General features: G+C 49.6%; 9 protein-coding genes, 2 long non-coding RNA genes and 1 other non-coding gene across 21 annotated transcripts; 6 read left to right on the top strand and 6 right to left on the bottom strand.

The window, feature by feature from the left end:
• Positions 1-8,583: 8,583 nt before the first annotated feature.
• On the bottom strand, positions 8,584-22,691 carry TRIM8 (tripartite motif containing 8). Its single transcript, XM_006210461.4, has 6 exons — positions 21,115-22,691; positions 12,136-12,231; positions 11,565-11,798; positions 10,757-10,788; positions 10,507-10,622; positions 8,584-10,157 (listed from the first exon to the last, which is right to left on the bottom strand). The coding sequence occupies exons 1-6, from the start codon at positions 21,682-21,684 to the stop codon at positions 9,550-9,552; spliced, it is 1,656 nt and encodes a 551-aa protein (XP_006210523.1). The 5' UTR covers positions 21,685-22,691; the 3' UTR covers positions 8,584-9,549.
• An 8,204-nt stretch (positions 22,692-30,895) lies between these two features.
• Positions 30,896-131,385, bottom strand: SUFU (SUFU negative regulator of hedgehog signaling). 2 transcript variants are annotated; one of them, XM_031682688.2, is made up of 12 exons: positions 131,013-131,385; positions 126,806-126,940; positions 100,836-100,972; positions 66,465-66,607; positions 65,482-65,567; positions 65,146-65,218; positions 62,102-62,258; positions 60,195-60,306; positions 47,184-47,318; positions 45,475-45,613; positions 36,580-36,648; positions 30,896-34,116 (listed from the first exon to the last, which is right to left on the bottom strand). In XM_031682688.2, the coding sequence occupies exons 1-12, from the start codon at positions 131,192-131,194 to the stop codon at positions 34,027-34,029; spliced, it is 1,458 nt and encodes a 485-aa protein (XP_031538548.1). In that variant the 5' UTR covers positions 131,195-131,385; the 3' UTR covers positions 30,896-34,026. The 2 variants fall into 2 exon arrangements, with proteins under 2 accessions (XP_031538548.1, XP_031538550.1); XM_031682690.2 differs by having other exon boundaries at positions 62,102-62,255.
• A 1,612-nt stretch (positions 131,386-132,997) lies between these two features.
• On the top strand, positions 132,998-147,794 carry ACTR1A (actin related protein 1A). The gene is made up of 11 exons (XM_006210462.4): positions 132,998-133,185; positions 139,500-139,564; positions 140,610-140,685; positions 141,381-141,506; positions 142,402-142,526; positions 143,161-143,377; positions 144,099-144,191; positions 144,759-144,933; positions 145,037-145,098; positions 145,787-145,827; positions 146,005-147,794. The coding sequence occupies exons 1-11, from the start codon at positions 133,138-133,140 to the stop codon at positions 146,105-146,107; spliced, it is 1,131 nt and encodes a 376-aa protein (XP_006210524.1). The 5' UTR covers positions 132,998-133,137; the 3' UTR covers positions 146,108-147,794.
• Positions 147,795-149,031: 1,237 nt separating this feature from the next.
• Positions 149,032-160,953, bottom strand: MFSD13A (major facilitator superfamily domain containing 13A). Of its 2 annotated transcripts, XM_015244687.3 has the most exons (9): positions 160,844-160,953; positions 153,802-154,044; positions 153,256-153,338; positions 152,232-152,684; positions 151,956-152,079; positions 151,235-151,331; positions 150,512-150,683; positions 150,241-150,434; positions 149,032-149,854 (listed from the first exon to the last, which is right to left on the bottom strand). In XM_015244687.3, exons 2-9 carry the CDS (start codon positions 154,009-154,011, stop codon positions 149,592-149,594), a joined length of 1,596 nt encoding a protein of 531 aa, XP_015100173.1. In that variant the 5' UTR covers positions 154,012-154,044; positions 160,844-160,953; the 3' UTR covers positions 149,032-149,591. The 2 variants fall into 2 exon arrangements, with proteins under 2 accessions (XP_015100173.1, XP_031538551.1); XM_031682691.2 differs by lacking the exon at positions 152,232-152,684.
• LOC140699406 (uncharacterized) lies at positions 149,619-151,342 on the top strand. Its single transcript, XR_012077558.1, has 3 exons — positions 149,619-149,738; positions 150,152-150,379; positions 151,242-151,342. It is a non-coding gene; the product is annotated as an uncharacterized lncRNA (long non-coding RNA).
• Positions 160,954-163,556: 2,603 nt separating the features above from the next.
• TRNAA-AGC (transfer RNA alanine (anticodon AGC)) lies at positions 163,557-163,629 on the top strand. The gene has a single exon. It is a non-coding gene; the product is annotated as a tRNA-Ala (tRNA).
• A 1,128-nt stretch (positions 163,630-164,757) lies between these two features.
• Positions 164,758-176,040, bottom strand: LOC140699405 (uncharacterized). 2 transcript variants are annotated; one of them, XR_012077556.1, is made up of 5 exons: positions 176,001-176,040; positions 173,166-173,241; positions 171,068-171,185; positions 168,010-168,175; positions 164,758-165,800 (listed from the first exon to the last, which is right to left on the bottom strand). It is a non-coding gene; the product is annotated as an uncharacterized lncRNA (long non-coding RNA). The 2 variants fall into 2 exon arrangements; XR_012077557.1 differs by having other exon boundaries at positions 168,010-168,172.
• Positions 168,316-169,102, top strand: C11H10orf95 (chromosome 11 C10orf95 homolog). Its single transcript, XM_072972204.1, has one exon. The coding sequence runs from the start codon at positions 168,316-168,318 to the stop codon at positions 168,973-168,975; it is 660 nt and encodes a 219-aa protein (XP_072828305.1). The 3' UTR covers positions 168,976-169,102.
• Positions 176,041-177,530: 1,490 nt separating the features above from the next.
• CUEDC2 (CUE domain containing 2) lies at positions 177,531-185,636 on the top strand. 3 transcript variants are annotated; one of them, XM_072971798.1, is made up of 9 exons: positions 177,531-177,721; positions 183,668-183,754; positions 184,096-184,239; positions 184,335-184,396; positions 184,483-184,622; positions 184,708-184,890; positions 185,026-185,087; positions 185,174-185,234; positions 185,312-185,636. In XM_072971798.1, exons 2-9 carry the CDS (start codon positions 183,681-183,683, stop codon positions 185,456-185,458), a joined length of 873 nt encoding a protein of 290 aa, XP_072827899.1. In that variant the 5' UTR covers positions 177,531-177,721; positions 183,668-183,680; the 3' UTR covers positions 185,459-185,636. The 3 variants fall into 3 exon arrangements, with proteins under 3 accessions (XP_072827899.1, XP_006210528.2, XP_072827898.1); XM_006210466.4 differs by lacking the exon at positions 177,531-177,721 and adding an exon at positions 178,342-178,495; XM_072971797.1 differs by lacking the exon at positions 177,531-177,721 and adding an exon at positions 178,534-178,556.
• Positions 185,637-185,738: 102 nt separating this feature from the next.
• On the bottom strand, positions 185,739-198,422 carry FBXL15 (F-box and leucine rich repeat protein 15). Of its 2 annotated transcripts, none has more exons than XM_072971796.1 (5): positions 198,406-198,422; positions 187,715-187,923; positions 187,388-187,541; positions 186,558-187,063; positions 185,739-186,066 (listed from the first exon to the last, which is right to left on the bottom strand). In XM_072971796.1, the coding sequence occupies exons 2-5, from the start codon at positions 187,765-187,767 to the stop codon at positions 185,877-185,879; spliced, it is 903 nt and encodes a 300-aa protein (XP_072827897.1). In that variant the 5' UTR covers positions 187,768-187,923; positions 198,406-198,422; the 3' UTR covers positions 185,739-185,876. The 2 variants fall into 2 exon arrangements, with proteins under 2 accessions (XP_072827897.1, XP_006210530.1); XM_006210468.4 differs by lacking the exon at positions 198,406-198,422 and adding an exon at positions 195,356-195,459.
• On the top strand, positions 190,142-205,557 carry PSD (pleckstrin and Sec7 domain containing). 3 transcript variants are annotated; one of them, XM_006210469.4, is made up of 17 exons: positions 190,142-190,253; positions 191,516-192,252; positions 192,526-192,628; positions 193,363-193,723; positions 194,474-194,914; positions 196,118-196,312; positions 196,479-196,559; positions 196,728-196,840; positions 197,465-197,523; positions 197,642-197,731; positions 201,454-201,497; positions 202,952-203,142; positions 203,229-203,299; positions 203,409-203,566; positions 203,739-203,883; positions 204,153-204,296; positions 204,747-205,557. In XM_006210469.4, the coding sequence occupies exons 2-17, from the start codon at positions 191,599-191,601 to the stop codon at positions 204,975-204,977; spliced, it is 3,081 nt and encodes a 1,026-aa protein (XP_006210531.1). In that variant the 5' UTR covers positions 190,142-190,253; positions 191,516-191,598; the 3' UTR covers positions 204,978-205,557. The 3 variants fall into 3 exon arrangements, 2 of the variants coding, with proteins under 2 accessions (XP_006210531.1, XP_072827896.1); XM_072971795.1 differs by lacking the exons at positions 190,142-190,253; positions 191,516-192,252; positions 192,526-192,628; positions 197,642-197,731 and having other exon boundaries at positions 193,190-193,723; XR_012077555.1 differs by lacking the exons at positions 190,142-190,253; positions 191,516-192,252; positions 192,526-192,628; ... (1 more) ...; positions 204,153-204,296; positions 204,747-205,557 and having other exon boundaries at positions 193,183-193,723; positions 203,739-203,873.
• A 90-nt stretch (positions 205,558-205,647) lies between these two features.
• Positions 205,648-213,472, bottom strand: NFKB2 (nuclear factor kappa B subunit 2). Of its 2 annotated transcripts, none has more exons than XM_031682692.2 (23): positions 213,325-213,472; positions 211,993-212,083; positions 211,631-211,712; positions 211,474-211,514; positions 211,108-211,206; positions 210,877-211,028; positions 210,529-210,635; positions 210,276-210,434; positions 209,904-210,008; positions 209,690-209,775; positions 209,454-209,592; positions 209,077-209,205; positions 208,737-208,946; positions 208,516-208,657; positions 208,014-208,128; positions 207,707-207,920; positions 207,382-207,551; positions 207,156-207,258; positions 206,877-207,028; positions 206,677-206,746; positions 206,286-206,458; positions 206,031-206,142; positions 205,648-205,926 (listed from the first exon to the last, which is right to left on the bottom strand). In XM_031682692.2, the coding sequence occupies exons 2-23, from the start codon at positions 212,011-212,013 to the stop codon at positions 205,802-205,804; spliced, it is 2,706 nt and encodes a 901-aa protein (XP_031538552.1). In that variant the 5' UTR covers positions 212,014-212,083; positions 213,325-213,472; the 3' UTR covers positions 205,648-205,801. The 2 variants fall into 2 exon arrangements, with proteins under 2 accessions (XP_031538552.1, XP_006210532.1); XM_006210470.4 differs by having other exon boundaries at positions 205,648-205,923.
• Between the last annotated feature and the right edge of the window lie 264 nt (positions 213,473-213,736).

The following is a 213,736-nucleotide window of genomic DNA, read 5'->3' as shown; positions in this document are numbered from 1 at the left end:
CTCCCCTCCCACGTGGCTCTGTAAGTTTCAAGGCAACAAGCAGTCAGCCAGCAGCCTTCCCGGAGGTGCTGGCAGCCCCTTCCTCTCTCCAGGGTTCCCAGGGCCACCCCAGCCACACCTCCTGCAATTAGATTTGTAAGTGGGAACAGGCTCTTGTCAGAGGCTCCTGATTGGCTCCGGGCAAAAACACAGTTTAGCGCTCAGTGAAGCTGCATTTTAGGGCCTCTGTCTCTCTCTCCCTCTTCTCCCCCCTAATTGCAATCTGTTCAGTAATTTCCTTTTCCAACACTGCAGAACACAGAGAAGCTGCAGCACGAGGAGCCAGGCAGGGAGAAGGGAGCGAGAGCTCCTGCTTCCTGCAGTGAATCTGCTGGTCCAGCACCATGTTGGGTGTGTGTGTGTGTGTGTGTGTGTGTCCAGAACCAGCCACACACAGGCATGTGGTGATACAGCCAAAAACCCAGCCCTGCAGGGTCAGATCAGGGTGCCCACTTGTACCAGGCACTTCGCAATTACCATTTATTTAATCCTTGTAACAACGTTACTAACTGTAGATGTTATCTTTCACTTTGGGGATAGGGCTCACAGAATTGGAATCACCTGCTCAAGATCACTCCAGAAGAATGGGCTGGAGCCAGGATTTTCACCCAGGCCTGTTCGACTGCTAGGCCCCCAGTTCATATCATGATACCTTTTTGGCTCTTGGCTTCTGAGCTCAAAAAAGGAGCTAAGGAATCCTCCTGCAGAAAGGAGCAGGGAGAGTTTTCTTTTTCCAGAGTGAATAGCAGTGTCCCAGGGACAAAAATCCTTTGCTAAAGAAATGAAATATTAATGACAGAAATGCAGAGAGCAAGCTGAGTCAGGGAGGGGCCTGGTTTCTGAGAGAACTTGCGGGGATACCTGAAGCTGAGAGCTGCAAAGGTTGGGGGCAGAAGTACCATTTAGCTCAGCAAACTGCTACACCTGTTAGTCATCCCCTGATTCGATCCCTTAAGTAGCCCTAGGAGATTCCTGTCTCTTTCCCAGCTGAGGAAATCAAGGCTCTCTAAGGTTGTCACTTGCCTAGAACCACACAGCTAAGAAATGGCTGAACTGGGATTCCCGTCAGCTAGAAAGACCATTTTTCTCCATGGCACCATCTTGACTGAACACAAGGAACTGCTGGGAGCAGTGGGGGAGCAGGGCTCCAGGAAACCAAGCCGGAGGCCTACCTCTTTCTCTCACCTTGCCACTAGCCTCTCCAGGATCCACAAGACCCTTCTTCCTCAGAGCCCAGAGGTGGCTGCTGCTCTGGAGGCCACCAGCAGAGGGGGCAGGCAGTGCCCGGCCCCGCCCTAACAACAAAGGAAAGAGGCCAGGGAGGTTGTCTCCCTTTGGGCCCTGGCCTGGCGTCGGCTGCCTCTGTTTTCCCCCCAGAGCTCTGCAGCCCCCATCCAGTGCCCTGGCCCAAAATGGAGGATGAGGCAGCCCTCCCAGGAGCCCACTTAGACCACTGGAGGGGCAAGAGAAAGGTCTGACTGCAGTCACACACCCACATAGTCCGCCCCATCTTTCTTTGCCTTATTAACAGAATGCATGTTCCTGAGACTGGACAGGCCCGTCACCTGGACCACTGCTGACCCATATGGGAGAGGATACCCCTCACCAGCAGCAAGCCTCAGCACTAGCTGAGGGCCTCCCAGCCAGGTGCCCTTAAGTGGGGCCAAGCTGCCCAGCCATACTTGGGGTCCCCAGCCTGGACCATCAGCCACACCCCTCCGCAGGCCTGGCTCTCAACACTCACCCCTCCCTCAGCCTAGTCCCCAGTCCCACCTGGACGACCTGCTCAGGAGAACTGGAGCCCACCAGCCTCCCTTTCTCAGCCTTCCTCCTGCCAAGAAGTCAGAATCCTGTGAAACTGTGCTGGCACATCACTCCCACACCCCTCAGAAGAATGGGACTTCCCTGGGGCCTCCAGAGGACAGGGCGGAAACACTTTTCCTGCCTGGATGCTACAGATGGCATTTGGAGAGAAAGAGGTAAGTAACTTTGGTTTGTAAGAAACAGCCCATCCTGGGGCCAATACAGCCCAACTCTCCCCTCAATTCCCCCATCTCTGGTGGGGATTTAGCCTGGATTTCATCCTGACTCACTCCCTAGGCCCCTTTCCCACCCTGAGACCTTCAGATATGCCAGAGCAGCAAGTTGGGAGGAAGGAAAAGCAGGAGGAAGGGGCATTCAGGGGCTGAGATGCTGATCCAGGCAGTGGGGAGGTGTCTGCACAGCTGCAAGCAGCCCCCCTACCCCCAGTCTGTGAATGGGCACATCACCCCCTCCCGCCCGCCTGCCACCGCTCCTGAAACAGTTGGTCCTAATGAGCGCAAAGCAGGCAGGGCAGCTGTGTGCATTATCCATATGCATGGGGAGGTGTATATTTATCCTCACGGCCCACCCCACCTTGCAGCTGCTGCCAGCCCCTATGCCAGGAGGGTGAGTGGGCACGGGCGCCCAGGCTGCTCGGGGCCCTGGGCCTCCTCTCCTTCCAGCCCTCCCTCCCCAGCCCACACCCACAGCCTTCACTTGACCCATTTTGGAGGCAGAAGTTGGTGTGTGTGTTTGAGAGAGAGAGAGAGTGAGAGTGTACACATCATTTCCCCAGTTGGTGCTTTTGATTTCCTCTGAAGTATCTTGATTGCGGACGTACAATGGCATCTCGCTGCCAGTGCTCCCTCAGCAGCTTCTGGCTCTGCGCCGCCTCCTCCCCGGGGCCAGGGTTTTCTGCTGACTCCGGGGCCCATGGCTGGCTGGCGGAGAAGGAGCAGGTCTGATCCCGGCTTCCATCCCTTGGCCTGAGCAGCAGGACCTGGAGGCCTAGCCACAGTGCTTCCTGCTCCTTGGGCCAGGGCCAACCTGCACCCCGACCCCCCACCTTCTCTCACTTGGATCTCCTGCTGCCTCCTAGCTGGTCCCCTGTCCCCCACTGCCTGGCCGTTCACCCCCTTCGTGTTCAGAGCTATTGTTCTAAAACACAGTTCCCTTGCTCAGATGCCTTCGGAAGCTCCGCTGCTGTGGGACACTCAGGGCCAAACTATTTATCCTGTTATTCAAGGCCCCCTGACCTGACCTCAAACTTCTTTTATAGACCTATCAGTCATGGGCTCTCACACACACCCTGAGCTTCAGATGAGCTATCCTTGCTGTCCCCCTACGTAATTCCCACAATTTTATTTCCGCATCTGCGCTCGTAGCAACCTCCTCCCTAGGAGTCTGCCCCCTCTTTTGTGTTTTGCTTACCTCTCCTTTAGAGCATGATTCGAGTCCCACCTCCCCAGGAAGATGGCTAGGTGACTCTCAGAGCCCTGACAGCCGAGGCATGTGGCATTCATTCATTCACCCATCATTCATTCACTCAACAAATATCTCTTGAGCAGAAGCAGAGTGCCTACAATGCCCCATGTCCTGGCCTGTTCACTCCTGCTTTTCTGACCTCATCAGTCCCTGCTCTGCCCCTCACCCACCTTCCCAGACACTCACCCCCTTGCTGTTCCTGAAACAGGCATCTTCTGCCTCCAGCCTTGGTGGCTGTTCCCTCTACCTGGAACACTCTTGCTCTAAATATCCCCAGATCTTGCCTCCTCATTCTTGAAATCTCCGCTGAATGTCACCTTCTCAGCAAAGCATTCCCTGACCACTTCCATATATAAAAACTGCCATGCCCCCTCACCACGCTTTACTTCCCTTCATAGTACTGATCACCAACTCACAATTATTGATTTATTGTTTGTCAGCTGTCTCTTCCGCACTAAGTTAGTAGCTCCAAGAGGGCAGAGTTTGTATGTTTTATTCATTGGTGGATCCCCAATATTAGAATAGAGCCCAGCATCAGAAGGACCTCAATAATTATTAGTTGAATGAATGAGTGAATGAATGAAACAGGCACTGTCTTAGGCTCTGAAAAATCAATGACTAACATTTCATGTCCTCCTGGGATGCACAGGCTGCTTGGACACATAAGCTATGCAGCTTGTAACCTGACATGTAAATCATTAGTTAAAATACCAAGTGAGAGCGCTAAGTGCACAGGAGTGTGGTTGGTCCAAAGGAACACAAATGCTGGGTTAGCTATCAGTCCCCGAAAGCAGCCTATGCCAGCACCAGACCTGGCATTTCACATGCATCATTCATTACTCCCTGCCTGGAGAGGGTGGGGAGGGATGCAGAGGGGAGGTGAGACTTGGAGGCTAGGTAGACACTTCAGGCAAAGGATCAGTAGAGCCGCTGGGGCATGGAACCACTGCTGGAGGACTGACTAAGCGCATGAGTTGATGGGTGCAACCCGGGCAGCTGCAGCTGGAGGGGATGGCATTTGGTGTGGCTGGAGAGGCCCTATCCATTAGGGCCTGAGCCACCCATTTTCTCGGGGCCCTGCAGCAGGCACACACATGGAGAGTGTCTGATGACAACATCCAATTCACAGGCAGCCGGGACATCCATATGTCAAGTGACTCATTGCCATTTTTTCCAGGGGAACTAGAAGTGCATACCACCCTTAACGCTTGGTCCTTGGAAGCCTGCTCCCTCCTTCCACTTCTTACCTGCAATCCTGAGATGCCTGTGCCACCTCTAGGGCCCACTCTACCAGCTGTTGGAAACTCTGCCACATCCCACCCAACATGTCATCCTCTTCTTGCCTCAATGTAAACAGTGAGAAATAACCTATGGCACTGAGCAGATGGGTTCTCTTTCAAGAAAGACCCAATTATTGAAGAAGATCTAGTGTAAGGAGAAGTCATAAATATCCCAGTTTGCTGTAGTTGAGAGGAATTAACCACACAGCAATTAAAGAAAACTGGTTGCCTGTGGAGGAGGCATTCAGATTCCCAGTGCAGAACTCTGGGGTAAGTTGGTTGCCAAGTCCTTGCCAGGGACAGGGGGTTTTAGGGAAGAAGCCCTCGGCTCTTAAAGGCCTCCCTCACTCAGGGGGTGTGATTCTCATACACCAGAGAATATGGTAGAGGCCAAAACTCTACCCACCAGATTTCTGCTTGTTATTTGTAGGAGCTTTCATTGTGGAAGGGGTGTCTTGAGGCTGTAAGTTCTCTGTTACTGGAGGAATTCAAGCAGAGAGTGAATACATCCTCCCCTGGAAGGGAAAGAAACCTCTGGGTGTAGGCAGACAGGGTAGAGTGTTGAGGGAAGAAAGACTTGGAAGGAAGAAGCTAATGTTCTTAAGGCGAGGCTCCCCCTGGGCCTGGGTCTATAACCTCTCACCAGGAGCCCCAACCCTAGCTGCCTCTGTCCCACACTCGGATCTATTTTCTATTCCCCTCAGCCTCCAATGAAGTTTCTGGACTCTTAGCCATTAATCCCAGGCCCTTGCCCCAGCACTTTTGCACAGAGTATAGGGAAGGGGCAATCCAAGAGTGCCCTCTGTTTTTTTTCTTGCCCCTTTAACTGGAAAAAATAGGACTCAGAGGGTTGTAAAACCAGCACCAGGATCCTAGGTTCTAGAGACCACTGTTTCTAAAGCATCTCCAGGGAAGAGTTTCCCAAAATCATGTAGGGAGATCCTCACTTTAGAAGAGGGGCTGAGTGTGGTGAGCTCTGTCCAGGGATACCCAGGAATCAATTTTCTTTCTCTCTTTACCCCACAGCCCCCCTTTCTTTGTAGGCCTAGAGCACTGGGTTGGGGAAGGACATGTCCTAGACCCTTCCCTCCCTACACCCCAAGTTTACAGCAGGCAGAGGTGGGATGGGCTAGGAAATCCCCCAAGGGGCCAGGTCTAGTCCTGAAAGTGTTTATGGGTTCTCCCCCACCCTCAGATGGGACAAAATGAAGGCGTTGGAGGAAAGGGCATGGTGACAACCATGGGGTCCGAGTGGGTGGATGTGAACAGGGCCTGGAAGAACCCAGAAATGAGGTTAGAACGTGGGGTCTCTGCCTCCAGTGAGGGCTCTGGGGCGCTGACTCAGCAGCCTCACTGTTCAGGGTGTTTCCGGCTGCCCCACCCACCTCCCCGCCCCCAGGGTGCCCTTTGAAGTCGGGAGGGGGCTTTGATCTGGGGTCTACCCCGTTCTCAGCTGGCCTGGCCAGATGCGATGGGGGAGGGGCAGAGGAGCTGGCCATGCCCCCAGGCCTCGCCCTCCTCCAGCCCCCTTGCACCTCCTCCTGGGCACTGAGGCTGTTAACGGCTGTTGCAGGAGACACCCCAGCCCACCCCCACCCCACGGCTTGCAGCTGTTCCCCAGCTGCCCGGCCCCACCCCAAAGACAGCTGGGAGAGAGGCTGGGGGCGGGGAGCGGGGCGCAGCTGCTCGGCTCCGGGGCTGGGACTGGGGAGGGGAGGACAGTGACATGAAAGAGCTCGGGCAGCAGGGGTGGCGGAGAGGAAACCCCCCGGCGGGCTCTGCACATCTGGGCCGAGTCCGTGGGGTGGGAGCTGCGCTCCTGACACCCAGCCCTGCCCCCAAAGGGGAGGAGTGATCGCCTCCCTGGGAAGGCGGGAGGACACTGCCTGGGGGGTGAGAGCTGGTACCTCAGGGTCTGAGCGGTTAGCGGAGGGAGACACAAGGTGTGCCTGTGAATGTGAAAGTTGCACACCAGTGCAGGGGGTGGAAGGCCCCCTACACCTTCTCCAGCCCACTCTGTGTCCTGGGGCAGCTCCAGCTTTATGGGCCTCCTTTGCTCCTGACCCTTTTGGGAAGTGGGTGACAGCTGCTCCTGCAGAGCCAGGGACAGCTGGGTGGCTGAGGACAGCTGGATGGGATGAGAGTCTCCCAGTTTCCCTGGCTGCCCAGCCACCCCAGGCCATATTCCGTACAACTGGCTACTTGGCCTATAGCCTGTGTGCCCATGTGTCTAATTGCTGGAGTGGGCTTTCAGAGCTGGGGCCTGGTGGGGTTCAAGTCCATCCCGCTCCCACCAGTCTCCCCTCCAAATCCCAGTCACGTTGATACACCTGGAGAAAGAATGTCTCCCATCAGATAAAACAAAACTAGGCCAAGTGGGAAAGAAATTGGGCAGCTTTTTACTTGGCTCCCAACTCTTGGCACAGATGTCCCAGGGTTCCTGACAACCAGAGAAAGGAACAGTGAGACAGGGCAGATATGAATGGAGTTAAATGTCTATCTGCCCACCAGCACCTGCCCCCAGGCATCCTTCCACCCCGGGCTGGCTGGAGGGGCGCTGTGCTCCAGCCATCTGCCTCCCCTCAAGAGCCCCAAACAGGTGCAGGGGAAGAGAAGGGGGTAGGCCAGCTGTTGTCATCCTGCTCCTGGCTCTGGCTCCCTGCCAATGTGGGAAAGGAGGAGCAATGAAGCAAGGGTCCACCTGCCCTACACTGAGTCATTCTCTATTCTACAGGATGGCAGGACAGAGACAATTAGCAAGACCAAGACTTCGGTCTGGCCGGCCTAACTGGCCAAGGGACATGGACTGTGTCCTCCAGCTTGGGTCCATATTTTTCTGAGAAGAGGGGTGATTAGGAGTCAGTGAGGTTTGGACCCCTGGCACAGGACTTACCCACAGCTCCCTGTCTTGCTCTAGTTTTCCTGGAGTGGGAGGCGTTCAGGTCCTCATTCTACCCAGACAAGGGGAAAGCGAACTAGGCACCCAGTAAAGGTTGCCCCTCCTACTAGTAGGGAAGGGCACAGGCTACTTTACGCATAAGCTGATCAATACAGTGTTAGGCAACAAACCAGGGATCTTTTTAAAAGATCAGCTCCCCCCACCTCACTCTTGCTAATAGAGGGCGTAGTATGTCCCAGCCCCTCCTTCTACCCCAGGGGGTCCTATGACAAGCAGGTGCCTGTCCAGTCCCTCAAGGCAGCACTTCTCAGACTCCAGGATGTGTCAGAAATACCAGGGATTAAATACATTTAAAATGCAGGTTCCTAGGCCCTCAGTGATCCCCACTAAGTCCAAGCAGGGCCCCAGGAATTGGCCCTTTTAACAGGCTTCCAGACATGCCAGAGACTTCAAGAAGCTCTGTCAGCACAGGGGATGAGGGTAGGATGTCTTTTTCACCTTGCTACCCTACCTCCACACCTCCAGAGCCTAAGATTTTCCCACCTACTCTTCCTCCAGGATCAGGGGCAAGGGCCAAGAGCTCCAGTCACCAAAGGAAGCGTAAGACTGAACTCCCCTCCCAATGGGGGCCAAGGCTCAGTTAGACTAAATTCCAAGAAGAGAGGGCCTACTTTTCTGCCCTTGGCCCTACACAGTGCTTGGCGCTTAGCATATGCTTAATAAATATTTGTGGACTGAAGGAGGTAAACTTTGCAGGACTCATAGAAAGGTATTTCTTCCTTTGTCTGTCCTAGCTAAGAGCATGTTGGCAGAAATTCAAAGAGATGCCGAGGCCCATGCAGTAGGGGGCTGGGCCTGAGAGGCCCTCAGCAAATATTTATCAAATGAACCCAAGGCTGAGAGTAGATGTAGTTAGTGCCTGATGAACTGACATTCACAGGCCTGTAACAGGCTAAACCCAGGAGAGAATCAACGCAGGGAGGGCAAGGGCTCCCATTCCTAGAGGGACCCCTCCCCACACCAGTGCCTGAAGACCCCCAGACCTGGGGGAGGTGGGGTAAGAGGCGAGGCAGGGAGTGGGACTGCGCCATTATGTTTATTAGAAGGTTGGATTTCGGAGTGTGCTCTAGACAGATTACAGAATAAATACCTGCGCCTTGAGAACAGGAAGTCCACGATTCATACAAAGTGCTCACTACAGGAAGTTGCTGTGTCAAAATCCAGGCAAGGACCCAACTCCGAGCAGCCCCCTTCTCTCCCTCTGACCTCAACAAGGGCTGTGCTATGTTTATTTTATTATTTATTTCTCTTTATTATTATTAATATTATTATTATTTGCTTTTGCTGTGGTCACTATCATTGGCAAAGTTCCTGATCCCCTTTCCTGGACATGGGGTTCCTGTCTTTAAGATTCCATTCTGAGGCTGAAGGTGCCAAAAGCTGCTTGAGAAGTGGCCTTTGAATTCCGTCTGGGAGGATGGTGGGTGAGAAGGAAGCAGGAGAAATCATTCTTGGTTTAAAAACAAAAAAGCCCCACAATCTACAAGTCATTCCTTATTCAATCAGTGATCAAACTGCCCAAAAGAAAAACAAGAGGAGAAGCAGGCCAGTGGGCACTGGTCCCTCCTCCCAGGGCTGGGTGAGGAGGGTTGGAAACTGCCCCTCTCCCCAAGGCTTCAGGGGAAGCTGAGGCTCCTTCCAGCCATTGGGGTGAGAAGGGGAAGGAGTGGAAGAAAAAAGGAGAGACAGAGAGAGAGAGCTCAGCGCCTTGAGGTAGACGCTTCCCCAACTCCAGGGCCACCTGCAGCCCCGACCCAGGCCAGCTCCCGCTGTCACCTCCGCGTCCAGGAGATTCATGATAAAAAAAAAAAAAATCAAAACAAGCCCCAAACAAAACAAAATCCAAAAGGAAAAGACTTGGGGGAATGAAGGAGGAAGGGCGGGAGGACAGGAAGGTAGAAGGGCAGGTCTCTGGATGCATCATTCCCGAGCCATCGAGAACTGGGGGGGAGGACTCCCCAGCGCCCCACTGCCCGCGTGGCGTTAGCTCGTCACGTAGTGTTTGGTGGACGGCTGCCCATACACCCTGTAGAAATCCTGGTGGCCAGGCTGCTGGGAGGCGTCGAGCCAGTCTCTGACCGCCAGGCCGGGAAGGGACTGGGGGACGGAGGGTGTGGGCGGGAGCGGGTGTGAGTACTCCTGTGAGGGCACTGTCCAGGGGAAGTGGCCGGAGCGGGGGTAGGGCTGGTGGCCGCCGTGGTTGGCCACGGAAGAACAGTAACAGTTGTCCACAGAACAGACGAGAATCTTGCGGCCGCCATACTGGGGGAGCATGGGCTGCTGGGCGGCAGAGCCATTGGGATACTGCGATGGGGGGAACACAGGACTTGAGTGCACTGGTTGGGTGCTGCCCGGCAGGGCCACCAAGTGCTGCGTGGAGCTGCAGGGGCCCAGGGGCTGCCCTGACTGGCCCTCGCCGCTGGTGGCACCCGCTGCCCCATACTGGCTGCCCACGGGGCCCGACGATGTCTCTAGGAAACTGGCCTCAGGGAAGGCTGTTGAGTGCTTGCGTTTTTCCGCCCCAGAGCTGCTCACGCCACAGGGGTACAGGGGGACGCTCTGCAGGAAGGGCACCGGTGTGCTGAAGGGGCCTGTGGAGAGTTTGCGTGAAAAGTCACTAAAGCCCGTATCCCAGGCAACCCAGGCCTCCTCTCCCCTGGGGACCTTTTCTGGCTTTAGGACCAAGCATATTACATCATGCACCATCTTGATGCTCACTACTTCATCAGTGAGTAGCTGCTATTATTATTATTCCCATTTTACAGCTGAAGAAACTGAGGCTGGGGGAGGTAACACGGCTTGCCCAATGTCCCACAGCTTTAAGTAGCAAAGCCGGGATATGAAGAAAGGTCTATCTAAGCCAAGCTGCCTCTCTCGGGGAAGTTTCTGGCATTTACCCCTGCCCAAAGGGTTCTCTCTGATTGAGGATCCCATCCTCACCTTCTAGCATCTTCCGCAGCTGCTTCTCCTTCTTGGCCACCTCGTTCAGGAAGAGCTTGGAGTTCAGGTGGCCGATCTTAGGGGGAGAAAGGCTGCTGCCCGTGCAGGTCTGGGTCCTGGGGGCAGTGGACGGGGCATCTGCTGTGAGGAGGTATCACCGGTAAGCCCGCCCTACCTCCCCCCGATGGGCCTGGCCCTCCCTACCCTCCCCCAGATGTGTTCCCTTGAGGGCCGGTGGCCATCAGCTCACCTGTCCATTAGGATTTTCACAGACTTGGTGTTCTGGGGGAGAGAAAAGGGTTAGTCAGTGGGAAAGGCAGCACGGGAGAGGGAAAGATGGAAGCTGCCCCATCCTCTCTCTCCTCAGGAGGGGCTCGCCTTCTGATTCTAGCCAGAGTGTGGCAGAGGCAGGGGTGCCTCCACTTTTAGAAGACTGAGCACTTGTTATGCGACAGACAACACTGTCAGTGCTGTCTATACGTCCATCATTTTATCCACACAACTACCCTAGGAGGAAGGTTCTGCAGGCACTCAATCTTTCATGCAAAATCTTTGGGGAAAGATGTGTTTTAGAATTTTCTGGATTTTGGAACAGAAATATGATGTAGCATATATTACATATCATCCTCAGTTGGACACCATAATCTAACACATCAGCATTTCTGCAGCAACATGTTTGAGTATTCATACCAAGCAAGATAGAGACTGTAAATTGCCAACATCAGTTCAGGTCCATTTTTGCTATCAAATGAATGGCCAGAATTTTTTTTCTTTCAATTTTCAGAGAGTTTTAAATTTTGGAATTGTGAATAACAGATAATAGATCTGTATTATCAACCCCATTTTGTAAGTGAGAGAGCTGAGGCCTAGGGAACACATTATGACTTGCCCAAGGTCAAAAAGCTAGGAAGAACAGGGTGGGAGGGTTTTGAATCCATGCAGGCTGGCTCCGAAGCCCTGTGAGCACACTGGTGGGGAAAACTGGTTGGGAAAGCACTGCAGACTCCAATTTAGAAATGCCCCCTGAGTCCCACCAGCGGGTCCCAGGCTCAGCTCACCTTCATGAAGCTGACATCCTCTGTCTTGTCGAAGAGCAGCTGCAGGGAGCCCAGCAGCTTCTTGGCCTCCTGCATGCGCTCCCCGAGATGCAGCGCCTGCGCTGCGTTCTCGCTGCAGAACTTGGCCTGGGCCTTGTCCAGGACCTCCACCGTCTGCCGCAGGTCCTCGTCCAGCAGCTGGTGCAGCTTCTCGTACTGCAGCCGCACTTCCTCCTTCAGTTGGCTCACCTTCTCCTGCAGGCGCAGGGGCACAAGTGGGTGGGCAGGTGAGTCCTAGGGACCTTGGGCTGCTGATCCTGCCTGTCTCACATCCTGGATGGGGGAGTCTGGGACCCCAAACCCCAGGGCTCCCGAGGGCAAGCTCTGACCTGCCAATCCCCAACTGGTAGCACTGGGCTCTGGGCCAGCAACCACAGCACCAGTGGGGGCTCATCTGTTGATAGTTTGTTGAATGACTGACCAAGGGATCCTGGTACAGAGCCAACCACAGATTCTAGACCAAGAAAGGAACTAGCCCAAGGCCTGTACTCAAGCCACCCCCACCCCATACCCTGGGCTTGAGCTTAGCTACCTCCACCAGGCGCTTGTCTGACTCGAGTTTGTACAGCTGGTCCTCAATGTCCTGTTCTCGCTCCTCCAGCCGGTCCTGCTGCTTCATCAGCATCTTCTGCAGAGACAGTTGGGGTAGGGGCATCAGAGGGGGCTGAGATGGGTGAGCCCCATTCTTCCCTCCACAGAACAGACTCATCCTATAGCTCCTTTGACCCAGATGACCTAAAATTTCTGCCACCCAACCACTTCTGGTCCCCATGCAATCCCAGGGGCCTGGTGACAGCTGCCTGTCCAGACTGTCCCCAGGAGCAGAAAGCCTGGGATAGCTTCCCACATATATCTAAACCATCAGCTTTCTGAGGGCAGGGTCAGGCCAGCTTCCATTCTAAGCTCTTTTCCTGTAGAGACTTATCTAATCATTCCAGTAATGCTGTGAAATAAGTACTATTATTATTCTCATTTCAGAGAAAAGGAAACCAGAGAGGTTAAGTGATTCATCCAAAGTCACACAGTGTCAGAGCTGGAATACAAACCTAAGTGATCAGGCAGTAGGGTCTGATCTTATCCAAGTCATGCGGCCTCTCTCTGGGGAGCACCACCTTGGAGATGACGCAGAGGGTCAAACAGCCTGCCCAGGTCACACAAGTCCTCTGGCCCAGTCCAAAGGTCTCACCCTATGCTCCTCGCTTATTCCTGACGCCAAGAGTTAGGCCTCTGAAGCCCCTGCTAGCTTCCTCAGCCCCTCAGCTGGACCCAGGTGGAAAGGAGATTCCGGCTCTCCTAAGACCCAAGGCCAGTGTGCTGGAAGGTGCTGGACCATGCTACTCTTCTCAGCTCTTGATCTCCTGCCTCCGCAACCCGTCTCCTCGCAGCCCTACCCATCCCGGCTGTTCATCCACCCTGTCATCCTCCTTCACCAGACACACCTCTTCAAACAGGGTCTCTCTCCTGCTCAAGAGCCCTCAATGACCCCTCCTTCCAAACACGTTAATCTCTCCTATGACCTGATTCTCCCAGCTAGGTGGGCTGCTATTCTGTCCCTGACACTCTGCACATTTGAACTCCCAGCACCCTGCTGTTCTTCTGCAGCCTACAACCTTCAAGGCCCAACTTCAGGCCCCACTCCTCTAGGAAACCTTCCATGGCCGCTGCTCGGAGTCTGTGCAGGTCCCTCCCTGTCCTGGCCGTACAGTGGGGCTGTCACATTCTGCTCTCCCTCTGCAGCTGTGCTGTCCAGTACAGTGGCCACTAGTCATGTGTGGCGACTTCATTTTAGGTTAATTAAAAATAAAAAGTTAAGCATAAGTTCTTCAGTTGCACCAGCCTCAGTTCAAGTGTTCAGTAGCTACTTGTAGCTAGTGGCTAATATACTGGACACTACAGACACAAAACGTGACCATCTAACAGAAAGATCTATAGGACAGCACTATTCTATAGTCTGTCTTACAAACCGCAGTCTGATCTCCAAACAAAACTCAAGGCCTCTTGATAATGGGGTTTTGCTGCCTTACCAGCTGAGACCCATAAAGGCCCCAGCAGCCTACAGATGCATAATGTGTTTGCTGAATAAACCCCTGGGTTTTGCACACAAAATAAGGTCTGCAAAGCAGATTGCACAGAACCTAGCTCCCAGTAAGTGTCCACTCGACAGGTGGGTCTTTTTCTTCCTCTGAGTGGACCTCAGAGTGACCCTCAAGTCTGACCCCTTGACCCCTACCTCCCATCCACACCTAGCTGGCTTCCCAAAGACAAGGTGCCACCAATCCCCTCCTTATTCCCCCAACTCCTTTTACAAATGGGGAAACCAAGGCCAGCAAGAGAGTTCAGGGACCCTGTTTTGGGTTTGTGGCCACCCTGGAAGCAGAAAACCAGGGCCTTAGGGACTGGACGAGGTGGGGGATGAGGCTCTCAGATTCTGAGCTGGGAAAGCCTGGGGCACACCTACCCCCTCCAGCCAATAACTTGACCTTTCAGTGACCCAGGACAGTGCCTTAAGAGCCAGCCCCAGGAGACCCTGCCCTGCCCCCACCCCACCACTCTGTCCTTCCAGCAGCACACCCAACCTGACAGGCACAGGGATCTGCTGCCAGCCTGAGTCAGAGCCTAGACAGAAACACAGCTGGCTGGGAGCAGGAAGAGAGGCAGTCATGCACCCTCCCTGCTTGGGAAACTGCCCCCAGTCACATGAAGAGGGCAGGCAGCACCCCAGAGTGTGGCCCAGCAACATGCGTACAACTGCACACACACACACACACACACAAGTGCACACCACCACCTGGGCCCCGAGACCACCTCCAGCACACTGTCGCGCACACCCCCCCCACCTCCTGCATGGTGAAGGCTGGGCCTCCTGAAGTCTCCAGACAATTGAGGGAGGCTTGCCTGAAGGCGAGGTGGCCAGGACAGCATTCAGGACCATTAGGCCTTTTTACTTCCCCTGAAACAACTGGCCCTCAGATTTTTGCCTGTTGGCTGCCTCAGCCCCGACTCAGAAGGACAACTTCCGAACCCGTATCTCAGGCTCCAGGCCACTCTTGCCTCCCCAGTGCCCAGGATATCTGCGAGCCCAGCCCTCCCCCTCCCCCTCACCGCATCTGAGCACCACGTCTCCCTGCCCAACTACTTCTCACGACCAGACCCATCAGTATCAGAGTAGGTGCACTTGGGGCTGAGTCCCAGCTGAGGGGCAGGAAAAGAGGCTGCTCCAGATAGGTTCCCAGCCAATTTCCCTCAGAGGATAGGAATGGGCTGTTCCACTTCCACCCTCCAGACTAGTGGGAGGCCCCTCCCCTGCCCCTTGAAACCACTTCTGGGAGTTCATGGCTGACCCCTCAGGGCACAGGCAAAGGAGGCACTTCTCATCTAGTCCTGGGGTGGCGTTCAGCCCCTTCCCTTTTCTAGGCTTTTCTCAGATCCTTTCCTGGCAGCACTGCCACCCTGGGACCCTGAGGTGCCCTCCCTTAGCTTCATGGTCCAGGTCTAGCAGAGGCAGTGGCCACATTCCCTAGCAGGTGGCTGGGTTTCATCCCCCCACCCCCAGGGGCCATGGGGCTCCTGTCTCTGCAGCAAGGGGAGGGGAGGGGGTGCCAGCCAGGGAGGGCTGGGAGGGGGGCCCACCATAGCCAGCTCTCCCCTGTAGGAATCGCCCTCCCTTGGGGCCGGGTGATCTCAATCCTGCTACACACAGCCCCTGGGGGAAGCAGGGGCCAGCGGGGTGGTCACTGCTACCTTAGGCACTGGAAAGCTGGGTGGAGGGAGGGAAGTATCCACGTGGTGCCCCTTTATTACCCCTCACCTCAATTCCACCAAATGACTGAATCAGGTTGCTAAAAGGCTGGAAGATGAGGAGCAGAGGAAGCAAGGCCTAGACCCATCTGCACTAGCAGCAGCTTCCTTTCCATCCCAGCCCCCTGGGAATTGCTGGGAGCTGAGATCCACTTCCCATCTGGGAAGAACCCACAGCTAAGAGATTTCCCTGCTTGCTTCAGGGCAAGGGTTCTCAATGTAGGGGGTGGTGGGGGGCACTTTACAGACTGCTCCCAGCCCTCAGTGAACCACTTGGACTGTGGCACACCTCAGGTGTGCAGGACCAGGGAGCCATGGTCTAGACTAGAAGCACTTGAGGGCCCGGCCTCCAGCATGGGGAAGGGTAATACCAGGCCCAGCCCCACACCACACCTGCTGGCCCAGGTGGGACCTGCTCACTCCTGAGCCTGTCCCTCACCTGAGGATCTAAGACCTTCCGTGGTCTGCTCCTGGGCCTGTGACAGCAAAAGCATCAAGAAGACTCGGGGGCACTCCATCCCCACCCCTCCAAGGCCCTCAGTGTTCTAGATTCTGCCTTGAGCTGCTCCCTCTGACCCCCACCGCCAGCCTGGAGAGGAGGCAATCATGAGCCCCTTACATTCCTGCCCCGGGAAAGCTTCACAGCCCTCTGGAGACTGACCAGCTAGGCCCAGCTGGCATTTTTGATGCCAGACCGGACTGGGCAGACGGGTGAGGCCGTGGGGACTCTAGGCTGTATAAAAGTTAATAAATAATAATAATAAAACTCTCAAGTCAACCTTGAAGAGAAGCGAGGTTGGGAGGGAACAGGGCCCCAGGGGCCAGGCCAGGGCTGGGGCCAGCAACCCCTGTGGTGAGGGGGTGGGGCAGGAAGAGGGCCCTGGGCTGCTGGAGCCCCTCTTCCTGCTCAGATGACTCTCATGCCATTTCCAGTTCTGGCTGCGGCCCCTGCCCAGAGCTACCCCATCCTAGCCTCCTCCCCAGCTGCCAAACCCGCCTCTACTCTCCCACATAAGCCCTTGTCCCAGAAGAACGTTAGCCTCTCCTCTCCCTGGGCCACAGCACTTCGTCCTCAGAGCAGAGCAGCTTCTGCCTCCCCGAAACACCCCTTCTCGCACTTCAGCCCCTGCCTGGGGCCACCACGTGGACCCCCAGGCTGGGGAAACCACAGACCCAGAGAGAAGAGGCTGCAGGGCAGGAGCCAGGGCAGGGGGAAAGGCAGCCCCTCAGAGGCAAGCCCCGGCAGACCCCAGAGAGGGTTTCCCAGCTGCAGAGTGGAATTAGCTTTTGCCATGCAGAGAGCAGCGCTCTGGGGCAGCAGAACAAAGAGGCAAGAGAGAAAGCCCCCCTTTGTCTGGGCTTGAATGCCAGGCCAGCCGGGAAGGAAGGCTTTCCCAGAGCCAGGGATGAGGCCAGCCAGGCCTGCCTGCTCAGTCCAGGGCAGGCGCCCAAACCAGGCTTGCCTTCCTATGCCCACCCGGACTGCCCCCAACCCAGCATGGCAGGATCCATCCAGGCTTCTACCTCCAATACCCGCCATAGGCTACACGCTCACAGGAAAGTGAATCTGTCTTCCCTTCCCCTCCCCAACACCCTCACCAGGTGAGAAACTCACACAAAACTCACACCCACCAACCAACCACCGCCAGGCAGGCAGTCACACACCAGCACCGTCACTGACAGTCATGCATGCACACTCAACTTCAACTCACAGTGTGAGGCAAGCAGGGCACCCTCCTCTCTCACAAACACACATGTGCATGTCTTCCTGACCCTGTAGCCACACACGACACCTATGTAATTAAGTCAGTCACTCATTTTGTACCTTCTTGGAGATTTACACGCGAGACATAGGAAAGTAGTCACATGTGAGATGCACAACCGGACATGCTGGTTACACACATGCACACCACACACCTGCAAACAGACATGGACACACAGGCACCCAGAGCTGCAGGAGGCAGAGTAATCAATAGGGCGTGCATGACCGGCACCAGGCTGTGTCAGCAGGACCCTGGGGTGGAGGTGGGGGGCTGGGCCTCTGCCTGAGGCTCCTCTCTGCCTGGGGCCCAGGGAGGAAGGCCAAGCCAGACTCCCCCTTCCTGATCCTTCAGGATGGTCAAGGAAGGAGCAGCCACATGACCCGCACACCTCATTCACACAAAACACCCCCCCACCCCCACCCCCACAGAGCTCCCCACCCTAGCTCCCACCTCACCTAAGACCTCAGAAGTATGGTGAGGAGAGCAGTGGGAGTGGGGAGGGGATACCCCTGCTATAGCTGGGCCAGGGCAGCCCTCACTGCAGAACCCACCGGGAGACAGACACATGGGGCAGAGACCCAGAATCCCCTCCAGAGTCCCAGTGCAACCCCTCCAGCTACAGGGGCAATGTAAGCAGGGTAACCTCACCCCCCAGCAGCTGCAAACACCAAACTGGCCCAAGAAGTGGGATCCCTTCCCCAGAGAACACCTCTTCTTAACTCTGAATCTCTGAGGATGCAAGAAACAGGGTCCTAGGAACATTTCCAACTTCAAGCTGGGGTCCTAGGAATGACAGAGGCATAACTAGGACCTGAACACACACAAACCCTGCATATCCCTTCACACACTTAACTAGGCCTTATCTTGAGTCTTCTTTCCATGTTGAGGGAGGTCATGATAAGGGTGCTCCCAGCTAATACCAGTCCTGTTACTCACACGAACCCCTAAACCTGGGGGCTGGAAGAGGGTCTGACCACCTTGGGCTGCCATGTCTGAGCCCACCTGAATATCCCAATCTTGGCCCCTTAGCCTCCCACAGCCCCAAGCGAGAACACATTTGGGGTTGAGGCATGTCTCAGAGAGCGGTCTCTGGGGTCTGCCCAGTGGGCTTCCAGGCCTCAGGGCAACATGGTCTAGACACTGGCTTCCCCAAGGCAGAGTAGGGCAAGGACCTGGAAGGCCTGGCTCTGAGACCCCCTGTCAGTCCCCTAGCCCTGCTTGCCTTCCCACTGGGCCCCTGGCTCTAGGCCACTGGCCCATGCACGGGTGAGTGCTTGTGAGTAGATGAGTAGGGGGCCACTGGCGGAGACTGATCAGGGTTTCCTATTTCTAGCCCATAGGGCATTTCAGCAGCCCCTGCCCCTCCCCTGGACGAGAGAATAGGAAGCATAAGTAGCAGAGCTATATTTTAAGGCGTGAGCTAGGTCTCTGTGCTTCTGCTCCTGTATCTGGGAGAATTCTGTTGCCTTCATCCAGGGTACCAGCAGAGGCAGGCCCTTTAAGACAGACTCCCTCCCACAAGGGAAAAGACGCCCAGGAAACAGCCCCTCCCCCTGGCTGGCCTAGAGAGGATGGAGAGCGCAATGGGTTCTTCCATTCAGGTTCCCCGTGGCTCACCCCCCTCCCTCAAGGGTGGGGCCCCTCTTCCTCCTCATTCAATAAGTCCAACTCACACTGAGTGGCACTGGGCCACTGAAGGGTTTCCAACTCCAGTGCCCTGGGACACCAGGGAATCTGGGAGCGCCTAGGGTAGGGGAGCCTGGAGAGGGACAAGACTCAGGCTGTGGGGCACATATGCTGAACGCACAGTACTGCACATCTGGCCGTGATGCAACCCACTACTTCTGAGCCTGTCCACACCAGGAAAAGGAACGAACACAGGAACACATACAGACACACACACAGAGATACACACAGAGCTGCTGACAAAGTTCAATACCTGCTTCCATCCAGCTCCTTTCATGAGTTGGGAGAATCAGAGACCTGCTGGTGGGAACCCAAAGGTATACTCTGCAAATAGTGCCACCCCCATCCCCCAACTATACAGACAGGAGACAGGTGCCTGTGAAGGCAAAGCAGACAGTCTCAAAGACATTCGCAAACAGAGACCCATGTCTACAGATACCTTCCTACCATCAAGTCAGGTATAATTCTTTTATCTGCCACCAGAATGAAAGATCCCCGAGCACTCTGACACAGCTAAGGGCAAAGCTGTGGGTGTGGGCACACGTTCACTCATCACCCTCGTTCCTGGCCCCTCCTCTGTGCCTTTCAGCCACATCTCTGCCTTCCCCTCCTTTCACTTTCCACTGTCAATCCTAGGACAGAGAACTGGACAGCCTTCCTTTCTCCTGCGTCTGCACTTTTCCCGGCCTTCTCCCCCAGCCCTTCCATCTTCATTAATAGCCAGCTTCCTAACACTAGGGAACATCTGGGCTCTGCCTGCCTTGGGTGGTGGGGTGGCTCTTCCCTCCATCTCCTCCACTTCCTTTAAGAAGCCAGAGGCCCTGTCCTGGCACAAACCCCCAGAGCTAGACCATCCGATTGGAAACTAATTATATAGCAAATTTTATTTGTTATCCCTGCCCTCAGCCTGTGGCAGCCCTCCTGCCTTTTGTTAGTTGTATGTGTATGTTTTTGAATTGCTAAATAGTGACTCATTCTGACTGGTCCCCCTTACAGGAAACAGGCCCCATCTACAACTGTCCCCTGTAGAGCTTCCTCATACCCAAGCTCCCCACTGGCCTTGACTAGCCTCCAGGGGCCCCCACCCATAAGCACTCTCAGTCCTACCAAAGCCCAACCTCACCCCCATGATATCACACCCAGGCCCCAAGCTGGGGCTTCTGAGATGGCTCAGTCTCAGGCCAACCCCCTCCTTCTGGTATGACTCAACCCTGAAAGCCAGGGGACCAGGGAGGGACCTAGGAGGAGCCCCCCTCCACTGAAGGGGATGGAAGTATTGCTTCAGTCCAGTTCCAAAGCCAGGCCCAGAGGCCTGAGGGGGAAGGCGGTTTTGACATTGGCCGCTGCTGCAGGGTGTATACAATGGGAGGGGATGCGGTTCTGTAATCACCCAGCCGGCAGCCCAGGGGAGCCAGCTGCCTGAAACCAGATTGCAAGGCAGCTCAACCTTAAACCCACAGGATTCTTTTTCCGTCTTCCACTTCCCCTCCCTAAATGTGGGAGGGCTGTGATAGAGGGCTGGGCTGGGAGAAAAGGGCTCAGGGTGATGAAGACATACTTTAAGGTTTGTTCATGCAGACGCATGCAACACACAGAGGCACACAGAGGGCAGTGATTCTCACACATAGAGAGTGGGCTATAGGGAATAATCCGAATAGCTGAGACGCTGTCCAGTGATGCGGTTGGCTGTCCAGGCCTTGGCCAGATAGATATCAGGAGTTCTGCTCTCCCTCCGGAAGCGCCCCTCCACCCCCCAATGTGTTTCCAATAGGGCTTGAAACTAACATGGCTGCTTTTGTTTACTTCCTCATTGGTATGCCAGCATCATGGATCATGTCAGCCACAGCAGCGGCACCAGGACACTCATTACATAAACAGCAGCTGGAGAAGCAGGACCTGGGTCACTGCCTTTGGTGACTTCCCGTAGGGCCTACAGAAACAACGCTGGGGGAGGGAGCTGACCGCAAAACAGAAAAGCAACACCAAAACTCTACCCTTGACAGCCCCACACCTGAATTCTACATATGACTCACAAGATGGACCCTATGAGCACAGGTGCAGGAATGTAACAAGTAGCAATCCGTAGCCCTTCTTCCCAGGCAGGACCTTGCTCCCAAACTTACAGCGTAGGAGAGTTTAGAAGGGGGCCTCTTCCCTGATGTCACAAGTCAGTCTGTCCGAATGGGTGGTCCCCAGGCAGTAGGGATTGAGGGAGAGAGAAAGGGGGAGGGGGGAGAGTGTGTTTGTGTGTGTAGGGTACTTGCCCGGATCTCATTCCTACGGATCTCCACGTCGCACACCGAGTGTCCCTGATGCGCACCGCTGTAGTAGCAGCAGTACTGGCACACGGCCACCTGCTCGGCCTCGCAGTGGTAAAGGCGGTAGGCGTTGTGCTGCGGGCAGCTCCAAGCCCGCACGTCGTCCGCCTCCACCAGGAGGTGCCCGCGGGCGGTGGAGGGCTGCTGCAGGTGCGTCTGCACGTGGGACTGGCAGCAGGGCGCCTCGCAGCGCAGGCAGACCTTCTGCGCGGGCAGCGGGGGGCCGCGGCGGCAAAACACGCAGTGCAGCGCCGCCGGCGGCTTCTCCACGTGCAGGGCGTTGAACTTCTCCACGATGTTAGTGAGCTTCAGGTTCTTCTCCAGGCCCGGCTTCTGGTTGTAGGCCTGGTTGCACTCCGGGCAGCGCACCAGGCCGCTGTCCTTGGCCCACGCCTCGCCAATGCAGCCCCGACAGAAGTTGTGTTTGCACGGCAATTGCACCGGCTCCACGAAGACATGCAGGCAGATGGGGCAGATGAGTTCCTCCTCGAAGCAGTTCTTCCAATTCTCCGCCATGGCGGCTGCGGGCAGGGAGTCCGGGCAGGTCTCCCCAACTCCCCAACCCTGGGGGTCCGTCCAGTGCAGCTCTAGGACCACTGAGCCCCGACAGTCGCTCAGTCACCAGCGCCTTCCGCGCGCCCGCCCCCCAGAGGAGGGAGCCTTGGTCCTCACGCCGCGCGCGCAGCGGGCTGCGTCTCCTCCTCCTCCTCCTCCTCCCGAGTGCCTAGCGGGAGGCGGCGGACTGCGCCAGGGCCGCGGCCGGGGCACCAGCCCTAGAGGGGAGCGCCGGGGTCCAAATTCCATATAAGAGGCCGCCTCCCAGTCGGTGCGGCTAGGGCAACTGCGGCCCGCGGCCTCCGCTCGGCCCCGCGGCTGACATTGGGGCGCGCCCCACGGCGGACAGAGCCCGGGAACCGCACACTTCCTCCAGCGACGGTGGCGGCAATGGTGGCTCCCTCCCGGCTCGCCGGCGCCGCGCCTCCCTCGCCTCGTCCGGGGTCTGAGGGGCCAGGGAAGCGAGTGCGGCCGCGCCGAGGACTGCTAGATCCGGACTAAGCGAGCGAGGCGAGCCGGTCCTTCGGCCGCGGCGCGGGAGCCCCTGGGCTGGCCAGCCGTCTGCGGGTGCGGGCTGCGGGGCGCAAGCAGGCCGACTCCGGGGCGCTGCGTGCGCGCAGGGGCAGTCATTCAGATGAAATTCCAGTCCCCGGCCAGAGACACCAGCCCGCCTCTGCCTTCCTCCTCCCTTCACAAATAGAAACGGAAGGGGGAGGGAGAGAAGTGGAAAAAAAAAAAAAAGCCAACCAGAAAGGGAGGGAGGAGAAGCCCCAGCGGTGCTCCGGCCTGACCCCCTCGTCTCTACTTATGCGCTCCCCCGAGACCCGGCGCCGGGCGCCCCCGCCGCGGAGAGACCCCGCTCTCAGTCTCCGCACTGGGCGGGCGCCCCGGCTCTGCCGAGGAAAACAAGGATTGATCAAACTAGAAAGGAATTTTTCTCAACTGCTAATGAACAGGAGGCTCAGCTCCCGGCCCTCCCCTCCCCCCCGCCCCGGCCCTCCCCCTTCGCCACCCCGGCCCCCCTCCCCCCCACTTTCTTTTCTTCTCGGCCTCTGCTCCGGCCTGGAAGGCTCCGGGCTGCGGTCGGAGCCAGCCTGCTGCGGCGGCGGGGCCGGGCCGAGCCAGCCGGGCCGGGCTGCTTCCCTCAGCGCCCAGCCATCTTGGGCTCCTGGCGGCGGCCGCGCTGGTGGCCGGGGGTCCGAGCGCGCTCGCTGGAGGGTCCTGCAGCGTTTTTTCTATCGCGCTCTCTTTTTTTTTTTTTTTTGGTGGGCTTTTTTTTTTTAAGGGGAGGGCTGGCGGCCTCCTTCAAATTAGGAGGAAGAGGGGAGAAAATGCCAAGTCCCGATTTCTCTCCACCTCTGCTCCACCCACCCCAGTTCTTTCCAAAAAATAAAAAAAGATTAGAATTGGAAGAAGTCGGCAGAAAGGCGAGCGCCCGCGGCCCGCGGCCCCCGGCGGCTGCCCAGGCGACGCGTCCGGGGCGGGCCCGTGCCAGTCGCTCCGTCGATGGGTCCGTTTGTCCGCCCGCTGCTTCTCAACTGAGGGGAGGGCACTCCGGGCAGGGTCTCCGCAGCTGCTGTCGCCTCAGAGCTTTATCCTCAGATCAAAAAAAAAAAAAAAAAGAGGAAGAGAAAACCCCAAGCCCAACACTCTCATCACAGCCGCCTTCAGCCATCTTGCGCATATTATTATTATTTCAGGAATAATCTGTTTAATAAAAATAGCTGCGTCTCTAGCCCCCCCCCGCATCCTGGGCTCCCCGCCCCCTCTTAATAATAATCTCGGTAATAAAAATGATCTGCGGTCCGGGCAGTCCAAGGCTGCCTTTTCCTGCCTCAGCTCGCTCGGGCTTCGGCTCTCCTTCCCCCAGGAAAGGGGCCGAGGAGGGGGTTGGAGGCGTTCACCCCTGGGGATGGGGGTGGGAGTTAGTGCCTTCTGCCCGCCACTCGGCCCTCTCCGACTTCGCTGGGAGATGAGGGCACCCTCGCCACTACCGCGATGCTGCAAGGAAGACAGGCAGGGGAGGGGCCCCGAATCGGGGGACCGGCTGAAGGGGCGCACCGGGGTCCCTGATGCTCCCGCCACAGCCCGGCCTCGGAGTCTGAGCACAGAGATGGGGAGGATACAATGGGCTAGAAGCTGAGTGCGGCTGGCAGGGTGGGGACGCGGGCGGGCAGGGGGCTGCGGTGCGCTGGACTCCCGAGCTAGGGCGGAGAGAAGCTGAGGGTGGTGTCGCTACATCAAGGCCAGTCCCGCTACTCAGCAAGGGAGGGAGACGGAGTGGGGGAGGAGAGGAGAAAGCAGCAACTCGACGGCGGCGCCTTTAATCAGGACCCGCTGGTTCAGCCCACCCGGCACTGGAGAAATAAGCAGACCGGAGACTGGGGAAGAGAGGGCGGAGCGTATTGTCCGGAAGTGCTCTTACAGCTGCCGAAGCGCCGGGCTCCTCCCCCTTTTCCCTGCCTGGAGTTGGGGGCTGTTTCGGAGGTTGTTCCTGCTATTGGTCCCCAAAATGAGGCTCCGCCTCTTTAAGGCGGGGCAAGCCCGCGAGCCTCACGTGACCTGCACTAACTTATGTACATTAAACATTGCGGTTGGGGATGAGTTTCCGCGCTTCTTAAAAGGGAGATGATAGGCTGCGGGGCGGGACCACTTCTTCTTGGGCCTCTTCACCCGTAGCTCTTTTTACCTGAAAGGGAAAAGAGGGTTTGTCAGTCTAGCTCATCTGTCTGATGGAACTGAGTAGTGAATTTCAACGGTTCACCGTGCAGCAATTTCCCGATGTCCTGACTACTTTTCCCTACATTTCTGACGCTTAAAACTATCAAGCAAAATAGGCATTATTATCCCTCTTATATTAATAAGGAAACGGTGACTTTAAAAAACTGACTTTAAAAACAAATATTTAACAAAAGCCCTATGTACCAAGCATTTTTCTGGGCCCTGGGGATTCCCTGGTGAACACATACCAACATTTTTTTAAAAATTAAATATGTAAGATTTTCTGTGATAAAGAGTAAGGGACTCACACAGCACTCTCGGAAAAAGTAACATTTGAGCTGAGACCTGAATGTTCAGGAGAAATCAGGCAAGTGACAACCTGAGAAAAGAATGCTTCAGTCAGAAGGAAAAACAAATGCAGAAGCAATAGATCAGACATGTTCCAGGGCAAAAAGAAGGCCTGAGGTGAGGGAGAAGCCAGGTAGGGACCAGAACACACAAGGTCATGGTAAGGAGTTTGGACTTGAAGCTGGTTGTGAGAAGCTGTTAGATTTGGGGTATATTTTGGAAGTGGAGCCAACAGGACTAGATATGGATTAGATATGGTGTGGAGAGGAATAAACACATAATAGTAATGGGGTAGGAATGGGATCAAGATATGCTTATCACTATGTATAGTGTGATAAGCACATCTTGATATATATAGTATATCCTTCTGAACTTAGAATTTGGGCCTCAACAAGAGGCTGGATGATGGTGCTATTTACCCAGAAAGAGAGAATTGGAGAGGACTGGATTTCAGTGGGGGAGATTTTCAGTAGTTCTAAGTTAAGTTTGAGTTGGTTTAGATACTCCCGTGGAAATCCCCACTCAAAGGGGAGGAGGTTTGTGCTGGAGGTTATGGATTTCAAAGTCACCAGAGATTATGTTCTAAATGGTAGAACTGAGATTCAAACCCACTTCAATATGACCCACAAGTCCCTGATCCTTCCATAAAACCAGAGAGCCTCTCTGCTTCAGGACTTTCATCTCCTTATTCCTGATGGAGGAGTATGAGAGGGGTCTACTGTGGGCCCTTCAAGAACAGAGCCTATGTCTTTTAGTACTTTGCATCCCTTTACATGGAAGGTCTTATGCTGAATGAATGGATGAATGCATGCATGCATGCTTGCATGTCTGGTTGTTATTCATGAGGAGAAAATGACTTTCAAGCCCCAAGTCTCAATTCCATGCTCTAAAGATGATACAAAGAAACAAGGTCTACTTTGGAGCAGTTGGAGGGTCCTTCTCTGGCCTCCTCACCAATGATCTCCAATGATAATCTAAAAGATTCCACTCAGTTCTCACATTTCTAGACCACTCCCCTTGACTTGTATGATATACTCTTCTGGTTTCCTTCATATCTTTCTAACTACAAACTTCTCCAATTTCCATCTCATAAATGGAACAAGAGTCCTCAGAGTCTTGCCCTCCATGCTCTTCTACTAACCTACACCTGCTCCCTCGTTTACTCCTTTATTACTGTCTGTATACTGATGATTCTCCAGTCTCCAGCTCAGATCCTCACCCTCCTGGTTGCAGATCCGTGTAGCCAACTGTGCACTCCATAGGTACCTTGAATTCAATGTATCAGAAACTAAGGTCTTCATCCTCTCCACTTTCCAACTGTTACCCTTTCATCTCAGTCAGTGGACCTGTCAGCTGTCAACCAAGCTAAGGATCAGGAAGGCAAACTTGACATCTACCTGTCTCTCACCGTCCTTGTCTATTCAATCAGTCATCAGGTCTTGTAGACCCTTCTCTTAAATTCAGATCATGCTCTTGTTGCTCACTTGACATTTTCACTTGGAAGTACAAGTAACATCTCAAACTCAACATGTCCAGAATTATGCTGATTTCTGCTCCCCTCTAAACTTGTTCCAGATTCAGTCTTCTGCTTCTCAGTGAACATCCCAGAGCCAACTGTTCAGCAAATCTCAACTATTTCTTAACATCTCCATTACTTCACCATAATCTCTTGCCTAATTATTTCAATAGGTCCTAAATGGTTTCTCTGTTTCTGCTCTTATGTCCTGGAGTCAACTCTCAACAGAGTAGCCAGAGTAATCTTTGAAAAATATGTCAAATTGTGTCACTCTTCTGCTCACTCTTCCAATAACTCCCCATTTCAACCAGAATAAAAGTCAAAATTTTATAATTGCCTGTCAGGTCCTGCACAATCTGGCCTCTGTGTAAATATCCTCCTATTGGCCTCATTCTGCTCCAGCCACACTGGCTTCCCTGTTGTTCCTCAAATATACCTGGTGTGTCCACCGCCTCCTGCTCCCCCTAAACAAGATCTTTGCAGCTGCTCTTCACTTTCACTTTGCCTGAACCATCTTTCCCCAGACATCCCTATTGTACTCTTCTTCTGGTCACTGAGGTCTTTTGTTCAAATTATACCTATGCAGTGAGCCCTTTCCTGACCTCCGTGTTCTAAAACGCACCCCTCCCCCAGACATCACTATTACTCCTCCTCTGTTGTGTTTTCTCTCCATAGCGTGTATCTCCATGAACTATGTATTCTACTTTAAAATATATATTATCTCCTACCACTATCTGTAAGAGAGGTTTTTTCTTTTTTTCAACTTTTTAAAATTGAGTTATAATTATTTTACAGTGTTGTGTCAAATTCCAGTGTAGAGCACAATTTTTTAGTTATACATGAACATAACATATATTCATTGTCACATTTTTTTTTTGCTGTTAGCTACCACAAGATCTTGTATATATTTCCCTATGCTATACCATATAATCTTGTTTATCTATTCTACATATGCCTGTCAGTATCTACAAATTTTGAACTCCCAGTCTATCCTTTCCCACCCCCTCCTTGGCAACCACAAATTTGTATTCTATGTCTATGAGTCTGTTTCTGTTTTGTATCTATGTTCTTTCTTTCTTTCTTTCTTTCTTTCTTTCTTTCTTTCTTTCTTTCTTTCTTTCTTTCTTTCTTTCTTCCTTCCTTCCTTCCTTCCTTCCTTCCTTCCTTCCTTCCTTTCTTTCTTTCTTTCTTTCTTTCTTTCTTTCTTTCTTTCTTTCTTTCTTTCTTTTTCTTTCTTTTTTAGGTTCCACGTATGAGCGATATCATATGGTATTTTTCTTTCTCTTTCTGGCTTACTTCACTTAGAATGATATTCTCCAGGAACATCCATGTTGCTGCAAATGGCGTTATGTTGTTGGTTTTTATGGCTGAATAGTATTCCATTGTATAAATATACCACATCTTCTTTATACAGTCATCTGTTGATGGACATTTAGGCTGTTTCCATGTCTTGGCTATTGTAAATAGTGCTGCTATGAACATTGGGGTGCAGGTGTCTTTTTGAAAAAGGTTCCTTCTGGATATATGCCCAGGAGCGGGATGACTGGATCTTATGGTAAGTCTGTTCGTAGTCTTTTGAGGAATCTCCATACTGTTTTCCATGGTGGCTGCACCAAACTGCACTTCCACCAGCAGTGTAGGAGGGTTCCCTTTTCTCCACAGCCAAGAGAGGTTTTTGTTAGTGCTGCATCCCCAGGGCCTACAATGGGACCTAGCACATAGTAGGTGCTCAGTAAATATTTGTGGAATCAATGAATGAATCCCACTCTCTCTATTCCTACTGCTTCTACCCTAATCTAGACTTAACTAGTCACCTTGCTTCCAACCCAGCTCTCTTTCAAAATGTTCTCCGTCCAACAGGCAGAGGAATGGTCCTACCATGAAAGCTGAATGACTTAAACCATGTACTCTGGGCATTTGAGCTCTACAGTTCCCAAGAATAGTTTTGAGACTTTTGCCCCTGTTGTTCCATCTGCCTGGATAGCTTTTCAAAGTACAGCTCCCCACCTTCTTTTGCCCAGTTCATCCTTTAGCATCAGATTCAGACTGAGATGTCACTTCTTTCAGGAAGCCTTTTCTAATCACCCCAGACTGGACTGGGCACCTTTTCTGTGTCCATACCCTACAATAGCCCTTTAATAAATGGTTAACACTAATCAAGCAATTACTATGTGCCAGACATCTCATGTGCATTATCACATATAATCCTTGCAAAAACTCTGTGAAGAGAGTACCCATTTAAAAAAAAAAAAGAGAGAGTACTCATTTTTAGATGAAGAAACTAAGGCACAGGTTAGTTAACCTGTCTAAAGTCAAGGTGATGATAAGTGGTGGAGCTGGGTTAGGGCCAAAAGCAGCTTACTGCCTCCTCTTTTATGGCTCTTGTAATTGTTTCCTTGTCCATTTTCGCCCACTGCACTATGAACTCCTTGAGCGTGGGCCTGTGTCCAGTCTCCTAGCATATAGCTGAGTACCTGCCACACATTTGTTGAAAGGACAAGTGACCGTATTTTCCAGTTCTTACCATTCATTTGGCATGTTATCATAGTGGCTAAGCAGTGCTCAGTTGGCCTTCCTCTGTCTTGTAAAGATTGAGACCCAGAAGCTCCATCATCCTTCCTGTCCGTGCTCCCAGTACTGAGATGGGGTGTAGGGTGGCATTGGGCAGAATTGGAAAAACAAAGGAGCAGGGTCACTGCTCTCAGTTCTCTGGCCCCAATAAGGCCACTGTGTTCATCACAACCCCCTCAGTCTCCCTTGCCCCTCAAGTTACTCTGAGAGCTGTGCTCACAAGAATGAACCATGGACGCCCACCGGCAGTCTTCTTGCCCTTCCCTGATTCTGCCCTTAGCTCTCCCAAAGACTTCCTGCACTGAGGATGGGCTGGGTGAGTCCCCTCACCTCCCGTGGAAGGGCTGGGGGCTGGTCACTCCTCCCAGACCACAGCCTGACTTGCCCTGCACTTCTGCCCCTTCTCCTGCCCAGCTGATTACTCTCCTCACCCCCTCAGAGCCTGGCAGGCTGGGTTGAGTCACTTCCAGCATACATTCCCCTTCTGGTCAGGCCAGTTTGGCAAATCGCTCAGGGTCCCCAGCCCCATAGCCTTGGAGCCTGTGGGTCCCTCTCCCTAGGGCCCCTGACATCCATGTGCCCTGCCCCCAACACCCCACTACCCAGATAGGGCAGAGCAGACACTTGGAGGAATGCACAGGCTTTTGGAGAAGACATGAAAGATCACATGGCAGGTTTCTCCCCTCCTTAAATCTAGGGATCCAATCTCTACTCTAGGCCCAGGAGCCCTTCTCTTTCCAGAAACAGTCCCAGCCTTATTCTTGTCTCCTGGAACCACCTAAACACAGAATCTCACTATTCTGTATTCTCTGAGGCAAGAACTTCACCCTGACCCTGAGTCCTTCCAGGCTAGTCAGGTGAGGAGGATTAGATAAGCACCCCACCCCCAGTCTCCAAGGAGAAAGGGGAAGGGGTGTGGCCTGGGCCACCCTGGGCTAGTCGGCCTGGCTCCAGACCCTCCCAGCAACCTTGCTCTGACCGCCAGAGGGATGGAGGGCCCCAGACAGGACCTGCCCCACTGCTCTGGAGGAGGCCAGCCACAGTTCAGCAGGAGGTCACAGAGGGAGTGCTGACCTCCCCTTGGGGAAGGTTCCCCAGATCCAGCTGGTTCTCATGGAAAACAGGGAGGGGAGCTAAGAGACCTTTTACAGGAGCTGACATCTTCAGCCCCTCCCCTCTTGTGATGCCCCCAGGACCCTCTGGGTGCTACAGCTCCATCCTGAGGACCAGGAGACAAGGGCTCTGCTACTCCCCAGGACAGACAACCAGGCCTGGTAGGAAGGGAAAGAATGTGTGAAGGTCCAGAGCAGTCTTGAGGTTCCGGGGACCCTGTCTGGGTGCAGACCCCCTCCTGCCTGCCTCTGAGGCACCCGGCTGTTGCCTTCTTCCCCTCCAGCACTGGGCTCTGTTTTGCCACACCAGGCCCTAGAAAGATAGGAGTTGGGTGATTCAGGGAAGGGATATCTATCTGTCTCCTCACCCAGACCAGGCCCAGAGGAGTTGATCCAAAGGGTAGGCTGGTCTCTGTGTCACCCAGTGTGCCCCCAGGCCCTAGATTAGGAAGTTGAATTTAGATGCCTGGTGAGGGGAGTGCTGTCTCTTGCCTTAGCTGAAAGGGGCATAAGGACTCCAAACTGGACAAGAGGCAGGCACACCTTCCCAAGAGAAAGGGTTTTTTTGGTAAGAGGAGGGTAGGAGAGGAACGAAGTGGAAGAGAGGGTCTTTACACTCATCTCCCCAGGCTGTGTTCCGCCTCCTACCCCCTTGACCTTAGAGGATTCAAGACCAGTGAAAGAGAGCCTGTCCGTGAAAAGTCATTTCTGCATAACCGAAGAGTCACCAGCTGCGTGACCCTGCTTCCTTGGCACCCCCTCCACTCCCAACATCAGTCTTTGGGGCCTTTCCACCTCCCAGCTTCTTCTAAGTGGCTGAGTCCAACCCACCCCCTCTGCTAGGGCCCTAGGCTTTCCGCAACCCTACTCTAGGCAGCCAGAAAGGAGTACGAGATCCAGGCACTTCTGCAAATATGTTTAATGCACTTAGATTACACAGAGGAAGAGGGGGCAAGAAGGAAACGACATCTAAGTGAGTCACCCAAAAATTCTTACAAAAGTCCCAGGCTGGTTGCAGCCCCCCGGAACCAAGTCACCATTGACATTAGAAACTAATATAAAATTTTACAAAAGTTTGCTCATGGTAGCATTCAGGTACTTGTACAAAAGGAGGGCTCTTTCTACAGAGCTCCTGATTTATAACAGGGACCCAGGTACCTCACCTGGCACAGAGGACCTGGAAGCTAGGGAGAAATGACAATCAGATAAAAAAATACAGACAAGGGAATTCTCTCCTGGTCTCCCCATAGGGGCACCGACCTTCAGATTTTTTCCCTGCTCTCAATTCCATCTCAAAACCCAGTCCAAAGACCCTGTGTTTATTTTAAAGAACATACTAGCCCTTTAGACTCTTCTCAAGGCCTCCCAGTCCCTACCCTGGAGCCTTGCCTTTGGAAGAGGAAGAGAAGGGCAGGAAGAGGCACCAGCTCCCCAGCCAGACTTAAGACCTTGCGTGAGCTGCTCCACCCCGTCAGAATGGCAGCTGGGTCTGCGGTCCCGCAGCCCACACTGGACCTGAGGAGCCGGGGGTGTCTGCCTTGTGTAGCAGGCAAGCAGCGTCTGGGAGCCCCTTCCTCTCAGAAGCTTCAACTACAGGGACCTTGGGTAGGACTGGGCAGGCCTCAAGGAAGTCTGAGGAAGAGGCAGATTTAGGGAGGGAGGCTTCTTACCTCCCCAACTCACTATGAGGTCAGGGCTCCCAAAATGCTGCAGGGAGGGAAAGAAGGGGTATACTTAGTGAGCACCCGCCATATGCCAGGTGCTGTGCTGGGCACGCCACAGGATCAGCCTCGCTTTATCCCCAGTGAGGGTCCCCTCTCACCAGGCAGAAGCTCAGTGGAGAGCCCCCCTGGCTGAGGAATCTCTGGAAGGTATCACTGCTCAAAAGAAAAGAGATGGAGGTCTGGCCCCAGTGGGATCTTGGAGGTTCCTGACACTGGTGAGGCAGGAAGGGGTCACAGACTTCATAGGCTCATTGTCTTAGAGCTCAGCTGCTTCCTTTCTGCCTCCCATGCTGACAACAAAACTTAGTTCAGAAAATACCCTCCTCCCCTCAAGCCAAACCAAGCAGGTAAAGGCAGGTCCCCAGAAAGAATGAATTTGTGGAAAGGCAGGTCAGGATGGTAAACAAAGGAGGCAAGCTAATGGCACCTCTCTGGCCATGAAATCTTTGAAGACAAGAACTTTAAAGGCAGGGATGCTGTGGTGGGCAAAGGCCAGGAAATGTCCTTCTGGAAAAGTCCTTGGAGCAGAAGGCACAGCTGCTGCCAACATCAGGTCCAGAGGGGCTTCCATCTTCACTGTGTGTGGGGGGGAGTGTCTCCCAATATGTCAGCCTAATGTGCCTCAAAGCTCTGAATTTGATGAAGTAAATCAGGCAGCCCTGAGGGTGTGTGCAGAAAAGGGGCCAGATCCTAATGGCCCCTTTGATGTCCAATTCCTGCTCCCTGGAGAGCCCAAAAACTACCCTCATGGTCCCTGGAGGCAGCTCTCTCTGGCTAGATCATTCATCAGACGGGTCCTGCACCCCATTGGCCTCCCATGTGTGTGTGGTGGGTGCAGACAGGGGATAGGGCAAGGTCCTGTGTAGTCCCTGACAGACAAAAGGACTTTGCTTTGGAAGGACCTGAAGGGTGATCTTGTAATAGCCATTCCTAGAGTTGGGGTAGGAGGGCATGAAAGGGGTTTGTTGACTGCTGGTCAGAAGTAGGAGACAACCCAAGAGGAGCCCCCAGACCGTGAGCCAGAGATAGGCTGGCTATGAGATAGGAAGACCATGAGATCGCAGTACTAGGGAGAGGGACTAACAATCATGAGAGGATAGGATGTAGGAAAGGAGACAGGATGAGGGGTGGAGAATGAAAGATGAGAAATGAATGGATGCAGGGAGGACGGAAGGGTGGGAGAGTGTGGTGTTTGCAAAACCAAAGGGAAAGACATGTTGAGAGGTTGATTTTTCTGTTTTAATAAGCCAGAGACCTGCAGCCTAGGGGCTGGGAGGCCCAAAGATGAGGAAATGGGACAGGAGTGGTGAAAGAGCTGGAGACCCAGGCCATGTGTGGCAGGTGGGGATGGTCTGTGAGGTGCTCGGCTTCTCTCTCTCAGGCAGGCTTAGCTGGGTGGAAGACGCCTCCAGGATAAGGCTAGGGTCACCAAGTCTCGAAGACCCTGATGAACTGAACTTTGTGGGGGCCCAGTCCACCTGGGAAGTAGCAGCAGCCCTTCCTGGCCCCAGCTAAACTGGGCTCAAGGCTGCATGGGGGAGTGTCTCAGCTCCACCAGGCCCAGCTGGGAAGAAAAGCCTCTCTGTGAAGCTGGCTCCTCTGGGGCCCTCGGTTGGCAGGCAAACTCGGGCACCTTCTCTGGTGGCGGCTCAGGGGGAGATGGCCCCAGGCCCTTGCCTGAGAGAATGAGAAAGTTCATGTGGAAATAAAGTTCTGTTTAAAAACATTATATACATGGCTTCTGGACATCTTTGAAGAGCAATAAAATACCATCCAATTTCTACAAAATAAAACAAGGAGGAAGAAAACCAAACACAATAGAAGGAATTGTTCCGTGGCCAGAGGAGCTTGACTACCTAAGGCTTCCCAGAGCTGAGCTGGGCAGGGCAGTGCAGGCGTGTAGCCACTCTACCTCCTCCTGCGGGGCTGGGAGGCAGAGGGCAGGTGAGAATGAGGCAGAGGGCAGGAGAGACAGAGGCCGGTCTCCACCTAGGGGCACATCAGAGGTCCAGAGTCAAATCTCAAACCAGAACCTGTGGCAGCAGCAGAAGAGGAAGGGTTGCATTTGCCCGGGGGACCAGGGCCTGGTCGTGTGGCTTGGCCAGCTAGGAGGTGAGGCCCCTGAGCGGCAGGTGAGGCTGGGGGCCGTGGCCTGCGCGTGGCATCCCAGCGGGCTGTGGGTGCGGTGGCTGCGCAGTCATCCTCACACTTGTCCTTTGATCTGTGGGACGCTCGTTCACGCAGGTGTTACATTGGAAGTCACCGGGGAGCAGCTGGGCTCTCCCTTGGCCCCTGTAGGGCCCAGCCCAGGCTAGTGTAGTGGACTGTCGAAGACCACGTCAGGCAGGATGGAGACTTTCAGCTTCTTCTCGGGCCAGCTGTACTCTTTGGGAAGTTTGAACTGTGGAGGGGGCAACAAGCATAGAGTATACATGGTTAGTAGAACCTATTGCCTTCTTCCCAGACTGCCTAGAGAGGCCAGGACCCTGGTACCTTTGGTGCTGGGGGCAAGACAGGCCACTAGTTGCCTGGCTTCAATCACAAACATTAGACCCAGGTAGGCGGCAGGGGTCAAGCTGCTGGAGTTTGGTGACCCCTTCCTTCTCTTGCTTTGCCAATAATTAACTGGGGTTGGAGGAGGCATGTTTTCTAACTCTTTCTTGACTGTGCTGACCTCCCTCCAGCTCACTTCCTTGGTTCTGCCTCCGGCCACAAGCATGTAAGGAATCTGCTCCCTGAGGCCCTGGGGCTAGAGGATGGGGGGCAGGGGAGGGTGCGGATGCTACAGGGAAGTGGCTTGAGGTCTGGAACTCTGCAGTCCTGTCCCTGCCATGGCTTCTCTTTCCAAGGCTGGTGCAGAAGGATGCTGGAACCTACCCTCTGCAGCGTTTGCCAAAGGGTCCCAAAGGAAGGAAGCCCTGGCTCAGCCTCGGTGGGAGCGGAGGGGCAGGGCTAGTGTGGCTTAGTGATTTTTTGGGCCTGGTGCAGTCTCAAGGGGAACACACCTTCAGCCTGCTCCTCCTTGTTAATCTTCATCTGCTTCCCAGGGGTAGCAGCCTGAGAGTGTTCCCAGGAGTGGCCAAGGAAAGCCCGAGGTCTTCCTACCAGACCCAGGAATCACTGATTTGCCCACAGTTTTGTTTCTGAGCTTCTGGGGAAGGTGGGCAGGGGAAGAGGCTCACATATCTCATTCCCTCTGTATGCTGGGACCCTGCATGTGGTCTGGCACACAGCTGGTGCTCATAGATGCTCACTGGTTTAGAAGCAGAGTCTGCCTTTTATGATTCCCACCGCCCTGGGGCCAGGCAAGAAGTCAGGCCAGTCTGGAAAGGAGGGAAGAGCAGGCCCCTCAGCCTGCCTAGAGCTGGGGCTGGGCCTGACACTTCCTGGCTCCTCCCTCTCCCTCCCTCTGATGGGGGACTGTCCAAGCCAGGACCAAAGTGGAGAGTGGGGCAGGGTGTGGGGACAGCCTCTGGACAGGAAAGAAAAAAAAGCCATTTTTAGTGACCTACTTTCCTAAGCTCCTCCTGGCTCCTGTCCCTCCTGCCTGGACTGTCCCCCTTCCACCCCCTCAACACCCGAGCTGAAAGCAGCAGTCTGGCGCAGTGCCATCCCTGTGCGACATGGCCTCTCCGGAAGCGCTTCTGGGCAGCTGGCTCTGGTCTCACTGAATGGGAGCTGGGCCTCAGGGACCAGTGACTTGTGGGAGTTGACTGGCTCGCACAGACTGGGTGCTTGGTGATTTCTGAATGTATAAATGAGTTAATTTATCGAGCCACATCCCAGAGGAGAGAGAAGACACTACCCCATTAGGGGTGGCCTCAGGCTCTGAGGTGATCCTGTCCACCTGGAGACCTGGATGGGATGGTCCTGCCCCGTGAGCTGTCCTGCACCCCGTGGACATTTGTAGGCAGCCTCCGTGTCCTGGCTGATGCGGTGCTGGAAGCCTGGGTACCTGGAAGCTCCAGCCCTGGTGGAAAGCTCGCTCCAGCCTGGCCTCCCTCTGGCTAGAAAACCTGGCCCCTGGGAGGTGACAAAGCTCTCCCCCAACACACTTCCCGGCAGAAAGAGCAGGGGAAGGGTCTGTCTGCCTCAGGGCAAGGGACTACCCAGAAGAGCACTCCTGAGGAAGGCCAACTTGCTAATGTTCCACTAACCTAGCGGGCAGGGCACTGAGGCCAGGAAGGCTCAGGCCCGCTGGGGTGCTCCTTGGTAGGAGGCCGAGGGAGGGGAAGGGACTTTCCAGGATGAGGTAAGTCCCCACAAATGAGGATGCCGGGAACAGGGAAGAATAACAAAGGGGATTATGGGCTCCATTCTTGTACCCCAGAGGAGCAGCCAGGGAAAGCACAAGCCCTCACCTGGCCGACCGGCTGGCTCGGGGCTAAGGCTGGAAGAGGCAGACCAAGAGGAGAGAGCTCATGGCTGGAGAAGGGAGGAAGGAGAGTGGCTTCTGGGTGGCCTGAGGCAAGAGCAGGAGTCCCTCACTGCCCACCAGAACTCCCCTTGGAATGTTCTCTGGCAGCAGGCGTGGGCTTTCTGTTCAGGATCTGCCAGGGAACAGCAGGGGCTGGGGAGAACTCTGTACTAGCCTCAAGGCCCTGGCTGCCTCTTCAATGAGGCTCTCAGGAGCCGGCAATTCAGACAACTTGCTGGATGTCCTTACAAGGGCTGGGGGTGGGGCAGGGGGTGTTTCAGGGAAGAGAAATAAAGCTTTAACATCTCCAGGGTCTCCTTTTCAGCCTATCTCTGCACCTCAGAGGTAAGACAGACAGGCGCGCACACGCACACGCACACACACACACACACACACACAGGCTCTTAGAGACTAGAACCCGCTGTCAGAGAGAATCAAACAACTTACTTCCTCTGGAGAAGTCACATCTTCTAAGTCCTCCAACATTTTCTCTACAAACTCTTCAGTCAACAGAATCTGGGAAGAAGCCACAAGACAAGCTTTTATTACTATTTTTAATACATGGTCTTTTTGTCAATTGCCACGCTATGAATCTTTCTTCAGGCCATGGAGGAACTATGAGCCCACTGTGATCTGTTCTAGGGACAGAGGAAAGGTCTATCCTCAACTGTCACTTCCTCTCGGCCTCCACCTCTCACCACCACCTGCTGCAACATCAGAGGGTTGGGGGCCAGAGAAGAAAGGACATCAGATGACCATGGGGAGCAAGGTAGGGACATCTGGAGAGATGGCAGTCCTGGCCCCAGAAGGGACATGGAAACAGGTGGGGGAAAACCCCTTGTTATGACAGTTCGGGCTTCCTGAATGTTGCAGAGCAGTAGAGGGGAAAACAGAAAAGCGGTGGGGCAGAGAAGAGTGATTCCGACATTCTCCTTGCCCAACTAGGCTCACGTGTTCCCCAGCCTCACTTGGTAGGATAAAAGGAATCTGGATTCGAAATACGAGCCTTGTCTGGAATCTGGAAATGCCCTGGGAAGTACATCCAAGAATGTCTGAGGTGGACAATTTGGAGATTGTGCACCAACCTCTCTCATTTCACAGAAGAGAAAGGGACTCTCAACTCCTGTTTCTATCCATGATATCCATTTTCTCTCAGGCTGGAAGCTCCCAAGCCCCTGTCCTGCCAGCTCCATTCAGCCACTAAGTTCTTCTAGACTTCCTTTGAGAAACCTCTTCTCTAGGGTACCTCCCAGCTGTCTCACTTTGCTGCTCTAGTCTGGTGCCTTGTGGCTTCACACTTTGATGTCTAGGACAGCCTGGCCCCACTGTTTGGCTGGCACAACCATCCTCACCCCCTAAAGAAGTTTTCACGGTCCATAGGAATGTTCAAGGGCATTCAGGGCTTCCTTAATCCGATGGGCTATTTTCCCAACCGGCTCCTCTGCTCAGGCTGGCTCCCACCTGGTCTAGTCGGGGGAAATCTTTCCTCTTCCCAATCTGACCCCTTCCTCTACCCATCTTCTCCCTGTGCAAGGGCCTCCTGACCTCTGCGGCTGACCCTTTGGTACCCTCCAGGCTGTGGCTCTCCCTGCCTCTGTTTTGCCTCCTCCAGCAGCCTTCGAATGCCTGGGAGTCGGGGCGGGGGATGGCACAGGAAGAGAAACAATGGGGTAAAGACTGAGATGAGGGGCTCCTCTGAGGAAAACTCCCCTATGGGAAGGAGGGGGATCCAGAACTTGAGAAAATACCCAACAGGTTTCCCCTGGGAGTTGTCCACTCTGATAAGTTTCAATGTTTGGAATAGAGTCAGCTTGTGAGGTAAAGTGAAATGGCAGAGAAAGCAGGGCGACTAAGCAGGATCACTGGGGACCTCGCAGGACGGAGGGCTCCGCAGGGAGGAAGCTGATGGGGTAGAGGTGTGAGCAAGGAATGAGAAAACTACCCCAAGCAAGCAGCTAGCACCACAACAGGCACTGTGCTAGCTGCTCATATATCTTATCTCTTTCCAGAGGAGTCACAGATAGGCTGTGTGATTTGCCTAATGCCACGTGGCTTGTGTGCACTTGAGACAAGATCATGTCCTGGTCTGGTCTGGACTCTAAAGTTAGTGCCCAAAGTACAGCTTCCAAATCCTGAAGTCTGACCCTCGCGACATTTACTCATGTATTGATTCTTCCACTCATCTGTCCACCAATCTATTCGATTCCATAAGCCACTGCTAGGCCTGGCCTAGGGCGGAGCTCAGGGACACAGGCATGAAGGCAGTCCATTCTCCACCTGGACGAGCACTGTCCCTTGGTTGACAGGGAGCCAAAGGACATCTCCTTCCTAGGGGGCAAGCCCATAATCAGGGAAAAAACAGTTCCAACCACTGGCCCACATCTCCTCGACAAAGCTTCTGTTTGAGGAGTTCAGGATTCAAGTGAAGACAGAGACAAGGTTTAGACAGGCAAAGCAGTCTGGGGAAATGCCCACCCAAAGTGCCCCCTCCCACCTTCCTCTGTGGAACCGGCCGACCCCTCTCACAAACTGCCATGACCACTGTGACCCTTTCCCAGTCCCACCTAATCCTCCCACGGCTGGAACCCTTGCTATTCCTGCTCTTATCCCAGGCTCCCCCCAACCCAAGGTCCAGAGTTTCTCCACCAGTTTTCACCAGTCTGCCTGCGTAGTACAAAAGTCACATTCACATTTTTGGCATTTCCGGGGCTAGTTGCTATCTCTGCAAATGCTAGAACAAACACAAGCATACCTAAAACCCAATTATATTACAACGGCTCCAGTCTGGGCCAGGCTGGGCTGATTTCTAACCCACAAATAATTTGAGGGAGGGAATTTCTGCCAGAGAGGTAAATAGGTCTGGGATTGTAACTAGTGCTGGGGTGAGATGGGGGAGGGAGGAGGGTTCGCAGGGATGGTGACCATGCAGTGAGACCCCAAAGAGTTGGAGAAATGGGAAAGGTAACCCTACCAACACTGAGTTTAGTCCTAAGCCAATTCCTCCAACAGATGTCTGGAATTGGTGGTGGAGAGAGGGTGAGTTATGATGGCTTTTGGTAGACCAGCTACCAAGTGTGTGTACCATCTGTGTGTGGATTCATTTTATACTCAGCTGGGGGAGGGGATGGCAAGACCGAAAAAGGAGACAAACCCTAGTCACTCCTCAATTTTCACATTTGGTGATTTGCTGGTTCCTGCTGGAAACTTCACATTATTTTAAAAGAATTAAATGGGGAAAATTATACAAGAGATCTGCGTGATATGAAGGGTGACATTCCCTGCAAAGAAACACGACAGACTGTCATAGCTCCAGGCACCTAATTTAATTTCCTTTGGGAGTTAAACCTTAGAAGCTTGGATTGAACAAACAGGCCCTGTTCTTTGTATATTTCAGACCTGGCGCTGAGAATGTTAACGGATCTTATCAACAGGACACTGGAGATGGACAGCTATGATGGAGCAGCTCCTGGGCGCTCTCACAAGGAACAGACTCACTGTTGTGATGCAAGTGTGGGAAAAATCTGTGCAGTTCTGGGGCTTGGGGCTCTTGAAGCTCACTGGGTCCCCATGGAGCTGCCTGGCTCTGCCACAAATAAACACAGGAAGGGTTATGATAATGACAACACTGCCAACAGCAGGAGCAGTGCCTCCTCTGCATGCCAGGCACTGGGCCAAGTGCTTGACCACCATGATTTCACTGAATCCTTATGGCAGTCCTGTAAGGTCAATAACCACCACCCCCATTTTGCAGATGAGCAGGTGTTACAAGGAGACAACCTCCCGGACTTTGGAAGAACAGTGATCTGACCTCATGGTGATAGAAGATGCTCTTTTCCTGTCTGGGGAAGGTACTCCAATTCTAGAAGCCTCTTATACTCTGGGCTGACTCCTCTCTTGCCTCTAATTGGGGAGGTGAAAGTGACTTTGGCTTCAACCAATGACCTGGAAAACCAGTGATCCCAACCCCAACCAGCCACAGACCTCCCAGCCACCTGCTCAGCTCAAGAGGGCTGGGACCCTGGGTGTCACAGACATGCAGCTGCTCAAAACCAGGTTGGCCAACTGGAAAGGAAGGCAAACCATGCTCCAAAATGGTTTCCAAGTGGGGACAGTTTGGGCAAGTTTCCAGGCCAGTTTGGTGAATGCGTTCATAAGGCGATAGTTACTGTAGCCCAGAAAACAGCAGTAGGAACAATAATAATCAGTAATAATGAAAAAAGCACTCACTGATGATAGTCCTCACTATGAGCTGGGCAGAAAATGCTTATGCTTGTATACGAACAGCCCTTGGAGGAAGAAGACTCTAGTGAGGGGGGAAAATCCCTCAACCAATCTGGGCAGCAAACCCCCTGGGAAGATTTTGAAAATATGAAGATGCTAAGCCCCATCCAGAAACTTCTGAATTGAGACCTTCTGAATCTGAATAGCCCAGGCAAGGTCAAAGCACCTGCATGTTAAAAAGCTCCCCACCCACCGCCGCCCAGGAGATCATATGAGGGGAATGCTGGGGAATGCTTAGACTCACAGGGGAAGTGGGTTTGGGCACAGGCTTAACCAACAGAGGTGAGTTGGTGGCTGCAGCCCTACCATCTAACTGGTGGAGCTGTGAGGGAAAGCAGTGGCTCCCTGCCCCCCCCAACCCCCACCTTTGGTCAGGGAGGGGGCTTGGAACACAGGCCAGCAGCTTACTCCAAGGCGCTCACACCCACCACCTTGGGACAGCCTGGTCGGTTCGTGAAGAGGGAGGATTATCAACAATCTCCCAATTCCCCAGGCCCCCAGCAAGCTCCAGAAGGAACCCAAAAAGTGATCTTTCATCAGTGCCTGCCCTGGGCAGGCCCGGCTGTGCTGCAGGCAGGGCCCAGCTGCTCCAGATCTGATTCAAATGTCTGTGGTCAATGGTATTTCTGAGTCTGCAAACAGCACTGACAATGCCCACTCCTTCCCCTTAGTACGACAATCCACACTTTGTCCTGGGCCTTGTTTGCTCTTGGTGTTGACACATTGTTCTTGCTTCCCAACAAGTTTGGCCTTCTTTTTCTCTCCTTTTCCTTCTCTCAGGGAAGGAAATGTGTTGTTTACAGGGTAGGGCCTGCCAAGGAGCTGCTCTGGCACCCACAATGGAAGCGGAGAAGGCAGGGACAAGGAAGCAGTCCAGTCAGTGTCCCCCCACCCCCAGCCCCAACAGGCCAGACAAAAGCCAGAAAAAAGCCCAGAGACCCTCCCCCATCAGGCTTGGGGGCAGAGGTATGTGTGTGGCAGGTACGACTGCAGTGTGGCACAGTGAGGCCTCATTCATTTCCTGTTCTTGGTGGGTGGTGAGAAGTTGGCTCTGGTGGCCAGGAGCAGGCTCAGACTCCTCCTGCTCTGGCTGCTGGTTGGTGAGGGCACAGTGCTGGCATTTCAATCCTAATGAGGTCCTGGTGACAGCCTGAGTAAAGGTCTCCAGGGAGACCAGGTTGTGGTCAGGGTCACCAGTGAAAGAATTTGAAACAGCCCAGGCACAGAAGAGGAGCTGCCCAGGGCCTGGGTCTGGGATTGCCAAGTGTCTCTGACACAATGCCCAAACGGGTACATGGGGACAGCACACAGGGGCTTGTCCAGAGGACAGTGGTGAGTCAGCTGCTGGGCTAGGAGAGCCTAGCAGTGATTTCCCAAGTCTACCCTGGAGAAGCAAAGCTCACTTGAACAGCTGTTGGGTGTCTTCTCCCAAGCCAGGGGCCTCCCATCAGGGCTGGTAGGGAACGGCTGGGAACGGGGGCCACCTGGGTGAGCTGTCAGACACCACACAGCTGAGAAAGCATTGCAGGGCTTAAAAAAATATTCTCATATTTGGTGAAGTGACCCCTACGTGACCTCTGGGGCCAATTTCTCCCCCTTCAGATCAACCTTGGCTGGGGACGGATGAACGACTCAGCTCTGGGCCAGGCTCCCGCTCAGAGACTAACAGCCCGGTGTTGACAGACTCAAGGGAGAGAGGCTTGTTCGAGTTGCTGGGATGAGGAATACTGGGGGAAGGTGTGCAGGAGAGGATGCTGGCAGGCCTCCCCCTGGTCTGAAGACCCTCCTGCAAAACTCTGGCAGGCAGGCTTTACCGTCTCAGCAAAGATGAAAACAGCAAATGGTGGGGCAAATGGAGGAGCCAGGTGTCAACCTCTGGAAACTGAAAAGCCTAAGGAGCAGGAGCAGGATTCCTGCCTCTCCAGCCCCTCCACTGAGCTTACCCTGGGGTTGCAGACAGCCCTGCCTTTCTGTGTGCTGGGGCCTCAATATTTCTGGGACTGGAGAGACAGGGAAGAGAGGGGAGCATGGAGGGTAGGTGCAGGCCCAGGAGTAGGTGGGTATGGAGGCCTGTCTGGGGCCACTCCCCAAGTTCAGGAAAGGGCCCAGATTCCCTCACCTTCTGCCTTTTTCTCTCAGGCTCTCCTTTGTCACTCTTCTCCCATGTGGGGTGTCTCTGCCATGCCGTCTCCCCAAGAGATAACAGGTCTGGGCTGGAGGCCAGAACAAGGTGCCAATGCTTGGAGGGAGGGCTTCCAAGGCTGTTGAAGGCTGATGCAAGAAAGTCTTCCTAGTCCCTCCCAATTCATCTGGGACCAACAGGGAATGTTCAAGCAGCAGCCAAGAGAACAGAAGTCTGAGTCTCTTCAGTCCTGGAGCTGCTGCATTCAGCTCCTTCCTGTTCCTCTGCCTCCAACAGGTCTGGGCACATAGAGGCCAGGGAGACACCCTGCATCCTGGAATCATGGTAAGAGATTCCTGCAGGGGGTGAAGGCAGGCCTTTCTGTTGGGGTTTCCCTCTAGAGGAGTTAGGGTCCTTCCTGGCCCAGTGGAGGGGGCCCTCACTGGTGACTATGAGCCTGACTTCAGGCCTCCAGGAGGTCCTCAGACTCCCAGGGAGACAGGCAGCCCCAGAGGAAGACCTAGAGGCCTGCAAGTAATTACAAGCCCAGGTTCCCACAAGCCAGGGAGCTGTCTGTGACCACAGTGGCAAGACCCTAAAGAGGAAGGCGGGCTGGCAGTCAGATGCTGAAAGTGCTCGCTGCTTTGGGGGCGGGGCAGGGAGGAGGGCTGATGTGGGTGTTGGCTCCACAGCTGAGGACCGCCCAGGGAGGGGGCAGGGGTGGAGGGTTTCCCAGGGCTCCTTGGAAAGGGCCTGAGAAACCCCTTGGCGAGTAAGGGTGCGTGCCTGGGGAGTGGGGCCCCAGCCAGCCTTCCCGGGAGCTCCCTGTGAGCTGGCCCCTGTGGTGGACCACACTAATGAGCCCATAACACAGGCCTTTGATTAAGCAGCTCCCAGCACAGCAACTTTATTGAAACATGCAGAGGCCAGCGGCTGGTTCCCACCGCTCCCGGTTCCCTGGGCAACAGTGCCTGGGAGGGGACCATTTGCTGGGAGTCAGTGGGCCAAGCACTCAAGCTCACTTAGGGGCTGCCAGGGAGGCAAGGGGGAGCAGAGCAGGAGGGGAATACCAGTCGCCAGGGAAGAAGGGCTTGGGAATTGGGGTTGGGTCAAGACCCTTGCGGGGACTGAGGGGTAACATGATCTCTGCTGGGTCCTCTGGGGGCCCAGGTCTCTGGGCTGCTGCGAACTGGAGATGCTGACCATCCCCCTCCTCAGGGCAGGAAGATGTTCCAAGGTGGATGGCCGAGCTCCAAGGACAGGTTGAGTTGAGCGTGTGAAACGCAACTTGGGGGAATTTCTTCTTGAGTTTGAAGTCCCTACTTTCCCAAGAAAATGTTCTTGAACCTTCAATACCCACAAATGCTATCTGAGGAAACTTCTGCTGAGATCTGTCAGCACAATGTACTTGCTGAGAATGATGACCTGTGACCTCTCAGGGGCTGGGGTCTCCTGTACAGTCCCCACCTCCTCACTCCTTCCCTGCTCAGCTCAGCGGGGGCGGGAGTTGGGGGTGCTCCCTCCCTGCTCTCCACAGGGGCAGTCTGGTGGCCTGGGATATGGTAGGGGTCGGGGGAGGCCCTTCCCACTTGTGCTGGGCTGATTTCAAGTGTTATACTTCAGAGCTTTTGTAACAGTAACTACCGACACTGCATGGACAGAAATCTAATGTTACCAAGTGGGACTTTTAAAATGTATTTATAACTTTATGGTTCAAAGTAATTTTGTTATGAAACAATGTAATAACAACAGTGGAAAAAATCAAGATAATTTATGGAACACAATATCCCTAAAGCACCAGCTTCCACTTCTACCTCGGCTTAGTCTGGGGAGTGTGGTTGGTGTCCTTTGTTTGCTGTTTGTTTTAATTAAGGGTTAGTATTTTGGTGGGGAGGGGAGCGGGGAGCTGGCCTGAGGAGGATTCGGCTGCAAGCCCACACACACACACACTCTCACACAAACACCCAGACAAAAGGCATGCCCACATTAACAGCATATATGCTTCACAGACCCCCACCCCCACCCCAGAATGGGCTAAACCCACAGACCCAGCATAATTCTCTTCCCCTCTACTGTAATGCCCCCCCTCCACCATACACCATAAATAAGGCAAGGTCACCTTTTGGATTAAGGTCAGATTCCCTTTCTTCATACTCTTGACAGAGTGTTTCTCCTCCCATGCCCCCAACAAACAAATCAAGAAGGATGCTAAGACATCTGGGAGTGGGCTGGACCAGGCTGAGTACCCGTTAGAGACCTGGGGCAGGATTGGGGCTGGAAGGAGGCTTATGGCTCTCAGGCCCCAGCACCCCATGTGGCTATGGCTTGTACCTGTACTCCAGCCAGAAGAGCAAGGGAGGGACAAAGTGTTCTGGAAAAGCCAATAGGTTTCTGCACAGAGAAGCTGGGTGTCCATCAGGAAGAATGGAAGAACCGTTAGATGAGGAGACAGGGGAGGCTCTGTTTGCTGAGGCCTGCCCATCCCAACCCTAGGTCCAGGTCCAGATGCCCACTTTCTAGGAATTCTGGTGGGATTTCCACATAGCGCTAGACAGTGGCTTCCACACTTCTTCCCACCCTGCTTCACCCTGTTTCCTGTACCTTGGTTTGTCCAGGGTGCAGAAAGTCTCATATCCCTCAAACCTGAATTTCCATGGCAAACAGAATCATCAATGGCCAGGGCCTGGAGAGTTATCATTTGTGTCTCAGGAGATGGGGAGTGGACAGGACATGCTCCTAGAGCTGGTGGGATAGGCAGTAGCATCCACACTCCACATGGCATCTCACAGCCAGCCCAAATAAAATTTGAAACAGTTCAAATAAAATTACTTTGAACCAGGAAGGGAGCTGCCAAGAGCTGCCAAGGGAGGAGAGGGAGGGGGCGGGCAGAGGAAGAACCCATGGAGAGGAGGTAGGGAGAAGAAAAAGAGCCTTCTCACTTGTAACCAGGGTCCATGAGCTGCGTAAGGGTGCTCTTCAGTGGCAAAGGCGCCTTCTACTCCCGTGGAGACAAAGGTGATGGCCATGTCACCTGTGATACTTTTATATGTAAAGTGCCGTCCATGCAGGAGCCTGCCCCTGAGGGTGGGAACATGAGACAGTGAGAGCAGGCCTGGCCAAGGCTCAGGGACTGTGAGGGTTATGCTCCCCGGGATGGGGTACCTGACAAATGCCCTTCTGACTACCCACCTGCCCACTAACAGGGGACTGGAGCCAAACATGTTCATCTCAATACCTCCCAATAGAAGACTCTCACGAGTTCTCTACTGTTCTCCTTCCAAAGGGCTCAAAGCTAGCAGACACTAGAGCAGCATTCAAAGGCCCTGCAAGAGGAGTGGAGTCCACCTCCCTTTGTCCTGGTGAAGAAACTGAGGCCAGAGAGGGCAGTCAGTAATGTGCCCAAGGTCAGGCCCAGAGCTAAAAGGGGCATTGTGCCCCCCTTTTGTTTGGAGAGTGGGGGTAAAAAAATACCCAAATTTCCCACAGCCCTGGATGATGGCACAGTGCCTTCACAGCACTACCCCTGTGTCCAGCGCAGACTCTTCCACCTGCTCCTGGCCCCCACCACGAGATTTAAATGGCTAGCCCCAAGGCCACATCTTAAAAAAAAAAAAAAGCTGAAGCCAAGTGGGGTAACTCTGAGGGAGCACAATTAACTCTGAGTTAATCCCCAGTCTGGAAATACACCTGGGGGAAGGGCAGGCGGGGGCCATCAGTGGGAAAGAGATGCCAGTCCGCAAAGGAAGTAAAATCTGCTCTTTGCATTCTCAGGCTGCCCCAGATTAACCTTCACCAGTCTAAAGGCTCTGGGCCTGGGCCAGAGAGGGAGCTGGGGGGGAAATGGTTAGGGTACTGGTGGGGGTGCCCGGCCAGCCCCTATTCACTCTGACCGCTTGCTCTCTTTGCCCTGCTAGGCATGGTTGGTTACTATCTAAGCTCCTTCCTCAGGCTCTATGGGCAGTGGGGAGGGTCCAAACAGTGCAATCCCTTTCTTCCCTGTCACTGTTGTCTGAGTTTAGAGTTACTCTTGCTGCCTCCCCTGCTATAAAAGTGAGGGTGGAACCCTTGAGGGCTGTGGAGGAAGTCAGCTGCAACAGGTTCAGCCCAGGGCAGCATCTCCAAGCAGAGAGCTGAATTCTGGCCACAGGGCTGGGTTTCTGGCACTGTGGACAACAGCAGAAGGGACACAGCTGGGTTTCTTGTTCCCTCAAGGAGTCTGCTGTGCTGGCTTCGGGGTTTGGAGAACTGAGTGTTTTGCATGGGAAAAACAGTGAGCAGGAGAAAATGGAGCCCCACCCACCAGAGCCTCTGCCCTGCTACCCCAGTGCTACTGGGGACCCTGTCACCCCTGACTCTGGGCTGGTGGGATGGTAGGGCATCTGAGACTCGGCCAGCCCCAGGTCACTGAACCTTCCTAAGGGAGCAGGGTTGAGGGCCACTTCTCTGAACAAAGGGACAAAGGAGAGTTCTTCAGCACAGTGGGGACTTCTGGTGGGTTCAGGGTCCACAGGCTCCCTGACAGGCCTAAGATGGAGCTGCCTGACTAGCTCCCCTCCTTCCCTGGGCCCTAGTCTGCCTCAGTGTGAGGGTGATGGCAAGCACAGGCCTGGCAGCTCCTTGAGGCCAGGTTGTATGCTGTGGGGCTCACCTTAGGCACAGAGGAATGAGGGCTCCTGACTCCTGGTTGAATTTCAGATGTACACTCTCGAGCTGCCGTGTGCGGATCAGTTCATGGGGAATAATGGCTGTGGAGCTGTCGCTTTCCAGGCTGTCTTTGCGGCTCCTGCAAAGCAAGCACAGGAACAGGTTCAGCACAAGGTGAAAGCCGCAGGGAGGAGCAAGATGGAACGCTCTCAGGCTGGACTCCTGAGTAACCACCATGAGAGTGATTGATGATAATAACAGCAGCCACCACTCGCCCACTACACACTTGCCAAGTGGCAGCCGCTGTTCGGGGCACCTCTTACTCATCTGTCATTACAGCCCTTTTACAGATAAGGAGCCATGAATCAGGGAGGGAAAGTAACTTGTCCAGGTTGCACAGCTGGGGATTGTGGAGCTGGGATTTGGTCACAGGTAGGTCTGGTTTTGAAGCCTCATCTTTGGCCCACATGATATATAAAAGCTTATGTCACAGTGGCTTGTTCTTCCCTAAGATAGCAGTGGGGGCTTCTGGGAGGCTTTCTTCCCCTGCCCTGGAGCGTCAGATCCCAGTTCTCCAAGACCGGGGTACCAAAGTGCCAGGAGACACAGCTCCAAGACCTTCCTTCCAGCTGACCTTGAAAAGGTGACATCAGAGCAAGCTCAGAGCAGGCACACTCCTGCTAATGGCCAGGAGCTGCAGTGACACACACATCATTCATCTAACAGGAAATGACATAATTCTCATTGAGGGGTGGAAACCAGGCTCTCAGGAGTCAGACAAGTGGGCTTGGCTGAGCAGGAGGATGGGGCTGCCACTCTGCTGGGCTTCGAGGCCCCAGGAGCCCTGTACCAGATTCCTCCTGACTATGGCCCCAGCCACACTGAGCTGTCACTGCCACCTCTCCTCCTCCCCTCCCCTGTCCTGCTTCCCACCAACCGCTTGCTCCACAGCTGGGCACAGAGTCCTTTTGCAATCTAAGATTTGCTCTTTCAAATTCAGCTGCCCCCAATGACAACCTCTCAAATCTGCCTCAGCCGGAAATGAGGGTTACCCACTGATCCCATTCAAAAGGCCGGATCCTGGTTTGGGCTGTGAATCTCAGAACAATTCCCCAAGTGTCGATCAAAATACTGAGTGAGAAGCTCTAGTTATTTACCATCCAAGCGGCAGAAGCCACCCAGGATGTCTGGGCTTGGTAGTTGCACAGCCAGTGGGGGCCCGAGCTTCTCACACACTGAGGGGCTGAGGGATGGGGCCTGCGGCCAGTGAGGCACCCTGGCAGGCAGAGCACCTCCCGAGGGAGGATGTGAGTCAGCAGGCACAAGGATGGAGGGTGACATCAGGCAGCACAGGGCCCTGCTGAGGCAGTGGTTTATAAAGCCCCTGAGGTAACAGGGGCCATCCCACCAGCTGGGTAGATCCACCCCAGATGTGATCGCTCTTTCACAAAAAGGTCCCTTCCTCTGGTTTCCCAAAGCCAGTTCTGAAACTACCCTTTGCCCTAGCACCTCCTTTGACAAGCCCTTTTACAAGACCTGTGAAGGAGACAAACACTCTGGCCAAGAGGGTCACGGAATCTCAGGACTGGACGGGAACTCCGAGGTTGTTTAATCTACCTATTTCCTTTACAAAAGAGGGCCGGCACTGCATCCAAGGCCACAGAGCTGGGAGCCAGGATGGGAGCCGAGGACCTCTGACTAGCTCTCTTCCCAATACACCCCGGCTGCTACACCTCCTTTCAGAGGAGGGCAACACCTAACACCACTTCTCAGCAGTTGCCTCAAGGCCCTAGGCAAAAGCAGAACTCAGGAGAGACAGCAGTCCCTCTGGTGAGCCCCTACTCTGCTCCAGAGTAAGGAGTCCATAGATTAATGTGCTCAGTCCTCACAGCAAGCACCCAGGTAGAATCTGTGGTTAACCCTTCTTGTACAGGTGAGGAAACCACAGCTCAGAGAAGTGAGGTGACAAGCCTATGGTTACAGAGTGAGTTTAAAAGGAAGAGCCAGGGTGTGACTCTCACCATCACTTCCCTGTACCACCTCTGAGACACACCACCATGCTCCTGAAAGGCCTGGCTGCCAGGCAGGGCCAGTGGGGCCTCTCTGGCACAGGCAAAAATGCTGATGAATAGCAAACTGGGGGTGGGGGCAGGGGGCTGGGAGAGCAGAATCAACAACACACAGGGCTAGAGACGTCTCAAGCTAGAGGGAAAAATAAATTGTTGAAAGTCAGCTAAAGTCACCTTGGTAACTGCTACAACACACTCACCCAGAACGAGGACATCAAACCCAAGTGCAAACAGCTTTAAAGAAATGGAAAAGAACTTAATCATCTGAAGAATTAATGTGACAAGTGTCCACATTTACACCTCCCACTAACCTTCAATCACTTGAAAACGTAGTTTAATCTTTTAAGAGAAAAAAAAAATTGCAAAACGCTAGATCTGCAGTCCTGGAGCTTGGGTATTTCCGGCATGCTGCTTCAATGGAAACGCTGCTGCTCCGCACACACACGCAGGAGCCCAGCTTTTTGCTGATTTGTTTTTTCTGGACATCGATGCAGAAGCATGAATTATTTGTGTGGGCTGGGTGAGGTATTAAATCTGCAGCCGACACAGGTTTGCAATGTTTTGCATGGTTGTCAGCTTAATCTTAGTCATAAAAAAATAAGTAGTGTGCTCGCCAGCATGGCCTAATTTTCAGCTGGGCTGTTTTCTCCCTGGGTTCCTAGTGGAGGGGAAGGCAGAGCTTCGAGGTTGGAAGGGAGAATGGCTCCCAGGGAAGCATGGCCTACACTCCCTGGGGGCTGCTAGGAGGACGGGGGCCAGGGAATGAAGGACGCTCAGGGAGGCAGAATGGCTAACAATACAGTTTCTGGGTTCAAGTTCCATACGACCTTGGGCAAATAGCCTCTAAGCTTCAGCATCCTCTTGGTGGGAAGAATAACAATACCTTTTGTTAGAAGGGTTAAATAAGATGACCAAGGTGAAGCACCTGACAGTGCCTGGAATGCCTTAACAAGATATTAGCTCACTGCCTCTAGAAGACTATCTGCTCCTTGTGCAGGAACGTTGAGAGCTTAGGAGAGACTTATTTGCCTTTATCCTGGGCCCAGAATCCAACTGCCTCTGGCCAAGTCAGTCCCATTTTCTGAGCAAAGGTCCTTGCCCTGAGCTTGGAGAGGGGACTTCTGAGATGGGGCTTGAAAGGGCCCTGACTCCCTGAGCAGACACTGTGGGACCTGGTCAACTGCTGGTGCTCTGGGAAGGCCAAACTACAGGCCAACAAACCCCTTTGAGGCCTTTGTTCTGCTGAGAGAGGTGCCGGTGGGGCTGCCTTCCTCGTACAGAGCACACTCAGCCTTCATGCAATTCTCATCTAGTGGTCCTCACGTTACCCAGGAGTAATTTAATCCATCCTCGATGGCAGCCTTTTAAATCCCTAACACTGCTCCCACAGCCCACCAACAGTTTCTCTTTTCCAGTATTTGTGGCCCCAACTTTCAATTATATTCTTAAGATAAGGTTCTGAAATCTTCCATCCATACAAGTCACTCTCCCTTAGATTCACTCTAGCTTGTCAAAGCCAGAGTGTCATGTCCAGAAGTGAAGTGTCATGTGCGGAAATAAATACGCTAAGTGGTCTAACCAGCACGGGTCACAGAGGGACTGAGAGCTTTCTTCTTGGGGATACTTTATTTCTATTATAACTGTCATCAAATTGTCTATTCTTTGTAACTTCATCATACTACCAACTCATACTGCAATCCTTCTGTCAACAAAATCTCCCTCAGGCTTTCTCCCATGGGCTGAGCTTAGACCTTTTCTCCCCCAATTTGTATGTACTCTAGATGATCTGGAGCTTAGAACAGAACTCTGCATCATCTGGCTAGTGTTTCAAGCAGTCCGGATATTTCTGAAACCTGACTCTGGCACCCATGACATTGGCATTCCCTCCTGATTTCACATCACTGACAAAGCTGATAAACTCGCCATCGATGTTCTCATCCCAGGCTTTGACTAAACAGTGAACAGGACAGGGCCAGGCAGACAGGCTGACAGACTGACATCATTATTCTTTGGGTATGCTCATTCAACTGATTATAAATCAACCCAACCATCCCATCAACAAGCCCCTCACCCTCCTGGATGCTCTGTAGACATTTCTCTGTCTTGCCAACAATGATGTCAGAAGACACTCTCAAAATGTCTTGCTAACCCCCACCTTTATAAGGTCTACAGCATTTCCTTTGTCTACCAAGTAGAAATAGGTAAGTGTTTCTACAAAGGCAGGAAGGGTGGTCTGGCAGGCTGACTGTTCGTGAATCCATGCTGACTCTCAGGGCTCACTGTTTTTCCTTGGAGAGTGTTCACAGCTTACTCACTGAATAATCTAGCCCTGAATTTTCCCTCAGAGTTGACACCAAGCTTTCTTGGTGTCTAGAGTATGGAAGATGCTTTTGGCGTCTTGAAATTTTTAAGTGCTTTCAGTCTGCTAACACCTCTCTCCCATTGCCTCAAAGATTACTGTCATCAGCTTCATGAGTTTCATCTGCCAATTCGACTGGTATTCTGAGGTGCAATACATGTGGACTAGGAAATCTGAAGTCCTGGCTTCAATCCCCTTATGAATACCTGGATGAACCTTCCTATTCTGCTAACCATTCTTTTTGAGATGGAAGCATAACAGAACTAAAGTAAATTTTTGCTGTTTCTCTGCCTCTGATTAACATTATTTCGTCCAAACAGCTGGGCCTAGGTTTTTTTCTTGTTCCAAACAGAAGTACAAAAAATAAAGCCTTTTTCACTGGTCAGAGCACTTTTTTTTTTTAATTTAACAAGACTCAGTTCTTCTTGAGTTTCAGCTTTTCTTGACCCTGTTCCTTAAAGTCTGTGTGGTATAACATACTTCTCCTTCCAGGTTTTGTTCAAATCCTTCAAAAAATTTTCTGAGTTATGTAAAGGATTCTCTACATGTCTACACTGGTCCCTACAGGTATTACACCTCCTTTTAGTTTTCAGGGGACTATCTGCAATAACAATATTAAGAGGTACCTTTTATTGAGTGCAGACTATGAAGCCAGGTCCTAGGATAAACTCTGTATACACTTTGTTCCTTTCATTTTTATAACAACCCTATAAATAGGTATTATTTTTTCCCATTTTATAGATGAAGAAACTGAAACTCAGATACTTTAAATAACTAGTCCAAGGCCACACAATGAGTAAATAAGGGGCTGAGACAAAACCCCTAGGTCTTCCTGATGCCAGCTAAAATGTAATCACAATATTTCTCCTTAAGAACCTCCCATCCTTTGACTGGTCTTTCCTTCTGGGGTTTTAGGGCCATGAAGAGACATCTATTTTTCTTCCCTGAACTCTTAAAAGAACTGTTTCCTAGAAGCCAGGGCAGGGCTTCCCAAAGGGTATTTGATGGAATTTTAATTGAAGAGAAGCTTCTAGAAAAGCAGATGTGGCAAGGGCTGGATACAAAACACTGCATCTTAGATTAGAGATTCACAAAATGTTCAGGAGGACTACAGAGGGTAAACAAACTGGTTTCATTTTATGTAAGCCAGTATCTTCCAATCTTAGCCACAAGAACCCCATTTAGTTAATCCCCAACAACCCCCCTAAAAGGCTATGGGGACACTCCCTCTGGGCTAGGCAGTGCTCTCACAGGGCCTAGGATTTTCCCTCCTGAACCCTGCTCTACCCAAGTGCTTTTCCCCAAGGCCCTGTCACTGCTGCCATCAGCCTCCTTGCTGGTCAGAGTCAGCTGCACATCCAAGGGCCCCTCACCATCTCTTCACCCCAAAACAGATGCTCTCAGGAGGCCTGCTGGACGGTCATACGATGTTCATCTTCAGCTCTCAGCCTGACACCGGGGAAACTGATGTTCCTTTGCGTGACCAGGGCTTACCTTGGTGCCAGTTATGTGATTTTCACCTGGAATGTGTTGTCCTTTCTTTTCACCACGCAGGGCAAGTTGTAACAACTCCTACAATATCACTCCTTTGGCTTTTTTTTTGGGGGGGTAGGTTTATTTATTTATTTAATGGCAGTACTGGGGATTGAACCCACGACCTTGTACATGCTAAGCATATACTCTACCACTGAGCTACACCCTCCCCCTGACTTTTTTTTTTAACTATTCTTTTTAAACTTTAAAGAGTCAAACAGTTCTAAGTTCATTATAATATCAGCAGTCTTCCCACTCCCTACACCTCAGAGACAAGCACTGTCATCTCTCTTAGCTGATTCCTTAGATATTTTCCTCAATAGCGCTAATATAATGTACTTTACTTCTGCTTCCTGGTATTTTCTTTTCAGGCTTTAGCTATCGACTTCCTGCTACAGAAGACCAGCTTTTTGCTCCCTTTCATCCACCCCCCCCCACCAATCTTTCCAAGATAACTGAGTTTGTCTGGATCAGTATCAAGCGTTTACATTATTATACTATACTAATGCTATTTACAGCTGAGCCACATAGTATACTATGATTATTTTTCCTTTCTAGTGGAATTGTCTATTTTCCTTGTATTTAATAACTGTCTTGGTTTTCTATGTGTTTATCACTAATTCAATCCTGAACTAACTACCAGTGGCCTACAGATTCTCCCAAGATTTTCAAACACATCAAATATTTACCAATTTTATCTTCTTAAAGACATCTCTCCAGAGGATCCTTCCAAACGACTCCAGTCTGAACTGGTCACCTTCTGTTCTTGCTGCATAGCCATCGTCATAGGATCACTCTTCACCTTCATGCTGGCTATTCCCCTTGCCTCTCTCTCATGCTGGATCTCACTTCCTGCTTCCTGTATGTCTACCTCACTCATTTGGATGGAACAATCCTCTAGCAGATTTCACTTTATTTTCTAGTATGTTTCTCTCAGCCAAATGGTCCCCTCTGAACTGCCACCCACATGTGTTTTCAGATAAACTAAAACATCAGCTTTATTCTGTGCATTGGTATGCAGACTTCCAAAGCCTTCTTTCCAGTTATTTTTTCCTGTGAATTGGCAGGCACCTCCTCCACTTTCATCTTCTTTTACAGGCAGTACCCAGTGGTGAAGAGGCCTGGATCTGGAGTCAAATAACCCAAGGTTCAAATTTTGGCTCTAAATCTTATTAATATTGGCTCACTGACCCGAGATAAGTTATACAATCTCTCTAAGCCTCCGTGTACTAGTTTGTAAAATGAGGACAAAAGTAGCCCACAACACAGGGCCTGGCACATGGCAATACTCAATGAAAACTGCCTGCTCTGCCACAAGAATCTGTCCAAGCTAGGAATCTTCCTGTATTGGGAGCACTGAGGAGGGGTTTATGAGATGGCTCAGAGGCACACCCCATCAATTCAGCAACTGACCTAAATCTTTCCATTTATTTCTTCTTCACCACCTGTCTTTATAACACATTCTATATTTACACTTCCCACTGTATAAGGTGACTTCTTGCATATCCTAAAAAGCCTTCTCCTTCCAGTGTCAAGATAGACTCCTGATTTCTAGTACTGTACAGTTTATGGTACATGCCCCTGTTCACCCTATGCACACTTTACAGATGGACAGGACCTATCCATGTTTCTTCACCAGCTGGATCTCTATAGATTGAAAAGTCTTAATTTTTCCATTTTAGCCCAAGGCAGCAGGTGCAGAAAGAAGAGAAGCCCAACCACCGAGACTCCTTTTAGTCACAATCCCAGTCCTGTGACAGTGATGACGTCTGCACTGGCCACACGACTTGAGGCCTTCTCCTTGGGGACGCCCGGAGCAGGAACCAGGGCACCTGCGTTGGCAACTATTCAGAAGTGAAATGGGTTTGGCCTGCTGAGCCCAACCCAACCTCTGGCTTCTGCCTCTAGCCTGGGAGATTATTCCTTTTGCTTTCAGATTGCTGACGAAAGCTCTGAACTTTCCAGAGAAAGAACCACTGCAGGTCTCTCTTCAGTGCAGGACAGGGACAGGGTGTGGGTGGAGGTGAGAGCACCAGCTCCCCTCCACAGTTACTGTTAAGCACAAGGCTGTATCACCAGATCATTCTGACAAATTCTCTGTTGGGGATGACACAAGGAGTAAAAGGCCTTAAAAGGTTGTTGGTAAACACCAATAACTAAATAATGACATGCAGTATTTTCACAGCGAACATCCCAAGGATGGAATGTGATGATAGAGCAGTGGGACGGAGTGTGGGGGAAGCAGAGAGAGTGAGTAAAACCTGCATTAAGGTTACTGGATTCCTTAATCAACTATTAACTCCTCTGGGCACCAGGGACCGCTGTGTGGTCGGACTAGGGTGGGAGACTAGGACCTGCTTTCCTGAATGAGACTGCTCTAGCCAGAGCCCTTGGCTTTCTGTTTTCTGAGTTACTGACTCACTTCCTCTCTCCAGCTCTCACCTTTGAGCCTTCCTTTTCCCTTCCCTGGAGAAGTGACTCACTGCTGAAGTGTTGGGTGACACTGAGGATCAAGGATGGGTGATAAAAATACTTCTGATTGTGCAACTCGAGGAAGAAGGATGCAGTTTGGACTGAGAATTCAACATGCCAGCCATAAACTCCAAGGCTAGGGTGTTAACAATGGTCACAGCTTCACCCTCTTTGGGGAAGTGGAGCAGAGAATGGAGTCCAAACAGAAATTCACCCAGGCAGGTTGCTGTGGAGCCCCTGTTCCGCCTTTTCAAATGTGTATTTCTGAAAAAGGCACAGAAAGGCAGGCACTCGGCAAGACAAATACGGATCATGGAGGCCTGGGCCCTTCCTCCCATCAGCCCTGTGGGAGCAGGGCTGTTTCTTTTTAGGTTTTCTCTCCAGTGAAAACAACCGTACTTCCCCAGCGTGGGAGTGGGGAGGGGACCCAATGCGACAGACGCGGGCTCTGGGCTGACCACTGCACTGACATGATAGAGCCCTCAGCAGAGGATTACCCAAGCCGGCCCTGCACACAGCAAGTGACGGCGACAGCCCAGCTGTTCTCCCAGATGGAAACCCACCTTCCTTCACTCAATTCCCTGGTGCAAACTAGATATTTTCTTCTTCTAATTAATCTTCATGGGCCTCAGAGCAAAACAAAACACAATTTTCTCTTACAGGATGACTCCCTGACCAGGTCACAAGCCATTCAAGATGGGAACAGAGGCAGCAGGGCCACCTCATCCAAAAGGCCAAAGAGATGGGAACATAAAAGTGGGAAGAAATACATGCGTCCTGTGTGTGTATGTATTGGGGGGAGGGTGCAGCTGAAAATGTCACAACAAGAGAAATCATGCTGCAAAGCTTTAATTCTCCAGAAAATTAAGGCAACAAGGAAAAAAAAAAAAGCCTTAAAAGCTGCTGGTGCAATTCCACAAGACTGAGAAACTTGACTCGGCAATAATGGTTAGTTTGCATTTTAAAGTTGCCTCAACTACAAAATGTTTCTCATATAGCCAGGAACCTTCCCCGCCAACACACACACACACACACACACACACACGCGCATGCATGCATGCATGCATGCATGAGCCCTGCTCCTCTTTGGGGGTATTATGCAACTCAGAGAGCTCCCTAAAGGTCCCCCAACCTCAGTCAGTGAGTCACTGGCAGAGGGAGGAGGAGGTCGTGATACACTGATGCAGGTTCCCAGCATCAGAGCAAGTTTACAGCAATGCAAACCTCCCCACGCAAAGTACCTGACCATGCACATCCCCCAGGTCACTGTAGGGAGGCTGGGAAGCAAAGGCAAAACTCTGTAGAACAGTCCACATCTAACTAACCAGGCAACCTCAGACAGAGAGGATGCCCAGTGACTTTTTCCCTCCTTGACCCAGGTCCTTACAAATGTTGGCAGGCGCAGCCCTGAAGCCAGGCTCCCCTTGGTGGCACAAAGGAGCTGCTTCCCAAACTCACGCGGGCAGGCAGTGGGAAAGGAGGCGCCAGCAAGCCGAAGGAGGCTTTTCTCAACTGCTCATCTTGGGAAAAGCCAGATACAAATTTCACGGCTGGAATGCAGAGGTTGTGAAACACTGGAAGAAGCCCGAAAGAGGGCCAAGGACTCCCCTTCCGGGAAGGTGGTGGGAGGAGGGCTGGCAAGGGCGAGTGAGAGAGAAGCAGGTTACCCAGAGGGGCCTGCCTTTCTGGGAAGCAGGAAGTGAGGCCTCAAGAAAGAAAAAAAAGAAATCCCCTAGCCCTGAAGTGGTGGAGGGGCCAGAGATGGGGTTGGTTTTGTTTCTGAACATGAAGAAAACAACACTTTGTATCAAAAAGTGATTCTGGTATAAATGAGCCAATTATGACCCATCTCGTTATCTCTGGGAATTTGGAAGCACCGAGGCTGACAGCATGCCCTCCCTAGAGTTAAATGCAAACAGTAAGCTTCTAATGTGGGGCTTTAGCCTTGTCCTCGATGTCATGGGAGAGGTCTCTATTCATGCTCTGACTATCTAGAGGAGGTCCACCAATGAGGGTTATTACACTTCAGAGACATGGTCTGGGGTGTCCCGCATGCAGTCCCCGAGGACGGAGTAAGGAGGATCACACCGTGTAAAAGGCCGAGAGACTGCCCTAAGTGCCACCTGTTCTCATCCTGGCCATGTTACTTATCAGCCTCTCGGTACCTCAGTTTCTGCATCTATAAAAGGAGGATAATAAGATTATCTACTTCACAGAGTGACTATGAGGATGAAGTAGACTAACACAGTACAAAGTACTTGGAACAGTACCTGGCACGTGCTAAGTATTTTATAAGTGTTAGTGGCCACTGAGGTGGGAAAGAGCAAGTGCCCAACTCCGCCAAGTAGGCTAGAGCCCAGCTGCTAAAGCCCAGGCTCCATCAGCTCTTCTGAGCCTCCAGTCTATCTCCACAGTCTCCTCAGGGCACATTCAGACCCACGAAGACCCATGCATCAGAGCCCCAGCCCAGAAAGCCTGACTAAAGGAAATCGGACACGGAGACACAATAGCGCCCGTGCTGGCTGCTCCCCCGCAGGGAAAGGAGCAAACACTGGTGCCAGCAAATTTTGGGTCGGCTTTCTCAGTCGCAATCCATGCGGTTTATCTGAAATGGGGTCAGGTCCCAGGGTGGGCAGCACAGATATTACAGTTGTGCTTGCTAAACTGAACTGAGTCCACCATCATTGATCCTGAGATAACAGGGAGCTAGAGACTTGAGGGGTGTGTTGGAAAATGTTCTTAGCAAAGGAAGAGGAATCATTCCTCAGCCAATTGTTAACAAATTGGTAACCAGCACTGAGAACATTAGAGGAGGAGCTCTGATTTCCTCCAGACAGCAGATTGCAGCACTTTGGACACCCAACTGAGTAACTCAATGGCAAGGAGGGGAGATGACCCCCGAGGGCTGCACCTCTGATCTGCTCCCACCCATCTCTCCCACTTAAAGCTCAGTCAACTCAGCCCAAAGAAGTCTCTGCCCTTCTGCCCAGAAACCCAGATCTTTGGAGGCAGAAGGGCCATCTGAACTGAGACTGTGTACAAGTTTCAGGGCAATTTGCTTGAGCCTTTAAGTCTTCAAATTCTTCCCGACCTCCCACCAGTGCCAACAGGGCCCAAGCGCAGGGCATGGGAAGGAGTATGGCCCTGGGACAGGCTCCAGACTCACAGGTGGAGCATTTCCAGATGTCCCACAACCCAGCCTGGCCATCTGCTGCTGCCAGGGAAGGTGGTGCCTTAAGCCAGCTACTTCAAGGGAGCTGGCTGCAGAAACCCACTGGCTGGAGTTAAAAGCTGCTCGGAGGTAGCAGTGGAGGCCTCTCCAGGCTCTTGCCAATGGCAGATTTGCCAGGTGGGCCATGTTGAGCTGCCAGAATAACTCCCAACTCCACAATCTGCTCCCAGGTTACAGCCTCAACTTTAACCAACCAGGCCTCCCCTGTTTCATCCCTGTCAGCTCCTTCCCCTGCTTGATAAAATTCCAGGGCACCTTCAAAGCCCATCTCATGTTCTTCCTCCTCCAAGAAGCCCTCCCTAACTACTCTACATCATGCTGACTTGTCTTTTCTGTAGTGCATTAAATCACTACTATTTCTGGGGATCATGGATGAGCAACTGAAGCTAGAATTCAAAGTAACTTTCTAAAAAATTACATCCACAGCCAGAATCATGCCAATTAATTGTTTCATTTTATGTGCCACTCTAAAGAGCCTACATCCAGATGGCCCTCTGGGTCCTGAGCTTGCCACATAGCAAGTGTGTAATAAAGACTTCTTAGGAGAAAGACGAATCACCCTGGTCTTGCAGGAGTGGCCTGCCTCCCCTGTAGCCCAGGGCACAGCAACTTCCTCCTGGCAGGCAAGGTTCCTGCTCTAGGCTGCCAGCTCCCAGCTATCCCCGGCCAGCAGCTATTCCCTAGAATTGCCCTGGGACTAGAGGCAGAGCCGGGTGCCCAGCTCTAACTCTGCCCACCATTTGTTCCCTATCAGGGGAAGAGAGGTCAGCAAGAAGTGGATCTGACCGCTGGGGCGGCCACAATCTATCCCAAGGGCTACCGGGGCTCTTGGACAGACAGCGGAGGCCTGCAAAGGACTTCCCTTCCCTTCCCTGGGCCCCATGGAAGGGAGGCAGGAAGAAGGGCCTCAGCAGCAGGCGTCCAGTACAGGGCTGGCCAGACAGGGAGGCCCCTGGGGTTGCGGCTATCAGCCGGAGACCAGGCTCCAGGAAGGAAGGAAGGGCAACTCTGGCCGAGGCTGAGATAAGGAGGGGAATCGTGCTCAGCACAATGGGCTCCCACAAGGCTGGGAGGCCCCAGTCAGATTTTGCCCCAATTTGGCCTCCCATCTGCTCACACAGCCCATGTAAATATTTACTGATGTTTATATTTCTGGTCTGCTGGGCCCCCTCTAAGTCCCTTATGACCCACAGATCCGTGTACCCCAGAGACCCTGAGTCCATCCAGCAAGGGCTCTGTGCATTGTTCTTGCTCATGCAAGCCACGGGGACAAAACTGCCCCCTTGTCCCAGTCCTGGGACATTGCTGTCAGGAAGCTGCACTAACCCCCTCTGTGGGTGGGGAACTTACGGGGCCCGGTCGTGGGTGAGGCCATTCTGCCGCTGAGAGTTGATTGGAGGAAGGACGGGTTTGCTGTTGATCTCAAGTCCTCTCCTCAGGGTCTCCCGGATCTGCTCCGTGTCTGCAATGATACCACTAAGTTATCTGATGGCCCTCTGGGCTCTCAGCATCCCCTAGCCCTGTCCTCGGAGCCTGGCTCTGTAGATGTGCTGGGGAAAGGCCCCTGCAAAGGCTGGTCCTAAAGTCACTCTAGGCATCAGCCTTGTGATCTGAGTTAGTGCAGCCTGAGGACACAGGGCAGATGAGGCACCATGCACTTCAGAAACTTCCAGCCTCAAGAGCGCCATTCTTGTAGAAAACAAGGGAGAGGCCTCTGGACCTCAGAAGGGCACCCTCCGAGACAGGGCTCTCCTCCATCATCCTCTCCCTTCCTGTGTGTCCCAGGTCCTAGGCTTACCTTTAACATGGCTCCAGTTAGTAGCTGACAAGGCCACTCCCAAGACCACCCAGGGATTCTGCCCACCTAATGGGTGCCAGTGAGGACTGTAAGTGCTCTGCCACAAATGAGCAGGTGTCTCTTACACAAGTTCCTGGGTTCTGGGTGGTCAGTTGGTGTCTGGCTCTGCCACCCCTTCCCCTTGGGCTGGGTCAGTGGGAGGCTGAGTCATCTCCTCACCTTGGTCTATCCCAGGGAGCTCTGCCTCTGCACGGGTCTGCCAAGGGCCAGAAAGTGAGAAAGGCATCCCTTGGTGGGGTTATTTCTTTGCAAGGTTGCTTTGCTGGTCTTTGGGGTGAAGCTTACTAGTCTGGCCCCCTATATTGAGATTCTGGTCTAAGATTTACTCCACTACATATACAAACACATACCAAAAAGGCTGGGCTTAGAGTAGGTGATGGAAGTGATTATTAACTTTTCTAGCTGATTTGCTATAGTGGCATGGATTACTTTTATAATTTGTAAAACATAGCCAATAATGGTTGAAATTTTGGGCAAGACTATGAATTCTTTCTTAAATTATCTACTTTGTCAAAAGGAACTGAATAATTTTAACAATTGTACACTCTCTCAAAACCTCCCAGTCTTGTCACACCATTATAACAAGCAGGAAGGAAAGAAAGGGGTCAGATATTTGCACTAGGGGTTTAAGTTGTTCTTTATGGAAAAAGAAAACCTTTTATAAGTGCAATCACATGTGTAGGTATTTTATTTATGATTCTAGGTTTCTTATTCTTCAAAAGGTAAGAAAACGTGGAGGAACAGAGAAAGGAAGTAGAAAGAGCAGCTGTAGACACATGTATATGTAAATAGCAATGCCCTTTTTTAAAAACCACGGCTGTTTCTATAGCCAAGACCAGCACAACGAGCTCCCAACAGGAGAGCTCCTTCCCCACAGCCCCCTCCCCAGAATGCAATGTAAGGGTGCCCAGTCCATGCTGCTGTATCTGCAGGACAGTAGGGCGGGGAAGTCTGCACACTGGCCTCACACTTAGGCCTCTTGTATCTCAGGCCTGGGAAGGCCCAAGGCCAGAGTGATCCTTGGGTCTGGCATGGCTTTCAGGCTAGAGCTGGGCCCTGTGTCAATTCTGTGGGTGGCTGATGCTTATTCTCTTGCATTTGGGTGGACTACGGCCTTTTCCTGTAACTGTTCTAGGGCTTCCACTCACCTCCATGACCTCAGATTGCAAGCGGCAAATCTGAAACACAATGGTCACTGCTGGTGGTGCATTTGAAACACACACAGGAAACACAGGAGAAATGGATCCGTAAAGCTCCCTTGATGCTACCCTGCGGAAAGACTTCACTTGCTGTTTAAATCCTGCCAGGAAATACACTATTGACTGGGCTGTTTTTGTTAGCGATCCATCCTAGAGAGTCTGAAAGCCAGCCTGGGGAAAGGGAGGGTGATGGTTCCTACCTTTGCCAGAGAGCCGCCGGGGCTGCGTGCCGATGCAGATGCTCCGGCTGTCCTCGTCGTCCTCGGGGGGCCGGCTCAGATCATCCCAGGCACACTTGGCGCTGACACCACTCAGGTTGGAGCCGTCTGTCTCAATGCCTTTGTCAACCCTCTCCTGCTTGGAAAGAACCAAAGAGCCAGAGTTCCTTCAGAGAACCGGTGGCCCAAGGTCACCACCACATTTCCAGTATTTGCTTAGCCCTTGCGAGAGCTGAGCACGGGACAGATGCTGGAAGAGCAGGATATCTGACCTTCCTCTGTTCCGGTTACTAATGCATGATGGTCTCTGCCAGCACTGGGCTCCCCCAGGAGAACCAGGAATTAGGGGAAACCAGGAAGAATGAAAATCCCAAGGGAAGCTTCTCCTCTGTTACCAGCTTTCCAGTAAACTGACCACACCTGTTTCAGAGCCCCGACTCTGCCTACCCTGTGCTGGTCCATGGAGCTGATGTGGCAGAGCCAGGAACTACTTCCCTGAAGAAAGGCACAGTCCCTCCTCTCCTCACTGATCACCCTGGTAGAACTCCTCCAGTTCCAGTTGCTGCTACAGAGGCCAGGGTGGAAGTCTGCCCGGCCAGACAGGCTGAGGCTCGGCCCCATTTCTGTCTCCACACTTGCAGTTTCCTCTTCTAACAGCAGAGGGTGTGGTCATGCAGTGAAGAGCCCCAGAGAGCAGAGAAGCAGGACTTCCCCTTGTTGCACTGCTAACTTGTTTCGCCAAGGATTCTGGATGGAGATTCTTTTCCACTTCTTAGACAGAAATGGGGGTCTGGAGGGCAATGACCACTTGCAGACCCCACCAGAGGCTCTGCCTTTGCACAGCCTTGGCATTGCTGAGTCCAAACACTCCAAATGGCCTCAAGGAAGAGCTGGAAACAAGCACCCTGGGATTTCTGATAAAACCTAGTTGTGACGTTGTGCTTTGGATTTAAGGTCATCTGGGAGGCTTCCGCAACCTTGTTCATAAAAAGTCCTGTGGGCCAAATAAAGCTCCTGAGTGAGCACCTCAATAAGAGTCTGCACCTCCCCATCTGCCGGACCTTCTCCCCGTGACTCCAAAAGCTCTAAAGTAGCCTGCTGCTCAGCCTCGGAGCCTGTCTCGGGAAGCACAAGGGAAGCCTCCATAGTGTCCTTATTTCTTGAGACCAGTCAGCAGGTGGCCCTGGCCTGATGCCTTCTTCCCATCACACCCTCCTCTTTTCCAGTGCTACCATCAGCCTGGGCAAAGCTTGGGGTTCTCAGTAGAGGCAGGAGGAGGCTGATGATGGGAAGCAGCTCTCTGTGCTCTTGGGAGGGGCAGTGCTCTGGTTTGCTCAGGATGGAGTCTGCGCTCTTTCCTCTCCACTGGCCGCCCTGAGACCCTTCACCCAAGCAAGCAGCTGAGGACACCTCTTGGCTCAACTAGTTCAGCCCACTTACTTTACACTAAGCAAGAAAGGATGAAGATGTGGAGGAGTTCAGGAATTTGTTCATGTACACAGCTGTCTAGTGGTAAAGCTTGGAGCAGAGGACGAGGAGCAGATCTAAAATGAAATGCCGGCAAGCAGGCCCCAGAAAGACACAAGCAAGCACAGAGGAGTTTCCACTGGGTGCACAGAGCCACCAGGAAAGGAAGCTGGACTTTCTCACCAAGTGCCCCTACTTGCTTTTAAAGACCACTAGGTGTTCTGGGTCCTGCTGGCTAGTCTCAGGAGAGCTTGAAGACTAGGGAGAATAGTTCTTGGCATGCAGAGAAAGGACGGGCTGCTTACCCTACTAGCTCAAAGGATCAAGTTCTTTTTTAGCACTTAGGACAGGGGCCAAGCAACAGCCCACGGTGCTGGATCCCAGTGTGGATACAGAACAAGGGCTTAGGGAAACATAGCCTTCATGGTTCCTGGTTCTTGCATAAGCAGAAGCAACGAGGAAACCACATTTAAAGTAGAGATAACAGAGGATCCTGGCAGAAATTTGAAAGCTTCAGTGTTAAAGGCACTGGGAAGATAGAGGAGCATCATCTGTGAATAAGTAGGGTTTCTGCCCAAGAACTCCCAGGTCTGCAGTAAAGAACCCAGGGACTGCTGGCTACATGTCCATCTGCGACCTCCCTGCCACCTCCTGCCCTACCTAAAGGACATGTAACTTCTGGCAGCTGCCTGTTGGCCTGCCAGATTTTTAGAGGCATAACAGGTTCAGAGATGGCAATGACCTGCAAAGGTTCAGAGAGTGGGTTGGGGCAAAGGAGAAGGAGGCAGGCACGTGCCGGGCACATTATTAGCTATCTGCTGTTTCTGCTTCATGAGCAGCCCATGAGAAAGAAAGTTGTGCTCTATGTGGCTTTCAGACTTCACCTGTATGCAAAAAAGAGTGCTGCTTCTAAAAAACTCAAAGACGACACTGAAACTCTGTACAGATGGGCCACGGTGAGTGGGAACTGTAGGCCTGTGTGTAGAAAGACTACCTTTTACACATCAAGGGATGCCAACCTACCAGGGGAGGAGCTCGGTGTCTAACTGCCCAAGATGAAAAATGTATCTAAAAGGGGATGGGACCATTAGACCATCAGTGCTCCCCTCTGCAGCTGGGCTGTGTGGTCAATATCACCTGTTCTACCGTCTGTTACAGGGTAGAGGTTGCAGTGAGGTGGCTCTCTGAAACAAAGTCTGTGTTCTTCTAAGAAGGGGAATGTGGGAGGATAAGGACTGGGCAAGCAATATCCACTAAACTGATTTTCTTTTGTCCTGGTGATCAGATTTTTAAGTCAGGTTTATTGATGCATAATTTGCATACAATAAGATTAATACTTTTAAAATGCAAAAATACATGTGTCTGAGACAAGTTTTCCTAGGCTGAAATCTCTGCTTCCTTATGCACTCTGCAGAACTCGGGAGACAAGTTCCAAATCATGCCATATTTCTACTCACTCACAAATAAAGCTCCTCCATTTTCCCAGGATGAAAGCCAGTATTACTTGGAAGAGGCCTAGGCATAGGGTGCTAGAAAGGTTTTCCTCACTCAGGACATACTTGCAGGTGTGGATCGATCTCAAATATGGTCTCTCCCCGTCGCATGTCAGTTATCAGCCAGGGGCCGCCAGCGCTGTGGACAAGGAAAGGGGACAGGATGGTAACTGAGGGTCTGGGCTGATGGGCTGGGTCTACCGCCTGTTTGCTGCCCCAGGCCCAGGACACAGGGGAATAGTTAGTGGCCAGGGACCATCAGGGAGAGTGATCAGGAAGCCCTGATGTGAAAACCCAGAGCCTAAGCAGCACTATAAGGGGAGCCCGCAAGGGGGAGGAGGGGTTCCCAACCCCAGGCCCGGGAAGCCAGACCCCCACCTCAGGGCACAGGGGTGCACTTACACAGGTACCGTCCGCAGCAGCTCCAGGATGCCCTGCCCATTCCACTGTTGGGCTGCGTGGAGCTCCTCGGTGCAGACACCAACAATCTGAGATCCGGGGACAAGAAGCCATCGTGCGTTAATGGCCGTTCCTCCTACCCATCTGGAAGGTCAGCCACCCAGACTCTCTGTGTCACCTCAAGTTGGGGGAACCACAGGCAGGATCTGTGCTTAGGGGCTGATGTGTTAAAAATGGAATGGTTCCCTTAGGAGGGCAAAGCTGCCTGGCTAGGAGTTAGATGGGTCCACAGACAGGGCACTGAAGTCTGACACTTGCCCTGTAGTGATAGCTCAGGTATCGGGGTGATGCAAAACCTAGCCCTATCTGCAGAAGAGAAAATCAGGGCCCTGCCACCTCAGGATGGGTCCCCAGCCCACGTCTCTGGAAGCAGGGGAGGTCCAGGGAGATGCTCCTGCCCAGTCTAGTATTATGGGGAATGTCAACAGAAGAGATCTTGAGACCCTTCAAGCTTGGAATGATGACCAAAGGGCCACAGCAGCTTGCAGAGAAGCTCCCTCCCTCCCTTAACAAGGCCTGAGCTTCTGTGTAAATCTCAAAGGAAACAACTGAAACTTCACAGAGACCCCACCATGATCACAAGCCAGCCCAGCTGCAGCAGGAGTAGATACACACCCCTTCTCGATAAAGGGCAGGTCCAGCCCAAAGCTGCCTTCCTAGGGGGAGGTCCTGTGTCTCCAGCTGTCTGGGTCTTACTAGTTCACAGAAATACCCTCACTGTTACCCCTCAGCTATAGCCATTCTCTCCTACCCAAATGGTCCCTTCCTCTGCCCCCTTCTCCCAGCTCAGCAGGTTAAATCAGACCATCCGAATCTACCTGACAACCATCAGAGGGACTAGAAAATGGGAGAAGAATCAAGGAAATCCCATTTCTTCACTCCCCTACCCAGGGAAGACTCGAGCCCATGTCCATCCTGTGCCTCACCTGGAGGAAGGTAACCACCCCAAAGGGTGTCTGCACGGGCTGCATCTGCGGGTCCTCTGTCAACAGCATGTGCTGAATTCTCGACTCACTGTTATCCAAAGGGCTGTGCCAAGACACGTGGTCCCCACTGCAGAAGGTGTTCTCTGTGGGAGAGACATGAGGATTCTCAGTGTTTGAGGCCCTGCAGCCAGGCCTGGAGCCTGACCTGGGGTCTGAGAAGCCCAGGCTAGGAGGCTCCCCAGTCTTCCAAGGTGGTCCCGGTGAAGGGAGGGGAAGCATTCACTCAGATGGGAGAAAAGAGTGTGGCTATTTCCCCAAAACCAGACGCGTTCCTGCTCGCCAATCTTGCCAGCCTCCAGTGGAAAATGACAGGCTGCCAGTGCGGCTGCTCACTTGGCCTGGCAGGTCCAAAGACATCTGGCACCTTCACTTTCCCAGCACCTTCACTTATTTGAGGGGTGGAAGCAGCCACGATCAGGTCTGCCAGGAAAGAATAAAGAGCTTTACTGTGGGGCCACCTGGGCAGAAGTCCACAGGGAGGCTGGAGGGCAGTGAAAGCCCTTCACCTTGGAAAAACATCCCAGGATTTCTGTGCAGCTGGAACGGTGCTCGAAAAGGAAGCCCCAGCCTTGGAGGGCCTTTGAGAGCTGTCTCTGGTTTCCCACAGGTTAGACAGATTCAGGGAATAGTTCCTCAGTGATGGAGGTCTGATCGTGCCTCACACACCTCAGCAGAGATGGACAGCCTGGAGGGGCAGCTGTTTCCATGACACAGGCATGGGGCCTCGGCTGCCCAAGAGAAACGTGCAAACACAGCCACCTCCTCGTCGCACCGTTGCCCTTCACACTGGCCCACTGCCTTAAAGAAATCTGTCTGAGGTAGTACAACCATTAGGGAAAACACCCAGATGCTATGAAGTCTCCCACCACCCCTGGCTCTTGTCTTGGGTGTCCCTGCACGTCCTCTGTATTGTCCAGCCTATATACATCTATAGGTCCTCTCCATTTTTTCCCCTTCACACCATTTTGCACATTTCACTTAAAGTTATGTATTCTGGAGATCATTTCATATCAACACATAGAAAGCTACCTCATTCCTTTTCCCCCACTAATTTTATTGAGATATATTTGACATATAACACTTTGTCTAAGGTGTACAACATAATGATTTGATATATTGTTTAATTATTACCACAATAAGTCCATCATTTCACATCATCACAATTTTGTTTCTTGTGATGAGAACTTTTAGGATCTACTCTCTTAGCAACTTTCATATATAACACAGTATTGTTGACCATAGTCACCCTGATGTACACTACCTCTCCAGAACTTACTTATACCTGGAAGTTTGTACCTTTTGACCTCCTTCACCCATTTCACCCACCACCCCCTTCTCTCCCCTCTGGAAATAACCAGTCTGTTCTCTTTATCTATGAACTTGGTTGTTGTTTTGTTTTGTTTTGTTTGTTTGTTTTGTATTTTTTTAGATTCTACATATAAGCGAAATAATATGGTACTTGTCTTTATCACTTAGCATAATGCCCTCACAAGGCCCATCCATGTGGCAAATGTCAAGATTCCATTCTTTTTTATGGCTGAGTAGCATTCCATTGTATTTATACACCACATCTTCTTTATCCAGTCGTCTGTCTGGTTGTTTCCATGTCTTGGCTATGGTAAACAGTGTCACTATGAACATTGGGGTGCATGTGTCTTTTTGAATTAAGAGTTCCCTCCGGATATATGCCCAGGATGGGATTGCTGGATCATATGGTAAGTCTATTTTTAGTTTTTTTCAGGAAACTCCATACTGTTTTCCATAATGGCTGCACCAAACTACATCTCATCAACAGCGGAGGAGGGTTCCCTTTTCTCCACATCCTCTCCAGCATTTATCGTTTGTGGATTATACCACATTCTTTATTCATTCATCCACCAATGGACACTTAAGTTGTTTCCACATCTTGGCTACTGTAAATCATGCTGCAGGCAACATAGAAATGCATGTATCTCTTAAAATTAGTATTTTTGTTTTCTTCAGGTAAATACCCAGAAGTGGAACTGCTAGATCATATAGTAGTTTCTGTATTTCATTTTTTGAGGAATCTCTATACTGTTTTCCAAATAGCTGAATCAATTTACATTCCTACCAACAGTGTACAAGGGTTCCTTTTTTCCCACATATCCACCAACACTTGTTTTCCCTTGTCCTTTTGATGATAGCCGTTTTAACCGGTGTGAGGTGATATCTCATTGTGGTTTTGATTTGCATTTCTCTGATTAGTGATGTTGAGCACTTTTTCACGTACTTGTTGACCATTTGTATGTCTTCTTTGAAAAACTGTTTATTCAGTTCCTCTGCTCATTTTAAAATCAGATGGTTTTGGGGTTTTTTTTTTTTGGCTATTGAGTTGTATGAGTTCTTTATATATATTGGCTAGTAATCTCTTTTCAGATATATGATTTGCAAATATTTGCTCCCATTCAGTAGGTTGTCTTTTCACTTTGTTGATGGTTTCCTTTGCTGTGCAGAAGCTTTTTAGTTTCATGTGGTCCCACTTATTTATTCTTGCTTTTGTTTTCTTTACTTCTGGTGCCAAATTAAAAAAAAAAAATCACTGCTAAGACCAATGTGAAGGAGTTTACCCCCTATGTTTTCTTCTAGGGGTTTTATGGTTTCAGGTCTTATATTCAAGTCTTTAAACCATTTTAAGTTGCTATTTGCGTATAGTATACGAAAGGAATCTAGTTTCATTTTTTGCATGTGGCTGTCCAGCTTTTCTAACACTGTTAATTAAAGAGACTACCCAGTCTCCATTGTATATTCTTCGCTCCTCTGATGTAAGTTAATTGACTACATATGTGTGGGTTTATTTCTGGGTTCTTTACTCTGTTCCACTAAATTATGTATCTGTTTTTATGCCAATACCATACTGTTCTGGTTACTATCGCTCTATATACTATAGCTATCTCATTCTTTAAATGGCTGTATAGTAGTTCATTGTGGTCTCTTACTTACGAGCTGGGAATCTCAACACTTGAGGTCTCTTCCCTTTTTATCAATATCCAAAGTAAGGCACAGCTCCAGGCCGAGCCAACCATAAACCCCTAAACTTCCTGACTCCTGTTTGGCCCACTTCTCCCAGATTCCCTCTCCTTTTACAGAAGTGTGTGCCTATAAGCAGCATGTATGATCTACAAGTAAGAAATAATACAACAAGGAAAAAGACTGAATTAGTAATTTAAAGCTTTCTCCACAATAAAAAGTGGCTTCACTATAAAGTCCACCAAACATTTAGAGAAAAATTAATACTAATTCTTCACAAACTTTTCCAAAAAATAAAAGAGGTAACACTTCCCAATTCATTCTATTAAGCCCTGATACCAAAACTAAGCAAAGGCATTACAAGAAAAGAAAGCCATAGACCAATATCCCTTATGCACAGACACAAAAATCCTCAACAAAATACCAGCAAACTGAACACAGCAACGTATACAAAGGATTATACACAATGACCAAGTGGGATTTATCCCAGAAATGTAAGGTTGGTTTAACATATGAAAATCAATGTAATATACTACATCAATAGAATAAAGTTTTTTAAAAAAAATCACATGATCATCTAAATCGACACAGAAAAAGCACTGAGCAAAAATCAATTCTTTTTTTTTTTTAATGACAAAACACTCAAACTAGGAACAGATGGGAAATTCCTCAACCTGTTAAAGGACATTTACAAAAAACCTGCTGCTAATATCATACTTGATGGTAAGAGAATGAATTTTTTCCCTCTAAGATCAGGAACAAGACAGAGATGTCCGCTTTTGTCACTTCTATTCAACATGGTATTAGAGGTTCTAACCAAGGCAAAAAGGCAAGAAAAAGAAACAGAAATGTAGATAGATTGGAAAAGAAATAAAACTATCTCTATTTGCAGATGACATGATTTTGTACACTGAAAACCCTAAGGAATTCACTAAAAAATGATGAGAGAAAGCAAGTTCAGCAAGATTGCAGGGTACAAGAACAATATACAGAAACCTCTTGTATAGAAATACAAGTGTTTTTTTTTGCTCCAAAATAGTTTATTAAAAGTTTTATATTAAAAAAAGATAGATATGTGTCACACTATACAATGCATTGAAAGCATGGGTATGGTTGTAGTTTCTAACTTCTCTACAAAATTAATCAGCCATAATGGAGTTAAGAGCAATATATTCATTTACTTGTATCTCTATACACTAGCAACGAACAATCCGAAAATGAAATCAAGAAAATATTTTCATTCATAATAAAATAAAAAAACACAATACTTGAGAACAAATTTAACAAAACAAATGTAAAACCTGTACTCTGAAAACCATAAAACGATTGTTGAAAGAAAATAGAGAAAACCTACACAAATGGAAATTGTTCATAAATCAGGAGACTTAATATTATTAAGATGGCAATATTCCCCAAGTTGATCTACAGATTCAATGCAGTCCTTATCAAAATGCCAGATGTCTTTTTTTGTAGAAATTCACAAGCTGGCCCTAAAATTCGTATGAAAATGCAGGGACCCAGAACAGCCAAAACAATCTTGAAAAAGATGAACAAAGTTGAAAGACTTAATCTTCCTGTTTTCAAAACTTGCTACAAAGCTACAGTTATCAAGACAGTGTGGTACTGGCAGTAAGAATACACATCTGATCAATGTAACAGAATTAGAGTCCAGAAATAAAATCTCAAATTTACGGTCAATTAATTTTCAACAAGGCAACCAAGACAGTTCAGTACAGGAAAGAATACTCTTTTCAGCAAATAGTGATGGGACAAATGAGTATCTGCATACAAAAAAATCAAGAATTAAGTTAAATCCCTTCTTTACACCATAAATAAAACTTAATTCAAAATGTATCATAGGCCTAACTATAATAGTTAAAACTATAAAACTGTTAGAAGAAACATAAGCATAAATCTTCTGACTTTGGATTAGGCAATGTTCTTAGACACCAAAAGAACAAGCAAAAAAGAGTAGATAAACTGGACTTCATTAAAGTTAAAACCTGTTGTACTTCAAGAAAATGAAAAGAAATGCAAATCAAAACCACAGTGAAATAACCATTTTCTATCCATTAGGATGGCTATGATAAAAGTAAAAAACAAACAAACAAACCCCACCAGAAAATAACAAGTATTGGTGAGGATGTGGAAAAACTGGAACTCTTGTGTATTGCTGAGGTGTAAAACACGGAACTGCTTTGGAAAACAGGTGATTCCACAAAATATTAAACATGGAGTTACCATGTGACCCAGAAATCTCACTTCTAGGTAAATACCCGAAAGAAATGAAAACATGTACCCTCAAAGAGTGGACCTCAAAGAGAGGAATTTGCACCTGAATTTTCATAGTAGCATTAGTCATAATAGCCCAAAGGTAGAAACAACCCAAATGTCCATCGACTAATGAATGAATAAATAAAACGTGGTTTATCCACATAATGGAATATTATTTGGCAATAAAAAGGGCTGAAGTAATGATAAACGCCACAACATCAACCTTAAAAACATTGTGCTAAGTGTAAGGAGCCAGTCACAAAAGGCCTTGTGTGATTCCATTTATATAGAATGTCCTGAATAGGCAAATCCATGGAGATAAACAGATTAGTGGTTGCCCAGGGCTGGGATGGTTAGGGGGAAATGGGGAGTGACTAGTATGGGGTTTTTTTTAGGGTGATGAAAATGTTCTAGGGTTCATTGGGGTAATGGTTTTACAACTGTGAATTATATCTCAACAAGGATGATTTAAAAAGAAAAAAGGAATGCAGTAAGCAAAAGGGAAGACTCTTGGGGGAGAAGCAAAATGGGAGAAGCAAGGGTGAGACCCTGGATTCCTTGTTACCACCTCCTCAGACTAAGCAGCCTGGCCCAGCAGAAACCTTAGTTGTAATACCCAGACACCACCACATTTTACAGTCCACGTGACCTGAATGAGCACCTACTTCAGCATTTTCATTTTCTACAAATGAGGAAAGGATCTTCAAGACTGCCCAAGATCATGGAGCAAGTCAGTGAGGGTGGGCACAGTGCACTGTCTACCAAACTTCTGAGTCATGTGTAACACTCATTAGGATTTTTGACATACCGGTAGTACGCCTGTACCATTACCTCCCTGTATTTTTCCCCTAAAATTGATCCCCTTTTTTGGGGAGGGGGATTAGGTATATTTATTTTTTTTCTTCAGTGGAGGTACTGGGGATTGAACCCAAGACCCAATGCATGCTAAGTGCACACTCTAGCACTGAGCTATACCCTCCCCCCGACTCACTTTTTTTTAAACCTAAACAACCTTACTTTAAAAGGAAACTTCATGTCAATGTACTAAATAAGGAAAATAAAAAGAAAAGAAAATCAGTGTTGCTCACTATAAAGTGGAAGATAATTTGATAATTGCAAAGTAATTCGATGAAAATAAAATGTTATTAATTTATAACTGATACTATTGCCTACCTAACATTGTTAAAAACTGAAATGAGCAGCAGTTAAAGAGACATTAGAAGTTTAGAGTCCTATCAAACTGAAAAAACCAGCAGGATTGAATCAGAACTGAAGGGGGAAGAGTCCACACTATTCACCTTACTGAATGCCTTGTCCAGTTAACACCTAACGTCTCTTGCTAGCTTTGGCAAACCCTGACGGACTGGTTAACTTTGCAGTTGGGAAAGCTCTGTTCTTATCTGCTTCTGCCCCTTACTAGTTGTGACCCTGGACAACTTGCCCAGCTACAATTTCTAAGCCTGTTTTCTCATCTGTAAGCAGGAAATGGTGTGCCTACTCAGTGTGCTCCCCACTGTGGTGTGTTATTACCCCTGTACTGGAATACAGTATAGCTACCCCAACCCAGGTCCTATTCCCTTTACCAGAAAACAGGACTGGCCACAGAGCCTGTAGCTAACAACAACTGCCAGTAGGTGGCACCACGTTCCTGATTTAAGAAAGATTCCCTCCAGCGCCCCAACTTCTAGCTTATGTCTCTCTGTAGACGTACACCACAAGCCTAGCAGGGACTTTGGCTAAAAACAGGGAAGAGGCTAGAAAGGTCTAGAGTCGTGATCTTTTATTAACTGGAATTGACGTTGATTTAAAAATAAATGTACAAACCCACACTGTTTAAATGAAATATGAATGATCAAGTTACTTTGCATGACAATTTGGGAAGGGGCTTAATTTAGGCAGCTGGGAGACAGACGCCAGTCACTGCTCCAGGACCAACACACTCCACTCTGAGTGTGCGTGATCCAGACTGAGTTAGAGGCAGGAGAGGGGAAGAAGGCGTTAACTAGCCGGAGAAAGGTAGTTCCTTACAGCCTTGCATGGTGGGGGAACTAGCCTTAGCTCTGTGATGGCCAAGAAACGGTCTTTCTTAACAATGAAAGAGTCTTGGTCACAGTTTTCAAGCCGGGGGACAAAGCCACAATGGGCTCATTCTTGAGTCTGGCCTGGTCTTTATGCCCTGGATGCTCAGCCCCATTCTGTGCAGAGTCACCGTGGATCTCAGCACTCAGGCCCGGCGCCCACCCCAGGAAGCCCTCAGCCCCTTCAGAGGGGTTTTCAAATGCTAATAACACATCGGTTGGAGGCCCAGCTGTTAAGCACAGTGGTTAGAGGAGCTCGCTCCCGCTCTCTCCCTTCCATTCTCTGGTTCCCTGAAGTGTCCTTACCAAGACATTAGGATGCAAATCCCTGGGACTCCCACCCAAACTGCACAGCAGAGGGGCTGCCTGGAGTCTGAAGGCAGGTTGGTCTAGGTGAGGCCTGGAGGCTCACTTCCCATTCCCTTCCTTCTTCCCTCTGAGCTGCCTCCAAGTACCACAAGAAACAGGCTGCTGCCTGTCTGGCAAATTCACCTGAGGGGAAATACCACTCGAGGGTGGCAAAGAGAGTCTTAAAACTGCTAGGCATGGTTCTGCCCCTTGCTTGGTTCAAAGAAAGGTTTCATTACTTGATGTCTCTTTCCCCAATAGCAAACCACTCTCTGGCAAGAAGTCTTACAAGGTGGGGGCTGTCTGGCTGTGCAGATCCTAACTGGCTCCTCAAATTGGTCATCACCCTACTCCACCTCCCAAACATCCTGGTTTAGTTATGGTGATTTGAAGTTGGACCATGCCAGATATAAGAAGTTAGCAAAATCTAGGGAAATGGGTTACAGAAGAAAACAGCTATTGTTTGCAAAATAATTAGTGCTGACTTTGAAACACTGAGAAACCAATGCATTCTTCAAGAGTTCTTAATTCATCCCAACTCTGGAGAATGTCTCCATTCTGTGTGGAAGTTAAGGCCCAGTGGTGTTTTACACAACGGCTAAGAAAGCAATGCCCCACCCCCATGACCCATCCAGGGGTCAGAATCCATATGCTTGGTCCGAGGAGAATGGGTTAATGTTGTCTTTTGGGGCCCCAAAGAATGGGTTTCTCATAGTTGAAACTTGGAGCCCCGTGCTCTGATTCAGTTCACATTCCAGAAACAAAAAGCAAGGGCAGGAAATCCAGCTGAATTGTGCCAGGTGTCAAATGGGTTGCTGGTCTGCAAGAGGTGTTTTAGGGAGTGCAGGAGAATGGGAGGAAGCCCAAAGCAGGCTGGTAGACAGGAGCCCGCCAATTTTAAGGTCAAACTTCGGAACAAGGGGGTAGCCGTCACCATCTCTCAAGAAGCAGTCTCCATCTTTCTCATCTTGGTGCTCACAAATCACTCTGACAATGAGGGCCTAAGCATCCTGTATGAAGACACAGAGCTGGTTCCTTGCAGGGTTTAGTAGTTCTTCCCTGAAAGGCCAGATGTCCCAGATACATCCCCAGCAACACAGACTGCTGACAGGGAAGGGCCAGGTAGACTGTCCTGTCTCCGGAAAGTCCCAGGATGAAACCAACACCCTGGATGAGGAGAATCTGGCAATGGCCTAATCCCCTCTTCTTCCTGAGAAGGCCAACTGTGGGCTGTTCAGCGGAGCTGGGCCCAGAGAAGGCCTCCTCTGAGATTGAAAGAGAGCCTCAAAGTCAACTGAAGGCCTACAAACTGAAATATGCCTTTGGGGGCAGAAACATAAATCTGCACAGGCCCAGGCAGCCTCATGATGCCCCAGCGAGAGGAGGAGACAATCTGGAGGTTTTGCTGAATGAACCAGCCCTGGCTGAGCTGGTGAAAGAGGTGAAGTTCAAAGCCAGTCCTGTTGGCTTCTGCCCAACCCACATAATCCGAATTGGGGCCACTTAGTCTGCCCGCTGCCCCCACTGGATCCCTATATAATTCTATCCTAATTTCTAAAGCCCAAGTGCTTTCTGCATGCTGTAAGCCAAGCTCTAGCTAGTTTATTTGTTTTGAGGTACATTTCTAGAAATGAAGAGCCTACAAAATTTTAAAAGGTCATAGGATATAGAACAGCCTGATGTCACTGCCACAGATCATATTTCTGGAGCCCTTAACACACCATGAGAGGCTAGGCCCATTCTGGGGAGGGGGTATCACAAGGAGGGCACTGCCCTCACTGTCCTAGTACCGTTAGACCAGAGTCCCCTCCGGGCCTCCTCTACCTCCACCTGACAGCACCCACCAAAGGAAGGGCAAACACCCTATTCTTGCTGGGAAAGATCAGCACTGCCCTTCCTCCAGGGATCCAAATAAAGCTGTGAGTCGGTGCTTCCCTGCCCGCTTGCCCCTACCAAAGCTGAGTTCAGTTCAGAGCCTTTCAGCAGTGGTGAGGCAAGGCCCAGCCTAGGAACTATGGATGGCAGTTGAGAGCAATATATATGCACATCACAAAGGAGCAAAAAATAAATTTGTCCCAGGTAACTCCCCTTTAACACGTGAGAACTTCAAGAAGAGGATAAGAGTGGGACATTTTGGAGCTTAGAGGCTCCATTGGTACAAAACAACAGAATCTGACACCCCTGCCCTGCATGGCACACACATGCACAGCAGACAAGATGCTTGCAGAGGAGATCCCAGGAGCTGACTGCACAATCACCCTACTGCAGCGTTCCAAACCGAACTCCTCCAAAGAAAGGCCAAGAATTCTTTAAGAAAAACAACAAAAACAACAACAACAACAACAACAACAACAAAACAAGCAACTGGGCAAGTGATGGAAGCAAGAATTAAAGCCCCCTCCCACCTTTTCAAAGTTCGGAACGCACTTTCATGACTCGAAAAGTAAACGTGAGTGTTTGGTTAGCAAGCGCCCCTCAGCTAGTTCTGTCTGATATTAATTTGGCTCAATGTGGCAGCAAGACACGATGCGGGAAACGGACGTGCTGCACCTCTTGATTAAATAAAGAGCTAGAGGAGGCGTGTCTGTTCTTACAAAACTGAAGGGGAATGTAAAGGCTATTCCTTCTAGGTTTTGCCCAGAATCAAAGGAATTGCCAAGGATTGGAAAACCAGTCAAAGGAAACTCAAAATTGTTTCCCTATGTATTTTCTCAAAAACCTCTGGCCCTTCACTTTCTCCCTCTCCCTCAAAGCCACAGTCACAAAGGCAAACAGCACATGGGGAAGGAAATCCGTTTTATAAGCAGAGAAGCTCAGCAAAGCTACTGCAGGGGAGGCAGGGGGCTAGCAGGCTGCTGGGGCCCCAGGGGGCCTCACCCAAAAGTGAGTCTCAGGACTGGCTCACTACCTGGCCAGGGTGGTGCCCCAAAGGCCGACTGTGGATCCTGGACACTCACCTTGTGTCTGTATGCATGGGGCCCTGGCAGGACGCCCTCACTCTCCCCACAGTGAGGGTGAGGACCTTGACTGCAGAGAGAGCTTGTAGGGATTTACCCATCACGGTTTGCAGCTGTCGCTAGTCAAATCCTATTCCTTCACCCACTATGCGCCTCGCCCTCCTATAAAGACAACAGGGCCTTGCTCACAACTTTAAGAGAGCCTTGAGTCCTAAGCTGGCAGATGCTTCCACTTCTCTCTTAAAGCAGCCCCATCTGTTTAGACACCTGTCAGTACAAGAAGGAAGAGTCTTCTGCCCAGAGGCTTGTAACTGGGCAAAACCTGCCTGGGCTCCTCTCACTCTCCTGAACCAGCACAGAGAACCTGCCATCTATCCATAGGGCAGTTCCAAACTCTTCTGTTCTGAAAGTCAAAGTAAATAAAAAAGTTTTAAACTTGCAATCCCTGTATACATTTCAACCCCTCAAAATGCCAGGAGATGCTCTGAAGCTTTAAAATCACGCACATGCTTCGACTCCTTCCACATTTTTCCTGAAGAGACTAGCAGTTAAATCTACAAAGAAAATCCATTTAGTTGCCAGGCATTGTAAAACAGCACAGTCACTCTGAAGGGCCACATGACAGGATCTATTAATAAAAAGATATCTTCCCTCTGACTTAATCATTCTACTTCTTAGCATCTATGCTGGAGTCAAACATGTTCACAAGGAGGAACGAACAAGGATGCTTATAGCATCTGTGCATTATTTGTGATAATGAAAAAATGGAAAAAAAAACTATATGTGCATCACTAAGAGAATGGTTGAATGATGGCCTAACCATACTACCAAGTCATAGGCAACAGTAAAAAAGACTTAGATAAATCTTTATGTATTGGCATAGAAAGACCTCCAAGACATACTGTTAATTGAAAAATCCAACTGTGAAGGACAGTAGTTTCACTTACAATAAAGAAGGAAAAAAATACATAAACCCAAACCATTTCTTTAGGTATCTAGAAGATGAATACATAGGAAAAAAAAACCTGGATGGTTACTAGGACCCACATCAAACAGGTAAGTGGTTCTTTTAAGGGACGGGCCTGAGACTGGGTCATGTGGTAAAGGAGGACTTTGACTTTTATCTGTAGAGTCTGAATTTTCAAACTCCAAAACGTATTTATGTATTATTGGTGTACTTAAAAAAATTAAGTTAGAAAGAACTCCTTGGTACCTCAGACGTGCCGCGGGAACTCCTTTAGCAGTGCCAGCAGCCACCACACTGGCCACCACGCCACTCCGAGTGCAGTGGTCCAGATCTGGACCAGCCAGGCAGCTAGGGGGTCACCCTCGGATCATATCTAACATGTCACCAGTGGCACTTTCACCATCTCATCTTTTAAGTTCTTAAACAAATGTCCCACCTTCTCCTAAATTAACCAGACTGATGTGCTCGTCACCTTGCCACAGACTTCAAACTTTTCCTGTTTATTTTTCTCCTTCTCTTGGTGGTTATGGTCAGTTACCTAAAAACAATCCCCTTTCTCTCCCTTGTAATTTTTGTTCTTAGTCCTATTTCTGTACACTGTACATGGTTTCTTATTAGCATTTTCAGCATTCTCACTGCTTTGCAGCTCAGGGTTAACACTGCCCTTAAAACATCTAAAATCCAAGATCTAGAGACAAGTAGACCAACAACCTGTCCAGCCCAGGTGGAGATGACTGCACGCACCTACTGTTCTCATTTGTTAGGGGTGGACAGAGAGGATGCACTTTTTGCTCTGGAACAAAGCTGCATCTCTATCTGTGAGCATTTCTGAGTCAAAGAACTTTAGCATAGTCCTCATTTTGCCTGAATTCCAAAGAGGAAGGGCATTTTGTCCCTTTGCAGAAGTCTGGAAATCTGGAGGGGCACTACTCTAGGATACACCTTTTTGCTTTGTTGTTGTTTTGCGTTTACTTTGGGAGTAGAGAGAGTTGTACTCTTGGCAAGTACAGGCTAGCGAGGTGCAGACAAAATAAGCATCTTTGTTTTTCCTTCAGGAGAGAGGATGGTGAGGACACAATGTGGCTCCAGCACTTTTCAGGAGAAGAAACTGGTTCTGTCCTGGCTCCATGTACATAAAGCATTTGGTTTCTAGTTAATATGAAGAGAGAAACCTTCTGGAGCCAGGAAGACATAGATCAAAAAGAAAGTCTCATCTCAAGTGCTGTCTTCATTACAAAAAACAAGTCAAATGTAAGCAAGAGTGGAACCATTCAATGGCAGGCCTGGGGTGGAGCTCAGAGTTTCACCCCCAAAACTCTCAGAAAGAAGCCACTGCTGAGTGAATCCCTAGATTCAGTCTGGTGGCAGGGAAACTGATGACTCAATCAAACCAAACCAAGCAACTTCAATCCTTCTTCCAGCCACCAACCATACTGAAATAAGAGAAAGGAAAGCATATAGTATAGAGGCGATCTGAGTTCTAGAGAATATGGTTTCCAAGAAATTCTTCTTACTTAGTCCGCTAGGACTTGGCCAGCCCACCATACACCTTTGTACTTCAAACCTCTTCAAAGTACATTAAAAAAGGATTTTTTTTTTTGCCTCTCCTGGTCTGAAACTTAGGCTTTAGAAACAAACAAAACAAACAACTTTTTAAGGTGAATTTTCAACCAAAGTACAGAAAATAATACCAAAAAAACTTCCATATACCTATCACTTGGCTTCAGTAATTCTCAACACATGGACAATTCTAAACCATCTATAACTACCCACCCAACTTCCCATCCTAACCTCACATGATTATTTTGAAGCAAATCTCAGATATTATGTCATTTCATCCATAAATATTTTAGTATGGATCTCTAAATGATAAGGACTCTTTAAAAAAAATAACAATTACAAGCATCAAAACTAAAAAATTTGTCAGTAGTTTCTGAATATTACCAAATATCAAAGTTACTGTTCAAATTGACCATCTATAAATATCTTTTACAGTTGGTTTGTTCAAATTATTATCTAAATAAGGACCACATAGTGTATTTGGTGGTTTTTTTTTTTAAGCCTTTTTAATCTAAAAGTTTTTCCTTCTTCCTTTTTTCCCCCCTTGTTGAAGGAAACAGGTTGTTTGTCTAGTAGAATTTCCCACAGTCTGAATTTTGCTGTTTGCATCATCATGGTGTGATTTAACATGCTCCTCTGTCCCTTGGTGTCTCCTGTAAATACCAAAGATTAGAGCTAGAGGTTGTGATGTTAGTAGCCAATGATGACAATTGCCTAGATCTAATATTTCATTAGGAGTTTCCAAAAACTGTTCCATCATTCTGTACAGTTTTTTAGCTGGAAATATTCTCTAAAGTTACCTTGAGGTCATTTTTACAGAAAAGGTAATTTTTAACCAGAAGTTACCTTGTGGTTCTTTTCTTTTGCCAGTTTTCAGAATAATAAATTGTCACATCTTCTAAAGATAATCAGTGAAGTTTTCTGGTAGTTCGTTTGCCTTTTTAAGTACTACTATGAATACATGGATTTTAATATATTTGATGTGTTTCAACCATTGCAGTTGTTACTGTTATTAACACTTATACTGTCCCCTCTTTGGTGGAAGTCTTTACAATAGAATCCTGAGTCTGTTGATGTGACCTTCAGTATCTTTGATAGCTTCCAAGTTTTCTGGTATAAAAAGATGTTGTAGGCTCATCTTATATATTTTCTGCCCCAGATCTGGAATCAGCCACTTCTCCAAAAAGCCCTGGTTTCTTTTAATGGGAAATAGTATATAGTGACCACAATCTGGACCTAGAAGTGCCTACTGCTACTAAATTGATTATTATTTCAAGACTTTTTTTTTTACTGAAGAGATAAAATACAGAATTTTAATTTATTTGATTTTGTATTTGTATTTCTTTTTCTCTAATACTGAAAATCTTGGTTTCTAACATTTGCATTATCCTATTACAAACATTTATCAGTTTCAGAATAATACTACAAATATTAACAATATGATTTACAAAAACAGTTTTTAAAATCTTTGTGGTACGTCTATTAGGGACATACAGTCAAATTACTATGTTTAAAATCTATGTGTATTGTTATGACATCAGTTGAAAATGCTGTGAATTGTTTCATTTTGCTTTTAATTAGAATCCTCTTTTTTTGGGGGGGGTATTTAGGTTTATTTATTTTTTAACAGAGGTACTGGGGACTGAACCCAGGAAGTCATGCAAGCTAAGCATGCACTTTACCACTGAGCTATACCCTCCCTCCTCATTTTGCTTTTAGTTTTTAGGAAATGTGGCAGGACAACTTTAAGGCAATTCCTGTGATTCCCCATCCCTGTAGTGCTCACATCTTGTATTCTCTCCCCGTGAGTGTGGGCAAGACCTGCAACTTGCTTTTTGCCAACAGACTATGACAAAAAGGAAGTGATTTTACAGATTTAATTAAGATCCCAAATCATTTTATTTTTTATTTTTATTTTAGTCATAGTGAAATTCATATAAAATAAAATTTACCATCTTTTTTTTATTTTAACCATCTTTAAGTGTACAGTTCAGTACTGTTAAGTACATTCATATAGTGCAACCAATCTCCAGAACTCTTTTCTTGCAGAACTGAAACTTTGTACCCCCTAAACAACTCCCTATTCTCCCCTCCCTCCAGCCCCTAGCAACTACATTCAACTTTTTATCTCTATGAATTTGACTACTCCAGGAACCGCATATAAGTGGAATCATAAAGTATTTGTCTTTTTGTGACTGGCTTATTTCACTTAGCATAATGTCCTCAAGGTTCATCCATGTTGTAGCATATGTCAGCATTCTCTTCCTTTTTAAGGTTCAGTAATTTTCCGGTGTGTGTGTGTGTGTGTGTGTGTGTGTGTGTGTACCACATTTTGTCTACCCATTCATCTGTTGATGTGCACCTGATTTGCTTCCACATTTTGGCTATTGTGAATAATGCTGCTATGAACATAGATGTATAAATATCTCTTCAAGACCCTGCTTTTTCAATTCTTTTGGATATATACCCAGAAGTGGAAGTGTTCAATCATATGGTAATTTTATGTTTAATTTTTGAAAAACCACTATACTATTTTCCACAGTGGCTGCACCATTTTACATTCCCAACAGCAATGCACAAATGTTCCAATTTCTCCACATCCTTGCCAACACTTATTATTCTCTAGTGTGTGGTGGTTTTTTTTTTAAATAGTAGTCATCCTAATGCGTATGAGGCCCAATTAAATGATTTTGAGTTAATTATAAGGGAGATTATCTTTGGTGGAATTGACTGAATCAGGTGAAAACCCTTTTAAAAAGGACGACTCAACACACATACACCAGACTCTTTTTGCTTTGCTGGCTCTGAAGAAGCAAGCTTCCTTGAATCCTACAGCCACAAGGTAAGGAACTCTGCCAACAACCCAAGGGAATGTGGAAGAAATCCCTCCCCAGTAGAGCCTCCAAATAAGAATGCAGCCCACAGTCACTTTGATACCAGACTTGTGAGACTCTAAGCGGATGACCCAGCAAAGCTGTGCCAAGACCACTGACCCAAAGAAACTATAATAATAAATGTCTTGTTTTACGCTGCTAATTTTATGATCATGTTTTATAGCACAGAAAACTGACACAGAAAAAAGTTCATTTTGATTTTTGTTTTATAATTATATAAAATTTACATAGTTCCAAATTCATAAATCTAAAAACAAAATATATTCCAGAGAAGCTGGCTTCCTGTCCTCTCCATTCTGTTGCCTCCTCCTCCCGTAGATCAGCATTTTAAAAATATTATGGTTTATCCTTCCATTTAAAAATATAAAGAAAACACATGTTTTCTTATATAAATAACATACTGTACATACTTTTCTCACATTGCTTTTTTTTCTTTTTTAAGATTGCAATGGCCATGGTTTTATTTTGGTCACAACCCTAGCACATATTTGATTCTATACCCCTGAATATTCAACAACTTTTTAGGCTCTATGAAAAAGAACTTGTTTTGACTCATTCGCCAGCCATTTTAAGTAACAACTCTGAGGACACTGCACAGACACTCTGGATGAGGTAGTTCCACTGGTTATCCTCATCAGTGTTATCCTTAGTACCACCAGATCTTTTATTGCACAGTTAGAATGATGAGTATTCATATTCCCAAACATAAATGCTTAATGTATATTAAAATACATGAAATAGAATGGTTGGATTTATACATTTTAAGAGACATCTTGCTAACTTAGAGTGTTACATGACCAAGACCATAAATTTATAAACCATGCTGTATGAATTACAAGAAAGACTATCTGTACTTTATCCTGCAGTGAACCGATTGCATTAGTAATACCAATTAATACCCTCTCTGAATTCATGCATTTTACCTGTAACTTTGTAGTCCCTTCCCTCTCTGACCATGGGACTTTGGCCAATGGGACAGTAGCAAACACAAGCAGAAGCCTGACAAACATGTACACATTTCCATGTCCTCCCATGGACTCACTGCTGCTGTGAAAAGATGCACTAGTTATTACCAATATGTTATATTACAAATATGTTTAAAAAAAAGTGCTTCAGTTAGTAGCCATTTGTGAATGTCTTTTCATATTTTTGCTCATATGTCTGGGATTCCTAGAAGCAGGATTACTGTATCAAAGGGTAAACAGATATGCATTTTGCTAGATAGTGATACATTCTCTTCCACAGAGAGCACCATTTTGTATCCCACCATGAATGGATGAAAGTGCCTGTTTCTCCACAGGTTGGCAACATGGTATGTAATCAAACTTGGATTTCTGTCAATCTGACAAGTAAGTAATACCTCAGGATAGTTCAACTTGAATTTTTCTTATTATGAGTGAGACATCTCTCTTTTCATGTGTTTATGGGCCATTTGCTTGAAACATCAACTTATAACCCAGAGAGCTTTTTAGTTGGCCTCATCTCTGGCAATTCAAAAAAAGATAAGTTAATAAAACACTGACTTCTTTTAGCTCTGTCCCTGGTCACCATAGTGTAAGGTGAAAGCATCACTCAGCACTAATCAGTTTTCTTCTACCAGTTCATGGGGACAAAGCGTCGCGCCAAAATCAGTTTTCTTCTACCAGCTCATGAGGACAAAGTGTCGTGCCAAATGTATTATGTGTTCAAGGCAAAACCAGAGCTTTGATACACTGTAGAGCACAGGGAACTATATTTAATATCTTGTAGCAACTTATGGAGAAAAAGAATAAGAAAGTGAATATATGTATGTTCATGTATGACTGAAGCATTATGCTGTACACCAGAAATTGACACAACATTGTAAACTGACTATACTTCAGTAAAAAAAATACATATATACTAAAAACAAAAACAAAAACACAGAGCCTCTAGTGAAGAGTCTCCAGGCAATAGTACTTCTCTCTGCTTTATTTTCTGATGCATTCTCCTTCGCTTTTGCTGTGCAACCTTAAACAAGTTACTCTACTTCTCTGCATCTGTTTCCTTATGTATCAAAACATGATACTGTCTACCTTGCAGAGTAGTTTTTAGAATCAAATGAAAGAATTAAAATATGTAAACATTGCCTCGTGTGATGAAAGTACTGTACAAATTATGTAACTGTTACTCATTTGAAAGATTCTACCACTGGAAAACACAGTCACTTGTTTAGAAGAAAAACAATAAAGGCAGAGGGTGCAGTGGGAAGTAGGGCACAGAGTCCATCCACTGTGGCAGAGCAGACAGCTTCCTCAGGGAGCCAGCATTCTAATTTTCAGCTCAGGAAATGAACCCCCCTCTTCTTTAGTTTATATCAAGAAACACAGCTACAGTATTTATGGGAATTCTCAGAGAACAGCCAGGTGGGTCAGACTGAGAAGGGCCTGGGACAAAAAGCATGAAGGGGAAGAGGTAGGTCGTTTGCAGGAAGCCAGACCAGAGCACAGCAGAACTGGCTGGAAGCTGGATTAAAAGAAAACAGCATGTCTTAAGTGGTCTCTGGGCCCGGAGGTCTGAGCTTCTGTATCACCAACCTCATACCCAGCACTTACAGCCTCTCTACTTAAAGCCAGTGGCTGTCCCAATTTGACTAGGGCAACTTCAGAGATGGTGGGTCTACAGCCTCCTGAGGCCTATCCATTTTAGGAAATGTTTCCACATCTCAAAGAGAAGCCAACAGCTTTCTAATTCTCTCCACTGGATAACAAAGAAAAGGTCAAATCCCTCTTCCATATGGCAAGACCTCAAATATTTTTAAAACACCTATGTGGATCACAGTTCACCACTCCCCACACCTCATCCCAAAGTCTTTTTCTTCTTCGAACTAAAATGTTTCAAGTTTCCTCACTTTTAAAACCAGTCTTCACAGACAACACTTTAGAGAGCTTCTGTCAGCCTGAAAGCCACTCTTCTCCAGATACACTTTGAGTTGTCAATGTCCACTGTAGAATGTGGCACTCAGGGGGGACCTCAGGGTGGGAGATGGAACATGAAACAGGCGCTCAGTTCTGAGAACACATGTAAAGACCAGACCTCCAGCTGTCTGTGTGTCTGCCCATCAGGTACAGGAAGGGGTTGGGGATAACCAATTTTAAGTGGTCTGGTTATTGGAAAAGGGTGGAATAAATTATGAGTGACAATGTTTTGGTGCTTAAGCCAGACCCCTTGCCAGGACATTTCTTCCTGCTTGGAGAGATGGAACAGGGACTAAGTCATGAGGGTAAGCTTGAAGTGCATTTAGCTGGGTTTCCTGAAAGCAACAGAGTCCGCCTAGCCTGTAGGGCCCCAGTGTCAAAGAACTCCTTTAACATTAGAATAAAGTCAGCCTTGAAGTTTTCAAAAACTGGAAGACTACTGTGGCTCATTTTGTAGACTTCAGAGGCTACAAAGTGCCTCCTCAGTGCCTGGGCTGCCAACTGGCCATGATATGACTACAAGTGAGAGAATGCAGTGGCAGTGATGGCCAGGGGCCACCCAGCCTTGCAGGATCATCTTCATGGAAGACAGCTGGGCATATGTACCAAACTGAAAAAATGTGCAGACCTTGTGACCCAGAATTCCCACTTTAGAGATTTATTGTGAGATAACTGAACACGGTCTACAAGGCGTACATATACAGAAGTTCCTTAGGGTACTGTTTAAAGTGAGAAAAACTGAAAACTATCTGAAAGGTCATCAAGAAGGGTCTGTTTATACTGTAGGTGTCTGTTATCTTACTATTTGTGATACTGTGGTATAATAAGAAATAACATATTTTGATTTCTGTCCCTGGTTCTTTAACGTCAGAGCTCTTAAAACTTTTGTCATTTCTTAAGTGATAAAGGTGCTAGAAGCATCTTTCATTCTTGGTCTTTGACCCCAGTTCTTGACACAGAACTCCTAAATCCCTTGGAATTTCCTGGAAGCATCTTTTGTTCTAATAAGGTGACTCTTGGTGAGCTCCTGGATAGCTTCAGGATGGGGGCTGGTCTGAAAGGACAAAGCCATGAATAGAAGCTTGGAATGTTCAGCCTCACCTCCCATTCTCTAGGGAGGGGAGAGGCTTGAGTTAATAACAGATCATGTCTATGTGACAAAGCCTTGATAAATATCCCTAAAGTATGATATTCAGAGACTGTCTGGGCTGGTGGAGGTGCTGGGTGTGTGGCACATGTGGAGAAGGCATAGAAGTTCTATGCCCCTTCCCACACACCATGTCCTATGCATTTCTTTCATCTCATTGTTCCTGAGTAGCATCCTTCTTTTCTTTCTTTCTTTTTATTGAGCTATAATTAACATATAACATTATATTAGTTTCAGGTGTACAACATAATGATTAAATATTTGTATGTATGACAAAATGATCACCACACTAAATCCAGTTAACATACATAGTAACAAAATTTGTTTTCTTATGATGAGAAATTTTAAGATCTACTCTCTTAGCAACTTTCAAATATACACTGCAGTATTATTAACTACAGTTACCATGTTGTACTTTATATCCCCCTGACTTATTTATTTCATGACTGGAAGTTTGTACCTTTTGACCCCTTTCACCCATTTCACCCACTCTCCATCCCCTGCCTCTGGCAACTACCAATCTGCTCTTTGTATCTATGAGTGTTTTTTGGGGGGTAGGGGGTTGATTCTATATATAAGTGAGATCATACATTTGTCTTTCTCGGTCTGAATTATTACTTCACTTAGCATAATATCCTCAAGGTCCATCCATGTTACTGAAAATGGCAAGATTTCCTCATTTTTATGGTTAAATAATATTCCATTGTATATACACATCATATTTTCTTCATCCATTCATCCACTAATGGACACTTATGTTGCTTCCATGTCTTGTTTATCATAAATAATGCTGCAAATGAGTTGTATTCTGTTATAATAAACCAGTATTCTGAGTTCTGTGAGCTGTTCTAACAAATTATTGAACCATAGGAGGGGCTCATAGGAACCCCAATTTACAGACAGTTGGTCAGAAGGACAACCTGAGAACTTGTGACTGGTGTCTGAAGTGAGAACAGTCTTATGGGGCTGAGCCTTTACTTGTGGGACCTGATGCTAACTCCAGGTAAATAGTGTCGGAATTGGGAGATGCTTCTATTTACTAGATGGGATGTTGCCCAATTCACGAATCATTGAATAAAGCCAGTTAGATCTTAAAAAAATAACGGTCAGAACTGAGCTGAATTGTACGACACCTAGTTGCTGTTTGCAGAAAACTGGAGAACTGCTTGGTGTGGAAAATCCACACATCTGATCACATAAGCAAGCAGAGAAGTAGAGCAAAGCAGTGCATTTTCCTTTCACTATCATTCAGCAAGACACTGTACAACCACCACAAACACCACTACTGATCTCTGTTCACTCAGCTAGAAAGACTATGCATAATGCTCATGAAGAAAGCATGCCAACACATACAGTATTGTCAGTAAAACTGTCTAATTATTTTCTGTGTAGAGGCGTCACTAGACGGATGGTAGCCAAATGTTAGAGGAGCTGTCTCAAGGGCTGGGATTTGGATAATGTTTACTTTTCACTTTCAATTATATAATTATTTAAATCACAAAGTAATACAGGTTTTTTAATAAGAAATTCAAACAACAGACAAGTGTATAAACTGAAAAATGAAACTCTCTTTTCCCAACAGTCTGATTTCTCAGATATAACCACTGTTAATGTTTGACTTGCATTATTCAAGATCTCCCTCGAAAGATGTATGGTCAAATTCATATCTTTTTCTCTTTTTTTTTAAATGCCAACCCACTCCACCCATTGTTCTGTGACTTGCTTTTTTCACGTTTTCTACATTGCTTGGATTTTTTAAAAAAACACTTTTTAAACTGGAAAAACAATAAAGTTGTTTTTGTTTAGGGGAATAAAAGACAGAACACAATGCGTGTGTGACCTGAGTGGCCCTGTGAAGAGACGCACAGGACAAAGGCTTCCTGTGCTTGAGCCACAAGGATGGCCAGTATGAGTGGGAACCTAGGCATGCTCAGTCAGCCCAGGAAGTTGGTAAGTGTCCTGTTCTCCCTAAATCTTAAAACCCAAAGAAGGACTGTTAGAGCTAGGCCCAGGGCTCAGGAAAGTACGGACACTGGGCTGCAGCCTGTCCCAGAGATGCCTGCCCTGTGCCCATGCAGTGCCTCCGGTTGCAGCTTCCATTGGGCCAAGCAGGACAAGGTGAGGAAGGCCACCCCACTGCTGTTTTGGAGGCCCCATGCCAGTACGCCAGCAAAACAACCACCTATCACCTGGGCTTGCTGCAACCCCTCTTGAAAAGCACCCAATTTCCTCTCTTTTCCTCCTCTGGCTCTAGTTTCAACTGTCATATTCCTGGAGAAGGACTGTGTGATGGGTCAGAAGTGCTGGAACCTCACCAGAGCTCTGCAGGGAGAAGCAGGCCAGTTGTCTGGCCCCTGAGTCCTGGAGAGACACCAAACAAAAAGCCTGTCACCCGTCTGCTCTGAAAAGCAAGAAGACAGGCCTGGCTATGGAGACCCAGTGCCAGAAGGGCAAGAGCAGAGCTGAGTCTGGCTTAAGAGTGTCATTTATTTGTCAATGAGAGAGCTATGATGCAACTGAGCAAGAAAGCAGGACCCCTGCACTGGCCCGTCACTGCATGGCATTCAAAGCTGCTGCAGTAACTGCAGCAGGGAGCACATCCTGAGGTGGTGACCTGTCCCATGGCACTAGCCTGGGGCTGCTTCTTGGGGCTCACTGTCCTGTCCTCTGAGAAATTCTTTGAAAAGTTCAGTCATAATTATCCTTTAGGTTTTTCTTTTCTGATAATAAAATCCATGCTCCGTGCAGAAAATTCTAAAATGGCAGGACGGTACCAAAAGGAAAATGTCAATGAGTCACAGCCCCCTCACCCTAAGATGGCCTCTGTGAGTATCTTCATGTGTCTCCTCCAGGCATCTATGCGGACATGTACACACTGTTAACAGCATTAGGACCCAACTCTATATAGAACTGTAATACGCTGCTTCTTTTTTGTTTAAAGCCTGCTTCCTTTTTTCTGCAATATGCTTCTTAAATGACAACATAACATTAATTGCTTCCATGTATTATGCCAAGTTCTGTACTAGGGACATTGACTACATTATGAAGTAGATATCTTGATCACCTCATTTCATAGATGCAGTAACTAAGCTTTGGATATGTTCAGTTTTGATGCCAGGTGCCATAAGTGCCACAGGTCCCACGTGTTCAAATTGGCAACTTGCCTCTTGGGTTCCTGCCCCTAACCATGCTGTTCTCCAGCCCTTTTCACTGAACATTCCCTCATGAGCCATTTCGAGTTACCAAAGGGTAACTTACAGAGGTGCTGGGTCTACTCCTGACTCTCCAGCTGCTCTGCTCTACTTGCCAAAGGCCTTCCCTGCCCCCTGCAGGGAGCATCCCTGAAATGCAGGTCCTAGAGACGAAGGTGCCACATTCCGCTGAAAGACCCAACCAATTAAGACTCCACAGGCGCCCAGAGAAGAGAGAATAGTCTGAGGGTGAATACCCTAGCTTAATGCCTGTATCAAATAACCCCTCTCTGTGAAGAAGCTCAAAGCATTTCATGTAGTTCTCCAAGGAAGATACAGACCCACGGAAGAGGAAGGAATTTGCCTCACACCATGCAGCAGCTCAGCAGGAGACGCATTCACCCTTCCGGGGCAAACCTCAAGGTAGTGGGATCCCACTGTCCTGGGCCAGGGCACAGGCCCCAGCTAAGGTGATTCATTTCACAGGGCTTCTGGCTCTATCACAGAGACTTAAAGATGGCCACCTCTCCACTTGGGTAGAAATGGAAAACATCCTTGAAGTCAGAGGTCAGCCGACCTGTTCAGTGAAAGGTGAGATATCAAGTATTTTAGGCTTTGAGAGCCCTACAGTCTGTCACAACTACTCAGCTCTGCTCCCACATTACAAGAGAAGCCATAAGATAATATGTAACGGGCATGTCTGTGTTCCAATAAAATTTTATTTACAAAAACAGGTGTCCATCAGGATTTGACCCACAGGCTGTACTTTGCCCTTTGCCAACTTCCATTCTTAGGACTTAAGTTTTCCCTAAAAACACCTAAATTTAAATATTGGATAGATTATAATTTACATGCAAACCACTTAAATTTTAGACCATAAGGTCATTTCTGAGGGGTTGACCTGTTTTATTTCAGTAGAGTAGAAACACAATCTTTCAACCATTAATCTAAAATCTTGGGAAAGTGCAGACAAATCAGGGGTTGTTTTGCCTTATAGTTGGTCAGTATTACTAACAGATGAAAGGGAAAATATTTTACAGATCCATAGCAACCAGAAAAGAGGATAAATCAGGCTGAGAGAAAGAAAATGTCAGGCAAATCAAAAAGAATATGAGGAAGAAAAATGATATTAATATAACCAGACAGCTCCATTTGGCTTCAGTTAGCTGACTGGGGAAATGCAACCAGGAAAGGAGAGAACTAGACAGCTCTAATTGGTAATGATGGAGCATCTTCTTTCAGAAAACTTTACTTGAGGCAAAGCTATTAAGATCACATATACTTGGGACATCTAGAGAGAACTGATCCAGGTAAGTCATTGATGAGAAACTGAACTGTAGCCTAGCAACATCTCACTACTGGGGGATGCTCTCACACCTCAATCTTCCTGGCTTCCTTCACTCACCTGTAGAGCAGGGATGAGGCAGCGAGGATCAAACTACATCCTAGACCTGGAAAGAGAGCCCTCAGGTGTGCTGTTGGGCACAGGTGTGCAGAGGCTGCTGACACCCCTGGGAGAGAAGAGGAGTCCCCTCTCTAGGCTGGAGAGCCTTAGCAGAGGCAAGCTGAGGGCAGGGTAACACTGCAGTAAGGTCCCAAGTATAAGAATGGCAGGGCTGAAAAGAATCCCTGCTCAAAGTACTGCAGTGGCCCCAGCACCTTCTGGGGAAGAACCTCTAATAATGCAGGCAGGAGATCTCAAAATACCTCAAAGCCAAGCACATCTTAATTTTAAAAATTTTTGAAAAAAAAAAAGTTTTTTCACTCCCCAAACTGGTTGTTTCCCCTTCATCCTTAAAATGCTTTTGTAGCTCTCCACTGCCCTTAGAATCAAATCCAGACTCTTCACCACGTCTTTGAGTCCAAGTGCAAGTGCAAGGCCCAGCATTTTCCTGTGCCTGCTGAGCCTCCTGCTTTTCCTGAGTCCTTTCCTCTCCCCACCCTCTCCAGTCCCTCATGTTCCTCAAGCTCTTTCTCTCCTCAGTGGCCTACACATGTTGTTCCCGCTGCCAAAAAAAAAAAAAAAAAAAAAAAATCTTCTCCTCACTCCTTGCCTTTGGGCCTGTCCTGGCCCAACTCTCCAGTCTAAAATGAGTCCATCACCTTCTTTTGGAGCACCCCGAGCTGTCCCTTTCTACTATCTTATGGAATCAAATATTTATTCGCCTGCATTTTCAGTGTCTCTCTCCACTGCCTAAGGGCAGGGATCCTATCTGTTTGTTCCACACGGCTTACCCAGCATCTGACAGTGTCCTTGGCATGTAGCAAGCACTTAAATAAAAAAACACAACCAACGAAAAAAGCACTCTCTCCCCCAAAGGCCTCTCTTCATTTAAAATGGATCCTCGGAGGCCCAGAGGCGATAGCAGGGAAAGCAGTGCTGGTCAGGGCGTCCCTGGAGACCAGCCCCTGCCACTCAGCAGCTGCAGGAAATTCTCCAAGGCCCACCACCTCTCCAAGCGCCTTTCCTCACCTGAAAAGTGGCAATATGAGTATCTTCCTCACCGAGCTACCTACTGCAGAGGTCAAATAATGGAATGGAAGTGCCTAGGATGACTAGGTGCTCAATAGCTACTGTTTTATTTACTTACTTTCAACTATAAAAAAGCAGGTTAGGAAAAAAAAAAAAGACCTCAGCAGGAAAAGACTGAATTGCATGTGTAACATTAACTTTAGGAAAGGTAGGAGGAGGCAAAACTCAAGAAAACTCCACAATTCATTGGGATTCTTTAATAAAACTTGACCTGCTGTCACTATCTGGCAAAGTCTGACTTCAGGCAGCAGGCTGTGTCCCTCACCAATTCCAGCTTCAGAGACAGGAAGCATGATGGATGGGTTCCTGTGCTAAATCTAAACTGCATGAGAACTGCAGAAGAGCTTGCCCGTTTTCCTAACCCCAAATGCACCCCATTTAACATGTATTAACAATCTCCCTCAGGCCAAGCAACCTAAGAAAGGAGACCAGTTCTCAAGGACTCAGAAGGGTACTTTTGTTGCTATAAAAATAAATTTATATAACAATCATTCTGTTGTTTGTTGAAAACAATTATAACATTTATGAATGATCACAACAGTATTATTATAACAATATAATCATTCATGTGCAATGCCTGTTAACATGTAAAATGTTCATTTCCCTCAATCCAGCAATCCAAATTCTAGGAATTTATCCCACAGATATACTTAGGCAAGAGTGCACAGACATACATATACAAGGATGTTGACTGCAAGTTTGTGGCAAGGAAAAATTGGAAATTACCCAAATGTCCAACAACAGGAGACTGGTTAAATACAGTATATCTAAATAATAATTTTAAAAATATACAATTAGAAAGAACATACCAACATGGAAAGATGTCCAAAAGATATTAAGTAAAAAAAAGCAAGTTGAAAAACAGTATGAAAAACATGGTGCATTTTTATAAAGCAATGATAGTTCTATACAGATATATGCATTGAAAATAAAATTGGAAAATAGGAATGCCAACGTTCCTGTCAATAGGAGAATGAATTACAAAGGATTTTCAATTTGTGTCATATAGTTAGCCTGGTCCACATTGCAGAATTCAATCAGCCTCCAGCTCTGACGGCTCAGGATGCTAAGACGGTGCCACCAGTCTCCCTGCTTGGACCCGAATCACAAATTAAGCCGACTCAGCACATGCCATGAGGTTGCTATTAAATGGCAGCAAGGGAAGGCACTTGAATTTCCAGTGTCAGTTACAAGGTTTGGGGGTGGCCACGTTTCTCCCAAAACTCAAGTGAAATTGCCTTGGAACTTGTGGTTAAGGCCTACCAACAGCAGAACTGACAGCAGACAGCCTCTCCAGCAGAATTCTAAAGCGCAGCTGAGAAATCAAGCCCTGCGGAGTTAGGGAATGGTTTCTTTCTAATGAAACCCAGAGGGTGGGGGTGTGGGGGCAGGAGAGCAGTCACTGGCAATCTGAAAAGAAAGAATGAGTCAATCATAAAATTAAAAGAGAACAGGGAAGTAAGAGAAACTGGCTCCAAAGCAGGAAGGAAAGTAGCTGAAGTGTCTACTGGTGAAGTTACTAATGTATTTACTGCAGAATTTCCCAATGATTCATGACAGCAGCTGAATTTGGTTTAAATCTCTGTAGCAGGTGAAATGACAACAGCCACCTTGTCATATTCTCTTTCCACTTGACACTTCTGTACTGGCCCAGCATCCTGATCAGTCCTCTGAGACCAGGTAAGGCTGGGGCTTCCTGGGTGGGGGTGTAGATACCATTTTGCTCACCTGGTGGCCATTCCCTTTCTTAATAACAGAATCCCGATTTTCTCCCTCTGCCTTTCCTTGGCCATAACTTTCAGGGAACCAGGGCCCATCCCCAGCCCTGGGAAGTGGATATTGATCAGTAAACTAAAATGTCTCACATTCGTGACATTTTAACTCTACCAATGAGATGCAAGAGATCAATGAGGGCAGTTCTGTGGAGGGTTTGGTCTTTAACAGAGACACAGGACAGAAGTGTCTCTCTGACTGCTTGTAGACTCTGTCAAGTGTGATCCCAGGATGCTACAGATCGTGGCAGCCATCTTTGGAATATGAAGGAATCAGTTAAAAAAGACAATCCATAGTGCTGAGGAAAGCAGAGCTCAGGTCTTTATAAACATCGCTGAACAGATGACAACCAACCCTGCAACTGTTCCACCTCCAGTTGACTTGCTGTGTAAGATAAGTAAGTACCCTCATTGTTAGGCCATTTTAGTCAGGTTGTTCAATTACTTGTAATCAAAATCATCCCAACAGATACAAGAAAAAACAAAAGTGCCTGCTGCATCTATGCATTCTCTAATGATTTGATTTCTAAGCATAACTGCACACCACAGTCACTGAGGTAGTACGTGCCCCTACAGCCCTGTGAGAACAACTGATTTTTCCTACCCAGAGCTATACCTCTAAGGTTTCTGCCAGTGCTTACCCTCTGCTTTAGAGGACTTCTCTCCCACTCCATGTAATCAGAAGTAAGGAAGGGGGAGGACTTTAAATATAAATCCTGGTGCTCCATCTGGATCACTAACAACAACCAGGTGGTCCTATGACCTAGGCAGAACTACTCTGAGTCCTTCCTCAGGACTGATAGAAGAATGTTGGAAGAAAATAGCCTTCTGCCTGCTGGGACTACAAACTGGGAGAACTGGAAACTGGCTGGTGGTGCTCAGCTTTCCTGGAACGTGGGCCGAGTCAGTCTGCAGTGTAAGACCAACACACAAGTCAGAGCCCTGAGGATACTGTTTGAACACATAGATCAAGCCATGCCTGAAACCCTGGACATCTCAGTAACCTGAGCCAATAAAGTCTGTTACTGTTTCGGGTAGTTTGTGTTGGGTGTCTGTCATTTGCTTATGGTTAGAAGCATTCCAACTAAAATAAACACTAACCTGCTCCACCACCACATCTTGACTCCTTCACCTTCTCTGGATACTCTTCTTTCCCAGGCCTCTCACATTTCCATTTCCTTTTCTGTATAGTTCGGCTTCCCACCTCTGACACCAAAAGGTGTCTGTCCTCCAGCAGGTCAGGGCTAAGCTACAGAACCCATCCAAGTCATTCTTCCAAGCAAGCACACAGCTCCACAGCCGGACACGGACATCACCTCTCCTCATCCCACCCCTCGGCATCTTATCGTCTCTTTCCCTTGCCTCCCACTGCTCTGATGCTGTTTCTAAGTCTGAACGGTAAAGCTGTGGATGCTGTTTAACCTGGAAAAGCAGGTCTAAGCATTCCACTTGCTTGATACTACTCAGCATGTTCTCACATGTAAGTGGGCAGGGTGCTCCATGTAAGACACTGAGTTTAAGGTGGACAGCCCAGGTGAAGCAAGACCGTCACACAGAACTACACTATCTATGTACACATCAAACATAACATACATGTTCTGTATAACAGCATCTGTGTAACCCTTGTAGAGTGTAACGAGCTGGGGGACAGAGCAATGCCTACATGTCACAGGGGAAGTTCTCTGCAGCATCAGGAGAGTGCGAGAAAACCAGAGAGGTCTAAACCCAGTTTTACAAAACAGTTATAATAAGGGGCAATTATACACACTATAAAAAGATTCTTCACTTTATAAAAAAGGGTGTATTTACAAGGTTTACTTACTAACCTGCATGCACTCTACTGTATACAGAATAGGATTTGGTTTGCATAGGATTTTATGGGCACTGCCAACTATTTGTTAAGGAGTCATAGTTGAACTGAATTTGCTTTTTGGTTGTAAAATGGGATGTACAAAAGAAGGCCATTTTATTTGTATCACTATTACTGATTTTCTGTGTGGAAGAAAGATAATGGCACCAAATGTCATCATATCAGCTGAGGCAGGTTTCTGATACAGGGACAATCAAGGCATTTTCTTCCTAACAGGGTTTTCCTGCAAAATGGGGTCTTCATTATTTCTAAAAAAAAAAAAAAAAAACCGAAAACAAAAAAACAAGGCACCCACCTTCTCTATCCATACAGTTTTTAAAGACTGAATAATAATAACTGTATGTAATACTTACATAGTACTTACTGTGTATCAGGCATTGTTCTAAGTGCTTTGCAGGTATTAACTCATTTCATCATCTCAATAACTTCATGCATAGGTACTATTATTAACCCATCTGTTCATCTAAAAGCAGAGATATGTTGCCCAAGGTCAGGGGGCAGTAACTAGCAGAGCTGAGATTAAAAATGCAGGCAGTCTGGGCCCAGGGGCATGCTCTTAACCATCATACTAGGCTGTCCCCTTGGTCTAGCAGAATGTGCAGGATGGCGAAGAGTACCAAGGAGAGAAGCAGTGGGGGGGCTACCTAGCCTGTTACCAGTGAGTTCAGGTGCATGGAGCTGAGGACCTGTACTACGCAGTGAAACAAGAAAGGAAGAAGAAAGGAGGGAGGGAGGGAGAGAAGAGAGAAGGAGAAAGGAGAGGAGAGGAGAGGGAAAGAGAGAAAAGGAAGGGAAGGAAGAGAAGGGAAGGGCAGGGAAAAGAAAAGAAAAGAGGAAAGGAAAGAGGAAAGGAAAGGAAAAGAAATAAGGGGACTGAAAGAAGGCACAAGGAAAGTTCCTGGAGTCTGTTTCTTGCTTTGGGTGCTGGTTACATGATGTGTTTGCTTTGTGAACTCTCAGCAAGCTGTACTTTTTATACACATATTTTGTGAATAAAAAGGTAAAAGGTGAAAATAGATATTTAAGAGGATTTAAGTGATATCCTCTATTTTCCAAATGTTCCCGAATGCCTGAGCAAGGCATGCTGGAGCTAAGAGGTCATGTGCACAGTGCAATCACCCATGTAGGTGAGTCTCAAATCTCACTGTCCAGCTGGAGACATGTAGCAGCCCCAACATCAGCCGAGCTACAGGCATCATGGTTAAGAGAGTGGCGTTGAGAGCTATAATGCCTGGGTTCAGGTTTTCTTTTGCACCTACTAAGTGTGTGATTTTGATCATGTTCCTTCACCTCCCCATGCTCCCTTGCTTTCTGCAACTGTCAAGCTGGTATAACACAGTGTCTAACTCACAGGGCTTTACTGCATATTATATGAGCACTTACAATCATGCCTGGCATGCAGAACACACCACTAAATGTTAGCTCTTGTCCTCATCATTCAGGCCCATAGCCATGGTCTTTCTTAACATCAGTTGCCATATACTTTTCTTTATCATCTCACCATTACTTAAATAATTTATTATTACCCACTGCCACGTTTCAGAAAGGATTTAAGGTAGATTTGTTTTAGCTGTTACTTAAGCAGTACAATAGTAATACGATAGTAGTACAGTTGAAACTCGGGTATTATACTTTTGGGAGTGGAGTCATCCTGCCGCTGCTGTGAAATGCCTGAAGTGATCTGTGGGCACAAATGACTGCTGTCACATTACAGACACCATTAAAGGGGCCGTGGGAGTGGATGGGACTCTGAAGCAACACCAGTCAATGTATACTCAAGAACCAGCCATGACTTTTTATTTTCAAAATTTTCAATCCCATAGACAAGTTAGAAGGACAGTACCACACATCCTTCACCTAGATTCACTGGTTCTTAACATTTTGCCACATTTGCTTTTTCTTCTCTCTCCCCTCCCCACTTTTTTTGCCAAATCATTCAAAAATTAAGTTGCTGACATCATATCATTTTATTCATAAATACTTCAGCTTTTATCTCCTATGAACAAGGACATTATCCCACATAAACTGTTACCATATCACACCCAAGGAATTTCACAGTTGTTTACTACTGTTTTCTAATATACAGTTTATATTTATAGTTTTTCTAATTGCTCTAAAAATGAGCTTTTTCCCCCCAGTCCAGCATCCAATCAAGGATCATAAGTGCACTTAAACTGTCATGTTTTCTTTGATCTAGGATGGCCTCTGCCCCTTGCCATTTTGTATCTTTCAGAGGATTGACATTTTTGAAGCGTTCAGACAGCTGTCTCATAAAATGTCCCACAATCTGGATTTGTCTGACTACTCAGGATTCAACTCAGGAGAAACATTTTTGGAAAAGTGCTATGTGGTTGATATTCTATGCTTCACAGTGTAACACATAAGGAGGTACACAGTAGTCATTTGTTCCATATTTGTGTTGCCACATTTGATCATTCAGTTAAGGTGATGCCCACTCAAACCTTACCTCTGTAAAGGTATTATTTTTCTCTTTGTAGTAAATAAGTAATCTGTGGAGGGATTCTTTGAGTCCTTGTGAAGATCTTGTTCCCCAACAGGTATTTTTAATCCAGTGGTTTTGGTATCCATTGATAATATGCCTGAATCAGTGATCACATTAGTGTTGCAAAACAGTCATTGTGATGCTTATTGTGTGGGTGAAATTAAATCCTTGCAAATCAGATCTTATTTTTCCCTTGACTTGTATTATTTCAGAAGTTCATCTGCTTGACTCTGACAGTGATTCATAACACCTGTTTTACATTTCTCTGATCTCAATCCACCTGAGCAGGTATATTAAGTGCAAACAAACATAAATGCACTGGCTTAAGCAATGGGCAGGAATTTACCTGTCTATACAAGCAGGAGGTTGCCTAGTCTTTAAAGTCCCCCTTCCTGTAGTAGATCAAATTCCATGTCAAGAAAAGTCTATTTTTCCAAAGATAGTTCTATACCGGAGTCAGCTTCAGGCATCCCAAGAAGGGAGAAAACGGGACACAACAGGTTCAGGCAGTAGACTCCTGGCACAACGTTAAAAGATTGTGCAGGGAGGAGGGTAGAACTCAAGTGATAAGAGTATGTGCTTAGCATGCACGAGGTCCTGGGTTCAATCCCCAGTACCTCCATTAAAAATTAAAAAAAGGTAATAGATAAACCTAACTATCACCCCCACCCCAAAAAATAAAATAAAATAAATTAAATAAAAGATCGTGCAGACCACTCTAGGACAGTACTAAATCACATGGGCCAGCTGCTACAGACAGCCTGCCACCCCTGCCCTTATAAATTATATTTCTTCCTGGTCAACGGTCCTTTAGAGCCCAGACAACATCCCCAGACCAGCTGCATTCGAATCCCCTGAGAAGCTGGTCAAGAAACAGATGCCCCAATTCCACCTCTGGCCAACTGAATCAGAGCCCTGTGGAGGGTTTGGGAATCAGTGTGTTGTGATCCCAGGGGATCTCATGAGCAGCCAGATTTGGGGATCCTTGCTTAGAGAAGACCCACTGTAGCCTCCAAAAGGGGACTACCCCATGGGACACACAATGGTAGGTGGTAGTTAAGGATCAGTTCCATTACACGACGGCCATGCAGCCAACAACTGACCCTCGGGGGTCTAGAATGAGGGCAGAGGGCTTCAACCTAAATGGTCAATTGAACCTCCAGTTTATAGCATACTCAAGGCTGAAAAAAAAAAATCACTGTACTTAGAGAAGCTGCCAGGTGTATTATGGTTCTCTAAATTTAGTCTCTACCAGAAGCATCTAGGAACATCACCCCCAAAGATTCTGAGTCAGAGATCTCCTCTGGGGCTGAGGAATGTGTGCTTGCAATAAGCTCTTCAGATGCTTCTAATGCAGGGGTCCAAGGACCATACTTTGAGGGACCCTGGCCTAGATGCCGGTCTGCTTCCATTTATGGCAGTCAAAGAGCAAGAGTTGGATAAAAGTGTCCTGGCTTTCATTTGAAGGCTACTTACCAAACCAAAGAAACAAAATATGAAGTCACATGGGAAATGTTTCTGAGCAAATAATTAACCACACAGAAACATCCAGATGATATGAAACACTCTGTAAAAGGTACTGAATTTCACTCCAACATTTCATCTTCCTGGAGGACTACAGGCAGGCTGAATCAAGAGCATGAGACCAAGGCTCCCAGCACAAAGCCGCCACTTCAGGTTCCATATTAGCAGTCTCTAGAGAGACACCAGGAGCACAGGACCATCCCTTGGGGGCACTTGAATCGTCAGAACCAAACAATATTTCTGACTGTCAAGGTCCTGCCTTATTCCAGCTTTCACTTCACACTGTGAGGGAGCAAGCTCCTGGCAGTTCTCTCTCTCTCTGCCCTATCCTCTACTGTTAACCCAAGCCCTAGCCAAGATTAACACATGTGCTGTGGTCCCAGAAATGGGGATGGCTAGGCCACAGGCAACAGGGAGCAAGGACCATGCTAATAGTGGGAAAGGGAGCAGACAGAGAAAGAGCTGGTCAGCTCCATGCCAAGCTGGCCTTTGGCTCGCAGGGAATCAGAAGAATGGCTGGCAGACTGCAACCAAGGCTCAGGGTGTCAGGGCCTCCCACTCGCTGCCGGAGGTCACAGTGACATATCCTTCCCTTCCATGGTCCAGGCAGCTTTCCATCCAGGAAATAAGCCAGCCTCATGGTACAAATGGGGTATAGCACTCCCAGGAAAGGTCCCTCCACAGATATCAAAATATACCTGCAGGTTCCCACTCCAAGCAGGTTTATGGCAAAAGAACCACCACACCAGCCAGCCCCCAGGGCTCTTACCTGACTGGAACACATATCGGGCCAAGCCTTGCATTAGCTCTGCTGGCCACGTTGGGGGCGCAGACTCCCCTGTTTCTCTCTTCAGACGAAATGTCAACTCAAAGCCAAAACCACTAGGTCCATCTGTTCCTGTGAATCTGGAACAAATAAAAAGCAAATGTTTTAGTTTAACTACCTTAGAGAAAACACTGTTTTGTGTCTAATTAAAGTTCTCTCCCTTTTTTTGGTAATCTCAGCATCCAAACCCCTTAACTGGAGGAATCTCAGGATATAAGCCTTGAGGGGAGGAAGGACCTCGATAAGCCCGTAAGGAACCAGAACTCTAGCCTTGCCTTCCTGCCAGCTACAGCACATGTGTGTGACCTGCCAATCAAATTTCCCTGCTCATACTCTAATTTATGAATTCCAGATTTTGTGGCACTGGAATGTTACTTTCTGTATGACTGAGGCTTCATTACTGAAAACTGTCCTTATTCACACTCTTTATTCCTTCAAGCTATTAATAAGCGCCTGCTTTGTTTGCTAAGGATACATGTTTTCCTGTATGATCCATGAGGATGAGACCAATTCTTTTCTCCCACCTCCACCTTGCCCCACAAGGGGACAATCCTTGGGCTGAGCTGGCTGGCCTTCAAACTCAGCATTTGTGGGCGGATCTCAAAGCAGATTCCAAATACTGGGAAGACCTATGATCTTCCTGAAACTCAGCATCCCATGTGCATTCATCAATAAGCATGTGTTCTTCCTGAAACCTGGCACCCCATGTGCACTCTGCAATCATTGGAACCTGGAGGAAGAAGCATGGTTTGCCCTCCTTTCCCATCTCCAAGTGGCCCAGAATGATGAGGATTATCATCTCTGTGATCACAGACATCACAGTGACAATGAGGCAGGGGAGCAGTGCCTGCCTCCCTGTCTGCTAGGAAATGCTTGGGAACCTGAGTCTCCAGGGGAGTCCCTGAAATGGACTTCTGCCAGAAAGGGACATGGTGTGGATTAGAGAGAGCAAGGACTGGCTGGTGGTGACACCTCCTCAGGTGAGGGAAGCATCCAGGGAGGGGCTCTTGTGAGCTACAGGAGGCTTGCCAGCCCAGGAAGGGTTAAAAGTTAAAATCTGTTCATGATATAATTTTCAGTAATTATATCTTGTACAAACATGAGCCACAATGATTATACACATGTAAATTCCTTAGCATACAAACACAAGCCATAAGATAAGGTGGCAGCCAACACCTCCTTGCAAGCCAAGTTAGTGGAACAGGTGGTCAGAGGGGGCAATGTTGAAGGGATGATGATGCAGTCAGTGCCCAACCCTGGGATTCCACATGGTATCTTTCCTCCATCATCGTCATCACCACCCACAAGGGGCCAGGACAGGAGACTGGACAGAAAGAAATACCAAAGCCTCAGGAGCTCTGACACCAGTGCGAGCCTGTGGGCCTGGGTGGGTCCAGCCCTTCCACACTTGCTGCAGTGGGGAGATCACCTCTGAGAAGCTAAGTTCTCTAAAGGACTGAAAAGAAAGGCTTAGAATCATTTTATCTGGGCATCTAGCAATGTGGGAGGCAGATTCCATTTTGGGGTACACACCAAAATTTTGGAGACTGGGCTAGAAAATGCTTGGCAAGATGCAGTGTAAGCTATTTTCTTTCCTTGCTGAATTGCCCTGTTTGGGGGCAATTCTGCAGAGAGAGGCTGAGGGAATAGCAAAGCATGTTGAGACTGGAAGAGCTGCCTCGCAAGGGCTGTGGGCTTGAGAAGGGTGTGAAAACCTGGGGTAATGCAAGACTGACTCGGAGTTAAACTTGAAAAAAGGAGATTGGTCACTAGGGCAAAGGGAATATTTCAAGCAGCCACCAATTAGAGGCAGCTTTGTAAAATGTATTAGTCCATTACTCCAGGGCTTTCATCTCGGGCCAAGAAAAATACATGATTTCTAACCACAAAAACTTGAGAAACAGACCAAAAGGAACGTGCTCCTTGGGCTGTGCAACAGGGAGAACCCTCAGATGCAGAAAGAGAAGTCACATGCATCCAAGCTGCACTGCCTCTCTTAAGAAGGGCTGTGCACACAGCACACACATGCATGCACGCACACGCACGTGTACACCATCTGCCTCCACACGGAGTGCTTTCTGGGCCAGCTCTGTGGTGGGCAGGCCGGCCCTTACTTGACTGGCTGGGAGGGACAGGGCTGGCCAGATGGTCTCCACCTGCGTTTGATTACTACCCACCAGGCTGGCTGGACGCAACCTCTAAACTCTGAAACATGAGTTTGGAATGGCCCAGCCTAAGGATAAACACACAACCTGGAGCCTGTCAGAAGGCTTCTTCTTCAAAGCAGATTGCCCAAGCAATAGCCAAATGACAAGGTCATTCAATCTTTAAAGTCCCCTGTAGGGGCCTGGCTTAGTCTGCACTTCCTCACATGAGGGCTCTGCAGCCAAAGCAGATCTGTCTGACCAGAGGATGAAGCCCCTCCTGAGAAGTGGCCCTCTCGCGCAACCTCCAAGAAAAGAAAGCACGAGAGGAAACTGGCATGTGCTGCAGAAGGTGGGATCTGGGTCAGAGCAAAGAATCTTTCTAACACAGAAAGCTGCTAAAATACTGGCTGGTGGTAAAGGGGCCCAGTGGAACTTCTTCGTACAGGGATTCTTAAAGGAGTACATGACAGATTCTCCCCAATCTGGTAGGGAGGGGGTGAGAGGGTCTAACTGTCTTGCTGCAGAAGGATGGATGAGACAGCCTCTCAAGACTGTTTCCAGCTCAAGCACTTCTGATCCTGCTCACTGAGGTGCCCAGAGGAGAGACTGACTTTGTCCCGGCAGTTTGACGAGCTCAAGCAATGGCTGTGCCAGCCTCAAGAGAAACATCAAACCTACCAACAGGAAAAACATGTGCCTTGAATCCTAGATACAGTTGGCCAACCACTGGAACCTGCCCGAAGGTCTCCTCCAAATCTCCTGATTAAGAAGGTATCACTCAGCCTCTAAGAGGCCAAAATGACCACTAACTTCAGAAAGAAGACAAATAGGAACCTGGGAGAGACTTTCTAGTAAGTAAACACAAGAGTAGGGGTGGACAGAAAAAGCTGACCTAAAAGTTGACAACTCATGTGCAATACTATTAGTTATTGGGGAAATTCAAATCAAAACTATAGTAAGGTACCACTTCATACCCTCTAGGATGGCTAAAATAAAAGACAGGAACAAGTGTTAGTAAGAATGTGGAGAAACTGGAATACTTATATGTTGCCAGTGGTAATGTAAAATGGCAGAACTGCTTTGGGCAACAGTTCGTCAGTTCTTCAAAAAGTTAAATATACCATGTGACACAGTAGTTCCACTCCTAGGTATATACTCAAGAGAACTGAAAACATATTTCATGCAAAAACTTGTACATTAATGTTCACAGTAGCATTATTCATAATAGCCCCAAAATGGAAGCAACCCAAATGTCATCAATGGATAAATGGATAAGCAAAATGTAGTATATCCATACAATGGAATATTATTTGGTAATAAAAAGGAATAATGTACTGATATTTGCTACAGCAACAAGAGTGAACCCTGAAAACATGCTAAGTGAATGAAGCCAGATATAAAAGGCCACATGTTGTATTCCATTTATATGAAATGTCTGGAACAGACAACTCCATAGAGACAGAATGATTAGTGGTTGCTAGAGGCTGGGAGAGGAGAGAATGAGGAGTGACTGCTAAAGGGTGTAGAGTTTCTTTTTGGGATGATAGAAATGTTCTGGAATTAAATAATGGTAATGGTGATGATTGTACAACCTTGTGAATATACTAAAATCCACTGAATTGTACACTTTAAAAGGGTGCATCTCATGGTATGTAAATTATATCTTTAAAAAAAAGCTGGCATCTCAAGTACATCTAAGTGCTAGGGGAGGCAGGCCAACCATGCCAAGTAAGCCAGGCTCCATGTATTAATACCACTACAATTAACTGAACACCTACTAAGTTTGAGGCCTTGAACTAAGCACTTTTCTGATGTCATATTGTTTAATTCTCCAACCCTGTGACTCAGCCATTGTTATCTTCATTTAACTAACATATGAGAAAAAGACACTTGAGAGAGTTTAAGTAATATTCTGTAAATCACACAGTAAGCAAGTGATGGATCTCAGACTTGAGTTCTGCCTGACTCTAAAGTCCATTTTCTTGTTGCTGTGTGACCTCAGGCAATGTATTTAACATCCCTGTGCCTCAGTTTCCTCATCTATAAAGTAAGGATAAAAACAGTAACAGTAACTATTCCAGAGTTGTTACGAGGATTAAATGTTTAGAAACCACCTGAAACACTGTAAACATTATATCACTCCTCATTCTCTCCTCTCCCAGCCTCTAGCAACCACTAATCATTCTGTCTCTATGGAGTTGTCTGTTCCAAGATACAAAAAAGACCATATATTGTATGAATTCACTTACATGCTATGATAAATATGATAATTTGTAATATATGATAAAATGTCAAGAACAGGCAAATCTATAGGAACAGAAAGTAGATCAGTGATTGCCTGGGGCTGGGAGACTGAGGACAAATGTGGAGTCACTGCTAATAGGTGTGGGTTTCTTTTTTGGGTGATAAAAAAAAGTTCTAAAATTAGTTTATGGTGATGGTTACATAACTGTGAATATACCAAAGACTACTTTAAATGAGTGAACTGTATGGTATGTAAATTTTATCTTAATAAAGCTGTTTTTAAGGAGTGAGGGGCCTCTCACCTCCCTTTCTCTTGCCTTTTGAGATGGCTCATATTCTGTCTATGGAGTGTATATCCACTTTTACTTTAAACTAAACACAGCCACACCTCGTGGTCTCTCTGGCCTTCTGAAGTGGCTTGCATTCTATCTATGGAGTATGTATCTTCTTAGTTTTACACTAAAAATAAATAAATAAATAAAAAATAAAAACTGAGGGAGTACAAGTCACAAACTATAGATACAGATATAGATATATTCCCCTTAAGCAAACAATAGGATGGTCAATCTTACTCATGATAAGAGAAATGCAACTCAAATACAATTAAAAAAAACAATGAAATACCATTCTCACTTACCAGATTGGCAAAAATTTAAAAGCATGACATTACATTCTGTTGATAAGGCTGTGAGGAAAGACGTATTCTCAGATGTTGCTGGTGGGGATACAAATTAGCACAACCTTTTTGGAGGAGAAATTAGCAACACCTAACAAAATTACATATGTTTACCTCTTGACCCAGCAATCCCACTGTAAGAATCTGTGACTGCAAAATATTGGAAACCACTAAACACCCATTCATAGGAGAGTGGTCCAAAGAGTAATATGCAGCCATAAGGAAGAATGAGGAAGAGCTCTACAAACTGATATGGACACTGTTAAGTAAAAAGAGCAGAAGAGCACTACAGCATGCCACCTTTTGAGGAAGAGAAAGGAAGACAGGAAGTGTACATGTATCTGTTCATTTGTGCAAAATGCAACACAGGAAGGATAAATCAGAAACTATTGAGATTGGTTACCTACAGACAGTAGGTGGGAACCAGATGCAAAGGGCTGCAGTGTAGGGTGTGTGTGACATTTCTCTGACCATATCTTTTTTATGGTTATCATTTTTGGATAAATGATAATGCTTTCACATACTCAAATAAAATAAACAAGGATGGAGGAAAATACTAAATGTAATACAGACAGAAATTAATGTACCTAAATGTATTTCAAATGAACAATATAACCACACTGAAGAGGGGGAAAAAAGGTCTCCCAAGTACCTTACATACACAGTATGTTGACCATATGTCCTCAGGTTAAAGACAAAAAGAACAGTAAACAAACACTGAACTCTGATTGGTAAATTCATTTTTTTACGTTACGGATTAGTAATTCTGAAACTACCTTCTGTGTAAATGTATTGTGGATAATAGGAACCAGGTTTCTCTCATTGTCAGAAATGTTAAAAATTGGTAAATATATGTCAAAGTTAGAAATATGTTAAAAGGCAGGCTAGAACGAACCTCATAGGTGTGATTTTGGAATTACAAATATCAGCATGGTATTTAATAGAGAAATAGATGTAGAAGTAGATAAAAGATAAAACAGATAAGTGTGTGTGTGTGATATATGTGTGTATGCTTCCTTGCTCTCTCCACTGAGTGACACACCATTAGCAATGATAACACCTAGCACCCAGATCTTGGTTTCTAAATACCATCCTCCATTAAAAGAAACCAGAGCTCACTGGAGAAATGGTTGATTCCAGGGTTGGGAAAGCACAAAATGAGCCTGGAACTTTTTGTTGTGCCACAAGGTAAGTTAATATTCAAAGAATGATGGGAACATGTCAAAAGTAGAGAGAAGCCAAACTGAAGGGCTCCCACTGGCCAAATCAAGGACACTTTGAGCATTAAAACAAACGGTACTAACAAATTATAACCTATTAATTAAAATAAAAATCTATGACTCCATATTGATTGTAATGGAGCTAGCGATATTGGTACCATAGATTTTGGGTTTACCAATTATATGAGCCAGCTCCTTATTTTATACACATGAGGGGCAGCAACTTTTCCTTCTAGCATTTGGGAAAAGCCTTTCCTGTAAATATATTCAGTGGTGTTTATAAGAGTAAAACATCTGAAACAATCTAAATGTTCTACAAGTAGAGGTGTTATGAGTTCTGGTGCATTGTGTGGTGGGACATTACATAGTCATTAAAAATGAGAGTTCTTGAAAGCAGAGATGTGAGAAGCAAAGGGTTTTCCACCTCTAACTGGTGAGGAGGAACAGGAAATTTAAGTCAGAACCCCACGCTATAGTCTCTATTGTTTGCTGTTTGCTAACCATAAGATAAAAACATAAATAACTTTTTTAAATGGTCATGAAATTGGAACCCTTGTGCACTGCTGGTAGGATTATAAAATGGTATAGCCACTGTGGAAAACAGTATGGTGGTTCCTTAAAAATTTAAACATAGATTAAAGGTTAAACAAAGATTTATCAGATGATTTAACAATTCCACTTCTGGGTACATACTCAAAAGAAATGAAAGCAGGGATCTGAACAGATTTTGTATACCCAGGTTCATAGCAGCTTTACTCAATAGTCAAAAGGTAAAAATAACCCAAATGTTCATCAATGGATGAATGGATTTTTTTAAAACGTGGTATATACATACAATGGAAAATTATTTAGCCTTAAAAAGGAAGGAATTTCTGATACATGCTACAACATGGATGAACCCTGAAGACATTATGCTAAGTGGAGTAAGCCAATCACAAAAGGACAGACGTTATTTACAATTCCACTCACAGGAGGTACCTAGAGTAGTCAAATTCAGAGAGACAGAAGATAGAATGGTGGTTGCCAGCAGCTGTGGGAAGAAGAGAATGCGGAGGTATAGTTTCAATTTGGGAAGTTGAAAAAGTTCTGGAGATGGATGGTGTTGAAGGGAGCATAACTATATGAAAGTACTTAATTTCACTAAATACACCTAAAAATGGTTAAAATGATACATTTCATGTTATATATATTTTACTAGAAACAAATGGTTTTGAAAAATCATGAAACAAAACTTACTATAATGTGTGATTCAAAATATTTGTGTATACACACACAATGTAAAAATATGTAAGAAAAAACATATGAGAAAAAGACAGGAAGAAAATGCAGTAAAATGACTATAGCGGCTATCACAGTACAATTTTTCTTTTTCAAACTTCTTCACAGTTTCCAACTTTTCTACCATTTACACTCTCTAGTCTAGACTGTAAACCCCACAAGGGCAGGACTGAGTCTTGTTTGCTACTGTATCTGCCAGTCTGTTCTGCCAGGCTTCTCACAGAACCTGTTGGCTAAGTGTTCATATTGAACATTCATGGTATGACAGGAGAGGCCAAATACGTGGTGATTTGTCATGGCAGCAACAGCCACCAAGCGAGAATCCCAGGAGTCATCCTTCAGCCCTCCCTGTCCCCCTGTGCAGCCAGGCAGTCACCGAGTTCTGTCAACTCTTCCTCCTCCTTCCTCAGCAGCTCTCAAATCTGTCCTCTTCTCTCCATCCACACTGCCACACCAGGGATTGGCCTTCTTTTTTTTTTTTTTTAAGTATAGTTGATGTACAATATTATATAAGTTTCAGGTATATACAACATAGTGATTTATAATTTTTAAAGGTTATATTCCATTTATAGTTATTATAAAATACTGGCTATATTCCCTGTGGTTGACCACCTTCACCCAACACCACCCTTCCTCACTGATCTCATGCCTCCTGCCCAATTCAGTTCTTCACTCTGATGTCCTCAAAATGGGATATGATGTACCTCGCCCCTGCTAAAAATCTTCCAAAGCCTACCCCCACTCCAAATCTTCAGGATAAAGTCCAGATTTTTCAACAAGACTACTGTGAACTGGATCCCCCTCATCTCCTCTGCCTCACACTCAATGAATGACTGGCAGATCTCTGGACACACTAATAGCCTCCTCGCCTCTGAGACTCCGCACAGGTTGTTGCCTTTTTCTTTGCCTTCTGCCCATCTTTGGGAAGGCTCAGGTGCTACCTTCTCTGAACTGGGTGCTTGTGTTGAATATCTTCTGTTTGTTCTTGCAGGTCCATCCCCACCATGGCAGACAGATCCTGAGGTGGCTCCCACAATCTCTGCCCCTGTGTTCATGCCTTTGTGGAATCCCCTCTCCTTGACTGAGGGCAGGACGTGTGACTTGCTTTAACCAACAGAACATGGCTAGGTGACAGAATATCACTTCCATGATTATGTTACATTAATTAAGACCACATCGTGCTAGCAGCTGTCATCTCCATTTCCGGCTCCGAAGAAGCTTCCATGACTCCTGCGAGGAAAGAAACTGCCAATAACCTGAGGGAGTTTGGAAGTACTAGATACTTCCCCAGATAAGGATGCAGCTCAGCTGACTCTGTGACTGCAGCCTCGTGAGACCCTAAGCAGAACACTCAGCCAAGCTACATCTCGACTCCTGACCCAAAGGAGATGTGAGATCATGTGTGCTGTTTTGAGCTACTAAGTTTGTGGTAATTTGTTATGCAGCAATAGAAAACCAACACACCCACCTTACTCTCTGCCCTGTAAGGCTGACCTATGTGGGGCTCCTGAGCTCTCCGGCTTCCAACTGGGTTCAGCCAGTGGAAGCTCTAACAGGAAATCCGAGGGAGGGAAAAGAGAGGCCAAGGCTCCCTCCCTGCGAGATTGCGTAAAGTTGGCCAGGTCCCTCGACTGAAGGTTACTGCTGAAGGTCACTGTACAACTCTTTCCTTCTAGGCTCTCAAATCTCACTCCTTCCTCTAGTCTCTTCAGTACTGGGAGAGTAGCAGCCAAGCTGACCACTAGACCTGCATCACTGCACTACCTTCTGTGGGCCCTTCCTTTATAAATAAACCCTCCCCCAGTTATCCTATTCGGAAGGTGCCAAACTCTTTCTTGCTGGGACCCTGAGCAATACAAGGCACCTACCGCTCTTCCTTACCACTGTGCAAACCTCCATCACAGGACCCTCCCTGCTGTGTTGTAACTGCCTTCCTAGCTTGCCTACTAGGACTAGATTTGCCCCTTTTTTGCACCACCAGCACCCAGCACAGTGACTGGCACAGAAGAGCTGGGTGAAGGCTTGCTGAACAAGGGAACAAGCATCAGCCCAATGAGATGGGAAACCTGCTGGGCAAAGACAGCTGGGACTAGGAAGCTCAGGCTGAGGGAGTAATGAATCCAAACTAGTACCACAATTTAGAGCTTCTCACACTGACTCTTGGGGTGCCTGACACTTTGATGAAGACTCTCGAACAAATATTTTAAAATTTACTGAGCCGTCTGTTTACACAATAAAGCAACTAGTATTTTCTTGGTTCACAAATGTGGGTAAATTCTTCATATAGGAATTTATTTTCCCATTATGAAAGGAGTATAACTAACATCTATTATAAAAATAAGAAATCACATATGGTCCTTATGCAACCATTTCTTTCTTGCTGGACATGCGAGCGCTTCCAAAGCTGCACTCTTTTGTGCTTTGGCAAACAACTTAATGCGTATCAGTTTTTCCCCCAAATAACTCATATTTGGAGAAATAATAAGAGATTATTTCCCTGGGTTTAGGATAAGAGATTTTAAAAGGTAGTTTGTGAGCACTTAGGAAAGGTGGTGTTACTACTAGGAACCACCAGCTCTGTGTGTGTGTGTGTGTGTGTGTGTGTGAGAGAGAGAGAAACCAAGACTGTAACGTGGTATCATCTGTGGTTAACTTCATCCCCAAAATGGTAGGTCAGGGAAATAAGGCAGACCACAGGTGTCAGACAGCATTTCTAATACTGACCTGCCTTTCCACTCCACTCTCAGGTCCCACCAAACCCACATCATTACCAATCCTGTGCTGTGACCCCCAGCCAAATTTCATTCCCCAAACACGTCCCCCACCCCATGCCATGACTGCTGCTGACCCCTCAGCCTGGAAGGCCCTTCCAGCTCTATCTCCTCCAGTCCTCCAGTCAAAGCCCTTCTCAAATCCCATTACTATGTCTTTGAGGGATATTATGTGTTTTTCCCACCCCATGTTCTCTCAAAATACCGTTTTATCTCTAATACACGACTTCTGGTAGTCTCCTTTAAGTTTCAAGCAGGGATTTCTTACATTATACTGCTGACTCTTGCCATTTTCCACTTCTCTGCAGTCCTCCAAAGTGACAAACACTGAACACAGAATAATGCTGGGCACTTAGTAGGTGCTCAATAGATATCGATTGACTGATTATTGGTGACATGCATATACTGAGACTAAACAAATATTTACTAACTAGACTAAATCTGAGAAAAGAGGCGGTTTTACAGGATATAGAACACTGGGTAAAGGGTAAGGAAGAAATGCCAGCCCAGGGTCATGAGCTGAAGGGCTCAGGCAGAGGGGGTGAGCCGGCCAACGGCACAAGGAAGCTGGGAAGTGAGGAAGGGAGACACCAGAGAGTCTTAGTCTTGGGCTCCTTGAGCACTTTGGCGGTCCCAGGGTGGACTTAGGGCAGAAACTACATAAAATAACACCAGCCTAGGGTCCTGATAAGATGCTAGAGAAGAGTCCAGTGACAGGTAAGAACACAGGCAGTGGAGGTCACGTGAGCTGACACAAAGCCCAGATCCACCACTTTCTCACTGACGCATGGGCAAGTTAATTTCCATGTGCCCTGGGGTTTACTTATCTGTTAAACTGGGATAAGAACATTTGCTTCAGAGGGCAGTTGGGAGGCTTTTAGCAGATGGCACAGTGTCCAACACCTAGCAAATATATTCTACTCATACATGGAAGCTAGTATCCATCTTTCTTTTGCTTAGTGCTCAGTAGAAGCAGTCCCTGCTCATCATTTCTCCCTGAGAACATCAGCAGATGCCTCTAGCTTCCCTACCTTCTAGACTGTGCAGCTTAATCAGCCCCTCCTTCAACAGCTGCCTGGATCTTCCAGCTTTGCTCAAGTTCCTGACCTTGGATCCCTCAAACCAGGCCCAAGATTCTTCCTGACTGCTTCTTTGTTTTGAGTGACAGCCATTACAACAGAATTCGGTAAACAATTACGAAGTAAACATTTGCAAAGATGATGTTTTTATTTTGAACTACTGACAATTACCAATACTTTGTGAGCGGTTTTGAAATGGTGTTTGGTGACTACACAAGCACTATACTAGGTAATAAAATTCTGTAAAAGTCTTTCGAAATATGTTTATATAGTAATATTCCGACAAAACTAAGATTTTTTAAAAACTTCCAGGGATATGGTATGATATTATATTAATTTTGCATAATCTGAAAGAAAAGGGAGGGAGGGAGGGAGGAAGGAAGGCAGGAAGGGAGGGAGGGAGGGAGGGAGGAAGGAAGGAAGGAAGGAAGGAAGGAAGGAAGGAAGGAAGGAAGGAAGGAAGGAAAAAGTATCAGTCGAGACTGCACCCTCACGCCAAGCTGGGATTCTGATAAGGCTACAGTGCAGGGCAGCCACCTTTGAGTTTTAACTCTAAGTAGTAGACGCTCTCTCTGCTACACGCCATCCAACCAGACTTGTGGAATGCATTTGCCTCACTCAAGTAGATGTTTCCTGAGATCCCTTGCTGGGAGCCAAGGATCATGTTCCCATAGCATTCCTCAAGTTTAAAAACAGTAGCTCCCAGGACTGATTCGGCTGAGAACCCAGCTAAACAAACTACCTGGCTCCCAACACTTAGGGTGGCTTAACTCTATCCTGGGTTTTCAGTGAACAAAGAACTTCCCAGACTAAGAACTGAATCTAAGAAAAGCACCAAGCCAAGAGCACCAGACCCTTCCTCTGCAGGGTGGTGAAAACTGACAGCTCACCCTCCCCTAGTGGAAGCCATACCTTCTTCCCTCCACTTCCAATCACCATGAAAGGTCAGTCCCCAGGGAGATTCCAAACCCACCTGGTGCTTTATAGGAATTCTGGGCCAAAGAAGAGACTAATGCTTGGGTTTCTTGGCATCATTATGACAGTGCCCATTCTTGGCTTTGGGCTAAAGCAACTTCTATACAAAGATATTTTTTAAAATTTAAAAAAAGACAAGCTAGGCCAATGGTGACAAGATCACAGTCTGATTTGGGAAGCGAGGTGCCGTCTGCACACAAGTGTAGAGCCTGGGGGCTTCTTGCAGACCCAGGAGCCAGGGCATTCTGCCCAAGGGCCTTTTGTCCACCCACTAGCCCCTAAGACTCTGGGAAGCCAGCCACCCCAGATGAGACATCTAAAAGAGGGTAATGGGAAGAAACAAATCTTTTCAGTATCTCAGTTCCCCAAGAGCAAGGACTGTACTTATTGTGTGTACATGGGCACATCATGTCACAGCTGAGCAAATGCTAAATGGTAATAATATTCCCATTGCCATCCAAAGAGATAATCAGGCTGAAACATTCAACGACAAGCAAGATAAGACAGTATTAAAAAGCAATGAGCTTTCTTCTCAGTCACTATCAAAGTCAGACTCAAATATCTTAATGGCATTTCCTTTGAGCCACTTTTGCTGCTGTTTCCTTTTTAGGGAAATAAAACCATCACTCAACTCTGTTCTCTTGCTTTCACACCAGTGCTGAGTTCCCACGTTACTGGAAAAGTTTCCTAAAACCCCACTCCTGGGGTTTTACATCATCCCTTTGCTTCAATCATCAGTCAACAAATAACAGATAATTTGCTGAATGTCATTTTCTTTGCATGGCCTTCATACCCTCCAACCTCATCTTGTCCACTATCCTCCTCTTACCAAGCCCCAAGCATACTGGCCTTCTTTCTGGTCTCTGAACACCTCAAGGTCCTTCCCAGCTCAGGACCTTTGAATTAGCAATTTTCACTGCCTACAATTTTCACATGGTTGAGTGCTCAGAGCATTGCACAACTCCAGGGAGCACCAACTGCACAGAATTATATGAATGGTGCCCCTAGAGTTGTACTATGTGACAGTCTTGGCTGCCACTTTGTCAATGAGGTCTCAGTGCAAATGTTGTATCTTCAAGGAAGCCATCACTGATCACCTACCTTCGCCCCCTACTTCTACCTGGGTATCTCCAGCACATCGTCTCTGCTTTATTTTCAATGCAGTATCTGCACTATCTGAAACTGTATTTATTTTCTATGTGTTTTTTCAATTAAAATGTAAAATCCACGAGAGTAGAAACCTTGCCTGTCTTACTCTCATGATGCCCCTAGCATTTAAAAGGTGATGTGCACTAAATACTTAAGGAAATCAATTAAGGGCTTATCATGTACTGTGCCAGGTGTTGGGGGTTCTCCCCAACCCCAATAAAGCAAGGTTCAGGCTTTTTTTTTTTAGTTCAGGCATTTTTACCAAAATCACACACCTCGTCCCAGAGAAAGGCTCTGATTCTTATAAAAATGCCCGTGGAATATCAAACCTTTTATGGGTACAAGGGTCCAAACTGAAGAAATCCCCCTGAATAAGCTAAATGCTCAGACCTGGTCCTGGGCCAGAAGAATTCTTTGCCTCTGTTGTGCAAATGCTTTTCCAACAGCTGGAGAAACCCCAAGTAAGGGCTGTCTCCAGCTTTTTCATTCATTCAAAAATATTTGTTGATCCAGTGGGGAAGCATCAACGCATAAAGCAGATATACATCCTTACCCTCAGGGAGCTTACATTCTAGTGGAAAGGAGGGGAGACAATAAATAAGTTAGGTAAATAAGTAAAATAAGTTAAATGGCGATAAGTGCTTTAAAGAAAAATTAAGCAGGAAAGGGGGATAGTGCTTCAGGGAGGGGGTTCAGGGTTCCCATTTTAAATAAGGAGGTCAGATATTTGAGGAAAGATCAAGGGAGGTGAGGGAATAAAGCATGGAGCTATCTGAGGACAGGGCTTTATAGGCATGGAGAGAGCAGTACAAAGGCCCTGAGGCAGGAGAGAGCCTCGCACTTTGGAGGAAAGGGGCCTAGAGTGGGTGAAGCAAGTGAGGAAGGAGGAGAGCAGCAAGGGATGAGGTGGAGTGAAGAATCTTGGACGCAGTGGCCTTTGCCTTTTACTCAAGTGAGACGGGAAGCCACTGGACAGTTCTGGGCAGAGGAGTGACATGGTGTGGACACTGCCCCCAGCCACGGAGCTAGCATAGAACTAAGAGATCCATGTCAGCAAAGCTCCTGCAAAGCTCCAACACCAAAGACTCCCTGCTCAGCTACTGCCTTCCTTCTGGGCCTTTTCTCTGTGCAAAACCCCTGGCTACAGGAATGAAAAATTGCCAGACTGGCTCCAGGAGGGCGAGAATCCAGCATGTCTGCAACCTGATATATTGAAAAAGCTAGAACGGGAGGAAGAAGGGGCTAGGGCCAGCCACGGTGTTGTCTGTAGGATTTCACTACATTTTTTCCCTCTAACCAGTCAAGCTTTTCAGAAGCATTTAGGAGTGAAATCCATCACAGGCCAAAAGTGCAGCCAGCCAGCTTGACCCTCTGGGACTGGGAGCCTGGGCCAGGCACCATTCTCTGGTAGTTACCTCTCCCCACAGGCCTGGCTCCTGAGCTCCTGAGCTCATGCTGAAAGGCCTGAGATCAGAGTAAGGGAAACTGGTGGTCAGGGGCAGGGCTCCAAGTGCCTCCAGGCATCACATGGAGGTCAGCACTGGAAAAACAAAAACATCTCCTTGGTTGGCTTTATTGTGGCAAAGCTGGTTCTATGACTCGGGACTCAAGAAGCCTGAATAACATGAGAGGGAGTCAGAAGGTAAAGGATCTTTGAAGACCACTACCTTATACTAACCTGCTAGTAAAGGGCCTGGAGTCCAGTGAACCACACCCCTCTGAGCAGCTGCTACGAACCCATGTTCTCACTGACAAATGGGCAACTGGCCCAGCCTCAAACATAGGCCTGGCCTTGTTTCTGAGCCCCAGGACTCCTGCTCGAAAAGAGCCCCAAACTAGGCCTCAAGGTGCAGACTGCAGAAAACGAGGCAGGGAAGTTCCACATGACATCCACGGCTCCCAGGCTGTATCAGGCCCACCTCCCCACACTGTTTTTCAGCTCAAGGACACTTCAGCCAAAAGACTGGAGGCTCCATGTGGACAAGACCAGACAAGAGTATGTTTTTCATTACTACATACTTCATGCCCAGAATCGTCCCAACAAGGACCATCTCTGTAATGAATGAATGGCAGAACCTCCAAACAAAGAAGAGAAGGCAGTGATTAACACTGATGGGAACCAAGCGTGCCCGCCCATCACCTGTTAGATCCAGTGCCAGGAGAGCACAGCAGGCCTTTCTCCTAGATCCACTCATCAGGTCCTGCTGCAAACATAGAGTATTATTATATTGATTTTTATGTATGGTAGAGAGCCTCATAAGCCCTAAATGGTAGCCCACTTATTTCAGGCAATTATCTGAAAAGGATCTTACCTATCTCTTCACATTTGTGCTTATCTTTGTGAACCTTCTGAATACCTTGGGTACAAGGAGCCTGGGGCACTTTGTAAACCCAGGCTCAGTCTTCTGTATCCATACACCCAAGAAAGGGAGAGAAAAGGAGGCTCGTGGTGTTCATTTCCAGGTGAGAATGATCACCAAATCTAGTAATTGATCAGCTTTCTAAGGGGCAAACGACAACATGAACAACACACATTCTCAGGACTACCACCACACACAGTGATCTGTATTGACAGGATCGAGGTATTAGCTGAGAGGTGGGCGGCCAGCACAGTTGCTACATATACTACCTAAACTGCTCTTCATTTCTGTGAGAAGTCAAGCAGCAAAAGAAATGGATGTAGTTAATGCAACATAGCAAGGAGGACGAGTCATCTTCCCAAGCAAAATTGCTGTTTTCAGAATTTGGAAATCCTAGCAGCCATGGGTCAGATGAATTTAGAAAATAGCATTAGCCAGGTACTAGGAAAGCCTTGGAAGATGTCAGTCCCAAACTGAGGGACTCACACAAGACAGAAGTGCTGCATACACTGGGCACAGCATCACTCACGTTGAACTGTTTACAGAAATCATCATGAGGACAGATACAGGACTGCAAATAGAAGGTGACAGGATTATGATTTTTTTTTTCTTCCTTCTCTAATTCTAACATTTTTAGTAAAGTGGCTCAACTGTCTTTATAAATGAAAAAAACAAATTTGTAACTAAAAAGTGACAACAATAATGGATGGAAAAGGAAAAGTACAAGCCAGGAAAGTTTTAGGTTTTAAAAAGTCTTCTTGATGCTGGTTCAACTAAAAGAGAGTCTGAGGTCTGGCTGGGGCCTCAAGGAGCCTGGTGTACTTATTTCTCATCTAAGGCAAGGTCAAGCTTGCCAGGATCTGCTGTGGATGAGTTTGCACACCAGTCTTTGTAGAGCCTGTCCTGGAGAGTAAATCAATCTTGAACCCTGGGATTGAGGTTGTATGCTACCAGCCTACATATTACCAGCTACAGACCTTATGGAAGACACCATCATTAGGGAAAAGAAGGTAGAGAACAAAAGGGCCAGCCCCAGGTAAACCCAGAGATGGAGGGGTTCACATGTGGACCCAGTACCTACTCAGGGGAATTAATTCACTCAATGGCTTGAGAAGTGACCAAAAGGAAAATATGCCAGAAAACACTGTCTGAAGCCATGATGTGAGAAAAAGGTTTTTGTGGTGAGGGTTCGAGTCTGGAGTGGGAGGAGATAAGGAACAAAAACAAAAATATGTCACCATCACCAGAGAAGAGATACAGATGGCAGATAAGCATATGAAAAGATGCTCAACATCATATGTCATTAGGGAATTGCAAATTGATACAACAATGAGATACCACTCCATCCCTGACTGAATGGCTAAAATCCAAAAAACTGACAATACCAAATGCTGGTGAGGACACAGAATAAGAGAAATTCTTATTCATTTCTTATGGAAATGCAAAATGGCCACTTTGGAAGACAGTTTGGCAGTTTCTTACAAAGCTAAACATAATCTTACCATATGATCCAGCAATTTTACCCAAATGAGTTGAAAACTTATGTCCGCAGAAAACCCACATATGAATGTTTATGGCAGCTTTATTCAAAATTGCCAAAAACTGGAAGCAATCAAGATGTCCTTCAATAAATGAATGGATAAACTATGGTACACACACACAATGGCATATATTCGGAGATAAAAGGAAATGAGCTATCAAGCCACAAAAAGACATGGAGGAAACTCAAATGCATATTGCTTAGTGAAAGAAGTCAATCCGAAAGGGCTATATACTGTATGACATTTCAGAAAAGGCAAAATTAAAGAGACAGTAAAATAATCAGTGGGTGCCAGGGGTTGGGAGGAGGGAGAAAAGGATAAAAAAGCAAAGCAGAGGGGAGGGTATAGCTCAAGTGGTAGAGCACATGCTTAGCATGCATGAGGTCCTCAGTTCAATCCCCAGTACCTCCATCAAAAATAAATAAACCTAATTACTTCCCCCTGTCAATAAAACCTAAAAAACAAAAAACAAAATAATAAAAGCAAAGCATAGGGCATTTTTAGGGCCGTGAAACTATTCTGTATGAAACTCTAACATTGGATGCAGGACATGTATCTGTCAAAACGCATGGAATTAAATAACACAAGAGTGAATCCTAGTGTAAACTAAGGGCATTAGCCAATAATAATGTATCAGTACTTGTTCATCAACTGTAACAAATAGATCACACTAATGCAAGACACTCATAACAAGGGAAACTATATGCAGAGGAGAGAAAGGGTGTATAAGAATTCTCTGTACTATTTGTTCAATTTTCTGTAAACCTAAAACTGCTCTAAAATAGCCTGTTAATTTTAAAAACCCATTACAGGAATTAAGGTTTTTTAAAAATGATATGGCAATCTGCATTGATATAAGGACAAGGGAAAAATGTGTCCTCTGCAGGGTGATTAGACATCTTTATATCAGAACAAAAATCCTTCCCAGATTGGCACTGCAGACACCTCAGCTAGATGGTGTGGGTACTCCCAGCTTTGAAGTGTTCCTCATTTCTATACCCCCTCCCCAGAGAGAATGATCAGATAGCCCACACATCCTGGGCAAGATATACTCTGGACTGTTGGAGTGCCAGGCACATCCCTGACCATATAGGAAGCATGACCATGTGAACCTGATATCCAAGTCAGAAATACCACCTTTGTGCTCTTAAGAGTGGCAGTATCTTGTAATAACCTTTAATGAAAAAGAGTATGAAAATGAATATATTCATATATATGTATGACTGGTACATTATGCTGTACACCAGAAACTGACACATTATAACTGACTATACTGCAATTTAAAATAAAAAAAGAGTGGTAGATTTTCCTGGCAACTTATAAAATGACTATAGTAAGGCTACGGAAGGCTTGACTTGAAGACGACACAGGATCTTGTCACCCACCCTCTAGTTTCACCATCTTGCCATTACTCTTTCCTCTCTACAAAGCTGCTTCAACACCCAGCTCAACATTTCCCCTACAAAGCACTTCCTGCTTAACTATTCACACTTCATTAATCCAAGATACCTTTGAACTGAGGTGCATAATAGTAATAGAGGTCTGAGGGGGGCCTCCCACCACACCCCCTGCAGAGGTGGAGGAAGGGACTGCTGGAGCCAGACTGCCTGCGTTGATAGCCCAGGTCCAGGATCCACTGGCTGCGTGGGTAAGTTCCTTAACATCGCTATGCTTCAGTTTTCTTGTAAAAGAAGATTAATAATACCTACCCCATAGAGCTGTTATGAGGATTAAATGAGTTTCTGTAAAGCATTCAGAATAGTGCCTTACACACAGTAAGAGCTACAAGTAGTTTGCAATTATTACTGTATGTTTTAAGTTTCTTGAAGCACTGAAGGCCACAGGGTGAGGGAAGACAGATGCAAAGCCACAGAAATCAGGCAAGGCCAAAAGCTGCTCCCAGCCCCAATTCTCACTGTTGTCTTCTTTCCCAGGGACTCTACCATCTCTTACCAAGCAGATCTTGGGTTTTTCAAGGACAGAAGCTAGGTATGACTTCTCATTGTCCCCCACCCCAACCTGAACACATCATCTTCTCCAATGTTCTGCCTGTACTGGGGACTCAATAGAGCTTTGCTGGTGAGGTGGGCTGCGTGCCCAGTGCTCTGTTGGAGAGCTCAGCAGGCAGGTCAGCGAGCTGCTATGGTATGTGCAGGGGCGAGGACACCATTCCCCTGGGGCTCAGGCCAGAAAAGACAAGACCTCTCCACACCTCTTAGGACCAGACATCAGAACTGAGTGATTGAAATAGGAAATATAGCTGAGTGGGATACATCAGAGGCAGGACAGAGGAATGATTTTAGGAGCCAAAGGCCAAAGGCCTGAGTCAGGACCTCTGAGTCAGAATGCTGGGCAAGGGAGATGCTGGCAAACCCAGACCCAGAACATGGCAGGTGTGAGGACAAGCATGCATGGGAAAAGCTGCAGCCCGGAAGGTGGAGTCTAAAAGGGTTGGCTCACAGGAAAGAATCCTGGGACTGAGAGGTCCAAACATGTCAAACCCATATAGGCTTCCAAGTCTGTGCCTCTCTCTGTAGGAAGAGGAGGAAATCTCCTAGTGCTAAATAGCCTGGCGCCACAGTGGCCTGGCAGTCACTCCTGAATAATCAGGCCTCTCGAACTTTAAAAAGTCAGTTTGACTGGGCCAGTTCAAGGAATCTCTTCCCAACAGCCCCCATACTGCTGAAGAACTCTTTGAAATGGATAATATAGAATCTCTACCCCATGAAGGAAGAAATAATCCATGCTGCAGACAAAATGCTTTACAAAGGATGAAGCCACATACCCATCACAGATCTGCTAGGAATCCCACAATGCCTTAGGTCTTCCTGTGGTTACAAAAGAAAAGGAATTCTCAACGTTTCAAAATTCAGAGATCTGGGGCCTGAAATCCAGCCCAGAGCTGTGGTTTTTGTCTCAGGGAGAGCTCTAGCCCCATTGCAGGGCCAAGACCAAGGGCGCCCCACTCTTTCTAGGCAGATCCCTGCCTTCAGCAGACAGCACCACTGTTTCACAGTCATCCTGAAACTAAATACCTCGAAGATGAAAGACAAAGGAAGGGACCAAAGCTTCAAGGAGGCCTGCCTTCCAGTGAACCTACAAAGCACTCCTTCAGCCCGCTGTGCCCAGCCGGGGGGGGGGGGGGGGGGGGGCTGGGACCTGCCATCTGTGGGTGGCTTAGCAAGCATTCCAACTGTCAGCCTCCTGAGAGCTTTGGGAAAAAAGGAAAGGCCCAACCAGAGGAGGGACCACACTCCTAGAACAGGTGTGCTATTGCCAAGGCAGGATCGCCACTGGAAACCCCAGGGGATGAAATGGCAAGTTAAAAAGCTCCTGCCAACCAAGCTTTGAGGAGGGAAAATTAGCATTTCCCAACTGCAGGGGACCAAGGCCATACAAAACAACAAGTGGAAAAGTTAATCTGTATCCAGTGTTGTAATATATAACTCATTCGGTGCACAGCCCAGCTGGTAGAAACCCAAAGGGGAAAGGAGGTTCTCTACCCGATCCAGTGGAGGCAGCCATGGAAAACCAGTCACCAGCAGCTTCAGCCCCCAAGGGGGCAAGAATAACTCCATGCTCCAGGGACATACCTGCCAAGAAGACAGTGTTTGTGGGGCAGAGCCCAGATCGACTGTGGATGTAGAGGTGAGGTGTGGGCTCTACCTCATGGAGCTACCAGCCTTCAGGCCAACACCACACAAGGCAGTCTTTGGAACCAGCCCGGCACACACAGCAGATGACCCGCCCAGTGGAATTCCACCAGGGAAGTGTGCCTGAGATCACAAACTCACTCTGCAACTAGCCAGCCTCCTGTGCCTTGGTTAGGCCCCCTGTAGTTTGAGTCCAGCCAGGGCTGCTGGCAGGACCAGGATCAGCCAGAAATCCTCATGAGAGTGGTGCTGAAGCCACTTCTTCCACAGCCCCACAAATCCCCACATTCCAGTCCACAGCTGCCTGGCCACAAAGGGAAGGGTCAGAGCTGCAGGCTTCCGACAAGAACTTGGCAGCTGAAGCCCAGCTGTCTCACACCTCCCAAGCCCAGGGGAGGAACACAAGGACAGTCTCTGCCGCTGAAGTCATTTGGGGGTGGCTTTAGGGTTCCTAGAAAAGCAGGCTGATCTCCCCTGTGGCTGCCCCGAGCTGGAACTTGTTCCATCTCTCCAACTTTAGAAACAGCCTCTTAAGAACCTTATAATCCAAACAAGTGCTCTCTTGTCCTGTTTCCTTTAGTGAACACGAACAGGGAAAGAACCAGGGCTCATCCAATCAACTTGCTCATCAGCCCTCTCAGGGCTACCAGGGTGGGGCCCCGCTCCTGCCCACTGAAGCAAGCCTGCTGGGAGCAAGGAGAAATGCAGGGGACCCCTGGCTTCTACTTGCCCCTGTCCTCAAGAAGCTGTGAGGAGAAGGAAGAAGAAAAGATCTTAGTGGGAAGAGGTACAAAGTAGGCATTAATAAATCAACAGACTGATTAAAATGGAAAGGCAACACAGCACAATAGCTAAGAACACAGGCTTTGGGGTCATTAGGCCTGACTGCTAATTTACCACCTATGTGGTAAGTTCTCTGAGCCTGAATCCCTGTATCTATAAGCATGAGATGATGAGTTCCCTATGTCACAGAATTACTATGAGAATAATATAAAATCATAATTTCATAGAAAGAACTTAGCACTAACATAGAATACAGTAAAAAACTAAAATAAAATTGCTTATATTATTACCTTAAAGAAAAACAATGCTCCATACATTCCTTTCTCCCCAGTCAGGACAAAGAACATAGAACATTTTAGATGCTAGGAGACCCTGATGCTCTCCTTAATTTGCTATATGGCTTTTAGCAGCTACTGTACTTTCTCAACTGCAATTAAGGGAGGCAGACTAGATCAGCGTTTCCTATTTATTTGTGACAATGAATCATACTTTCAAAATAAAGTTCCCTTTTCAACTCTCTTCCAATTTTTCTCATCATATTTAGAGTCAGGTTCTATTTGGTGTTAGCATGTCTTTTAAACACCTCACTCACACTTGCTAATCTCTTGAACAAAGAGAAAGCTGGCCTCAGGCTTAGAATCTTCTGTGACAGGCCATAGTATTAAAGCTGGAATTTAATAACGTTGCTTTGTAATCACTGTGTTTACTTCCATAATTATCTTTAAATTACAGCAAGTGATACTGGTTTCTAGATATTGTAGCGATTTAACTTTTAAAAATACATTTATATCAGCCCTTAAAAGGGAGGCTAAAGAGAATATAAATTAGATAATACACTACAGGTGGCAAAAAATTATGAAGGTGGCACTAGAAGTTTTGGAAATACTGGGCTAGAAGATTCTGAAAGCTCCTCTCAGTTCCAAAAGTGAATGTTTGTTCTTTTGATAACTATGTAAGTTTAAAAAGCTAAAGCTCTAAACGTTCTTAGAAACAATGAACAGTACATATATGTAAATTTTAAAAAATATGTGCAGTGTATTGTGTATATGTATTTACATGCAACACATTGTATATGTGCAGTCAAACTGTAACAATTATACCTAATAAAATTGAAAAATGAAAAAATACAAGTGAACGTTTATGCTGTAGAGTGTCAGGCTGCAGATCTCACTCTAGCCCCCTTCCTGCAAGGTTCCTCTCAAATTTCACTTCCTCCCTGGAACTTCTTTCAATCCAGCAGCCTGACTAAAAGGCACTTGCTTCACTGTGCTTCCAGATCATGTGCAACATTATGGGCTGTAGCATTTATTACTCAGTACTATAACCATCTCTTTACATTTATTCTCCCCCTACAATGTGAGCTCCTTGAGACTGGAATTATGTCTTGGCCTCTTATCCCCAAGACATCTATTATAATATTCTGTATCTGGTATAGAATAGGTGCTTGATAAATGCTGAATAAATGAATCAATGTCCCTGCCCCTTTTTTTCACTGAATGAGAATTCAAGAGGCAGTGTTGCCAGAGGTTCATTTGCCATAATTCCAATTCAAAACCTCTTAGTTCACTTAAGCTGGATAGTAGAACACTCACCTTTCTGAACTTAGCTTCAAACACTAAATTAAATGAGAATCCATGAGGGCTTGCCACATGAAATGTCTGGAAAAGCAAACTTTTCTTAAAGAAACTTACCAGGATCGAGAAGAGACCAGTCACACCAGCACAAGGCCAATTACAAAGGTACTTTTGACTTCTGCAACATAGACCAGAACTGGGTAAATATCCAAGAACATTCCTTCCATGTCCTTCTAGTGGCAGGATATAATACCAGAAAACACTAGGCTTGAGTAGTGAGGTGAAAACCCAAATGGAGGTCTCACTATTGTCATGAATGACATACGAATATCAAAGTGCTTTATCACATAGAAACAATACACATATGAGGGGGTACTGCTAAATAAAGGCAGGCCCCCTTTCAAATTCAGAGGCTGCCTCTTCTGAAATATGGGGTTTTCTCAATTATGTTCTTCCTGTCATTTTGGGTCTTGGTCCCATATCCAATAAGCAAGTAGACTGTAAAGATCTTTAGGTCACATAGAAAATAGTATTCTTTTAACTGGAATAAAGCTGTCAACAAAAAGGTACAGGCTAGCTGCACTAAATGTCTTCTGCAGGTTCTTATTAAAAATATAAATTAAAGTCCAACATAGTCCCTTTATTCCCCTCATCTGTTTGCTATTCTATCTCCATTATTAGTAATGTAATGCAAGGTCCTGATTCAGGCAAGATTGATTCCCTGTTCCCAAAGCCTTCTGCTGACATTACAATGGATACATTTGGAAGGCTATAAAGATAGGCCCAGGCATTGCTCCTGACACGTGATCAGTGAGGAGATGGGGACTGGGCCTCACAAGCTTAACAAGAGACGAGAAGAAGTTGGTTGGGCCTGTGATCAGAGAGGTGGTATAGCCTAGTGGTTAAGAGCTCAGACTTTGGATTCAGCTCAATTCAATCCAAGCTCTTTTATAGCCCAGATGTATGACTTTAGGCAATTCATTTAACCTATCAAGGGACTCAGCTTCCTCATCTATAAAATAAAGATAAAAAAAGAACTTGGTAAAATTATAAAGTTTTTAACATGATGATATGAAAGATAGTAAGAACTAAAAGAAAGCAAAAAAAAAAAAAAAAGAGAGAGAGAGACTATTATCGTCTTCATCATCATACCACCATCATCTCCAGAATCAGTTTCTTACACTGAGACAGGACAGCAAGATCCCTGTTACTTTTTCAATCTAAACATGCTAAGCAGCCACCACCAAGATACCAAAAAGATGGTGTAAGAGGCAAAAAAAGATAGTATGCAAAGCAAAAACCAGAAAAGAAACAGAAATAGAAATCAGCTCTTGATTAACTAGGCTAATGAGGGAGAAGGAAAATTACATTTAAATTGAAAAAAAGAAATCCTCCCTCAAAAAAGTACAGATGGAAAAACATGAATTTTTTTAAAATTATAGATTAATTTAAAATTACTAGAGGATACAATTGTTTAAGAGGCAATAGAGCACAGTCATTACAAGATGGACTCTGGAGCCAGACTCCCTGCATTACAATCCTAGCTCTGCTGTTTTCAACCTGTGTGACCTTAAGCAAGTTATAGAATCTCTCTGTGTCTCAGTTTCTTCATCTATAAAACGGGGCAAATATTAGTACCTTACCAGTATTTTAGGGTTGTAGTGAAAATAAAATTATTTAATACATATACATATAAAGTGATTAGAAGAATACCTGGCTCATTCATACCAGTACTTAATAAACGTCAGCTTTTACTATTATTATTGTTGCTGTTATTGTTTTAGCTGACTTAATACTAAGTTGATGATGCTTAATTTAATATTAAAATTTAAATTCAGTGATTATAGAGGGAAGTAGGGGAGGCAGGTAGCATTTAGAAGTGTACTGGGCAGCAAATGGAAGAAAGACTAGGATAAAAAAAAAATGTACTGTGGCCAATCTGAGAACAAATAACTGCAGGTTAAAGGGAAGTAGGTAAGATCAATAGAGGGACAGAGGTGGATATACTCATGACAAAGCAAGTAGAAGACAATGGTAATCGTAGAATCTAGGTAGTGGTAAATAAGTGTTCACTGTGAAATTCTTTCAAATTTGCTTTACGTTTAAAATGTTTCATAATCAGTTAGAGGGGAAAGAGAAAGTAGATTTAGAGGCATCAACCCAAGTTCTGGGTCATAGCTATGCTGCTTGTCCTCTGAGCTCAAACACCAGAACAAGTTTGGAAAACCTCATGGTTTTGGAACTCTTGTTCAGCATCGACAATTTCCTGCACCAGATGAGCAAAGCTCAGGTGCTGACCTGGACGCCCTCGCACAAGAAGATACAGGAGAGGGCAGAAACCCAGAGGTTCCACGTGAAAAATGCCAATCTCAAGGGACTATGACATTATCACCCCTGCTCAGGAAAACCTCAGAAATAAGGCTCAAGGCAAAGGAGGAACGTGGGCAAGTGGTACACACTCACTCGTGGACTCTGTTGTCACCATAAAGATCACTTAGGCCGAAGCTGATGTAGTGCCAGTGCTCGGGGATGTTGGCAGAAGGGCTCCCCACGTTCCTATACATGCTAACATAGTCCAAGGGGTCTGGGCCACCCAACCTGCAAAAGACAAAACACAGCAGTGTCAATGTGAGCCTGAAAGCAGACAATGTGAAGCTAAGGGGCTCTGTCTTACAAACCTAAAGGCCCCATCCTGGAGGAACTTGGGGTAAAAGATAACTAAAGGGAGGCCACATCTCCCTGGGATAAGACCATAGGATGGGCAGCTGAAGGCAGCCCAATTCCACAAGCACAAGAGACTCCCTTCTCCCTTCCCCAACAGGCAGGACCTCTTTTAGAAATAAAACAGACTGGGAGGTTGCCCCTTTGGCTTCCTCCTGTTTAAAACTGCCAATCCCATTTGGGATTGGCAGGGATTATCTTTCTTCCATGGTGCCTGTAAACATGCCAAGCTTTAAGGCAAGAGGTACATCAGTCAATCAATTGGCCTCTGTTGAAAGACCATCCTGAGCATCCCCAGTGGGCATTGTTCCTGGGAGCAGAGGCTCAGCTTCACTCCTGCCTCTTAGACAGCTAATTCCTGAAAGACTATATTGTGCCCTATGTTAATTACAGTTTGTTCTAAATAGACCCAATGCCTCCAGACCCTGGCCCGCACCCCCCAGACCAAAGCTGGTCTTTTATCATGCAAGTGACAAAGGCCAAATTTAGGCTAGCTCAGCTCTGCACAGAGAACTGCAGCAGGAGCCAGGCTGAGCCCTGTGAGCTCTTGCATCCGGAAGATGATCCTGGGAGACTGCTGCCTCAAGGGTGGAGCTCAAACATTAAATGATTTGGGGCCTCTGAGGACCACAATAAATTTCCCCCATAATTCCAAAGAGAGGCAGCTGAGGAAGAGATTCAGTCATTATCTCACTCTGAGGATTTAATTCAATAAGGGATCCTTTTAGTAGAGTAATTAGTGCTCTTTTTAAAAAATCCTGCTTTTCTTCAGAATAGATAAGGAAAATTGGCAGACTTGGGAAATGACTAAATGGAAACCATCGGTGGAAAGAAGTCTGCATGTAGCCCACAAATGCTGCATTTGAGCTGCCTCGGACATCTGACTGTTTCACAGACTGCAAAAACTTTGCCTGCCCCTGGGACACCAATGGGATACACTCTGCAATTGGGATCTGCTGAAGAAATGCTAACAACCAAATAAAAGACATGTTACATGTGATCCCAGCAAGCATGCCAGTACTATGCAATTCAAACACTATTTAAAACCAGTAGGTCTGGTTTCATCCTATTTTGCCAGGATATTATTTGCCTTTGTAGGAATCTTTATTCTCTGCTAGGAAATGCTAAGTTATTTATAGGACTTGTAAGAAAGTTGCTACAAATAGCTTAGAATCTCAACTGAGTGGACTAGGAAAAGGGACAAATCTCCATATCTTTCCTTAACTCTGCTTTTGCCAAATCATTTGACTAATACCACAACCATGTGAATTTAGAAAAGTGTGTAGGGGGGAAAGAGGAAAGAAAGGGTGGTTACCCCTGGAAGGATCCTATGGATAGCTGCAGAACCCTGGAACAGATGGGAGTGACTACAGGCTCCACACCTGCTCCAGTTCCCTGCTGCAGGTTCCCAGTCCTATCCACCCTTCAGCCTAGGTCCATCCAGCAACAAGTCGCAAAACTGCTTCCACTCTCCATGCTCCATCTGCCACACCCCTGGCAGCCCTCTTTCTGGCCAAGTCTCCCAAAATTTATTGCACCCAGGAGAGGGGCTTTACCTTAAAATTCCAATTGCAGAGAACGACCAAGAGTCAGACAAAATTAACCTTGACTCCAAGCACAAGGTGTTCTGTTCTACTTACTCAGAGACCCGATGGGAAGCAGATGAGTATGTGGAAAATAATCCTATTTTGCACTTAGAAAAAGATGTTATCCCAGGACCCATAGCTAAGCTCAGCCTTTCTGCTTCAGCTCTCTGCTTGCTAGTCTCAGCCTTCAGCCAGGATGTCCCTGCTGGCCAGGGACCACTAGCCAAAGAGCCACACTTCTATCACAAGGAAAAGAATCCGAAGGTACCATGGGCCACAGCCAAACCAAGGCAGCCTCGGTCAGCCATGCTGCTATGAGAACTGAAGAGGACTGGTGGGATCCCAATTGTGAGCGTTATCAACTAACCACTTTCAAGATCTTAATTATACAACCCACTCAGAATCTTAGTAAGAACGAGTTGCTGAGCTGTTCCCATTCATGTATTTCTTTATCTAGGCAGCATTTCCAATTCCATAAGGTGCTACAGAATCCCTTTTATGCATCATTAGATGCTGGCCCATCTCTGAAGATAAATCCTGGCCTGGTTAACAAGCTTGCAACAAAAGGAATAAAGAACCAGTTTTAGTCCTTCACACGTGCCTCAATACCTTTTACACACATCTCTATCCTTCATTGCCACTTGGGTGACATAAAGACAGTTGCCCAAGTCTGGGCAGGGATTTCTCCTTACACTCCAATGAGGACTGAACAAACAGCATGGCAGAGGCAGGTCCCCTTTTCTCATGACACAACCCAAGAGAGCTATCACTACACATAGTTAAATACAGGGGGGCAATGAGAATGGGTGATTAAGTTATCAAGAGCCTCTTTTCACACAGAAGCTCTCTTCAAAAACTCCTCTCAACCAAAGAACAGTGTCCCTGCCAAAGAGAACTATATTGCCGGCCACACCTCCTCTTGGCTACCAGACAGAGTCAGGCTGCTCCCACGGCTCTCCCTAAGGAGCAGGTGGCTGCTCCCCAGGCCCTCCACACTGCCTGCCGTTTCACATCCTCCCATGGACACAGGGAGCTAGCCTCAGCCCTATATAGCCTAGCTTCTGCCATCTCCAGAGGAAGTAAGACTTGTCAGAGAGGAGAAAGACTCAGCCCTAAATAGCAAGGTAACTAGCAAAGACATCCACTCTATTCACTTCCCTCTTGGGGTCTACCTCCCCTTTGGCCACACCGCAAGCAACTGCCCTAACAGTCTTTCAGGACTCAGTGAAGGGGCTCATCTAACAATGCCTGCATTAATGTGGTTCTGGATGGAGACAGCTAGATCTCAGTCAACTTTTGGTCCAGAAAAACCATGAAGACAGTCTCTTTTCCAGAGTCCCCGTAACACCTGTTTTACACAGAGGCAGCAGGAAGAGACAGGTTGCAAACAGCAATGGGAAACTAGAAAAGACCATTCCCACCGCAGGAGCAGTCTGTCAGTACACAGGTCTGATCTTAACAGAGCAACTTGAGAGTTACTCTCAGCTTCCTGGAGGAACTGCTGCCTAAATCTTGATGCTTGGGGCCAGAAGCCCCTCTTAACATCTCACTGTATTTCCTTCCTTCCTGTCCAAGCCCTAGGTCTTCATCATTTACTGCGGTCCTCTTCAACTCTGAGCCAAACCATGGATCTCCCTGACCCTGCCTGCCTCTGTTCTAGCCAGTGATCTAAAGCAAAGCAGCTGCAGAGCCAGGGGAAGCTCTGTATGGAGAAACAGAACTGTGCAGAGTAAGCAGAAAGTTTATCAGGAAAAGTTGCTCTGCCAAACTTCAAATGCAAAAGCTCATTACGAAGGTATCAAAGAGACCTCCTCACCCCTTCACAAGCACAATGCTCACAACTTGCTCCCCTCCTAACGCACAGACTCACACCCGCCCCTACCCTAAGCAGTCTCGTGCCCTCTGAGCTCCTCCAGCCGCGCTGCTCTAAAGCCTTCTCAGATGCTCCCCAGGCCCCGCCTCGCCTCCCCCATCCCACTTCAGCCGCCCCCCCTCGGCTTCCCCTCGCCTACTAATGACCCCCTACAGGCACCCCCTCCTTTCACCACGTTTACAGTTCCCTCTCTCCTACCGTTCCCCTCTCTGCTCCTACCCACACCCCCAATTCACTCTATTCTAATCCCAGTTAACCCTTCATCCTCCCCTCCCTCGTTAACCCTTCGCTACCCACAGGCTTCGTTAACCCCTTTGTCCCCATTCCTAACTTGAGCCTTAACTTCTTCCCTCGCAGCAGGAAGCCCTCCTTCCGAGTGCTTTAACCATTCTCCTTTCCCCTCCTCCTCCTCCTCATTAAATTACTTCGCCGCCGGCGCTTTAACCCTTTCAGCCCGCCCCTGTCGGTCCCCCCGCGGCCCAAGGCATACCAGTACTTGACGATAGCGGTAACCTGGAGCGGGTTCGGCTGGTCAGGGTAAAGGCGGCGGCACTCTCCGTAGATGGCGTGCAGTCCCGGGGGGAAGAGCGAGGCGAAGGCCGGAGGGGCAGTAGGGCCAGGGGCCGGGGGCGCGGCGGGGCCGGGGGCGCAGCTAGGCCGCAACTCCGCCATCGGGGCGCGAAGGGCGCTAGGGGGGCCGGGGAGGGCAGACGAGGGGAAGAGCACTGACGCGCCAGCAGGAGGACTCCCGGGTGCGACTCCCGGAGGCGATGGGGGCTGCAGAGAGGTCTAAGCTCCGCGCCTGCGCAAGGCGCACCGTCCGACCAGGCCGTCGCCGCGGCAGAGACAGCCAGAGGGTGCCTTGGGGGCCGCGGGGCGCTCTGGGGGGCGGGGCGCCTGCGAGCCCTATTCCGGCATTCATTGGCTAATGTCTGTGCCAGTCACATGTGGGGAAGGCGTGGTTTGACAATAGGTCCCGCCTCCCTCTCCCAGAGTTGGGGGTGTCCCAAGGCTCTTGGCCTCCCCCTAGTGTTAGGAGGAACCCAGGTTTAAATAGAGATGTTAGGGCATCTTCTGAGGTGCTAGGGTCCCACCAACGCACTGAGAAGTGCGCTGACAAATGGCTTGTCACTGTTCTGCTGACATGCTGCTAAGAAGGATTTAAACATAAATCGGACAATGGATTGATTTGTTCTTCAGTGTAACATTAGTTTGGTTTTTTTTGTTTCAGTAGATTATATGTTTCCTACCGTCTTTGAATATCCATTGACCATATTGACTGACACTAACTCCTCCAAATTCAGGGATCATATGTTGAAAAACCTATTTTGGAGCTCTGTCAGAAAGTAACAAGACTTAGATAAACCAGGATCAATTAAATATACTTGGTGATTATTTAATGAATGTTTTCAGTGATGACAATCTCTTCTTTGTTCTGTTTTAGGCAGATGTACTCAGGTTGCCTTGAGGAACACCAATATCCATTATCTACTATTGGACCTGCCCTTCCCCATTGCCTTTTACTGTCTGTAACTGGAAATTTTTTAATTCCTAAGGTACCGGGCTAGGAATTATTTTCCTGTTTACAATAACTTTTCATATAGTAATGTCTTCCACTCAATGATCTTGAAGAAATTCCAAGAGAAAGGGATAGAATAGAGGCTGACTACCGGTGCTATTAACTAAAGAGTCACTGTAACTTGAAGGGAGGGAGGAAATAATCTAGAGAAAAATACACTGCGCTCATTAGAAAGCAGTAACATGTAACTTCTCTTCACTTCCATTTTCTCATTCATCAATGTCAATTCTAGCTCCCCGTGAAAATTAAAGATATACTAGAGCAGTTCCTGAAGCTATTAGATGAACGATGTTTTAATGAGCAAAAGATCATCTATACTAGTAGTTCTAAATGCCAGTCTTCAGACCAGCGTTAGCATGTTGCAAAGTTTACACTTATCCAGGAAAAATTCTAAAATCAATGAAAATATACTTTTTTCCAAAAAAGCAAATTTATGCAATTTAAATTATTTTCGTTTGTTCTGGGAATATGTTTCTCCCTGCATGTGTATGTGTATTAAAATTTCCTTTTATTAGAGTCTGATGGTTACGGATGTTTATTAATGTCTTAGACGCAAATAAAAACCTTATATTGTCAAGGGGAAGTGATGGAGTGGCAAGACTGATCTGTAAAATCCAAACATTCACGAATTACTGACCAATCCTAACCAAACTGCAGACAGACAAGAACTCAAGACTACATACTTCAGCATACATTCTCAGCATGCACTGAGAATCCCTTCAAAAGGACTACAGATCCAGGCATGCAATGCAACCATCAATCAGCGTCCTCGTCTATTTATCTACGGAGACTACAAAACCCAGGGTACTGTGCGTCCGAAACGCGCCATCCCGTCCCTTAAAATAGGCGGAGCTCCAAAGAAGCCTGGCTCGCTAATTAGGTGCAAGGCATGCTGGGTGTTGTAGTTCTTCGGAAGCGAGGTCGGGCCGCTCCCTGGCCACCCTGCACCAGCAGCTAGATTGCGCATGCGTTGTCAGTAGGTTTAGCGGCGGACCCGGCTGGCAGTTCCTTCCTCGGAAGGAGAGATTCTTCTGCCATGGAGTCCTACGATGTGATCGCCAACCAGCCTGTCGTGATCGACAACGTGAGTTGCACCCCCCTGGAGGGACTTATGCTCTCCTCCCCGAAGGGATCGCTTCCCGGGTTTCAGCCTGGGCCGCCGGCTCTTTGTCACTGGCCCGGCCTGTCAGGCGGGTTCAGCCGCGGCCGCCTCTGTCCTACCCCGACTCGTACTCCTCAGGCAGGGCGGCCAGCCAGCCAACAACCATGGGATGGAGAACCTTGCGATAGATAAAGGGTAGAATTACAGTGCTTGGGGGTCCTTGGGCCCTTGGCTCGAGGGGCCTTAACCGCTCTGTGAGAGCCCGGAGCCCGCCCCTCCCCTGTTTCCGATAACCCTATTGGCTGCTCTGGCTGTCCATCTTGGCCGATGACCCCGCCTCTGGGCCTTGCCGGATGAGGGCAGACTTCTGCAGTGATTGGCTCGTGCCCCTGCCGTTCTTCTGGGCCGCCATAATTTTTTTACCTCTCTCAGGGGCGGAGCGGGGCACGAGGGGTGTGGGGATTGGTCTCGAGAACTCCCAGTGGTGGGGCCTGAGCGGCTAGGGCCCGCCTGCGGGTGGAGAAGGGCTAAGTTTCCTTCGGTCCCCGGGCAGGCTGGGCTGCTAGGCGGTGTATCTGGGTGGGGCCCAAGAGTCTCGTGCCAGAAATGGCCTTAGGATTTCAGTTATTTCTATGATTATAAACTACAACATTAGTAAAGGTGGAGAAGAAGGGAGAGTGACAAAGCAAGCAGGGAGGTACTTTCCTTCGGAACGCCCAGTTGCTGGGGAAAAAAATTATTAAACGTAGTATTTGCCAGGCGCTTACATGGCGGGTTCCCATACATTCAGATTGGATTCTCACAAAAACTGGGTGGATAGTTAAGGCAGGAAATTTGATCCTTGTTTTGCAAATGAAAAAACTGAAGCAGGAAGAGGTGAAGTGAGCCCAAGGTCACAGAGTAGAGATACCCTAAATCCAGTGCTTTACCCGTTATTCTTCTTACTGGTACCCTACGCAGATGCATCAAAAGTGACAAATGGGAAGAATCTAAATACTGCTCTTAATTTTGGTGGAGGGAGGCAGTTGTAAAACAACTGGATTTCTGTCTTCCACTCAAAGGTTTGGTCCCACTGAAATTGGTTGATACCTTTCTGTTCCCCTTCTGAGTCCCTCCATTGAGACAAAACTGTTCCCTCTGCCCTAAGCTGATTGTCTGATTCACGCTGTTGATTCAGCCCTTGGGACCTTCACCACGTTGCAAGATCCCTTCATTTGCATCATCTCATTTAAGCTTCAACTCTGATAGGTAGATAGGACTTACCGTTCCCAATAGAACTATGCAGAAAAGTGAGGCTTGGAGAGGTTAAATAACTATTCAAACTACCTGGCTTGTGAGTTGAGGTACCAAGACTCAACACTGAGATTGGGTTCTAAATTCCTCACTTTTTCCAAGGAAAGGTGCTTTTTTGGCTAGCTTTAGTTCTCTCCGGGAAGGAGGTTGAGTTCAATGAGACTTCATTTAGGGGAGGATTTTTTTTTTTAAAGGTCTCCTTCACTAGACTATTAAATCCTTGTGGGAAAAGATGATATTCCTTCATTTTTCATCCCTCTCTTCTTCCCCACCTCCCTCCACACAGTACCTAAGGCCTAGTACCAAGCTGGATTTTTTTGTTTCTTTTTTTCTCACATTAGATTTTTGATTGGACTGGGTTGATTGGTGGGTAGATGAATGACTGAATATCTTTATCACAGTAACAAAGATACCCGTAAATAAACAAAGGATTGGTGGGGGACCCCTAATTAGTTACTACAGAGGGTTGTGTAGGACTCCTTGTTCTTAATGTTGATTTTCAGAGCACGCTACTATTTCTTATCTTCAGCCAGTTAGTGTGTGCTTCGTCTGCCTTTTTCTTAATTATAAAAAGGAAAAAAAATATAGAAATTAGCACTTTCCTGTTTTCATGAGTAATGCAGAAGGAGTGCTGTGTGCATCCCACCAGTTCTTTTGCTTCTAGAATTATTGGGCAGGAGTTCTCTTTCCAGCCATTTTCTTTAATGTCACTTAAGCTAACACTTATTAGTTTCTTCTTTCTCTTTCTTGATAGTGTATCTGAAATGCATCAAAGCAGTTGTGCATTTTCAGTTTTAAGATTTAAGGAATAGACTTGTTTTTCCTCTGGGAAAACATTGCCTTTATTATGCCAACAATTCTGCCAAAAGGTGAAGTAGGAGAAAGGTTAAGTAATTTTCCCACTAGGATTTACTGAGCATCTGCCACAGTTTTAGATTTGGGGCCTTGGGTAGTTCTTGCTGTTTGATACTTAATTTTGTTTCATTTTGTTTCAAAATGAAACATGGATAGGAAAAATCATTTGAAATATTTGAGCCAACTTTATATTATAAGAATAATGTTATCTAGCAGACTTAGCATCTCCATAGCTATGTTACCACATTTTATTTCTGGGCTAAGGAGAGTGTAATTAAAAGAAAAAAGAACAAAGAAAGCAAGGAAAAAAGGGAACAGCCCATTATCGGTTCACAGCCTTTTCCAGTCTTAAGACAATTGTTGACCACTCCTTTCATGCAATTCTGGCACCAAACCAATTCATCAGAGTTTAACGAGGAAAATGGAAGGGGGTGGTGTGTGCATGCACTTAAATTACAATGACAACAACAGTAAAGTGATGGGTATTTTGAAAAACTAAGTAAGTCTTTCTTCCCAAAGGCGTGTCATAGATAGTGATACGAGAAAGAAGAGGGCTTTTTTTTTTTTTTTTTTTAGCAATTTGCTATCAGTTCTTAAGATCTGCAGGTTCACTTAAGTTTAAGGGACTCTAGCTGAGGCAATGAAGTTAATATATTTATTTAACACTGTCACTTGTGATGTGACATTCAGGCTGTTGGTCATTCAACAAGAATCCATTCCTAGCTTGACAGAAAGGGTGAAGAGGAGGTGACATGTAGAGATATCCTGCTGTTCAAGTATGCGTATTTTAAGAGCCATGGATGTGCTTCCCAGCAAGCTAGGTAATCTAAGGGTGAGAAAGAAACCAGTACCTCATGGAAGAAGAATCGTTGTGAATTAGTTGCCAGGGATGTCTAGAACAGAGACCTCAAACTCAGTGCCTGGGGAGGCCAAGCGAGTACATTAAAAAGGAGGAGGAAGAAGATAGCCTTAAAGATGATGTAAGGAATCTGGAAGGTACATTGAGGATGTCTGACCAAAGGGCCAGCTGCTTCTAATTTCCAGCGAGTTGTCCCCATGTAGGAAAGCAGGCCCAGTGTTGCCAGACCTTCTGGTTCTTCAAGAGAAATCAGAAGTGTTAAATTTTACATGCAGTCTCCAATGTGTAACTGTTGGAAATTAATGTAAAAGTAGTTTGTGATCTATTAGAGACAGCAAGTAGGATTAGTAGTTGCCTAGGGCTGGGGCTGGGGAGCAGGGGCAGGTAGTGGTAAGAATGGAGAGTGACTGCTAATGGGTACAGAGTTTCTTTAGAGTATGATGAAAAAGTACTAAAATTAGATTGTGGTGATTATTGTATAGCACTGTTAATATACTAAGAACCACTGAATTATACTGAATTATAAATATGAATTTATCTCAATAAAGTTGTTTTTTGAAAAATGACTTTGTGGGCCAAACAAAATGTCTTTGGGTGAAATTGGGCCACCAGTGTCTTAGAATCAGAGGCTTCACCTCTCAGCGTCCTTTCCCTCTTGTAAAATGGGAGACAGCTAGCCTCCTTCCCAGCATGTCAAGAATAATCAGGAGTGCCTAGGAAAAAGGTTGCTCAAGCCACAAGGCTTATAGCCACCAGTTACTGGGAGAGCCTTGCTGCGGGATTTGCTTTTTGTTTGCCTGCATCAGAAGGAGAATGGTCAGTGGTGGCTGGCAGCAGATTGGCAGAGTCCTCAAACATCAAATATTTAATGAGACTACTTCAAGAAGCCTCTACAAGGCATTTGTTTACTTGGCTTTGCCAGAGTGAATAACAAGGAGAGTGCCAGCTCATTTGTCAGGTATACAGTTCCGAGTTACAAATGCTGCTAAAGAAATTGACATGACTCCATTTGTATGCTCTCATGGTATGGCTTGAGCAGAAAGAGGCAACTCAGCCGCCTCCCCCATCCCCACCCATTCTTCACCCAACTGCTGGCCTAGCAGGCCAGCTGGTGGGGCTGCAGGGACAAGCTGGGTCTGGTTCCACTTTGTGCATCATTCCCAATGCTGCCTTTGCCTTCCCTGTACCACCTCTGCCTGGGGCTTCTGGCATTCCAGCTGCTCATTCAGGTTCCATACTTTAGGCTTCAGCTGCCAATCATTTGAGCTTGGTTTTCATGTTAGTCAGCCAGCATCTACTCAGGTACCCTGCAAATGCCAGATACTGCTGATATACAAAGTCTCTGCCCTCGAGGAATTTGCACTGAAAAGAGACAAAAGTGGCAAACATAAATTCGAATAGAAAGCAAAATGAAATTCATGCTACCTAGCAGAAGAGGTGATAGTGATTTGAGGAGATCATAGGAAGAGGATAAGTAATTTCAACTGGGGATTATTCTACAGGAGGAAGGCAGTGATATTTGAACTGGGCCTGTTATATACCCTTGCTGGGAAGGACGGAGAGAGAGAAATGAATGTAATATTTTAATCTGCCTTGTCACTCATACTTTAGTCCTTTTGCTAGTAAACTCAAAATCAAATATCCAGGAAAATCATCTCTTCAGAATATCTAGAGTCTGAAGTACAGATCTCATCTTTACTTTTCTTGTTTTCAACATCTGCCAGGAGATCTAATTAGCCTGTCAGCATCACCACACCCAGATGAAGGCAGTGAGCAATTATTAGAAGCTTGAGCTAACAAGTTCCCGGAGTTCTCTTGTACAGTGCTCTTCTCACTAGCCGATCCACTGTCCCAGAGCCCTTGGGTGTGCAGTAGGATTGTCCTCCCTCCTTCCTAGCCTTTCAGCTCAGTTTACAGCTGTACCTTTTCCAGGCTCCTTGCTTTTCTGCCCAGGCCAATGAGTTTGCACATTGTCTCTTGTTTTCTCTTTTCTGTTGGCAGAGGTTCCTGCTGTCTTAGAGAACTGACTGGCTCTGCTCTTCCCCCGTTACCACTTTTCCTGTCCTTCAACCACTTCTTACTTCCTCCCTCTGTCTCGCTAGGGTCAGGCACCTGGATGGCCTATCTAACCTCCCCACCCACTCCCCGCCCTTCTCCTATAGAAGAGCAAGAATAAGAAACAGAGGGAACCAGGCGTGTCGCCTGGAAGCCTTTGGTACCAAGACAACCTTGGCTATTTAGTGTCTCCTGATGTATTTACTGCTTGCTGTGTGGGTTCTGGAAATACCACACTCCACTCTAGGAGAAGTGGTTGACAGGCAGCAGGAAAAGGCTCGCCCTAATTACACATGCAGCTGCAAACTGTGTTGGGGGTGGAAGGATGAGGGTATCAGGTGGGGTGTAGAAGAATTAAGAAGGAAGAGAACAGGCTGAATCTGCAAGTGGTTTCAAGCCTCGACATCTGTCCTGCACGGAGATGGTATCTGTGTCCAGAGTCAGTGTTTACTTTGATTGGGCCCCAGGTGGTGCCAGACATGCTGGTGGGAGATGTCAGATTCTTCTCTGGGCATCCCACCCAACATACCAAGGATTGGAGCAGTGGGATTGTAATGCTGAGTCTCTTTTCTTCTCAGACAATGCTTTAGGGCTTTCTTGCTCTTTACCATCAAAAGACCAACGAGTAAAGCAAAGCATAGTAAAACAACAACAACAACAACAACAACCACAACCACAAACCCCTCACAAAGCATAGCGGTATGCCTATGTGGTCAGAACCAGACAACATGTGTCATATTGGAGTCAGCTTCAAGCATGGCAGCACTCATGGTGGTGTCTGTCATAGAGGCCCTGGAGGGCAGGGGTATTTCAGGCCTGAGCTGGGAAAGTAGGTTAGAAGCATCCCATGGTGGTACAACAATCACACACTCTTCCCACCTTGGTTATGTTCTTAAACTTGGCCACTTTTGTGCTTCAGGGTACTTTCCTCTTCTCAAGTTTTCTTTTTCTTTCTTTTATTACTGTTATTTTTAATTCCAAAAGTAAAACATGTTCAATGTGGAAAAGTCAAAGAATATAGAAAAAATCAAATAATACTCAGAGTATGCAGTATAAATTCCCCCCACCATCCCTAGCCCCACTGCCCTCCCTTTGGCATGCATTCACTGCACAAATACTTTTACAAATGGATATATCATATCTTTTTCGAATAAAAATGGAACCATGTTATACATACTGTATGATATATATCTCTTTGTTTTTGTGATACTCTGACTTCTCTTTCTCTCCTCAGGGATCCGGTGTGATTAAAGCTGGTTTTGCTGGTGATCAGATCCCCAAATACTGCTTTCCAAACTAGTAAGTTATTGTGTAACTTAATCAGAAGCTTGGGGGGCTTATCAGCTTTGTTATGGGGTCAGCTGTCCATCTTTTAGGGAGAAAGGATCTCATTTGGGTCAGCCTTGGTATTGAAAACAACGTCAAGCAAGGGGTAGGAGCTGGCTTGTGGACTAAGCAAACAATTGCCTGCATGGTACAATTTGAGAGGCAAATTTTTTTAAATTTGATTTTATCTGATGCCAAAAATGTTGACATTGGTGACTCATTGCTTTGGATGACGGTCTCTTCATGGAGCCCTCTTAAAATCCTCCTATCACCCTAGGATGGGGTTTAACATCAAATCATAGCTACCATCTTAGTAAGAATGAGTTTTTTCTCAGCACATCCCTAAGGTAGAGAGACTGCAGGCAGAAAAAGGGCCCAGATACTGGGGAAGGGGACTCAAGCAGTAGAAAATGAAGGTGGCCATCTGTCAGTTACCACAACACCATTTTCCTTAATAGGCCTGGGCAGGAGGATAAGGAGACAAAAGCTTTTTTTTTTTTTTCACTTATAACAATTTTTAACACCTTTTTGTATGATTCCTGTACAGTAAACTACACATATTTGGGATGAACAATTTGATGAGTTTTGATAGATGTATACATCAATGAAACCACCACCAGACAAAAACTTTTTGAGTTAACCATTCACTTAGAGATACTTGTTTACTTATCTCTCTGGATCTACACATACGATGGGGAAAGGGAAGAACTAGAGGTATGGAATCCCCCAGAATGTGTTTTAATGACTTATAAGATAATATAAAAATATATAAAATAATATACAAATGACTTAAAGTAATACATGTTCATTATAGAAATTGTGGGAAATGCAGGAAAGTAGAAAGAAGAAAGTCAACTGTAATCTCACTCCTCAGAAATAATCACAGTAGAATTGAGTATATTTCTCCCCATCCAAGTGTGTGCCTCAGTACATTCTTCCTGGGTTCTGTCGTGTTTTCTGTCATGAAATGGAAAGTGATTTCCATTTCACCCCACCCCACCCCGACTTTCTTTTGCAGTGTGGGCAGACCTAAGCATGTTCGTGTCATGGCAGGCGCCCTCGAAGGCGACATCTTCATTGGCCCCAAAGCCGAGGTAATCTCCAGTCCTACTGAAGAAGCCTCAAGCCAGCACAAGACCTTCATTATTCCCACAAATGGGTAGTGCCCCAGCAATTTCCTCTTGAAATCTCCCCTTTCGCTCTCTCATCCCAGGCCTACTGGGTTTATTTCTCCCAAGAGCAGCCTCTGGTTTTGGAGAGGAAATATCTGGAACCCCATTTTGGGAAACAGAGACCAGTCTAGCAAAGAGGGCTTTTGCCTTCCTTCTGTACTCTGTCACTATGTTGACAGTGATCAAACCAATTGGCTTGGTTATTTTTTTGGCAAAAGAGGCTGCGGGGAGATCCTAGCTGGAGTACCCTGGGGATAAGTTAATTAGCACAGTTTGGCAGACCCCTCAGGCAGCCTTTAGAAACAGAACAACAGAATCATTGTTGCCAACCTTGGCTGCAAGTGCTGAGGCCCAGAGGTGGGAGCCGGGAGTTTGTGTCCTGGGACCAGGCAATGAGGAGGGTGCCACCCAAGGGCCCATGGAAATGCAGAAGCCCTCTGCTTTGCCAGCTGATTGGTCAGTGAGAGCAGTTTGCAGCATACGGTTTAGAGACTTGGAGGTGGGTGCACACCCTTAGTCGTGGGTGAGGACTGTGGGGTGGGAAGTCCCAGTCCTGGAAGGGCACGGTCCACCAGGAGAGACTGGCTGTTGCTGGAAGTGCTGCTCTCTGCCTGCAGGAGCACCGAGGACTGCTTTCCATCCGCTACCCCATGGAGCATGGTATCGTCAAGGACTGGAACGACATGGAGCGCATCTGGCAGTATGTCTATTCTAAGGACCAGCTGCAGACTTTCTCAGAGGAGGTGAGAGTCCTGCGTGCAGGGTGCTCCTGCGAGGTGTGCAGAGCAGACAACCCACTACCCCGGACATGAGAGGGATGATGATAACTGCAGAGTGTTTGAGCCTTATGTTCCAGGCACCAGGCCATGTGCTTTTCAGACATGTTTGCAGTTAGTCTTCATAACATTCCTATGAGATACAGGTAGTATCATCTCCATTTTACAAACAAGGGAACGGAAGCTCAGAGAAGCTAAGCGGTGTTTCCAAGATCACCCAATGGATAAAGTGGTAGAGCTGGGATTCAAACCCACATCTTTCAGGGGGGTTGGTATAGCCCAATGGTAGAGCACATGCTTAACATGCACGAGGTTCTGGGTTAAATCCCAAGTACCTCCATTTAAAATAAAAAAAAGAAGAAGAGGGAAAAAAAACCCCACAGCTTTCAGCCTTCAGAGCCTATACTCTAACCTCTAAGGAAGTAACTCTCAACTCAGAAACACAAAAGAAGGTGCATACCAGGCATAGCAGAATTTCCAGGGGAGGGATATGTTTCATTTTTTTAAGTACAGTCAATATTGAAATTTAATTTTCTATTTTGAAAAAAAAATTTAACTATTACATTTATCATAATGATTCCAAATTCAGAGTTTAGCAAAATCGTGACAATTGGAGCTATATAAGAATCTTGGAGGGTCAGGAGAGGAGTAGTGGGGTGGAGGTGAGGACAGAATGAGACTTTAAAGGAGCCTGAATTTGGAAAGTTGAGAAACTGGCTTGGGCAGGGGTAGGTGACAGGCCCAGCTTGCCTCTTTTTGGAGAGAGGCTGACGAAGGTCGCCTGGGCTCTCCAGCCACACAGTACTATTGAGGGGTGGAAATCTGGCCTTGCCCTGATTGCCACCTGGGCATCTTTCACCAGCATCCTGTGCTCCTGACGGAGGCGCCTTTAAACCCGCGAAAAAACCGGGAACGAGCTGCTGAAGTTTTCTTTGAGACCTTCAATGTGCCAGCCCTTTTCATCTCCATGCAAGCTGTGCTCAGCCTGTGAGTAGCAGCTGGCTGGCTAGCCTGGCCCCTTGTGGGGAAGCAGTCCTCTGGCAGAATCAAGGCTGCCTTTCCTTTGGGTTGGTTCAGAGCAACCTGAGCACCTCTGCCAGGGAAGCTTAAGGATGGTGGGAAAGGGAGTGTTGAGACTGTCTCCCAGTCTTGGCACTCCCAGCCGGTTTGGCCCCAAAGTCTCCTCTCAGCCTGCTGGGAAGGCCACATCCTGCTACAGCTCTCCCTGCAGGCCCCTGTACTGAGTTCAGGTATTTATTCAGTGCCTACGTCTGCCTGGTGATTGGACTGTAATGAAAGCACCACCGTGGCCCCCATTCTCATACCCCTGTCATTCCTGTTATGCTCCCAGCCTGCCAGGGTTAGGTCTATCACCAAGATTATACACTGGTGACCTGCAGATGGCATGTGTTTGATCCCATTAAAAAATTGTGAGCCAGCATTTTAAAATGGAGGGTGGGGGGAGGATTCCTATCAAAACCCAAATTTATGGCTTCTCTGAAAATAAAGGAAGAAGGCAGCCCCCTCCCCACTTTAGCTACCATTGAATTCTATCAAGAAGTGAGTTTCTTCCTAGAGTGAGGAGGTGGGGATTAGTGATGGTTTGCCCCCTTTGCTTTAGTTATGCCACGGGCAGGACCACGGGTGTGGTGCTGGATTCCGGGGATGGCGTCACCCACGCAGTGCCCATTTACGAGGGCTTCGCCATGCCCCACTCCATCATGCGCATCGACATCGCTGGCCGGGACGTCTCTCGCTTCCTTCGCCTCTACCTGCGCAAGGAGGGCTATGATTTCCACTCATCCTCCGAGTTTGAGATTGTCAAGGCCATAAAAGAGGTGAGCACTGCCCCAGGGGCCTAGAGCTGGGCTCAGAGGGACTGGGAACAGCATCCAGGACCTCCGTGACCTGGAGTGAAGAGCAGTGAAGCTCCTGTCCTGGGGGTCAGGCTCTATCCTCCCCAGCCAGGCCTCCTGGCAGCTGTGTGATCTCCACCTGGGTCCCCTCACCCTGACAGAGTCACCTTCCACAGTGCTGCCACCTTGTGGGGGAAAGGGAGCTGCTTCTGTTGCCTGAGCTGGGCGATGGGTACACCGGTGTTCATTGTGTTTTTTATATATTATACACAAATTACATATGTTCTTTTGTATCTGTGAAGTCAGAATACATTTTTCTTTTTAGTTAATATGAATCCTCCTGCCACCTACAGCTCTAGGGAGATCTCTGAGCTGGGTAGGCGGGACCCAGAACCATATGAGTAATAGGAGAAGAAAGATGCCTGAGTCTGAACTAAAATTAGGGCATGGTCTCAAGCCCAGATCCAGAGAGCCAAGTTGCCACGCCTGCCCACTGGGAAGGTGTACAGGTGGGAACTCTTATCCTAAGTGCCACCCAGTGAAGGCCAACCGCAGTTTTCCTGCCCCTGCTTTGGGGCAGCAATTCTAACAACCTTTAGGGCGATCACTATAATGGGCAGATTTCTGCAGCCACACATCACTCCCTGGGACTTTGGGTAAGCACCAAGTTTCCTGCCTGCCTGACTCGTGCTTGATTCTGCAGAGAGCCTGCTACCTATCCATAAATCCCCAGAAGGATGAGACACTAGAGACGGAAAAGGCTCAGTACTACCTGCCTGATGGCAGCACCATTGAGGTAGGCCGCCAGACCTTGCCCCTCAGGCCCCTGAAAGCTCTGGGCCCAAATAGAACACCCCATGGGGAGGCTGGAGGCAGATGTAGCAGGCCTATTACCCGCTCTGCCTGGAGCAGCATAGCTCTTGAGCAGCACTGTCTCCTGCCAAGCGAGGCGCCAGGGATTTTGCTTCTCCCATGTGGAGACTGTTTCCTGGGTCAGGATGGGAGTAGGCAGGGGGATATGTCATGCTGTCCTTAACCACTTGGGCACAGTATAGGGTGAGTGGCCTCTCCCTGGACCTTCATTAATAAGAAGGAATTTCCATGAATGAATGAATCCATCTGTTAAAGTTCTCTTGGCTGGAAAATGCCAGAGCCAGGATTAAACATAGGTGTGTCCTCTCTCTAGTTTCCCAGGAACCCTGTCTTTGTTCCTTGAGGCTCTTGACATACAAGGTCTTCCCTGAGCCTGGCCTTCATAGCCACTTGGTTACTAAATGATGGGCAGAGGGGCCTCTTCCGTTCTTACTCCCAAAGGGACCTTGGCCCCTGCCCCAGCCTAAGAAGCTTGCCTCCCACCCCACAGATAGGTCCTTCCCGCTTCCGGGCTCCTGAACTACTATTTAGGCCAGACCTGATCGGTGAAGAGAGTGAGGGCATCCACGAGGTGCTGGTGTTCGCCATCCAGAAGTCCGACATGGACCTGCGGCGCACGCTCTTCTCCAACATCGTCCTTTCGGGGGGCTCCACCCTGTTCAAAGGTTGGTCTTTGTTCTCAGTACCCAGCCCCAGGAAGCTTCCAGATCCTGCTGCGCCCAGACGTGCAGAGAATTGACTTTAGATTCTCCTTTCCCACCCATTCAGGTTTTGGTGACAGGCTACTGAGTGAAGTGAAGAAACTGGCTCCAAAAGACGTGAAGATCAGGGTAGGAGCCTGCTGAGGGCAGGGGCACGGGCAGGGTGGAGCTGGGCCTCCAAGGGTCTGGAGTGCCACGTGGTGTGGCCTCCCCTCCAGCTCTGCCCAAGTTTTTCAGGCGCTACCAGATGGCTCCCGTTTTCCACACGACCCTTAAGGCCAGCCAGAGGGGAGACCCATTCTCACTCTCTCCCCACAAAAGAGGGCAGTTCTGTACAGGGTGTGGCAGATGTGGCAGGGTGCTAGATAAGGGTCCCACATGTGGCCTTTCAGGGAAACTGTAACACTGACAGGAGACTAGCTTTGGCTGCTCCCTTGTGACACAGTCCAGCTTCTTAGTAACTGCTGAGGGGAGCTGGCCTGAGAAAGGAGGGATCCTGAGTGAAGGAGGATGGTTCCTGCCATGGAGTCTGCTTCCCATCAGCCCCCAACAGAGTGAAATCTTGCCCCAGACAGCCCTAGCTTCCCTGGGAGCCGTAGATACTTAGGGCTGCTGGAAACCTTTTTCTCCAGATGAGTGTCAGGCTGGCCCCAGTACCCCCAAGAGAGGCCACAGTGTCCAACAGGGACATAACTTAAAGCCTGTTGTGGGAAATGTGTCCCCAGCCTTGGGCAGTGAGAACTGGCCATAAACATGGGTGTTGGAAGGGAAAGGAAGAATGGATGTCTCAGATTCCTCTTTCCACCCACCCCTGCAGATATCTGCACCACAGGAGAGACTGTATTCCACATGGATTGGGTGAGTAGCTCTTCTGGTAGTAACAGCAGAACAGGAAGCAGAGGCATTGCTGACCCCTCACCACCTCATCCCTTTAAAGAAAAGCCTGATCTGGTTTGGCCCAAGGGGGACTGGCTGGCTCCACCAATACCCACCCTCCTTCTCTCACAATGTTCCTTTGGATTCCTTCCACTCCAGGGGCTCTATCCTCGCCTCCTTGGACACCTTTAAGAAGATGTGGGTCTCCAAGAAGGAATACGAGGAAGACGGTGCCCGATCCATCCACAGGAAAACCTTCTAATATTGGGACATCATCTTCACCTCTCTCTGAAGTTAACTCCACTTTAAAACTCGCTTTCTTGAGTCGGAGTGTTTGCGAGGAACTGCCTGTGTGTATGAGTGTGTGTGTGGGTACGAGTGTGTGTGCATATGCGAGTGCCGTGTGGCCAGGGGATCCCAGGGATCCCGGGGCCCAGAAAGGACGATGAACTACCCACGATGGCAATGGCCTGAGACCTGGGGTTGACCACTCACTGGTCCCTGACAGGGAAGAATGCTGGCAGAGGGCCCCACTCCTTCGGCAGCTGGGCCTTTATCTGGCTGTGTGGGACTATGTTTACTACCACAGGGAGACAGGGAGGCGAACCCAACCCCAGGAGACCTTGCTGCTGCCCATCGTAGGCTGGGCCAGCCCCACCCCTACTCCATCTAGGGTGCCCTGCGGCCCAAGGCAGCTGCTGCCCCCCCTTGCTCATCATTCTGCTCTTGAAGCCTCTTGATCGTGGACCGAGGCCTGGGGCCAGGGTTGAGTTCTGTCTGGTTTTGCTGCAGTTCAGCTTTGGAAGGCTGGAAGAGCACTCTGGGAGCTGCTACTGAGACTTTGGGGTCAGCAGGGGGCAGGATGCCCTCACCTTCACCTGGGGACCAGGACCACACTGGGCATTTGAGGAGGGCAGGAGTAGTGCTACTTTTGATTGGTGGCAGAGCTAATGCTCCAACCCCTAGCCCCCATCCAGGGGCTGTCAGGAGAGTTTCAGGAGCCTGTTGGCCCCAGGCCCTGTTACTTGCTTTCCATCCATCCTTGGGTAATGCCATCTTCAGTTTTATTTATTGAAGTGTTTGTTTAGTACAGGGACTGGAAAAAGGGAGCTCACTGCCTCCTGCCCCACCAGTCACCCTGTGCACACTAATGTTTACAGCGCCTAAGCTTAGCGTAGTATCCAGGACCCCGCCACTCCTTGCTAACAGTGAACTGACAGTATCCATAGGCCTCAAGACCATTTGGGATTGGAGGCTACACTCAAAGTCACTCCAGCCTCTTTCTCCCTCTTCCACTTGCTCATTGCCCTGGAATCAACATGCTAGTTGCTGGTTGGATTTTCTGAAACGGGGTAGAATCACCCTTTGGCAGAGGCTCCTAGAAAAGGAGGGGTGTTGGGAATCCAAACCCCTTAGGACTGAAGAAAGAGCCGCAATTAACCAAGTTGCCTTTTTCCACTCTAGCTGACCCAGGGGACTAGGTTATAGAGGTGAGAAGGTCCCCTCTGGGCTGATTTGTGCCATTCTTGTCTTTGGACTTGTTTGTTTAGGGAGGGAAGGGCCAAACCAGAGTGCCAAGAGCTGATGGGCTCAGGCTCACCTCCTCTGGTCCACTGGAGCCAGGTGCCTACTCTGGACTTCAACCCAGATGGTGCAAAGCTGAGGCTAGCAAATCATCACCTGCACCCTCACCTGTGACACCAAGACCTGCCCAGATCCCAGATTTCAGGCAGTATTTTCCCCCATGCCGTCCAACGACCAAAGGCCCTGCCAGGTGTGGGCTGCAGCAGCAGGTGTGTGTGAAAGCGATGTGGTGACCCACGGACTGCAGTGTGCTTAACCAGCTCACCTCCCTCCTCTTAGCCCAAGCCTGTTCCTCGCACAGCCTCGCACAAACCACATTGCCTGGTGGGGCCCAGTGTACTTAAATAAAGTCGTTCCAATAGATACATCAGCTGGGCCTCTCTCTCTAGCCTGAGCAGGGTGGGAGGAGGGAGGAGCTGAGTCTGAGGCGGTGACTGGGCCTAGTCTGTCCTCTAGAGGGTGCTGTTGCACCAGCCAGGCTTGGCCAGACCTTAGGGCAACGCCCAGCCTGTCAGGTGGGTACAGAGAAAATGGTGTTCACATGCAAGCTCAGGTCAGGAACTGAGGGTCCCAGCCCTGTGCACCCGCCCAAGCCCATGAATGAGACTCTACCCCAAATGAGGGAACCAGCTCTTGACATCTTTGAAGTTAGAGGCTCTCAAAATTTCGATGTGAATAAGCAGCTCAGGAGCTTCTCAAAAAGCGGTTCCTAGGGCCCTTGCTCAGATACTCTAATTAGTTCTCCATTTTAAATCTGTATACTTGGGGGGCTAGGAGGGGTACTGCTAGGCATTTTCCAAATGTTAACCCAGTTGATTCTCCCAACAACCCTGCTAAGTGTAGGCGTGTTGATATCCACTTTACAGCTGAGAGAATAGAGCCACAGAGAGATTACATAATTTCCCAAAACTCTGCCCTTTGTCAGCTAGAATTTGGACCCAGGCAATACAGCCCTGGAGCCAACATCCTCAGCTGCTATGCAGACCCTCAAATAACCACTGGCATAGAGCAGTGGTTCCTAATCGAGGTCAATTTTGCCCCTCAGGACACACTTGGCAATGTCTGGAGATGTTTGTTGTGGATGTTTAGCAGCATCCCTGGCCTTGGCCTACTAGATGCCAGAAGAATCTCCCGCTAGTTGTGATGACTAAAGAACTACCTGACCCTGAATGTCTCCAGTGCTGAGGCTGAGAAAAGCTGCCCTAGAGCAGGGGCTCTCAGTCCCAGCTGCACAGTAAAATCACACTTTCCAAAACCTGAGTGCCAGGGCTATACCCTAGACCCATGAAATCAGAATCGTGGGGAACAGAACTCAGACATCAGCATCTTCGGAACTTACAGCAATTCCAAGGTTGAGGACCTCTAGCCTAGAAATGACCACTCTTCCTTGCCCACCACGTGTAGCAGTGGTATGTGGGTACCACCAAAGGTCTGAAAGTTGTTTTGCTCCCCAAAGCCCATGCAGCTGCCAGACTGCAGGCTCTCCCTCAGTGAATCTGATGCAGGAGGCCCCCACTCAGCTTCAAAAACCTGCTCCCAGGCAACTCTAAGGAATCATGTTGCCTGACCCACCACTTCCACACAGAGCACAGACCTCAGGAATGGGAATAGAAATGACTGACTTTAATCAGTCTGTGATAAAATGAACCTCTTTTAGAGGCCGGGTGGAGTCGGGTCACCCTGCAGTCGCTGGGGCATGCTACTTCAGGCACAGCTGAAGCAGAGAATTCTGAGAGAAACCACTGGAAGGGGTGGGTGGGACTTACAGTTGGCTTCCTCTGACCGAACAAAAGTGGTTCCTGAGCCCACACAGAGCATCAGACCCTGCCAGGTAGGAGGATAGCCCTCTGTGTACCCCAGCAACCCCATATGACAACAGAGTGGCCCCATCCCTTCTTGGTCCTCCCCTTCCTCCTTCCCTATAGGAGGAAGCAGGTCCCTGAGCTCATACGGCCCAGCCCTTGCCCAAGCTGGACCAGACAGCCAAGCAGGAATTTAGACCTCAGTGATGCTCCTGGCTCAGCCCCCGGAGCTCCCACTCTGCCATCTGTCCTCCAGGCTGTACCCCATGAAGGCAGAGGGCCAGGACACTGGGCTGGCAAAAATGGCTCCTGCCCAGGGCTACAGGCAGTGTCCTAAGCAGGCTGGCCTTGCTGCACCCCTCACACCATCTTAACGTCCAGGGTTTGGGCCCGTGACAGGTTCTGGCGCTGGGCTTTGACCATGTGCAGGCGTCTCCCATGCAATGTGAACTGGGACCAGGTGAACAGCTGCAGCAGAGCACAGATGATGGGCACCAGCACCAGCAGGTAGAAACAACCCTGGCGGAGCGTTGGGGCCTGTGCCGGGGGTGGGGCCGGGGGTTCTGGCCAGGGCTGGGCACTCCCCACAGGGGCCAGTGGGGGCTGCTGGAAGAGATCATGACCTAGAAAGAAAGAGCCCACAGAAAGAACAGGTAGGTCAGCCCTGGTCTCCTCCAAAGTCCGCAGTCCACCTCAAAGGTCACACATACATGTCCAAAGAGCAACTCCCTCCCTAGAGGCACCAAGAGCAGCACCTGGCAGAGAAGGTATTCTATACATGTTTGTTGAATAAATGAGTGAACTTCTGAGAGAACGCAACCCAGTTCCTCTACCCATGTGGGGAGGCAGAGGAGGGGTGCCAGCCAGGAGCTGCCCAGCCCAACTCCGTTGGCCAGTTGCCATTCTCTCTCCCTTACCAGACCCAGATCCCAGGCTCATCAGCTGGTGCACCAGATAAACTCTGCCCCCTGGAGCCTTGAGAGCCCCATGCCAGCCCCCGGGCCCTCACCTGTGTAGAAGCACAAAAGCCAGGTGCCCAACAGCGGGGCAAAGGTCTGGCCTGGCTTGGTCACCAGGGCCACCATGCCAAAGAGAAGCGCTGAGGCAGCCTGCTTGCGGTGGTTCAGCACCAGGTCCTCATCCACCAGGTCAGTGACCACCAAGGTCAACAGCTTACAGGTGCCCTCCGTGAAGACACGGTTGCTGCCGGCAGAGAGAGAGCGGGCAAGAATGGAGGGGTGGGATAGAGGTGTGGGGGCAAGGGAGGGCAGGGCATATACCTGGCAATGAAGAGGCAGAGCAGGCCGAGGCGGTCAGGGCCAGCCAACAGCATGAGCAGGCTCAGGCCCAGCTTGAGCAGGAAGAGCCCCCGTACCACAGCATAGACGCCCCAGCGCCGGCACAGGGGCAGGAAGTAGAGGTTGTTGAGATGGGGAGCGACATAGGAGATGCCTGGGGAAAAGGGGTGTGGCTTTGTCAGGGGGCATTGCCACAGCCTCCACAATTGCCCACATTTTAACAATCAGAATCAGAGTTTGCACAAGGTGCCAGGCTCTATGCAAAGAGTTTCACATCCTTTTATTTAGTCCTCACAACACTTTAAGGTAAGTACTATCATTATTATTCCTAGTCTCCGGATGAGAAATGGAGGCCCAAAGAGATTAAATAAAACACACTCAAGGCCACACACTGTAAGCAGTCAAGACATATCCAGGCCTGTCAGGACTATAGCCCTCGCTGTGAACCAGCCACTGCGCCGCTTCACCTCTGGGTGGCGCCAACAGCAAGAAGACCACTGTGAGGACAGCCCTACCCCCTCATACCCAGAGGGCTCTGGTCCCTTCCCCTGGAAAACAGAGCTGGGGGCTTGAGGCGCAACCCCAGTGCAGATTCTGCTCTCTGTCACCTGGGCCCCAGCTGGGGAGGTGGCAGTGGCTGCAGCCAAGCTAGGGTTTCTGGGGGGAAAGCCTCTGTCCTTCCTGCCTGCCTGAGCACCCACTTACCCAACAGGAAGGAGCCCGTGGAGAGAGAGATGTGGTCTGACAACAGATGCTCCAGGAAGAGGGGGAAGAAGTTGCTGTTGAAGTGGCAGTGAAAGACCTGCAACCAACACGGGCAACAAGGAGGCTGGGGGGTGGGGGCGGAGGGGAGCGGGGAACTGGGCAAAAGCCATCAGGGAGTCAGCAGGAGCAAGAGCAGTCTTTATCGCCATGTCCCTCAACATGGAACTTGCAAGAACAAAACCTAAAACCAATTTCCTACTCTTATCTCTAATTTCGGTAAAAGTTAGAAGGAATGATAAAATTGTCATTAGAACAATTAAAAGGTTTTTCTTTTGTAAAACTTACCAATTTTAAAACAATTAATGACATCTATTTCTAAATTTGGCTGACCTACATACTACATGTGTTTTAGGTATAGCATGTGGTGTTTTAAAAAGATCGTCATAGAGTTCCCAAAGAGGCATCTCTTTTTCATATCCTCACTTTGCAGGTGAGAACACGGCTGCCCCAAGAGACTGAGACCGGCCTAAGATCACATAGGGAGTTAAGAGCTCAGATGGTGCTCAAATCCGGGTCTCTAACTACCTAACTTGTATTCCTGCCATTGAACCACCCAGCAGTCCTCACATGAGGCCAGAACTGATTTCCCAGCTTTTGAAGAGCCCGTGCCCTTGAAGGACGCACTCCCTAGCCATCCAGGGTCGGGGCACTGCTCCCATACCTGCACCAGGTCCATGCCCACGAACCACAGGAAGTTCCGGTGCCGGGCGAGCTGCCTGAGGTACTGGCCCAAGGTGATGCTGCCCACCTCCTTGCTGCCCACAAGCAGCTCTTCTTCACACAGGCTACAGGGCAGAGGGGAGTTAGGAATGGCCTAGGGCTGGGCAGAGCCATCCCCGACCCCAGGGCAGACACCCATCAGCGAGGGGACCCCGTGTTGCAGTCACACCCAGCAGAGTGCTGGTGAGAACCTGGAGAGCTGGGGATGGCCACTCACCTACCATCCACAGCCAGGGCTGGGCACCCTGGCTCCCTGCCAGCTGCCTCAACCCGCTGCTTCAGCAGCCGTGTGGCCCCCACAAAGCCCAGGCCAGAGCCAGCGGCCAGTGCCACGCAGAAGGCCCGGAAGGAAGAGAAGTCTTCCTTGTTCCAGAAGGCATAGGAGGCAAAGACAGACAGGGAGCCAGCCGCACTGAAGAGGGAGCAGTAGAAGTTGAGGTGGGTGCGGTCGTGGGCTGAGAGGGCCAGGTCAGCCAGCAAGGCGTGATGGTGCAGGTCCACGAGTGTCAGGAAGCCATCATAGAGGCACAGGCACAGCAAGAACTGCAGGCCAGCTGGGGCCCAGGGCACCCAGAACGCCAGGAACGACAGTGCCAGCAGTGGCCCGTGCCAGCCCAGTGCCCGCACCCGTGCCAGCACCACAGCCCTTGAGGAGAGCCCAGTGCCTGACCTGCCAGGAAGAGGAGGGGCTGTTGGGAGATGCCCTTGCAGCCTTGGCAGGCCCCAGCTCCCCCTGCCCAGGGCCCAGAGGAAGGATGGAAGTCTAGAGTGTGGTACTCACACCAGGGTGGTCCCAGAGCCCCAAGTCCTCAGCCTCTGATTTAGGAAGCACAACTTATCAGTGGGGATACCCTCCCTTCTGCTCTTTTAGCCTGCCAGGGCTGATGGGTGGCAGGATACCCATTTCTCAAGCCTGAGGGCAGTGATGGGCCCAAGCAGGGATGGGGTAAAGGAATCTGCCAGAAGCAGCAGAGAGTGTTGGCAGTACAGCACCCAGCCCCGAGGCCCTAACAAGCCAAGCTGGGGTAAATTTCTCCCCCAGGGGAGCAAGGCAGCAGCTTCAGAAGGCCACTTCTCCAACCTGGATGGAGCCTGCCTGACCTCGGGGAAGGAGAACGCCCAGACAATAGCTGAAAATAGTCCCCTTTTCTTTCCCCTTTCTTTTCCCACCCCAAACACAGGCAGCCTGGGGAGGGGTGGGGTGGGACAGGACCAGCTGTGAGCACCCCCAGGAAACAAACCAGGGCTGGGAGCTGAGGAACTGACGGTCACTCAGCCAGCCGAAGAGGGGGTCGTTGAGGCTGTTCCAGAGGAGAAACACTGTCTGTGGGAAGAAGGGAGATGGGCAGGTGGGCTCGAGACAGCCTCCTCTCCACGGCTTTCCCCACCCCAGCCTGCCTGCCACCCCTCAAAGATGACCCCAGCTTTCTTGCCTGCAAATCGTTGCTCAGGTCAGTCCCTCTGCTAAAACCCACTCTACCAGCCACTGCTCCCATCAACTCCCACCCATCCAGGGCCCAGCTGGTCAACAAATCCAGCTGATAAATATATGTCACTATATTACATTATAAATGTACACACATAGAACAGTGCCTGGCTCACAGGACAGCGGCCAGGAGAGCTGGTGTAATCCCCACTAAGGGGGAGTCCTCAAGGCTTCCAGCTCCAGCTTTTCTTGCCAAGTCTTGGTAGCTAACCCGGCCTGCCCCATGCTCCTGACTGGGCAGGACCCAGCCCTGCCACCTGCCCAGCTCTCATCCGGGCTGGCCGCCCCAGCGCTGGCCTACCTCTCCAACCCAGAAGGCAGCTTTGTTGATCTTGTACACTGAGACAAAGGTGTCCACGTAGTAAAGCAGGAACACGTTGTGCAGGACAGAGATGAAGAGGGCCAGGGAGCCATAGACCACGGCCGTGGGCAGGCCCAGCAGCCAGGCCCTGGGCCCGCCCAGCCCCATGGCGGCAGGCCCAGCCTCAGCCTCAGGAGCATGGAGGCGCATTCATGACCATGGGCAGTCTGGTCATCTTTGTCCCTGGGGAAGGAGGAGTCAGTTAGCTGCAGGGATCAGAGCCAGCTCTGCTCCTAACCCCAGACCTCTGAGCCATTTAAAAACTCATTTCCACCAGGGGAAAGTTTGTACATAAAACAAAACTGGGGAATTGCCAATGACATCCAGCTAAAACAATGCTGGCCTAGATACCATTACTGCAGAGTAACCCAAGGAAACTGATAAAGGCGTGGGAAGAGAAGGCAGACATCCAACAAGCGCTGAGCCAGGTCGTGTGCTCGGGTGGTGTGCTCGGTATCTTCTTTCATCCATACTCTCCTACCTTAACAGTCTGGACATGACAAGCCTGGGCTTGAGGACATATTGTACCTACTATAGAACCTCGGGCAAGCTATTTAACCCAAGCCTCAGTTTTCTCTTCTGTAAAAAGTTTAAGTGGACAGTCATAGCTATTTAGAGGACTGTAAAGATTAAATGAGGTAACTCATGGAAAGTGCTCAATAAATGGATATTGGTCGTAACATTATCATCTTTAGAAAATCCCTACAAAGTTTGTAACACTATTGCGATATTATAAGAGAGCACCCCCTCAAGCTCAGAGATGTAAGTAATTTTCCCAATGTCACCCAGCAAAAAAGTAGCAGATTTGAACCCCGGTCTGTCTAGCTCCAAAGCCTTTTCTGCCACTTGACCTCCCAAATTGGGTTCCTGTGGGTTGCTGGGGAGAATGGAGAAACCTGCTGTGATGTCAGGTTCCACAGGGATACAAGAGTGATAAGATTTAAGAGTCCACAACTGCTCATGCACTTTGGTTCTGGAAATTCCACCTTGAGGGACTAACCCCAAGGGAACATGTACAGAGATGTTCATGGCAGCAACATTTATCAACAGCCAAAAGTTGGACACAGCCCAGGAACACAACAAAGCGACTGGCTTGGCAAGCCCAATGCTCTCCATAAAGGCCAACTACATAGGCCACCTCAACACATGGAAGAGAAGCTCAAGAACATGTTAACACGAAAAGAGAGAACAAATTGCAGCTTGAGTGCCTGGCTCCCAACCAAGCCAACTCACGCACAGAGACCAGCAGGCTAGACTGACCATGGGTTGGAAAGGAAATAAAAGTCAGATTTTCATTAAAGCAGTGCATCGTCTCCAACTGTAATGTACTTTCAAGTCACCTGGGGACTTTGTTAAAATGTAGATTTTGACTCCACGGGTATGGGGAGGAATCTGAGATTCTGCATTTCTAACAGGAACCCAGGTGGCACCAATGCTGCTGGTCTGTGACCACACTTTAAGCAGTGAGGTATGAAGTCTGTCCCTTTTTTTAGATTCAAAGTTGTTGTTCTCCTTTCAGAAAAAAAATCCCATGTGTGCTTGTCTGACCACCCCCACAGAGGGAAGCTATGGGGGCTTCTTTCTCTCAAACTCCCTGTTGTGAGTCAAATCATGTCCCCCTAAAAGGTGTTTCCAACCTAACCCCCAGTGCCTGTGAGTGCGACCTTATTTGGAAATAGGATCTTTGCAGATGTTACCAAGTTAAGAAGAGATCATACTGAATTAGGGTGGTCCCTAATCCAACGACTGGTATCCTTATTAGGAGAGGGAAATTTGCACACAGAGACGGACACATACACAGAGGGAAGACAGCAATATGAAGGTGAAGGCAAAACTTTGAGCGACACAGCTACAAAGCCAAAGAACGCTAAGGATTGCAAGCAACTTCCAGCAGCTAGGCAGAGGCAGGAGGCACTCTTTCCTAGGGCCTCTCTCCAGACGACGCGTGACCCCGCCGACACTTTGATGTTGGGCTTCTACCCTCCAGAAACTGGGTGGTTGTTTTAAGCCACCCAGTTTCTGGCAATTTGTACGACAGCCCTAAAATTTATACACCTCCTCAGGGGCTGTTTCTCTTTGAGTGCCTGTGACCCAAGCCTGCCCACGGGCCTCATTTACATGTCCACAAGCTTGCGCCACACTCATGCAGAACAGAAACTTCTGTTTCCCATCAGAATCAGGCCCTGGAGGACTGACTTCAGCCCCAGTTCAGCAGTAGTGACCCCTGGCCCCGTTCCTGCCCCATGGCTCCCTGTCCCTGCCCAGCCTCCAAGGGCCTCTGCAGTCTGGCCTCTCCTGGCTGGTCCAACCCAGCTTCCAGAAGATCTTCAAGCCACCCTCTCCTCTGTCCAGGCCTTTTCCGTGATAGTGCCTCCTAGAAGCAGCACCATTCTAGTCTCTTCGTCTCCATCTCACCCATCCTTCAGGAGCCAGCACCATGTCCTGGAGACCTTCTCCAAAGCCCCGGCCCTCACTGATGTCTCATGCCCCTGCACAGCAGACTCTCCTGCCTGCCCACACTCCAGCCTGACTGTGGGGTTCTCCAGAGCAGGGCCTGTATCTTCACCCTCTATCTCCCTCTCAGGGAGAATGGGCTGGACTCAGCCACTCTTGCTATGGGAGTGCCGACTGGTAAAGAAAGAGGCCCTGAAGGGAGAGTAAGGAGAGAATCTCAGTGGGGTCTCTCTCAGGCTCACTGGAAGCTGAGTGGCAACTCACTCAAGAGATCCGTATGTAGCCCTCACTCCCTTGGCCAACCTTGTGCCAGTCTATGCCTAGTGGTGGAGGAAAGACAGAAGGAGAATCAGCCAAAACTATCTGAAAGCAACCATTAAGTGTGTGAGACTCTCTCCTGGGCCACAGTGATCCCACTTTGTCCCAAAGTGGGAGGACGGCCAGGTGGCCTCTCCCTGGGAACTTTGAGATCCTAAAGAAACATTTGGTGGGAAATGTTCATTTTTTTCCCCTACAGATTTACTGAGGTATAACTGACATACAATAATTCGCACATGTTCAAAGTGTACCATCTGATCAGTTTTTGGAATACGTACGCACCTGTGAAACCATCACTGCAATTGAGATCAGGAACATAGCCATCACCCTGAAAGTTTCCTCAGCACTCTCCAAGTAATATAGTGGAAAGAAGACACAACTGGAGGTCTCCAAAGTCCCAATTCTACCATTTCCTACCCATGTGAACTGGAACAATTTGCTTAACCTCTCCATGCCTGTTTCCTGATCTGCAAGATGGGGCCAACTTTCCTAAAGCTACTGTTAGCAGTCCATGAGAAAATACTCTAATGCACTTAGCACAGTAAGTGCAATGAGCCACCCAGAACTTCCGTACCCACCACACAAAGCTGGGGTGGATATTAATCTAAAGGCACTTCGGGGCTATAAAGCACAATGTATACCTCTGCTGCTGTCTTTAACCCAGGTCACGTTCTCCGATTCCCCAGGGCCTTTCAGAACTCCCCCTCTCAAAGTCTTTGTCCAAAGGGAGTGAAGCCTCTCGGGCCCCTACCCAGATGTCCAATGACCTGCCCCGGTTACTAGAGAAGGCAGACCCTGCAGGCAAGGCCCACAGCTTCCAGCAGTTATCTCCCTGCACCCACACTGGGGCAACAGTAGAAGAAAACCTCAAAGGGTGGTGAGATGGAAAGGGTATGACTTTCACCATCAGAATGGCCTGGATTTAAATCCCAACTGCACTTCCTATTAAGTGTGACTTCAGGCAAGGTCTGAGCCTTGGTTTCTTCACCTGTAAAATGGGAGTAATCTTGCCTCTCTTTATAGGAATACAGAGAGGATTGAATTAATGTCTAGGAAGCCCAGAGCACCATGCTTGTCACATGGAAGATACTCAGAAATGCTTTTCTGTGGGCTCACTTATAATAGATAAGGGTAGAAGCAGGGGATTATCTGGTAATCAGGCCCCTTCCCGTGGTAAGGAAGTTCAAGAGAAAAGACAAGGCACAAGAGGGAACAACAGAAGAGGAGGCCCTGTAAGGAGCAGGAACACAAATGATGTTCAGGAGTGCCAGAGACAACCCCCCCACCCACCCAGGGACCAGATCTGGAGGCAAAGCAACCTGTCCCAGTAAGCCTCTGCCTGGGAGAGGAAGCTGGGGGAGGAGAATGCAGGGTCACTCCAAGGTTTCTGTTCCAGATTTTGCTCCTCCATCAGGAACCGCCTTCCTCTACTAGCCCTCCCCACCCCCAACCCACCCCAACACCCTACAGAGAACAACAGCCCAGCCTCTTGGGGGAAGGAACAGCTTGGGGCCCACACCAGCCTAGTTGCATAACCTGGCTGAGATATCCTGTTACCTGCAACCAACTCCACCCCAGTCTTGGCACCTAGCAGGAGAGCTGCTGGAGGCCCCACCCCCCACCCCCACTCAGGCTGCTGTGGTCCCAATTGTGTGGCCTTGGGCCAGCCACTCCCTCTCCCTGCACATCAGTCTCCTTATCTATAAAGTGGGGATGACAATGCCAACCACTTAAGATTGCTGTGGAGCTGAAATGCGAAAGGTATATAAAGCACCAAGCAGAGTGCCTGGCACTTAGAAGACCATCAATAAACAGCAGCTATTCTTCTTTTTCACGTCTCTGAAGTTTGGCTTCATAGTCTTTGAAGGGTTTCAGTGTCCCCTTCTGCCAAATCCATGACTGAAGCTGTCTTTTCAGCACCCAACATTGATGCTTCTCACTGCCTGGTATATCCTGCCACTTCTCAAATTCCAGACGCCACCTCCAACCTTTGTTCATGCTGTTGCTTCCAGCTAAAATACCCTAGATGTAACTACACATCGTTTCTCAGGCATATAGGATATGCTTGGCTTTTACATCCATTTTCATGAATCCTTACAACTCTTGTTACTAGTTCCATCCTCATTCTATAAATGAATTATCTCAAGGCCCCGAAGGTTAAATAACTGGCCCCAAATCACAGAGCTATTAGGCGCCGGAGCTAAGATTCAAAACAGGTGTTTCTGACTAAAAAAAAACCTCATCATTTCTGACATCACTATGCCCACCCCCTACGACAATCTTATCAAATCCTGCTGATTCAAGACCCAGTTCAGCGGCACAAGCCTTCCCAAGTACAGTAAGTCAGGTGCTCTCTCCCATTTTCCGGTCCCTTGGCTCTGTATCAGGATCCAAAAGCCTCCCTAACCCTCCTCTGGCCCCCAAGTTCCTTAAGGGCAGGGTCAGGACAGATGCGGGGTGAGGGTGGGTGAGGGTGGACTTCTACTCCCAGCCTCCTTCATCACACAGTAGGTACTCAATTAATACCTGCTGGGTTGATTTGCCCCTAAAAGGCCAAATTGGGCATCCCCCTGCCAGAGAGAACAGCAGCAGCCCTAGGGGGAGGGTCACCCCAGATCTCACTGTGCCCCTCAGCTCTGCATTCTGCTTGGCTGTGGGAGTCAGAAAGAGGCAACCTGGGGAACCCTGATGTGAAACATGGCCAGCAAGGCAACAGGTGCACAAAGAGGAACAGTGATAAAACAGAAAGTAACATTTATTAAGCTTTCACCAGAGGTTAAGGAAAACTGATACAATACAGGAAGAGGGCTCAGAGCAGGGAGACCAAGACACCACCAGATCAGGAACGGCTTTGGAAATCACACACAGGATTCTATCCTGAGGACAATGGATTGGCGCACTGGGTGACAGAATTAGATCTGTTTGGAAGGAGTCCCCTGGCATCATGTAGAAACTCTCCCTTCTTCACCCCATCAAGCTTCTGGGAGATAAAGTAGAAAAGGATGGAAAAAATACTATCTCCCTGATCTCTGAACCAACCTATGACAGGTGAGGGGCTGATGGATTTGGTGGAGGAAACCAAAAATGCCAGTCTGGGCCCCCAGAGGTAGGGGCATCAGAAGGAGGGTGGGTGTTTGCTTCTGATTCCCTTTAGAAGGACCAGATATTGTTTAAGCAGCAATTAGGGCGGAGGGGAAAATCTCCTAATCAGAATCATTGGGAGTTGGGAGCCCTGGGTCGTCTGAACCTTATCACTAACTACCTATCTGAGTTTATTCCCACTTCTACATGCAAAGTGGAGAAAATTCCATTCCTCGCCTGTCCCCTTTGATATCAAATGGATTTGAAAGGTTAAAAAAAAATACCCAATGCAATTATGAGGTGTGTTCTTTTCTCAACAATCAGGTGACCTTTGAATTGTCTGCTGTGTTTCCTGTTTCACACCCTCTTTCTCTCCCTGCCCAGTCTTCCCACAGCAGGGTCCAGCCCTGGCAGGGCTGTTGGGGAAGCCCACCTTCCTTGCAGTGACTAATGAGCCCATCCTCCACCTCAGGCTGGAAATGAACTTTCACCCTGTTGGAGGAGGGACCTTCTCCCTTTTCCTACCCCCCCCCCCGCAGGTTACTTACTACAACAGCATTGGAGGGTCAAAAACTTCACCCAGGACCACCCAACCCCTCGCAAGCCACGGAGGAGTCTGGGATCAAACTAGGAGCGCTTTACTCAACAACTGGCGCTGAACCACGTGGTGGTTCCCCAGCCTGACTGCACAATAAAATCACCTGAGGAACTGCTCAAAATACCGAGGCCCAAGCCTCACCCCTGATCAATTAAACCGGAATTTCTAGGGATGGGGCCCAGCATCGATCTTCTTTTAAAGCTCCCCCAATTGGTTCCATTACGCCACCAGGGTTAAAAGCCATTACGTTAATAAAATGGATCCCGGCCTGATGTATCCTGCGACCCTAGACCCCAAGGAGTCCTTCTGCAAGGATTCCATCCTCACCCCTTTAGCCCAAGCTTCTCCCACCCTGACCCAAGCACTCTCCCAATCCACAACCTGATCATGTCAGGGACCCCCGCAGACAGCCCCCAGGACTCCCAGAGCGGACAGCATTCCTGTCCCCCTCAGATCTGTCCTTTGTTTCTGATTGGCCCCCAGTCCGGCCCGCTCCTGCCCCCGAGACCCGGCGACGGGCCAGCCCCTCACCGCAATTGTGGCAGGCGAAGCCTAATCCCGCGGCTACCGGGAGCCAGGTGTCAACCAGTGCGCCTGCGCGCAGGCCGCTGGCGTCTTCCCCAGACTCTCCCTCCGCCCCTGCCCAGCGATTGGCTCCGCGCGGCTCCCGGGACAGCCGGTTCGGCAGGTGCCTGCGCCCGAGGCTGACGCCGCCATGTTTGTTACGGGCGCTTGCCCTTAGAGACCAAAGGAAGAATACGGACGTGAGCCAGAAAGGGGCAGGTTGCCTGGATTCCTGAACAGCTGACCGCCTCCCTCTCACCACTACGAAGGCTTAATGTAATTTCCGTTCAAATCAACAAAGTTTTTGAGAGCACCCCATCCTCTCCTGGTCCTTCCTTTCAGAGAATGTAAAGATCTCAGCACCTTCCTTCAACCTTGTGGTCTGACTGGATGCACAGCTGAGACAGATAAAGAGATGGCAGTAGCACAACCTGGGACTCTCTGATGATGGATTGTGAGCCCCTCAAGAGTGGCCAGGCCCAGCTTGAGCTGTGGGCACCAGGACTCAAGCCTCAGGCACCAGGCCCTGAGAGAACAACTAAGCAGCCCAACCTTCTTGAATTAATAATAGTAATAATAAAATATAAGGAGTACTGAGCTCTCACTATGTGCTCTGTGCTGTGTTAAACACTCAACATGCATTATCTTGTTGAGTCCTCACATGTTATCCTTGGGAGGTAGGTGCTATTTTTCCCCTTTTTCAGATGAGGAAACTGAGGTTCAGGGAGTTTCAGTGATTTTCACACAGCAAGCAAGAGGCCTAGACAAGTTGGAACTCAGCTCTCCTGACTCTCAGGAGTCTTTCCTCTTCCTACCCCTGCCCGGGTCATCAAAGTCAAGTTTTGTTTTGCTCAGTCTAGTCCGATGAGGTTATCCCCTTCTCCCAAAAAGTCTGTAAGCCTGGTTAAGTTTCCAGGCAATCAAACAGCACACACTTCAGACCTGCTGTTTCCCTATCCTAGGATATGGAGGCAGTGAGCATGGCCTTTGGCTTCTGGGGGATCTGGGACTCAGTTCCCCAGCTCCACCACTTCTTTGTAAGGGGACCTCTTTTTGTGGGCCTCTATTTTACTCCTTCAAGTGGATTTTGTGGGCATTCTGTGAGAAATAGGGGTCTAAGTTTTGTTGTCAACAAGAGTATCGTTCCTCCTTGAGAACCTGGCAAAGGGCCATATCCACAGCAAACGGTCCAGCACAAGAGCCTAGGTGTCCAGGGGTTAGAGTCTGTTCAGCCAGTTCCTGGGGAGCCCCAGGAGTCCCATGAACCTTGCCCCCAGCATCCATCTCCCACCAGTCTGTCTCATTTTTCTCCTCCCCTATCCTGCCCCTTCAGACCCTCTATCTACCACCTATGTCCCCCTTAACCACATACACATCATCACTGTTTTAGATTTCAAGCAACTGCTGAAACCTCTTCTGCTCCAGAAAGCCCTCATGACTAGAAGGAAGATTACCATTTCTGCCCATCCCTACCCCTTACCCACATCTATGCTTTCCCGGCTGTGAGAATAGAAGGCAAGAAACCCAGCATTCAACATGGAGTCTGGCACACTAGGACCTCCATAAATTGACTAAAGGAGTCCCCCAGCTGTTCCATCTCTGGCTACATGTGCCTTTGTTTCAAAGTAACCCTGAGTCTTTACTTACCCTGGGTATCCAATGGGGAAACAGGAGAATTGGGAGGGCTGCCAAGAGGCCAGAACTAGATGTGACCAATGGGAAAGACTTTGGCCCCTGTGTTGCGCTTAATGCCCATGGTTACGCTGTGAGGTCCCTCAGCCCTCTGATTTTATAGACAATGTAACCACATACCCTTTTGTGTCAGCACCAGGGCTGAGCCTAGTGATTATCTGATTTCCCTTCCCAGTTGTCAAGCACAGAGCTAACTGGGAGGGGACATGGGGTACAACTGAAGATCATATCGCCTGCCTTCTTGAATCATATCAGAGTCCCTGGATCGTGGGAGAATTCTCTGCTCCCTTGGCTTCTGACCTCTCTGATCTAGGTCCCACCATGTTCTCCTCGTATCTAATAACTCCTCCTCTGACCCCTTCACTGGGGCACTTTTTCCCAGGGCTTTCTTAGGCAGAGGGACGGTCCCCTAAAGTCCCCATTTTCAATACTCTTTTCACATATTCACTTAAACTTGTCAGGCCATAGGGACAAAGGGACAAAACTGTTAAGAGCATAGACCCCAAGAGTTCTCATCGCAAGGAAAAAATTTTTTTCTTTTTTTGTGTCTATCTGAGATGATGGATGTCAACTAAACTTATTGTGGTAATTTCACAATATTTGTAAGTCAAATCATCATGCACTATGGGAATGTAAATTGGTGCAGCCACTATGGAAAGCAGTATGGAGGTGTCTCAAAAAACTAAAAATAGAACTACAATATGACCCAGTAAGTCCACTTCTAGGTATCTGAAAAAAAGGAAAACTCTAATTTGAAAGGATACATGCACCCCAATGTTCATAGGAACATTATTTACAAACTGCCAAGATATGAAAGCAACCTAGTGTCCACCAACAGATGAATTGATAAAGAAGACGTGAATGTACATGAGATTTGGTATACCTGGAATACAACTAAGCCATAAAAAAGAATGAAACTTTGCCATTTGCAACAACATGGATGGACTTGGAGGGCATTATGGCAAGTAAAATAAGCCAGACAGAGAGGGGTGGGTATAGCTCAGTGGTAGAGCACATGCCTAGCATGCATGAGGTCCTGGGTTCAACCCCCAGTACCACCATTAAAAAATAATAAATAAATAAACCTCATTTCCTGCTCCCCCTGAAAAAAAAGTTTAAAAAAAGTCAGAGAAAGACAAATACTGTATGACCTCATTTATACGTGGAATCTGAAAAAATAAAACAAACTAGTGCATATAACAAAAAAGAAACAGACTCACAGATACAGGGAACTAGTGGTTACCAGTGGGGAGAAGGAAGTGGGGAGGGGCAAGATAGGTGTAAGGGATTAAGAGGTACAAACTACTATGTATAAAATAAACTACAAGGATATATAGAACAACACAGGGAATATAGCCAACATTTCATAATAACCATAAATGGAAGATAACCTTTAAAAACTGTGAATCACTATGTTGTACACCTGAAACTTGTATAATATTGTACATCAACTGTTATCTCAACTTAAAAAAACAAACAAGATCATTGCCCTCAAAAGGCATTAAGTGGAACCTAACAAATTGGCAGCCATGATGACACAGCCAGGGTAGCAGCTGTTTTGGTAATTTCACCTATTACCTTTCCTTCAAGACTATCCCACCTCCCATCTCTAGCCTGAATATAAAACTGCTGCTGGATAGGTCCCCTAATGTCCCACCTGAACTAATCACCTCCTCAACTTGTAGTCACCTATTAGTGTTCCTTATCTTGATTGCCTTGATTACCCACCCATGTTCTGACCAAGCTAAGAACATGTGTGTCCACCTCTATCCTACCCTCTCCATCTAGCTAGTTATACGGCATCAAGTCCAGGTGAATCTACATCCATGTCTCTTTTTCCATCGCCTGCTCTTGTTTTGGTTGTCAGTTTTCCTCCCCAGTCCATCCTCTACTTTGCTCCCAAGAGAGCCTCTGATCAGGGGGGGTCACTGATACAAAACTACTCAGGATGTTATATTTTGAAATTTTTCATAATAAAATTCTAGTGGAAAAGCATTTAGTGTAATGATGCAAACAACAGAAGACTTCATAGTATAATAACCCAAACATTTAATTTTCTAAAGACTAACATGATATTTTTTCCTAATAATTTTTAAAATGCCCATTTCATTACGTCTTCTGTAGTTAAGTTTATATAAAGTAAACACAACTGGTTATGTATATTAAAAAAACACTTCACTCAAACTAGATTAAGCAAGAAAGGAATTTATTGGGGGATGAGAAGAGGGGAAATTGGATGAAGGTGGTCAAAAGGTACAAACTTCCAGTTATACGATAAATAAGTACTAAGGATGTAATGTACAACATAATGACCAAAGTTGTATGGTATACTGGAAAACTGTTAAGAGCATAGACCCCAAGAGTTCTCACTGCAAGGAAAAATTTTTCTCTTTTTTTGTATCTGAGATGATGGATGTCAACCAAACCTATCGTGGTAATTAATACTTTCACAATATTTGTAAGTCAAATCATCATGCCGTACACCTTAAACTTATACAGTGGTATATATGAATTATATCTCAATAAAACTGGAAAGGAAAAATAGGAATTTATTGGCTCATGTAACTTTAAAGTCCAGGGTTCAAACGGTATCATCAGGACCCAATTTCTCTCTCAGACCCTTGGCTCCACGCTCAGATATGTCTTCATCTCTGAATACAGAATTGCATTCTTTCAGATTTCTGTCCAGGGGAGAGAGCACTTCCCTCCATTCAGCAAGAGAACAAAGCCCTGGGCTTGGCTCCCATTGGCTCAAATTGAGTCACACGGCTACCCTAGACCAATCACTATGACCAGAGGGATGACAGTGATGACTGGTTTAGCTCTAAATCACCAGGTAACTTAAGGATGGAATAGAGCCAGTTACCCCGGAATCATTTTCCTGAGAGTAGCTACAGTGTGGGACCCCCAAAATGTGGGGACTGTTACTGGAATTAGGGTGAATGAATGCTGAGAAACTCACAGCTTGCTCCTTATCTTTCTCATTTTTCCTGAAAATTCCCTTCACAGACCAGCAGAGGTCTTCAGCAAGCATGTCAGAACCAATATTAAAACACAGGCTTTTCACTGTCCCAGGCTCCAACTTGAGCTTGGTCTCACACTCTCCCCATCTGCCACCCAGGGATGACCGAATCCCCCTTGAGGAGAAACTGGCCGGTCCCACAGGGTCCATCACTGAGCTCCAGGTTGGGGTGAGGTCAGTCTGCAGGTAGTCTTGGACATTCCTCAAGTGCTGGGATTTGGAGAAAGAGGCAAAGTTAGAAATAGGAGTGGGGAGGTTTATTAATTTCCTATTGATGCTGTAACAAATTACCACAAACTTAGTGCCTTAACACAATACAAATGTATTATCTAACAGTTCTGGAGGTTAGAATGCTGTCTCATTAACAAAAAACAAGGCAGAATTGCATTCCTTTTTGGAGGATCTACGGAAGAATCCATTTCATTGCCTTTTCCAGCTTTGAGGCCCCCTGCATTCTTGGGCTCATGACCCCCTTTCATCTTCAAAGCCAGCAATAGCTGGTTGATTCTTTCTCAATCACATACTCTGACTGACTCTTCAGCCTCCCTCTTCCACATGATTCCTGTGATTACACTGGGCCCAGCCAGATAATCCAGGATAATCTTATTTTAAGGACTGCTAATTAACTACCTTAATACCATCTGCAATCTTAATTTCCCTTTGCCACATAGTATAACATACTAGCAGTTCCCCAAGGATTAGGCTGTGGACATTTTGGGGGTGGGAGGCCTCCCCCAACAAGGGCCACTGTGTCCTGGGACCAGTTCTTAAAGTGAACAGAGGGGACTCTCTTCTGGGAGCTGTGGGGTAGAGGATGTTAGGTAGATACCCTAGCTCAGTCCTAGCTGCTGTTCTCACTAGGCCACTGACCTGAGTTAGAATTGGGAAAGCAGCTCAGTCAGGAAGAAAGAAATGTGACATCACCAGGGTGAGTGTGGACCTTCCCAAAGGGTAGCTGGGCTTTGAGGTATGCTGAGAATCTAGGAGAACCTGTGCAGGTTACTAGTGATGCTGCTTAAGTCAACAGAAGACTGGGAAGGAAAAGTATGATGGCCTGGCAGCCCAGCAGCTGGGAGAGGGTATCCGTTTTAATTATCCAGCAACTACTAACCACCCCACTGGGGAAGAGAAGTGGAGGGTCGTGACCTGCAGCCAGAGGAGACTGAAGCTCAGACAGGGCTAACCCTCTCTGAATGAAGCAGTCTTTCTCGCTTCACTCAAGTAGCTTCTGGGCTTCGGCATCAGATGGACTGTATTCAAATCCCACTGTGTCACTTATAAATTGTGTGAACCTGGGAAAGTGGCCTAATTTTTCTGAGGCTCTCATTCCTTATCTATTAAATAAGAATGATATCACCATGTTCTTCATATGACTAATAGGAATTAAAAGTTCTTTTAAAAAAAGTTCTTATGTACATTCTAGAGGAGAAGACTGTTATTTAGTCTGAAAGAAGCCCCAGCATGGATTGGTGATAAGGCTAATGTTAAGAGTATGAGTCCTTTTTTTCCTGGAATTTATTTTGACTTTTTAAAATTTATTTAATCTCAGTATAGACGGTTTACAATGTGTTAATTTCTGATGTACAGCATAGTGATTCAGTTATACACACATAAATATTCCTTTCCATATTCTTCTTCATTATAGGCCATTACAAGGTATTGAATAGTTCCCTGTGCTATACAGTAGGACCTTGCTGTTTATCTATTTTATACATAGTAGTTAGTATCTGCAAATCCCAAACTCCCAAACTCCCACTTTATCCCTCCACCCCTCCTTCCCCTCTGGTAGTCTTGACAGACATGGGGTTGAATTTGTCCTTAGCATAACTAGCTGTGTGAGTTTTTTGGACAAGATACTTAACCTACATAAGCCTCAGTCACAGAATACATCTATTATGTACCAAATCTGAGGCAAGTAGCTTCTTGCTATGTGAAGTGGGGAAAATATTAGTACCTATTAGTACCTCATTCCTAGGGTTGATGTAAACTTGAAGTTAGATGCTCATAAGCAACTTGATTCAGTGCCTTGTGTGTAGGAGCTTCAATCAAATGTTAGGTTGACTCAACACATTTGGAGGGGTTGGGAGGATTAGAGTGTGGAGAATGGGGAGCTAAATTGATTGGAAAGGACACTGAGATGTCCTCGGTGATGTTGTGGGCATCCCTGAGGACAGCCCTCAGGATCTAGGTTGGGGACGGTATGACCGGCAGGCTCACCCAGCGTAGACACAGGCTGGCTGGCCTCTGGCCAGCTCAAGGTGTTTCCCTTCGCCTGGAAACGGAGAGGTGTGGCTAAGGCAGGGCATGTCTCAACTGAAAAGTGGTGGAAAGGAGTCCCGCTCTTGGACCTTTCCGGCTCCCAATAATGCTGGACACCAGCTCCCCTGGGCTATAGGAGACAAGTGAGTGGGGAACTTACCTGGGAAGAGCATTTCAGGACTGAGGGCTTGTAAAAACATCTTGGGTGCTTCTTGCCTGCTGGGAGCCTGGGGTTCGGGCCCACTCCTGGGCCAAGAGGTGAGGTGGGAGCTGAACTCCTTAGAAAGAGTTCCTCAAAGCCATAGGCACGCACGCAGGGGCTCCTACTGTGAACCAGACCCCGGGTTACCAGGCTGCAGGGATGGTGGTGGAGATAAGAACAAAATGTATCCAGCCCCCATCTCTACCCCAGGTCTGGACCAGGACGAGGCCCCAGCGACAATACCTGCCACCTGAGCTTCAGACTATGTACACATACTGCTGCCTGGCTCCCGGGGAGGACGTTTGGCCTCTGCTACAGCCCCTCACCTACACTTACCTGCCGGCCCCACTGCTGCTGCCCCCCATCCAGGCCCACAACTTCTGCAGCCGGCACCAGAATCTGAGCGCCAGGGGGTGGGCGGCTCCGCAAGAATACCACTGCTTCCACGGCGTCAGTGCGCCCCTGACAGTCGTGCCGCCCTTTTGGGCCTTTCCGCAGGCCTACTCCGCCGCCCTACAACCGCCGTTCCTCGCGCCCGGCTACAACCGGGCGTTGCGGCAGGAACCCGAGGCAGCAGGGCTGGTGGCTACCGAAAGCTGGGCACCGTGGCCAGAGGGAGGCACCCTGCAGGCTGAGCTGCGCTGGGGCCGCGTGGAGCGCGCACTGGGCCAACGCCTCGAGTTGCCGGACCCCGTGCGCCAGGAGTTGCGGCGCGTGTACGGCACGTACCCGCGCACTGACGTGCGCGTCACCTACCGCGGCGGCGAGTTCCTGGTGCAGGGCGCGCCGCGCGTGCGTGAGCCCGAGTACCGCGTGGAGAGGCGCGTGCTGCGCCCGCCCGCCAGCAGAGGCAGCGGCGAGGACAGTCCTGCGGGGAAAACGGCGGAGCGTGGCTGCCGGAAGAAGAAGAAAGGCCTGAGTTGAGGGCACCGCGGGGCCTGGCGGCTGACCCGGGTGAGCACGCACGCTGCAGCTGCGCCGCAACTGTGCGCCGGGGCTGGGTGCACCTGTCACCTGTTTTTTTGTTTTTTTCTTCTTCTTCTTCTTCTTCTTCTTCTTCTTTTTCTTCCCCCACCGCGCACCTCCTGCACTTACTTGATTTCTCTCAGGTTATTGCTAGTTGGTGGGGAAATGGCCAGGAGGGATCAAGGACATCTCTGGGTGGGTGTCCTATTACTCCTTGCTTCTACTTTGGCTTGGGAAGCCTGGGTGTGTGGTGGAAGGAGGGCCTGAACCCTTTGTTTCGTTTCCACTCCCTCCTCCTCCCCTTCTTTCCCTTTGAAGCCTGCCGGGCAGTCAGCCCTCACTTTCCCTTTTTCTACTCCTCCCTCTAGGAAAGCTCCTGGAACTCCTCGAGCTGAGGGCCCACCTATCCCCAGCTTGTAATGAAAAGTGAATAAATAAATGAGCGAAGTCAATTGTAGGCTTCAAGATCATTATGTTTGGGAGTGGGGGTGTTTCTTTTTTCTTTTTTAACACCTTTATTGTGATATGGTTCCTGTAGAGTTTCTTCATCAGTGTAAGGTGAGCCTTACTTCCCGTCTTGGAGTACAGGAGTTGGGGAGGTGAGGATTAGAGTGGACCTCTGGAAAAAGTGTGCTTCCTCGCTGGCTGGACCTAGCTGCCCTCTTAACCGGCACTCCCAGTACAGGAGGACACTGTCCTAGGTCCTGAGGCCCACCACCCACAGAGAGATTCCGAGGGCACAAGCTATTTTGTTGAAATGTGGATAGCAGGCATGGCTGAAGAAGGGATGCCTAAGACATAAATTTAGGGCTTGCTCAGACATTTTCTAGTTGTGTAACTAGGCTCTCTGAGCCTCAGTTTCTTCATCTGTAAAAGAAGCATCAAACCAACCTGGCCTATCTGGAAAATTTACTAGGGTTGAAATTTAAAATGATTGTCACTTCTTGTTTCCTAATTCTTGCTAACAGTCTTTAATAGGCTGAAATTGCACTATTCAAGGAGTTTGCTAGAGGGTTAGGCCACACATCCAGTTTTAACTACGGGTCTAGCCAGATCACCAGATCTGATGCCTAGGCTGTATAAATTTGGCTCCTCATGGAATTGCTTTTACTGAACTTCCATTTGTATTTGGCCAACAGCTACCTGGGTTTACAGGTATATTATTGAAGCTGTAGATCAGTTGATTGAACACTACTGTGTTTATGAGCTTCATAGAGAAGTTCTGTTTAACCTCAGCACTTGGTAAAGATATTTCTCCTGATGAGTGGTTTGCTTTTATCTTTGAAGTACCAAGGATCTCATAACTGATCATAGTTTTCTCTTTGCCCTGGTTTCTATGGGGCTCAGAGCCAAATTTGCTTAGCATTTTTGTGTAAAACCTGGGTCCTGAACTGTTATCCCTAGTCTCCAACTTATTTTCCTTCCTTGTTTTTTTTTTTTTAAATTATAAAACACAGGAAGGTGTGATGGCTCTGCTGTGTGACCTTAGGTAAATAATTTAATGCTCCTGAACCAATTTCCTCCTTGTAAATGGGGATGATGGTATTAGGACCTATCTCATAAGGTTATTGAGAAGATGCCATGAAATCCTACACACAAAATGTTTACTACAGTGTCTCGCATGTATTAAGTGCTGAAATGTTAGTGTTTGTTTTTAAAAAGTAGTTTACAATACAGAAATGTGTGAAATAGGAAGTTAATATCTTTTCTAATATCCCTTACCCTCAAATGATCACTGTGAGGTCCAATCTAGTATTTTTTCCTCTTTTTCTCTGTACATAGTATTAATTACATAAAAGGAATTACAGTGTTTGGTCTGTGGCATTTTACATTAAGTATATCTTGGACATTATTTCCTGCCAGTGCACATGGAGTTACCTTATTCTTTTAACAGCCACCCAATATTTTATAGCATTTGGATTCTTTCCAAAGTTTTTTTTTTTTTGAAATTCAAATGGCTTTTATTTTCATATTCACTGAACTTCCCCAAACTGGGTCTTGCTTACAAGAGTTCTTGGTGGTTTTCTCCCTGGCTCTGTCCCTGACTTACCCTTGGAGCCAGGATGTGTTGAGGTGGTCCAGCATGTGGAAGGGAGAAGAGAGGAAACAGCCAGGAATGACTCCAACCCCATCCCTTCTCATGGACTCCCAGGAGCTTCCCATGTCCACTTAGGGAGAGAGGAAGGAAGATTTTCTTTACTCTTTGTAATCTTGCTTCCACCAAAACATGTCAAGGTGTAAAACCTAGCTATTCAGTCATCTTTAGGGAACATGGCAAAGGGCCTTTCCTTTTTCTCAAACAAAAAGGGCTTTGGACCCCAGGTTTTCCCTAAGGGAGGAAGAAAAAGCTTAGGGAGAGCAGAGAGCAGGAGAGAAGTCAAAAGAATCCAAAGTCTCATAGAAAGGCACTGGGGTTCTTTCCAAAGTTTTTAGCTATTGAAAGTCCACCCAACAGATTTCTTGAGTGCCTTTTATTTGCCAGGGATTGCTCCCTGAGCATACAGTAGTGAATGAAACAACTCTGGCAGTCTCTGTACTTACAGAGCTTGCATTTTAGTAGGGAGACGTGGGGATGGGGCAACAGGCAAATAGATAAAGAGCAGTTGTTACAAGTATGACAGCAGGACTAAGAGGCTGAAACAGAAAATGTGGGTGGAGTAGCAAAACTTAGAATAAGGTAATCAGGGAAGGCTTCTGTGAAGAGGTGACATTTAAGCTGCAATCTAAAAAATATGAAGAAGCTAGCCATGCAGAGAGAAGTGTGAGAGGAAGCCAGGCAGAGGGCATGGTGAGTGTAAAGGCCCTGAGGAGTGAAAATTACCTTCATTCACTTGACAGGCATGGAACCCACAATATGCCTGCCAGGTATTATTCTAGACACTGACATTACAGGAGAAAACCAAACAACTCCCTGCCATGACAGAGCTTACTTTAGAGGTATAATGTAGAGAAAGAGACTGACAACAAGCAAATGGGTGAATACACAATGTAATGTCAAATAGTGATAAGTGATGGAGTGCTGTTTTCAATAGGATGGTTAGGGAAGGCTTCTCTGAAGAGGTGACTCTTGAGTAGAGACCTAATAAAGACCTTTACAAGCCATTTGAATACCTGGGGGAGAAAAGCAAGTACAACAACCTTGTGGCTGGAGTGTTCTTGTCCTGTGAGTGAGTGGAAAAGTGACAGTTAATGAGGTTAGAGATGAAGCTCGATCCTGTGGCACCTTGAAGGTGCTTTTGGATTTTCTTCTTAGAGATAGAGAGTTATGAGCAGGGGGAAATGGGATCAGGTTTTTAAAAAATTATTTTGGACATTGTGCAGGAAAGAGACTGTAGAGGGACCATGGTGGAAATAGACCAGTTAGGAGGCTTTGGAAGTAATATGGGCAAAAAATAAAGATAATGGCTTGGTCTTATTTGGAGTTAGTGAGGATGATGAGAAAATAAACATCCATGAATATGCATCTTTGTTCACATATACAAGTGTTAAATTGTGGAATCTAAAGTCTTAGAATTAGAAATTCAATCACTGAACAGACACCCCAGTAGCATCAAGCACAGCCAGTACCCAGATTTTTGGTTCTAAATTCCATTCTCCACTAAAAGGAGCCTGTCCCCTTGGAAAAATGGCTGATTCCAAGGCTGTGGCAGGGAACGTTCAAGATAAGCCTGGAACAACTTGTGCCAGAAAATAAAGGACTCCTCAAAAATGTCAAAAGAACAAAGGAGCCAGCTTGAAGGGACTTTGAACAAATCAGGGACAATTTCAGCATCAAAACAAATAATTACAGTAACAGATTATAACCTACTGAATAAAACAAGGATCCATAAGTCCATACAAATATTAACTAAATAAATACATATGAAAGGAAAGCTCTTCCTTACAGTAGAAGGAATAATGAAATTAGAAAATCACCATTCCCAGTCATCATAGTAATAATTGATTGAGGTGAGACTTATTCCTGGATATTAAAACTAATGGCTGAAACCATGAGAAACCAGATATTTATATCATTTCAAAATATGTTCCAATGAGATGTTTATTAAGTACAAATTTAAAAATAGTAACCTGTTAGCACAATAGGGAAAACTGGTGGATAAGACTTTAATCCCATTGCAGGAGTCCCTCTTAAGCAAAGTCTTTCTTACCGTCTTTAACGAGCGACTTTAAAGTTTTTTCTTTAGCAGAAACAAATCGACATCATAAGCTTTCTGATGTGTTAACCTGAGAAAACACAACATCAATTCAGCAGCAAGGCATAATTATGAGGAAGCATAAGATAAACCTAAATTGAGAGAAAATTGTTCCAAACTGTCAATGTCATAAAAGACAAAGGAAAGCTGAGAAACTGTTTCAGGTCAAAGGAAACTAAAGAGACATGAAAACTAAATGCAGTGCATGATCCTGTTTTGGATCCTGGACCAGAATGAAAATTGTTGTGAAGGACAGTATTGGGACAAGTAGCAAGATCTGAATAAGGACTATAGATTAGAGAAGCAACATGGCAAAAGGTTAACAATTGGTGAATCTGGTAGAAGGGTAAGCAAGAGTTCTTTGCACTATTTTGGCAACTTTTCTGTAAGGTTGAAATAATTACTAACTAAAAATAAAAATATCTCACAGATTTTATGTTTTAATTTTGGAGAATGTCTGCATACTGGTAAGCTTCCTCAAATCCTTTTTTGAAACAGGGCAGGTTTCAAGTAAATCATGAGTCTCATAGCAAATAAGGTGTGTTCTGAATTCCCTTTCTTCTCTATCCTCTCAGGTCCAGACCCTTGAAGTCTCAACTTCCCCATCTCTGAGGATCCCTTTTGCTCCTCTTCCCTTCCACTTATGCCCTGGTAATGCCCAGAGGCTTCACACAATTTACCCCTATCCCACTGCCCCAGTGAGTGAGGAGGCCTCTGATTACAAGCTTTTTGAAGGAGGTGCTGCCACCCAGCTCAGTCCAGCATGCCATTACTTCCAAATCCCAGTGCTTGCTCCAGCCCTATGGGTGTAAGTAAACCCTACAGGGAGACTAGATGTTTCTTCCTTTGATCTTTTCTTTGAACTTAATCCTGAGAAGTTTAGAACTCATAAAACATCTGGGCTGCCAGGGACCTTGCTGTTCACCTGGTCCAACCCCCTCAATTTACCTTATGCTGGGAAACTGAGGCCAGAGAGAAGGAGTTACTCACCCAAGGTCACACAGTAGGTGAGAATCCGGAGCTTCTAGATCCCAGCAGGGGTTGGGCCACCAAACCCTGGTCCTGATGGCCTTGTCCTCCTTGCCTTGCCTAGCCTTATCCAGCTGTGGCATCTGGTTAGGAGCCCTTCCCTCAATCAACCCTGTCTGACCAATTTTAAGCCCTATCATGCCTCCCAGCTGAGTAGCTCACATTCTACTTAAGGGAGGATAAGAAGAACCATAACCTCACACACTTAACTGAGAACTTTCTATGTGCAGGCACTGTGCTAAAGCCCTGTACAGAAACTATCATTTAATTTAATCTTCACCTTGATGTGGTTGGAACTACTATTCCCATTTACAGATCCGGAAACTGAGGCCTATAGAAGTCAACAATTTACCTAAGGGCACACACGGAGAATGCACCTGGGATATCTGTATAGTCTTAACCGCTAGGCCACACTGTCTCTTCATACATGAGACACCCTCAGCAAAATGCAGGGAACATTTATTGAACAGCTACTATGTGTGGAACACTGGACTAGACCCTCTGGGACTCAGGAGTTGAGCCCCACTGGAAGAGGAGTGTGGAGGATTTGTAGGAGATCATATGCACCATTGTGGGGTTGGAGAAGCTTCTTCTAAGAGGCATCTCAGAGAGGCTTGAAGGATGTATAGGATTCCAACAGAGAGCAATGGGAAGGAAGTGTCCTGAGAAGAACTAAGGAGGGATCAGCATGAGTAAAAGCATGGCAGCAGGAGCAGCAAGTAGCAGGGTTTCATTGGAGGGCAGGTTATAACCAGGGAGCAGTGGAAGATAAGGCTTGAAAGTAAGTGGAAGCCATACTTTGAAAGATTTTAATGACAAGGTAAGGAATGTGGGGGAGCCATTGACGTCTTTGACAAAAAGAGTAGCCCAAGTTGAAGTTATTAAAAGATCTCGCCAGTGGCAGGATGGATGCCTGGAGCGCCTGGCTGGGACGCCGTGAGCCTGAGCCAGCAGCTCCCCCGTAGTCTCAGTATCGAAGGTACGGCACAGCGGGCACCAGAACTGAGTCCCTAGGGCATTTGCTAGAGCTCACAGCCTATGGAATTCAGTTCTCAGAGCCAGGTGGCCAAAGTTCTCTCAGCCTTGATGCTGCCTTCCCATGCTCTCTTCTGTGAATTTTCTCCCATTCCCAGGATGGGTCAGATGAGGAATCTGGAATCTCGAGATTCCTCCTAACCCACAGAGGATCTGAGCTTGGAGCTGAAAATAGGGGCCCATAGCTGGGGACAGAGGCAAGTAATTTTTTCTAAATTCCAACAGGATATTGATGTAGGATATGAGGGGATGGTGCTCAGGGCCGTGGTAGGGGTTCTATGGGCACTGCAGAATTAGTTCCATCACCTCCTGTCCAGACGTGCTTCTGGTGGGGCCAGATGACTGGATGGGCAAGGGGCTGGAGGAAAAGCCAGAACATGTACACTGAGAAGGACATCCCTCTAGAGACTGAGGGGATTCCTGAGCCGAAGGGGGCCCCCCAGAATGTGGATCCCCAAGATAAGAGGCCCAGGAATCCCAACTCCGTAAAAATTTCCCCACCTGAAGTGGAGATCTGAAGTACCTGGGATAGATAAGGGAGTGGAAGAGAAAGATTTGCCTGAAACATACTTTGATTTCTAGAGCATTAAATTGAGGGCTGGAGTGCTATTCCCATTCACAAAGCAGAGCTGCAGCCTATCCCTGGAGAGGAAAAGGCAAGCCGGCAGGCTCAGGAGCCACCGTACCCCAACCCTGCTTGATTAAGAGAAAGGAGCCCACACTCACCCATGAAGCCTGTTCTCTCCCTCCTGGAGCTGGAACTGCAGTGATGCTCTCAGAGACTGCTCCTTAAATAGGGCCCCCACCCCGCCCCAGCCAACTCCCGCCCCCGCCCCATCCTGGCTCTTCTGAGAAAGGAGGAAGGTGTGGGAGGGCTGGGCACCCTGCCCAGAGAACCCTTTCTGACCTCAAGCAGGAGCCGGGACACCCCTCTTGCCCCACCATCCTTCGAAGCATCCCCTTCCTCACCTCAGTCTCTGAGTCCCTCCCACAACCTTGAGACCAGCCAGCTGGGTTCTTTCTCTGATGTTAATCTCTGGGAAATCTGCCCTTTATGCCTAATTCAAGCCCAATTCCTCATTCTAAAGTTGGATGATGGGTAATTAATGTGCTGGGAGAAGCTTCAGCAAAGTCTTCCAGTTTTTCCCATCAGCTGAGGAGACCCAGTATCAGCTGCAAAATTCCTATGGGGGAATGGGGAGAGAGCAGGTATCACACTACCTTTTTTCACCCCCTGTGGCTTCAAGGAGCATCAAAACCTGTAGGTAGAATTTGTTTCCACCGTGGAGAGAGAGAGACTGAGACCTGAAGGGACAGAGGGAGCTTAAGGTCTGGCCAGCTCTGGAATGCCGAACAGGACAAGTGTTCCCTGGAGCCCCTGCCCTACAGTTTGTGTGTGTCCTTGTGTCTGTGGTGGTTCCCCTCTCTTCAGCCCACCCTCTGTCCTCTGACTCCAAAACCTTACCCCTGCTGCACAGAGTTGAGACCCTCTGGAGTTTGAGTTGGGAATTGAGGGACTGCCCCTAAGAAGTCTTTCCCATCATCCTTCCCTGGCGAAAGCTCAGGAATTTCCTTCCAGTGATAATATGTAGCTACATCCCTCTGCCATTCAAGGAACAAGCAATGGGAGAGATGGAAAGCACAGCCTCTGGGATGGCCACAAGGGTCTTGGGCTGGGACTAGGGACAGCTTTACTGAGGAAACCTGAAAATTCCCGTAATGGGGGTGGTAGGGAGAGACGAGTCATCAGTATTGTGCAATAGATTGGGGATGGTGGTGCTGGGGAGTGGTGGGATGGCCTAATCTTTAGAGGGCTGGCAGCTACCCACCACCCCCTTCCCAGGGGCCTGCTTGGCCAGACTTCAAAGTGGCTGTTACCCCACCCCTCATTAACCCCAGCAGCGCCAGGCTGGCAGCATCAGTGCTTTTATGGGAGACGCGACGCCAGAGGTGCTCCCTCCTTGTCTCTCCCCTTTCCTGCCCCCTCTCCCCAGCATCCAAATTGCTCTCTTTGAGGCCAGAGGACCCTGGTGGGGAGGTGGGAGTCTGCAGTGAGGGACAGGACTGGAAGAAGGCGCAGTGATCCCATTTTTGTCCATATTTTGACACTGCCTCAAGTCCATAGGGAAGAAGAGAGGACGGGACTTTCTACCTTAGGCTGTGAGCTCCTGAAGGCAGGGACAGTCCCTGGGTCCCCAGCACCCTATAAGGGGACTAGCTCTGAAAGGGGGCTCATCTCTGCTGCCTGGGGGTGGACTAGCTTATCCTTGAAGGGAACTCTTTCCCTCATGACCCACTGAAGGCTTCCTGGGAAGGGAAGGCTGTGGGCTTCCCCATAGGGTAGCACCGGGAAGCTGCCCTAGCAGAAACAGAAAGAAGAAGCCGAGGCCTTACTGGGTTCTGGAGTTCAGCTGTCCTGTCCGGAATGAGAAGCCCTGCCAACACCGGTAGGAAGGCACTAGGGTGGGTTTGGTCTGCAGGCCGTCCTGGATCCGGACTTAGATCAGTCCTCACTCTGAGCACATGCTGCCCTCCAACCCCAGATCCCCATACAAACCAGGCTCCATGGCCCCAAGACCCAGAGCCTGTAACCCACCCTAATCTTGGGGAAACATCACTGTTAAGGGAGTGCAAAGGGGACAGAATATGGTGAGAAAGTCGGCACCTAAGATTGATGGATGACAGGGCTTTAATCTAGACTGCACAGAAGAGGGAGAGACACTGGGATTTGGTGAAGAACACCAGGTCTAGGAGTAGGGACCACCAGAACCAACAAGGGAGCCACGGCCCTGTAGAAGGATGGGAGAGACAAGGAGAGGAGCGGGAAAGCTATAGAATTTTAGAGGGGAGATTTTGGGGCAAGGAAATAATGCAGATGGTAAATCACTGGGTGGGGTCAAAATATTCTCGGTGTCGGGCAGTTGACAAGGAATTAGGAGGGCAGTCACGGAGACTCCACCCATTGGAGGGAACCCCACGCTTAACTCCTCCTTACCCTATACAAAAATGGCCGCCGCGGGAGCCCATCCAAAGCTCTGGGACAAATGAGAATAGCCCCAGGGGCCACGCCCTGTTATGGGCATTTGCCCTTCTTAAAAATGGCTACCACGGCGCTTCTGAAAAGAATCCGCTCTGGGCCCCGCCTTTGATCTCGTTGGTGGGGCTGGGGGATGAGAGCTTCACCGCGCGGGACAAGTCGCCGGCGGCGCCCGACGGAGCAGGTGATTTCCCCTCCAGGCCCCGGCCCAGGGCTAAGAGAGTCGCGGAGAGCTTTGGCCCAGGGTACCTGTTCTGTGTGTCTCCCCACAGCACCCCCCGGGGCCCGCCGGACCCCCATCTGTGATTCTCTCTGTGGCCTGTATCATGGCACATCCCAGCTTGCTCAGGCCTCCCTCGTCATGTGTCACCCAGGGCCGCAACCTCATCCCTAGGCCGTTGGGCCCACTATTGTGAACCTTACGGGTACCCCGCTAGTTTGTTTAGGGAGCTCCCGCTTCAGGGGTCGGCCATCATCGTGGTCCCACTTCCTGTGCTCCCGCTCCCTGCCCCCAATTTGTGCTCCCGCCTGACTTTGGATGCCAGAATTCCTGTACCCCTCAATGTCCTTGGCGCCTCTGAGAGCTGACTTGGGGGTCAGGGGACAATAATGTCGTCTGGCACCTGCATTATGGGTCTAGCGCCCCAGGAGCCTGGCTTCGTAGGAGCTGGGGGAAGCAGTGAAGACCTCATTTCTAGAGCCTCTGAGTGCCCCAGGACTTACTCCACACTGCTTCCCAGGACTCCTGCCCCCACATGGCCTTCTGTTCTCCTTTCACCTTGAGCACCTCCCCACCCCAGGGGAACAGCGTTTCACCCCAATCTCACTGAAATTTGTCCAGGCCTAAATGGAGCATCTGGAGAGTCCTGGCCTGTGTCTGGTCCCGGGGACACTCTCAGGCCAGCTGGGGGCAGTGAGGATGGGGCAGTCTGCGTTGGCTGCAGGGAGAAAGTGAGTCTTGCAGAATGAGAAGCAAAGGAAAAGACATAATGAGTGGGGAGAATGGTGTGAGCAAAGATTCTGAGGTAGGCAAGAGGGCCAGCCAAGCAGGAGAGGAGGATTAGAATACAGGCTGGGGACTCGCCGTTTGCATCATGAGAGGTGATATAGTGGCGGTTTACAGTGAGGGTTCTGGAGCCAGACTGCCTGGGTGTAAATCCGCCATTAACTTAGTGTGTGGTCCTGGGCAAGTTACTTAACTTCTCAGTGCATCTGTTTCCTTTTGGGTAATTGAGATAGCATGATAATATTAGTATCTATATTTTAGGGTAATTGTGAGGATTAGTTAAATGAGTACATGTAAAGTGCATAGAACAATCCCTGGCACACTGTAAGCAGTCAGTGAGTGTTAAATATTACTGTTATCAGAGATGTTTAGACAGGACTCATGGCAGGATGACAATCACATTTCATGGGTGCCACTAACCAGTGAGCCCTGATTTGGAGCCCCCAGGAAGTAATGGGGTTCTGTGGACTATGTCCAGAATTTAAAAAGTCTCATGGAAATCACGTTCTTGCCGTGGAGAAGGTTGGCTGCTCAGGCTACAGCTTCAAGGACTATAGGGGCAAAATATTAGAAGCCTCTTAGTAGGAAAAAAGTGCTGAGGAAGCCTAAGGGATGGAGAAGGGTGAAAGAAAGAAGTGGCAAGCTTTGAAGGCTGAATAAAGTTTCTAAAAATGGAGGAAGGGGTATGTTCCCTTAGGAGACATGCTACAGCAAAAGCTCAGGAGAGGAAAGACTTTTATTTGGGCACAGTGAGGTGTTTCCCAATGATTACTGCCTGGCCCTCAGACATTGGTTAGAAACCTAGGGGGCATCAGACACATTCCTGAGGGCTTCTTCTCTAGAAACTGGGCTTTCATGCAGCATCCATGGGCCTTTGTCCCAGCAGAGGTTGGCAAGCTACTGATAGCAGCCAGGATTTAGTGTAACCCAGGGTGGACTTAGGTCTCCATAGGGGGAGCTGCATGATGGAATCTGGTATGCCTGGTCTGAGCAGTTCTGCTCCTCCCCAGGGCCCATGCTAGGGTCTGGAGCAAGAGGCTGGCCTCTCCCTGGCAGTATAGGGCTTCTCAGTCCTGCTGTCCAAAGTGACCGCGTGCTGTCACAGCAACTGTGTTGTTACCACTCAGGGAGCCAGGGAACTGTGATTATAGATAGTATTCTTGTCTCAACCCACTTGGAAGTCTTGATATCCTCCCATCCTGGTGGACCCTAGAACATACACTCAACTAGGTGTCCTAGATTTATCTCTTGACTACTACAGTCAAGCCAGGGGACTTTGGGAAAGTCATTAAATACACTGAGCTTCAGTCTCTTCATCTGTACAGTGGGGAGTAACTGTTTCAGTGTCTACTTCACGGGAGACACTGAGTGTACATTGATGAACAAGCCAGGTGTCTAGTCCCTACCCTCATGAAACAAGTGGAAAAAATATTCAACATTGCCTCAATCATTTTAACATTATAGCTGTGAAATGTGCTAAGTAAGGAAAAGTGCAGTCTGCAGTGAGGGTGTAAGATGAAGGGGACTAAACAAGTCCTAGAGGATCAGGGGCAGCATCCTTTGAAGGAAATTGTAAACTGAAACGTAAAAGGTGGAGGAGTTAGCATGTGAAGGGGTGGAGGTGGGAGGTCACCCAGGCAGAGGAAGCTGTTCATGTAAAGACCAATGCCATGAAAAAGATGGAGTACTGGCAAGCTGAAAACAAGCCAGGGTGGAGGGGAGTGATCCAGGGAAGGTGTGATACATGGTGAGACTGGAGAGATGTAGGCAGGGGTAAGGCCCTTAATCGAAGGCCACAAAAAGAATCTGGAATTATCTGGAGGGAAGTGGGAAGTCACTGATAGGTTTTAAGCAGGAAAAACATGATTTTTGGTAAATATCATACAACAGTGACCTTTGTGGAGAATAGGTTATTGGGTGAAGGATGGTGGTAGGGAAGAGGGTTAAGAAGCTCTTGCAGTTAAGGCAAGAGATGGAGCAGAGTGGGAGTAGAGATGGAGAGAAGTAGATGTGTTGAGAGATAATGGTCAGGGCTTGGTAACTGACTGGATGTAGAAGGCAAGGGGTAAGATGGTGTCAAGGATAATCCCCAGACTTGTGGCAGGAACAGCTGAGTGCATGGACATACATATACTGAGGACAGCCTTGGAGGACTAAAAGACTTGGGAGAACATCAGTTTGGGACATGTTAAGTCGTCCATCTGGAGGTATCAGAGACATAGATGTACAAGTGTGTAGCTCAGAGGAGGAGACTGAACTGGAGGGTTGGATATTTGGGAAATGGTGACATGGAGCTGGTACACGAAGATGTGGGCCCAGATGAGATCTTCCAGAGAGAGAAGGTGCAGACTGAGGAGGGAGGAGGAGCAGTGCTGAGCCTGAGCTTTGCTGCCACATTTAGAGGGAAGCAGAGGAGAGAAGGCCAGAGGAGGGAGCCTGGGAAGAAATGGCCAGAAAGGTAGAAGAGAAGCAGGAGGGCATGATGCTCCGAGACCGGTATTGATGCTGCCTGAACGGGCAAATATTAGGTGAAACCATAAGAAGTTGCCTTCTTCTCTTTTATCCTTTTTCTTCTCTTCCCCTTCCTTTCTTCTTTTCTTCCTTTAAAAAAAAAAATTTCTGTGGGGGAGGTAATTAGTTTTATATATTTATTTTTTAATGGAGGTACTGGGGATTGATCCCAGGACCTCGTGCATACTAAGCATGCACTCTACCACTGAGCTATACCCTCCCCCGCATCTTTCTTTTTTAAGACCAAAACCAAGTAATATTGGCAAGCTCATATTTAGACCAAAACCTGAAGAAGCAACTCATAACCTTAGCCTGAGAAATTTTAGTAGAGAGGTTGAAGCAGAAGCCAGACTGAAGCTGGGGAGAAGGGGAGAGAATGGAGAATAGTAAGGGAATAGAATCAACAGGACTTGGTGATTGACTGATTGTAGCAGGTGGGGTTGAGAGAGGGTGAAATCAAGGGTAACCCCCAGGTTTCAGGTTTGGCAGCTGAGTGAGTGAATGGTTGTGTCACTCAGTGAAACAAGAGGAGGTGCATGTTTGGAGGGAGGTGTGCACAGATGGGGAGGATATAGTAAGTTTGGGGCAGGTGGAATTTGAGATGCCCCTGAGTCTTCTGAGTGACATGATGAGCTGACATTTGGACCTATGTGTCTGGAGCAGTTCATTACCACCTACGTGTTCCTGATTCCCAAATAGACTTTAGGGAGTCAAAAACATATAGGTGGGAATGAAATAAGTAAATAAATATTTATCAAGCACTAAGTGCGGACATTTTTCTAGGTGCTAGGGCTATACCAATGAATAAGACAAAGCCTCCCCACCCCCCTCACACACCTCCCTCTTGGAGCTTATGTTCCATCGGGGAAGGTAGAAAATAGGCAAATAAACATAAAATAACATTAAGCTGTATTATATGCTGTATAGAAAATAAAGTGGGGTAAGGGATTGGGGAGTATGAGGATGCTTGTTTGGTAGGTTAGTCAGGGAACGTCTCTGTGGAGGCACCATTTGAGCAGAGCCCTGGCGGAGATGAGAGGTCAGCCATGTGGATATCTGGAGGAGATAGGTAGGAAGAAGCTGGGCAAGTTTGAGGAACAGCAAGGAGGCTGGTGGGGCGGGAGTAGAGTGAGCAAGGAGGGAGTGGTGAAGTTGGAGAGGTAAGCAAAGGCCAGATCATGTAGGGCTCCGCAGGCCTTGGGAAGGAGGAGGGAAAGCCCTCTGTAGATAGCCCCAAGCTGCTAGAAGGGCAAGGACTGGGCAGGAAGAGAGAATTCATGAAAGGCTTCTCCTTCTATCTGGGCCCCAGAGCCAGAAAAGCCCCTTTGTGCAGAAGGTGGGTGGCCCATTCTGGTTGGGGGAATGGCTGTGCTCAGTCCTGAAGCCTGTGCCTAGAGGGGCTGGACAATGGGCCCCTTGTGGTTGGACTTGGGGGCCAAATGGCTCTCTCAATGATGGGATTCCTCAGCCAGGAGGCATGTGACCCCAAGACCTTGGCTTCTTGCCAGAGGGTCTGGGCCTATTGCTTGGGAATGGGGTGGGGAGATGGGAAGAGGTCACGGGGTGGGGTGAGGGAAACCTCCACTCTGGTGACTTTCTTCTGAGACAGTGTCCTGCCCTGTCTCAGGCTGGAGGAGGTGGAGAGATAGACAGGGAGGGGTTGTAGCTCTGCTTGAGAGAGCGGGGGAGGGCTGGAGAGCTAGAGAGCTGGAGGCTATGGGCAACGTCAACAAATGGTTTTCACAGCAGGGCAGGAGGGAGGAGCTGGCTGCCCCTGGACCTAGTGAGTAGAGGGAGGCAGAAAAGGGCCTGACAAGCCTCCATCTTGTGTCCCTTCAGAAGAGGAGAGAGCATGGAGCTGGAGAGGATTGTCAGTGCAGCCCTCCTTGCCTTTGTCCAGATGCACCTTCCAGAAGCTGACCTCAGGTAGAAGCTGCCCTCCTAGAGGGATCATGGTAGGGCCCCGGTTGGAGCTGCTGGTCAGTACTCTGGGCCCTGGCCAATGGAAAGACTGGGGTGGGAACTACTCAGCCCTATTCCTGATGTGGGGGTACTGATTTTGATTTGCTGGTATGGCCTTACCTCTCAACCTGTTCCTGTCACCCTTGTTGACCAAATGGGAAACCAAAGCTCTGAGGGAGGGTGGGATACTCTCTGGCTTTAAGGCTTACTGTCTGGCTCATGGACCCCATGAAGTCAAGGGCTAGAGTTCCAGGCTAGGTAGGGATGCTGGAGGTAACAGGGCTTGTCCTGTTTCCTTCCTACAGCGGCTTGGATGAAGTCATCTTCTCCTACGTGCTCGGGGTCCTGGAGGACCTGGGTCCCTCAGGCCCATCAGAGGAGAACTTTGATATGGAGGCCTTCACTGAAATGATGGAGGCCTATGTGCCTGGCTTCGCCCACATCCCAAGGTGGGGCCTGGCTGGGGCCAAGAGAGGGTGGGGGAGCTGGCTGATCGTGGAGGGTGGGCATAGCTGTCCTCTTATCACCCCCCTTGTCTTTTCAGGGGTACAATAGGGGACATGATGCAGAAGCTCTCAGGGCAGTTGAGTGGTGCCAGGAACAAAGGTGAGTCTGGGAATCAGGCACTTGGGTGACTCAAACCCTCACCCCCAAAGCCCTGGCAAACCTGTTGCTCTCTCTGCCTTTTTAAGAGAACCTGAAACCAAAGAGCTCTGATGTCCAAAGTCAGGTATCCATATCCCCAGAGCCCTTGCAGAGGCCTGAAAAGCTTAAAGAAGAGACTAGGTCTTCTCCTGCTGCTGCTGCTGCTGCTGGAGATACCCAAGATGAGGTACTGGTAGAGGAGGTTACCAGTGAGGGAGCTGGGGGGCAGGAAAAGAGGAAGTACTACCTTTTGTCAACATTTATGCCCACAGGCAGCCGGCACTGAGGAGGAGCTGCTGCCGGGGGTGGGTGTACTCCTGGAGGTGTTCCCTACCTGTTCGGTGGAGCAGGCCCAGTGGGTTCTGGCCAAAGCTCGGGGAGACTTGGAAGAAGCTGTGCAGATGCTGGTAGAGGGGAAGGAGGAGGGGCCTCCAGCCTGGGATGGCCCCAACCAGGTATCCTCTGCTAGACCCCCCCACCACGTGTAACCTGAGCTATGTTCCACCTTAGTAAGCCCCCGCCCCTAGCCTATCCCCATCTGCTTCTCCTACTGGTGCCCTAGGGCCTAGACTGGGCTTCCCTCTTTGCAGGACCTGCCCAGGCAACTCAGAGGCCCCCAGAAGGATGAGCTGAAGTCCTTCATCCTGCAGAAGTGAGTCTGGGCTGGGCTGGGTCAGGCTGGGCCCTTAGAGGGTCTCCCCAGAATGACAGGAGTTTTACCCAGCTAGTTTTTGGCAGGTACATGATGGTGGATAGCGCAGAGGATCAGAAGATTCACCGGCCCATGGCTCCCAAGGAGGTGAGACAGTTGGGGCTGCTAGGGGTGTGGAGTGGGTCCAACTGTCTTCTGCTACTCAATGTGTTATTGCCTGACAGGCCCCCAAGAAGTTAATCCGGTACATCGACAACCAGATAGTGAGCACCAAAGGGGAGCGATTCAAAGATGTGCGGAACCCTGAAGCTGAGGAGATGAAGGCCACATACATCAACCTCAAGCCAGCCAGAAAGTACCGCTTCCACTGAGGCACTCGCCAGACTCTGCCCGAGCCTTCTAGGCTCAGATCCCAGAGGGATGCAGGAGCCCTACACCCCCATACAGGGCCCACCCAAACTCCTGTTCCCTTTCTTTACCTAATTCTTGCTCCACAGTGTTAACCTCCTCTTGGAGCTGCCATGGGGACAGTAAAGGTAGCTCCGGGAAGATGTGAGTGCATTCTGGTCATTTCATAGCTGGGGTACTGTGTCTATCTGACCTCTCCCAACCTCACAACCCCGATCTCCAACAGGGCAGCAGCACCAGGCAGAGGGGGTAAAAAGCTCTTTATTGGAAGCTTCAGGATTGGGCAGGGCATTGGCCTCTCACCTGAGACCCCCACAGTTCAGTTTCCTTACAGTTCATAGGCCCTGCCACACAGTCCAGCTGTGCCCATCGGCAGGCGTGTCAGACCTGCAGGTTGACAAAGGGTGCAAAGCCCGCCATGTCCTGCAGCAGCACCAGCGCCTGATGCAGGGGCGGTTCCACGTCGATGTCGACGCCGCGCTTCCGCAAGCGGCTCAGGCTGGGCTCCGCCACATGGTGGCAGTGCCGCACCCGCAGTGAGCGCAGTGCCGGGCAGTACTCCGCCAGTGTCCTGGGGGAGGAGAGGGGTGAAGCTAGGGGCATGAAGCCGCTACACCCACGGTGGGGGAGCCAGCAAAGCTCCGTCTCCCTCCAGCTCGGGGCATACTTCTTTCCTCCGGACATGAGGAAAGGGGCCTGGATTGGAGTCATACACTCAATGCCTCCAGTGAACCGGAGACTTCCTGTCTCCTAAACAGCGAAACTGCTTCTCAGCTGCGACCAGGATTGCAAGGATTTCCCCGCGTTGAAGAAAAGCCAGAACTCTTTGTATATGAAATCTCCCCGTGTGTAAATACTGATTGAAAAAAAGTTTTTAAACTCTGGGCTCCCCTAAGTTAGGCATTCCTAGAGGCTCTTCCTGTTCAGAATAGGGGGGGCATGGTAGCAGGGAGGTCCAGAAACCTCAGTTCTGCCTTTTGACAGCTACAGCCCGCTTCTACCCCCAGAAGCTTAAGTAAGTGACTGCCCTCCTCCCATCCCACCGACCCCAGGCCCAGGCACCTGACACCGTCGCTTCCGACGCGGAGGCAGCCGGTTAGGTCTAGGTGCTCGAGTTCTGGGCAGTTCCGAGCCAATTCCTGGACAGCGGCGTCCCCCACATTGGCATTGACCGCCAGCGAGAGGATGCGGAGGCCTGCGCCGCGCCTCTGCGCCAGGTACACGATGGCCTCATCCTTGATCTGTCGGCAGGCGGTGAGGTCCAGCTCCTCGAGGGCTGGACAGCGGTCAGCGAGGCCGCGCAGTGCCAACCCATCTACCCAGTCACAGTGCGCAAGCGATAGGCGCTGCAGGCGGGGGCAGCCCTCGGCCAGCGCCCCTAGCGTGCGGCGGCTCAGTTGCCCGCAGCCGGCCAGCGCCACACTCCGAAGCTGCGGATTCCGTGCCAGCACCGGCACCAGATCGTCGTCCGACAGCCATTCGTGACATGGCGCCAGCGCCAGATCCTGCAGCCCCTCAGCGTCCCGCAGCAGCCAGGCCAATGCGGCCCGCGGGATCTGTGGACCCACCTGCGGGCGGGGAGGCACCTTGACTCTCAGCTGGTACCGGGGTCAGACGCTGCCTATCGCCCCTAAGGAGTTCTTTCCTGGCAGCAGGTCGCCCTCGGGGCTTGACATCTGCCCTCCCAGGAGAGACCCCACGCACCCTCTGAGTTGATTCCTGGTACTCGCCCTTTGAGGGTACTTCACGCTGGATGGATTGCTTTCCGGGCATTCCTGGAGGCCCAAGGGGGATCCGGAAGGGGAGACAGTGGGGCTGGGGGTTCAGGGCTGGGCTGGAGGCAGGGCAAGGGCGGGACCCAGAAGGGGGCGGGGCTCTAGCCACTGGCTCACCTGAGCGGCGTCGAAACGGCGCAGCCCAGCCAGGTGCAGCTGCACCAGCGCCCGGAAGGCCCGGCTGACGCGCTGCAGCCGGAGTAGCTGGCGCAGTGGCACCCGGCTCAGGACGTGTGGGAGCAGCACGTCTTCCCAGGGCAGGTCCAGGAGCCTGCGGGTAAAGGGGCGTTGACGGCGGCGTCCCCGGGCCGCTGTTACCTGCGAGTTCACCTCCGTTATGCTCCTGAGCCCCGGCACCTATAAGCGGCCCCAAAACACGGCCCTGGTTCGGCTTCCCTCCACCAGGTCCTTCTTCCCTCTCTCGGCCCCTCCGCTGCTCGGTACCTGACGGCTCCGGGCTCTTGCTCCCCTCCGGACGGCTCCATCGGTGGCTCCATCGGCGGTCTACTGCGCGTGCGCAGTAAGGTCTTCTCGCTTTGGCCTTGGAGCGGCTGCAGCGAACCCGCCTACTTGGGCTGTAGGGACAGACTGATTCAATCGAGTGCCGGCTCACTGAGGCTGCTATCGGAGAGCATTCCGGACGGATACTGAAACTGAGGGCGGAACAGACCGGTGGTGTAACTTTAGACCTCGCCTTCTCTGCTACAGAGCTTGAGACGTGAGGCTGAAGAACACGGTGATGCAGCAGAGACTGGCTTCTTTTTTCGTTTGGGGCCAGTGGTCGCCTCTAAGGAAGTGATGGGAGGAGCAGGCAAAGCCTAACGTAAAGGGGCGGGGCCAGGACTCCAAGGTTCTGGGCCTTACTTTCTCTGCCCTCTGGTCGCTTTTGGCGAGTTTGAAAAATGGGGAGAAACTATCCAGGCTCTTACTGTCTGGCACGTAGTAGATGCCCAATAATTGTTGAATGTATTGAATGGGCAAAGCTGGAATTTTTCTTCCTTCATCAAGCAAACTTGCCCCAATTTTCCATCCCTGGTTAACTGTGAAGTACAGAGCTATCTAGCCCTTTCCACTCTTTGAAGATTTGGAACGGGTATACACTTTGGTGGGAGAGATATAAGAGGCGCAAAGAAGGATTATATCTCCAGCCAGGTCCCTTTCCTTTACCCAGAAGGTCTAGAGCCCTGAAAAGAATGAGTGCTCAGTTCAGCACGCCAGGAATACTGCTTCTCGGTTGGCCTGGGGTTTTAGCTGTAGGGTCTAGGGCTGGGTCCGCCCAGAGGTAATGACACCCACCAGAGCTCTGAGCTCAGAGACTCTGGGCTGTCCACTCACAGCATCCCCAGATCCTAGTTCAAGGGTCTGCTCACTTTGGGGAACCCCTGGAGCAGTGTTTTCCCCATCATCCATTGGAAGGGAGGGTGTGAAGGAGGCTGAGGGTTACTGCTGTCCCTGAGAGCTCCCCCTCACCAGCAGGGTTGCGCTCTCCCTTCGTCCAACCGTTTCGCCTGCCTCTTCATAAGGAAAACTGCTTCTCAAACATTATCTTATCAGGGCTTTGGGCTCCTCTGCAAGGTGAGCAGGTCTGTTCTGTCACTCCACTTTAAAGGTGAAACTGAGGCCCTCGAGTGGAAGTGCCTTGTCCGGGGTCAAGCGCGTCGGGATAAAGAACTTAGGCATTCTGATTTTCCCCGAATTCCTTTCCTACTCCTCCACCTTCCTCCACCCCACCCACCATGCAGCGAGAAGGGAGAAAACAGCATCGCGGAAGGACCAAGAAGGGTCAACTTAGGTGAGGGACTCGCTCCCTCTTCTTCCGCCTGCTTGGATAGGGGTAGCTGGGAGGACAGATTTCTGCTCTAATAGAGCCAAGTGGTTGCGCACCACTTCTGGCCGCGCGCCTCCTCCTCCTCCTCCTCCTCCCAGTTTTGTTCACGCTTCTGCGCCTGCGCAGTGCGACGAATCTGGCGCTGTCCCTTTCAGCACCACGCGGAGCCCGCGCCTCTCCTCCCCGCGGTGAGCCCCGCGCGCCCCCGCCTCGCACGTTCTTGCGCCCGTTGACCACCCGAACAAACCCCTTCTTCCTTCCAGGGTCACCATCTGCCTGCCCTGGTGTTCCCAAGGAAAGCAGTTGCCATAGTAACTCTAGCAGTGCTTTCTTAAAATAGCTGGGCCCGCTTCTACCTTGGCCAAGGGCACAAGGGTTGCCTGTTTCCCACTTTCTCCAGTCCAGGCGTCATTCCATCTAACCTTTTATCCCCAGACTGGCAGGATGCCTAACCTAAGCAGCAAGGAAGTTCTTTCTGAAGTCTGACTAACATTCCTGCTGCTGCATCCTGGGCAAGTAGTCAGGGTTTCATCTCCTGGGTCCAAGAGTCAGAGCCCCCAGAGGGTTTGAGGCGCTGTTCCCTAGATCTCTCTTCCATAAGCTGATAGTCTCCTGGATTTAGGGGGCGGGTCCAGTCTACACCGGTACAGTGTGCTAGCGCGGCCGCGTGCTCGTGGGGGCGGGAGCGCGTGTGGCATGTAACAGGTCATGTGGCAACCTCCTAGGGACACGCGTGGGGTCTGGAGAGGGACACGCGTGTGCATCTGGGTTCTGCGTGTGGCTCAGGAGGTGGTGGACGAGAGGGACGTGTACACGATTGGGGTGGGGCATGTGATGGTCAGAACAGAACCAGGGGTTTCATACGTCCTCCCCCTCGTCAGGGGCGGGTCTCAGGTTGGCGGGAGAGCCCAGCGGCGACCTAGCGTCTAAAAGGGGGGGCAGCCTCTGGGCCTCAGGGCCCTGGGAGAGGGCGGGGGTGGGGGGTGGGTGGGGGGATTAGCTCTGCCTGAGCCGCGCGTTGAGGGAGGAGGAGGGACTGAGAGGCGGGCGGGCCTGGAGCAAGCGGGAGCAAGCGGGAGCCGTGCTGCCTTCACAGCTGAGCTGGGCCCAGCCTCTCCCCTGCCTCTCTTCGGCCCCAGCTCCAGGCGAGCAGCGGTGAGTACAGACGCGTCTCGAGTCCAGGTCTGCACTGGGAGCACGATGGGCCCCGATTGAGCTTCAGGAACCTGGTGCCTGGCAGTGTTGCTGCTTCTGACCTCTGCCCCTACCCTGCATTGCCACCAGAGGCCCCTTTACCCCTTTATGGTCCCTTCTGGGCTGGACAAGATCTGTTATACCCTTGGGTTGGAGGGCGGGTGGTGGGAGCCAGAGATGGGTAGAGGGCTTTGGTGCAACCTTCCCCTCCAGAGACCAGTGACTGGTGGGGGTTGGGGGAGAAGGTATATGTCCCTGCTTAAGTATATGTGTGTGTGCATCTGTATTTGTGTGTGATTGTGACCAGTAGGTCTCTGTGAGTGACTAAATTGCCTGTGCCTCTGTGTGCCTTGAAGAATGAGGGCCTGTATGTATATTTGGGTATCTCTTTTTGTGTTCCTATTTGATGACAGAGTGTGTGTAAAACAAGCATGTGCCTTTCCATTACACACATATTTGTTATGACTGTGAGAGTGTATGAGGGTGTGTCTTTGAGCAATATGTGTGTGCCTGTGCCTGTGTGTGCTGGAGGGTGTTGCCTATGTATGTGTTTAGCTATGTACTGACATTATTTGTCCTTATGTGTGTGTGCATGAATGTGTGTAGCTGTATGGAGAATAAGAATATCCCTTTTCCATCCAGCATGTATGTGTTAGGTGAAGAGACTTCAGGCCTTTCTCCTCCCTTTCACCTATGCCTCTCAGCCCTTCGTCTCCCTATATGCCACCCCCATTCTTCTTCCCTTTCCTTCCAGGAGGCCTGAGTTCTCCCTCACTGTATGAGGGGCTTCCATAGAGAGGCTGTGGGAGACCCATGGCTAGATGATGGTGATGGCTGCTTGATACTCATGGTCCTGAGGGTGGGGTAGCTGGCTTCCCCCTCCCCTACCAGAAATAGTTCCAAAATGCCACAGGGACTCTGGGCTCACTCAATTTCTGAAATAGCTCCCTCTCTTCTCCCAGGGTGATTCTCAGGGCCCCCAGACAGGAGAGGAGCCAGGGGCCCACTGGGGGTATTATTCTTTTTTCCTCAGACCTCCATGGAAGTAGCCCCAGCAGGAGGACCAATTACCCACAGGAGTGGGATAAGTGATGCCATATTCCTAGGGTGGGCTAAAATCCTGGTCCTTAGTGGCTCTAGGCAGCTTTCCCCTCCCTATCTTTGCTCTCCTGCCCGCCCAACACCCTAGCAGTTCACCCCCTACTCCCTTTCCTCTCTTGCAGGCCTGTCTGAAGAGCATGCTGCCCTCTCACTCCCCGCCTGGCCTGGCCATCCCTGCCCCCCCAGCCTGACCCCCGGCCCCAGCATGGCCCAGGGTGCCATGCGCTTCTGCTCGGAAGGCGACTGTGCCATCTCCCCACCACGATGTCCACGCCGCTGGCTCCCCGAAGGCCCAGTGCCCCAGAGCCCCCCAGCCAGCATGTATGGCAGCACAGGCTCCCTGCTAAGGCGGGTAGCAGGTCCAGGTCCCCGAAGCCGGGAATTTGGACGTGTGACAGCACCCTGTACCCCCCTGCGTGGTCCCCCATCACCTCGTGTTGCTCCCTCACCCTGGGCACCCTCCTCCCCTACTGGGCAGCCCCCACCAGGGGCCCGGAGCTCCGTGGTCATATTCCGCTTTGTGGAGAAGGCCAGTGTGAGGCCACTAAATGGGCTACCTGCTCCTGGAGGCTTGAGTCGGAGCTGGGACTTGGGTGGGGCCTCTCCTCCCAGGCCCACCCCAGTCCTTGGGCCTGGCTCCAACCGAAAGTTGCGGCTGGAAGCATCCACATCAGATCCACTCCCAGCAGGAGGAGGCTCAGCTCTACCTGGCAGCCAGGGCCTTTTACATGGGCCACCAGCTCAACCTCAGGTTGGAGCAGATGGTCTTTACTCCTCTCTCCCCAATGGGCTGGGGGGGCCCTCTGAGCACCTGGCCACATTATTCCGAGGACCTGCTAACACTGGACTCCTGAACCAGGTATGTGACCTCCCTTGGGCTCCCTCGAAATCCAGAGTCCCAGCAAAGGCCAAGGCTTGTTCCCTTGGTGGTCTTGAGCCTGTTGGCTCTCTCTGAATCCTTCAGTTTCTCCTAAATCTGTCTCTTTCTTGTCTTCTGTTTGACCCTATGTCTCTGCACTTTCACCTCTGTTCCTGTATATTTTTCTTTCTGTGTTTCTGTGCCATGTTCTTGTGTCTTTATGTCTGGCTTTATCTCTGGATGCCTGTATCTATGTCTTCCTCTTTGGCTTAGGGGGACACCTGGTCCTCACCTCGGGAAGTCTCCTCTCATGCCCAGAGAATTGCTCGAGCCAAATGGGAATTCTTCTATGGCTCTTTGGACCCCCCCAGCTCAGGTAAGGCCTGGGACTGAGGCAAGGGGAACAGGACAGGGCCTTCTCCACAGCAGCCAAGGTATGGTAGGGAGCCTTCCTTTAAGCCTCCCCCAGTCCTTTCCTGGGCTTCTGAGTCAGCTAATGCCTCTCTAGGTCTCACTATTTCCATCTGTGTTATGATGGGGGTTGGGGGATGGCAGCTAGGTTGGGCACCTGGAGGAAGGTGGGTGGTAGGGAGAGGGGATGGCAGGAAATCTTGATCTCTTTGGGTCATTCCTTGAAGTAGAAAAGAGGCTAATCTCCCTTAGGCCCCTCAAAGCTGTTTGACAAGAACTTTTTTCCTTTTCTGGGGGGAGGAGGAGGTAATTAGGTTTATTTATATTATTATTATTATTATTATTATTATCATTATTATTATTATTATTATTATTATTATTATTATTATTATTATTATTATTATTATTATTATTTTCATTATTATTAACCAGGGATTGAACCCAGGACCTTGTGCATGCTAAGCACTACCCTCTATCACTGAGCTATACTCTCCCCACTGTTTGACAAGAACTTGATTAGAAATGAGCTCCACTGGCACCAGGAATAAGCTGAGTTTGTGGCATGAGGAATGGTGGCTAGACAGTAAAAGAACTTCCTGCCAACATGAGGCAGCAGAGGAAAGTTCCTTCCAGGAAGAGAATCAGGACAGGGAGTTGACCTGAATAACCTCCTGATTAGGATGCCTGTGCACACTGCAGGTGCTAAGCCCCCAGAGCAGGCCCCCCCATCTCCACTTGGGGTGGGCTCAGGGCAGGACTCTGGGGTAGCTGTGGGGCGAGCAGCCAAGTACTCCGAGACGGACCTGGACACGGTGCCCCTGAGGTGCTACCGAGAGACCGACATCGATGAGGTGCTGGCTGAGCGGGAGGAGGCTGACTCGGCCATCGAGAGTCAGCCCAGCTCTGAGGGCCTGCCTGGCACTGCCCTTCCACCTGCCCCACATCCCAGCCCATGCCTTAGCCCTCGTCCCAGCCTGGGCAGTGGCAATGAGGATGAGGATGAGGCAGGTGGGGAAGAGGATGTGGACGACGAGGTGTTTGAGGCCTCAGAGGGGGCCCGGTGAGTGGGGAAGTGGGAGAAGAAAGAGACTTGTGCCTCCCCACTGGCCCAGAGCCAGAGCTGGGCTCAAAGGGACTGGAATAGAGACAAGGGTGGGGCTGGGTGTGTTAGGACCAAGCTGGTGGTGTTGACAGGGCAGTGTAGTAGGAGATTCTAAACACAGAGGCCTGAGGTCTGGCAGAATGTTGGGGTTGTGGGGTAGGAGAGCCATCAGCAAGAACCCAGGAGGGGAGGGACAGCCAGGATAGAGAAGGAAAGGGGTTCTAGTAAAGAACAGAGGGCAGAGTGAGAGGCCAGGGGCCAGGATCAAGCCTGGGGTCATGGAAGCATCAATCCAGATCCTGGATCCTGGTGAGAGAGCGGGGAGTGTAGGGGCTTTCCTCTCTGTCTCACACCCCTTTGCAGCTTGGAGCCTCATCTTCTTTTCCTAAGATGTTGCCAGAAATAGAAATGGGATGGCAGGAGGGGAGAAGATCAGAGAGAAGGAGGAGAAAGGGAGATTAGCAGGCAGTGAGAAAGGAAGGGGATTGAGTGCTGGGGATGGGTAGGGCTGGGGTGCTCCAAGGGCACTGAATAGTTTGATGAACCTGTGGTGGGGACCCCTTACCCAGGTGGCTTTTTTAGCGGGCTGGGGGACCTGTGAAAAGGGGCTGATAATCCCCTTCACAGAGTCAGTATGAAAGTTTGGTGAAATGCTACCTGAGAGCTGTCCTCTAGGTCCCTGATCAGAGATTCTCCCTGCTCCTGCAGGCCAGGCACCCGAATGCCTCACTCTGGGCCTCTCAAGTCTCCTTTGCCCTTTCTACCTGGGACCAGTCCCTCAGCTGATGGGCCCGACTCTTTCAGTTGTGTGTTTGAAGCCATCCTGGAATCACACCGGGCCAAGGGCACCTCCTACACCAGCCTCGCCTCGCTGGAGGCCCTGGCCTCACCTGGCCCAACCCAGAGCCCCTTCTTCACGTTTGAGCTGCCTCCCCAACCTCCTGCCCCAAGGCCTGACCCACCTGCTCCTGCCCCACTTGCCCCTCTTGAACCGGATTCTGGTACTAGCTCTGCTGCTGATGGGCCTTGGACACGGAGAAGGGAAGAAGAGGAGGCAGAGGCTGGAGCCAAGCAGGCCCCAAGGAGGGAGCCCCCTAGTCCTTGCCACTCAGAGGACAGCTTTGGGCTAGGGGCAGCACCCCTGGGCAGGTGAGTGATTCTTTGGTTCCTCAGACCTGAGGACCCTGGGGCCCCAGGAACAGCTGCTCCAAGGGACAGAGCCCAAATGTGAAGACGTAGTTTATATTCCTGACCCTTGATAGGGGTGGTTAGGGGATACAGATGTGTTTTTCCATTTGGAGGACTATTTCTATTGGCTGTGAGTGGAAGCCCCTCACAGCCTGCCCTCTTGGTCTGAGATCCATTAACTTGAGAAACCACGATTCAGGATTGAAGAGTCCATAAAGAACACCCTCCTTTTTCTCCAGAAGGGCCCTTCCTCCCCAGATAGAGCCTCTAACCTTCTTAGAATTCTTCTGGCCTTACTCCCACCCAGCCTAAAGGTTTTTCCGAAAGATGCAGTCACCAGCTTCTTCTATCGCCTCCCTCCCATGTCGCAACCCCATCCCCCTCCAATCGGGAGTCTCTCACCCTTCTCCAGGAAGTCCTTTCACCGGTCTAACCTTTCTGCTCTCCCCTCTGCCAACTACCCTCTCAGTCACTGAAGCCATGGAAACAGGAGGGGGTGGCCAGGGAAACGGGGTTGCCTAGCAACCAGGAGTTTCCGGCCTCTGTCACTGGGGTGACAGGTGGCTTTGCGAGTAGAGCAGCTGGGATGGGAAGGGAAGGGAGGAAGAGACCGGGGTTGAGGGGTGCACTCTTATCCCCAATCCCCTCTATCCCAGACCCTGCTTCTTTGTGGGTGGAAGAGAAGGACCCAGGAGGAGGATCCTTTCTCTAAAAGGCAGGAAGAGGAAAGAGATAGGAGCAGGAAAGTGCCCTTGCTCCCCTCATATCTTTGTTTGAGCCTCCACTGTTCCTTTCTAGCATTCTACCTATCCTATCTTTGCCCGTATTCTCAGAGACAGAGAACTATTTTCTGAGTAGGGCCAGTGTGGGGATGGGGAAATCTAAGTCTAATAGCAAACTTAGGGAGCTTTAGGAAGCAGCCAGAACTCCCACAGTAGCAAGATGGGTGTGGGTTAGATTTGAGGCAGGACTTCCTCAGATATGGTAATGATACTGTAGGCTGATGGAAAGAACCTGTATCATATCCTTCTCTGGAGAAAAAAAAAATGCCTTCCCCATGTCCCAATCTCCCCTTCTCTATCTACTGGGTCTGGAGCCAAAAGAAGGATATGGATGGCCCCCAAGGCCTTGCCCCACCACTGAGCTGCTATTCTACCCTGGCAGTGAACCACCCCTGAGCCAGCTGGTGTCCGACTCAGACTCAGAGCTGGACAGCACAGAGCGGCTGGCCCTGGGAAGCACAGACACCTTGTCCAATGGGCAGAAAGCAGACCTGGAGGCTGCGCAGCGCCTAGCTAAGAGGCTCTACCGACTAGATGGCTTCAGGAAGGCGGACGTGGCCCGGCACCTGGGCAAGAAGTAAAGGCACTGGGCTGGGATTGAGAATAGGGGGAGAGGGGTTGCACCCTGTGGGCAGCACCTCCACATCCCCTCTGTCTAATGCCCCCAGGTCTCTAGGTAACCCCCACCTGGCCCCTTGACACTTCCCCTTGAGACTCCACCTGTCTCTCTGCCCTGCCCACAGCAATGACTTCAGCAAACTTGTGGCTGGCGAGTACCTCAAGTTCTTTGTCTTCACGGGCATGACTCTGGACCAAGCTCTCAGGTGGGTGTCTAGCCCTTTGAGGGCAGCCCCCACTCTCCAGGCCTGGTGTAAAGGGCCTTAGTTATGCCTCCTCTGAGCCCCTGTGCCTCCCCTAAACTGCCTGGAAGTCACCCTTCCCAAGCTGGCTGGGCATGGCCAGGAGCCATGTCCCCTCTTCCCCCTCCCCAGGGTGTTTCTGAAGGAGCTGGCCTTAATGGGTGAGACTCAGGAACGGGAGCGCGTGCTGGCCCACTTCTCCCAGAGATACTTCCAGTGCAATCCCGGAGCCCTTTCTTCAGAGGGTGAGGAGGCCAGGGCAGGGCTTTCCCGGCTGCTCACTGAGGCAGATCAGCATTGCATCTGTGCATAGCAGCATAAGAGTGTGTGCAGGAGTGCATGAATGAATGAGTTTGTAGGCATGAGAGCATGCATGTAGGCAGTACTAGCATGGCTGCACAGATATGGAACTGTGCATGCAAACAGGCATAGTGCTAAGATCTAGCATGTGTTGTGAAGAGACAGGTGCAAGTGTTTGCATGCCATTGTTCACATACATGTGCAAGACAGTGCTTGGCTTGAGTAGGGATTCTATTTGGTCTGCACAGCTATATGGGGCCTACTTGCTTGTGTTTAATGCACAGACACAGAGGCATGTGGGTGTTGGGGCCACGTAGTGGGCAGTCCAGGACATTAGGGAGCTAGGCAGGGTGACCTGAGAAGGAGAAGTCCCTTCTGAGGGATCTGCTGAAAGAGAGAGGTCTTTGCTTAGGACAGATTGGCTAATGGGGTTCAGGACTTACAAAAGTGTGGCTGTGGGCCAAAGAGGGTCTTGAAAGAGGGCAGGGAATGAACCAGAAGGTTGGGGAAAATAGCTGTGGGAAGAGTCCCTGGGAGGTGGTCAAGGCTGAATGTCAACTCTCCTCTAGACGGTGCGCACACGCTGACCTGTGCCCTAATGCTACTCAACACGGATCTCCATGGCCACGTGAGTAGGGGGCTGGTGGGAGGGAGCCCAGAAAACAACCCGTCCAGAAACTTCAAGGCCTGGGAGGCACGCCTCCCCCCACCCCCCCAAGCTCACAGGCCTCTGTGCCCTTCCTTAGAACATTGGGAAGCGCATGACCTGTGGAGACTTCATTGGGAACCTGGAGGGCCTCAACGAAGGCGGCGACTTCCCCAGAGAGCTGCTAAAGGTGGGGGCGGGGCGGGGCAGGGAAGACGTTGCAGGAGGGGAGGGGCAGGGGATCGGCCTCCGAGGGAGGTGATATGAGGGGCCTCTCAGCTCCCAGCTGCTGTTGTGGGAGCCCAGGCTCCCATGACTCAGCCTGGGGACCGCCCCCTCCCCCAGCCCCCACAAGGCAGGCTCTCTCAGAACATGCGCACTTGTCCCGGCGCGCTCAGGGGGGAGGGGAGACTGCTCTCGAAAACACATGATTAGGTGGCCCCTGACCTTGCTTTTGCCTTCACTGTTGCCCGTACTCCAGTGTTCACTGAGGATGGGACGGGGCCCCTGCGGGGAGGAGGTGGGACGGGGACAGCTTCCCTCCTCCCACTCCAGCCCCACCCCAGGGTATATAGCCACAAAGGCCTTCCTGGTACTGCTGCACTGAAGGGACCCGGAGGTAGAGGTGCCTGAGAGGGACAAAGGCTTTTCCAAGGTCTTGAAGCGAGTTAGCGCCAAGCTGGGACTAGATAGCGCGCTTCAGATTCAGTAGGCAGGCCCCGTGGCCAGGCGCCAGAACCTGAGTGGTTAGCTACACTAGAGCTGGTAGGGATAGGAGGAGGAGGGGGCGTCCTGGACCGTGGCTTCACTCATCTCCCAGATCCCCAGATCGGGTGCTGTTTTATCTGGGAGGCCTGCACTCACTTGAAACCCCCAGAGTTGACAAAGGTTTCTCCGGACCATCACATACATGTAACTGCAAAGGAGTGTCCTGGGGCTTGCTGTAAGCTTGAGTGTTGAGCTTTTGACTTTGGGAATATATCTGAGTGGGGCCGTCCATCGTGAGCTGGGGGGGGGGGGCGTGGTCAATTAGTTGGGGTGTATGTTGAGTTAAACTGTATATGTATGATTTAGGGTGCCGGTGAGTCGAAGGGGTTTGTCTGACTTGGGGTGTATTTGTGCTTTAGGGCTTATGATTTAGAGTGTGCGTCTGAGTTGAGGTGTAGGTTGGGTGTTTGTGTGTGTTCGGGTGTATATCTACGAATTGGCAATCTGGTTTATGACATCTGTCCATGAGTACGGAATGTATGTTTGTGAGTTAAACACTAAAATTAGAGGTGTACCTCTGATTTTGTAGTGTCTGTGAGTTGGGATGAATGTGAACTGATGCATCTGGTTAGTTGAAGTGTATGTAAAGTGGGGTGTGTGAACGTGAGTTGGGGTAAACAGACAGATCTTTTAAGTATAGCGGGTCAGTGAGTTGGGTGATTCCACGGCTGCCTCCATCTCGCGCCCGCCGCTGTCTTTTGCCTCTTGGCCTCTCTGGGCTCTGTTAAAAAAAAAAAAAGAAAAGGGCCTGCGGGAGGCGTTCCGACCTCTTCCCTCACATCCCATAACCTCGACGAGCCAGGAGAGGGCTCCAGACCCTGCAGAGGCAGCCACCTTCACAGGCCCAGGCCTAGGCCCTCCCAGCGCAACCTCCCAGCACCCCAAGAGAAGCCCACCGGCCGCCAAGTGCCCCCGCGTCTCCCCGGCGCCTCCCTGTGGCGCCGCGCGGAGGGCCCTCCTCTCGGTCGGACGCCTCCATTTTGCGCCGTCCCCGCCCCCAGCCCTCGCCTCCCCTCCCCGTCGGCAGCCCCCTCCCGTTCTCGCGGAGCTGCAGAGCAGACCGCGCCGCCGCCGCCGCACGCTCCGTGCGTCGGTGGGAGCCGAGCCGGGCCGGGCTCCGGCCGGCCGCTCGCGCCGGCTGTCGGGGGAGCCGTCCGCGGGCCGTGCGGGCCGTGCGGGCCGTCTGGACCGTCCGGGCCGAGGGCAGGCGAGGGCATGGCTGGGAGCCGCGGTGCGCCGGCCGGGCCAGCATGATCGGTGTCAACAGCATCCACAGCAGCGCCGGGCGGCTGCGCTCGCGCTCGCTGTGCTCCGTGCGCTACGGGCGCACCCACCGCGGCGCGGAGACCCTGTGCTACGGCTGGCCGCAGCGCTCGCGCAGTCTCAAGCCCGTGCTCTACACCGACCTGGTGGTCAGCCGCCTGCAGAGCCGCAAGAAGAAAAAGGCGGTGAGGGCGTTGGGGCCGCGGCCCACGCCAGGCTGGGGGGCGTCCGAGGGGGGTTGCTGAGGGCGGCGCGGCTGAGGGGGCGGCTTGAGGGAGGCACCGAATGTGGCACTAGCCAAGGGGGCCTCGGTGGGGCTGAGTGCGGAGCCCGGCAGGGACAGAACCCATGGGTAGCCAGGGATGGTCACGGACTGGAGGGGGAAGGGCACAGACCCTCGGATCAAGTTGGGAATCTCAGACCAAAGGGCCTTTGGGTCTTCTAGATGAGAACGTGAGATGGCGCTCACCCCTGGGGTTTAGGACTTTTCGAAGGAAGACATGGTTGTGGGCCAAAGGAGGTCCCGAGAGAGGGGGCAGGGGATGAACTGGAAGGCTGGAGACAAGGAATGCAGGTTGGATTTCCATGGCCACTTCAGGGTCCTCGCCAGAGTTGGAGAGCTGGGGTTTAGGGCCCGAGCTATGCTGAGTTTGGGCGGGGTTTGTGCTGGGAGAGCTTTGTGCATCAGCCTGGGTTGTGCTTGGGGGTAGAGGTTGTGGGGTGTACCCACCCCCCCTAGACAGAGTGTGCACACGTGGGATGCTTGGCTGGCCTTGTGGCTGGGCATGGCAGTGGACAGTGAAAGAGTCAGACTGTGGTGTGTGGGGAGCAGGGAAGGGAGGAGGCTGCGTCCCATCATGGAGAAGGCACCAACGTCACCACTGCACCCAGCTCACACGCAGGCAGCATCACACGCCACACGCTTAGCCCAACACGCACATGCTGGAGACACACCCACTCACAGACAGGCTGCTAGAAGCGCCCCCACAGTGGGAGGCGCTGGTATAGACCCATGTCGCAGGTTACTCCCAAGAAGAGGGGTCTCCTATGCCACTCCTGGAACCCATCCTCTCCTCTGACCACCCTAAGGCCCCCACAGGTCCCTCAGGGCAACTGCAGGGAGGGGGGGAAGTCACTGGTTCAAGAGCTCACAGGAAGTTTGGGATGTGCAGGGTTTGGAAGCTAAAACTACTGCCTGTTAGAATAATATCCACGCCCCGGTAATATGAATATGGGCGTGGGCAGGGGGCTAGACCACCCTGGCATTTGGCTTGGTGGGGCTGTCTGGGTTGGGGGAAGCTCTCAGCTTGCCCTGGGGTTGGGAGCCTTGAGAGTGTGTTCTCTCTTAGCCAAGGAAGGAGGTAACAGGGTGAGTCCCTGTTCCTGGGCCTCATTTCTCCATGTACTCTGGGTTTATCCTATGGAAATAGGCCAAAATACATGACTGGGGAAAGGAGAGCTTCTTAGGCTGCTCTTTTCCATTCCCTCTAGGGCTGTGCTTCTCCCACCCAGGATCTGAACAGGAGGACCCTTAACAATAACAGCAACAGTAAAGATAATAATAGCAGCTGCTATTTATTGTGCATCAACCACGTGCCAGGATGTCCTGGACTAATTGCTTTCCCCACGTTAAATACGTGGTACTACGTTTGTTCTCCCCGTGGATTCTTGTCCAAAGTCATGCAGCCGAAGTGGCAGAGCTGTGCCTGGGTTGTAGTGCTCTGTCCAGAGCCTGTGTTCTTGGTCATTACACCCTGCTGCCCATCCCCACCCCCAGTTCTATCTCCTCCCCCAAACTGGGAGGGAGGGCTCTGAGCTCTGGCATTGCTGCACCTATCCCAGGATTGACCCCCATCCCCTGATTTATTCCTCCCTTCCCAGGCCTTGTACAGCTCCATCAAGAATGAAAAGTTGCAGTGGGCCATGTGAGTCCTGGGGCTGTTTGGAGGGGTGGGGATGGGGTATGGGGAGGGGGCTGCTTGAAGAAGTTGAGAGCAGAGCTGGGCCCTGTGAGTCCTGGGGCTTGAGGCCAGGGTAGAGGGTGAGGCCATGAGAGGCAGAGAGGCTGCCTCACTTCCTTTTTTGGAGATGCCCGCCTGGATTTGGGGTTCTGTGTCTTGTCTCTAGCTGGGTTGTTATGACAAGCTGGGCTAGGGTAGGTAGCCAGTGTCAGCTGGCCCGGGAGGAGGGGTGCTGAAACAAAAAAGGGAGGTCCCTTGAGAACCCAAGTGGGAAAGTAGAAGTCTTGAGTTAGAGCTTTGACCAGTAGTTCTGACCAGTAGTTCAAGAGCCTCCTCTCAGGTCCTAGGGAGCCCAGAGTGTCACAGAACGAGGGACCACATTGTCTACCCTGGGCAGCCCCGATAGAAACAGACAGACTTAGAATTAAGTCTTGAAGAGTCCAGCCTGAAGGAGGAGGTCCAGTTTTAGCCTTGGGTCCCCGAGTCCGAGGGTATAGCCCTCATCTAAACAGTCAATAGATCATTCGTATTTGCTGGTATCTGCTAAGAGTTCAGTCACCACTCAGTTTAACTTGGAACCCCCAGTCTGCAGGAGAGAAAGCCTTAGAGGAGGCAGAGCTCAGGATTGGAGTGCAGGGGGGATCAGGGAAAGCTTCTGGGAGGATTGGATCTTGGGGCAAGCCTTGAAGGAGGGGAAGCATTTGTTTGGGGACAGAAAGTGGGAAGTTGGTATTTGGGAGGCAAATGTCTGGTGGCTGAAATAAGTGTGGGGTGGGGAGACCAAGAGGAGGCAGGCCTAACTGGAATGGAGAGTGGAAGGAGAGAGATCGTTTTGGCAGGATAGAGTATGGGCTCCATGTGGGAGGCAGTAGGGAGCTACTGCAGGTTTTTGAGTGAAGGAGTGACAAGATAGAATCAGATTCTTTAAATGATATCTGACAGAGCCTGCAGACTGGGATGTACTTGGGGACCACTAGGAAGCTCCTCTTGCCATTTAGCCAACAAGCTACCAGTAAAGGCTGGTGCTGCATGTGGTTGAGAGGCTGAGTCAGATATGTGTCTGCCCTAGTGGAGAAGGGAGTCATGAGTGGGGGTCAGGGGAGAGTATGAGGCTGGTTATATGTGAGGGGAGGACAGCTCTACCCTGGGGAGCTCTAATCTGGGGGCAGAAACATGCTGCCTCGAGGAGCCCTGATGTGAGCGGGGAGGCACAGCTACACCCTGGGGAGACCCGGGCTGAGGCTGCAGACATGGCTCCAGGAGCCTCAGGCTGAGAGGAACCACACCCCATGAGAGGGGCAGTCCCCTCACTCCATCTCCACGAACACTGGAGGAACTTTCCTGGGTGGCAGAGGCCAGGACTGAAGGGGGGGTTGTGGCTCCACGGCCAACCCCCTCTGAGGTGATCACACCTGCAGAGACGAGGAGGAGCTGAGACGCTCTCTGTCTGAGTTGGCCGACCCAAACCCCAAGGTCATCAAGAGGGTCAGCGGGGGCAGTGGCAGCGGCTCCAGCCCTTTCCTGGACCTGACTCCCGAGCCCGGGGCCGCGGTCTACAAGCACGGGGCCCTGGTGCGAAAGGTGCACGCAGACCCTGACTGCAGGAAGAGTACGTGGCCGGGTGGGGAGGCCTGGGGGATGGATGGGAGTGGGCCTGTCTCAGGCCCCCCTGACCCCGTCTTCCTCACCCCCCAGCACCTCGGGGCAAGCGGGGCTGGAAGAGCTTCCACGGGATCCTCAAGGGCATGATCCTCTACCTGCAGAAGGTGCGGGGCCAGCCCAAGGGGTTGGGGTGGAGCTGGCTCAGGGCAGTGGGGTTGGGTTGGGCTGGGCCAGGCTGGGACTGCAGCCAGGACAAGATGGGCACCCCCGCAGGAGGAGTACCAGCCTGGGAAGGCCCTGTCGGAGGCAGAGCTTAAGAATGCCATCAGCATCCACCACGCGCTGGCCACGCGCGCCAGCGACTACAGCAAGAGGCCCCATGTCTTCTACTTGCGCACAGCTGACTGGCGGATCTTCCTCTTCCAGGCCCCGTGAGTGCCCACCTCCTGCCCATCCCAGACCCCTTCACTCCGCTCCCAACTTGCTCCCCTCCCTTGTCTCTGGATTGCCTCATTGCTTCTCAGGCCACACCCCAAGCTGGGACTGGCATCCCTGGACAGGAACCCTGGGCTCAGGTTCCAGGTGGCTGTGCTGTCTCCCCAGGAGCCTGGAGCAGATGCAGTCCTGGATCACTCGCATCAATGTGGTGGCTGCCATGTTCTCTGCACCCCCTTTCCCAGCTGCTGTCAGTTCCCAGAAGAAGTTCAGCCGCCCTCTACTGCCCAGCGCTGCCACCCGCCTCTCCCAGGTAACCCTGGTTGTCCACCTGTTGCCAGTGGGTTGGAGTGGGCAGGCCTAGGCTGACCTCACTCAAAGCTGCTGCATATGATGTAGATGTCCACTGCACCAGGACACTAGCCATGGCGGGTGAGCAGAGGCTGAAAGAGTCTCCACTTGCTAAGCAGCTAACCCAGGCATGGTGCTTTGTTCATCCAAAAGAAGGGGCACCTTTTTAAAGAACTTGCACACTGGCACTGTCTATGCCAGTGACCCTGACCATGCTCCCCTGGCCTCTAGGAGGAGCAGGTGCAGACCCACGAGGCCAAGCTGAAGGCTATGGCAAGTGAGTTGCGGGAGCACCGGGCTGCCCGCCTGGGCAAGAAGGCCCGAGGCAAGGAGGCTGAGGAGCAGCGGCAGAAGGAGGCCTACCTGGAGTTCGAGGTGAGCCTCCCAGCCCAGGCACCTCTTGTCTCCCTACACAGACTCAGATTAGTGGTTAAGGGCGTGGACTCTAAGAGTGGGACCAGCTGGGTGAGCTTGGGCAGGTTGCTTAATCTCTCTGAGCTGCAGTTTCCTCTTCTGTGGGACAGGGATAACATTCCATCGCCACTAGGGTAATACAGTGAGATGATGTCTGTTGAGTGTCCACTTTTGCCAAGTCTGGTAAAGTCTCAACAAACATCAGGTGTTACAGTTGGCAGTCTAGAGAGCCCAGAGAGGGTCACCCACCCAGGGGTCATGTCACAGTCAGTCCTTGGGGGCTTTTGGGGCTTCAGAGGTCAGTAAGAACCTGGTGTCTCCTAGGCTTTTTTGGTGTCCCTCCCTAGTCCAGGTTGGGGTGGGCTGGGCAGAGAGGGGAGAGCAGGCTCATCCCTTGCCCCTCTGCCTCAGAAATCCCGCTACGGCACGTATGCAGCACTGCTTCGGGTCAAGCTGAAGGCAGGCAGTGAAGAGCTGGATGCGGTAGAGGCAGCACTGGCCCAGGCCGGGAGCACAGAGGATGGACTTCCCCCTCCTCACTCCAGTCCCTCTCTGCAGCCCAACCCTTCCAGCCAGCCCCTGGCTCAGTGTACTGGCTCAGAGCCTCGGGCAGGGGCAGGCAGTGGGCGGTGGAAGCCCTGAGTTGGGGATGGGAGTGTGTGTGGGGGGTGGTGCCCACCGGGCACCTGCATGCCGTGGTCCTGCCTGAGCCCGGGCCGGCCTCGGGCCACCTGTGAGGGCCCCTTGGCCCAGGGCCTGACCGCGCCGGACGCGGTGTCCGGGGCAGGGCAGGGCTAGGGTGTGGGCCTCAGGAGCCTTAGGCTAAAGGCCCCTCTGAGATCCCCTTTTTGTGATAATGTTTTGCACTTTTTCTTACAGGGGCTGGGGTGGGAGGGGCCAGGGCCCCTGGACTTTTGATGCTTTTTTTTTTCTTTTGTGGGGGAGACCTGACGTTTCTGCTTTCTGCTGAGACCACCCCCACCCCTGACACCAGCAATCCCCCTCCATCCTGGGGCCTGGCTCAGAGTCCAGGAGTTGGGGCTGAGCTGGTTTCCCTCCCTCTTCCCTGAGGACTCACCCTCTCTCTTTCCAGAGGTGGAGGAAAGGTGTCCATGCCGAGGCCCGTGCACAGGCCAGGGGCAGCATGGTCTCGCTTTCCCTCCTTCAGTGGGCCCTGCCCTTTGTACAGCCTCCACCTCCATTAAAACTGCTCTAGACTTGCTGGCTGGGCCTCCTTCTCTCTCAAGTGACTGGCCTGAGGCCTGAGAGTAGGCATTTGGTTCCAGGGGATAAGAGTCACAATAGGAGCTGCTTTAAGTTAGAGAGGGGCCAGGCCCCCTCCTTTTCCCATGAGAATCTTTTATTTGCCCCAACTGAGGGATGGGCGTGGGGTGTTAAATAAGAACTGGAATAGGCAGGGACACTGTACAGAGGGGCCCAGAAAAAGGGCTGGTGGGTGGGTGGCATCAGTGCACCTGAGGCTGGGGGTGCCCATGGCAGAGCCCTCCTGGTGGCTCAGGAGGTGGGCCCAGCTTCTCTGCTTCCTGTTCCACCGACTGGCTCCCGTAAGCACTGTCCTCCTTCACCTCTGCTGGGGAAGTGGACATGGGGATGGGCATAGGGAAGAATCAAGGCCTTAGGCCTCCTACCCTCCAGGCCCAGATCCACCTTCCGGGTAGGACCGGATCCCTTTACCTGTACTGGGCAGCTTTTCTCGGGTCTCAGGACCCCTCAGCAGCCTCACTTCCTCCTCCAGGCCCATGTCAGACAGGGCATCCAGCAGGCCCGCCAAGTCCCCACCGGCCAACTGAGGAGAAGGAAAAGAAAGGCATGAGACCTGAGTTATCATTAGGGTGTGGGGTCAGGAGCCCTGGAGCCAATGAAGCACCAGGGATCTGAGAATGGGGAAGGGAAGCTGGGGCGTGGAGCACAGGATAGGGAACGACTGACCTTGTAACTGCGCAGGAGGCTGCCGCTGGGTGAGGCCGTCTTTCGATACGTGTCCACCAGACTGCGCAGCCCCAGCCGTTCTGCCAGCGCTGCCCAGCTGCCCTGGGCTCCTGGCCCATCTAGCAGATGCTCCAGGTTCTGTAGGACCGTATCCTCGAGTGGCAGCTCTGGCCCTGAGGGGGACACAAACATAAACATATCAAGCACAGACACCGGGATACCACCTTTCTCCCCTGGTAACCTGACAGACAAGGCAGGCGGGGCCAATGGGGCAATTTACAGAGGACGGGGATGAGAAAGGGAGACCTCCTTCAGTGGCCCTGGAGAAGAAGAGACCTCTATAAGCAGGGGTCTGGGTTCTGGGGTCTGGCAGTGGGTGGGGAGAGCTCACCTGCAGGGCTAGGCGGGGTCAGCGGGGGCGCCGTGGTGTCCTGAGCAGCATTTAGCAGCAAGGTCTTCACCTGGGGAGACAGCCTCAGCCTTGACTACCCACCAATGCAGTCCTTAAGCGCAGGTACCAGATACTCAGGACCCCATCTATAAGCCCAGCTGCTCCATTCCCTGGTATTTCTATTCCCAGGCTGGCCGTACCTTGCTGCTGCGAGTGAGGTCAAGAGGTGTGTGGCCCCGGAAGCTGCCTCGGGTGTCCCTCTCAGGGCCCTCGGAATCTGAGTCACTACCAGAGGTTGGGGGCGAAGGCAGTGGGCATAGAGGCTCCTCGTTCTCTGCGTGGATGTCAGCACCTGGGAGAGGGAGGTAGTCATAGGGAGGTACAATAGGAGCCCACATTAAGGACTGCAAAGTTGGGGGACTGGGAGGCATCCCTTTTCCTTCTGCCAACCCCCATATGCCCCTGAGGGTGAGACTGACCAGCCTTCAGGAGGAGGCGGGTGAGGGTCGGGGAGCCTAATCCAGCTGCCAGGTGTAGGGGTGTGTTTCCCGCAAAGGTGCGGGCATTCACGTTGGCACGGAGCTGTGGGGTGCAAGGGGGTGGTTGATCACAGCACAGACTGATTGGCTGCCCCTCACCCTACAACTTTACCATCCTTGGTCCTACAACCCTTGGCCCCATGCCTTCCACAATCCTCAGTCCCACCTTGGTGACCAGATGGGTGACCAACCCCAGCTCCTCCATCTCAGTGGCTAGATGCAGGGCTGTTCTGCCCCCCTGCCGCTCTGCAGCCTCCATGTCAGCCCCGCTGTCCACCAGCAGATCCAGGCACTCGGGGCTTCGGGCACGGACCGCCAGGTGTACTGGGTACAGCCCTAGTGACACAGGATACTCAGCCTGCAGCTGTGCCCCCAATGTGGTCCCTTGACCAGCTGACCTCGACACCTCATGTCCACTTTAGGAACTCACCAGTACCCTCCCTGGTCCCCACCACCCTTGCCTGCTGGACTAGATGAGGTGATGAGCTCACCTTCGAAGTCTGGCATGTGCAACAGTTGGGGCATGGTGGGAACCCCACTCTGAAGCAGGGTACGCAGCAGGTTGGGGGTGCTGGCACCTGTACGGAGCGCCAGATGTACTGCTGAATCTCCATGACGATCCAGCAGTGATGGATCTGCGCCCACTTGCAGTAGGAAGCTCACCACACTCGTCTGCCCCGTTATCACTGCCAGGTGCAGGGGCGTCTGGGGAGGCACGCAGAGTGAGCCAGGCCTGCTCCTGGCCTAGACTCACCTGACTTCTAACCCCTACCCCCCTCACCAGTAGATGCCGCTCACCTGGTGCAGGTGGTTGGTGAGGTTAACAACGCCGAGGTGCCGGGCGTGGTAGATGACGTGCGCTATCTGCTCAATGACGCTGGTTTGCCCGTGGATAATGGCCAAGTGCAGCGGCCTGGGGTTGGGGAGTGAGACTCTGGCTTAGCAAGCCCAGCCACTCAGAGCATCCTCTACCCTCAAAACCCCACCACCTCCATAATCTTCCTCGCTGGGCCCTGTCCAGCCCAGACATCTCCAAGGGCATCACTGCACCAGAACTTAATCCTTCTGAGCACCTTTTGGGGTAAGTACGTACTATTACTCTGCCTCTGTAACAGCCAACAAAACTGAAGTCTGCAGAGATTAAGTATCTTGAACAGAACTACTGCATGGCGAGGCTGGACTTGAAACCGAGTCTGTCCAACGCCGGGGCCCTGGCTCTTTTCTTTACAGGTCCTTTTCCCGCCCCACACCCCTGTCAAGGGCGCCGAGCTCGGGACCGCACCCCCTCCCGTCCACCTACGTGTCTCCGTTCTCGTCCTGCGCCGTCAGCAGGTGGCGCTGTCCCGCCAGCAGCGCGCGCGCGTCCGCCGTGACGCCGTAGTCGAGCAAGGCTCGGGCGCTGCGCTGCGCCAGGCCGAACAGGCGCGCGTTGTATTCTTGGGCTGGAGGCGACAGGGGGCGTGGGTGTGGGCGCCGGCTACACTCCCAGCTTCCCGACGACCCGGATTCCCGAGGCCATACCTCGCTGCAGCAGCTCTGGGGCCTGCTGTTCGCGCTGGGGGCTGCCAGAGGGGTCGCCCGGCTCTGCTGCTTCCTCCCCAGCACCCACGCTAGGCGCCCCGGCGGCCATCTGCGCTCCGCCCCCGCCTCCCGGATAGCAGCCCATGGGGGCCGCACCGGACTGGTAGGGGCTATAGGCCAAGGAGGAGGGGAAAAAGCCGAGGCTGCCACCTGTGGATACAGGCAGGACTGTTGGGAGAGGGCACCAGAAGGGCTCTCCCAGATTTCTTCCCCCACAACTTTCCTCCCCTTTATTCCTCTCTCCCCTCCGTCCCCCTTGCTGCCACCAGTACCCCCTCACCTCCTCCTCCAGCTCCTCCATAACCTCCAGCCGAGCCCCCAGAGCCTCCACCCATGTGGGAGCCACCCCCAAAGGGCTGGGAGAAGGTGGGCAAGGCTTTCCTCCGCTTCCGTTGCACCTCCTCTTTGTCTGGGAACAGAGGGAAATGAGATGTTAAAACCCCAACTCACCCCACCCCCACTAAGACCTCCAGAGCCCGGTTCCACGTTTGGTAATGGCCTTTCCCCCAAAAGCCCTCAGGCAGTCTCCTAGGACCACCTCTTCCTGGGACCTTCCCTACTCCTGATTTGACTAATGGGTCCCCTGTTCTAGTTCTTGGGACCCTCCAACCCAGCCCCTACCCTCCAGCCCCCCTGGGATCTTCAGCCCAGCTCCACCTTCCACCAGAGGGTAATAGGTGAACTGTTTGGAGTCAGAGACATCCCCCCCACGCTTGCGTTTCAGTTGCAGGAAAACTGTTACAGGACGATCAATCTTCATTTTGTGATAGGGAGGTGTCCGGAACACAATGGCATACTGGAGGAAAGGAGGGCATAAGATGTCACTGAGGCCTTGGCCTAGTTCAGGCCCAGGCCCAGACCCAGGCCCAGGCCCAGCCCCGGCCCTAGGATACCTGTTTATGAACATCTGTGGGAGAGAAGTCCCCAAAGGCCTGCCATCCATTCTCATCATCCTCGTAAAACCGAACCTCAATGTCATCTACAGAGAAAATTGAAGTTTGGCCACAGCTCCTAGTAGAATCTCCAGGGCCATTTGTCCTGAGGCTGTCCGGGTCCCCAAGCTTGACACCCAGTGTCCCTAGCTCCCAGCCTGGGCTCCAGCCTCACCTTTCTGCACTTTGTCACAAAGCAGATAAACCTCATCTCCACCCCGCACGGAGCCAGCTGTCTTGTCCATTCGAGAAATTTTCAGGTTGGAGGCTCCCGGAGACTCTGTGGGGATGCGATATCAATTACTTGAGATGATGTAATAGCCGTGGTCCCAATTCTAGAGCTGGGTGCTTTGTATCATCTGAACAACCCCAAAAAGTACTGGAACTGCTAGTATCTTCATTTACTCAAGAGGAAAGCCACTGTCAGAGAGGGGAAATTACTTGGTTAAGATCAATCAGCTCATACATGGGGGAGGCCAAGTCCAAACCCAGGCCTATCTGACTTCACAGTTTGGGGTTCCCCTCCATGCTCCCTCTGGATACTCACTGCTGTCGTGGATGGGCTGGGAGATAACTGGCTTCAGGGGCAGGGAGAAGGAGCCATCGCTGGCTCGAAGGAAGGCAGAAAAGCGCAGCCGCACAATGCTCAGATCCATCACCTTCTTCAGCTCCTTGGCCTCCTGCTCCAGTTCCCGACGCTCGGCCTCTGGGCAGTGGGCATACATGTGACCCCTGGACTCCTCCCTCTTTTCTACTCCTTCCATGACCACCTCCCACGACTCCCTCCATCTTCCCCATACCCGTAAGGCCGTGGGGCCTGGAGCGTAGTCGTTGCCTCTGAAGTTTTTGTATCATAATCTCCATCATGTTCTTCTTGGTCACATGCAGGACGCCCAGGTTGTTAAATCTGGGTGGGGGAGGGGAGGAGTCAGAGGCCTTGCAGGTAATTCTTTCCTCCTGAGGCACCCTCCCACTGCCAGGGCTCAGCTCAGCCCTACTTCCTCTAGGAAGCTTTTCTAGTTTTTACTTGGGGTGTGGGTTCTGGGGCCAACCAGAGTGTCTTCCCGTGGTCAGATGTTAAGCTCACAGAGTTGGGCTGGGGCCTAGGACTGGCAAGTGGGAGCCAAGGGTAGGTAGGGGGCACCTACTGGGCAGTCATGTCCTTGGGCCCCACAGACACTGCGCAGACCCCCAGCTCCGAGCATTGTTTGCCCACGAGGCTGTGGGCGTGAGCACGAGGCGGGTCACTGTGTGTTACCAGGTCCACCTCAATCTTGGCCGGTCCCTCATAGTTACAGATCTGCGAGAGGCAATGGCTGTCAGTAATGCCCATGGACACACTGTCCACTAGCCCACCCTCCAGCACCATCCTGGCTCACCTTGACAGTGGGATAAGTCTTGCGGCCCTTTTCGCTGGAGGCACCTGGCAGTCCTCCATGGGAAGGGCCTTCACAGCCATATCGAAATCGGAAGCCCCGCTGAAGGTGCCAAGGCAGAGTGACACTTTGACGAGGAGAGACCCCCCCCATCCCCCAGCCAGCCACATCCCCAACCAGCAGTGACCATAATGACTGGACGTGTCTATCCTGAATCACAACCACACCACTGTGATCATCAGCAGCCACCTATCCCAACAATGAAGTGGGTCTGTGGTCAGTGACTCTCCCTGTGGCCACCCAGCTACAACTACCCAGCTTGCCCCTAAAGCTGAAGCCATCCCACAACCATCCCTTCCACTCACTCACCTGCTTAGGCTGTTCCACAATCACCAGGTAGGGGCCATCAGCTGGGGACAGAGGGGCCTTGCTGAGCCAGGACCTCTGAGCCCATTCCCAAGGCAGAGGGCACATGCTCCTACCTCCCCGCCCTCCAAGACAAGGGGAGGTCAGGGGACTTACTAACCTGTCTCTGGGGTCGGCTCCTTGGGCTCCACAATGGATGGGTTGAATTTGAAATCATCATATTCAATGATGCCATCCAGACCCTGGTTTGGAGACAGACTGGGGTGGCAGCTGATTCTGAGCCATCCCCAGAGTCCTGCACCTCTCAGCTCTCTCTAAGCTCTTAATAATCACTCTTTTTCCTCCCCAGGCCCATAAGAAACTCCTATTGGAAGCAGTTTGCAGACAGACTGACTGATAGGCTGCGATAACCTGAGGACATTACAGGCGTAGGGGAGTAAAGGGGATTCGGACAGATAGGCAGACAAGCAGACAGGCACAGGGGGCAGCCGGCTGGCTTTGGGGCCAGGCGGCGTGACTCACTGGGTTGTAGCAACTGTCCATGTCTCTGGGCTAGGCCCGGCTCTGTCCGGTGGCTCCGGCCGGGTTCTGTTTCCCAGTTTCAGGCGCCCGCCTTAGGTGGGGAGAAGTGGGAGGAGGGAGAGACAGATCAGGACCGGAGTTCGTAGAGGGGCCCAGATTTGGGGGAGGGTCCGATCTCTTCCAGCCACCCGTCCGGGCGTGGCGGGCAAGATCCGGTGGAGGGCGAGATCCGGAGCTGGGCTGGGCCGGGGAAGGGGCAGGAAAGTTAGAACAGCTTAGGAAAGTCCCGAAAATACCAGGGGGAGGCGGGGCCGGAGGGGGCGGGCCTGGAAATGACGCCACTGGCCACGCCCGCGAGGCGGGATGGGAGATAGGTCTGCTGGCCTGCGGGCGTCCGCAGTGTCTGTGAAAGCAGAGGGGCAACCAGACCCCGGGAGGGCCCCGCGGGATTGGGGGGGCGCCTCTCCCCTCCCTCCAGGGCAGGCGCCGGGGACAGGAATGTCTTTCAAGGCTGGGGAGGCTTAGTCCGGGGCCAGGCCCGCCTTCCCCCTTCCCCTCCCCCGTCCTGGAGCAACCATGGGATTTTCTACCCCGACGGAGGCCACGGCTGATTCACCCCGGGGGCTTTTGGGGGGACATTCCTCCTGTAGGAAGTCCTCCTCCCCGAAGTCCTGTAGGTGGGGGCTCTTCCCGCTGGGGGCCCCGGTGTTCTGCCTCGAGAACTGGTCTCTGGGGCCACGGGGCGGGGGTGGGGAAGGAAACATGTCTCTTTGGGATGGGCTCCTCTATTCCCTTTTCCCGATACACCTCAACAGCCGTTGATTCCTACATCGCACCTGTTTGGGTACCCAGACTCCCCTCCCCAGTCCCATAGCCTCGTATAATACATGAGTGTGTCTGCACCTCAGGTATACAAGTGTGTTTCGACCCATGTGCTTGCATGTTGTGTGAGCGTGGCGTGAACATGCGTGTACAGGTGAGCGTCCTTAAACTTCTCAGTGTGGATACATGTCTAAGCATGTAGGTAAGGGCACAGGTGAACATTTATTTGAGTTTGTGCGTGATGGTGTAGGTCCAGGCATCTGTGCATGGGTGAGCGAGTCAGAGTGCACGGACGATGCTGTGCACACACCGGCATACGTGTAGGTGTACATATGGCCCGTGTGTGTGTCTTTGTACAAGGATATCGATGTGTATCCTTGTGTTTTGTTTGTGTGTGTGCTCTCTGTGAGTGTGCAATATGCCGCTCTCCAGCCCTGGGGCTCGGTCAGCTAAGGGTCCGCCTCCCGCCCTTCCCCCTCGCCCCCCAAGGGTCTGAACCCGGCCACTCACCGCTGCCGCGGCTCCGGCTCCAGATGCTCTCACGGCCTGACCCACCTCGGACCGGTCGCGACACCTGTCCAGCCACTAGGACTCCAGCCGGGAAAGCCCCTTTTCCGCCCCCGGGAGGGGGGAATTCCCGTGACGTTTCCGTGCGTCACTCTCCATGCCCCTTTTCACTGGCTGAAAGTTTAACTACCGCCCTCACGCAGCCAATCGGGAGTGACTCAGGCGCGCCCCTTGGAGGGGAAATATTCGCGTAGAGCGGGAAGCCAGGCTGTGGATGACAGTCAGGTAAGAGTTCTGGCTTGGGGACCAGCTAGCTGAGGGATCCTCTGACCAAGCCGGCTCCAGTCTTCTCACCCACCTAGGCCTGTCCCAGACGGCTGGCAGTCCCCTCTGCTACTTGGCTTATGCTATACCT

The sequence above is a fragment of the Vicugna pacos genome, chromosome 11 (genome assembly GCF_048564905.1).
Source record: "Vicugna pacos chromosome 11, VicPac4, whole genome shotgun sequence".
In the NCBI taxonomy this organism is placed as follows: domain Eukaryota; kingdom Metazoa; phylum Chordata; class Mammalia; order Artiodactyla; family Camelidae; genus Vicugna; species Vicugna pacos.
This window is presented reverse-complemented; position numbering and strand designations above follow the sequence as displayed.

Coding starts and splice junctions, on each gene's coding strand:
- MFSD13A (XM_015244687.3), bottom strand. CDS start 154,011: ATGCGCCTCCATGCTCCTGAGGCTGAGGCTGGGCCTGCCGCCATGGGG. Junction 151,332..151,955: donor TGGGCATGGACCTGGTGCAG/GTATGGGAGCAG, acceptor TGTTGGTTGCAG/GTCTTTCACTGCCACTTCAA. Junction 150,435..150,511: donor CTCTGCCTCTTCATTGCCAG/GTATATGCCCTG, acceptor CTCTGCCGGCAG/CAACCGTGTCTTCACGGAGG.
- CUEDC2 (XM_072971798.1), top strand. CDS start 183,681: ATGGAGCTGGAGAGGATTGTCAGTGCAGCCCTCCTTGCCTTTGTCCAG. Junction 183,755..184,095: donor CTTCCAGAAGCTGACCTCAG/GTAGAAGCTGCC, acceptor TCCTTCCTACAG/CGGCTTGGATGAAGTCATCT. Junction 185,235..185,311: donor GGCCCATGGCTCCCAAGGAG/GTGAGACAGTTG, acceptor ATTGCCTGACAG/GCCCCCAAGAAGTTAATCCG.
- C11H10orf95 (XM_072972204.1), top strand. CDS start 168,316: ATGTACACATACTGCTGCCTGGCTCCCGGGGAGGACGTTTGGCCTCTG.
- FBXL15 (XM_072971796.1), bottom strand. CDS start 187,767: ATGGAGCCACCGATGGAGCCGTCCGGAGGGGAGCAAGAGCCCGGAGCC. Junction 187,542..187,714: donor CAAGAGCCCGGAGCCGTCAG/GTACCGAGCAGC, acceptor CTTTACCCGCAG/GCTCCTGGACCTGCCCTGGG. Junction 186,067..186,557: donor GTCGGAAGCGACGGTGTCAG/GTGCCTGGGCCT, acceptor CTCCTCCCCCAG/GACACTGGCGGAGTACTGCC.
- PSD (XM_006210469.4), top strand. CDS start 191,599: ATGGCCCAGGGTGCCATGCGCTTCTGCTCGGAAGGCGACTGTGCCATC. Junction 192,629..193,362: donor TTTGGACCCCCCCAGCTCAG/GTAAGGCCTGGG, acceptor TGCACACTGCAG/GTGCTAAGCCCCCAGAGCAG. Junction 203,300..203,408: donor TGATCCTCTACCTGCAGAAG/GTGCGGGGCCAG, acceptor GCACCCCCGCAG/GAGGAGTACCAGCCTGGGAA.
- NFKB2 (XM_031682692.2), bottom strand. CDS start 212,013: ATGGACAGTTGCTACAACCCA. Junction 211,713..211,992: donor TGGACAGTTGCTACAACCCA/GTGAGTCACGCC, acceptor TCTCCAAACCAG/GGTCTGGATGGCATCATTGA. Junction 209,206..209,453: donor CTATTACCCTCTGGTGGAAG/GTGGAGCTGGGC, acceptor CTCTGTTCCCAG/ACAAAGAGGAGGTGCAACGG.
- TRIM8 (XM_006210461.4), bottom strand. CDS start 21,684: ATGGCGGAGAATTGGAAGAACTGCTTCGAGGAGGAACTCATCTGCCCC. Junction 12,232..21,114: donor TCCGTAGGAATGAGATCCGG/GCAAGTACCCTA, acceptor CTGTCTCTGCAG/AAGATGCTGATGAAGCAGCA. Junction 10,623..10,756: donor GTGAAAATCCTAATGGACAG/GTGAGCTGATGG, acceptor CACTGCCCCCAG/GACCCAGACCTGCACGGGCA.
- ACTR1A (XM_006210462.4), top strand. CDS start 133,138: ATGGAGTCCTACGATGTGATCGCCAACCAGCCTGTCGTGATCGACAAC. Junction 140,686..141,380: donor TCATTGGCCCCAAAGCCGAG/GTAATCTCCAGT, acceptor CTCTGCCTGCAG/GAGCACCGAGGACTGCTTTC. Junction 145,828..146,004: donor CTGTATTCCACATGGATTGG/GTGAGTAGCTCT, acceptor CTTCCACTCCAG/GGGCTCTATCCTCGCCTCCT.
- SUFU (XM_031682688.2), bottom strand. CDS start 131,194: ATGGCGGAGTTGCGGCCTAGCTGCGCCCCCGGCCCCGCCGCGCCCCCG. Junction 66,608..100,835: donor CCGATATGTGTTCCAGTCAG/GTAAGAGCCCTG, acceptor TCTCTCCCACAG/AGAACACCTTCTGCAGTGGG. Junction 62,259..65,145: donor AGATCGATCCACACCTGCAA/GTATGTCCTGAG, acceptor GTTCTTTCCAAG/CAGGAGAGGGTTGACAAAGG.